The sequence below is a fragment of the Epargyreus clarus genome, unplaced genomic scaffold, assembly GCF_041222505.1.
Source record: "Epargyreus clarus isolate Ecla_fem2 unplaced genomic scaffold, WU_Ecla_fem_2.2 ptg000034l, whole genome shotgun sequence".
In the NCBI taxonomy this organism is placed as follows: Eukaryota; Metazoa; Arthropoda; class Insecta; order Lepidoptera; family Hesperiidae; genus Epargyreus; species Epargyreus clarus.
Window position 1 is genome coordinate 13,351,298 of NW_027332239.1, and position 243,444 is coordinate 13,594,741.

The window sequence follows — 243,444 nt, forward strand, 5'->3', positions numbered from 1 at the left end:
GTAGGAATCTAATGTTACCTGGGGTTGATTGCAGATGTCCATGTGGGCAGTAACTTACCAGCAGATGGACTGCTTGCTCGTCTGCTACTCTCATAAAAATGAGCCTTCTTTATTATTAGATTTCACAATGGAGGATACCTTGGTGGGGTGGTTTTTCATATGTAAGTTTCTTTATTGTTAATTAGCTCTGAAGGTGGTAGAACCCTTTGTGGTTCGACTCCGGCGGCACCACCGCCACACCTATTTCTACCTAATAACTGCAGTGTTAGGTGCTGCTGTGTTCCGGTTTGAAGGGTGTGGTAAGGGAGAAAGACTTTTCCGAGGCGTTCCAGCTTAGTCCTCAGGGGTAGCGGCGCATCTGTGGCCGACCTCAGGTAGGAATATCTAATCCTATCTGGGGTTTATTACAGATGTCCATGGGCGGCAGTAGCCACTTACCATCAGGTGGACTGCATGCTCGTCTGCTACTCTTATATTATAAAAAAAAAATGTGTGAAGATTACTTTATCTTGTACATTATTGTTAACCTATTTGATTGAACCCAGAGGACCAAATGCTAACAGCAGGATATAATGTTAATGATTGTTTTCAGATTTTAACATTCCCCGGAAATTTAAAAGGGGCTGAACATTTTCGTCTCGAACAAAACTTTTTCAATCAAGGTTTTTAAAAGTTGTGATAGGTACGAGTAATATTATCGTTGGGAATGTTTACTTTCCAATCATCCAGTTTTTCCAGACCTTAGGCAGGTGTGGAGGTGTCCCTGTAGTTCCGGGATCAGAATAGGGCTACGGTATCCTCTGCCTGTCGTAAGAGGCGACTAAAAGGGGGCTTTCGGGGTTGCGGATGGCAAGAGTGGGAGCTCTAACCGCCTGGCTAGCGACCCCGGGAAGAACGATGGTATGTGTGACCTCATACCGTCGTACGCTCCACACGGAGTGGCGAGCTTCATAAGCATCTGGACGGAGCTAGACGGGGCCACGCGCCAAGAGGACTCCGGTTGCGTTCCTGTGGAGATCCCGGAGTCCTCTACGCAGCGCTGAGGATGGTCACCGGGGGGGTTTTAGTGCGGTAAAAGTCCCACATAACCCGTCGTTGCTCCCACGGCGTCGGGTACCTTTAGAAGGTTTCCCCCTCTACACACAAAAATAAAAGGTGTGGAACATACTTCCCCACGTTGTTGCGATGTGTAGTGCTAAAATATTTGGGCAAGTGCTAATCGAACTCGCATACGGAGGGTTCCGTACTACTAAATTTTCATTTGATTTTTATTTTCAGTATTTCTTATCATAGTAGCCATTGAAATAAATACATGCGAGAATTCGAACTGTCTATCTATTACAAATCAATAGATATAGACCCCCAATTACTTGTAACTTTTTTAATTTTCAGTATTTGTTGTTATAGCGGCCTCTGTTATGTGTACTCTGTAAAAATATAAAAGAGCACAAGTTAGAAACCGTCAGATTTCTTTGAAATCACTTAAAATCTGTGAACGAGTGATTAATGTACTTCTTGGAGCACAGAATAATCATTCTCATCCATCCATCATGATAGTCCATCTAACTCCCGACCGCACCTTACGTTCCTTAACTTGGTAGACTCTTTGATGGCTAATTATCGATTAAAATTATATCTTTATATAAACTTTTAGATTTTGCTTTATAACACTGTTACTACGAAGTATCCCAGCGTTTATTAAGAAAAGCTAATGAAAAAACAAAAATATTTGGAGCGGTATCATAAAATTGGCTTCAAGGAAAACTTACTTTGGAGTTTGAAAGGAGGTTTCGAATTACATTAGACCCCAGTTTATACAGACCCCTAACTTAACGGTTAAAGAGAGAGAAACATACTTTTTTGTTGCTAAAAAAAGAGACAGTGATAGTTAGAAGAGGTCAAGTTAGAATGGTTATCGCAGACAATTCTGAAGGTGGGACAAAAGATGTAAATTCCTTAAGCTCGGAGATTTAGCGAATTCGTGGAAGATTAAGGTTAACACTAATTGCGGCTAATTGTTTCAGCTATAGAAATCTAATTACAATAAATAAATAATTACAAATAAAATTTCTGTATGTTTTTTATATTGAAGTAGAAACGTTTGCTTGGTCGTTACGTATACTGTCATCCTGAAACTGATTACAGTAATATAAGATTCATATAATATAATTAATTGCTCAAAACAAGACTAAGAGTGTCGTTTCAGATCTCAATTTACAAGATATTTACAGCCCCGTACAAAATAACCTCCACCCTTAATCTGATTGCTCGCAACACCTGCTTCGCGTTTGGAGGTACTCCTGTTAATGATTGATGATTCGATCTTGTTTATTTGTGATAGATAGTGAAGCATTTTAGACTGTGACTATTTTTAGACAAACTTTATGTTGTTTTATGAAATTGTAGGTATGATTGTATTCTTATATATAGGCGCATGGAAGTAAGTTCACCAAACTCCTTCTACCCGACCGCGGAGTGTAAAGTTTTTAGAGCGATTGCATGTATGTATCTATGTTTGTATGTATTCTCATTCTTTGGCACGTCCTAAAATCCAAACGGGTTTTCGGATTTTAATATATGAGTTGTCACTGGATTCCTTAAAAGACACACTTCAGCTTGTTGCATTGTGTCATGTCGCGACTCCATTCCAACCGGAACACTACAGTATCCTTACCATGAGTTTTTACGTTTTGACAAGTTTGACTGTTTTGGTATTTGTTTACGCATTGGCCCATACTATTTCCAAGTTCTGACACAATCCGCTAGGGGCGCTGATTGGAAATTATATACATTTGGGGTACAGCGCTTCCTGTTCTAGTACAGAAATAGATTCTAGTTTTAAGGTTCCGCATCAACAGTTGAGGTTCGAAGTCCGGACCTTCATAATGAATGTGGTTAATAATTTAAGTCATCCTGTGAATATCGTAATTTCAAGACTCAACTCAGAATATATTTAACACCAATAATAAGATCCAAGAAGAATATGTTCACGATTACGTGTTCAGTGTCATATACAATAACCTTATACAGAGTAAACACAATTTTCTGTTCACAAGGCACTGATGCAGATAAGCAGCTTGTTACGTGCGGAGATATTGCGCGGTGTTGTGTACCGTAATGAGGCGTTTATCGAAAATTATTTGACACTTTATATAATATTGAGGTAGCGAACGTGTAACCAGCTTACAGTAAGCTACTGTCAACCCTAGGTAGCAGTGATAGCCTAGTGGTTAATAAACTCGGCCTCTCGATCGAGAGGTCCGAGGTTCAAATCCCAGGCACGCACCTCTAATTTTTCAAAGTTATGTGCGTATTAGAAATTAATTATCACTTGCTAAACGGTGAAGGAAAACATCGTGAGGAAACCTGCATACTTGAGAGATGCATAAAAAAACTCAAATATATGTGAAGTCTACCAATACGCATTTGGCCAGCGCGGTAGACTATAGCCTAATCCTTCTCATTATGAGAGGAGACCCGTGCTCAGCAGTGGGACAGTAATGGGTTGATGATGAACCCGAGATAAGAGGTAGCTACATACTATCTGAGTTTGGCCATAGATGCGTTGCTTCCCCTAAGAACTGAGCTGGAACGCCTCGGAAAAGTATGTCTTCCTTATTGCTCCTTCAAAGCGGAACACAGCAGCGTTTTACACAGCTGTTATTTAGCAGAATCGGGTGTGGAGGTGGTGCCTGCCAGTTCTTTGATATAAGAAGCAGGTTATAGAGACTCTTCTTTCTGTATTTTGGACTGAAACACTTGATCAGCCACTTAAAGTCATTCAAACATTGTAGCAACAACCTTTAAGTGATTTTTTATACGATTTCCACATACAATAATTCGCCGATCCTCTGTCTTTTTTTTATAATATAGGAGTAGGTGTGGCGGTGGTGCCGCCGGGGTCGAACCACAAAGGGTTCTACCATCTTCAAAACATTTATAATAATAGCAACGATTTAAATATTTATTTGATTTATTTATTTGATTGATTTTTATCCGGTTTCCACATATAATAAGTCGCCGATCTTGGGTCTAAACTTACGTAGTACCTTGTAAGACGTTCTTTGCATTTGCGCGGTCGATTACCGAAGGTTACAATTTGCATTCAATACTAAAAGGGACGACGTGATCGGAATACGGGATAGATATCGAATCTAATGGGAATTCTCTAAGTCATCGATTGACAGAATTACTTTTGTGGAATTAGAATGGTGATGTTCAACTGCGTTTGACGTATCAGAGAAAATTAATTGAACTAGAAAGGGAATCATTCCTTTTAATAATAATAATAAATAAGAACATAATTTAAGGGATATTCCCTATTTTTCATAAATTAAGAGGGAAAGTTTTGAAATGCAACTGAAATATGCTTTTACCCGACTGCAGAGAGATTGTCCTGAGAGATTTATAAAAAAAATCTCAAAGGTATGTGAAGTCTACCAATACGCACTTGACCAGCGCGGTGGACTATGGCCTAATCCTTCTCATTCTGAGAGGAGACCCGTGCCCAGCAGTGGGACAGTAATGGGTTGCTGATGATGATGAGAGGGATTGTTTTCGAGTGCATGTATGTATGTTTGTCTGGTTCTTTGAGCTGCAGCTCAAACGGCTTAATAGATTTTAAAATATAAGGTGTTGTTGATTAGTCTAAATTTTAGGAATGTCATAGGAAATATTTAAGAACATTATGCTAATGTAATATCGTATTTGTTGTCTTCACGGACAGTATAAGAGCTTTTTCCATCATCCAGGCGTGCGCCCGCGTGCGTGTTACTCATATCACATTGTTTCATAGATGCTTTTCCTATCTTGATATATCAATCGTAAGCGGGAGACTATAGCAATCTCATGCACGCGTGCGGGTCAAACACGCACGGGGACATAAATGCATGTGACAGAAAAATACCCTAATTCTCATTTTCCATAGCCGTTTACTTTAGTGTAGTTACAAATAAAATTGAAGTAGTATAATATTATTATGCCAAACATTAGCAGTTGAGGCACAGATTAAAAAATAGTTACTACGTAAGTCGAGGCATTTGATACTCCTTTTAATCTAATGTCGACACGCGTATATACACAATGTCACAAATTAGAATGGGGCAGAAAAGTGTAAAATAAGTAACAACATACTGTAATCAAATTTTATTGTCAATCGGTTTATTTACAATAAACATTAACTACACAGTTATAATAATATTATAATATAGTGATAATATTCATCGCTGTGGTTAAATAATAGTAGATAGTAATAACTATATTGTTATAGATCATATTATAAAAATTAACATTGGTTCTGTGCGTAAAAGTATAAACAATAAATAATGAGTGAAATTGAGAAGTATTAGAATTCCTCATAGTTCGACTGTAGAAGCATCACCATAGGTACATATTATTATGATAGGACTAATAAGTGCTGCTGTATTCTGTACCCTTACCATGAGTTTTTCGTTTTGACAAATATGATTGTTTTGGTATTTGTTTACGTATTTGCCCATACAACTTCCAATCAGCGTCCTTAGCGGATTGTATCATAACTTGGGAATTGTATGGACCAATACGTAAACAAATACCAAAACAGTTATATTTGTCAAAATGTAAAACTCATGGTAAGGGTACTGGTTAGAAAGGTATGGTAAAGTAAGATAGATTTAGGTATACGAGGTGGTCCGACTTATCCTCCAGAGATCCGTCAAACCATGAAGTACTTTGAGAATTTTATCAAAGTTATTACCCTTTTGTTTAATAAAAATTCCACTAGCATTTTAGTGACGCTTACCTTTGTTCTTCAGAGGAACATGTGCTCGGAGCAATAAAAAACACATAAACTTTGAAATGCATTCAGAAGTGGTCTCAAAAATAAAAATTTGGTAAGTTCTATTTTTATTATAGGTATTTTATATATATTCCGAAGTAGCAAACTGGAATAAGATGCACGTGATGTGATTATGTACGAGTAGGTATATAAACGGTACATATCATCTATGTTCCAAACATTAAGTTTTGCATTAAACCATATAATAGTTTTTTGTGAGTACACACGGTACACATTTATAGCGGACTCACAAAAGTTGCACTAAAATTGATATTAATAGTTTGATACTGACGGATTAGAGATTTTTATAATAATAGTGAGCTATATTCATTTAGGTGAGCTACATTCATACTTGGTTCATTAAACCTTCTTAACAGTTGAACCTATAACCTTTTTCTTATTTTTTTGCTGATGAGGGGGAACCTTCAAAAGGTACCCGACGCCATGGGAGTGACGCCGGGTTATGTGGGATTTTTGCCGCACTAAAACCCCCCCGGTGGCCGTCCTCAGCGTTTGGTGGAGAACTCCGGGGTCTCCAACGGAACACAACCGAAGTCCTCCTAACGCGATGCCCTTCTATCGAGCTCTGCCCTGGGGGGAGCAATTTACGCTCCTCTCACATCCCCTGGTGATTACAGCGATATGCGGCCACACAAACCGCTGTCCTTCCCGGTTGAACCTATTACCGTAGTAACAGGTGAACAGTAGGTCACCTATTACCGTTGCTGACAATACTTATAAGATTTTTGTAATAATTGAAGAATGAAATAGCGCAACGTTGCTGTTATAAAGTAAAAATAAGTGTGGTTGTGATGCCGCTCCAGTTTACCCACGAAGCTTGTTGAATCTTAAAAATTCTGTTCAGGATTTATGTTTTGATGCAATTTTTTGGTGTTATTTAATTTACTGTTACTACTATCACTTATCCACAGCGTTCCACAGATAATATATTAAACTCTAGATCATATATTTGCAAATGCAATATTAATTTACACATTAACATACTGATATAGTATTCCTTATCTACGAAATAAACCGCTTATAATATATGTGATTAATACAAAAACTAATAAATTTATTAAATGTTATACAAAATTCTGATATCAGTTACAATATAATTATTCTGTGATAACAACAAAGATATTATATATGTAGATTCCTTGGAATTTAATAAATACACAAAACATTTATATAAATTGAAAAGAACACGACTTACTTATGAAGGTGAAATCAATAAGTCCTAATAGGATGAGAATATCTTTTTAGTTCAGGCGATATTTCAGCCAGCACCTATTTTCATCATCAGAATAGTTCAATGGTATCATATTACTATATAGTCGTCGAAGTTACTTTAGTGTTCCTTTCAGCTTGATGGGCTAAGAAGTAGTTAAAAATATAAGCTTTTAAAATGTACTAGCAATTTGACCCAACAACCCAAGTTAATAAAAATTAAAAAAAAAATAAAACCGACTTCTATGTCACTACAAAGTAAAAAATATTTCAAATAAATGTTGGTTTAGTACATAGTTCTGAAGTCGGCGCTCAATACATTTCGTTTGATGACGGCGTGAACAGCGTGTCCAATAGATAACCTCTCTTCCTTTTGGAAGTCGGTTAAAAAGGCTTGTAAAACAGCGCAATTTACAGGCGACGTGTCCATTCGTATGTACAAATAATATGTGTATTAAGTTGCTGTGTACGTGAGCGTTTTATGGAACAGATAAAACAAATGGCGGGAAAAGCAATTCAGCCCTGTAGCGCCTTTTTATCCCGTTCTCAAGAGGCGCGATACCTTCCATATACAATATCTTTGAGGAAAAACAATTATGTATGTAGCTTCATAAATTTGTTATTATTTACCAGCCAAAATAGTATAATAATGTAGACAAATTTAATAAAACAATAATTTATCAAGAAATTGTAAAAATAATCAACATTTACCAATATTAATTTAATTTTAACATTATTTCGAATATTTCTCGTGTTTACCGATATGACTTCGAACATCTCTATATTTTTGATAAATATTCAAATAACATGCTGAAAATCTTCAACGAATACAAAATTACACTTAATTATTTACAATATTGTAAACTAACGAATAATATAAAAATACATTACAGGGCACCCAAATTACAGATCACTAATTAATAATAACGATATAATTTCGTAATTCGGGTTGCTTACAAAACGATTTGCACACATCGACACAACGATATGGTTTCAAAAATTTTCTTTATAGAAAGAAAGTCACATTTCTAATAATAAATAAGATCCATACATAATGTTACTAAAAATTCCAATAATAGAAAAGAATGAATATAGTGAGCTCATTCACTCACCGCACAACTTTTACTGACACAACTTTTTTGTGTCAAAACACCATTATACAGTGGGAGCTCAGCTCATAGTCATAGAAGAGCTTAATCGTATCTGTATTCTTTATAGAGACTCTTTAATCCCGAGAAGACAAATTAAGTGTTCAGGGTATAAAAGACGGATTTAAGGCTGTTTTGAGTTGAGTCGTGATTAGTTTAGTTTTCAATTGAGTTGTAGCTCAACTAAACCGGCTCATGTAGTCATTTTATAAGTAACTAATGTACTCTATGTAAAGTATTTAGTTTTATTCAATGCTGATCGAGTTTACGATGTGCATGTGTACAAATTATCTTGTAAGTTTAACTTACATTTTACATATAATTTAATTAAATTATAATAAAATTAGTGACGAATCTATTAAAATTAAATTATTAACTAACAAGTAATACACGTTATTAGGGGATGAAATTTACAGCAATACTGAGAAGTAGCATATTGTGCCAAAAGTTTAGAGTTCAATACAAGTAAACCTTTAAGTGCGCTGTTTATGGTAAAGGTTTTTGTTTATGGTAACTTTGTTTTAACTCTTATATTGGTAAAATTCTTCATACTGATTTAAATTGTAGTATTCCAATTTATTGTGAAGGAGAACAACTGTATATTCCAAATTTGATATTATTATGCCGGTCGAATAGTATCGATTAATCAACCATCCATTCAGTTATTATTCGGTATTCGGTTCGGTTATTCGGTAGTTTTCTCTTACTAATTTCTAACTACTATAACAGTATTTCCCTTAAATTCAACCCCAATAAAATACAAACAACATTAAGTATACTAAAGTAGATTTTAAAATATTAACTACACTCTGCTCAATAAATTAATTATTTCATTTGACAGTTCACTTACGCGCCAAAATATTGTTAGAGTTTTGGTATCTGTAAATAAAACGTATCGAATATTCACATTTATTGTGATGGAGACGAATTGTATATTCGATATTATTACGCCTGTCGAATAATATCGATTAATCGACCATTGATTCTGTCATAAGTATTGTTCGATAAGGACATCTTTAAAGCAATCTGTCAAACAAAATGTTAATATATTGGACAAAGTATAAAATATACTACGAATAATATCTAAAACAATTAATTCAAACACATATAAATAGGTATATAATATACTTTAATAATAAAAAGGCACTGCTTTGAGTCGCTACACACAGAAAAAATGAATACTGATTATTAAACCAGAAATATTATACATAAGATAATTATGAGAGATGCAGTCGGTAAAGAGCATAGACAATTGTTGCCGATATAGACGAAATAATCGAATACTCTCAGGGCTGTCCCTACTTAGCGTACCACTACTATCGAATCTGCTCATAGATAGTTTTCCTATCATGCATGATACACGGACTCAAGTCGTAAACAGACTTTAGCTTGCGGGCATAGATTAGTAAAGATACTTCGCCGCCTTGAAATTGAATGAAGCCACAAACGGCTTATTTTAGTAAGTTCTGTTTTTGAATTATTGACAAATAAAAACATTTTTAGAGAAAATTTACGAATAAATAACTAATACTGCGTAACTTACATAATAAATAAGTAATTATTTCTATTATTTTAGGGGCATTTTAGCACGGAGACGTGGCAAAACTTTTTTACGCAACTATTTCAATTCTCAAAACTGGGTACATTTTCTTGTTAGGAGTGAGTAATCTGTACTAATCTATGCTTGCGGGTGAGACATGCATGCGGGCGTTTATACCGTGTGACAGGATGCAAACCAAAGGACCTGCGTGATAAATTAGTTACCTGCGTTATCGGTAACGTACTTAACCCATAGTGTAATGAGTTCCATGTGACAAAAATGGGCTTACATTTTAGTTTTGGTTAACCGGGTTATCTGTGTATTAACCGACTGCATTTTCCCAAAACGCACAAGATCTAACTAAGTACATAATATCACTTAACTATACCCAGTATTAACAATATGTTTACATAATTACAACGTCAAATCCCTCTGTGCACGCGCAAATACATGTATGTACATTCCTTATTATATACGAAACACATAATAACAAGTAGAAGAAAATGACAAAGACAATATTATTATTATTAAATGAAATGTTATTTTGTGCCTTTATTTTTCGGATTTAGAAATTAAATATAAAGAAGTTAATAGGAAGAATATCAAGCTAAAATTTTCGTTTAGTATGCAATAGGTACTGCGTGCGTTGTCGGTATTTGGTACCGCACTCCTTGCTTCTTAATTATGTTGTTTGCCAAATTTTTAATCCTTTCATTATCTGTTTTATTTAATTTTTGGTTAAATAATATTAACAACGCCATCTGTTATCATTTTAACGTATTAAAACGAATAAAAATCTACAGAATATAGATGAACAAATCTGAGATTATGCCAGGCTGTTATCTCTGTCATATTATATAGAAACCGGCAAATTAGGCTCGGCCGTAAAAGCTTTTAAAGTAACTTTTGAATTACCAAAGAGGGTCCTTTAATATCATTAATCCATCTTCATCCCGCTTCTACTTGCTAAGTATGTGTTTGCTCTTACAGTCCGACAAGATTTTCGATGAACCTAATTATGTTACTGAAAAATGATGATATATTTTTGATTGTTTTTTTTTCTCCAAAATAATGTTATATTAATTGTTGATATCAATCTGAATATAATTATTTGATACAGTAATAATGAATCAAACTATAAAAATATATAATATCATTCTTAGTAACAATAAGATATATTATCTGTCAACGGAGTCCTTACCAAATGTCATTATGACACTCCTTCATCAAGATCCTTGTCGCACCACACTAATCTAATCTTACATTGTTTTCACTACAGATTATATAAAAACCTGAACATCACTATTTTAATACAGAGAGTAGATTAGAAGTAAGATAATGCAGTTATATTCGATTATATTGGCAATATTATTATGATTATTTTAGTAAACTTTATAACATTTTCAAAATTTCCATATGTGAAAGAAAGGACACGTTATAATGTTTTTCGTCGTGGATGGAAGGATTTATGTGGACCCTGGGTTAATATGTGAAAGAAATGGGTAAAATCAAAATTTTAAATACAAATAAATCAAAATATATTATGATGACATATTAAAATACATTATGAATATGTTTATGTTCTTATTTTTTCAAAAAAAGTTTTAATGGTAGGTAATGTAGAACACGATGCGTAGTATGTAACTGCTTTAACGTTTTAATTATGAGTTTATGTAATTACGCTAAGAACAATTTAAATTTATACATGAAATGGTCCAGTAACATTGTAGAATATTATGTTATACATGATATAATAATACATTTAATTTCAAATATTATACAATACATCTACCACGATAAATTGTATCACTTAATACATATTGCTGATACGTCGCCTTAACACCAAATTTACGATTATATAAATGGGGGAAAATACTGTAATCTCACTTAAATTAAGCTTAATTAATACGTATTTTAAATTCTCTCAAAAATTGGCACATACCTATACATTAATACATACCCACACTGATAAATCTTTGGCATTACAAAATACAAATCGTTTGCCATTACATCTCATTTGACAAGCGAATGTTCCCGCGCGATGTCAATGACATTGACATGTCTTTAAAATGCGCATTCGGAACATTGGTTTCGGAGTTTAGGAAAACATGTTTTCAATCCAAGTTTGAATTAAAATTGTTTTATAAATACCAGTTACTTGAATACCGATAATACCTACTTAAGTAAGAGTTCTAACTGAAAGTTTGTGACTCAGTTGAGACGATTAATATGATGGCAGTCGCAAGAAAACCGAATTTAAGTTATTGTAAGTGACGCCTTATAGAATTTTAATATCTCAATAATTTAAAGAACTCCAAAAAAATTAATGTTATACTAATTAATATTAATTAGTATTTGTTGCAACAACAATCGATCTACTGTAACTTTTCTTGTTATCAATTCAGTACGTTATAGTAATACAAGGTACTCGATAACATATATTTTGCATTACTAAATAAAAGTTTCTATTCCGCCACTTACAGAATATTGCTCGTATGTCTACGCCCCTGAAAACTTCTATTACCCTTTGTCTGAACCTTTATTATCTGTTACGACATCGCGTCAAACCCTCAAACACCGAATACGTTATCTATAACCAATAACGCTTGTCACATCCACGAAGTACCAGTAAAATAAAAAAAAAACCACAGATAATCCAGAACCACGTACAAGACATCCGCTCCAACACGCCACCAAACTATAACTTAGTGAAACTAAGGAACCCCGTCGTCGACTGTCTATACAAACACGGGGCCATCGCTTTCCACTCACAGGACGTTTAGATTCTCACAGTTTTTGAATTTGGAGTCTTCCTTGCCGAAGATCCAGGTGAGCATCTGCCTGGCCTTCATGCTCGCTCGGACCACGCCCCGGGACTTGTACCAGTGGGCTGGCGAGGACTCCCTGCCCCCCTCCGCGGAGTACTGCTGCTTCTTCAGCCGGATCTGGTTCAGGATGCCCACAAGCAGCTCGTCCACGTTGTGGTTGATGCCCACTGACACTTCTATGAACTTCGATTTGTAGGTGCATGCTAGGCATTTGCCGTCTGTGGAAGAAAATGGATATTAGCTACTTACTTAAATTTATATGCTATATCATGATAAAAGTATACAGGGTTCTATTACCACGCGAAAAAGTAATGCATTTGCCTGAAGTAGAATCCTTCTTAGTTTGATTTCGACTGCCATTTCTTTTATTATATTATACAGAAGCGTAATGCTGTACTTTTGTTCGAAGGATGTGGTCCTTGCCTTTAAACGGTAGAACTAAACACTGTTGTAAAAAATCATAGTGTAACGGCTCTACCATCTCAACCCACGAAGGGTTTTACCGACTTTCATATCTGCTTTGCATTTAGATGAAAACACAGAGAAATGTAACTTTTGTAAGATATATATGACTCAAGCGCTACCATACTGCTACGAGTATCATCTTCAATTGTATTACGCATACATTTTTGCGTCTTCTCAGTGTATTGAGTAAATAGCGTTGCCATCGGTGTCACGAGAAGACTTAGTAAGCCACATCATTAATCACATCGGGGAGTTTTCCATCAAGATAAACATTACCAGACAATTACGGCCAAATTGGATACGATACCGATATAAATAATTCACATTAAGCCAAAAGACAATGTTTGCATCGAGATACAATATTCTTACTTGTGTAGGTATATAATGTTAAAATATTAACAGTTTACTGGTTTGAAATTTGGTCTCTCAATCTGACGGTTTGAGGTTCGAGAATTTTCGAATTTTAATATTGCTTACTATACGAGTGAACGAATTTTGCCGATCTTTAATAACCTACTTATGAATAAAGCGGCAATAGCTAATGAAATAGATAGACGTTGCAATTAGCGTTGCAAAAATGATTAAAAAAAAGGAAATAAGCCCGTCTCAATCTGAATGGAGTCCTTAAGAAAAATATGAGTAAGTATTATAATCAAAATGAGGGCCACGGCTCGCCTGGGAAATCAATTTGCCTCCATAATAACGGATAATGAAGGCGGCGAATTCCCGCTACAAAACGTTGGTCCGCCATATTTTTTCTTCCGTTTCGAGTGTCGCTCGTGGAAACTGTAATTAGGCTGTCAATTACAGGGTTTTAAGCCGCTATAGACGTCAATGGCGGTGGAAAAACGTTGCCATTTTTCACTATAAAAAGCTTGTGATAAAAATATTTTTGTATTTATATTTTTTACATTGTTGTAAATTAGGTAGATTGGAGCCTTTTAAAAGGACGCCCATTATTCATGACGTGAAACAGCAATTCATGAAGTATGAAGAAGCATTATACAAAGTGCCAGTCATACAAAGGACTACAAAGGTATCACTTATTTGTACTTAAAGTTTCTGAAATAAATATTCTATCTCTCCAAGTAAATTAAATGTTGAGTTATTCTGAACACCTTGGCTTGTCTATTTATAGGTTGGCTTAACTTAGAAATATCGGTATAACAATATTATTGACCACTATTCGTTAACGTTTAACATTTTACATGATAATAACAAATGTCAAACTAATGCATATTTCAAATGCCTATAAAAAGAACATCTATTTTTGTCATAAAATCTTATTGTACTTTAAGAAGCACAAGATACATTGTGTGCTATTGAATACGAAAATAAAATGAGAAATTTACCTTGCGTAGAAACAGCACGACTTCTCGCTAAATCGATTTTGTTGGCGACTAACAAAGCAGGTCTTGACCGCAGCATATCGCAGTCTAGGAGCCTGGCTAGTTCCTGCTCGGCCTTCTGGAAGGACGCTTTGTCGACCACTGAGTATATAACCACAAATGCGTCCGGCGGTTCGGAGCGGTCGATTTCCTCCTGTGAACGTTTAAAGGGTTAATATGGGTTCTTATATGGAAGGGTAACGGCGGATAGTATTGAAATATATAAGGTGACAAGGTTGCGTTTTTGTTTGATATATTGTTTTTTTATTAGCGTAAAAAAACAATATTACTTTTAAACAATATTTAAAAAAGAAAAAAATATCTAGAAACGAAATTAACTCTAATAACAATAACTGTACAATATAAACGCCATGGATTAAAAAAAAATACTAATGTAAAAAATACTCGTAACATTTCAAACAACAGACTAAGGACGTAGACATATAATAGAAGGACCACGTAGGTACACTCCATATGGCTAAGTTGGAACGCCTCATGTAATTGTGCTAAACCTGCCATGGAGACGGTCCTTTGTCTAAAATTTACGAGCTACAAAATAAATTGATAACCTTCTAGCTACATTTAGTGACTTCTTAAACAATATCTAATGAAGTCATGATTATTTATCAAAAATAGCGTAATATTCTTATTCTTCTATTATTCATTCCACGAATCCGTAACATAAGTCAGTACTCGTTTGCCGACGTTTATTTCTATTGAAATACGATAAAACGGTACAATTGGAGGATTGGTTGTTTATTCAATGTCTCCAATCAAAATGAGCTTTAGGTCTTCAAATACAACGTGAATATCAAAGAGAATCTATATTTTATACGAGATGGATTTGATTCTACTAATCTTGGGAACAAATGATTTCGACGGGATTTTCCGACAAAAATAAGTCTCGAGGTACAGATAAAGACAAAGGTTTGTATGAATTTTATTTCAGGAATTTAATAAACAGATTTTAAAGGCACATACAGAGTTGCGAAGTGAAACTTCTTTAAAATAAATATGTTGCTCTTAACATATTATGTCATGTTACGTCAAAAAATGAAGCTACTCATAAAACTAGAATGTCTATTAGGTTGCCTGTGTGTTATCATATCACGGATTGTTTGAATTTAATATAATTCATATATATACGTATAAATTAAAGTTAATATTATGCCTTTATCGCCATTTTAAAGAGTTCCTCAAAATGTTCAAGTTTACTAAGTCCCATACTTGGTCAGTTTGGTTGAATATGACCTTAACCCTTCTCACTCATTATATGGGTCTGATTTCAAAGGAACGCGGACCGTGGCGAAACTAACCAAGTAACTTTCTTAACTAACTTTGTTACACAACTTTAGAGCTCGAAGACATCCTTGTCGTATTAAATGTAAATTGAATCGGTTAGTTTTCTTTGTTATCATTGAGAGTTGCATCGAGCTTTTTATATATAAAGTTATTTTATGTTTAAATGTTTACAGGTGGTACAGGTGGTACGGTGGTTGTAGTTTTTTTACTTATTTTATTGCTAGAGAAGTTATACTTTGTTTCCAAATAAAATATATTAAAGACTATAAGCATCGAGTTAATAACAAGGCTACCATAATTTAAACTCGTAATAAAAAATAAACACAGATTCTCTATTTAACTATTATTCATTTCATTGTAACGATGCATGAAATTTCACTTTGATATCTATATATATAAAAATCAAGTGCTGTTCGTTAGTCTCGCTAAAACTCGAGAACGGCTGGACTGATTTGGCTTATTTTAGTTTAGAATAATTTGTGGAAGTCCAGAGAAGGTTTAAAAGGTGAGTAAATGTAAATATGATGTAATATATTTCATAATCAGACCCTGAGGTGGTACAAAGTTTGCCCGTCAGCTAGTTAAATATATAAACAATGAAGTTCAACTTCTATAATACAAAATGCTCACCTTCGTGCTCGTACAGTTGACAAAATATAATTCCGATTCCTCTCCGTTTAGCATAATCGACACCTTCTGTTCCGAGCTGTCTATATCTGAAAATAAATATGTATAGTAAAATATTTGATAGTGGTTAGAACCCTTCGTGGTCTGGAGTCGCAAGCGGCACCAACGCCACATCTATTTCTACCTCATAACAGCAGCGTTAAGCGCCTCTGTGTTCTGGTTTGAGAGGTGCGGTAAGGGAGACAAACTTTTCCGAGGCGTTTCAGCATAGTCCTCAGGAGTAGCGGCGCATCTGGCCAACCTCAGGTAGGAATATCTAATCTTATCTGGGGTTGATTACAGGTGTCCATGGGCGGCAGTAGCCACTTACCATTAGGTGGACTGCATGCTCATCTGATAATCCTATATTATAAAAAAATATAATAAGCCGAGAGAAATCTTCGTCATAAATCCGATATTTAATGTAACCGAAAAGCGATGTGCCCGTTATTCGTTCAACAGCTGACGGATTTACCACGCCTGGAAACCCATTACTGTTTACATGAATAATTTTAGCGTTTGCAATGAATTTGAAATTTTAAAACGGCTGGCACTCTTCTCATGTGTAAAGTAGGTTATTCCCGCGGGTCTACTTGTAAGGAAATTTATTTTTCATTGATTGTAAATTAGGTAAACCTATAGCCCTTTTATGTTACAAAATAGATTTGATAAATACAATAAATCTTTTTTCGTAAAAGCCGAATAGTGTGCTAAAAGTTAAAATTAGCTTCAACCACATAATTATTATACATATTGTTTTAATATATTAATAATAAATAAAGTTAGGTTTAATAATTAATTTACACATATGTTTACAACTTTCGCTAAAAAGTTAGTTGAAAACAAAAGTCCGACATACGAATTATACCCTAGTTTTCAAAACGGCAATTTACAGTACATCATAATAGAGTTAAATTAGTCAATACACAGTCATACACAACTTACTCGCTAACATGTATATTCATTAAACCATATTCATCCAGAAAATTAAATAAACCGAGCCGAAATTCATATATTCAAATCTCAGGGCGGGCGGCATCCTGGGCGGACGGGATGGGTACATTTTGAATAGTTATTCCGCCTCGTTTGTTCTCGCCTTCACTCATTTGTGCTTATAAGCTTGGGTAATGTGTTGAAAAGTGTCATAAGTAGAAGTAGCATTGGACCCACTGTCCGCTTGGTGTAAAGTATTTTTGGTTGGATATTTACATAATCATACGCAATGCTGCAGTTCGGGTAATAATGCATTCGGGTAACTGCAGTAATCCTACGCGTAAGGCTGCAAACGCAATTTTTATCTGCAACTGTTATAATTTATTTGAATAGGGTCATTAAATGATATTGACATTACTAAAGTTGTAAACTGCAATAAAACCATGTAAGACTTCAGGCGGGTAAGACTGCAGTCATACTAATTCTAACACTGCAGCTTTTATTTTTATCTGCAGTAGTACTTAGTACTTCAATATTTATTATGCATGTTTATTGAACCCCATTCAGTTTGTTATTTAAATAAAACGGATTCACAAATTCAAATTTGGAGCGGGCGGTATCCTGACCGGATGTAATATAGTCTGTTGCCTCTCTTTACTAATTTGGGCTTAAGGGATTCGGATCATGTAGATTTATTTATTACAATGTTCGTTATATTAGTATAAGGGTTAGTATGAGTTTTTACCTTTTTACAAAAATGAATGTTTATGCATTTGTTTATGTATTTGCCTATACATTTCCAATCAGCGCCCCCAGCGGACTGTATCAGAACTGAAAATGATCATAATCATTTTCAAAAATGTAATTGCTTTTAATGTTAGTAGCCAGCTCCAGAAAGTTTCAACTTATAAAAACAATAATTTTCTACGTCCCATTTTGCGTCATTCGACCTAAATTACGTTCTACGATATAGGCATAGGCAACATGATTGCCTATTAGCGAACATGATAAGCCAACCTATTGCTCGGGGCTTAACTGGTTGTCAATCAGCCATAGACAAGGCGGGGCGTAGATAGAAGCCTAGAATCAGCTGTCTAGTTCTAATGAAACGTCTGGCGCAGTGGGGTGCATTGGAAATTATATATTGGCGCCATCGTTGACTCTATCAATAAAGTACCCTGGCACAGCAGGGGATGTTTTTTACACATTTTAGTAGCAAAGGAACACGCAAACCATTTGATGGTAGGTGGCAATTTTCGCGCACAAACATCTATAATTCTACCGGAGGTCGACCATATATATGTTGCTATCTTTGGGAACTAAGATGGAACGCTTCAAATGAGTTTATCTCCCTTGTTGTTATTGTATACGATCCAATTGATGGAAGATATAATTGCTGCTCATTGCCTTCGATATAAACTATTGGAGTCTTCCGCGAGGAGGGATTTACAGGGAGCGAAATCCTAATAGATTGATATTGATGCTAATATACTGGTATGATATTATCTCAAAGATTTGTGTTTATAAACAAAAATTACAAGTACCGTATGCAAAAGTTAGTGCTGCAAAAATAAGTGGAAGTTCGTTATGACCTAATCTAATAAAAGCAGTTTTTTTTCTACACTCCCAGTCCCACACTAGGATTCCCTATCGTGGGCGCTATGGACACACACAGAGACAAATACACAAACACCCACACCCAGAAACAGAAATCTAAATTCATCATTTAGAAATATGTCTGGCCGGGGATCGAACCCGGGAGCCTATGCGCGTCAGACCGGCATGGTGACCGCTCCGCCACGTGGGTCGTCTAAATAAAATGCTGCCCTTTGTATAACAATACGTGGGAAGATAAGAATGTCGACTGCTAACCTTTTAATAGCCAAAGGTTGCATGCCGATATTAATTTAACCCTAAATTGTACTTTTGAAATTTCTACGTTATCATTTTTACGCAAAATTACATTTTAGAACGATGAAGTTAAAAGTATCTTTTTGTCGTAAAAATTACTTAAAATAACATTTTAGCATGATAAAGTTAAAATTATCTATTTTTTAGGATTGTCTAACTCTAAATGTCACTTTTCTTCTGCTTTGGGCATCACCGTCACGTTATTATCCGAGCCGTTCCAATTTAGTCTTCGGAAACACACCTATGACAGATCTCAGTACCCTTACCATGAGTTTTTACGTTTTGACAAATATGACTGTTTTGGTATTTGTTTACGTATTTGCCCATACAAATTCCAATCAGCGCCCCTAGTGGATTGTATCAGAACTATAGCGTCAGTAACGTAAAATTAAATGTCTAAATTGACAAAATGGCGCGTTATGTTTTATCTCTCTTTTTTGCGAACATGTGAGGCAGACAAAAAGACTTGAGCACTTACTTATTGTTACGTTTACTCAGTCTACTGAAGCACACGGAACAGAATAATGGATTGAGTAAACGTACCGTAAAATTTTGGGATGTTTTGAAAACTCATGGTAAGGGTACAGGTAGGACTTTAATCTTGACTTGAGTTATTAGGCTGAAATAGGTGTAGGTGTGGTGCTTCCGTAATTTAATTGAGGAGGTTGCTTTCGCTTTATTGGTTTATAAACTTTTTCTTATGTAAAATTAAATTGGAAAATACCCCTTCTGCGAGTGGTCCATATAAGTAAAATTAAAACTCAATTAATGTTGATAAGTTATATACGAATACGATACTTAACACACTTTGTTAAAGTCAATATAACTTTGATACAAACAAAATTATTTAGCAATGTTACCAAGTTACTTAAATTAAGTTTTATTATCGCGTCACTCAAAGGTCTTTATATAGTTTTATATTTCAAAGAGCAGACATGTTAAGGTTTGTTTATACCCCAGGCGGTTCGATACTGGAGGTACCACTATCACATTTATTCCAGTGTTAAGTGCATCTGTGTTCCAGGTTGAAGTGTGGCAAGGGCGGGATCCGGGCCGTTTTAACTTAGTCCCTAGGAGTAGCAATGCACCTGTGGCCGATTTAAGATAGAACTCTCGTTTCTTCTTGGTGTATATAATAGAAAAATATTATGAGAAATGTATAAAGCGTATATTATAGAAAAAAATCGGTTGTCTGACGATAGTTGAACGTGACAACGTCTTAAGAAAATACTGATGGAATCGTTGCATTTTTTAAAAGAAATTTTTAATTTTATTTGTTTGATAGATATTTTGTATGCGGAGGCCTCTTTGTCGCTCGTTCCGCGCTCTCGCTTGCACTTCAAGCCTTAAATGGAACGCTTCAGAGCGAGGTAACGCCGCATGAGTCATGTTTTTTGGTGCGTGTAGCCGGCTCCATCGAATTTTAAGACGTTGTCACGTCAAAAGATATCAGAATAATGTTACTCATAGTTACATTAAAGCCAGTCGGCGAAAACTAAATGTGTACCTACTATTTATTTCCTAAAGTACTTATTTATTTGTAATGTTTTTGTAAGAAATACCATTTCCACCAAAAAGTGGCAGCTCTACCGACGCGAGTAGCAGCACGAGGAGCAGTGCGAGGAGCAAGGTGTGGACGCACCATAATATAATATTTAGTAGTGCACGTGATAGGAGTTAATTAATAATTCAGTGAGGTGCTAGTTGTACCTCAAACAATGCAGGTAATTTCACGTCAGACTCAGGCAGAAGTGCAAATTACATGTCATAATGGCTGACACCCATGATAAAAGGTCGATTAACTATTCTTGGACGTAAAATGAAAGCTACCGGGATATTTATTTATAGGTAAGAACATTTCATGAAGACCTTAGAAATACATGTCTGTGTTTAGAAAACTTTTGATGCGATTTTTGTGCAAGTAACTCTTATTGAGAATGTTTTAGGCGATCAAAATTAGTATTTTCGTGGCATTTAGACATAAAAGTGGAAGATCTATAGAGAGTAAGTATCGTTGCAGAAAGAAGACAGTCTCGTTGTCTTGTCACTTAGGGCTGATTCGTATGGCACTCTTTTTTACGCGCGTTTAGTCGCGGTATCGAAAACGCGCATTTTACATGCATCACAATCTTGCGAATGTGTTCGATAGAACGTAATAACGTGCGGAGAAGCGATAGTCGATTGCCACCGCGTTTGGCGTTTTATCTGACGTGTGGACTCTTGCTTTCGAAAAGCAGCTAATTCGATGGATGCGGTGGCTAAAATTAGTCGCTAGTGTGCGAGGGCTAAAAAATATATTTTATGAAAGCTTTATGAGCTTATATTTTTAAACGTTAATAATCTACCACCTCTTCGGAATATGTTTCACTAAGGAGAAGAAGCGACAAGAGAAACTCCATTACACGCATCTATTTATAAAAGCATCTAAAAGTCGTACACGCGTCACCCGCGCGTATCACACGCCTCGTATGTAAACAGCCTTATATAAGCGTCAAAGTTTCGGAGATTAATTGTGTATAGTTACCGCGTGTCACAAGACAACGTTTTCTCGTAAACTTTATAAAAAGGAAACTTTAACCTATAATACGGCATCTGCTTCGTCCATATTTCACTCACATTCAAAATTCTCAGGACAAGCCATGAAAGGCCAATTTCGAGACAAACTTCGTAACAACATTTCTCAAGTTCACCGCGTTATGGAAATAATAAACTGGATTATATAAAACTTGGGGCTCAAGGGGTTTAGCGGGGTAATCCTTAACTTCTGATATTTGACGACAGCTAACCTAGCACTATACATACGAGATTTTCATAACCAAACAAGAGGTTTTCTTGGAAACCGCTATTTTGCAGCCTTTTCACTTTTTCTGTTGAACACAGTCCAAATTTTCACAATGTATACTTTTATGGTTATGATGTCAAAAATTAAGGATCGAAGATAAATTTAAATTTGGTGGCACGGAACCCTCGATGCGAGTTCGACTCGCACTTGGCCAATTATCTTAAGCGTATTATGGTCGCTCTATCTGACAATATTTTCTCAGGTTAAGAGATTTTTTCTTTTTTTTTTTTTTGAAATAATAATAATAATAATATTTATTGCCATAACTGTTACAATTATAATACAATGGTGACATTTGTGATACATAGCGACATAACAGTTTACCCATATCGGGCATTGCAATTTTTTAAAGTAAATTTTGAAACAGGAAATATTAATGAGATCATATATTATATAGGCAGATAGCTTAATATTTCTTAGCCTCAGTATTATGTTTAAAATATTCGTTTAAATTATAAAAAACATTTTCAAGAAGCCAAACTTTTAATCTTGATTTGAAATTACGGACATCCAGTGACTTAATTTCAAATGGTAAATGGTTAAACACTTTTATGCCTGTATTAAAAGCACTCTTTTTGCAAATATTATTTTTGGCTCTTTCCACACATAGGTTATATCTATATTGTTCTCTTAAGTTATCACGAGAGTCTGATTTATTTTTAAAGTAAATCACATTATGTTTTACAAATGTACATAGTTCAAGAATATAGATATTTGTTAGAGTTAGATATTTTTGCTCTTTAAATACATTTCTTAAGGATTCTTCCAGGTGCATCTTATGAATTATGCGAATACATTTTTTTTGGAGAATAAACGTAGATTTGGCAGTACATGAGTTTCCCCAGAAAATAACTCCGTATGTAAGAAGTGGATATACATGACCAAAATAAGCAGTTCGAGCTGTATTAGCAGATATATTCTCAACTATAATTGATAACGCGTAACACCAACTTGAAATTTTTGCATTTATTTTGCTGGTGTGTGATTTCCAATTCATTTTGGCATCTATAGAAACACCAAGAAAGTTTATTTCATTAACTTGTTCTATGGTAGTATTAGAATCGCCAATATTTAGCGCAAGAGGCTTAGTTTTATAATTTAGGAATTGAATTAATTTCGTTTTTGACAAATTAACTTTAAGATTTATTGTTTCCAGCCATTCTTTTATTATCTTTAACGTGTTATTAATGTCATTTTTTGAGTGATCCGAAATAAAAACAGTTGCATCATCTGCGAACATAACACACAGGTGATCTATTATGTTGGGTAACTCATTTATATATACCAAGAAAAGAAGTGGCCCCAGGATGCTACCTTGGGGCACACCTAGCATAATTTTTTCAGTTTTTGATTGCACTTCTTCAATTGTTTTGCTATCCTTGTTATACATATCAATAACAGTAAATTGTACTCGATTTTCTAAATACGATTTGATAAGGTCTAGAGCTATGCCACGAATACCTAACTTATTTAGCTGCTTTTCCAGAATTTCGTGAATAACGCAGTCAAAAGCCTTTGACATGTCCAAAAATAGACCCACACATGGACTCCTGTCATTAACAGCATCCCACACTGACTTGAGAAATTTAAAGATTGCCATAGTGGTAGACTTGTTTTTTTGGAAGCCAAATTGATGTACATTTATAAGATTATTACTTTTGAAGAAATTAAGAAGCCTATTGTATATAATTTTTTCAAAAATCTTTGAAAAGTTTGGCAGAAGAGCTATTGGCCTATAATTATTGATATCACTTTTACACCCTTTTTTGAACAGCGGTTTTATTTTAGCTAATTTTAAATCATCTGGGAAAGTTCCTGTCTCTAACATTAGATTTAAAATATAAAGAAGTGGCTCACTTATAAATTTTAAGGAATTTTTAATTATTTGCATCGGTATATTATCATATCCACAGCTCTTTTTATTTTTTAGATTTGCAACTATTTTGTGTAATTCTTTAGCGTCAACTGGTGCAAGGAAAATGCTTTTACATGTACCCATGGAATTTGTACTATGATATGTGTTGGAGCTCGTTTGTTGGATATTCATAGTTACAAAATGCTTATTAAACATTTGAGCGATAGTACTTGCATCATCAATATATGTGTCATCTACAATAATATTGTTTACAGTTGATTTAAGTGTATTCATCGAAGTAGTCTGTTTCTTAATAAGGTCCCAAGTACCTTTTTGATTATTGACACTATTTTTAATTAATCTTGTATTAAATTTTTGTTTAGCTATACGTGTTACAATCTTTAAAATCTTACAATATTTTTTGTAGTAAGGTAATAGGTGAGTATGTTTTTTCATAACTATGCTTTGATGAATTTTTCTTTTAATATTGCTTGCGCGGTAAATACCTTTTGTTTGCCAGTTTGATTTCCTATTACACGTTATTTTAATACGTTTTAATGGGACACATAGATCAAATATCATTTTAAATGTAGTAATAAAGGCACTATACGCTAAGTTAATGTCAGTATGAAGATATACCTCGGAAAAATTTATCTGAGAAATGTAATTTAAAAATATTTCCATGTGATCTTCGATACTGTATTTGTAAATATACCAGTATTTCTCTGCAAAACCTTTACAACAAGGTATTTCAATTAATTGTGCGGAATGATCGGAAAGACCCAAATGTCCGACTTTAGCAGTGAAGGATTTTAAATTAGTTATTATATTATCTATACATGTCTGTGACTTCAATGTGATTCTAGTCGGTTCATATATAGTCAACTTAACATTATATTTACGTAAAGTGTTTTGAAATGTTTCAGTCTTTTGGTTATTTTCCAGGATATTTATATTAAAATCACCTAATATTATTATTCTTTTTTTGGCAAAACGTGATCTAAGGGTAACTTTAAATAACAACAACTCTAGTGTTTTAATGAATATTTCAAAATTAGAAGCTGGTGTTCTGTAAATACACAAGACTAGATAATTCAGTTCAGGTAATACAATGCCACAACATTCGAAATTTAAATCCATGGATAACGAACTCACAAAATCAAGTTTTTTATGGTTGATCCCGTTTTTTGTGTATATACACACACCTCCTCTTGATTTACTACGACAAAACGAGTCTGCCAGCTTGTATCCATCTAATTGCAGAGTATTAATATTTGAAACCTTCAGAAAAGTTTCAGTAAAACACAAAATATCAATTTTATGCGTATTGACCAGAATTTCTACATCATTTAGTTTTGACGTGAGACCCTGTATGTTCTGATGTAAAATATTTAAACAATTTTTGTATTTACCCAAGAAAAAATTTGCTATTATTATCGATCTTCGTTTTGTCATTTGTTATTGTGTTCTTGTTTGTACGAAAATAATACGGTATAGTTCCTTTTTTTGGAGAGAATGGTGTCGGATTTGGTTTTTTAGGAATGTTATTAGTTGAGGGAAATGTTTTATATTCAATTTTATTCATTTTATTGAAGTAGTATGGAATGGTTCCCGGTTTTAAGACGCTGGTGTTCGCTGCGTCATGATTTTTACGTCTTATATGACAATAGTAAGCGCTGTAGTCTTTTTTATCAATAGTAAAATTAATTTGAGGAGTGATTTCGCCACACACCGAACCGCTTATTTTACTTATATTTACAGTAACATGTATGTAAGTGCAATTCTTAAAACAATATATCAGTGTTTTTAATTGTGAGTTTAATTTACTTATGTTTAAATACGGATTATATATTACACTGGTAACAATGATTTTAGGTTTTGTAACATATTTTAACATTGCAGAAATTTCAGCAAACAATACAGTAGGGTTATGATCGTTAGAACCTATACATAATATGACCCAATCGTCTTCATCAAGATCCATTTTAGTCAAGTTTGACTTGTCTAGGATATAGCTAGTAGGAGCCTCCGAATAAATCAATCCACATACTTCATAGTTGTTAGGGTTTTTGTATCCGGATCTCAATGAAATAAGAGTTGATGCGACTCCTGTTGCTTGTTGATCACCAATTATGATTATTTTGTTTCTTTTTTTCGTACATACCTTCTTTGCATTTTTATTAAGAATTGTTTTATTGGTATTTTTATCAATATGTTCCTCCGCGCGTGATTGTAAATTTTGTGTTTGTTTTCTTCTATTTTCTTGTTCTGTGAAATGGTTGGTAGTGTTTACTTGTGGAATTGTGGGATCCAGGTTTAAATCTCTCGATGAAGACTGATTAGACTCTTTAGAGTCTGCGTTGTTTCCACTTGTTGTCGGTATATCTTCAAATTCTTGTTGAGAATGTATAGATTTACGTTTGTTGTCGGCTTGGTTCGGAGTTGAGATTTTATCGTTGTCCAAATTATCTAAGGGACTTTGCTGAAAATTATCTGTAAGTCTACGCCTCGCCTTTTTTTTACGACTTTCTAAATTTTTCTTTTTCTTCGATGTTATAGGGCTTGTACATACATTTTTTAAAAACAATACTTCGTTATTTAAATGTGTTATGTGTTTCTTTAATTCAACGTTTTCTAAAATCATCGCGTCTAGTTCATCTTGGGTACTTTGGAGAGCGGTCTTAAGTTTGTCGATTTCACTCTTTAACTCATCCTGTATACGAGAAGGAATGTGTGAAGATAAGTCAATGCTACGAGTTAGGTACTCATCCGAGTGCGTGGTATTTAGTGTGTCATTCATTCCATCCAGTGATTCTAGAGATTTATGTTTTGTCATCTTTTTTGGCTTCCGAACAGTTATATTAGTCCTATCCATAGCAGCGAATTTGTGTCAACAATTTGTTTAAATTTTAAGAAAAAATATTTAGCACTAAAATTTCTTGGTGATACGGGGGTTTGAACTCCCGACCGCACGATTGGCGTTTGGGCTTGCTGACCACTGGACTGAGACGACTGTTATGCACGTTGGTGAATTTATGTATTAGTAGTTATCGTTGCTGTCCCTTATGCTGTGTTAGTGATGACTCATGACGCGAAAGCGATTTTTGTGACCATATAAGGTAATTTCTCACGATGGGCGTGTCTTGTCATTAATCACCGCACTCGAGCACTTATAGTTAACAAGATTTGTAAACTGTTTTGATTAGTTTAACACTTTAAAGTACGCATTTATTGAAAACTATTTTATGCACTGGATTCACTGTTTTAAGAGCTTTACGCTAGTATAAGTTTCTAACACTAATGTTCACAATATTCAACTAAAAAAAATTTTTAAACAGAGAGCTACACGTCTTGCGTCTACTCGCTTTGGCGTCGCTGCGCGCTCCTACCTACCGAAAAACGCGAAAGATTCTACCTTCATACTTGATAATCCACTAGTAACCAATAAACCACATTCTTCGACGCTTCAGAAAAAGTATGTCTTCCCACACCACACTTCTGTATATCTACAACAGCTACAAAAATTGCTCCGAGCAATATTTGACAAACGCGTTCATTAATACGATCCGCATTAAATAAAACTAGCAGACGGAGTAGCAGACGGAGTAGCAGACAAGCATGCAGTCCACCTGATGGTAAGTGGCTACTGCCGCTCATGGACATCTGTAATCAACCACAGATAGGATTACATATCCTACCTGAGGTCGGCCACAGATGCGCCGCTACCCCTGAGGACTAAGATGGAACGCCTCGGAAAAGTATGTCGCCATTACCAACCCCTTCAAATCAGAATACAGTGCTTAACACGCGTTCATTAATACTGCCCGCATTAAATAAAACTAAATAAGTCAATTATGGCTATTGAAGTATGGAAACATGACCCAGCTCGCAACAGACACGTAGTTTGTTGAGGCAAGTCTCATCGCTAATTGAATTCCCAGTCACCAACGGATCCCCTAGGGTGCAGTAAGTCAATTGGTAGTAAATGAGATCGTGGCCTGACTTACACTGGACTTACAAGGACACGGCTAGATATTAGGTTCTGTCAAGGACAGCGTTGTTGGTATATGAACTAGAGTTACAATTTAGGGTGATTTTAGAAACGGGTAAAAATTTATTTTTAGAATGTATGGTACTGTTAATGTGACTGTAGGAGACTTGTAAATCTGTAATAGAGGTGCGCATTATATACCACTGAAGTGAAAAGAGAGATATATATCTTTTCAACTCAGTGATATATATCACTCTTTTAGCTCAGTAACTCACTTTAGCTCAGTAGCTCTGTAAAGATATAAGCGACATTTTATATCAGTATATCAGAGAATCAGATCAAAATGTTTTGACAACATTTTTGATTCCTATAATTAATACAAAACTGGCAAGAAATTATATATAAATTTCACAGCCAACACTATTTGTATATCCCTATTTTCATATTCTTAGCAAAGAAAAAAGATTTTAATAAGTGTTTAAGACGTAATGCATTTGACTCGAATCAGACTCTCTCAGTCAGTCGCTCATTTGACTCATAACTCACTCGCGAGCGAGTATAAAACTGTTGAGTTGAAGAAGATCTTATATCCGGAATCGTATGGACCTATGAACTCGACCATGTGACGCGGATATAAAGATATAATTCAAATTCGTCGGAGTTGATGAGTGATTAGCTCTTTGGTGAAGATATATATCTTTTATATCACTCACTCGCGAGCTACTCAAGTCTAATCTGTAAACAAGAGTGAAAGTAGGTAACTTATAACACTTTAATTAATTTAGGATTCGTCTCTTAAAACACACAACAACTAATTTATTGTTTGTGGTTGACTGGTAGATAAAGATAAATCTAGTTCGTCTTTTACTAATATTTGGTAAGTATGTAGGTATAGTACGCGCCATACGGCTAGTCCGCTCTGAAGTTGTTGCGAGCAGGTGTAGTCATACAATTAGCTAAGGTGACGCGATTCATTTCTATATTCAAAGCGGACTAGTAGTTTTACGCGGAGTATACATAACATTATTTCTATATAAATAGACCATAAAGTAAATTAATTATTAAAAGTTCTTCTCTGAACTTATAAACCATAATTTGACCTAATTGGCTGATAAACTTTGAACTTAATGGAACGTTTTAAGCTTATTAATATATTCGCCAAAATTCTTCCCTTTAAAGATACAACGAATCATTTGAAATTAATATTTTATGAAGAGAAAAAGGTTTGCTGAAGGCCGGAGTAGCGGCGCGAAATGTCCTAAGTCTGTGGCTTATGTAACCCAAATATAACTGAAATATGTTCATAAAGTCTTTTGTTTTCTCTTTTATAATACTGAAGTAGCAAATGGCAATGCATTAGTATCACTAGAGGGTCAGTGACAGGTCTGCTCTCAGAGAAAAAGGAGTTACGCCATAGTCCACTGCGCTAGCCAAGTTCGAATTAGTCAACTCCATACACTTTAGAGAACTTCTTTTCAGAACTCTTAGACGTCTAGGTTTTTTACCATGTTTTCGATTCCATTTTTTTATTCGTATAGCAAATGACTAATTTCAACTACTTTTTTTTTTTATAATATAAGAATAGCAGACGAGCATGCAGTCCACCTGATGTGGCTACTGCCGCCCATGGACATCTGTAATCAACCCCAGATAGGATTAGATATTCCTACCTGAGGTCGGCCACAGATGCGCCGCTACCCCTGAGGACTAAGCTGGAACGCCTCGGAAAAGTCTGTCTCCCTTACCACACCCTTCAAACCGGAACACAGCAGCGCCTAACACTGCTGTTATTAGGTAGAAATAGGTGTGGCGGTGGTGCCGCCGGAGTCTAACCACAAAGGGTTCTACCACCTTTGACCACCTACTTACATAACTTTGAAAAATCACAGGTGTATCACTGAAATACCGAGTTTTGACAATTCAGTTATAATTGCTATGGTCACTACCTTAGGTTTCCAGTAATCATCTCCGAATAGAATTGGAGTCCTACCTGAGATAGGCTACGTAAATGTATTGCTACCCTTGAGAACTAATTTACAGTTATGATCTGAATAAGCATCTCTGATACATCCTTCAAATCAGAACATATATAGCAGTTCACACTGTTACGAGGCAAGAATAGGCAACGAGGCCTCTACAACCGAACTACAAAGAGACCTGTTTATTAAACTTTGTTATTACACTCGTGAAATTATTATTATATTCATGTAATGAAACAAGATAAATAATTTATTATAACATTGCAACAGATAGGCCTTCAGGCTGTAAAAATAGTACGTAATTTTATAACAACAAAAACCTTTTGATTGCTTGGGCTAATGGAAAATGTAATTTTTGCGATAAAATTGTTTTGGAGACTGTGTAGATAGTCTTTTATTTATTTATTTATTTATTTTAAGGACTACCAACAGAACTATATGTTATACATGACTGACAATGTTATTTTCTTAAGTAATATAGCTTAGTACACATAATTCCATTTACAGGTAGTCACAACATGCAAAATAGTAAGTGCTTATACAATAGATAGCTAGTACAGTTGCTTCTAAATTAGCGTTTAATTATATTTTTTACAAAAATAAATAAATATTTTCATTGTTATTGTTAATACTTTTAACTATATTTTTTGAGTTAATGTGTTTTTTTTTAATAAAGGTTTTTTTTTTTTAATATTAGAGTAGTGGACGAGCATGCAGTTCAACTGATGGTAAGTGGCGACTGCCGATTAAGGCTCGGAAAAGATTTTTATTTTATATAATATAGGAGTAGCAAACGAGCATGCAGTCCGTCTGACGGTAAGTGGCTACTGCCGCCCATGTACATCTGTAATCAATCCCAGATAGGATTAGATATTCCTACCTGAGGTCGGCCACAGATGAGCCGTTACCCCTGAGGACTAAGCTGGAACGCCTCGGAAAAGTCTGTCTCCCTTATCACCCCCTTCAAACCGGAACACAGCAGCGCCTAACACTGATGTTATTAGGTACGAATAGGTGTGGCGGTGGTGCCGCCGGAGTCGAACCACAAAAGGTTCTACCACCTTCAAAATCACCTTCCTGAGGATGGCCACAGATGCGTCGCTACCCCTGAAGACTAGTTGGAACGCCTGGAATAGGTATTTCTCCCTTCAACGCGGTACACAGCGGCGCTTAGACTATCATTATTAGGCTGAAATAGGTGGCGGTGGAGTCACCTAAACTTTACTTATAGTAGCGCATCATATAGGGTTTTATTTTCAAAATTTTGAACTTCGTACATCTTGATCCATTTTTCTACACGCGCCAACAGAAGTGAAACTTCAAAAATCTAGTTATCAGCTTGAAATTACATTCGCTCAAACTGCACAGTAACTCCTAATTTAAACAAATTAATCATTATAATCCGCACCTAGCGAAGTAATTAAATCAACCCGTACATTAAATGTAGGCACGACGCCAGAACTATATATTAAAGGAAAACCACGCATTAAATGAAATTTATGATACTGCGAATATGCAAAACTAGGTAATGCCTGCGGCTTCGCTCGCGATCAGAGGTCGATGACAATAGTTTTTTATCTATCCCTCGGGAACAGTGTTTTTTTCTGGATAAGTGATACTCTATGTTCTTTTTTAATCTCTGACAACATGTGTAAAAAAATGTGATAATCCGTTAATTGTAGTTAGAAGCAGTGATATCCTAGTGGTTAAGAAACGCGGCCTCTCGATCGAGAGGTCCGAGGTTCAAATCTCAGGCACCTCTGATTTTTCGAAATTATGTGCGTATTAGAAATTAATTGTCACTTGCTAAAACGGTGAAGGAAAACATCGTGAGGAAACTTGCATATCTGAGAGATTTATAAAAAAAAAGAAACTCAAAGGTATGTGAAGTCTACCAATACGCACTTGGCCAGCGCGGTGGACTATGACCTAATCCTTCTCATTCTGAGAGGAGACCCGTGCCCATCAGTGAGACAATAATGGGTTGATGATGATGATGATGAATCCGTTAATTTGATAGTCAAGCCGTGACAGAATAAAAAACAAAAAACTCACTTGCATTTAATATATAAATCTAATATTATAGATAGGATGAACTTCAGTTACATTTTGGGCACTGCTCTAAGTCTTAGTTGTTTGTTAGTTGGTTAGGAGTTTAGTATCAGAATTTGTGTTGCAAACTGCATTACAACTTCTGATTCGCATCAGAACTCGATGGTGGGGTCCTTTGTGGTTCGACTCCGGGAGCACCACCGCTATACCTATTCCTACCTAACAATAACAGAGTTAAGCGCTGTTTAATTATACGGGTATATTCCGCGGAAAACTGCTAGTCCGCTCTGCATATAGAAATGAATCGCGTCGCCATAGCAAATTGTATGACTACACCTGCTCGCAACAATTTCACAGCGGACTACCGGTTTGGCGCGGTCTATAATAGTGGGCACTTAAAAAACTGTTGTGTTCGGTTTGAAGGGTCAACTAAACTAAACTAAATTAACAACAAAGTAACCTTTTTATACGTCTGAACGGTCCTCAAATGTCGTAGCGAATATATTATGATCGTTCTTTGGTAGGAATCTTTATCTATAAGAATTGGTTATAAATTACCATAGAAAATGGTGTTATCCAAAAACGCGGTCTTAAAACGAGAGATATAGTTATATATATACTTCTTCTTCTTCATGACGAAACACCTTGTGAAGTGGTGGTTGAGTTGTATTGACATTCAAAAAGTGCTCTGTAAAGAACCTATTTTGAATTAAAAAAAAATGATTTGATTTGATTTTGATTTGATAATCAGGACTTACTTTACTGATTAATCGAAAAACATAAATGCTCTATAAGGATGAAAAAACCGAATTTCTAAAGTGTGCTGTCGGCACTTATACTAAAATCTAATTGACCAACCGTTAAATAAAATTACGGTTACCACAGCTAACCGTTTCCTTCGCAATATTGAATCTTTTAGGCCTTGAGATAGCGTCATAAATTACTGTTTTACGGAAAATACATTTTAGTATCATGAACAACGGAACGGGGAAATGTAGTGAAAACAGTATCATTACGGGGAATCTTTCAGCTTTTTTCGTTGTTTTCCTGCCGCTTGATATGCCTTATCTTGTTAATTTATTTGCTTGGGAAAGGACTGTGTACATAAAACGAGGGAGGTGTAGTGTACTGGGATGACGATAACTTGTGGCTACAATTTTTTGTGCCTTTAGTGGCGAGCTTCTAATTCTACTTGCCTTCTGGGTTCTGGGAAGAGCCTAAGAGGTACCACGCAGGAGAAGCATCGATTCGTCCTGTTAAAGATTCCAGGGATTCTCTATACGCAATATGATGACCGAGGGGGTTGTAGTAAGTGAGAATCTCACCTAACTCTTCTTTTCCAATAAAAAGTATTTTTTTAAGTTTTCCCCCGAAACAAACAAGGTAGGTTACGTATATACCTACGAATATACGTAGGTCCGAATAAAAATAAATTTATTTTGTTGACTTACGCTTTGAAGATAGAAATATCTGTGACTACTGAACTTTCACTTGATGTACAGTCTGACATAAAAAACTGTATAGGTGATGGTCCTATTAGCTTAGTGTTGCTAGTTTATCAAAGCAATATAAGAAAAGGGAAATTTTGAATGAAATTTGTCATAAAATTTTCGCTCAATCGATTGGGGCTGATTAGGTTCAAATATAGCTGCAAAAATATACCTCATGATTCAGCTAGTGTGTTCACTCCTTAAGAAATATACACCATGCCATAAACGCCGCGCTTCGCTTGCATATAATATGTAGTAAACATTCTATTTCGGTATAACCTTATTTTATTAAATATACTCTTTGCTTTTTCCGGCTACTACGCTTGCTTTTCTATATTTTGAGATGAGGTTAAAGAAAGAAAGAAAGTAATGGCATTACAAAAACAAAACTAAGTGTTCAGTATCAGACAAGCATGCAGTCCAAACCCACCATAAACTATGGTAAGTTTGGAGTAGTTTGGACAATGTCGCCAATGGGTATTTCCAATTGTGGGTGCTTCACAGTACACATTTATTATAATATTTATTTTAAAATATTTTATGTATGTTATTTTAGCCTATGTATGTTAATTGTAGCCTATAATTCTACACGACCCCACAACTATAACAATTATTTTCAAATTGGATTCAAGTTATATCTATCTGAAGGAGGCAATCGGTTGCTACCCTGTATAAATAAGTTAGATCTCCTAGTGATTTACAACTACGACACCGTTTGAACCAGAACACATCAGCGCTTAACTCTGTTAATACGAGTATGTCTAGAAATATGCAGAAATAGGCGTGGCGTTGGCCTTGGTACCTGCGAAATCGAATCACAAGAGCTCTACCACCTTCAATAGCATTAGTCAAACTTAGTCAATGTATATTACTTTATTAACCAATATTCGGTGAATTTGTAAAGCGTACACTACTTATTTTTCATGCTGTAATTAATTTACGATTTATCATTTCTTTCAGACAATAATTCAAACACAAAAGAAAATAAATTATCATTGAAAGCACCTATTCCTGTATTTGTGTTATCATCATTTATCAAAGTACTGAAGTCGAAGGCGCTAAGCATTTCTGGGATCCGTACCCAAAGTCTTAAACCCTTGAACCGTAATAGAAGTATAGGTACTTAAAATGGTTACATTTTTTACTATAGTCGCTATAACGAAAATAAAATTTGAAATAAGATTGTACTGTTATTTTTACTGTTTGTTTTAAATGTACTCTGTATAAAACTTATTAATTAAAAATTTAGAAATACTAAAAAAAGTTAATAAAGTGGGCTGATAATCCATACGAGAAATTGGTATTTTCGGCGTTTTTCGGCTTATTTATTGAACTGTAATTGGTACACGATTTATTTTTTTACAATTCAGATACTTCTGTAGCTGCCATGATAAACAATACTCAAAATAAAAACTTGGTACGGAACCCGCCGTGTGCGAGATCCGCCCGCACTTAGCTAAGTTTACGTTTCGATATTCAAAGCGACTTTGATCTACAGTCACGCGATTTTCCATTTCAGATTTATCAGAAACTAAATTTATTATTCAAGCCCTGATATAAATCCAGATAAGTAATAAAAATCCTTATTTAACGATATAACGACGTAATTACTTTTTGTTTACATCATCAGATAGAGTAGCGGAGTAGAAGTAGTAGTACAGTAGAATAAGTACATTACTACGTGTAACAGAATTGTACAAATGTTTGCTTAAACATTTGTACAATTCTGTTACAAATGTTTGCTTAAAATATTGGATATTTCGTATGAATAAATTAAGTTTTATAAGCCAGGATGTATAACAAATATAATGCTTAGACTAAATTATGTTGTTGGTTACTTACTCAAAGCGTTAAAACGGGAGACTAAGCGTCCGCTGTTTGTACGTCGGTCTGTCTGTCTTTCGGTCTGTCTGTCCGTCTGTTACGGGGCTCTACCTTTTGTATCGTAAAAAGATACTCCAAAATATATATAGAACTATTAATAGTCACTATAATTGCAAGTGCAAAAAAAATAGAATTTATAAAGAAGGAATACAAGAAATCGATATTTTTCGGCAATTTATGTATTGAATTATAATCGGTAGATACTTCAAATTTTCACAATGCATGTATTCTATGTTATTGGGTAAATAATTAATTAAAAACAGCCAAATGAAACATTGATAATAAGAACACTCCGTTTGAGAGTTGGGATCGCACTTCGTAATTTTTTCTTTTATATTTTATCACATTCTTTGTTTAGTTATCGCATTAAAGTTTAGCTACGAAAAATCAAATTTTTCCGTTATTTTTTTCATTCATAATACTGTAAAAAGGTGACCTCTGTCACATCTGTGCTTCTATCTCTTTCGGTAATTTATGTTCCCCAATTTTTCAGTGACGTATACCGCAATTAGGCTGTATAAAACATATCTACAACATACCCGGTTACTCCATTAAAAAAACGCTTTCAAAGTCAAAGAAAAACCGATAAAGTAACGAGCTTAATATGTAGCGGTCCACTGCACCATAGACCATAAATCGGATAGAGTTCCCAAAATGTTTATTTTGGAAATTGGTTTGACATTAATGTTAAAATCTTGCTTAATATTGAAATTTTGAATAATACAAGTTAATTGAAGGAGAACGTCATTCCTTTAATTTCTTTCCTTGCGTTTGTTTTTTTTTTCAATCTTTGTAATAATAAAATTAAATTGTATATTTCATTGCAGCAGCAAACAAAAAACTAATTTTACTTATCCGTCACTTAAAAGTAATTATTATAAAAACTAAAAAACCTGATTGCTTAAAAATAATAAAAATGGAGAATGATGGAAATATTTAAGAATTCAGCCGAACAAAAATACACACATATGTTTTTAAATGTGATTGTAGCGAAAGAATGAAGAAGTTCGAAAAATAACCTGTTTTTCATCTCCGCAGTTGGGTAAAAGTGTACTTTTGTTTTCATTACAGCAATTATCATTAATAACGATTTCCCAATTAAAATGCCGTTTCTAACTGTCATTGTCTCTACACAGCGGACACTACCGTGCCCATTTATTTCCTTTCGAGCGGCTTCGTAGTCCGACTGTGCTTTTTGCGCATTTCCCTCCTTTTACCTTGTTTTGTTTTGAGCAGGAAATATTTCCACGTGAAAAACTGCTCGAGTGACTTTATCGTGCGATTCAAGCGACTAATGAAAGGAGATTGCATATTGCTATAATTTATGGATTAATTTCGATATTAACTTCTTAATTGGTATTTTATCGATAAAACATTCTTTAACATAACTATAGTTAACTTTCCTACAATAAGTATTAACTTTAGATTATGTGTTTTCGTTACGCTAAAGAAGTATAATTTCTAATTCTACACAGTAAACAAGGCAAATTTGAATTCGATGGAAGTAACTACATGTGCACGTGATGATGTGTGTGTGTGAGTGTGCATATGTATTTACGTGTGAGCTACTTTGCGTGTCTTAATAATGCGTTTTTACGTGTGTGTTTGCATGTGTGTTTGTGTGTGCTTTTATATGAGTGCATGTGTGTTTGCGTGTGTGTTTTTAAGTGTCTTGACACATACATGCGTAAATGCTTGCATATGCAATATGCATGCGTTTGTGTACAATTTATATAAGTTTCACATTGCTCTCGCGCGCATATATAATAAAGTCGTTCACGAAAAATACTTATCTTCAGAAAATAACGCTAAATCAGCATATTCTCTACTTTTACGTGCTGACATCGGTTGCACTTCCAAGTTGAAAGCATTGTCGCAGGTAATTGGATGTTTTCCGAACCGCAGACACAGAAATATAGTTATGTATGGAACGAGCGAAGTTTTAGAAGTTGCAGTACAACTTTGTTTAAAGTTATCTATACATTACCTTGGATATACAAAGTTATGTATTAATAACTTTAAAGTTGTGTTTAGTATCAAAATGTTAAGGTGCAGTGGTGAGTTAGTTGTATGGACTTTGTTCTCGCAAGATATCTATTTTTTGGAGTTTACTCCTTAAGAAACGATTTGAGTTATAAGGCCCGGTACGGAAATTTTATGAGGAGTAAAATCAAGTGTAACACGAAAAGTTGAGGCGTAACGTAGAAAGAGACAAACATATATATCTGTAGGATTGAACGTGTAAAATAATGAGATAGACATTACACAGCGTATCTCATTCTCGGGGTCTCCTCTTTGCGCGATACTTCGTAGTCTCACTGTATAGTTCGCTACCTCCAGTCTGAGAGTTGAATGTGTGCGTATGTTTGTACGTGTGTGTTGCGCGCCTGCGTATTATTTTCTATTTGATATATATCATAATTATCGTTCGTAAGGAGTAAACTCCAATCGTGCGTCGTAGCTGACACACACACACTTTTTTTTTTTATAAGATAGAAGCGAAGAAGTAATACCATCTGTTGGTAAGCGATGTCTGCTGACCTTTGTTAGGAAGAAATAAGTGTAGCCACCTTCAAAAGTTAGAATTCAAGTAAGATACGACTAGGAAACTTATTGTTTGGTTATGAGTATAGATAATTAGACTTATAAAGATTTCTGACACCGAAAATTAATGATAAATATAATTATGTAATATATAGACGCTACCCTGTCTTTCGTCTAACTTTGTGAACTCATTACAAGCCCTGTCTCTTCGTTTGTCTTTAATTAGCCGTTCCTTCTGCACTTCACAACACTGTGTTCTAGAGCCTTTGTGATGAGACTCATTAATGCAATTATGTAGAGAACTGAGAAAATGAGTTGATTTCAAATATTAGTAAGTTAACCAAATTTCTTGTTGTTTTGTTATATTATGAGAAACTAGAACCTAGGAATAAATAAGCCTAATTAAGAAGTCGGGTAAAAAGAAACACAGCTAGTTTATAACATTCTAATTAATAAGAAGAAGCAGTTTGGTATATATACTTTTTTATAATATAGGAGTAGCAGACGAGCATGCAGTCCACCTGATGGTAAGTGGCTGCTGCCGCCCATGGCCATCTGCAATCAATCCTAGATAGGATTAGAAATAGGTGTGGCGGTGGTGCCGCCGGAGTCGAACCACAAAGTACTACTAATTAATAATTTTGAAAAGTAACTTATAATAGAATGGTTGTATTGATGTTTACATTTTTTTTTACTATATAGTATATACTAATCCCAAATCCCTAGAGTGAGCTTTCAATATTTTCAATTCACCAGGCTACACTGTATACAATTGCACATTTTTTACACGCTTTTATTATAAAGCACTTTGGCTCTGATCCAATGAGGCACTCGACACGGCAGCAGACGGACTGCAAACAAACAAGCACTACCGAATGCCTAGCGTGCTGAATATGAAACTTTGGAACGAGATAATTAACTTACGCGAACCAAGTGTTTGATTCTAAGGAGAATTTGTTAGACATTGTATGTGTGGGTTGAGTTTGTATACGTAGTTATAGTTTTGTGCGTGTGCGCGCGCGTGTGTGTGTGTGTGTGTGTGTGTGCGTGTGTGTGTGCGCATGCGCATGTGTTAGTCAATAATGAGGTAGACTGTAAAATTATCACAGTGCATTTACTTAAATAGATCGCACGATAGCAAATACTAAAAATAAAATAAATTAAAATTTGGGTGGTATGGAATCTTTCGTTAGCACGTATTTTACTCTACTTCATATGGTTAAAAACGTTTATTTTCTTCATCAATCATCATCATCATCAACAACTCATTATTGTCCCACTGCTGGGCACGGGTCTCCTCTCATAATGAGAAGGATTAGGCCATAGTCCACCGCGCTGGCCAAGTGCGTATTGGTGGACTTCACTTACCTTTGAGATTTTTTTTTATAAATTTCTCAGGTATGCAAAGTTTCCTCGCGATGTTTTCCTTGACCGTTTAGCAAGTGATAATTAATTTCTAATACGCACATAACTTTGAAAATTCAGAGGTGTGCCTGGGATTTGAACCTCGGACCCCACGATCGAGAGGCCGAGTGTTTTAACCACTAGGCTACACTATTTATTTTCTTAATTTAACAAAAAAGGGTAACATATAGGGTCTAAGTTAAAAAGTGAGTACTTTATTCGACGTGTAAAGTAATTTCGGGATTGCAGCTGTGAACGAGGACCCCGTAGTTACAAGACAAAACTTATATCCTCGCGAAGTTTCTTCGTTAAATAGCATTCGAGCACTCTTTTCCTTGTTGAAGTACAATGAAATCCAATTTACTTTATACGGAAAGGCTGGAGCTGTAGACTGGCCCTAGAACTAAATTTATAACTAGTTCTATGTTCGTAACTTGTAAATGTAATTTAATTTAAATGGACTGAATGATGGATGGAAGGTGGTAGAACCCTTTGTGGTCAAATCCGGCGGCACCACTGCCACACCTATTTCTACCTTTTTTTTTTTTTTGACGAGGGGGAAACCTTCAAAAGGTACCCGGTGCCGTGGGAGCGGCACAGGGTTATGTGGGATTCTTACCGCACTAAAACCCCCCCGGTGGCCGTCCTCAGCGTTACAAAGAGGACTCCGGGATCTCCTACGGAACGCAACCGGAGTCCTCTGAACGCATTGCCCCTTCGGGCTCCGCCCGGATGAGCTTCAGAGCTCGCCACACCGTCTGGTGTTTACGACGCTATGCGACCACACATACCGCCGTCCTTCCAGGGGTCGCTTGCTAGACGGTTCGATCTCCCACTCTCGCCGCCCGCAACCCCGGAGCCCCCAATTAGTCGCCTCTTACGACAGGCAGGGGATACCGTAGCCCTATTCTGGTCCCGGAGCTACAGGGACAACACCTATTTCTACCTAATAATTGCAGGTAGCATCAGGTAGCTGCGCACGGCAGTGTGGCCAACCTCAGGTGGGAATCTAATCCGGAAATTATCTGGGGTTGATTACGGATGTCCATGGGCGGCAATAGCCACTTACCATCAGGTGGACTGCAAGCTCGTCTCTTACCTATATTATATCTTATATATAAAATTCTCGTGTCGCAATGTTAGTTACCTTACTCCTCCGAAACGGCTTTACCGATTTTCACAAAATTTTATATGCATATTCAATAAGTCTGAGAATCGGCTACTATCTATTTTTCACACCCCTAAGTGATAAGGGTTGTTCACCCTTAACATTTTTTATTTATATGGCAATACAACGTTTGCCGGGTCAGCTAGTAATATATAATATGTTTTAATGGTAAACCTACCTCTCTGCCTATCATACGCATATTCAGTAGGTCTGAGAATCGGCTACTATCTATTTTTCACGCCCCTAAGTGATAAGGGTTGTTCACCCTTAACATTTTTTATTTATATGGCAATACAACGTTTGCCGGGTCAGCTAGTATTATATAAAAATATAGTATGTTTTAATGGTAAACATACCTCTCTGTCTATCATACGCATTGATACATTCGCTGGTTTGGAACTGGCTGATGAGGGCGGTCTTGCCGACCCCAGGGGCGCCGACCATCGCCACCCTGTGGAGGGCTACGGGCCGGCGCTCCTGTGGCTCTGGGGCTGATTGGGCTGGAGACGACGGGGCCAGGCTCCCGGACCGGGACCGGCGGCGTCTGAAGGAGTCCCCGCGGTTGACGATTCCTGTGGAAGAAAGGACAGTAAATATTTTGGAGGTGGTAGAATTATATGGTGTCAATATTAATAAAATAAAACTATTAATAAATACAATTTACAACTTTTATTCTTCCGACGCAAAATACGAGTACAACTTTAATGTCAAGAGCGTTCTTTTTCTTTTTTATGTTAACTCATACAATCGTGTAACCCATACAGCCAGTGACTATATAAATGGGCACATATTATAATAAAAATAACACATCATGGAATTAACACAAAATAATTAATGAAAATAATACTATCATTAAATAATTTGAATATTTCTAACAATATGGCATAACCAATGCATAATCTTTCGTGTTGTATGTAATTGAAGTTGACAGAAATAGCATTTTGTTAAAGTTATGTTGAGTTTTAAACGTGGTTCAATTCCTGCGGCATCAGAAATGAACCTGTCTTTTTTGAAGTTGAACCTTTTTTAAATTATCAACGTTGTTTTTAAGACTGATGATGTAGAAAAGGCATAGATTCTGGCATGGTAAGTGATTTCTGCCGCCAACGAATTTGTAATAAACCCAAGATATGATTTTCTATGTCCACACACAGGTATTGTTACCCCTTGTCCCTGTAGTTCCATCCCTGCCTGCCTGTCCCTGTGCCTGTCGTAAGAGGCGACTACTAAAAAAGAGCTTCCGGAGTTGCGGGCGGCAAGAGTGTGAGCTCGAACCGTCCAGTAAGCAACCCTAGGAAGGACGACGGAATGTGTGGTCGCATACCGCCGTGAACACCAGACGGTGTGGAAAGTGTGAAAACTGCTCCCCAGGGCACAGCCCGATTGGGGCATCGCGCTTGGAGGACTCCGATTGTCTTCCGTTGGAGATCCTGGAGTTCTCTAAGCGTTGAGGACGGCTACCGGGGGAGTTTTAGTGCGGTAAAAATCCACATACCCGGGTCGCTCCCACGTACCCTGAGTACCAAGAATGCCCAATGTAATTATATCTCCTTTAGTCTCCTTCAAACCAGAACATCAGCGACACTGCTGTCATAACGCACAAATAATTAACTAAAACCAATGCGAATTAGACCAAAACCGAAATCTAGGCGAACATAAATAGCAGCTGAGACTGATTTCGCTACCGTTTCGGCAACTGACACATCGTTCAGATTTATTGTGTTCTGACGTCAATACGTACCGGTGCAATGGCGCCGTCTACGTAAACCGACCACAGACTTGCCCACTCTCGTATTTATATCTTTACTGATTCGTTAGCTCGTTTTGAAGGTGGTAGAACCCTTTGTGGTTCGACTCCGGCGGTACCACTGCCACACCTATTTCTACCTTATAACAGCAGTGTTAGGCGCTGCTGTGGTCCGGTTTGAAGAAACAGAAACAGAAATCTAAATTCATCATTTAGATATCTGTTTGGCCGGGGATCGAATCCGGGACCCTTTGCGCGTCAGACCGGTATGGTGGCCGCTCCGCTACGCGGGTCGTCAATATCCTACCTTCAGGTAGACTGCATGCTCGACTGCTACTCCTATATTACAAAAAGTTATTGCTAAGCCTCTGCTGCCTGTCCGTCTGTCACAGGATCTTATCCGATCCGTAATATACACTTAGTTTTTTACAGAGCCTGTATTACTGTTGCCGCTGCAATGACAAATACTAAAAAAAAGTTAAAAATAAAAGGGGTCGGTATTGAACCGTAATAGGAGACATTTTTAATTTTCACAATGCATTTACTACTTGTTTTCTAAATAAACAAATATTGAAACACTTTTTTAAATATTATTTTATTACACATTTTTGATGGATTTTCTTTTTTTGACGCAGAGAAATCCTCATGGATCCCCTTCTGCCCTTGGGGGGCAAAAGGAGTATATCGGACTCTTACCGACTAAAACTCCGCGGCGTTCCTCTGAACGTTCGGTGCCGGGTTGCTAGGAGCGTGACCATTACATTCGCGGCCCGGCAACGTAAGCTGGCGCTTGTGTTAACGCCAGCCACGTCTCGAGAGGGAGGGGCCCCTCTCATTGGTGTCTCTCATGAGTTGAGCGTTCATAACGCACACACGACATCTCGAGCCCTTGACTTGAGTTGGATTACATTTTTGATGGCTTCGCAAACTGCGTTGAATAATACGTTGAACTTAAAAACGGAACCCTAAAAAGTGTAAAGTAAACAATGCATATTTACTTTGCATACAATGTTATTTCCAAAATGATAAACAAATGTAATTCGTACTTGTAGTATAACATCAAGGGACTTAATCAGTCGTCAGCTTCCATTGTACGGCGTGACGTCAGTACAATCAGAAACAGTTTGTCAGCGGCAGCGGCGCACACCCATTCGCCTTTCATCGCCTTGTCTTTGTTTGGTTATGTTTAATACTTTGTTTTAATATACCAAGTAATATAGTAATATATTTTTTTAAAATACGCTCTGTGTGTGATGAATAACGAAAATCAGATCCAGAACAGACTAAATGCATCAATTAGGTATCTATCTGGCCGGGGATTCAACCCGGATCCCTCTGCGCGTGGGATCGTTATGGTAACTGTTACGACACGGGATAACTGTTATTTTATTCTTTAGTACACAATGCTTACAGTGTAGTTACTTCCGAAATGGTATAGTTTGCGCCTTACTGCTAGTCCGCTCTGAAGTTGTTGCGAGCAGGTGTAGTCATACAATTTACTATGGCGATGCGATTCATTTCTATATTCAGAGCAGACTAGCAGTTTTACGCGAACTATAAACAAACGTAAACCTATACTAGTAGTCAAACCACATAATCAGTCGTCAGCTTCCATTGTACGGCGTGACGTCTTTACAATCAGAAACAGTTTGTCAGCGGCAGCGGCGCACACCCATTCGCCTTTCATTGCCTTGTCTTTGTTCTACGAATGCCAAGGGTGTGGTTCCTTACAATATTTGTACTTGTGACGTGGTTTCGTTGTATTTAACTTTGTGTTAATATATTAAGTACTTCCCTACTTTAAATTTAGGACAAAATACACTTTCTACACTCATTTTCTTCGTCAAGGGTGGATTTCCTTCATCAAGGGTGCCATGGACACAAATATCGAGAACAGAATAGAAATCTAAATCCATCATTTAGTCTGGCCGGGGATCGAATCCGGGATCTAGTTCGTGTACGACCGATATGATTGCTCCGAATATAATTGCAAGATATTTTTTTAACAAAATATTTTTTGTTTCTACTTAATAATAACAGTGTTAAGCACTACTGTCCTGGTTTGAAGGGTGTGGTACGCGAAAATATCAGTGGCCAATCTCAGGTAGGATTTAAATCTTATCTAGGATTGCTTATAAATATCAGTGACAGTGGCCATACCTTCAGATGACCTACACGCCAGTACTTAGTAACTATTTATCTGTTATACTCTGCGCCTAACTGCTAGTTCGCTCTGAAGTTTTTACGAGCGGGTGTAGTCATACAATTTGTTGCGATTCATTTCTGTATTTAGAGCGGACTAACAGTTTTACGCGGACTATACCCCTCTCTATTTCCGTTTACCTACTTTACTTAAGAGCATAAAACAGACATTATTGTCAACTCCTTGAAAGCGACCAGAACTTCCCGTGACGTAATGAATGCGGAGGTAGCGCCACCTGGCGGAAACTTGCAAACAATCGTAGTTACCATCGCATCGTATCTAACGGTATTGTCCTTCTAGAGCTCTTTAGTAAAGTGGTTTAGCTGTTTTTATGTTTCCCCCTTTTCTTTAGAGATAAAATTTCAAGTGTCTTTTTATGAGGTAGAAGACCAGTATGCAGTCCACTTGATGGTAAGGTATAGCTGCCCATTGACATAAGATTGAGTGACTAACTTCATAAATTCATAAAGAATAGATTTTAGATTGAAGCCGATCATAGTTTTTTTTTTTATAACATAGGAGTATCAGACGAGCATGCAGTCCAAAATGCATGCGAGCATGCAGGGCAAAAAAACTCAGAATCAAAACAAACAGAATCAGTTGTTTTCATATTGCAAGTGAGGGCGCGGCGCTGCAACAAACAGAGCTATACTCGTCCGTAAACACTGCACTTGACGTCACTGCGCAAGTGTGTCTGAATCATGGATTATGTTTTTATTTTATAATATAGGAGTAGCAGACGAGCAAAGTTAGAAGTTAGAGTTAAGTGTAGATATGTATATTTTTACAAAATTTTAGTTAACTTGTTGCTTAGCATGGGCGGGTCAAATCTTGCAACTGAATTTGAATCCATTTAAATCCAATGATGATGACTTTACACTATACGTTCTTGATAAACGATCGATAAACTTAATATACCTATGTCCGGTTGATAACGTTTTTTTAGCAGCTTCTATTTATTTGATCCCAAATCGATCGATTGGGGGTGTAGAAAAATAATCGAATCAAAAGAATCGTACAACGCCATCTATCAAACTCACGGACCAAACCGGTAAACTGAAATTCTTTTACACCACACGTCATGTTAGGATTTTTTTTTTATTTTAAATTGTACCTAATAAATTTGAATGTAAACACTCTTATTAAGCCTAGACATATACTATGATTAGGTTTTAAAATATTATTTTTTGTTTTATATGATTTTAAACATACAGACAAAAAACAGATAAAATTTCTAAAATGCTATAAATTGCTGTCAATACTTATTCTCAGTTCTCTTATTCTTTGTAAATATTTTCAATGAACAGACACAGAAAGCTTATTCATATTATATGTAAAGATTAGAGTAGGTAACCACGAAGCTTGTGACGTCAAACAGGACGGCGTTTCAAGTTTGTTTCATGAAATTACAAGCAAGAGATATTGTTTGTTCCTGTGGGATTATGTTTTGGTTAGTGTTTCCCTTTTCTACACGTGTTTAAACATGGACATGGCAACTAAATAGACTGCTAAAGCTTAAGTTGGACATTTTTACTGTGAATTTTTTTTGAAATAAATATTAAATGAAGCTACAAGTAAATTACTATAATCATTGATGCTTAATGTATGGTACCCAGTAATTTTTTAATTATACAGATATTTTTTAAATTAGTGAAAGTTACTTTACAAAAATCCGTCCATCGACAACGTATGTGTGTTAGAATTATATTCAAATTATTTATAGTGTTTTTTAATTAATTATGTGTTATTTTCATGGTATGGTATTTTTATTATAACAAGTTCCTATTTATATTGTCACTGTCTGACGATTGTATGAGTTAGAATAAAAAAGAAATATAACGCTTGACGCTTGAGTTGTATTTTGCGCGGGAACAATAAAAGTTGTAAATTGGTTCAAGCATAGATTAGTAAAGATACTTCGCCGCCTTGAAATTGAATGAAGCCACAAAACGCGCTTATTAGTAAGTTATTTTTTTAAATTCTTGACAAATAAAAACATTTTTAGAGACATTTTACGGATAAATAACTAATACTGCGTAATTTACATAAAAAATAAATAATTATTTCAAATATTTTAGGGACATTTTAGCACAGAGACGTGGCAAAACTTTTTTACGCAACTATTTTAATTCTCAAAACTGGGTACATTTTCTTGTTAGAAGTAATCTCTACTTATCTATGGGTTCAAGAAATAGTTATATATTCTTTCATGTGTCATGCATATTATAGCACCTAAACATAAAGGTGGAACTAAATCGTGTAAAAATAGATGTGGCCGTGTATATACAAATTGTAAGCTATGTAAACAAAATGTGGATTGGACGTGTGACACGCCTATCTGACTCTTACGGATTAGGTTATCAATCTAAATTTATTTTCCGGTCATACGGTGGAATTAGCTTTACTGCAAGCGAGGATAGCATATGAAAATACACAATTTTGGAAAAGTGAAGCGCAAAAAAATATTTTGGTCTATAAAAGAATCATATTTAAAGGTATGCATATACTGCATATATATACTGCATTTTTTGCATAATAACATAGATAAGTAAAGATTACTCACTCCTAACAAGAAAATTTACCCAGTTTTGAGAATTGAAATAGTTGCGTAAAAAAGTTTTGCCACGTCTTCGTGCTAAAATGTCCCTAAAATATTTGAAACAATTATTTATTTATTATGTAAATTACGCAGTATTAGTTATTTATTCGTAAATTTTCTCTAAAAATGTTTTTATTTGTCAAGAATTCAAAAAAAGAACTTACTAATAAGCCGTTTGTTGACTTCATTCAATTTCAAGGCGGCGAAGTATCTTTACTAATCTATGCATTATTATGCATTGCTGTTATTACAGCAATGTTCAGTGCTACTATGTATGTATAATATGATTCTTAATTCATGAATCCTTAAAATTCGTTTAAAAAACGAATTCTAAAATTGAACTTAGAATTTGAATTTGTAAATTAGAAATCCTGAACTTAGAATTCAAAATTGACAAGAGAACTTTGGTTGTGGAATTCATGAATACTAGAGTACGAGGTCCGACTGCGTGATTGCTTCAAGCATCTGTTCTTTAATCCCAAAAATATGCATTATAAATGGAATACAGCTATTAACATTTTCCACAAAAATATGAACAGAATAGTGATATAAATATATTGTTTTGTTAATTCTATTTTGTATTCAAAGCGTATGAAAAGTAATTATTATCTTCACAACACAGAATATTGAAATGTGATTTGTAAATAAGTAACGTATGTAAGTAACGAATCATATATATATTTTTTAAGAATTATTATTATTAAACGCTATTAAACGCTTTCTACACTCACAGCCCCACACTAGGATTCCCTGTATCGTAGGTGCCATGGACACACACAGAGACAAATACACAAACACCCAGATCCGCAAACAGAAATCTAAATTCATCATTTAAATTTCTGTCTGGCCGGGGATCGAACCTGGGAACCTCTGCGCGTCAGACCGGTATGGTGACCGCTCCACCACGCGGGTCGTCATTGTGTGTAATCAAAGATAAATCTGTATTTTACTTAGTCTACTACTTAGATTTTCAATCAATGCTTCGGCCATATTTTCATAATAAACGTGGTAAAGCCGTTTTTCTCATTTTTTTATCCATAAAATATATTAGAAAACCGACACAAGTAGTACTTTTGCAGTCGGATCCTAGTCTATAACCACTTTCCACTTAAACCAAGAATGTACAACTCCTTAAGCTCTTCAGCTTGTTAGCTTGAACTTTGCGTAAGATTAAGTGTCGAATCTAAAGTAGGTTAGTTCCGGCAGATGTATTATGGAACATGTTTAATTTACTTCAAAAACTCTGTCCGTGTACTTAGGAAATTATTTCTCAAGTTACTTTATGCGTATACTACTACTATACTTCAACGTGTCGATATATTTCGACGTATCGTGTATACTATAAATAATTGGATGAGTTTTTTTCATAATATTTAAGTAGCGGGAGATTTTTTGTAATAAGTATGCATCATATTCATATTCATTCATAAAATAATTGCTAACTTCGCACATACACTTGTAGTGTGACTTATCGCAGTTTACAATGCATAGTTAAGTCTGTTTGAACGTGTGAATGACATAATCTTCAAAAGGGCCCGGCTGAAGTGTTTTAGGGTTAACCCTATGGTTAACCCTCGTCCTACTGCCTCGGCTTAGAGTGCTCATTATACTAATGTACGGGCTTTGTCTAAAAATATCCATACAAATAAATAATTGTAGTGTTAAAGTGTTTGTTTGTTATTTCAAAATTATATGTTTTTACTAATTGGATATGAAAGTATAAACAGTACTTATTAGAACATAAAACCGGACAAGTGCGAGTCGAACTCGTATATGGGTTTCGTACATCTAAATTGTCATTTATTTTTAACACGCTTTTATTAACTTGGGTTGTATGTATGTATGTATGTACGTAACAGAGTAACGGAATCTGTGAACCCGATTTTTATCCACTTTGAACGTTCAGTTTAATTCAAAATTTTGAAGAATTATCAAAAACCGATGACAATACACGATTTTAATAATTTTTACCATTGTCCTTATCAACATCCTCAGGATTAACGAATTTCTAGGCCAGATTGACTTGGAGAAAGTTCATCGCAAGTTACTACATGCAGTGATAGCCTAGTGGTTAAGAAAACGCGGCCTCTCGATCGAGGGGTCCGAGGTTCAAATCCCAGGCACGCACCTCTGATTTTCAAATTTATGTGCGTATTAGAAATTAATTATCACTTGCTTAAACGGTGAAGGAAAACATCGTGAGGAAACCTGCATACCTGAAAGATTTATAAAAAATCTTAAAGGTATGTGAAGTCTACCAATACGCACTTGGCCAGCGCGGTGGACTATGGTCTAATCCTTCCTTCTCATTCTGAGAGGAGACCCGTGCCCAGCAGTGGGACAGTAATGGGTTAATGATGAAGTTACTACATTGCAAATATTTATTGCTTTTTATTCGTTTCAGTAACTGTTATAGCGTGATTTTTTACTTTTAGTATTTGTTGTCATAACAGCCAGAGCAGTAAATGTATTGAGAAAAAATAGAATTGTCTACATTTTTGGTTCAAGAGCCCTGTAACAGACGGACAGACAAAGGAGGTCGGTGAGTACGGGTCGCTAAAAAGACAATTATTTTATTTTTGTCTGTCTGTCTGTTTGTTTCAGCTTATCTGCGGAACAGCAAGACCGACTTTGACTTTACAGGCAAATAGCTGATGACTACTATATAAAGAGTAATTTAGGCTATTTTACCACGCTATTGAATTAGGATGCAAACAAACTAAAAAAAACATTAAAATATTACTTTTAAATGCAGGTGAAACCGCGGAACACGCGTACGGAAGTATGAATCACAAACGACTTCTGAGATTTACCGAGCGCAATATCGGATACGGTTTTCCGGTTTGTGTGTGTGTGTATTGTCTATGTGTATGTGTGTGTATGCTTAACACAAGCCATTTTTTAAAGCGCATGTCCTCTAAGGTGTCTTAGGTCATACTTGATATGCCTTTGAGAATTTATATTCTGAATGAAATACGTTTTCCTTGTTAAAGGATGTTAGATCTAGACTAAATCTTATATGTTTGAGATACAAATATCTTTTGGGTTTCATTAATATAGCTCTTATTGAGATCCATTTTTATGACAAGAAAATCTTTACTCAAGCCCTCTAGCAGCATATCCAAACAAGCAGTATAATACGTATTAAATATTATTCATAAATAATTTTAAATTATAATATGAAGCTATTGTTTTAACACGGTTAAACAACAAAGCATTATGCCCACACGGTATCAACAGACAGTGCGGCGCTGCGGCCGGTACCGTAGCACTACCATGAGTTGGCATAGAAACGCCACTATAGAAATTGTAAATAAAAAACTATTGTCATTTCCTAGTGAATAACATAACTACTATCGTTACGGTATTTCTTGACAACGTCTGTCAAATTAATCACTCATGGGACCGAATTTGTATGGCAATAGATCATAATGACATTAGCTGGCGATTTGATTTCGATAGGTTTTTTACGTATCGAGTTACGCCACTACGGATTTTAGTTCTACGAGTAACCACCAGAGGCGCTGTACAATTTTTCATACATTTATTTTACGCAGTCGCTAGTGAGTAATACTTTTGTAAACTCATGGTAGTGCTACTGTACAAAGCTGTCAGCCATTGATCCGTGCTGATAGCGCTGACACCGCCGGCTCTCTCGCTTCATTAGACATATTGTACGCTTGTTCTAGTTTATTATGTACTGTTACCTAATAGTACTCATGTTTAAAAAAACAATGTTTAACATTTTAAATAAAAATAAGATAGATGTTTGCTTTCCAACGGTAAAATAACATGACTATAAATATTACTGTCTATTACTCACGTGTGACAGTGTTTATATACGCTAAGCTCCGAAACAGCGAGAACGATTGTAATAAAATTTTCTGATTTTGTACGGTTGGTTTCTACTTGAAAGATAGGATATTTCTGGACTCCATTTGTGGAGCTCTCGTCGAGATCCATTTTTGGGACTAGAAAACGTCTATCCTTCTACTAGCATTGCCAAGCAAGCAGAATGATAAGTATTTAATATTCATAAGCATAAGCATAAATCATTTTAAAATATAATATGTATGTATACGTTTCTATGCGACTAAACAACAAAGCATTATGCCCATACGGTATCAACAGACAGTGCGGCGCTGCGGCCGGTGCTGTACAAAGCAGTCAGCCATTGATCCGTGCTGATAGCGCTGACACCGCCGGCTCTCTCGCTTCATTAGACAGGTTGTACGCTCACTGTTCTAGTTTATGATGTACATTGTATTGATACTTCTATTTAAAACTCTTTAGATGTGAAACATCTATAGCCGCACGTAAAACCGATTTCTGGCGTGGCGACGCATGCCGTGCGCAAAAATCGTAATATTTTATTTTATCATTATGACATATTTAGTTCCTATCACAATATGTTCTTTTCTGCATATTACTTTTACAAAATAATGTCGATGTTTCACATCTGCCAGGCGTCCCGTGACGGCTCACATGTTTTTTAGATTTACGTATCAATAAATATACGTTTGTCAGATAAAATAATTGGGTGTAGGGTTATAGAACCGTAGCATTGTGACACAAAATAAGGATTCTAAAATTAATTATTTTACCAAATTTCGTACAAAATTCGAGTTATAAGTCATGGTATATGAATATACGATTTTTAATAAGAAATCCAATAATTAAAAATTAATGATTGTACCATATAACTGATATCATTGTTATATGTTGTGTTATATGTTTGCAATTAAACTTCTACGTACATAGATATCTAAGCATTGTTGAATACTTTGTATCGTAAGTCTACAATAGTAATTTCCATTACATGAACAACAGAAATTTCAAATTATTTCTGTAATGAGTCACGCCTAAAATGCTTGAAAATTCCAAAACGTAATGATTTGATAAATAACGTGTTCGCGTGTGTCCGTGTCGTGACTGTGTGAGGCGTTTTCTGTTCCTGTACACATTTTCCTGGAATAGGGGGGTTTTCCTGAAAAGTTAATGAGAAATCGATTTTCACTCGACCAAATCACTTGTTTGACACATGTCGCTTGTTCCTTCAGGATGTATGATTGGTAAGAGTACCATCTATCTACGGGTTATTACAATATAGAGATAAAAGGCTGGATTTAAGATAGAAGACTGGATTTTAAACTTAGCTATGACGTTTTTAATTCAGGATCTGCAAAAAAGTGGCTACTACCGCTAATTAACATCTGTAATCAACCTTAGATAGAATTAAATTCCTACGTAAGATTGGCCACAGACACAGCGTCTCTTCTGGCTTATATGGAATACCCCGGAGATTACCCCACAGTTTAACGTTACGTTTACTCAATCCATTATTCTGTTCTGTTTGCTTCAATAGACTGAGTAAACGTAACAATAAGAAAGTGCTTAAGTCTTTTTGTCTGCCTTACATGTTCGCAAAAGAGAGACAAAACATAAAGCGCTAATTCAAACATTTAATGTTACGTTACTGACACTATAGTTCTGATACTGATACAATCCGCTAGGGCGCTGATTGGAATTTGTATGGGCAAATACGTAAACAAATACCAAAACAGTCATATTTGTCAAAACGTAAAAACTCATGGTAAGGGTACAGGACGATAAATCGATTCTCGTTACACGGCAATTTATATTGTTTGCAATCGTATTGTTAGTTTACAGGCTTTGTTCATACCAACCCTTGGAAGTTTAATGAGTTGCTGGAAATTTTAAGGGGTTATGTTGTCAAATGGGATACAGCTTAGTGGTATTGTTGGCTTGTCATATCGGATGTCCCAGGTTCAATTTTACATAAATTGTTGTTAAAATATGTTCATAGAGCTTTTCGTATTGATGTCAAAGTAGGATATAAATATTGTTTGTTCAAAATGATATGCTTTTACATCTACTGCTTTTAATTTTAAGTTTATATTTCAAGGTTTTTATTTCTTGTTCATTTTTTAAGGTTTACAATACCTGTAATCGTATTTTGACAATGACATTCCTTTGTTTACATTTTGGACACCTAATTATGAATCAGACTATAGTGGGGTATGACTGGTTTGACAACGAAACCGTACAAAATAATGTCTAGAGTTCTACATACATCAGACTATGTAATTTCGGAAACGTAAACACTTGCGATTCTGTACAAAATTTGTTTGGTTTGGATTGCGTCCAGGGCCATAAATTCGAACCTAAGCCCGATATCAATAATATTAGCAATAAAACGTCAACAAAAATAACCACCGCATAGGACATGTACAAATTACGCATCGATTCACACTTTAAATAGTTTTATGACGTCACAAATGCAAGGTTTTGTGAATATAGTGTTTTTATACGGTACTTTTCTATCCAACTCAAGTTATACGCTTTGTACATTAACAGCCCCACATTACAATTTGAATCGTGGGTGCTATGGACACACACACAGACAAATACAAAAACACCCAGATTTAGAAATAACCCAAATTCATCATTTGGATATCTGTTTGGCCGGGGATCGAACCCGGGACACTGGGTCATAACGTTACTTAACCTTAGCACGATGTATAAGTGTGAAAAGTTAAGTAACGTTGGGCATGATCGGGTTCGGAGGGGTGACCAATAGTAGTAATTTAGTTAATCTATCCCGGTTTTTATTATAGGTCAGCAGTCTAAGAACTAAGTTGGAATGCTCCCCGTAAATGTTTCTTTACAATAATATACTCCTACACACACACACACACACATTTCAACTACAAAATAACAATTACAAGCTTGAATGGTAATTAAGTTGTAATAACAAGTTAAGTTATAATAATAAAGTTAAATAAATTAATATTAATAAATTATTGAATTGCAAAAAATGTAAATGAGCATTTTTTATAATATAAGCACACGGACACAGCAAACAACTTAACATCAAGTGAGAAAACCTTTTACCACATGAAATATCAGCACACACGAGTGCCTTTAAATCATTGGACGTACATTTCAAATGGTATTTCTCATTTTTAAACTGAATTTCGCATAAATATCAAACGCAAACGAATCGGAAATCTCGATCATTCCGTTACCTAGTTCCGTAACTACAGAGTGAGACGCCGTGAATAGACAAGCTTGCTTCCGTTAACGTCTAGCGTCCCCTTGACTGGAAACTTCAAGGGAATTTATAATATTCAAATGCTATTTTTATATAAATATATGGTCGATCTATTACATTTAAAAAAGTCCAAAGAAAACTTGCGTCAAAAATAAGATGTTTATTTTACTTAACGATACATTTTCAGTAAAGCGACCTTCTTAAGAAGTTATTGTTAACCTGTTGTTGTGTTGTGTTGTATTGTTGTTGTTGTTGTTGTTGTTGTTGTGTTGTTTGTTTGTTGTTGTGAAGTTGTTGTTAAGGATTGTTCCTTAAATACCATTACCTTTAATAAGTTAACAGTCGTAACTACAAAGTGAGACACGCCGTGAATAGGCAATGTTGCTTCCGGTTGCGTCTAGCGTCCCCTGTATCGCCAACTTCAGGGAAAAGGATATTATTAAAGACCTATTTTAGTACATTAACAAATGGTAGAAATTTAATTTCACAAAATGTCAAAAGAAACTTGTGTCAAAATATGAGGTCGTTTTACTCGTACTTAACAATAAATTTAAAGAAAAGCGACCTTCTAAAGAATTTAACGGTCCAGACTGCCTTTAAATAACTGGAAATACATTTAAAATACATTTCTCGACTCTAAACGGAATTTGATATAAATATCAAACGCAAGCGAATCGGAAATCTCGATCATTCCGTTACCTAGTTCCGTAACTACCAAGTGAGACGTCGTGAATAGTGGAGCTTGCTTCCGGAAGTGTCTGGCATCCCCTTTATTGCAAACTTAAAGGGAATTTATAATATTAAATAACTGATTCTATATATTTACAAACGGACATTGAGTCTACGCCACAGACGTCCGAGCTAAAACAACCACAAAATGCATAAATGCTACAATGCCGCAACAAAAATCTGGAAAAGTCTCGCAAATACTCGTAATTGCAATTATACAAACTTAGTGTGTATAAAAAGCTTAAAATGTAGATTAATTTTGTTCCTCATGATTAAGTTTAGGTTAGAATGATATCATGAAAGAAAAGCTTAGGCAGACCTGCTGTTGCTTCTTATTATTTGAACTACTGCTTGATTTAAATGTTGGATAAGACAGAAGCGTAGATATTCAACCGTTGGTAGATTTTTTGGACAAAAGAAACATTAATTGCTTGTTAGTAGTTCAAACAACAAATTTGACTGCTTAGAACGTTCAGTAGCTCAACTGACAAGATGGTAGCCTACGCAACTATAGCTCACGCCATAACCAATGAGCGTTCAACCCTAAAATTCGATGTCTATGTGTTAGTAACTCAGTGGTTTATGATATACGAGTACGTATAAAATTAATAAAAAGAAAATTGACTACGAACACAAAAGGAAAAGATGGAGAATTCAGTATATTTTCAAATTAAAATAAATGAGAATAATAGAAGATGTTCTTAATCAAAATTCCGAGGCTCTGTCGTTATTCCGCTGATATCCGCCCCAAGTACCGTTGGCTTATTAAAATATGCTAATGTTATAAAATGCTTAAGTATATTTAAATATACTAGTAGTCACCAAGTGGTATATTTGCATGATTTGAAAATAATATTGAGGAAGGAGGGTGGCAAAAAAGCAGCGATATCTTAGTAGTTACAAAGTGGACCTCTTATTTAGCATTTGGCAAAATCACACACTGATTTTTAGGGTTTCGTAACCAAAGGGTAAAAACGGAACCCTATTACTAAGACTTCGCTGTCTGTCCGTCCGTCTGTCACAGGGCTCTATCTCTGGAACCGTAATAGGTAGACACTTGAAATTTTTACAGAGGATACATAATGGTGGCCGCTATAACAACAAATACTAAAAATAAAAAAGTTAAAAATAAATGGAGGTCGCCATACAAGAAACCGCTATTTCTCGACGTTTTTAGCTTTATCTATTGAACCGTAATAGGTAGACAGTTCAAATTTTCATAATGTATTTACTTCAGTGGCTGCTATAATAACAAATAATAAAAATAAATTTTGGTTTTACGGAACCCTCCATGTTCGAATTAGAGTCATACTTGGCCAATTATTTAAAATAACAAAATAAAGAAAAACGTCATAAGGCTCATTACAGCTCACTAGCGCACAGGTTACACTGGTGAGTTCTAATAAAAAGTTATCAAAGATGTCTACTACTGAAGTCTACTAATCCGCACTTGACTGCGCATTGGACTGTGGACTAAATCCCTTTCACTCTGAGATCAGACCCGTGTTTAGTAGTGGGTCGCAGTCGCTTAGCTACCACGTAGAACCCTTTATGGTTCGACTCCTGCGGCACCACCGCCACACCTATTTCTACCTAATAATAGCAGTGTTAGGCGCTGCTGTGTGCCGGTTTGAAGGGTGTGGTAAGGGAGACAGACTTTTCCGAGGCTTTCCAGCTTAGTCCTCAGGGGTAGCGGCGCATCTGTGGCCGACCTCAGGTAGGAATATCTAATCCTATCTGGGATTGATTACAGATATCCATGGGCGGCAGTAGCCACTTAACATTTGGTGGACTGCATGCTCATCTGCTACTCCTATATTATAAAAAAAAACCTAAATCTCTGGTGGAAATGCACCATAATGTACATCAAACAAAAAAAAAAGAAAACAAGATACTGAATTTGTTTTGTATTTTCAATGTTTATACAGACTGTATATTAGTGGAGATTCAAATCCAAAGCTTAAGCAAAGCCCAAATTTTTAAATTCGGAACATGATATTTTTCGCTTGCACGTAATCCTAGCATGAAAGGTAGAATCCCTCGTGGGTTTAAAAATTACGACACTTCGTGGTATGAATACAGAAGAACCAAGCCACATCTATTTCTGGCTCCTTATATCCAGATATTAAGTGCTTATATTATGTTCTGGTTTCAAGCTAAAGGGAGGTAAGTGAACGTTTGAGGTAGAGGCGTTCCAAGTTAATCGTCAGGTTATAACATATGTTGTCAACCTTAGGTTGGACTCGAATCGTATTTGAGTTGACTACATGTGTCCGTAGGCACGTAGTTTTTTTTTGTTCACGAGGGGGAAACCTTCAAAAGGTACACGATGCCGTGGGAGCGACACAGGATTATGTGGGACTCTTACCGCACTCACTTACTCACTTACAAACCCCCCCGGTAGCCGTCCTCAGCGCTGCGTAGAGGACTCCGTGATCTCCAAAGGAACGCAACCGGAGTCCTCTTAGCGCATTGCCCCGTCGGGCTCCGTCTGGTGTGTGCGACGGTATGGTCGACACATACCGCCGTCCTTCCCGGGGCCGTTGGCCGGGCGGTTCGAACTCCCTCTCTTGCCACCCACGACCCCAGAAGCCCCCTTTTAGTCGCCTCTTACGACAGGCAGGGGATACCGTAGCACTACTACTTATTCGTAGTATCAGGTGCTTGTTTGCTACTTTGAATAAACACAACACAAAATAAACACATATAGGTTTTTAAATTAATAAGCAATTGCATTAACAATAAAGAAAAATATTGCGCGGAAGCCTACACGCCTAATAAAAGATATTATCGAAGTGTGTGAAGTCTACCAATGCGCATGTTTCATAGTGGGTAGCGTATCACTGCTATCGTAGTGGGTAATGACCTACAGCTCTTCTCATTCTGAGAGGAGACCAGTACCCTTACCATGAGTTTTTATGTTTTGACAAGTATGACTGTTTTGGTATTTGTTTACGTATTAGCCCATTCTATTTTCAAGTTGTGACAGAATCCGCTAGGGGCGCTGATTGGAAATTATATGGACAAATACGTAAACAAATACTAAAACAGTTATATTTGTCAAAACGTAAAAACTCATGGTAGGGGTACAGTGCCCAGCAGTGGGACTGTAATGAGTTGAAGATTTACTACCGCTGGGTGCTGCCTAACATTAATAATATAATTTTTTAGATGTTTTAAATAGTAATATAAGTTAACCTTTTTTTCGACTATTTATACAAAATAGTACATTTTCTTTAAAGTACATTTGCCTTCATTTTCGTTTTCCCACATTCAACAGTATATAAACTGTCACGAGAAGACTGCAATTTATTTTCTGCTAGAATTTGCATAATAAACATAAACGGGACATTATTTGTTTATTTATTCTATGGAAATGGGGCGTCGTGCGCAGGCTTGCGAGTTATTGCAGTAAAATTTTTATGGTTCCGTATCCAAGGGTAAAAACGGAATTACGGAACCCTATTACTAAGTCTCCAGTGTCTGTCCGTCTCTCACGGAGTTTTTTAATGATGGCCGCTATAACAACAAAAACTAAAAATAAAAAAAATCTTAAAAATAAAAAGGGCTCGTCATACAAGAAACCGCCATTTTTCGGTCTTTTCAGTTATATCTTTTGAACCATGTCACCATGATAATGATAACAGATACTAAAAATAAAAAACAAATGAAAATTCGTTGGTACGGAACCCTTTGGGTGCGAATTCGACACGTACTTGGCCAATTATTATAACGTATGCTGTGTTTTTGTTTAATCTCAGATGGGGCTATGATACCGTTTACAAATATTTTGTATATTGGTCTCAATTTCGATCATCGTTCACCTATTACTGTCCCGCTGTTGGGCACGGGTCTCCTCTCAAAAAAATATACGCATCGAATAGGTCGTAGGTTCTTTGGAAAGTTGTTTAAAAATTACGAGGTGTTTTTTTATATGATAATATTTCCTATTTCTAACATATTATTACGTATTTTGTAAAATAATAATACAACAATCCTTACTAATATTATAAATCCGAAAGTAACTCTGTCTGTTTGTCTGTCTGGTTGTCTTTTCTTCACATCTAAACCACTGAACCGATTTTAATATACAACAAAGATACCGAACAAAGATAGTCTGAGACCCGAGAAAGGACATAGGATAGTTTTTATCCCGAAAAACCCTCGGGAAGTAGGGATCACGATCTAAGATCGATTATTTTAATCGATATTAGTAAGGATTGAATCGTAAACTTTGCATTTGATCAAGTGATGATCTTTAGCATAGTTGTTGTCCATGAGCCCACGAAGGTTTCAGAGTTGGTACGACCAATTTTCGCCAGATGGCGCCACTGGTATTCCAATGAAGGTACGAATTTTCAGTTTTATGTATGTTAGTATGTCATATTATTTTGTTTTAAACGCGGGCGAAGCCGCGGGCAAAAACTAGTAAGTAATAAGACAAATAACATAAGGTTTGGTTTTAGTCTAAGACCATAATCTGACTAAATTAGCGTAAAAACTAAAACTTTATATTTTGATCAATTAAAAAATCGTTTATGAAGCTGATACGCAAATAATTATTACAAGTAAAGTTATATACAAGTGAACTAAACTATAATGATTACAAGTGGATGCATCTAAAATAGTACTTTAGAATACTTTAGATATTGCATTGCCAGTACATAAAATACGTTTAATAATGTAAATTGTTCCAGTGGTATCCTAGCTATTATTCTTTCGGCAGTAATAAATGTGGCGGTGGAACTTCCGCGTTATTTATTGCAAGAGTTTGCAAAAGAGATACAAGAACTTATTAGGATGACTTACCTGACTTGTAACTTTTTTCATAAGATTGAAGCCAACAGTACACCTGATGGTGAGTCACTGCCGCCTATAACCATTTGTAACTTCACATTGAACAGGGATTCTACCTGTAGCTGATTATAGATCCTGTGGTATAGAAGGACACATACACACACACACACACACACACACACACACACACACACACACACACACACACACACACACACACAAATACACGCTTGGATTTTAAAACCCAGGAGATGCCCCACGGCTGACTATCTTCTTATCCCACCTAACACCACAGGGATTATAGGAGCGGCTGAAAAACAGCGCTACTCGAATCCCTGATTCTGAGACAGCAATGCTGAGCCGAATTCCTTTTGTAATATTATCATATTAATATTACTGTAAAACTGTACATTTATTTTTTGTTTAAACTGTGTTATTATGGCAATAAACGTTTATTATTATTATTATTAGAAGGTCCCCTTATATCAAAGTCAACTGACATCTACACCATTGCACTGATACGTATGAACTGCATACTTCCGTGAAGTATGCAGTTATGATACCTGTAGCACTACCATGAGTTGGCATAGAAACGCCACTATAGAAATTGTAAATAGAAAACTATTGTCATTATGCTAGTGAATAACATAACTACTATCGTTACGGTATTTCTTGACAACGTCTGTCAAGTTAATGACTCATGGGACCGAATTTGTATGGCAATAGATCATAATGACATTCGCTAGCGATTTGATTTCGATAGGTTTTTTACGTTACGAGTGGCACACACTACGGAATTTAGTTCTACGAGTAACCACCAGAGGCGCTGTACAATTTTTCATACATTTATTTTACGCAGTCGCTAGCGAGTAATACTTTTGTGAACTCATGGTAGTGCTACTGTATGATACAAGTGCAGTTTTGATACCTGGGAGCTACCACCCACAAATACATAAATGATCTACTACTATTAAAGGAAACTTTTCGTAGGTAGTGTGTTTCTGAAGTTTTCCTTTTGATCGATGCAAGGAAGTAACAAATATTACATTACATATGTAATTTCGAACATGGAACATGAAAGTTCTCACCACTAGACGACTATTTCTCTGAGAATATATTTCCAATACTGTATTTAGAATAAAACACGTTATACCATATGGAGCTATTGAGCAATTTGTTCCCATTTACATAATAGCGAGAGACGGGATGTGTTGGGATCTTATGAGGTTTCGGCCAATTCCAGCCAGATGAGCTGCCACTGATAGGCTTCAGAACCTTCAGATTGAATATGAAGACAGTTTTTTGACAGGAATATGTAGGTTTGGGGCACAGTACATTGAATACAGTATTTAGTGCACATAGTGTTCTTCATAATTAAAATTCGTTAATATTGAGTCTGTAAGAAAAAATCACAACTATCAAAACAAAAGAAATGCGAGATCATTTAAGAACCTGCAAGAAATGCTTAAACACTTGTTGTTCAATTAATAAACGCATTAAATTTACGCAAGATTATTCAAATTACTTTGGAATCTACAAGAAAGATATCTGCAAGAAAGATACAAAGTTTCATCAGTAAAATATAGTAATAACAAAAGATACATAAAGCACTTTGTGACGTAAGCACAACGATTGAGCAATTCGTTCTAATTTACATAATAACGACAGGGGTCGGTTAGGGTGTGATGAGGTTTAGGGGTGGATTTGAGACGGATGTGCCTTGAATGCTTACATGAGGGCAAATAGATGGCCTTTAGACGTAAACGCGGTGATTTTATTGGGGTATATAGGTGACTTAATACAAAATGAGATTAGGAGTCTCATCTTAATGTCTTAACAAAAACATAAAACCGACTTCTATGTCACTACAAAGAAAAAATAATTCTGGCGAAAAATGGCGAAATTTTTTAAATTTCCATGAACTAGCTGAAACTTTTCTGTGAAACTAGCTGCACACAATGGTGTTTGAAACATGTCGATCGGTCGTGGCACCGCGAAAAAGTAGCTGAACAAATATTAAAATATATATATATATATATATATATATATATATATATATTTTAATAATATTTTAATAATATTTTTTTAAAATATATATATATATATATATATATATATATATATATATATTTTAATACATATATTATATATATATATGTATTAAAATATTAATATATATATATTTTTTAATTCACGTATATATATATATATATATATATATATGTGACGAATAGATGACCTTTCTTCCTTTGGAAAGTCGATTAAAAAGAAAGAAAAAGTAAAGAAGAGTAAAGATAAGGCAGGGGAAAGGGGCAACCTAAGACGAAAGAAAAAGATAGAAAAGTAAAAAAAAGGAGAGCAGAGACTTAGATAGCTAGGTAAGTAGGTAGAGGCAACCTAGGTAGCTAGTATTACGCTTCGTGTATTCGATATCATCGATAGAAGAGCTGAAATCCAACGGATGCCAAGTGGCATAGCAGTTGTCTGAATTGTAGCTGTAAGAATAGACATTTATAAATTAAACAATGATATTCTTTGATATAGGATCCTGACGTATGTCAAGAGTTAATTAAAAGCTATAAGAGCCGACAAAAACCAGAAATCAAAAATAAAACTATGATATAACTATGTGTATGTATGAGTTATTATCTTCGCATAAATTAAGTGTTTGAGATTTTTTTCTATTGTTTGTATAAGACGGGAAGAGCACGCATACATACATAAAACATTAACCGCAGTCACAGCCGAAAAAAATTAAACAAGATAGAAAAAAGAACGCTTTCTACACTCACAGCCCAACACTAAGATTCCCTGTGTCGTGGGTGCCATGGACACACACATAGACAAATTCACAAACAGACCCAGAAACAGAAAACTAAATTCATCATTTACATATCTGATTGGGCGGCCATCGAACTCAGGACCGTCAATAGAAATGTCTAAGAATCTCGCACAAGTCTGCAAGATGAACAAAACATATTATGGTGCAGAAATTGCGCAATTTGCACCAATTTACATAATAATGGCAGTCGACCCGGTTTGGTTTTGACGATGTCTACGGGCGGAGCTGTGACGGATGTACCAGAGAATTGGCAAATATTTGAAACATTACAGGTGTCACATATTGTAATGATGATTTTCAGAAATATAAAGATTTTTATTGTCTACAGCAGTCGTATTAGTCAGCTGTAATCTACACTATTATACTTATTCAAGGTATTCGCAAACTAGAAATAGGTGTGGAAGTGGCATACGAAAGTTTTGCACTGCTCGGGCAAAATTTCAATTTGTGCCTAAATTTTGCCGCCCCTAAACCTGCTGGAAACGCCAATTGAGTTTCAAAGCTCTTCCTATACAAAATACACATTTAATACAAAAATTGGTGATTTATTATCAGAAGCGTTGGCTACTTCAGTTATTACCACTTCAATGTGCACATTTTCTAAAAAATCATCATCTGAAACACTCCAACTTGCTGGCTTACATATGAGGTAATGATGTTACTCGCTTCGGTTAAGATGACTATCTTGCTTGAAGAGTTGGTCACAGATGTCCATGAGTGGCAGTGACCAGTTACCATCAGACGGACTGCAAATTTGTTTGCTACACCAATCTTATTAAAAAAATCTTCGGGTTCCACTCCGGGAGTGCCAGCAGAAGTGAACACTTTGGAAACCTGACCTGAATAATAAAATATCTATACTAATATTATAAAGAGGAAAACTTTGTTTGTTTGATTGTAATGAATAGGCTCAAAAACTACTGGACCGATTTTAAAAATTCTTTCACCATTCGAAAGCTACATTATCCACGAGGCTATATTTTATATGAAATATATTTGATAAATAGATTTTGAGGCGGTACAAAGTTTGCCGGGTCAAAAAAATGAAACTGACACCAATTGACATATTTTTTATATGCTGATGCTGATGACGTGTTGACTTTTGCAGTTTGCTTTGCCGTCTTACGAATTTTTGATTAGGCAACGTGTGCTGATGCGGCTTTACCATTTTTTACCCATCACAAAAAGTGCACAACGCCGTTGAAGAAGTTTACTTCAAAAAACTCTAACCAGAACACATCTGTAGTGGTCTACGTATCCACTAGTAAGTAATTGAAACACATAATCGGATAACACAAATAGCTTGAGGGATCATTCGTAAATAATCCACTTAAAGTAAAAGCCGGCAGTATAAATTAGTTTCGTACGAACAGCACTTCTGCTGCAAACCACGATGTTTCTCCTGTAATCGGTGACGTCACTAAGCCAATTTAGGGTTGTAACACCAAAATAAAAAAAAATGGTTTATTTTAGTAAATATATTTTGAATGTTTTTTGAAATTTTAGGCGCGTTGGGAATGTTGATAAGAGTGTATTTTTAGTAACGGAAGTGATGCGCACCGGTTACAGAAATTTCATACTGGATCAATAATGTTATTATATAGAGAAAAATCTCACGCATACATGCACATTTTAAAATATTTATAAACGAAAATTCTACTGCTATAGGTTTAAAGATTCCCAGGGCGCTTTTCCTGTAAGCTTGTAAGGGCTGCGCGTTCTATCAAAAATAACCTAAGTCCCAGTAAAGCCTGAATGAACTTTTGTTAAGTCGCGGCAAAGTCGATTCAATTTCAAAATTAATTGCCACTATCAGAGTTTTAAATGAATTTTAAGACTATTTCAAGTTTGGGTTACAGGCAAATAAGCATATTATTATTATTATACATTTAGATAATAGCATTTTTAAAACGCTTTAAAGAACTTTTATAGATCTATCTCTTCTATTTATTACCGGACTTCCCAGAGAAGAGATATTATCTATACGTTGCGTATTTATATTTTTCTTTCAGATTACATGGCCCTAGAACTTCGTGTACGATATCTATTTAGTTAAAGAGCTTATGAAAACCAACACGCACTGGAGGTGGCCTTGTCAAAAATAGGAGCTTTTGACCACCTCGGACGTATGGTGTTGTTTACTTTCAGAGTCTGAAGGTTATATCGAACATAAATATTTGTGTTTGATTTATCAAATACATAATTATATACATTTTTTGAAGCTAGCTCGTTCGGCTGTCATTTCCAACATGCAAGTAAATCTATGAGAATAAGTTTCAGGATTGAATATATCAAATGACTATGTCGTCCACCTGATGCCAATGATAATAAGATAAGATTAGATATTATGTTACTACTTGAGGGCCGCAGAGCAGTTCCTACCCCTAGGTGAAAAAAGGACTAGATGAAAAAAGTTTTTTTTTTTTTTATAATATAAGGGTATCAGACGAGCATGCAGTCCACCTGATGGCAAGTGGCTACTGCCGCCCATGGACATCTGTAATGAACCCCAGATAGGATTAGATATTCCTACCTGAGGTTGGCCACAGATGCGCCGCTACCCCTGAGGACTAAGCTGGAATGCCTCGGAAAAGTCTGTCTCACTTACCACACCCTTCAAACCGAAACACAGCAGCGCCTAACACTGCTGTTATTAGGTAGAAATAGGTGTGGCGGTGGTGCCGCCGGAGTCGAATCACAAAGGGTTCTACCACCTTCAAACTTTATAAAATAAAAATAATTAAAATTAATAAGATAAAATTTATTTCCTGTCATATCCCCCAATCAGAACTCAGTAGCGTTGAACAGTGAAATGGTAGAATCCTACCACCTTCAGAACTTGGTAGAAGTGTCCACTGTCGCCAAAGGACATCTGTAACTAACCCGATGAAGATACCGAATTTGAGATAGACATATGCGCGTTCCTAATGTATAAAGGATATACCCTGACCACACCTTTCAAACTAATACACAACAACGCTTAACACTCTTATTGAAGGAAGAAGCGGAGCGCATACTGGGTGAATAGTTGAACAAATATGTCTTAATAATTATTACGTGGAAAATAAAAAAAACTTGAAATATTTTAAAAGAGATAGCCCTATGCCGATTCGATCAATTTAGTTTAAGAGCTTATAAAAATCATACACAAGAAGTGGCCTTGTCAAAATTCGAATCATTTGGCATCGAGACTATCCCATGGCAATTAAGAGATAAGACTACCGCGGAATTAGTTCCGTTACAACATAAATTCCCGTTTAATCTCCGTATGACTCAAAATTGAACGCTTAAATTAAGTACTTACAGATAATAATCTAATTTATTACTATTAGCTGTCTTCCACTCACTTCCGTCAGTGTTTTGAATAAAAATCGTATCAAAATTAAATGCAAAAGATAAATAGGTATGGTAGTGGTGCCTTCGCAAAATGTCCATTACATTGATTTTGCAAGTTCCTTTTGGAAGACCTACCTTAAACCTTTAAGTGTATCTTGCGTCTGGAAGTATAACACAGTAGAAAGCTTGGCTCCATCCATCATCAACCCATGTCCCACTGTTGGGTATGGGCTTCCTCTAAAATAAGAAGTTTCATTCTGGCTAAGAGTTAATAGACCTTTAAGAATTTTCTTTTACATAGACCATTCATAAAGATCCTCACAATGTTTTCCTTCGTAAGTAACATCAATTTTGCCGACCCTCGAAATTATGCCGCCCCTGAGGGCCCTAAAGTGAACACTAAACAGCTATTGATAACGGCAGTGTTGATAAACACCAGACCGCACGATGACAGGAAGAAATTCTTAAAAATATTTCATCCGTGGCAATTTTTCTTGTTAACAGAAAGATCATTAATAACACAATCGCCCACGCTTGTGTATTGTTCCGCGGTACACGTGTCTGAAATATAAATAAAGACCGGAATAGATTTTTGTTATAGCAAATTACTAGAGTCGGTTGCGAGCTCATTACACGGAATTCTGTTTAAGATTGGTATCAAAGAAAAGTCAATTGTGATGATGATAACAATTTTCAGTCAGTTATATTCGTGGTATATCTGGATGTAAACAGCAAAAATGCAGCCAACATAGTATTAAATATTCTTTGGCTTGTGGATCTGTGATTCGTCATGACGGCTCGCATGACAGAACGGTTACCATACCGGTTTGTAGAGGGACATGTAGAGGGTTCTGAGTTAAATTCCCGACCAGCCAGAAATCAAAATGATTTATTTCGATATCTGGGTCTAAGGCTGTGTATTCGTTTTTGTGTCTATAATGTAAATATATAGAGTACCTACGAACACAGGAAAAATTAGTGTAGGGCTATGAGGGCTGAATTTTTTTATTTTTTGATGGATTTACGCAAAGTAAAAAACATAATAAAAGAAATAATCCAGGAAAGTTTGGTATAATAATAAGTGGAGATACAGCTATGAAATAGAAAGAACGATGAAATTTACGAGATTATTGACGTCATTTGCGAAAAATTCGTCCAACAGCATCGAAAGCAACAAACAAACTCTCTCCGCTCCGGCGCCTGTTTTCAATTAAAACGAAATTGATATTCTGCAAACAGTTACGACAATCAGTTCGCGCTAAATTGATGTGAACTCGATATTACGGATACTATGAAAGGAAGTTAGTATTATTATATAACTTTTTATAATATAGAAGTAGTAGCACCACCTGATGTTAGCGAGGCACACATGGACATCTGTAATCACTAGATAAGATTAGATTCCTTGTCTCTGTATTACCGGGACCAGAATAGGGCTACGGTATCCCCTGCCTGTCGTAAGAGGCGACTAAAAGGAGCTTCCGGGGTTGCGGGCGGCAAGAGTGGGAGCTCGAACCGTCCAGCAAGCGACCTTGGGAAGGTCAGCGGTTTGTGTGGTCGCATATCGCTGAAATCACCAGGGGATGTGAGAGGAGCATAAATTGCTCCCCCCAGGGCAGATCCCGATAGAAGGGCATCGCGTTAGGAGTACTCCGGTTGTGTTTCGTTGGAGATCCCGGAGTTCTCCACCAAACGCCCAGGACGGCCACCGGGGGGGTTTTATTGCGATAAAAGCCCCACATAACCCGGCGTCACTCCCATGGCGTTCCTTTTAAGGTTTCCCCCTCGTCAATAAAAAAAAAGGTAAGATTAGATTCCTACCTGACGTTGCCCACAAATGCGCCGCTACCTGTGAGGACTAAGCTGGAAAGCCTTGGGTAAGTATATCCTTTACTATATCTTTCAAAGCAGAACACAGCAGCGCTTAACATTGCTGTTATTAGGCACTGGGGATTTTAAATAATTAACCTATGTAATGGTAATCCATCTAGTGGTAAGCCAGTGAGCATAGTGGTTGAAACTCGGCTTCCCGATCGAGGGTCTGAGGTTCAAATCCCAGACACTTACTTCTGAGTTTTTCGAAATTATGAGCATGTTACAAATGAATGATCACTTGTTTTAACGGTAAAGAAAAACATCGCGAAGAAACCTGCGTACCTAAGAGATGTTAAATAAATCTCAAATGTATGTTAAGTCTACCAATACGCGCTTAGCCAGCGCGGTGGGCTATGGCCTAATCCTCATCATTCTAAGAGGAGACCCGTGCCCAGCAATGGGACAGGAATGGGTTGACGACGCATCTATTTAATGTTTTACTTAGAAAACATCGAAGTTGACCTTATCTTATGTTTTACCTTGGGATCATCGAAGTTTGTCAACTTCAGCCAGCTAGAGATGGTATTTATGTATATTGATATGATGGTTCATAACAATAGATTCTTGATGATGAATGATGATATATTTGCATTGTAGAATAAGCATAAACATTGAAATCCATCGAACATTCATCGAAATCAAATTAATATCTTAACGAATAGCTTTAACAATTCAGAACTAATTAAGCAGCCGACAATTTCTGACTAGATGGAGTTAGATGTTTGGCTATTAAGACGTCTCCCGCAGTCGTCGTTCTAAGCGAAACTATTTATTTATTAAACTGTGTTAGTATTTCAATTTGTAGACTATACGAGGCGTGTATATTACAGGTGTTTAACAGCTGTTAAAGGTCTGTGAGATTCATTGTAACATTTGTTATGGGTTGGCTTTCAAACTTCTTTCAAACATCGTCTTTTTTAAACCATATTCGTTTAAATATTATCGCGTTTCGATGGAAGAGATGGCAACGTCCGTGATCGGATCGAATCCTTATTCTATACAAATTTTTGACCTCGGCTTCGCCCGCGTTGAAAAGAAAATTATATGACATACTAACATACATAAAACTGAAAATTCGTACCTGCATTGGAATGACAGTGGCGCCATCTGGCGAAAATTGTTCGTACCAACTCTGAAACTTTCGTGGGCTTATGGACAACAACTTTCCTAAAGATCATCACTTGATCAAATGCATAGTTTACGATTCAATCCTTACTAATATCGATTAAAATAATCGATTTTTTGGTCCAAAAGATCGATTCTCCGATTAATCGATCTTAGATCGCCATCCCTAGATCCCGTGGGATTTTCGGGATAAAAACTATTCCATGTCTTTCCTCGGGTCTCAGACTATCTTTGTACAAAATTTCATTAAAATCGGTTCAGTGGTTTAGGCGTGAAGAAGAGACAAATAATATTAGTAAGGAAGTAAGGATAGAGAACAGAACTCAACACAGTATTTCTTTCTGTCACAACACAGAAAGAAAAACATGGTTAAGTGCGAATCGAACTTGTACACGTAGGGTTCCTTACAATCCATTTGTATGTATTTATTTCATTTTAGTATTTTTATATCTTTTGATCGCCTTGATTTACATGTTTGATCTTCCACAGCTGAAAGAGACTGTGCAGACGAGTTTATATCAAATTATAAATTCACCATGATATCTCTACATGTTCCTGAAAAAAAAAAAAAGATATTGGTAGACAGAGAGACAAACAAAATTATAAACTAAAATAAAACTGGGGGCACGGCAGTGGCTCCGCCAAGTCGAGAAAAGAAAAGAAGCGGCACGGTTATAGATTTTTATACATGGATAAACAAAATATAAATAAATAAATTATAGATTTTTATAGATAGATTTTTCATAGGGGTTTCCTTTTTTGAGGTAAGGATTCCTAAAATATCAACGGTAAGTGTAGTCATTGTATCAAGACAAGTCAGATTGTCAACATAGGTACACGTTCAAGTGGAAGTCGGTCAGCAGGACGCCGTTTTCAAATTGGATGTCTTTTGTTGTCCGAATGAAAAATGATTACGCGAAAGACGTGGAAATATGTTGAATAGGAGTTTTGTCCTATTTTCTGAAAATTATAGTTTTACACTATCGGATATTATTACTAAATATTATTATTATGAGTATGAAATGGTTATTATAATTTAAAGGAGTTATAAGAACTTTTGTAATTTTTAATATTTTATGGTAATGACGGTCCGGTTCAATGTCGTTCATAATAATATTCTTGATATATCATAGTATAGAATTTTATTGCATCTTTGAATTATTCATAGAAAAAACACATGTAAACTTTGTCTTCAATACCTATAAGGGGTACACATCTTACAAAAACAAAAAAAAATAAATGATATCTGGCTCGAAGGACCAAGTTTGAAATTTTATTAAAATAAATAAGATTTATTGGTAGACTTCACACACTTGAGAAGGTTTTTTAATGAACTCTCAGGCTTGTCTTTCCTCACGATGTTTCCTTCACCGTTTTCCTTGTTAAGTAATTGACAACAAATACAAGACTCAACATTTAAGTTAAGAAGTGAGAGAAATGACAATCATTAATGCAAAGCAGGTAGGGCGCGTAATTTAATATTCGTTTCGCAGCGTCCCTACCCTTTACGCAACTCAGCAAATCATTTATCAAAGAACTTGGCGTAATCTTTATGAATTTCTGTAATATTTTATGAAGGGTCTTCATGTTCTGTTATTAAGTCAGCAAAATGCAACCCTTGCATATAAGTACAGAGTGATTTTCTTCGAATTTAAGCCGGTTCGATTCCCCGGTATGGGATGCATATTTAAAAAAATGTATACATTTCTGTTTGTTTAAAAAAATAAATGAATATTTCCCATCAAAGAACAAAATTAAAACTCTTGTATGAAGTAATTATGAAATGGCGATCTTTGGTACGCAAAGCATTGGATAGTTTGAATATGAATAACGGATGATAATAACTTAAAACAACGTCTTGTATGAAGTAATTTTCAAACGTCGATCTTTGGTTAACAAAACATTGGATAGATCAATTATTAACAACGACATTAATAACAACATTAATTACACTTACGTAAAAAATCGCCAGTATTAGTCAGTTCTTTTATTAATGTCACCATTTTATTGTCATTTGACACGATTCCCGTAGATTGGAAACTGTCACGCGAACCGGCGAAATGAATGAATGTCAATCACGGTAATTCCCGTTCCGTACTGTAAATTGACGAATTTGACAGGAATTTAACGTGTTTAAATTCCCTTCTTTTGACAAGACAAAAGATGGTAATTTTCTGAATGGATTAATTTAAAATATCAATAATGAGAAAGGTACAACTTGGTGAGCCGGCACCAGATTTGAAGGGTGCGGTAACTTTCCCGAAGCATTCCAGCTTAGTCAGGTAGCAGCGCATCTGTGACCCATCTCAGATAGGAATCTAATGAGCAGGGGTTGATTACAGATGTCCATGGGCGGTAGCCACTAATCAGATTGATTGCATGCTAGTCTACCACTTCTATATTATAAAAAAAAATTGTGAGCCGTCACGGGACGCCTGGCAGATGTGAAACATCGACATTATTTTGTAAAAGTAATATGCAGAAAAGAACATATTGTGATAGGAACTAAATATGTCAATATGATAAAATAAAATATTACGATTTTTTTCCAGATAACGATGACTATTTATTGAATAAACATTTATTTTCATTAAATACAAAAAATTACGAATTTATTTCAAATCGTGACTACTTAATTCGTTTAATCAGTGACGCATGCGTCGCCACGCCAGAAATCGGTTTTACGTGCGGCTATAAATGTTTCACATCAAAAAATAAATTGGCTCCAATATATTAGTAAACTCAAGAATCTTAGCTAGTTATTTCAATATATTACTAAAATCGTAAATTATAAGTATCAATAATGAATGTTTCACAATAAATGCCACTATGATTAGAAAAATTAATTAATTTTTTAATGTTCATATTTATAACAAATAAGAAAAAACTTTCGTGCGCTGCACGCCATCAGCTGATTTTGAAATACAATTCTGTCAGTCTTAATAAATTTATTCTCTGAGAAGAATGACATTAAAATTAATTAATAATTTAAAAACATTGTATGCAATGATTTTTATGTGAATTTTAATCTACCAAGATAGTAGATTTTACATTTGCTGGCGCTCAAAACACACCAAATATACGCGTGCTTAATGCACAGATAAATGCATACTTTAATTATAAAAAAATAATTAACTTACTGATGACTTGATGGTGTGTCATAGTGTGATTTTGCTTTCTTTGCAGAAGGCTGATCACTTTCACTCTTTAAATTATCACGGTCAGACATTTTATTATCAGAAAAATAAGCGGGCAATACTTAAAACATACAAAATACGTCAAGTGGTGTAAAACGAGTTAAAACGACTCCAGTCGCTCTCGCGCGGCGTAGTAATACACACGAATGTCACTGAACACGTTAAACGTCATTATTTTGAATTTTAAGCCTCAAAATGCCTTCTTGTGCAATGCATAAATGCAAAAATTATGCTCGAAAAAGAAACAAGATTCATGGAATCACCTATCACACGTAAATGAAGAGAAATTATTAAATTTTGTTTATTTTTCGTGTTCGATCCGCCATGATTACATGAGTAACCAGAAAGAGACAAAGTATGTTTTTGTCAATGAAAGTGATAAAGACGCAAAATGCATGACCATGCATTTTGCGTCTTTATCACTTTCATTGACAAAAACTTTCATTGATTGAATTGAACTGTCATAGATCAATGAAAAAATTTTCATTGATCTATGACCATAGATCAACAGAACAGAAGTGACATTTTATTGAAGCTCACGATGTTCATACGTGAATTTGTGTAGTTTAAGATCCCACTGCTTAATTTTTATATTAGTGTGTTTTAGTCAAAATATAACTTTTTATAGTTTATTTTAATAAAATAAAATCGATATATGGGAAATTCTGTATCCTAATCTCTAAATTTTCTTCGATATCTGTGGTAAATAATAAAAAATATTACCATAAAATTTATATAGGATAGTATACGGTATTTTAAAATTTCTTTAATTGAATAAATTAACCTAAACATAATTTAATAAACAATCTTTGTATAGCCAGAAATTAATCCTCAAAAAGACCACGGTAAGATTATATAAAATTCGCATGTCACGATGTTAGTTACTGTACTCCTGCGAAACGCTCTTACTGATTTTCATCAAAATTTATATGCATATTCAGTAAGTCTGAGAATTGGCTACTATCTATCTATTTTTCATATCTCTTAAGTGATAAGGGTTGTTCACCCTTAACATTTTTTTTATTTATATGGCAACACAATGTTTGCTGGGTCAGCTAGTACATTTATAAAATGTACACAACTTTGCAATTAATGGTCGTGTGTAAAATAAAACTGAAAATAATAAACATAAATTAGTAAAGATACTTCGCCGCCTTGAAATTGAATGAAGCCACAAACGGCTTATTAGTAAGTTTTTTTTGAATTCTTGACAAATAAAAACATTTTTAGAGAAAATTTACAAATAAATAACTAATACTGCGTAATTTACATAATAGATAAATAATTATTTCAAATATTTTAGGGACATTTTAGCACGGAGACGTGGCAAAACTTTTTTACGCAACTATTTCAATTCTCAAAACTGGGTACATTTTCTTGTTAGGACTGAGTAATCTTTACTAATATACGATAATAAATATAAACAATTTTTAAATCGTATATTTTAAACCAGTCGATACATCTGTATAGATACATTCTTTCATCAAATTATATATTTATATAATAATAATTTATTTAGTTAAACTGTACTATAACATTTCTACGTAAACGATGTACTAAAACTATTATCGACAGTTCTGGACATTTTTTACCTTCTGTTCCATTATTTCATTGTCTTTGACAAGCATGAGTATCAATGAGAAATATACGTCCATACGTCTCGTTTTTAACGGGACAGTCCCTTTTTTCGATGCTTCGTGCCGTTGTCTCCGAAATGAACCGTTGCCATTGTCAATTAAGTAACAGTAAATATTATAATTGTGAAAAAAACATGGGGTGCTCCATTTATCAGTTTTCATAAAGCGCCCCACATTTTTTGCACAATTATACTATTTACTTTTCCTTAAATGATTCCTAGATTGAAAATTATTTTCTACTTTTTAGTTAATTTTATCATAAAAGCGTGTTTTTTATTATTTCTAACTATATTTTTTCAAGTAAAAAGTATTTGACATAAAAAATCGATGTCCCGTTTTGACTGAAGTAATCATTGGTCACTATATTCCATGGTCAATATTTACGTTTGCGTACACTTGAAACGTAAGGTCAAACACTAGTTGTCTTTTTTTATCACATTGTTCTAATAGCTCTGTCCCTTATAGAACATTTGTCTATGTAGTTAAAGGTAATCGTCGCCACGCCAGAAATCTTTTTTACGTGCGGCTATAGATGTTTCACATCAAAAATGTGAAAATTCCTAATGTAATAAAATGTAAAAGACTTCAACTGTGAAAATATGAAGGGTGGTGCGTAAAATATTACGCTACTCACACGCACACACATTCCATTAGCATTCACATCACAGGGTAATCACAGCCGAATTAATTCATAATTGAAGGTGGCCTTACCTCCTTGGACTAAATGTAATATTTCCGGGCATGATGTGGCATTTGTAGCCACAGGATACTTTGTTTGAGAGGTGCTAAATTATGAATGACTGTTTTATGCCTGAGTAAGACTCTTTGGGTGGGTGTATACAGGTTGTTTTATTATTAAGTGTGAATTGTGAAATCCGGAAGTATACGGAGTAACGAAAAATGTTGTAAGGCGGCTGTAATGTAACAAAAACTGTATACATTAAAAATTACAAATACAAATATATTTATGTAGCCGGGAATCAAACGAGTTAATTTTGAAAAGAAGACATTGGTATTATTGCATGTTTCATGGTGAAATAATGAGAGATTACAATTTAAATAAATTAAGTGATTAATGAGTTAAATGCGTTGATACGTATTTCTTACAAAATAGATTTTATAATCTAATGCTACACTTTTAGTTTTTAATAAATATATTCCGCAACTCCTTGCCTTTTTTGTTATTCCCTTTACTTTCAAATTTCACTTTCAGCAAAAAAATCACCCTGTATACATATGTGAGTACAAATTATTCCATTTACACACCAACGCTATCACAGTGGAAATAATTAATAATACGACGCGTTCTCGCAGAATTTAGGCAAATGGAATCGTAATTCGAGTTTCTCATTTCAGTACGCACTGTGTGGCAAAGTAACTGCGAAAATATGATTTTTAATGGCTGACTTATGAAAACTGTTTTAGGGTTCTGTACCCAAAGGGTAAAAACGGAACCCTATTACTAATTTATATTGGTAAATTGACATTTTAAAGAAATTTAGTATATCGTGTTGTTTGTGATAATTATTATTTTATTTAAAAATAGATTATAGTGTACATAATCGAGTCTCTGTCTAGAGCGTGCAGGTTCCCAATGAACTCGCTAAAAATCTTGATATAGATTTATTTAATACCACAAGCGGTCAACTTAAGCGACTAATGGCCGCACAGTTCTTCGGAACTGACGAGTCCGAGTAACTGTAATTCATAGCATGTTTTTGTTTATTTTTTTATTTTGTTGCTGTATATGCCTTCTTTCTCTATAATAGGTTATTCTCTATAATACCTTATTGTACACTTATCCCTACAGTTTCACTTACATGTTTATTACCAATATAACATATACACCTATATTTCTGATATTTATTGTACTAGCGTCTATTACTACGTTTTTTTCTCTGTGCACGTGTCCATTTACGTCTTGTTTCTTTTTGTGTTAATATTTTGTATAATATCAGTGGAAACTTGTTATTGGCCTTTATGTTCCTATTCTTCCCTTTTAATCTATGTATAATTGTATTTAGCTGTAAGTTTACCAAAAGTTGTAAAATAAAATAAAATAAAATACCTATTTAGACATAGCTGAGTAAAAATTTGCATGCTGACGAGGCAGGATAAGAGAACTGTATAATTTTAAGAACATTTGTTAACCTTATTCTAGCAAATAAAGATATATGAATATGAATATGCCTCAGAGGTAAAGATTCAGCTAAAATTTAATCATAGTTTCAATTATGTCAACTTTGAAGGGGTGCAAATTAAATTTGTCCTTACTCGTGAGTCTTGTTACAAAGTCATACTTGTTTAGTGTACCATGTACAGTTAGCTCCATAAGTAGAACGTATTAAGGTTTCGAAAATACCTATGTTCATAAGTAACTGAACACAACTAGCACTATAATTAGATGAACGTTGTGAAGTTGCAAAAGTAAATTAACACTACACTGTCAAAGTAGCTGAACAGTGACATATTATATTAGTTGAATACAGATGTCCATGAGCGGCAGTAGCCACTTACCATCAGGTGGACTGCATGCTCGTCTGCTACTCCTATATTATAAAAAAAGCTATTTTTGCACATATCGGCGTTCAGCTACTTTTGACGCGTTACGTTGTTCATCTGATAATACTATAATGTCTACCTGTGTGAATTGAGCTAGCAGTGATAGCCTAGTGGTTAAGAAACTCGAGCTCTCGATCGAGGGGTCCGAGGTTCAAATCCCAGGCACGCACTAATACTCTAAATTTTCAAAGTTATGTGCGTATTAGAAATAAATTATCACTTGCTTAACGGTGAAGGAAAACATCGTGAGGAAACCTGCATAGCAGGTAACGATATATAAAAAAAATCTCAAAGGTATGTGAAGTCTACCAATGCGCACTTGGCCAGCGCGGTGTACTATGGCCTAATCCTTCTCATTCTGAGAGGAGACCCGTGCCCAGCAGTGGGACGATAATGGGTTGTTGATGATGATGATGATGATGGTGACGATGTGTGAATTGATGATATCCTAAATTAATTTGATGTCAATCTCTGTTCTCATAGAAGTCACGTATTAGTCTTATTTGAGAATAAATTCTTTAAACCTATCTAATTATGGCTAGGGATGTTTTTTAATCTTAGTCTGCTTATCTACTTCTAGAGCTGACTGGACATGAGCGATAGTGCTATCGTTCTACACACCTATATTTTTACATCTTCTGTTGAAAAATTACAACAAGTAATTTGGTGCGTAATAAGTGAGATTGCAAAAAATATTTTTCTAAGTGGATTTTTACTCTTCTGTATGTTAAAGTGGATGTACTTTGTATCATAACATGTTAACATAATTTTCAGGTCTTCATAATTCCATTTTTAATAGAGTGTGATTAAAAATAGAGTAAGCAAAAGTAGCTACATATAGCCTCGCCACAAAAGTATTATTTTTCAGCAAAGTATATTGAATCAGTGTCTGCTTTCAGGATTGTATTCTTAAATTCGTTACTTTGCTCTGAACTCTACTATACATTTCTTTACATTTTACAACTCTACTATAGAATCCTTTGCTTTGCTTTGAACTCTTTTCTATGTTTATTTACTTTGGCCTGAACCCTACTCTATAATACTTTGAACTCCATTCAACAATCCTTTCTTTCGCTTTGTTCTCTATTGTAAAATCCCTTGCTTCGCCCTTGATTCTATTAAAAGTCGATTCAAAATTATGATGTCGCTTTAAAATATTATCATAAAGGTCTATGTTATATTACACTCAACTATCAATCGAGACATGAAATATCTTAATATGGTAGTCCAAAAAGCCGTGATAGCCCAGTGGTTAAGAAACTCGGCCTCTCGATTGAGGGGTCCGAGGTTCAAATCCCAGGCACGCACCTCTGATTTTTCAATTTCAAATGTGCTTATTAGAAATAAATTATCACATGCTAAACGGTGAAGGAAAACATCGTGAGGAAACCTGCATACCTGAGATTTATAAAAAAAATCTCAAAGGTGTGTGAAGTTTACCATGTGAAGGCTCACAGATGCGCCGCTACCTCTGAGGACTGAGCTGGGACGCCTCGGAAATGTAAGAATCTATAATCAGTACCAGATAAGATTAGACTCCTATCAGAGTTCGGCCATAGATAGCTGCCCGAGAGGACTAAGTTGAAACGCCTCGGCTATTATGTACAATGCAATATAACTGCTTACATCACCATATTTCCCGTAAAATAAACATAAAAATAAAAAAAAACAAACATACAGTTTCCCAAAAAAAGGTGAACTCATTTGACGCCTTTGAAATGTAAATCAAAATAACAAACCATCGCGTGCCTCCAAAATGGCGAATTATGATTCCATTTTGCCTAAATTACACGAACCAACGATGTTATGTATTAATTTAGCTGTGATAACGTTTGAAAGAACAAATACATATGTATTTTTTTTATAATATAGGAGTAGCAGACGAGCATGCAGTCCACCTGATGGTAAGTGGCTACTGCCGCCCGTGGACATCTGTAATCAACCCCAGATAGGATTAGATATTCCTACCTGAGGTCGGTCACAGATGCGCCGCTACCCCTGAGGACTAAGCTGGAACGCCTCGGAAAAGTATGTCTTCCTTACCACACCATTCAAAACGGAACAAAGCAGCGCCTAACACTGCTGTTAATAGGTTCTACCACCACCGCAAAGGGTTCTACCACCGTCATGTAAGTACATATTATTTTTAATACCTGAAAGTAAATTTGGTCTTGTGTGAAGTAGCTAATATTTTTCTCGAGTGGCTATGTCTAAGTATCGAAGGGGGTAAAACTATTAGTGGTTCGACTCCGGTACCACTGCCACACCTATTTCTGCCTAGTTACAGCAGTGGTAAGCGCTGCTGTTTTGAGTTTTGAAGGAAATGGTAAGAGAGACTTTACCGAAGCGCATCTGTGGTCGATCTCCAGTAGGAATACCTAATCCTATCTGAGGTTAATAATTATTAGTAATACCAACATCACGTACCTATAGCTAAATTACAGCTAGTTTAAAACTCAATACAACCGTTTATTTGAAAAACTAATGTTGAAAATAAACAAGTCGTTATTTCTATTAAGATTTATTAGCGGCAAACACAAATAGGGTAATAACAATCAATTCGCATAAACAGTTGTAAATAACCGTGATTTATTTATTTAAGGTTTCTTTGGTGTACGGTCGAAATAATCGCGACCTTGGGTACTTATATTGGTATTCTGTACGGTTTCTTATATGGGGACTAAAATGAAATTTTAAATATCTATTACGTTTCAAGAGATAGAGCTCTGTGACAGATGGACAGACGGCGGGAGCTTCTTAAAATCTCTTAAATGGATGGGTAATTGGGTACCCTCAATATATTCCTTAAGGCTGGATCTATTGGCTTTAATTTTGTGCATTTTCCATCTAGTACGAGTAGGTATTCATTATTATTTTAGCATTAGAAGTACATTTTTGGCTGTGGTATTTTATATACACTGTTAAGCACGAGTATCTTCCCATAAATAGAAGATACCAAGACCTTTATCCAAAATTCAGTTACAAGATTAGAAATGCACACATATGAACTAAATAATCCAGTTAAATAAGCTTGTTGTAATTAACGAATATGATTGGAGAATCCTTACGATGTTTACGTGTGTGGTACTCACGTTCTATGTATAGATGTGAAGAAATTTCTGAAATAGGGTCAAGAATTACGTCGGTAGCGCGGGCGCGCGTGTCCGATATTTTCGGATACGTTCGGGTTGCGTCGGCTATTTTCGGATCGGCTGTTCGTTTTAAATTTGGAAAACGGTTAAGATAAGTGCATACTACGGCTATGGATATTTTTCGTAATTTATATTATTATATTAATGCATATTTTAAATTTACTGTTACTATGCTTGATTACAAAACAATGTTTTTGAAACAAAGGCTCTTTTTATAAAAAATACTATAATAGATATTTATATTATATGCATAATTTGACAAATGATTTGAGAATTTATAAATGAAACGTAATAAATTGTATAGAAATTGGCTACCATTACCAGTATAATTTAATCGAGTGAACGATCAAATTATTATGTTTTGATGACAGTTAAGCTTTAGGGATGTCACAAATACAGATTAAAATTGGTTGTCGTTGCTTTCCCGCCATTTAGCACCGGCACACGCCTGTCACGAGTATGTCAATTGTAAATCATGACATTTTTTGCGCGTCATTTATTTCGCCACATGGATTTTGTATTTCAACCAAACTCAATGTTCTAAATGATATCAATGCAACATTAACCAAAGTTTTTGATTTTTTTTCGTGCAAATTGAAGGGTACGTCTTATTCGTGTTATGCTTATTCGTGTTATGTTATGCTTCTGTTTAATTATGCTAAGTATACGTAACGCTGTCATGTTAAAACATAGATAAGTATAGATATCTCACCGCCTTGCAATTGAAGGAAGCCATTAAATGACTTAAACGGCTGACGATTCTGTCAGCCATTTAATAACTGTCACGGTGTAATTTACGCGGAACAATGCCGACATGTGCAGTTTAGTGGTGCAAAAACAAGACGAAATCGAAGAAAAAGTGCGGAGAAATGTCGTCTCATTCGTAAATGCTCTAAAAACCATGTGTTTTTAATATTTTTCAAATTTTGAAACACGAAAATAGATGACAGTGACAATTTCAATTGTCATAACTGGTTACATTTTCTTGTTAGGAGTGAGTAATCTTTACTTATCTATGATTCGAGCTATAAGTAGTACATATTTGTGCCTTTTTTCTAGTATATATAATATTAATATTCTTTACTCACTGAAAAACCAGCGCCGTGGTGCAACACACCATGGCATTAATGCTGAGTGAGTACCTTTTCCGTATGCAATGTATACATACAAGCATAGGGATATACTGTAACGTTTTTATTTAACTATTATATGTATATTTTGGTTTTATTCGTTTGTGTTGCCATTTTATGTATCTTAAGTTTTCTATTTACCTATATCCCACTATTTTGTAAATAATTAACATAATTTGTCGTTGTTATGTGTGTGTACAATGCATTACGTAATAAAGTTATTTCTTTCTTTTCTTTCTTTCTTAATAATTTTGCATTATTTACAGTCTTAAGATGAAGTGTACAATAACCTTAACTCGCCTTTGATGTGGAACAACTGGTGCGCGCGTCACCGCAATTGCAACGTTTGTGTACTCGTATGCTCAACACACATGATGTTTGATACCGGCTTAATTAAATGCACTGTTTGGACTCTGGTTAATTGATCGGCTATCTAATATTGAATCTGTTACTGTTTATTATAATGCTATATGTTACGTAGTTATTAGGTTTGGTTAATGAAGCCCAACGGTTTGTTGTGTGTATTAATTGATACTAATAGTGTGTAGGCAGAAGGTTATTTATTTTATTTCGGTTATTTTTTTAAGAGTGTGGTAAGGGAGACATACTTTTCCAAGGCGTTCCAGCTTAGTCCTCAGGAGTAGCGGCGCATCTGTGGCCAACCGTAGGAATATTTAATCCTATCTGGGGTTGATTACAGATGTCAATGGGCAGTAGCCACTTACCATCAGGTGGTCTGCATGCTCGTCTGCTACTCCTGTATTATAAAAAATGTACATGCAGTTTATGGTAACGACGAAAGGAAGCCCTCAGTGTTGCCACTTTAAATACATTATTGTTGCGATTCGCACTTGACTAATTTTTAGTTCAAGACACGGATGTTCTTACAAACGACCTTTTTAATTTGTTATTTATTACTGAGTCTCAGAATTAAATACTTATTAGCGGCCCTGTCTGAAGGTGAAATGATACAGATTGATATTTTTTTTATAATTATCTCGATTGACTCCTGGTTTAGGATATATTCATTAAAAATCTAATGATGCAGTTTAAATATTCATTAAAATCGGTCTCACGTGTGCTTTTAGTATTTTTTACTAATCTTTATAGTTTGGATTTCGCCATACACGCACACTTGAAAAGTTCATCCTACATACTCGTACACGACATATAATACGAATAAATAAAGTTTCTTAAGAAAACTCCATCAAACTTTTCCGAAATTCTAATGGGAAACTCCATGAAGGTAAGGGTAACACATATTTTTACCTTATTTAACCGGATAACACCGTTGAGTCTTACCTGAAAAATAAAATAATATATTAGACTTCTGCAAAAAATACAACACTGAAGAAAAAGTTTCAATTCTTAAAAGGTGTACATTTTTGAAAATATCGTATGTATTTGATTCCTCAAAAAGTCACTAAAATAGTTTTGTTCGTACTTTACTGTTTATCATTATAGATCAAGATTTTTCACCCTTTCGTATTTTCTGAACGAGCTCGATTTATGTCTAAAAATATTGGGACATAGATGAATCCATCGACAACTCATAACATTACGTTGATATCTGTTAAGCCGTTTGGAACAAGATCAATTCTCAAATATTTTACATCTAAAAAAAAAGTGGGAGCGACATAGACGAATTCAAGGACACCTCAAAATTGTTAATCCGTTTGGGCTGCAGTAGGCTGTGCTAAATCTTTATATATATATATATATATATATATATATATGCGTGTGTAAGTCACTGAACTCCTCCTAAACGACTGGACTGATTTTGATGAAATTTGTTGTATGTGTTCAAGGGGACTTGACATGGAAATTGAAATGGTTTAGATTCACAATTTAGTCCGTGGGAAAAGGGAAAAGGTTTAATTAATTTTTAATTCGTAAGTAGTTGTTGATTTTGGAATGTTTCACATTGGATTCGACAGACTTCGCTACCATCGCAGTTTCAAATATTCTATCTATTTTTCAAACCCCTAAGTGATAAGGGTTGTTCACCCTTAACATTTTTTTTATTTATATGGCAACACAACGTTTGCCAGGTCAGCTAGTAATACAATATATAGCATAAGCTCGAAAAACGTACTTATGAGTTTTTCTACTTATTCTATTTGTCTGTAAGAGTATGTCCTTTATAGAATCGTAAACTATGCATTTGATCATATGATGATCATTAGTAAAGTGTTTGTACATGAGCCCAGGAAGGTTTCTGAGTTGGTACAACCAATTTTAGACAGATGGCGCCACTGACATTTCAATCGAGGTACAAATTTCCAGTTATGTATGTCATGTTATTTTTTTTAAACGCGGGTGACGATGCGTGCACTACTAGTACTGAATAAAATATAAATAATTATAGTTTAAAAACTAAAAACCACGCTAAAATCGCACAAGGAAAATCGTTCATCCTGATTCGTGACGATCCTGATGAGGAGAATGGGATAAAATTATTAAAATCGTGTATTGTCATAAATTTTTAATGATTGTTCATAATTTTAAATTAATCGGACGGTTCAAAGTGGGTAAAAAGAAAGTTCAAAGATTCCGTTACATACATACATACGACCCAAGCTAATAAAAGCGTGGAAAAAATACGCGCGTATTTATACCATTTAACACTAAGAACTATAGGTACGTAAAACTACAAGTGTTACTCAAGGAGCATTTTACGTCTTCCCAAATAAACCATTATTTTAAACCGCTTCAAAACCTGGAGAATCGGCCGTGCCGTGCAAATCGTGCAATTTTGTTCACAAATTGCAATTTGGCAACGTTTCGCGGCCAAGTAAACTGCCAAACGAGAATTTGGCTCATTCTATTATTTGTATTTGGGGTGAAATATACCATATGATGCAATAAAACATAAATATAGTAACACTTAAACGGTAGTATTATTTTGGACGTCAATAAGTTGTAAAAGCTTCTTAGTGTTTTGTTTTGAGAAGCGGCGTAAGGAACGTCAGGCGTGGTCTCCGTTACTTTTTAATAACTTTTCAGTACTGTTTTTGTATTTGTTTACGTATTTCCCATACATTTTCAATCAGTTCTGATACAGTCCTCTAGGACACTGATTGGAAATCTATAGACATCGTACGTGTCAAATTCTGTCGTGGCAATGCAATAACATTTTATGGAACGTGAACAAACAGGAGATATACCTTCGTAACACGACCGCGTAAGCCCGAACCGTGTCTGTCAAAATATTGCATATGAGAATATTATTTTATTTGACACAATACATTCGATGTCTGTTGCAAAAGAAACGTTTAAACGTGTAATAATAATATATATGTTTTGATGTAATGAAATTAAATGAAGTCAAAATAATTCTTTATTAAAGAACTAATATTTTTGGAGCAGTTATAATAAATATCCGTAAATGGCAGAGAAACTCGGGCAAACTAAATAACGGATCGCAAATTATATACACGAAGATACAGACCTCGTCCGCGCCTGACGTGTCTTCCGTGTGGTGCGCCGCTATATACGTCTCTTGTATGCCTCTTGTATGTTGTGTAAATTATTTTTAAAAACTCAGTTTTAAATACTAAGTAATATATTTTATTTATAATACCTATTCAAATATTTGAAACGACATTTAAAGTTAACAACGTTAAAACACTTAAGCAAAATTAACCAACTCTAAGCTGTATGAAAGAAAACTTAAATTTTTAACTTCCCTCAACTTATATAAATAGAGTCAGCTCTTTCAGAAACATAAACAAAATATATTTTAATTAGCCTATTTATTTTCTATACAATTTATGGTACTTTAAAAAACTTTTATATTTTTTTGATACTTTTAACCTAGAAACGTAAAGATCACGCCTTTTGACTATTACTACACATTCATACTCTACCTGTATACAAAGATAGAGTACATTCATGTAAGGTAGATTTCTGAAATGTGAAATTATTTCTGGCTTATTATTAGAGCGTTTAGGTATTCAGTACCCTTACCAGGAGTTTTTACTTTTCGACAATATGACTGTTTTGGTATTTGTTTACGTATTGGCCCATACGATTTCCTAGTTCTGACATAACTCGCTAGGGGCGCTGATTGGAATTTGTATGGGCAAATACGTAAACAAATACCAAAACAGTCATATTTGTCGAAACTTAAAAACTCTTGGTAAGGGTACTGGTTTGAACGTAGAACTCTACCTAATCTTGTTAGGTTTGATTACAATCTCTATGGGCGGCAGTGTTTACTTGCCATCATGATTGTAAGCTCGTGTGCTTCATGAATATGAGTAGTCTGTAGAGAGATTGGTTGTGTCTGTGTAGAGTCTAAAGTCTGGTGGTGTATTGGTAGAGTCTTGATGTATAATTACTGTATTTTGGTTTTAAAAGTATAGTAAAACACTGGTAATATAAGATGATGCTAATTTCAAAACTCGATAAGAGATGGCGTTAAACAGTCCTGAATCACGCTATCGAAGTTTTTTAAACATCTTTCATATATAAGCTTCGAACTAAGAATAACAGAGCACGTTTACACTGAGCACAATTACCTAACTTTGTTGGTCATTTCCTTATTAAATGAGGCATTCCAACTTAGTTCTCTAGACCGACATACCAAACGACCTAAGGTAAAATGTTTTATTATTTAGGTCCAGTTTCGGTGTAGAATCTAGAAATATCTACGCTACGCTCGTGTGGACTTTAAACGCAAATTGCGGTTTGCAGAAATCTCTAATATCTGTTTCGCAATATCCGGACAACATTTATAATATTCCATCAAAACTGGATCTAGATTTCTAGAATAGGAAAATATTCTTCAGTGCAAACGTATTTGGATCCTTTTGTTTGTGGACTTTGTCGTTAACCCATTGCTATGCCATGACTGGGCACGGGTCTTCTCTCAAAGCAAAAGGGATTCAGACCATAGTCCACCACTATGGCCTAGTGCAAATTGTGAGAGTGGTGAGTGGCTACTGCCACCCATGGACATTTTTTTTATAATATAGGAGTAGCAGACGAGCATACAGTCCACCTCATGGTAAGTGGCTACTGCCGCCCATGGACGTCTGTAATCAACCCCAGATAGGATTAGATATTCTTACCTGAGGTCAGCTACAGATGCGCCGCCACCCCTGAGGACTAAGCTGGAACGCCTGGGAAAAGTCTGTCTCCCTTACCACACCCTTCAAACCGGAACACAGCAGTGCCTAAAACTGCTGTTATTCGGTAGACATAGGTGTGGCGATGGTGCCGCCGGAGCCGAACCACAAAGGGTTCTACCACCTTCAAAGTAAAGTAAGTAGTGATTACTTTCTAATACGATTATAACTTCGGTAAAACCAGGATGCGCATTCGAACTTAGGACTTAAGACTAAGACTAATTTTCAAACCACTAAGCTAACACAACTTTGACGTAGATATTTTTTATAATGCTAAAGTAGCAGACGAGCTTCAGGTTATACGTTTTTTATTGCGTTTATTTTTTTACGTTTTTTATTGTTCCGAGTTTCGATCTAAAGGTAAAAGCGAGTGAATGAGTGGGAACCCAGAACATTTTCTCCCGCATAACACCATAGGGAGAAGGGGGTGACTGAAAATCAGCGCTGCACAGGATAACAATCTCTGTCAGTAACAACTGTGGCACTTCCTTTTGTCCAGTATTAATTTTAAGTTATCTTGTAATGTGTATATTTTTATTGTAATGGCAATAAATGTTTATATTATTCTTATTAGGTGGACTGCATGGTTGCATTGCAAGTGGCTACTGCCACCAAGACCAGATTCCTGACGTCGACCACTTGTAGCGCTACCCTGAGGACGAAGCTGGTCGCCTACAAATGCCTGGAATGCCAAGCTTTGATGTCATGCTGGAATGCCTGGAAAAAGTATATCTTCCTTACCACACCCTTCAAACGACTTCTTCTTATTAGGCAGGAATAGGTGTGGCGGTGGTGCCACCGGAGTTGGACTACAGTGGGTTCTACCACCTTTGATATAATTGGGTACCAGGCGTGAATATATTGATATGACCCACTTATACAAATATGTATATATACACATTTTTATATTTTTAAACCATAATAAACATTAAGATTGTTTGAATTACCTATATGGTAAGTAAATAGGTAAGTTAACGGGTATTTTTACCATACACATGCCACTTGTAAACATTTAAATAATTCTCACCAAATATTGCACATAGATGCAATAAAATTTTGCATTTTCCACTTGTCAACTTATTCACGCCTGGTACGGAATTAAACCAGTAACAGGACATACTCACAAAACAAAATCAGAGTAAACGACATAATGTTAAAACATGAACTTCCCTAACCCAAACTTACTTAACCTATTGAAGAACAACTAAACAATAGATTGTTCGTGTATTAAATTTGCTTTTCAATATTCAATTAGAGATATTCAGTCCAACAGTTACGTGCCTGGGTTACGAAGTCTTGTCTCCAGAATACCTCAGATTCAATTCGGTTTCAATTCGGATGTAAATTATTTAATTGTTTCTGTAATTCTGTATAGAAGATAGAACTATTTGTGGGTAGACTGTGATAGCTTTATACCTTAGTTATGCCATACATATTATTTTAGGGAAAACAGATCACTGTTTTCCCACACAACGCACATAATATTTTATATTAGTGGCCTGAGATTCGAACCTTGGATCTCCCGATTGAGAGGTCGAGTTTCTTAACCACTAGGCTATCAAGCCTAGTGGTTAAAAAACCACTAGGCTATCAAGCCTATCAGGGCTATCAGGGCTGGGCACCGGTCTTCTCTCAAAGCAAAAGGGGTTCAGACCATAGTCCACCACTATGGCCTAGTGCAAATCTAGTGCTATCAAGCCTAGTGGTTAAGAAACCACTAAGCTATCAAGCCTAGTGGTTAAGAAACTCGACCTCTCAATCGGGAGATCCAAGGTTCGAATCTCAGGCCACTAATATAAAATATTATGTGCGTTAGAAAGGTGAGAATAGTCACATCTGTGAATTCTCGGATAAAAATTAAATTCTCGAGTGTGTTTGAAGCCCTTCAACTTACAATCGCTTATCGCGACGAACTATGACCTAGAACTTTTAATTCTAAGAGGAAAACGTGTCTAGCAGTGGGGCAGTAATGGGTTAACCACGAAACCTGAAATTAAGTGTATTTATTTAATGACATAGATAGCCGCTAAGAAAAGCTTTTTGATATTCCCTAAATTGATAAAAAGGTGTAAAAGTGTTTGTACGAAAAATCTTATTCACGTATACAGAATTGTTGCGAGACAGAATATAGTCCACAAACCAATAAATCCCCAGGATTGAACCCAATTACGGTGCTGGCGTTGTCAATGTGGTAGACGAAGCTCCGTTCCACCCATTTCAACGTGTTTCTTCAAAGTATCGAACTGTGAAGTATTTTTTATAAATAGATAATACTGTTTATGATTTACGTGGAGAGTGGTCATTGGTCATGATCATATCATCCAGTCACATTGGCTTTTATTTATTTATTATTAGTTATTTATTCGTTATTGCTTACTTACGTGATAAAGTAAATAAGTATTATAATGTGTCTGTCTGTAATATCAACAGCTATTCATTCATTTTCAAAATTATTTTCTTTGTCTGTTTGTTCAGGTTACACTCCGAAACGTTTGGACAAATTCTGGCGGGATTTTGGCTAATAGTTAGCAGATAGAGCAACATAGAGCTACTCATATTTTCGAAGAATTCTTAGAATTACACATAAAAAACTGAAAGCCATGAAATATCCATAGTATTTACAATTTCAAAACGTGGGTAAAACCAGATGCACAGCTTGTTTAATAATACGATGGCGAAAGATATTGGGAACCCTTCAACATGTACGCGCGATGGGAAATAAATTAATTCCGGGCGACCCACGTGGTCAGTGCGGTTTCCCGATCCAAATTCCCAAATGCCCGGCTGGAGTATTGAGCTACTATAGTTATGTGTATTAGGATAGATAAGTTATATGGGAAGTTTCTATTATATAACATGACACGTAGATAGGTGAAGGTGGTAGAATCCTTTGTGGTTCGACTCCGGCACCACCACCACCACACCTATTTCTGCCTCATAACAGCAGTGTTAAACGCTGCTGTGTTCTGGTTTGAAGGGTGTAGTAAGGGAGACATACTTATCCGAGGCATTCCAGCTTATTTCTTAGGAGTAGCGGCGCCACTGTAGCCGACCTCAGGTAAGAATGTCTAATCCTATCTTGGGGTACGGATGTCCATGGGCGGCAGTAGCCCTTACCATCAGGTGGACTGTATACAACTAAGTGGACTAAGGGAGGATTACGAAATTCATCCCCTGAGGGCTTAAATAGGGCTTGTAAATGAAATCCTTAAACAAACTCCGTAATTTACTAAAACAGTTTAACGCTATACATGAAAAACGACCTGCCATAAAAAAGAAAATGAAAAACTGTAGCGATGTAAACCGACTCTTATTGTAACGGAACAAGGTATGTTTTATTGTGTCTCGTAAACGTAATAAACACTTAAGTTCTAAATAAGGCGGGCCTATAATTGTTTGGTCACGACATAAAAAGCAAATGTGTCTTATTAGGTGTATCCATCCAGAATAGGGCTACGGTATCCCCTGCCTGTCGTAAGAGGCGACTAAAAGGGGCTTCCGGGGTTGCGGGCGGCAAGAGTGGGAGCTCAAACCGTCAGCAAGCGATCCCGGGAAGGACAGCGGTTTGTGTGGTCGCATATCGCTGTAATCACCAGGGGATGTGGGCAGACCCGGATAAAAGGGCATCGCGTTAGGAGGACTCCGATTGTGTTTGGGGATCCCGGAGTTCTCCACCAAACGCTGAGGACGACCACCCGGGGGGGTTTTAGTGCGGTAAAAATCCCACATAACCCGGCGTCACTCCCATGGCGTCGGGTACATTTTAAAGGAAGAGGGATGAGGGGGAATTCCCCCTCATCAACAAAAAAAAAATATATGTATCCATCCATCAGCCTTTCATAGTCCACTGCTGGACATAAGCTTTTCCTAATCTGCGCCACTCCGACCGATTTGAGCAGTCTGGATTCAGCGGTGACCCGCCGTCCGCTTCAGGTCATCAGTCCACCTGGTCGGGGGGCGTCCTGTACTCCTTTTGCCGAGACGTGGTCTCCATTCGAGGACCTTCCTACCCCATCGGTTATCTGTCCTACGAACTATGTTGCCAGCCCATTGCTACTTCAGCTTGCTTATTTTGAGAGCTATGTCGGTAACTTTCGTCCTCCTATATATACATATATAGTGTTACCATATTAATGTGAACCATATTAATGTGACAGCACCTTAAGTCCGAAGTATGCCACAAGCGTTAAACATAGAAGTTTAACTTCTTACCTCAATGTGTCAGCACCCTCAAGTAGGTACACAAACCCAAATTGTTTAGCTCTGTAGCCTTATAACTTCTCTCGCTGTCGGGTAAAAATATTACTTCTAAACCATATTAATGTGCCAGTACCTTAAGCCCTAAGGATGCCACAAGCGTTGAACATAGAGGAATAACTTCTTACCTCATTGTGTCAGCACCCTAACTCAAGTAGGTACACAAACCAAATTGTTAAGCTCTGTAGCCTTATAACTTCCTTGGCAGTCGGGTAAAAATATTACTTTTAAATTCCACCACTCCTAACATCAGAATTACCTTACATTAATATAGTAATTTAATTATTTAATTAGTATAACATTGTTTTAAGCCAAGCACCTCTGTTACTTAGATACTCTGTTTATTGCATGCAGTGTTTACCTATAAGTGATTGTGCATTTAGCTATATTATAGGTTATGTTGTAAGAAGTTATTGTAAGAATGTAACAATTGTTGGTAAACCAAATAAATAAATAAACCATATTAATGTGCCAGCATCTTAAACCCTAAGTATGCCACAAGCGTTGAACATAGAAGTATAACTTCTTACCTCACTGTGTCAGCACCCTCAAGTAGGTATATAAACCCAAATTGTTCAGCTCTGTAGCCATATAACCCTTCCTTGGCAGTCGGGTAGAAATATTACTTCTAAACCATATCAATGTGACAGTACCTTAAGTCCAAGTATGCCACAAGCGTTAAACATAGAAGTTTAACTTCTTACCATAATGTGTCAGCACCCTCAAGTAGGTACACAAACCCAAATTGTTTAGCTCTGTAGCCTTACAACCCTTCTTTAGCAGTCGGGTAAAAATATTACTTTTAAATTCCACCACTACTAACATCAGAATTACCCTACATTAATATAGTAATTTAATTATTTAATTAGTATAACATTGTTTTAAGTGAAGCACCTCTGTTACTTATATACTATGTTCATTGCATGCAGTGTTTGCCTATAAGTGATTGTGCATTTAGCTATATTATAGGTTATGTTGTAAGAAGTTATTGTAAGAATGTAACAATTGTTGGTAAACCAAATAAATAAATAAACCATATGAATGTGACAACCTTAAACCCTAACGATGCCACAAGCGTTAAACATAGAATTATAACTTCTTACCTCATTGTGTCAGCACCCTAACTCAAGTAGGTACAAACCCAAATTGTTTAGCTGTGTAGCCATAAACCCGTGACTGTTTGTCTTCGATCGAGTTCGCAAACACTGTTACGGTCTAGTCGAGAGGTTTATACGGTCCAGGGTTCAATTCCGACGGTAATGTTGATTGGACAAATATGTTTTATAGTTATGTGTTGCTATAAACTGTAGTATACGCTTTTGTCTGTATTGTGTTAGATTGGTTGATAAATAATCTTGGGATTTCAGCATGAGGACTGTAGGCGACGCACTATATATTTGAATAACTGATTTATGTATTTTATTCATAAAGTGATAAAATATCTATATATTGGCTTATGTTAGTTAACACGGCAAGTAAGGGTGTATTATGTATAGGCATCTCTCTAAGCTCTAATGATGATTAATGTTTCGGATGTTTTTAAAACCACTATTTAAGCCGCCAGATTAATCTTGAATCTCATCAACCAATTTTAGCTAGATTCAACATAAGGACTTACCCACGACCGGAAAAGATTTTTCTATCCTAGAATATCCAGAACACATACAGAAAGTTTAAAACTGTGCACAGGTGCACCAATCCAAACTAAAGCACCCAATTAATTACCCAAAAGTTTCAGTCCGAACTGAAATAACTCATTGAAAATCGTTAAATTCTACCAAACTTTAAAGCTCTCATTATGAATTGATTGAATAACGCCTGAAAGCTCTTGACCGGTCGAGTTTCGAACTTTTATTTATCAGGAAAGTCGAACAGAAAGTTCTACAACTTTGAACTTAGAAAGTGCCTTCATGCGAAATCCTTTTGTCAAAGTTCAAGACAGTAAAAGTTTAAATTGTAATAGAAAATGATGATCTAACTTTATTACTAATTAAAAATATAGGTGCTTTATATAGATTGTAATATATAATTATTTTTGAAGCAATATTGAAAGTAGACGTGAAAACTAAGTATCTTTTGGTAAATTATAAGCTAAGGAAAGCTAATCTTGCCTTAGCGGGGTCTATTAATATGGAACTTACCAATATTATATTATACCTAATTATATTATCATAATGTTAGTGTGAGCTAAAGGAGTTTCGTTGTTACTTCTGATGATTAATGTGTAACGCCTTACCATAACTAACCAAAACACGGCAGCAATACTGTTGGAAAACAAGGCAATACGGCCTGTTGCGTCCCAGAAGGGTCCTTGTTGTTAAGACCTTACCATTGCTGATAACCGATCTCTTATCAGAGCGAGATGTTTTGGCCATAGTTTTTTTTTTACTTCTGATATCTTTAATTTTTACAGTGGAATATTTTTTATTTTTTGCTACAATCGCAATCCTTTGATTTGCATTCTTTTATTTATGCATAAGAACACATACGTTGTTTTTAAATAATGCTAAGTTTGTTTTGTACCTTTTGTTTTCTAGTCAATATCTCGGCCTAGTTACATAAATTGTAGTCGTGGCTAAAGTTCAGTGATGGGGGAATCTGTCAAACGGTAGTGCTGATAAGATAAGACCATTTTATCTCCCCTACATCAATATGATTTTTCTATTTTAATATAAAACGGCCTATTGCATTCAACTGGCCTATGTACTACTTCATCATCAACCCATTACTGTCCCACTGCTGGGCACGGGTCTCCTCTCAGAATGAGAAGGATTAGTCCACCGAGCTGGCCAAGTGCGTATTGTGGACTTCACATACCTTTGAGTTTTTTTTTAATAAATCTCTTAGGTATGCAGGTTACCCCACGATGTTTTCAATTGACAAAACGATGAGAAAACATTGTATTTTTGTTTTATTATTACAACACCGAGCAAAGCTCTGTTATCCAGGTACTTATTTATTAAACCAACAGAAAACCAACCAAAATTTCCCAATAAACGTCAAAATATTTTTCCAAGTGTCGTTATAAATCAACTTGAGACATGAAAGCAACAAATCAACAGGTTAGCCACATATTCGATGTTAAGCGGAACGATCCAAACCCACATTCGATCCGACGTTGACAAACCTCACCTTATTACAGTCATGGTTCAGTGAACTGTGAATGCCTTGTTAAGGCGAATGAGGCTTTCGATCAAACAAAATTTGGCCTAATATCCTCGATCCGCCATTTTTTCTTAGAAGCTATAGAAAAATATGGATTGTAATAATTTAAGTGCCTATTTATTACGGCTCTATAAATTGACTGAAAAGAATCCCCTTCTTAGTTTTAATTAAAACTTTTTTATTATTGGGAGTTATAGCGGACATAAATATACTCTTTGAAAAAATTCCCAGTATCTATCTATAACTTATCAAGATATAGAGGCCTGTGACAGACAGATGCAGGCTACACAGACAGACAGTCATTTCTAAATACTTATTCTGTTTTTATATTTTTTGGATATTCAGTTTTGCTCAACTCAATATGAAAACTCATCTGATTTTTTTTTTGCAATTTCTTTTGTGATAAATTCGAGTCGATAAAGTGTCAGTAATAAATGTTCATAACAATAGGAGAATATATTGAATTTTTGGTATTCCTTCCTAGCATTTTACCACTAATTTAAAATATACTACAAATCGCTCCATTTCTTATCTTGATCCACCCCAAAAGGTCACGCTTGGAAGCACTAAAATCCACTAAATATGTCGTCCACCCCAGTCAATGGCAAAGTAGACAGGTGCCAGTTCTCGATCTCGACTAAGCCCGGTAATTACCAGAATAACGGTAATATCCGGGAATTGTTCTTCGATAAAAATGTAAATGGATACGCTGCTAATATTTGTCTTTCTTTTTTATATTAGTGCATATTTATGTTAATCTAAGTAAGCTGTACTTCCAAATAAATAAATAAGAACATACAGTATTAAAGCACGGAGTGCGTTACTAAATTCGTTATTCGTTTCTGAATTAAATCAGATAAATAAATAAAATATTAAAACGTGCATTTACGATTATTAAATTATATTATTTAATAGAAGTACCGATAATGCAGTTCTGATGTTAATTGTTTTTTGTTGCGTGTGGCCATCAACTTCTTGTAGAACAGTGGCTCTTCCTAAAGCGTTTCAGAGATGCATTGCCACTCCTAAAGTAGCTTGAAGGTGGTAGAACCCTTTGTGGTTCGACTCCGGCGGTACCACCGCCACACCTATTTCTACCTAATAACAGCAGTGTTAAGCGCTGCTGTGTTCCGGTTTGAAGGGTGTAGTAAGGGAGACAGACTATTCCGAGGCGTTCCAGCTTAGTCCTCAGGGGTAGCGGCGCATCTGTGGCCAACCTTAGGTAGGAATATCTAATCTTATCTGGGGTTGATTACAGATGTCCATGGGCGGCAGTAGCCACTTACCATCAGGTGGACTGTATGCTCGTCTGCTACTCCTATATTATAAAAAAAAAGCTTGTCCACCGCATGTCCGTCTCCCGAGCACCGTCATCCCAGCCGCCGATATTCCGAGTAGTCTCTGGTGACGGACGTGCGGTGGACAAGCTGCTATAGTAAATGTATGTACGCTACTTCGGCGCCGTCTTTAATTATCGGTATCGGCTCGGTATCGGTGTTCGGTGGACAAACAGCTTAAGGACTAAAATGGTGGAAATAGGTGTTATTTTCGACGACGAATCATATTGGTTCTACCAACATTCATAAATTACAACATAGATATCAATGCTCATAATAATGGGACAAACTCATTAAAGAGTGTAATTAATGAGCTCCGGAACTTGCTACAGCACAAAAATTGTCAGACGCGAGATATAATTAATAAAAAAAATATTATTTTGCTTCAAATGAATACTTTTCGTCCTTCTCACAACGGAACTTGCAATCTATTTATATGGCTTCTACAGCTGTCTTTTGAATTGTAGAATAAGCAATATAGGAGGAATGAGAGTCGTAAGGTTCTCCACATCCGTGAATAATGGAGAAGATTGTACGGGTATAACTGAATAATATATAATTTTATTGCATTTCTGAATGACTTGGCTGATGGATCTAAGCCGTAAAAGTAGTTCAAATTTTCATAATATATTTACTTCTGTAGGTACTTTGATAACTGTCCCTGTAGTTCCGGGACCAGAATAGGGCTACGGTATCCCCTGCCTGTCGTAAGAGGCGACTAAAAGGGGCTTCCGGGGTTGCGGGCGGCAAGAGTGGGAGCTCGAACCGCCCGGCTAGTGACCCCGGGAAGGACGGCGGTATGTGTGGTCGCATACCGTCGTGCCCACCAGACGGTGTGGCGAGCATCAAGCTCACCTGGGCAGAGCCCGATGGGGCAACGCGCTAAGAGGACTCCGGTTGCGTTCCTTTGGAGATCCCGGAGTCCTCTACGCAGCGCCGAGGACGGCCACCGGGGGGGTTTTAGTGCGGTAAGAATCCCACATAACTCCGTGCCGCTCCCACGGCATAGGGTACCTTTTGAAGGTTTCCCCCTCGTAAACAAAAAAAAAAAAAAGGTACTTTGATAACAAATAGGTACAAAAAATAAAAAAAAAATCAACGGGTTGCACTCCGGGAGTGCTGGTAGATGTGAAAACTGTCGAAAACCAACCTGAATAATAAAATATAATAAATAAAAAATGAAACTGACACCTATTAACATATTTTTTCTATGCTGACACCGGATGAAATCATGAATTTTGCAGTTTTCTTTGCCGTCTTACGAATTTTCGATCAGGCCCCGTACCCTGACGCGAGTTTAACATTTTTTACCCATCACTAAAAGTGCACACATTAAAGAAGTTCTTACTTCAAAAATAAATGAATATCTATACATATGTATGTATGAATATGTATATGTGTACATGTATGTATGTATGAATAATGACAATTGAGTGGTACGCAAACCTCCACTTGCAAGTTTAATTTTCACTTGACCAATTATTTGTAGCAGAATAATTCGCCAAGTACGATTCGAACTCGCACATGGAGGCTTCCGTACCACCAAATGTTCATTACTTTTTACTTATTTTAAATCATTTTATTATTTTCAACAATATTTAATTATATCAGACAACAATAGATGGCGTGGGGTGATGATCAATGATACGAAAATTTATTTATATTTTGTATTTGTTGTCATAGCGGCCACCGTTGCGTATCCTCTGTAAAAAATTTCTCCCTGTGACAGACGGACAGACGGATAGACAGCGAAGTTAGGGTTCCGTGTTTACCCTTTGGGTACGGAACCCTAAAAATGTCTACCAGACCTACTATCTAGTCGATCCATATTTATCGATATTTAAAGCCCGTCCCTTTAAGAGCGGAAAGTTGTTCCCCACAATCGCTCAAACTCATTATGCTGTATAATTACCGCACACCGGAATAGTGCCAGAGGAGGAAATTGTTAGGTGCGGGATGAAAATTGAAACGGACTCGGGAAAAGGTTTTTTAATTTAATGAGGCATTTTGAGTGTTTCGAATACCCACTTGAATAATATTTACAACGTTTCCATTTTTGTATTTGGAAATTCGCTGGTTATTGTTGAGATCGAAATAAAGTAAAGTATGTAATGTGTATTAAATTGTTACCTATATAAATGTGTTGGAAGGTGGTAGAACCCTTTGTGGTTCGACTCCGGCGGCACCACCGCGAAAACTATTTCTACCTCATAACAGCAGTTTTAAGCGCTACTGTGGTCTGGTTTGAAGGGTGTGGTAAGGGAGACATACTAAGAGGGTAGCGGCGCATCTGTGACGTACTTCATGTATGAATATCTAATCCTATCTGGGGTTGATTACAGAAGTCCATGGGCGGCAGTAGCCAATTACCATCTGGTGGACTGCAAGCCCGACTGTTCCTATATTATAGAAAGATATTAAGGTTATATACTAGTAATTTAATGTAACATAGTAACATAGAAAATCTTATAGGCACATACAAGATGCTTAGCACGTCTAAGGCCCACGTTGGGCGCCAATTATTTCTAACTTCGCCGAATAATTCTGAAAGCAATTCAGGTTTTGCTATACGTGTTCTTTTACTAACTTTTCTTATGTAATAGAAATGTATTTTAAAGGTAGAATGACTTTTGTTTCGATTGTAGCGATTTAGCTTTGCGGCTTAATGATACAGTGTCGTGTTGTGGCACGTTGCGACATCGTGTCATGTTGCGATGACGTGTCGTGGAAATCTATGACATTCATTGTGAATATTAGAAAGTAGTGAAAATTGTTTAACTAATCCTGTCCATTTTTTCGTCGACTGCCGAGAGTAATGTTTTTCGAGCGTATGCCTCATCTTTTGGCATGCCTGACAGCTTAAGCGGTTTGATGGATTTGTAACATATGATGTGAGGATTCGTTGAAATTGTGAGAGTGTTGTAGGCATTTAAGCAGTAGGTATTTTTAACAGACTTCCCAAAGGAAAGAGGTTGTCATAATCATTGCTAGACTCTAAAGGTGAATAATGGAAAGAAATGGATGGAGTCAGTGTTAACACGACACGATATCGCAACATCACACGACATGATAACGTGTCACGATACGATGCCGTGTCGTGTGTATGTTTTAACCGTAACTTGGAACGAGCGTAATTGAAAATACAGATGCGGATGAATAATTAATTTATTTGTCATCAACCATTAGCGTGTGCCTTCTGGGAACGAATTTCCGCTCAGAATGAGAAAGGTTTGGGTCATAGTTTCTCAAACTGATCAAGTAGTTGTTCTAATATTCCAAAATTAATAGTTATATAGATATTTTTTACAGTTTAAGGTAATAATAATTAATTTATAGTACGTCAATAGCAACGTCGATCGAGAATTTAATGGGTGGCCACTTATATTCTTGTGTTACTTTCATTCTTTGGAGAGCACATTAAGGCCCGTTACTAAATGGGCGACTAAATATGATATGTATTGATCTAATTTTGCTGGGTAACTTAACCTAACCTACACTATACCTTTCTGCACCAGAATGCATTATAATAATTGAAGTGTACTCCGACGATGCAATACTTTTCATGTCCCACTGCTGTGTGACGTATCGCAGTCAAATGCATAGTTTACGACTCTGTAAAGGACATACAAACTAACATTCATTTTTATATATAGATTTGAAAGTGTGTTTATTCTAGACCTTAAGTCGGAAGCCTTGATAATAAATAGAATAAACTTTAACGTGTGCTTAGTGACATTATCTACGTTGAAGGCTGTAGCACGTGACGTAGCGCTACGTCGTAGGCGGCTACGTCATTATACACGTGAGAAGCGAACATGGTCAGTAGATAGGAAATTATCAATGACGTTATTTCAATGTGGAATAAAATGCTTTTCCATCACAATATTTTTACTCTAGGTATATTTATATAATATATACTAGCTGACCCGGCAAACGTTGTGTTGCCTTAAATAAAAAAATATTAAGGGTGAACAATCCTTATCACTTAGGGCTATGAAAAATAGATAGTCGATTCTCAGGCCTACTACTAATGCATATAAAATTTGGTGAGAATTGGTAAAGCCGTTTCGGAGGAGTACGGTTACTAACATTGTGACACGAGAATTTTATATATAAGATATTCAACGTTTGAGGAAATAGGCTATATATTTATATAAGTAAATTTTGATATAATTGTAGAGAACAATCCTAATAGTAACACATTAATATGAATGTCATAATTACTAATTAAAAAGGTGGTAGTCCCCTTCGTAGTGTAACTGCAGTAAATCCATTCGAATTTCAAATTCGTGTCAGTTCGACTACATAATGAACTGACGCTAAGTAGTCTAACAAACGAACTGTTTAAGTACTTGTACGGCAAATAATGTACCAGATTATTGCACTAGTGTTGTACCATTTGTACTTTAGACAGTGTAATTGTCCCGACAAACAATAATAATAATAATAATAATATCTTTATTTGTGAATATAGGTATACAGGTTTTTTAAAGTATTACAAAAAGGTGCTCTACATTCAACCCTTATGGGCATACAAATATTCGTCATAACCTAAGATTAAATGCTACATAATTATTCATTTATTTAAGTCTAATAACAAAATAATAATAATAACAATAATATTCTCCAATGCAAGACCGAATTAAATATTTATGTCACGGTGAGTGAACACGGTGAGCTTTTATAGTTTGAGGCTTAGACCAAATAGTAAGACACCGCCTCGTACATTAATACACAATTTTATAATTGTGAGAGTCTGCGCGTGAGGTAATTTTCGTAAATTTTGTGAATGTGATTTTAAATCTGTTGTGATATTTGTTTATTTAAAGATACATTAGAGACGGTACGGCATTCTTTTTAAGTATGTTAAGTAGTACAAATAATAACAAATTACGCGAAAATAATTATCATTTGCTAATGGCTAAGAAACATCCTGAGCAAACCTCAAGAATGTGAAAAGTCTACTAACTCCCACTTTTCGTTCTTAGTAGACTTGTGCAGCAGAGGGACAGTGATGGGTTGATGGCCATCTGCATGATTTGTGTAATTCATGTTTCCTAATAAACAGGCATCATTTAGTATACTTTCAAAATCTGCTGTACAGGCGAAGTCTATCTTTTTCCGTCTGAGCTCAGAGTATTATTTCGGATGCAAACTTCAATGTAATAGAGTTAGTAACACCTGCGCCCTCTGCATTTCATTATCGGAATGAAATTGGACGGGAAAGTTTGTTTCCGACTTGTAGGAGATAACATCTCTAAATAAAATATGGTTGGTAATATTTTCTGTTATTTTAAGAGTTTCTTTTGAAGTTTTTTATTGATTTTTACGAAAATTTGAATGATGGAAAGACTTTCTTATTGAATTTTTATGAGAAGTTTAATCTTGAAAAGTTTAAAATTCTTACAGGAAGTCACGGAAATTGATTGCACTCCCAATTTACAATTATAATCAAACTTACAGAAAATTAAAAGAAATAAATTAAACTATAAATATAAAACAACTTATTTACAAAATTTAAAATGATGCTATTAATTTGAAATTAATAAAATAGGCAACCGAATACAAAATAACTGGTATTTTTTATCTACTTCAAAAAAGGAGGTTTTGTATTGGATTGCTATGTATGTATCTTAGTTTTCATGTTCGCGATTTTCTCAAAAACACTGATGTCATTTAGATGGAATTTTGTCTATTTTACATATTTTACCAGACAGGTTTTAGTATATAAGGAATTCTTTAACAGGTTTTGTAAAAAGTGCGAAAAATACAATTTCATATAATGACGATTAAGTCGAATCTTTGAAGACTAATTTCAACTTTCTTACTTATTAATCTCAAATTATTTATAAGTATGTATAGATTATGTTGGTAAATACTATTTTTTATAAATTAAAGTAGGAAAGTGCTCTTATCTTAATCTTACACTTCTTTTACCCTGAACAAACCAGTGGGGCAAAAAGGATGCAATTCATTTATCGTTCCTACATACATTTATTAAACTATAAAAGTTAATAAAGGTCTGCACTGTACTGTACGCTCAGATTTATTTCCATTACATCAATTTGAATACGCAAATAATTTACTTAAGCACTTGTTGATTCGTGGTTCGGCCATTGTTTTAAGTGCACTTCAGCAACGAGGTAACGTGTATTATTTTAAAATAGCGAATATTTTGTAATCACGGTAATATTTTTGTATAACAGAAAATATGGGCAGGTCACGCTACATAACATGCGAGTATGGAATGTTGCATGGAAGAAAAATTGTTTCTTTTTTTATAGTTTAACCTAACGATTAGGCAGACGTGCTACCTGATGGAAAGTAGTAAACGTCGCCTATGGACATTTGCAACACCAGAGGAGTCGCCAATGCATTTCCGGCTTTGTATGAAAGCTCTTTTTGCGCGTTTTTTGAAGAACCCCATGTTTTGTTACTACGCGGAAGATTTCGCGGTTCCACTAAATAGTAAAAGTAATAAACTTTAGTAGCGATGGACATCTATATAATCTATCCCAGATCAGATTACATACCTTTTTATTTTTCGAGGGGGAAACCTTCAAAAGGTACCCGACGACGTGGGAGCGACGCCGGGTTATGTGGGATTTTTACCGCACTAAAACCCCCACCGTGGCCGTCCTCAGCGCTTGGTGGAGAACTCCGGGATCTCCGATGGAACACAACCGGAGTCCTCCGAGCGCGACGCCCCGGTCGGGCTCTGCCCTGGGGGGAGCACTTTATGCTCCTCCCGCACACCTGGTGTTTACGACGGCATGCAACCACTCATGCCGCCGTCCTTCCCGGGGTTGCTCTCCGGACAGTTCGAGCTCCCACTCTTGCCGCCGGCAACCCCGGAAGCCCCCTTTTAATCGTCTCTTACGGCAGGCATGGGATACCTTAGCCCTTATGATACGGGCCATATCAAAATTTGAGCTATTTAAAACCCAAGTGCAAGATTTTTTAATTAACAAGTGTTATTACTCAATTAAAGAATTTCTGGACGATGAGGTCTGATTGCAGTGCCCCACTGAGATTGGTCTGGTTTATTTTGACACTTATTGACTTGTTTTGTAATTTATTATGTCTTTATTAATTCTGTATAATTTTAATTAGCCTGTCTTTTAAATCTATTCTCTTCTTCATATATTAATTTTAGAATAAGACAAATTATATTGTACGCCGTATGGCAGGACATAGCGAATAAAGTAACATTTTGTCACCTGTATATTACGTGTCCACAATAAATATGCTTTGACTTTTGACTTTTTGACCTATTCTAGTCCCGGAACTACAGGGACACAGATTAGATACCTACTTGAGATCGACCACAGATGCCTTTCTACCTCAGAGGACTATTGGAATGCCTCGGGGCCCTTACCACACTCTTCAAAACAGAACACAGCAGCGCTCCACACTGCTGTAAGCAGAAATCGGTGTGGCGGTGGTGCCGCCGGAGTCGAACCACAAAGGATTCTTTCACATTCTGAGGGGAGACCCGAGCCCAGAAGTAGAGGACTCCGTGATCTCCAAAGGAACCCAACCGGAGTCCTCTCAGCGCACTGCCCCGTTGGGCTCCGCCCAGGTGAGATTGAATCACGCCAACGTCCGATTTACACGACGGTATGCGACCACACATACCGCCATCCTTCCTGGGGTCGTTGGCCGGGCGGTTCGAGCTCCCACTCTTACCACCCGCAACCCCGAAAGGCCCTTTTAGTCGCCTCTTACGACAAGCAGGAGATACTGTAGCCCTATGGTCCCGGAACTACAGGGACGGATATCATCATACTACATATTTGGTAACTATTCATGTCTCTTTATTCAGTAGATGCAGTAAGTTAACATTAACCAAGAAGTTAAGTCCATTGTTAATGATATACCAAGTTAGCTCAAGTTAGCTTCTCAAAGTGAAACTTAAGTAAACTTTGAGTTAAGCTGGAAAATTGGGGCATTCTGGTAATTTGCCTCTGTAATAGCTTACTGATGTTAAACTAGTAGTGCTGGTGGATTTAAATATGTTATTTCCTTAATATGTTTTAATTTAATTTTGATCTAATATGAATATTAACCTAATGTAAATTTATGCTGCTACCTCTAGTATTTTGCGACGCCCTCTCAGAGTATCACATATTGCTTATATTTTGTTGTAAGTTGTGTGTGTATTTTGCAATAAATAAATATATTGTACGGTAAAAAAAGTTTGTGTAAACACTTATTATTTTCTTTCCAATTAATTATAAGACGGAAGTAATAAGTGAACATTCTGTCCTGTTGATCGTAAATGGTTACTGCCATCGATGTATAGTCCGCGCCAAGCTTCTAGTCCGCTCTAAAGTTGTTGTGTGCAGGTGTAGTCATACAAAGAGCGGACTAGCAGTTTTACGCGGACTATGCCTGGTTGTCATGGATCCACATAGAGATGAATAAAATGTATGTAAATGTAATGAAAATGTATTAGCATAAAAATAACAGTGATTAAACCACAACTATGCAGGAATTAGTCAAGGAATGCCATTAGTAATAATAATAAGAATTCCGTGACAATACTTGGCAATGAACATAACAGTTCATAAGAGGAAGGAAGCGGTATGATGCCAGTATAGACTATATATAGTATGTAGATGCTAATTTAGAAATGTCATTATCGTTTCGGGAATCTCCACAAACATCTTACTACGAGATCTGGTTGCATTATTTCTTCACTTGTCTGTTTTTGATCTAAATTGTATTTTTACTCGACTAACCCAAAAAGGTAATATTTTTCTAAAATAATGTTAATCGAGTTTAGGTATTTATTTATATATTATCTTTTATTTTTAGAACCATTAATGTGGTTCACTTATAACTATGGAGACGCCACCATCACATTTATTTTTGCCGTACAACAAAAATGTGTATCACTGTTATTTATTTTTGAAAGGTGTAGTAAAATACGAATATTCCTAACTCCAACTTAGTCTTCAGAAATGGTAATCTGATAAGTGGGTCATACTTATCCTTATCACACCCAGAACACAGCAGTGTTTAACACTTTTTTTAATAGGCATAATTTTGAAGGTGGTAGAATCCTTTGTGGTTCGACTCCGGCGGCACCACCGCCACACCGATTTCTACCTAATAACAGCAGTGTTAGGCGCTGCTGTGTTCCGGTTTGAAGGATGTGGTAAGGGAGACAGACTTTTCCGAGGCGTTCCAGCTTAGTCCTCAGGGGTAGCAGCGCATCTGTGACTGACCTCAGGTAGGAATATCTAATCCTATCTGGGGTTGATACAGATGTCCATGGACGGCAGTAGCCACCTACCATCAGGTGGACTGCAGGCTCGTCTGCTACTCCTATAATATAAAAAAAGGCAGAATTAGGTGTGCCTATTAGTGGTTATACAAAGGGTTTTAACGCCATCGTGTTCATAGAAAGATGTCCATAGGACGCAGGAGCCACTTACCATCAGGTGGACTACATACTCGCACTTTTATATTCTAAACAAAATAATTAATGGATCAACAACTGTTGGCGATGTGACAAGTACCTAAGCTATCTGTCGCGTGCTCGAAGATTTATGCAAATGCTATTCCATTCCGGTTGGTGACTTCACGCAATCTAGGGTTGTTTTTGTCAATTACATATTCATCAGTAACCCTTTACTATCTGTGGTAGTGTCAAGTATTCTGTCAGCATTAAAAGGGTTGAGGCTATAGTCCAGAGGTCGGCAACGTTTATGGCTTCACGGCTCACATTCTAGCTACATAAGGTAATGGTAAATTCTGAAGTCTCTGAAACTCTTAAAGAGGAAAGACGTAAAAAATTAGGGAGTAAGACAAATAGTCTGAAAAATTTGACAATGATAAAAAGCAGACGAGAATTATTTTCTAGGAAGAACTGCGAGCCACAACGAGATGCTTAATTAAGATCCGCGGGCCACAAGCAATGTGTTACGGGCTATACGTGGTCCGCGGGCCGTTGGTTGCTCACCGCTGGATAAGACGCCATAGTGTAATATGGTGGCGAATGCAAGTAAATGGACTTAATGCATCTTTCAGTATATTTTGGATTATTTTTGTTTTTTTTGCTTAGTGCTTTGCGACCGGTTACTTCCTTTATGCCAGGGAGTAACATAAGAGGCGCCAAAGGGCAAATTCAATGTAACGTTATGGTATGGTTTATACAAACTTATCTATTGTTACGTTACGTTTGTCAATACGCAAAGCTAGACGTGACTATAGCATTGTCGCGACTGACACGACGTGTTTGTCACGCACTTCAGCGTCGTCGAAGTCACATGCATTACATTATATATGCATTATTTTCTAAGGAAGAGATCAAATACGGGGTTGTAAAGTGGAAGTTGGCAAGATTTTTATACAAAGTCTTTCATCCACAACATACTAAAAACTCAATTTGATTGACAGTTGACATTTTCACATTAACTTACTGCCAATTGGTAATAACTCGACACTTTTCCCAGCACTATAGTGGAATGCCTTTGTTTTCAAGTATAGATTTTCTCATAATATGATTTATTACGCAAGTGATAATGAGCGGCTAATTGCTTGGTAGTTCAGGTATGTCAACGCTAATAATAATTCATTAGAACTGAAGTGTCGTTGCCAATTTCTTTCAAAAGTCTAGTCATCGAAATCTTTTGTGATCATTCATAGTTTGACTAATATTGTAAGAATTCTGTTTCGCAATATTGTGAAATATGAAAAAAAGTTTAAAATGACCAAAGACATAGAATATACTAGCCATAGTTGAGGGAGAAATGTCGGTCACGACCAATTACATTTTTATTACCAATTGTTAGAAAATCAAAATAGAATATATGTGAAGGCACAATCAATTAGAAAAGTCGACGTGAACGTGGATGAAAGATTTTTTAAAAATATCTAGATAATATCCACTGTATAGCTGTATATTTAATCTCTTTGGAATGGAGACTTTTGTCCTTACAATACTGCAATATTCAATAGTCTTAAGAGTTTTAATAATATAAAAACAAAATATATTTCTGCACATCACAATATAGTTATGTTTGAAACTTTATGCGACTCCGGAAGCACCTATAACAACAGTGTTAAGTAATACTGTGCTCTGGTTTTAAGGGTGTATAGTCCGCGCCAAACTGCTAGTCCACTTTGAAGTTGTAGTGAGCAGATGTAGTCATACAATTTGCTATGGCAACGCGATTTATTACTATATTCAGAGCGGACTAGCAGTTTTACGCGGACTATACGAAGAGAGACATGTTTATTCGAGGCAGATTCCTTAATTTGTCTCCTTCAACATTTTATTTTGTGTTCCAATTTATTCTTCAAGGGTGGCAACACATGTGCCTTCAGATAGAACTCCAATCTTATCTGAGGTTGATTACAGATGTCAATGACCACTTGCCAATTAGCATCAGGTAGATGCTTCTTTACTACTTAGATATTATAAAAAAAATTGTATCAAAAAGACAAACTGATATTCTGCTCATATATAAGATGTAAATAGAAAACAAACATGTAGTCCACTTGATATTAACCGCTCTCCAGAGCCTGTGGGATAACAGAACTGTTTATCCCGAGGGAGATCACTAAGCCACGTCCCCTAAGCCGTAATCAACCCAAATAAGTCAATATCTACCTGAGCTTGTATACGTTCACGTAAATTACTAAGTTTATGTCAACAACAGTAAATAAATAATGAATTCGCGATACAATTGTTGTCGATAGATATTATTTCGTAGTTAGCTTCGCGATTTTGTGTTGAACTTATTGTTTTAATGTCTACATATTAAAATTTTATTATTTTATCTTTTACCCATTACTGTTTTACATATTAAAATTTTATCTTATCTTTTACCCTACTCATTAAAATCTTATATATAAAATCGTGTCACAATGTTAGTTACCGTACTCCTCCGAAACGGCTTTACCGATTTTCACCAAATTTTATGTGCATATTCAGTAGGTCTGAGAATCGGCTACTATCTATTATTCATACCCCTAAGTGATAATGGTTGTTTACCCTTAATATTTTTTTATTTATATGGTAACACAACGTTTGCCGGGTCAGCTAGTAAGTATGTAATGTTCTATCAAATCAAATTTTGAAGGTGGTAGAATCCTTTGTGGTTCGACTCCGGCGGCACCACCGCCACACCTATTTCTACCTAATAACAGCAGTGTTAAGCGCTGTTGTGTTCCGTTTTGAAGGGTGTGGTAAGGGAGATATACTTTTCCGAGGCGTTCAAGCTTAGTCCTCAGGGGTAGCGCCGCATCTGTGGCCGACCTCGGGCAGGAATATCTAATCTCATCTGGGGTTTATTACAGATGTCCATGGGCGGCAGTAGCCACTTACCATCAGGTGGACTGCATGCTCGTCTGCTACTCCTATATTATAAAAAAAAATACCAAATTTCGACAATTTTTGCCCATTAGAAAGCCGCTGGTAAAGCAGAACATTCGAGAAATGATATAACCAGTATAGTTTGACGGGGGACTTACCACCGCTAGCGTGGAGCAATTCTTTCGTTTTGGTGGAAGGGATGGATGGAGGCTGATATAATATAAGGGAACTACCTTAGAAGTGGCAACGCGTCTGTGATGTACATCAGATAAAACCTGCTTTTTTATGGAGTTGGTCAAATATATCCAGGGATGATGGCGACCACTTACCATCACGTGGACTGCACTCATTTGCTGGATCAAATATTATTCAATTCCAAAAAAATATATATTACCTAAGTAATTACGTACAGCCACCTTAATAACGAGGTACTAAACACGTAAAGTTCGTCGAAAACGCCTGAAATTCCTTTCATTCCTACGCGTTACATAACGTGTCACTCGGCACGCAACCCCGACACTGAGGTTAACGTACTCGTCGGTCACGTGACACGGCACGTGGATTGGACGGGACAACGACGACACGCATTCAATTATATCTTGTGTACATAAATATCTGGTTTTCTTCAGAATTTATTGAAATTGTACAACTTGAAGCAGTTTTTAAAGGTGGTAGAACCCTTTGTGGTTCGATTCCGGCGGCACCACCGCCACACCTATTTCTACCTAATAACAGCAGTATTAGGCGCTGCTGTTTGTTGTTCCGGTTTGAAGGGTGTGGTAAGGGAGACAGACATTTCCGAGGCGTTCCAGCTTAGTCCTCAGGGGTAGCGGCGCATCTGTGGCCGACCTCGGGTAGGAATATTTAATCCTATCTAGGGTTGATTACATATGTCCATGGGAGGCAGTAGCCACTTACCATCAGGTGGACTGCATGCTCGTCTGCTACTCCTATATTATAAACAACAAAAAAAAGTTAGTGTAGCTACACTAACTAGTAATTATTATTGAAACAATATACCTACGCGATTGCCTAAAATAATTAACTAACCAGGAAAGTCTACAGCCTACGCCACTCAAATTTAGACTAATTCAACGACACCTCATATGTTACCTATGATATCATTTGGGCTCTGTGGTGTGACAAAGAATGAGACATACATATGACATACACTCTAAATAATTATAGTTTAAAACATAGATTAGTATAGATACTTCGCCGCCTTGAAATTGAATGAAGCCGCAAATGGCTTATTATAGTAAATTTACGAATAAATAACTAATACTGGGTAATTTTCATGATAATTAAATAATTTATAATAATAATTTAAAATATTTTAGGGACATTTTAGCACGGAGACGTGGCAAAAATTTTTTACGCAACTGTTTCAATTCTCAAAACTTGGTACATTTTCTTGTTAGGAGTGAGTAATCTTTACTAATCTATGGTTTAAAAACATATAAACCACGCTAACATTGCACAAGGAATATCGCTAATCCTGATTCCTGATGAGGAGAATAGGATAAAATTATTAAAATCGTGTATTGTCATCGGTTCTTGATAAGTGTTCAAAATTTTAAATTAATCGGACCGTTCAAAGTCGGTAAAAATCGAGTTGAAAGATTCCCGTACATACATACATACATACAAACAACCCAAGCGAATAAAAGCGTGGTAAAAAAATGCACTCCGTAGTCGGGTAAAAATCTAAAATTATTTAAAAAAAATACACAGAATTAAAACGAATGTTTTAAATTAACAGAAATAAGACTTTTCAGCGCCACAGCAACCGAAAATACCACACATTTTGATAAGTAAAGATACTTCGCCTTGAAATAGAATGAAGGCACAAAAAGGCTGATTGGTCAGTTATTTTTTAAATTCTTCACAAATAAAAAACATTTTAGAGAAAATTTACGAATAACTAACTATTACTGCGTAATTTACGTGACAAATAAATAAGTATTTCAAATATTTTACGGACATTTTAGCACGGAGACGCGGCAAAACTTTTTTACGCAACTATTTCAATTCTATAAATTGCTTACATTTCCTTTACACTACTCAGTTCCGTCCAAAACAAAATTCCTTTAATTTTCCCTATAACATACTGCCTTACATAACATTTCATTTACCACGCAACCCCTGGACGGCTATTGTTAGTGTAGTGTATTGTTATATTGTCATTGTGTTTGTGTAGTTGTGACATGTCACGTGACATGTCACGTGAGGTGACAACAGCTTTGAATTGTCTTATCTTATCTTTAGGTAATGGAAGTAGCCTCTTCTCCATAACGAAACACCTTGTGAAGTGGTGGTAGTTGTATTGATATTCAAAAAGTGCTCTGTTAAGAACCTATTTTGAATAAAAAAAAATGATTTGATTTAGAATACTAATAGGTTACTTGGCAGCTTCAAACTTATAAGAAATTAAGAATTCGATGGACGATGAAATACGGCCGGAGAGGTACTGCCGTCACACCTATTTCTTGCGTGAAGTTAACACTTTTTTGTGGGTGGGTGCGGATTCCGGTTGATTTATGACACGTCGCCATAAGTGACAATGGATCTGTAATAAAACTGCTGTTTATAGAATTGGTTACAGATGTCCATAGGTGACAGTGATAACTAACCATCAGGTGCATATTGTACGCAGCTACACATTCCGTAGTCCTTCCCGGAGTTGGCGGTTCGAGCTCCCACTCTTGCCGCCTGCAACCCTGAAAGCCTAATCGAAAGGTAACGGTGCGTATGTGGCCAATGTCAGGTAGGAACCTAATCTTATCTGGGGTTGATTACAGATGTCCATGGGCGGCAGTAGCCACCGACATCGGGTGGATTGCTTGCTCGTCCGCTACTTCTATATTGCATTAATTAAACATAGTTGAAAAACTAAAAACCACGCTAAAATCGCACGAGGAAAAACGTTAATCCTCATTCCTGACGATCCTGATGAGTTCAGTTCTTGATAATTGTTTAAAAATTTAAATTAATCGGACCGTTCAAAGTGGGTAAAAATCGAGTTCAAAGATTCCGTTACATACAACCAAAGCTAATAAAAGCGTGGTAAAAAGATAAAACAATAAAAATAAAATACAAATACAAACGAATAGAGGACACACGTGGAACACATCAAATATTTACGTAAACTATTACTATAACAACCATAAGTCTTCACATATCCACACTACGTTAGACATATCCTCACTGTAATGTTACGTACATTATAGGGACCGGAAGCTATTACCTACTTACTTCCAGCACTTCCACCGTTATGTCAGTCAATCGGAGGTCCATTAACGTTAGTTCTACTGCGAATGAGAAACTGTAGGCAATAAGGATAAAAGATAGAATCTCTATTGTTTAAAGATTTAAGATTTTATATCTTATATAGATTTTATAAGATCCTTTATTTTGTATGAGGGTCAAATCTTGCAACTGAATTTAAAAATAGTTAACCCCAAACGAATGAGCTGATATTGTATATATGTTTGGTTAAAAGACGTTATTCTAAATCCAACTAAGTTGATAGAACCCTTTGGGGTTCGACTCCGGCGGCACCACCGCCACAACTATTTCTGCCTCATAACAGCAGTGTTAAGCGCTGCTGTCTTCTGGTTTGGGTGTGGTAAGGGAGACATTCTTTTCCGAGGCGTTCCAGCTGAGCACTCAGGGGAGCGGCACATCTGTGACCGTCCTCAGATATGAATATTTAATCCTATCTGGGATTGATTACAGATGTCCATGGGCTGTAGCCACTTATAATGGACTACTCGTCTGCTACTTCTGTATTATAAAAATATATACACGCGAATGTATCAGTTACTTATAACAAATTATAATGTTTACGCTCTTCAAGCTTCAAATATCGATGTTCTATTTATGTTTCGAGCAAAGTAATAAAATAACAGAATAATATACTCGAATGTTGTGAGCATTCGATCTTTCTACTCCAGTGCACGTGACTTGTCGTGTCCACAAATAAAGTGTATTTTCGTTAACCTCTATACCCACTGGACATTGTTGAAAGAGAGAATATTTAGCTGGTTGATTTAGGGAAGGTTTGTGTGTAAGCTTAATGGATTTATTTGTTGTTGGTGTAACTATTATATCAAAGAGATCGTGAGGAAACCTGAATACCTGAGAGATTAAAAAGAAAATTAAACCCCAGGGGGAAATCAAACAATTCCCATTTAGCTAGCGCGGTGGACACTGGCCTTATCCTTCTCATTCTGAGAAGAGACCTGGGGACCTACCACCATCTTTTAAAAACCATCATAGTTCAGGAAAGTTTTATTTCCTCCTTAAAACAGTAAAATATTCCGTCATACACAGTTGAACAAACTTAAACGCTTATTAATTTTTCGCTTATCCATTGTATAAAACCAACTGAAATTGTCATATTTTGCTTAACAAGTTAAATTTTCTGCAAAAAAAGTAAAAGTATGATTAAAATAATATTGTTTTAAGAAATGGTAGTAACCCCTCTGTGCCCAGCAGTAGAATTATAATGGGTTAACGATGAACTGAAATTGTGTATAGATTTCTAATACATATGTAATTTTACCTAGGATTCGAACATGGGGCATTTGTGACGCGAAAATTCAGACACACTACGCACTTCACCAGCGCTTCACTTAAACTAAATCAACTAACTTAAACTAATTTAACCATATGTTAAAATAATTTAACCACTAGTCAAACTAATTTAACCTAATTTAAGCATTAGTTAAACTAATTTAACCTAATTTAACCATTAGTTAAATATGTTTATTTCTTCATGTCGTACTCGTACACAGAAGTAGATACGTGGTTCAATAATAATTTTATCAAGTGGGCGTGGTCGCTATTATTAGGTCCGGAGTACGTACGCTTGGTAGAAGTCCAAATTGCTTCGAATGCGTCAGGTCAGCGCCACATACGAAGATGACTGGGCTATACTCCACGAAGCGGCGTGACCCATCTACAGAATATCTTACACAAATTGATAAACTGATGTTAGTTATTTCAAAATAAATGTATATAAAAATACCGGTTTGCTGTATGGAGACCCCCTTTAATATTCAACTTTATTTTATTTTTATGCATTCTGTGTAAAATTTTCAAGTGTCTATCTATTACAGTTTCGGAAATAGACGGACTGTGACAGACGGACAGACGGACAGACAGCGAAGTCTTAGTAATAGGGTTTCGCTTTTATCCTTTGGGAAAGGATCTAGGAAATTAGGTACCCCTGCTGTCCAACACATATCATAAGGTGGCAATCAAGAGTCATCCCAACACTTACACCTTTTTTTTTTTTTTTTTGTTTACGAGGGGGAAACCTTCAAAAGGTACCCGGTGTCGTGGGAGCGACGTAGGGTTATGTGGGATTCTTACCGCACTAAAACCCCCCCGGTGGCCGTCCTCGGCGCTGCGTAGAGGGCTCCGGGATCTCCAAAGGAACGCAACCGGAGCCCTCTTAGCGCGTTGCCCCGTCGGGCTCCGCCCAGGTGAGCTTGGCGCTCGCCACACCGTCTGGTGCGTACGACGGTATGCGACCACACATACCGCCGTCCTTCACGGGGCCGCTGGCTGGGCGGTTCGAGCTCCCACTCTTGCCACCCGCAACCCCGGAAGCCCCCTTTTAGTCGCCTCTTACGAAACACTTACACCCTGGGATTGCTCCTGCAGCAGGAGTGTGAACCCACTTAAATTGTTTCTATAACGATGAATCGCAAAGTGACGCTTTCATCCTAATGCAAGTATATATCTGGAGACATGTAGTGCCTACGCAAGTCGGACCAAAAAAGAATAATATATATATATATATATATATATATATATATATAAAAAAAAGCGGCACGGCCGTACCACTCTTTTCTCGAAGCAATTCAGATAATGCTATCCAATCCTCCCTCTTACAACTCGATTTGAAATGTTAACAAACGACACTTATAATTAACTATCACTAAATAATAATTAAAAATAATAACGCTTTTGTTTAGCATCTCAGTATCTTCTAGTTCACAAACTTTATTTAGGTCGTTCGGTTTGAAAGTTAGTGAGCCACAGGTGCACGGAGAACCCTAAAATTTCCCTTGGGAAAGTGTGTGGCTTAAAGTTCGTAATAATTTAAATTTATATCAATCTACTCTTAACTATACTGGCTTATGCTTGCGGCTTCGTCTGCGTAATGGCTATATTTTCATTTGTATAATAGGAATAGATCGATTTTTGCTGCGAAATAAATTGTAAATAATAAAAAAATAGTAAATCGTCCCTTCTCAGTATTGTATTCTATTTATTGTAAACAAATATATTGAACTATGCAACAATAGATCGGACATGGGGAGGTAATGCCTTTCACGAGTTGTTACCAAATAGCAATAATCAGAATCAGGAAGTAGTGGATAGTGGCCATTGCATACTTTATTTCTTCCCCAACTATATTTTGAAGATGATTTTTTTAAGGTGGTAGAACCCTTTGTGGTTCGACTCCGGCGGCACCATCGCCACACCTATTTCAACCTAATAACAGCAGTGTTAAGCGCTGCTGTGTTCCGGTTTGAAGGGTGTGGTAAGGGAGACAGACTTTTCCGAGGCGTTCCAGCTTAGTCGTCAGGGGTAGCGGCGCATCTGTGGCCGACCTCAGGTAGGAATATCTAATCCTATCTGGGGTTGATTACAGATGTCCATGGGCGGCAGGTTACCATCAGGTGGACTGCATGCTCGTCTGCTACTCTTATATTAAAAAAAAAAAACTATAACTTATTATTATAATGTATTTTGACGTCTTTTATAAAGTCTGTTTTTTGACTTAATTTTTAAATTTTATTTATCGCGCAATTCGTTTTTCAACTATAATTTATTATCTCGTCTTCAAACTAGTAAAGCGAGGTAGAGCTGAACGTAATGTGTGAATCTCATAAACGTTGATAAATAGCGAATGAAACGCCATACATAATATATTTGGTATTGTACAGTACCCTTAAGACTGAAGCAGCCACGTTCAGATTAGGGTTGCTATCTATTTTCTTTCACAAAAAATATATTTTATTAAAATCAAAACTTTAAGAATATTATGAAATAAAAAAAAATATATTAGTTCTTCTTTCATTTAGGTACTTTATTAATCTTTGCTTTTGGGCATCACTGACTTAATTTAAATCAATTTTGATTTTGAGTTATTTATATTATTTATTTCCTCAGAAAACTCTTTCATTTAATAAGCACTAAATATGGGGAGGTGTATAAAAATAATTGGTTCACCATCTTGCGGCGTCCGCCATATTGGAATTGGTATGATGATAGTAATTAAGCTAATTTATGCATTATCCAAATCAAACAATCGGTCGGTTATAGTAAATTGGTTTCAAATTTGACACACGAAGTAATAAGGCAAGTTGAAAAAATATTGTAATGAGAGTGTTAAAAGGAGTGATAGCCTAGTGGTTAAGAAACGCGGCCTCTCGATCGAGGGGTCCGACGTTCAAATCCCAGGGCACGCACCTCTGATTTTCAAATTTAAGTGCGTATTAGAAATTAATTATCACTTGCTTAAACGGAGACGGAAAACGTCGTGAGGAAACCCGCATACCTGAGAGATTAATAAAAAAACAACTTAAAGGTGTGTGAAGTCTACCAATCCGCCTTTGGCCAGCGCGGTAGACTAATCCTTCTCAGTCTGAGAGGAGACCCGTGCCCAGCAGTGGGACAGTAATGGGTTTATGATGATGATGAACAGTGACAGTTGACAAAATTTTATTGACAATTCACTTAATTTATATGATAATACGATACGATAATATAGTATGAGTGGAAACCCTAACCCAGATTCACTGTATATTAACTAATATTGCGAATACGTGCACTATGCGCAAACTTACCTAGATTTATCCTCAAATTGTTTCTACAAGCACGTTGAAAACTCCGTAAGCTCCTCAAGTTAGAGCTTACACTAAACTCAATCGTAAAATTAATCCTTAATTATAATTTACAGTTTGTTAGTTACAGTGATAAACGTCTAATACGAATTACAGACGTATGTACAGGAAATTAGCATAAAGTCTACCTGATAGTAAGCGGTCACTCCCGCCCATGGACAACTGTAATCAACCCCAAGGTGGAATTATATTGCTAACTGTACCCTTTTTTTTTGTTTACGAGGGGGAAACCTTACCTCTTTCTTTTTGCGAACATGTGAGGCAGACAAAAAGACTTGAGCACTTACTTATTCTTACGTTTACTCAGTCTACTGAAGCACACGGAACAGAATAATGGATTGAGTAAACGTAACATAAAATTGTAGAATGTTTTGAAAACTCATGGTAAAGGTACTGAGGTCGGCCACAGATGCGCCGCTACCTGAGGACTGAGCAGATCCGCCTCAGAAAAGTATATTTCCCTTACCACACCCTTCAAACCAGAACACAGTGGTGCTAAACACTTGTTTTTAGGTAGAAATAGATGTGGTGGTGGTGCTACCGGTGTCGAACCATAAAGGGTTCTACTACCTTCAATTGTCTCTGCCCAAACTGTGACGCTATCATGTTACTAATTGACGAAGAACATGTTTCTTCACTCTACATATAATTACTTTATGCTGTAACTTTTTTTAAGCTTGAAGTGGCAAATGATCATCCATCTGACAGTAAATGGCGACTGCTGCTTATGGAGTTCTCTAACCAATTCCATATAGTTTCTACCTGATGTCGGTCACACATAGCACTCCTGACTAAAGTGGTATTATTGTTTACAGAATATAAACAAAACAAATCAACAGTAGGTAGCCACCGACGCCCGCAAAACCTACAATTACTACAAATTAGGTATTTCCAGGTCATAATTAACACGTCGCTGCCCTTAGGGACTAAGTTGGAATGCCTGAAATTTTGACACGAATACCTTGTTATGCGATAAAAACATACTTCCTACTTTTTAGACTAATGTAGTAATATTTTAAAACAAATTCCTTGTTTTAAAGTTGCGTGTTGAAAATACACTTTAAAATTAAGTTAAGATTACGCATATTATTATCTGGTATTCAGTAAAGGTAAGTAACGAAATAAGATTAATAAATCTTAACACATAAGTAGATTTTGATGTTTTCGAAACGCGATGTAAGAAATACAATTTTTATTAACTTAGTAAGAAGGTCAACAAAAAATGTGAAACATTATATTTGGTTCTTTAAAAGTTTAGTTTTGCAATTAATAGTTTACGCATTACATTACATTACGTTAACGCACTATTGTAATGTAATGCTTATCATTACGCACTATTGTAATGACGTTATTATGAGGTAAGTGCTGAGGGGTGCTCCGTTTATCAGTTTTCGAAAAGAACCCCACACTTTTTCCACAATTATACTATTTACTGTTCCTTAATTGATTCCTAGATTGAAAATTATTTTCTACTTTTTAGTTGATTTTATCATAAAAGCGTGTTTTTTAATTTTTTTAACTATATTTATTGAATCGATATTCCAACATAATTTATAATCGCCGAACAACCAGATGACTCCCGTACTTCTATTTAAAATTGTAATATTACACGAGTGTAAATTTGCCACATGATGTAATGTTTCAACATATTTATGTGATGTTTTATTCAAGCTATTACATAATTACTTGTAATATTAACATAATATAATCCTAGTACATTATCAGAAAAACAAATTAGGCGAATAACCTTAAAAAGCTAGGCACGACAACGTAATTAGTTAGCCTCGAAGCTTTCCACTTATATTAATCTAATTAGTGGTCCTTTGACGTCCATTTTAATTTATTTAGGTTATCATAGAGTGCTTTTTATAATATAGTAGTAGCAGACGAGCATGCAGTCCACCTGAGGTCGGCTTACCACTTAATACTTCTCTTATTAGGCAGAAATAAGTGTGGTGGTGGTACCGCTCGAGTTCCAGTTAAGTCCTGCTGTGTTCTGGTTTAAAGTAAGGGAGATATACTTTTCCGAGGCATTCTAGCTTAGTCCTCAATAGTAGCGGTGCATATATGGCCGACTTCAGGTAGGAATCTAATCTAATCTAGAGTTGATTATAGATGTCCACTGGCGGCAGTAGCCACTTACAATCAGGTAAACTGCATGCACGTCTGCTACTCCTATATTATAAAAAAACACAAACTTCCACACGAACGAATTAAAATGAAGTTTATTGTAAAAACAAAATTGTTTCAGAAAAAACAAATTACCCGTCGTCGAAAAAACAGTCATGACAAGTCGATTAGTTCGCCACAAGACTTCGCGCTTCGTTCATTAAAATTCAATTACGTAACATAATTGCCTTTCCAATTACCAATCTAAGCAGGGCCGGATTTGGGGGAGGGCTAGCGGTGCTACTGTTCTGCCTCCACAAGAGAGCCTCACAATGGAGAAAAAACATTTTTTCGACCGGGCTACTGTTCTGGGGTCTCCACAAGACAGGGGCCCCTACAATACAGAAACAAATTCGACGGGTCATGTCATAAGTGTGTTTTATTTCTATCTTTATTAAGCGGGCTACTGTCCTGGGGCCTCCAAAAAAAGGACTCCCACAGTAGAGAAAAACTTCGACGGGTCAGCTTGCAGGTAATTTATAAAAGTTTTTTTTTTCAAAAATATTAAGTGCGTATTTCAAATAGTGTTGATCTAATTTTATTTCTTGATCGTATATTTTGAAAGACTTAAAGGAAAAAATCGAAATATAATAAGGGGCCTCCACTCCTTCGCTGCCCCAGGGCACACGCTTAATCCAGCCCTGAATCTAAGGTAGCCTTATCATGCAGTAAAAACGAAATTAAGTTTACCAAACAATTAAGCTCCAAGTGGTACTTGTTACTTGACGAGCTTTCGCCCCTAAATACGAATGTATTGTAGAGGCTTTTGTTTACCGAAAACTATAAACGCTTTGTGTTAAGCTCTTTATTACTTCCGATAGAGTTTAGGAGTGTTTAACGAGATTAAAGGGTCGTTGACACTTCTGAGAAAGTACCGGGTTTTTATTATAGAAACTAAAGAGCAAGCAGTCCATCTGATGGTAAGTGGTAACTGCCTATGGACATCTGTAATCAACCCCAGATAGGATTAGATATTCCTACCTGAGGTCGGTCACAGATGCGCCGCTAATAATGAGGACTAAGCTGGAACGGCTCGGAAAAGTATGTTCCCCTTACCGCACCCTTCAAACTAGAATACAACAGCGCTTAATTGCTATTATTAGGCAGAAATACGTGTGACAGTGGTGCCGCCGGAGTTGAAGGACAAAGGTTTCTACCACCATTTATTATGCAGATCAGTAAGTGTATTTTCCCATACAGTACAACACATAAACGCAACCACACAATGACATATACGAGTATATGTTAATGAAATGTGGAAATTGTGAAGATTTTATATTCGAAAATGCACGTAGGTCATAGGTATTTTAACTACAAATTAAATGCTGAATAAATTTCGGGTTCGTTAAAAATTTTTCGGTTTAAATTGTGGAAACGTAGAATTTTTGCGAATCGTTAAAATATTTCGATGTCATTCCAATTTTTCTGTAATAGTAATTTTATCGAGGAGTAATTTTAGTAATTATATCAAGAACAAATCTTATCCGAGGCATTCTAGCTTAGTCTTCAAGGGTAGCCTCTGTGGCCAACCTAAGGTAGGAATCTAATCCTATCTGGGGTTCATTACAGATATCCATGGGCGGCAGTAGCCACTTATCATCAGGTCGTCTGCTACTTCTATATTATATAAAAAAAACATTAAAAATTAGTATTATCTTTCCATACCTTCAACTAATTAAGTTTTTAACAACCTTTGTAAATACCTGTAAAATATAACAGTCGTAAAATATAGCCTCAGGAGTACATAAACTTTTGTCCCAGAGTCGTAAAAAGCCTGAAATATGTTTTTTGTAATCTGAAAGTTCGTAAAACATCAAGATTTCTTTTTAGATCTAGTCACGTTTGTTCAAGGACTCATAAAACATGTGTTGACAATAACACGACCATTTTTATTTTTTAAAGAGATGTAGATGTATTTCACAAAATAAAATCTCAACCTATCTAAATAAAATTAAAGAATTCGTCTCTTTCATGTGTTACTTGTCTACGCTCACATAATTTATTTGTAAAATACTAAAACGTAAGAACCATTTCTTTAATTATTAGGCTAACAACGGAATCGATTTTTATCGATATCGATTTGTTCAGGATGTAAAACTTTGTTTTTGTAACCCTAAAAGATAAACCATGCCAAAAACCCATATTGTCATAAGCATCAATACATCAATCAATTCATGGATTTAAAACGAAAAAATGCAGATGCTTTTTTGTGATATCATCTTTATTTTTCTTCGCAGAACGCCCTTTCATTTGATACCTTTATAATAGGGGATGGGGTGCAAAAAAAATCATTCACCATCTTGAGGCGTCTGCCATATTAAATCTAGCATAATGTCATAATAACACATGCATTGTCATCTAAACCCACCGCATGTGCCAAATTTCAGATCAATCAGTTGTTATTTGAAATTCAGTTGCAAGATTAAACCCTCAAATACATACGAACTATAGTCGTCACAATTTAATAGGCCCATTTTGACACATGCCATCGCTAGGCTTTAAGCATGTGACATACAAATCGATAACCAAAGAAACCAATTTTTACGACAAATCGATTAAAACCACACATCGTATTCTATAAATTACTTAATATTTTGTAAACAGAATATTTATTCTATATTTTTCTAAATCATCTAAATATTCAATAAAAAGGAGAAAAGAAAATAAATTCTAGTGTAATTTTAAAATTTAATCCTTTTTAGAAGATTAAATAAAGCATCGGTCGTAAACTTTTTTTTTCGTTTTATCATTCACTAAGCAACAAAGTTTTGATTATTTTATTGTTATTATAATGAAAAAGTGATAAATAATTAGTTATTGCTAATTCTAAGTTTCGATTATTTGAAAATTAATCGATTATGGTTTCTTCTGAATGCTTTGAAGCTGCAAGCTCTAGCCGTCACGTGGTCGTAATTTCCCTACTAAAAAGTTAGTTTAAGACATTAATGACATTGGGATGGCATGTGTCAAAATGGGCCTATTAAATTGTGACGACTATAACCAAGCAAGTTAAATAACAGCTTGAACATATTTTGTCAAAAAAACGACACGATATATTCGTGAGACAAATTAAGATACTGCAGAAATTAAACCACAACTCCTATTTGCTAAATTAGGCTGAGATAATAACCTCGAAGGTAATAAAGGGACACGTGTCGCCTTCTTAGTCCAATTTCGATAAATTCCTCTCCGGAATGTTTCACTGGCTTTTGTTCTTCATTGTTCACAAGTTTTTTTTATAATATAGGAGTAGTAGACGAGCATGCAGTCTACCTGATGGTAAGTGGCCGCTGCTGCCCATGAACATCTGTATGAACCCCAGATAGGAATAGATATTCCTGAGGTCGGCTAAAGATGCGCCACTACCCCCGAGGACTAAGCTGGAACGACTCGGAAAAGTATGTCTTCCTTACCACAGTCTTCAAACCAGAACAAAGCTGCGCTTACCGCTGTCATTATTAGGCGGAAATAGGTTTGGCGGTGGTGCCGCCGGAGTCGAACCACAAAGGTTGCCACCTTTAAGTCGATAGAGAAAGAAATATCAGAATGTTTCTTTTACTCTTGTATGTCTCGTGGTAGGCAAGATCACCAATGAAATTACACAGACTTATTAGGAAGATATTAATTACAGTAACCATATCCATTCCCGTTACTACGATGCACATATCAACTCCAAATTTATTAAAAACATAATGTTAAAAAAATCGCCAAATTGTGGTGATAAACTACTTTTGTAGAGGGCTTAATATACATTCAATTTATTATCCAAGTAACGTTTGTTGGCAACCTTATTTATATTCAATTTTTATCGCAGTAATTTTTCACTCAAGTTTATTGTTAACTCAATTTAAATATAAATTGGTGAAATTTCAATACGGAAGTTATTAAATCAATTTTCCAGCATTAATTTCCCGACCAAAAGAAGGAAAATATTTACATTTTTTTGCATAATTATGCCATTTTTAAAAAATACACGGGATCTGGATCAGAAAGAAGTCTATAGGAACTTTAGTACTATTATAATAATATTATATTAAACCATCCGTCTACTTTTCATGTCTTTAAGATTTTCTATGTATCTATCAATTTTACGCAGACAGCAAGTTACCAATTAAAAGTTTAAATAAAAAAATGTGAGCCGTCACGGGACGCCTGGCAGATGTGTATTTTGTAAAAGTAATATGCAGACAAGAACATATTGTGATAGGAACTAAATATGTCATAATGATAAAATAAAATGTTACGACTTTTCCAGATAACGATGACTATTTATTGAATAAACATTTATTTTCATTAAATACAAAAAATTACGAATTTATTTCAAATCGTGACTGCTTAATTCGTTTAATGAATCGCACAGTCGATTGCGCATGGCAACGCGTCGCCACACCATACACACTACTGCATATAGACTGTATATATATACCATCGTATAGCGTGGCGTCGCCACGCCAGAAATCGGTTTTACGTGCGGCTATAGATGTTTCACATCAAAACTATGTTAATTCCAATTGTAATTTAAATCTCCCAAACAAAATAAATTTATTAAAAACTAGTAGGCCCCGTGGCCTCGCCCACGTTAAAAAATATAAACATGACATACATATAACTGAAAATTTGTACTTTCATTGGAATAACAATTTTGAAGGTGGTAAAACCCTTTGTGGTTCGACTTCGGAGGCACCACCGCCACACCTATTTCTACCTAATAACAGCAGTGTTAGGCGCTGCTTTATTCCGTTTTGAAGGATGTGGTAAAGGAGACATACTTTTCCGAGGCGTTCCAGCTTAGTCCTCAGTGGTAGCGGCGCATCTGTTGCCGACCTCAGGTAGGATATCTGATCCTAGCTGGGGTTGATTACAGATGTCCATGGGCGGCAGTAGCCACTTACCATCGGATGGACTGTATGCTAGTCTGCTACTTCTATATTATAAATAATAATAATAATGATTCAAATAATAATTAAACTACTGACAAAAACGTGTAGTGTAGGAACTTGGTTAGTGCACTATATTACGCTTCAATGCATACCTTTTGAAGGCAAATGTAAAAAGATTTCTGTCTAATAACAGCAGTGTTAAGCGCTGCTGTATTCTTGTTTGAAGAGTGAGGTAAGAGAGCCATAATTATCCGAAGCTTTCCAACTTAGTCTTCAGGGATAACAACGCATCTGTACCCTTACCATGTAGTGTAGTATAGTGTCAGTATCGTTTGCGAACATGTGAGGCAGACAAAAAGACCTGTAGCACTACCATGAGTTTACAAAAGTATTACTCGCTAGCGACTGCGTAAAATAAATGTATGAAAAATTGTACAGCGCCTCTGGTGGTTACTCGTAGAACTAAATTCCGTAGTGACGTAACTCGATACGTAAAAAACCTATCGAAATCAAATCGCTAGCGAATGTCATTATGATCTATTGCCATACAAATTCGGTCCCATGAGTCATTAATTTGACAGACGTTGTCAAGAAATACCGTAACGATAGTAGTTATGTTATTCACTAGCAAAATGACAATAGTTTTCTATTTACAATTTCTATAGTGGCGTTTCTATGCCAACTCATGGTAGTGCTACTACTCGTAGCACTTACTTATTGTTACGTTTACTCAGTCTACTGAACCAAACGGAACAGAATAATGAAATAAGTAAACGTATCATAAAATTGTGGGATGTTTTGAAAACTCATGGTAAGGGTACTGTTGCAGACTTCAGGGAAGAATCCAATCAATAAAACATATCCAAATTATCAGGGGTTGGTTATAGATTTCCATGGGCGGCGGTAGCCACTCAACATTAGGTGGATTGCATGCTCGTTTGTTATTTAATGTATTGCAAAAAACAGATTTCTGTCAGACATCTTTAATCTTATGAGACTTATAGTCGATTAACCGAGTTTATTCGAGTATTCCTTTGAAAAAGCTTCTACGAATCTACTTATTTACCGTTAGTATCTAGGTCGGTTTAAAACACAAGTCGGGTTTGTAAGAGTTAAAAGAATCGTCCTTGATTACGAAACTCATTAATTCCGAGTCTTTGTGATACTATAATTAGGTAACGATATAATAATTCAGATGCGTTAACTGATTTTACTTGAACTAAGATTTAGTGTAAAAAAATCTGAAAGTTTTTTATATCACGGCGTGCGTAAATGGACGTTTTACGCACGCTTCGCGTGCGCAAAACCCCCATTTCCGACCCCGTAATATAAAATTTTATACAACACGCGGACGAAAAATGTTTTTCTGACTCGTGTGATTGCAGTCCTCGCCTGCGGCTCGGCCTGCAAACTCACACTTGTCAGAAAAAAATTTTTCGTCCTCGTATTGTAATGTACTATTCTATGACGACCCGCGTGGTGCAGCCACCATACCGGTCTGACGCGCAAAGGGTCCCGGATTCGATCCCCGGCTAAACAGATATCTGAGTGATGTATTTAAGAATCTGTTCTGGGTCTGGTTGTTTGTGTATTTGTCTTTGTGTGTGTCCATAGCACCTACGATACACGGAATCCTAGTATGGAGCTGTGAGTGTAGAAAGCGTTTTTATGGTGATTTGCATAATATAAATCTGATCTTATCTGGGCTTTATTACATCAGCAAGGGCAGCAGCAGCCATTTAGCCACTGATGAGTACTCATCTAATATTCCTATATTATAAAAAAAACCTCTGTTCTCTAAAAAAATCTTACAAATGTCAAAGGATGGTAATGACCACTTATCCTCAAGTAGTCTACATTCTCATTATAGTCCGCGTCAAACTGCTAGTCCAATCGGAAGTTGTTGCGAGCAGGTGTTATCATACAATTTGTTATGGCGACGCGATTCATTTCTATATTCAGAGCGGACTAGCAGTTTTACGCTAATCCGCTATTAAACTATTATTTATTTACTTGAATACATTTATTCGTAATTGGTGACAAAAGCACCCTAACAGGTTCCCATCATCTTACGGGATAATTCTCTCAGAAATAATGGGTGGTCCCTTCCGCATTTTGCACATGGATTCACTGACCTGAACATAACCTGCACAGCCATCGCATTTTGAAGGGAAACGAAGGGATGAAATGTGACCGACATGTTCTATATGAAAATGACCAATTCTGCAATCACTAAATGTAGACAATTGGTTTGACTCCCTTCAAAAGGTATTTTAAATGACATTTATATGAACAAATTTTTTATAAGTGCAAAATTTTTAGAAAAGAAACGTATATCTAATTTTTTAAAGTTATGTGCGTAAACCTATTATCACTTGTGAAAATTAATAATGATTTTCTTATTTCTAATCATAAATAAGTAAAGATTACTCACTCCTAACAAGAAAATGTACCCAGTTTTGAGAATTGAAATAGTTGCGTAAAAAAGTTTTGCCACGTCTCCGTGCTAAAACGTCCCTAAAATATTTGAAATAATTATTTATTTATTATGTAAATTGTACATTGTACTTGTAAATTACGCAGTATTAGTTATTGGTTCGTAAATTTTCTCTAAAAATGTTTTTATTTTTCAAGAATTCAAAAAAAGAACTTACTATTATAAGCCGTTTGTGGCTTCATTCAATTTCAAGGCGGCGAAGTATCTTTACTAATCTATGTTTCTAATACACAAGGAAAGAAAATATAAGAAACCTGTACGCTTTCGATTTCATTAAAATTGTTTTATCCGACTGCTTAAATTGAGTGAAATCTACCAATTCGCACTTGGCCAGCGCGGTTGACTTTGACCTAAGCCTCTGAGACCTATTCTGAGACTCTGAGACACTGTCACCACTGTGAGAGGAGACCTACCCCAGCAGTGGGGCAGTAATGGGTTAATCTATTACCTGACTTCTAGTAATTTACCCAATATGATAAATTCGAACTCCAATCTTATCTGGGGTCGATAACAGATGTCCATGGGCGTCCTCGTTTCCTACTTCTATATTATAAAAAATCTTTTAGAACCTTAACATCTTTGTTATTTCCTTTGTAATTCGTATTTCGATCAATAAAGAACATTTCGTTTGTAGGCTGTACCTGTTTGATTTTGTTCAACTTCCTTATTTGGGATCAAAGGATGGTCGAGATCGGAGCCCTATGGAGGTGTACAGTCCCATCTTTATGTGTATACACATACAAGCAATATTCAAGTGTGCTCGTATGGAATAAATAAATTCTAAACATATTTTAACCTCATGCTTTTTTTTAATTAACTTTATTTTAATTATTGATTTGTGAATTTAAAACATGTATTTGTAACTTTAAAATAGTCCAGAAAAAAACTAAGTCTGTGTTCTAAAATAATAGGTTATCGAAGATTATTAATAATATACATTTAAATTTAAAGCCGTTTTCTTGTCGGGCCAGACCAGGGGGGTTATTATCATCTCTTAAAACAATATTATTTTAATCATACTTTTATTTTTTTGCAGGAAATTTAACTTTTAAAGCAAAATATGACAATTTCAGTTGGTTTTATATAACGGATAAGCGAAAAATTAATATTTATTTATTACTTATGCACACACAATACAGATACAAGAAGAAAGTAAATACATATAAAGAAATAGTATGTACAAAGGCACTAAGTATGCATGTAATAAGTGTTTAAGTTTGTTCAAGTCTATGACGGAATATTTTACTGTTTTAAGGAGGAAATAAAACTTTCCTGAACTATTATGATTTTTAAAAGATGGTGGTACGACCCCAGTGTGTAAAGACAGACGATATTAAATGAGGTAGAGGCTTAGACTACTTTTCTCTTTAAAATATTTAGGGTAGCAGTAATAGAGTAAATTCCAGTGTACTAAGGGCTCATTTAGAGTACCTGGCACAATATTTTCGAGTACCTTAGGATCAATTGGAAACCTTGCACAGGAAAAGTCGCGGGTACAATCGCGTATAGGCACTCGAACTCCTGACGTGCAAACCGCAAAAGGGTTTTTTGGGCACAAACTTTATTAAGGACTTTATTACTCTTTATTTTCCCTCAAAGATGTTAGGGTTGAGTACTTAATGCTTATCTTTTATATGTAATCATTTTCTTATTATCACGCTTTTATTAGCTCGATCTGTATGTACTCGTATGTAACTGAATCTTTGAACTATATTTTTACACACTTTGAACGGTCCATTTATTTTTTATCAATTATCAAAAACCGATGACAATACACAATTTTAATAATTTTATCCCATTCACCTTTTCAGGATCGTCAGGAATCAGGATTAACGATTTTCCTTGATCGATTTTAGCGGGGTCATTAGTTTTTAAACTATAATTATTATTTCAATTTTATTTGATGTAGAAAATACTATCCCTATATTAACATACACTCCCTTTTCTGTTAAGGTATCATTTTTTTTATTATATTGAAGTAACCAATGCGAAATGAGCATGCTGATGGTAAGTGGCTACTTCCGCCCATGGACATCTTAAATCACCATAACCGTATTGTTTCTACCACCTATCTTATGTTAGGTTGGGTTAGTTAGGTCAATTGCTCTTAATAAGTGAGCTCACAATGATTTTAAGAAGCAGACATACATACATACACACATACACATACACATACACATACACATACACATACACATACACATGCGACAGAAGTCCTCAAGGAATTACGTGTCCAAGAAAGAGAAAGAGCTCGAATGACTGGTAACCAAGCAATAGATGGAAACAGCGTGTAAACAGCTAAGACCTTCCCCCGTGAAGAAATATTTAACGGTGATCCCACGGGGAACAACGAAGGCAGACGAGAGAGGCGGTTTTTTAGTCGGTACAGGTCGCTACCAGGCCAAGTCCGACGTACGGGTTCCAAAACATCTAGACCCTATGATACGTAATAGTATTTTTCCCCCTCAGAAAAAAAACATACATACATACATACCTACAGAGTATTGATCTAAGCCAATAGCCTTTTCGCTAATATAAGTCGAATTACCTATAAGTCGTCTTAACCCGTACAACATAAGAAAAATAAGAGAAGAAACAGCTTTTCTCACAACCAAATCCGTGCCTTAACTTATAAGATTCCCGACTTTGTGATGCAAAGCGACCAATATTCAGATGTTCCGTAACCAGACTCAAACCTCGGAAACTTTATCAGCAAGTTGAATTGGTGTCATTTGACTCCAGTTTATGCAAATAATTGAATCTCGAGAATTTTGTATGTATAAGATACTATTGTGTAAGATTTTTTTATATCTAGTAGACGAGCATGCAATCCACCTGAAAAGTGGCTACTGCTGCCCATGGACATCTGTAATCAACCCCAGATAGGATTAGATTCCTACCTGAGGTCGGCCACATATGCGTCGCTCCCTGAAGACTAAGCTGGAACTGTTGCAGCCTGTTACACACTTCAAACCAGAACACAGCAGCGCTTAACACTGCTGTTAATAGGCAGAAATAGGTGTGGCGGTGGTGGTGCCAGAATCTAATCGCAAAGGGTTCTATCACCTTTTAAACTTCCACCAAAACGCAAAAGCTGCTACACGCTAGAAATAGGTGTGACCTCCCCGTTAAAAGTTTAATGGTTTACACATAGATTAGTAAAGATTACTCACTCCTAACAAGAAAATGTACCCAGTTTTGAGAATTGAAATAGTTGCGTAAAAAAGTTTTGCTACGTCTTCGTGCTAAAACGTCCCTAAATTATTTGAAATAATTATTTATTTATTACGTAAATTACGCAGTATTAGTTATTTATTAGTAAACTTTCTCTAAAAATGTTTTTATTTGTCAAGAATTCAATAAAAGAACTTACTAAAATAAGCCTTTTGTGGCTTCATTCAATTTCAAGGCGGCAAGGTAACTTTACTAATCTATGGGTTTACATGGTTAACTCCAACTTATAAATTGAAATAAAATGTATTTTATATGCTGTGGGAGTATGACACTTACAAATTGTCAATTACGGAGCACTTGACAATGACGGACGAACAGACAAACAGACACACGCGTGATCTTAAGTCGAGTGCGTCTTTGTTTGATTTACGGAACCCTAATAATAAATAAGACAGTTAAATAGCTAATTAAACAATGCTAAAATATTAAAAGTTCGCAATTCCCTTTGTTTCATAACTGAGTTTGCAAGTTATAATAAAACAGTTGAGATAATTCTTACAAGTTTTAGCTTTAAATTTTTACGTCTCCAATTTAAAACTAAATCTGCACTGGAATTATTCACGAGGATCTGCTAGTGAAGTGGAGAAGTTTTAAAGAATTATATTCATAAAGAAAGACGAAGGATTGTATGAAAAAGAGGATTTTTCATTGTTTTTATCTGTGAATGTCCCTATAGAATCATTATGTTAATGAGTCTGTGAATATTTTACTAGTATTGTTTCCCTAACTAGGCATATAACTACGTATATGTTATAAAGTGGGTAATATGTATTGAAGATGTTAGATCTCTTTTGTGGTTCAACTCTGGAGGCACTACTGCCATCGCTACACTTTTCCCTGCTCAATAACAGAAGTGTTTAGCGCTTCTGTGTTCTAGTTTGGGTGTGGCAAAGGAGACATCATTTTTCGCGACGTCCCAGCCAGTAGTAGTCTTCAGGGGTAGCGGCCCATCTGTGGCCGACCACTGGCAGAAATATCTAAGCCTATCTCCGGTTGATTACAGACGTTAATGGGCGGCAGTAACCACTTATTATGAGGTGGACTGCATGTTCATCTGCTATCCTTACTATTATATGAAAAAGCAACGTATCTGTTTTCCTCCTCAGGTAAAACTTTTGTCATCTAGGGTTGATGACAGATGTCAATGGACAGTATTAGTCACTTACCATCAAGTACACGCTCTTTTTCTACTTCAATTTCAAAAAACGCATAGTTGAATCAACACCATACACTTTCACAACGTAATTGCATTTCCACTAGCTCGGGGGAATTGATAACTGTTATTATTTCAGAACGCTCTCGTATTGTTGTTCACGAACAGAACTGCAGGTGGAGAATTGAAATGAAAAATAACACCTGGAAAATTTTATGTTCACAAAAAAATAAAATAACAGTGTCTGTTTGTAATTTTGAAATAAATGCGTTTTACTAAATGCAAATGAAAGTATATACACTACCTATAACTAAAAATGTTAGAAATATTTTTTAACTGTCTGTTGGTTTTGGCTAATCTCCGAAATAGCTGGACCAATTTTATGAAGACCTTCATTAACACTTAGCCGTAGTTATACGGAGTAACATTTAAATGCGGGTGAAACCGCGGGGCACAGCTTGCAAGAGAGACTCGTTTTAACTCGATTTCACCTTTGAACTTTGAATTTGTAAAGCATTTATATTAACTGCCGTATAAATATATGAAAAATCAACATTCCTATTTTATATAAAACTTTTTGAAATAACAATATCATATTTATAATTATTTTAAAAGACGCTTTCTACACTCACAGACCCACTCTAGGACAATCACACGAACACCCAGACCCAGAACAGATCGTTTGACCGGGCCTCGAACTTCGAACCCTTTGCGCGTCAGTCGTGGTCACCAATTTCTAAATAGAGTAGCCTACACAGTCTATGATTCTAAGAACAAATTATTTATTCCATATCGTTACCTGCTACGTTGTAATGTTTGTGATCTAAAACAATAGAGCGAGCTTTGAAATTTTATTTCAAAAGTTCAATTGGACTACAACGAGTTTTGATTGTTGTTTTTGCAATCTTCAAACGTTTGCGGCCATTCGGGCGTGAAAATGGAGCTTTTGTTGAAAGATGCGTACATCAATGGAGATTTGCAAATGTGTTTTTATTTCAAGCACCAATGGATATAAAAGGCGTAGATAATTTTCAGATGGAACCTTGGTGGCATCATCAGCACCGTATAATAGCAGTGGCAAGCGCTGCTGGTTTCTTACTCAACCACTCGGTTACAAATTTATAGTTTTAGACAAGTAACTTTATTAATAATCGGTTTTGCCAAATATCGAAATTTGACAATTTCTGCACACTAAAATTTGTGAATTTTCGATCTTTAGTGGAATAATTTTGGATACTCGTAAAATAAAAACAAAAAGTTGCGAAAAGAGTTAGAAATTGATGAAATTATTTTATTCAGAAACATTTAAGATTTTTTAATTAATCAATAAACATTTTTTATTACTTTTGGGTATTCATAGTATTTATAATGAAATAAAGTAAGCATACTTTCTTCTCATGCCTTGTGCTAACAATGTTTTAAACTGTCGTTTTTGTGTATAATAATTCCATTAATATTAACGATATTGATGATCTTCAACTCTCATTCTTTCCAACACAGCCGCAAGCCATAGCTTATAATAACTACACACTACCTAATAATGTCAAACTACGTCGAACAGGGTTAATATGGAATTGAATAACTTATAATTAAACTGCCCGATTCCCGTCGCGTCGAGCGACAAGTTCCTAATTGCCTGACCGTAGTTCCTGATTATTTCATTATACTTACTTAATCATATTGTAGCAAAAGTCCTTTAGCTTGTGCCTTAATTTTGTAGATCTTAAGATTGTTAACCGATCTGCAAAGTGAAGCAATGTGGAGCGCTATCGGGAGTTAAACGATTGACTACTGAGGCTATCATGCGCGCTTCTGTGCATCGGAAAGAACGCCATAGGTACTGGGTAATGGGTAACTGGAGTAGTCGTTATGTCCTAGTAAAGGTCTTGCAAATGATATGAAAACAAGTTTTACCCGAAAACTGATCACCCTCTACCAATCATCTTTAAAGTATAATTAGCCCTTTAGCCACTAAAGTAGTTCTATATAATTTATTTATTTATTTTATAGCTTTAAAAACATTTTCAGGTAAATTATTCTTCCTGCCCATAAACTTGATCTTTTTCTACTAACATGCTTCAATAAATAAGTATATAAAACTTTTTAGAACTTCCACGGTTTAAATTTTCCACAACCTATATTAAGAAGTAAGTGGGTCAAATTGTACTTCCCTGAGGCACCCCATACTTTACGTGTTCAGTGAAGTGAATATGAACGCAATTCAATACTATATGAACGCGTTGGTGGAATAACTGAAATGAACACGGCACGGCACGTAGGATACGCCTACGCTAGAATCGTACTAATGTTGTTGCACTTCACTATGAAGTAGTGTAACCGAAAGCTATCGATAGTTCTGTGATTTGTGATAAAGATGATAAAGTTACGCGCTTTTTGAATGAGTTTATTTAGCCGTTATTGCAGTGCATGTGTGTTTGCTTTACCCCTTTCTTATTAAACTACCTCATTGCTGAGCAGTGGTCTCTTATCCTCTGAAAATGTTTTTTTTTTTCAAACCATAATAACGCTGGTTGAATTCAGGTTGATAAAGTTTACGCATTTCTAAAACTATTTTGTGTACTTTTAGATGTATAATTTCATAGTAATATTTTTCTTTAAAGTTAATGCAATTAATCATTAATTTTTAATACGTAAGTTAGATCTTACCAAGGCTTATCACTGCTACATTATTCTAATACATATTGTTCGCTTTTGAAATCTTTTTCAGTGGCAACATAAAATCTATAACCGAACTTTAGCCAGTCGAAAGTTTTACAAACAGTGAAGTTGAGCGGAGAAATCCTACAATCGCTGAGTGCCTTGCTATTGCTAAATGTAGCGGAAATCTACATTTAGAAATTTACGACAGAAATACGAGTAGTTGATAAATATGATCTTATTACTATTTTTTTTTTTTACAATATAGGAGTAGAAGACGAGCATGCAGTCCACCTGATGGTAAGTGGCTCCTGCCGCCCATGGACATCTGTAATCAACCTCAGATAGGATTAGATATTCCTACCTGAGGTCGGCCACAGATGCGCCGCTACCCCTGAGGACTAAGCTGGAACGCCTCGGAAAAGTCTGTCTCCCTTACTACACCCTTCAAACCGGAACACAGCAGCGCCTAACACTGCTGTTATTAGGTAGAAATAGATGTGGCGGTGGTGCCGCCGGAGTCGAACCACAAAGGGTTCTACCACCTTCGAAACTTACTAACATGGAAAACAATTGGTCAACAAATGAAATAAAAGTTATTTATTTCCAGAATGTAATTACTATAAATGGTGACAAGTATTTTATATATTCTTACATTCTACTATCACAACAGTATGCAATAGATATGGAATGGAAGTCAATGAAAATCTATTAATTAAACTACTTTATTAAAGACTACCTTTGAAAAATGAATGATACCTGATAATGGTTCATTTAAAAGAATGTGGATAAAAATGTAAATGTAATTGATAATATGAAATTGCTAGGACATTCATATTAATTTAAGATGATTGCAAGCTCATGTTCATACAGTTTCTTCATTCTTTAGAAAATTGAGTAGATTATCTTAAGCAAAAGCTAAAAGATAATTATAAGTAACTTAGAAACTTAAAAGCAAGATAATTTTATCTCCTTATTACTTAGCTATATTAAAAAGGTGCAGAAAATTCAGATAGAATAAATCGCGTACACAGATAGTAACTGAAAAGAAAATCTTGGCAACATTCTCTAAGATAATTTACTTTAAGTACATCGGCATTTTCAGATAATAGGCGTTAATCCCAAAGGGACAGGTTCCAGTAAACATAAAACCGAAAAACGATCTTTCTGGGACTGAGGCCATTAAAGTTTTCTTTGTCGAAAAGAGCTTTAGGTTTCATGTTTTCAAAAAAATTCGAACTCATAACAGGGGTCTACTTGTTCAGCTTCTGACCTTTCGGACCCAAACTTTTGAGGTGTTTGTTTGGTTCTTTTCTTATATTTTTTGTTATAAACTTGTTGAAGCGTAAATTATTCTCTAACCTTCTATTATTATATTCATGGGGATTATTGCCACGAAAACTACAGCCTTTGTGTTAAGAGTAAACACTATATTTTCTTTGTTATCTAAAACCACTCTATTTTTTGATGTTATAACCCTTCTTGGAAATAGTAAAAGTGAAATAATATCCTTTATATCACGGCGTGCGTAAATGGACGTTTTACGCACGCTTCGCGTGCGCAAAACCCCCATTTCCGACCCCGTAATATAAAATTTTATACAACACGCGGACGAAAAATGTTTTTCTGACTCGTGTGATTGCAGTCCTCGCCTGCGGCTCGGCCTGCAAACTCACACTTGTCAGAAAAAAATTTTTCGTCCTCGTATTGTAATGTACTATTTTTCACTGTGAATAAAAGTTTAACTATAATCAAGAAGCACGGAGTACGTTGCCAAATTTCGGGAACTCGCGCAGTATCAATGATCTCATATATAATAACAATAAAATTCTAACTAATGCGTAAGTCTTGTATTAAGTTTAATAAACCTTTGTTTTCCTTATACTCTCATCAATCATCATCATCTAAGGTAAATTAAATCATTCCATTAGGTATTCATACTTCCCTTGTGAATCAAAGTTACATAATTGATTAATAAATAAAATAAATTAACTAGAAAAAACATAATATAATACATCGAATACTTCCATGAGTTATTTGAAAACATCAAACAACACAGTAAATAATGTTTAAGACAGTAAAGTTCCGTTGAATTTCTGTTACGGCACACAAAAAACCAATAAACCAAATGAGATAAAACAAAGAAATGAGAAATCAATCCGAGTTTATGTGAACGACAGACAATTTGCTTCTGTTCGAGGAAATGACATGTCTTTTTTCGATATGTCGGCGTTGCTATGGTGACATCTTAAATTAGAGAATCATGGAAAATCGACATTTGTGTACGAGGATTTGTTTTCTACTTCAGAACCTTCAACAATTAGGCATCGTTTAATAAACTATCATAAGTACTAAGAAATTAAATAGCCTGATGGTTGCAACTCGGCCTCTCGATCGAGGGGTCCGAGGTTCGAATACCAGTTCAAACCTCTGATTTTTTAAGGTAATGTGGGTATTAGAAAATAGTTATCACTTGGTTTAACGGTGAAAGAAAACATCGAGAGGAAACATTTATGCCCATTGCCATAAATTCAAACGATTCTTTGTTGTTAGCCAATCTGCCATTATCTTTCCTTTTGTCTTTATCTTTTTGATCCTAAACTGTTTGCGGAAATAAAGAACTGTTTAATAAAATGCCACCATTGTTTTGTCTACGCCACAGTTTTGATCTCTTGTTAGCATTTGTACATTGTTACGTAAGCGAATCGTATTTTTGAAAAGCTTTCTAAATGAAATCTTGTCAAGGACGGCCCCGAAGTTACTTTTTATAATATAGGATTAGGAGACGAGCATGCAGTCCACCTGATGTTAAGTGGCTCCTGCCGCCCATGGACATCTGTAATCAAGGCACGATAAGATTAGATTCCTACCTACAGATGTGCCGCTACCCCTGAGGATTAAGCTGGAACGCCTCAAAAAAGCATTCACTGTCTAACATTATGGATGTAACATAAGAAAAAAGAAAAGAATGAATAGAAATTGTTTGTTCTGATTTCTGTCCGAGTCAGTAAGTTGATGATGTACTGGACACAAGTGCAGTTCCACCCACGGCTACAATATACACGGAACAACGGAAACATTCTAGATCTCGACAGTGATCCGGCGGTGAGGAAAAGCTTAAACGAATGAAAATATCCGTCCAAATTCTATCTGAGACTTACGAGTAGGTTCTTCTCCCACGAGGCTATGTGCTAGCGACTCGAGTTTTATGTGCATATTTTAATATTTTCTCGTAAGTTTCAAATGTAGTAGAATTCTGTGATTCCGCCCACGGCTACAATATCGGAACAACGGAAACATTCTAGATCTCGACAGTGATCCGAGGGTGAGGAAAAGCTTAAACGAATGAAAATATCTGTTGAAGTTCTATCTGAGACTTAGGTTCTTCTCCCACGAGGCTATGTGCTAGCGACTCGAGTTTTATATGCATATTTTAATATTTTCGCGTTAGTTTCAAATGTAGTAGAATTCTGTGATTTGACTCCAGCGGCACCACCGCCACAATATTTTCTGCCTAATAACAGCAGTGTTAGGTGCTGTTGTGTTCCGCTTTGAAGGGTGTGGTAAGAGACATACTAAACATACTATTCGAGGCGTTCCGATTCAATCCCCAGGTATAATATCAATATATCTGTGCCCCATCTCAGGTAGAAGTCTAATCTGATCTTGGGTTGATTACAGATGTCCTCGGGCGGTAGCCACTTACTCCACTGCATGCTCGTTTGCTACTTAATATTACGAAAAATACGCTCAAAAAATGTAACTGCGCAAAGTATTACCCGATATTAAAAAAAAATAACTTTTCAAGATTTTTAAAGCGCCGATAGTCCATAACTTTGCTATAAAAAACTATAACGTTCGATATTCAAAAATCAAAAAGCAATGGAAAATCGAGCATAGATAATCGCACAAGTCCACACGACGGACAAAGCAACCCTTTCAGCTCAAACAACTTAAGTATTCAGTATCTGTGGACGACAGGGGGTGCTTCTGACCCTTTATAAGACCCTCTGCTAATATTGACCCTTCCTGTCTCTTCACTGGATTACGTATCGTATTATAATGTTACTAATAATTTTTAGGTATATTTCTATAACATTGGAGCAAATCAACTTGTCGCATGATTATAATATAGTAGTAGCAGACGAGCAAACAGTCCACCTGATGGAAAGTGTTGTAATCAATCCCAGAAAAGATTAGAATCCTACCTGTGGTCGGCCAGAGATGTCACTACCCCTGATACATCTTTGGCCGACAGGTACGAACCTAGTCTTATATGGGGTTGATTACTAATGTCTATGGGCGGCAAACCTACCATCAGGTAGACTGCATGCTCGTCTGATACTCCTATATTATAAAAAAATGAATAAAAAGTGCTCTTACGACTTTCACCATCATCATCATCAAACCGTTACTGTCCCACTGCTGGGCCTCTCATAATGAGCAGGATTATGCCATAGTCCACCGCGCTGGCCAAGTGCGTATTGGTAGACTTCACATACCATTGAGATTTTTTTTTATAATTCTCTCAGGTATGCAGGTTTCCTCACGATGTTTTCCTTCACCGTTTAGCAAGTGATAATTAATTTGTAATACACACATATCTTTGAAACATCAGAGGTGCGTGCCTGGGATTTGAACCTCGGACCCCTCGATCGAGACGCCGAGTATACTTAACCACTGGGCCATCACTGCTTACGACTTTATTTTAAAATAATCCTCTCATTTACTTAAGAAGGACTTTTTATATTACTTTTATCTTTTATTCATACAAAATGTAATACATAAGTCGGTATGAACGGTGTTGAATAATTTATTAAATGCGATTCGAGTTCAAATACCTGTTATAAAGGCATTGCCTTCCAATACCCAAAATAGTGGATCGTGATATACTTTCTTCGTGATCCGTTTTATTTGCAGATTTACAAAAATATCGAAGAGACAAGAAATACAATGTTGGGTATTTTTATCGGGTGAATGTTTCAAAAATTTTGTGTTTTAACTTTAGATTTTAGTTTATTCAGTAGGGCCTAAAAAGAACTGTTTTACAAAAGTTCTAGTAAAAGTTTGAAATATGTCGTTTAAGTTTGGACTTGAAGAAACTAAGTTTATGGCTTTGAGGAGTGTCCGCTCATCCTCCATCTTGGATGTCCGAAATTGCCAGTTTAAATATTTCTTTATAACTGCCGGGCAAGTAAATCCTCCGTTCTATATTCGGCTATATGCATTTGTGGTGATAAGTGGCCACTGATGCCCATGTACATCCATAATCGACCCAGATAATATAGATAGAGATCTAACCTGGAACGCCTCAGAAAAATATTTTCCCTTACCGCTCCCTTCAAACCAGAACACATCAGCGCTTAACACTGCTGTTATTAGGAAGAAATAGGTGTGCCGGTGGTGCCGCTAGAGTCGAACCACAAAGGGTTCTACCTTTAGTTTGTTATTAATAGAATATTTTTCTGTGCCATATTTTTTCTTGAATTAAGCAATTTACTTGTGTTATCGTTACTTAACATTAAGAAAAAACCCACGCCCAATAGTGGGATAGTAACACTTACCCTCAAACATTTGTGACACATAACCGCATCCCTATCGAGGGCGAGTACCCGCATAATAAGCGCTTCAGTAGCACTACCATGAGTTTACGAAAGTATTACTCGCTAGCGACTGCGTAAAATAAATGTATGAAAAATTGTACAGCGCCTCTGGTGGTTACTCGTAGAACTAAAATCCGTAGTGACGTAACTCGATACGTAAAAAACCTATCGAAATCAAATCGCTAGCGAATGTCATTATGATCTATTGCCATACAAATTCGGTCCCATGAGTCATTAATTTGACAGACGTTGTCAAGAAATACGCTGATTTCTGTTTCAGCGTTTCGTAATAGTTCACTGACCCTTGACTGAACTCAGATAATCTGGAGGTAGTGACTGCTTAATGATTTTAGCTCGGGTTTCAAGTAAGCATTACATTACAGTTGCAGTGTAACCCGGTATTGCAAAGGTAAACATGACACATTTACGTGTGCTAATTCATTTCTAATATGAGTGCCGGTATAATTTTAAATCACTAGATTTGTTTTAATTATTTATGATATAAAAGCAGTGATAGTGGTTAAGAAACGCGGCCTCTCGATCGAGGGGTCCGAGGTTCAAATCCCAGGCACGCACCTCTGATTTTCAAATTTATGTGCGTATTAGAAATTAATTATCACTTGCTTAAACGGTGAAGGAAAACATCGTGAGGAAACCTGCATACCTAAGAGATTTATATAAAAATAAGCTTAAAGGTATGTGAAGTCTACCAACACGCACTTGGCCAGCACGGTGGACTGTGGCTTAAACCTTCTCATTCTGAGAGGAGACCCGTGCCCAGCAGTGGGACAGTAAGGGGTGATGATGATTTATGATTGTATTTTTTATAATATACGAGTAGCAGACGGTAATGCAGCCTAACTGATAGTGGCTAGTGTCTCCCATGGTCATCTCAACTCCTGACAAGATTAGATTCCTAAGGTCGCCCACAAATGCGCCGCTAAGCCTGAGAACTAAGCTGGAATGTCTCGGAAAAGTATGTCTCCCACCACACCCTTTAAACCCGAACATAGCAGCGTTTAACTCTGCTGTTATTAGGCAGAAATAGGTCTGTCGGTGGTACCGCTGGAAGTCTACCACCTTTAACTATGTGCAAATTAATTTGTATTTTGCGTACCTGTGTAATTTGAAATTTAGATTTCCTTAACTTCATTTATAATTGTATTATCTTTTACACATTCGAAATGAAACAAGTCACAAAGAACCTGTTGATAAAAGATCCAATCTCAGTCACGTCGTCAAAGTATATTGCGTCAAACGTGGATATAAATATCTGATGCACGTTTCACATTTATATGACTACGATTCAATTTGATGGCACACAGGACACAAAGTCGGTCCCGGGTTTGATCCCCGGTTAGATACCTAAAGGATAAATTAAGATGTTTTGTTTGAGTCTGGATTAGATTCGTCTTTTTGTGTGTCCGTAACCATTATAACATAGGAAAATCCTAGATTGCGGTTTGAGTGTAGAAATATGTTCAGTGATCTAGTAGAATAATTTGATTCGAATAGTCATGGAAGTCGATGGAAATGCACATACACTGAGGAAATTAATAACAAATAAAAATAAGAAAGCTATAAAACATTAAGTAAGTATTGAAGTTGGTAGAACCCTTTGTGGATCGACTCCGGCGGCACCACCGCCACACCTATTTCTACCAAATAACAGTAGTGTTAGGCGCTGCTGTGTTCCGCTTTGGAGGGTGTAAGGGAGACAGACTTTTCCGAGGCGTTCCAGCTTAGTCCTCAAGGGTAGCGGCGCATGTGTGGCCGACCTCAGGTAGGAATATCTAATCTTATCTGGGATTGATTACAGATGTCCATGGGCGGAAGTAACTACTTACCATCAGGTGGACTGCATGATCGTCTGCTACTTCTATATTATAAAAAAAATCCGCGTGTGGCTTTACATTTTGGTAAGGTTCATAAAGAATAAATAAAATAAAATGAACGACGCCATATATTTATGGAGATAATTATGAAGATTAATCTCAAAATCGGCAACAGAACGTTTTTGTAATGTAGGTCTTTGTAGTCAGATCCCTTCAATTACTTCAAACCCACTCCACGCGTGATTATAAAATTTAACTAGATTGGATACACAAGATGTGTTTGTCAAGGTTTTATACGTTGTTAAAGGTTTAAAATACATACATTTTCTTTATTAATTAATTCACATTCATGTACTTACTCTAATTTCAATTATTTTTTAGTAAGAAGATGATTTTATCGGGTTCAATTTCATTTATAAGACAGACAGACCGACAGACCGACAGACAGACCGACAGACAGACAAAAATTTTAGTGATTGCATTTTTGGCATCAGTATCGATCCCTAAACACGCCCTGATAGTTATTTTGGAAATATATTTCATATACAGAATTGACCTCTCTACAGATTTATTATACGAGTAAGTATAGATTACTAATAATATATGACTGAGAAACATCGTTCGTAGTATTTTTAAAAGGCGTGACGTCAGCACCGCTGGAATCACAATTATTGTTATGTTGCTGATGACTCATGTTCAAACCTTCGAAAGAAAACTACACGACAATTTTTGACCTTCGTATATTCTTCGGGCAGCGTAACGACGGCCTAAGGCGGTCTGCACTCTGCACTGTGCCACGGCTCTAGTAGTAATGCCTCGATGTTGCCAGTGCGGCCGTTTTTATAGGGACCGGCGCACGTGCACTTGTTTTCATATTTTAAGATGCAGGTGTTTTGCATAATTTTAACATGAATACGAAACAAACACAAAATAATTAACGATTAATGAATTAGTTGTAGAATAATTAAATAGTAATTTCATTTTATAATAGGGGAACTGCCGTATTTGCTCCAACATATACATTATCTTCATACCTTATAGTTTTTATAGTTTAGGGTAGGAAGTGATCCCATCCGTGTAAATCGTTTAATAGCCGAATTAGACCCGACCTCCCTTTACGTTTAATGGACCCATTACACATATAATTTTAGTTATTGGGAGAGGCTTTTCAATTTTTACACACGAATGGGTTTTGTATGTTTTTACTTTTTTGAGAGTCCCAAAAGTTCAAAACGGGATGTTATTATTAAGCCTCCACGGTCTGTCTGTCCGTCTATCACAGAGCTCTATTACTTGAGTCGTAATAAGTTGTCTCTTTTTTACAATGATTATTACTATAGCTGCTAAAACAACAAGTTGTAAAAGTAAAAATATTCGAAAAAAATAAAAGTAAAAATATGCAAATTTTATAAATTCACTGTGTTCCCTTAATAGGTTGCTAACCGGCTAACAATGTGCAATCCAGACATACATCCACAAAGCTTATGAAGAGCAAGTGCGAATTGATGGACTTCAAATACCTTTAATTAATTAAGTAATTATTTAAGGATTCTCAGTGTAGGTATCCTGACGATGTTTTCTTTTAACGTTACAATAAAATAAAATTCTAATACTTCATAACTTTGAAAAATTAAAGTTGCATGTCTGGGATTCAAACCTCCCACGTCTGACTTCAACTACTAATCTATCACTTTCCACTATGAATAGATTATCCGTGTCCAATCAATAGATTTGTTAGAATGGATAGGCAACTTTTTATTACACGGTAACGGCAGTTGGAAACATTCCCTTCCAATCAGATAAACGGTGTTAATGTTGGAGGCACTGATGCCCAAACTTTTGCTTTTAAAACTTCCCCCGTTTATATATGAATAGGTAATAAATTGAACTCAACTTTTGTTTTAAGCTGTTATTGGATTACATAAGTGTTTTTTGAAAAGGTACCTATATTTCAAGGAGGTACTTACAATATGAGGCAATTTTCTTAGTTTGGGCGATTGGCTACGCAGTAGGTTTTAGGGTTCTGGGGGGTTACTACCATCTCTTAACACAATATTATTTTAACGTTACTTTTACTTTTTTTGCAGGAAATTTAACTTTTTAAGCAAAATATGACGAATTCGGTTGGTTTTATACAATGGATAAGCGAAAAATTAATAAGGATTTAAGTTTGTTCAACTGTGTATGACGGAATATTTTACTGTTTTAAGGAGGAAATAAAACTTTCCTGAACTATGATGGTTTTTAAAAGATGGTGGTAGACCCCCTGTACCTACAGGGTAAGTTCGAGCACCTAAAGCATAAAGGAACTATTATTAAAACTCCGCTGTCTGTAAATTTATCCGTATGTCACAGGACTCTATCTGAGACTTACGAGTAGGTTCTTCTCCCACGAGGCTATGTGCTAGCGACTCGAGTTTTATGTGCATATTTTAATATTTTCTCGTAAGTTTCAAATGTAGTAGAATTCTGTGATTCCGCCCACGGCTACAATATCGGAACAACGGAAACATTCTAGATCTCGACAGTGATCCGAGGGTGAGGAAAAGCTTAAACGAATGAAAATATCTGTTGAAGTTCTATCTGAGACTTAGGTTCTTCTCCCACGAGGCTATGTGCTAGCGACTCGAGTTTTATATGCATATTTTAATATTTTCGCGTTAGTTTCAAATGTAGTAGAATTCTGTGATTTGACTCCAGCGGCACCACCGCCACAATATTTTCTGCCTAATAACAGCAGTGTTAGGTGCTGTTGTGTTCCGCTTTGAAGGGTGTGGTAAGAGACATACTAAACATACTATTCGAGGCGTTCCGATTCAATCCCCAGGTATAATATCAATATATCTGTGCCCCATCTCAGGTAGAAGTCTAATCTGATCTTGGGTTGATTACAGATGTCCTCGGGCGGTAGCCACTTACTCCACTGCATGCTCGTTTGCTACTTAATATTACGAAAAATACGCTCAAAAAATGTAACTGCGCAAAGTATTACCCGATATTAAAAAAAAATAACTTTTCAAGATTTTTAAAGCGCCGATAGTCCATAACTTTGCTATAAAAAACTATAACGTTCGATATTCAAAAATCAAAAAGCAATGGAAAATCGAGCATAGATAATCGCACAAGTCCACACGACGGACAAAGCAACCCTTTCAGCTCAAACAACTTAAGTATTCAGTATCTGTGGACGACAGGGGGTGCTTCTGACCCTTTATAAGACCCTCTGCTAATATTGACCCTTCCTGTCTCTTCACTGGATTACGTATCGTATTATAATGTTACTAATAATTTTTAGGTATATTTCTATAACATTGGAGCAAATCAACTTGTCGCATGATTATAATATAGTAGTAGCAGACGAGCAAACAGTCCACCTGATGGAAAGTGTTGTAATCAATCCCAGAAAAGATTAGAATCCTACCTGTGGTCGGCCAGAGATGTCACTACCCCTGATACATCTTTGGCCGACAGGTACGAACCTAGTCTTATATGGGGTTGATTACTAATGTCTATGGGCGGCAAACCTACCATCAGGTAGACTGCATGCTCGTCTGATACTCCTATATTATAAAAAAATGAATAAAAAGTGCTCTTACGACTTTCACCATCATCATCATCAAACCGTTACTGTCCCACTGCTGGGCCTCTCATAATGAGCAGGATTATGCCATAGTCCACCGCGCTGGCCAAGTGCGTATTGGTAGACTTCACATACCATTGAGATTTTTTTTTATAATTCTCTCAGGTATGCAGGTTTCCTCACGATGTTTTCCTTCACCGTTTAGCAAGTGATAATTAATTTGTAATACACACATATCTTTGAAACATCAGAGGTGCGTGCCTGGGATTTGAACCTCGGACCCCTCGATCGAGACGCCGAGTATACTTAACCACTGGGCCATCACTGCTTACGACTTTATTTTAAAATAATCCTCTCATTTACTTAAGAAGGACTTTTTATATTACTTTTATCTTTTATTCATACAAAATGTAATACATAAGTCGGTATGAACGGTGTTGAATAATTTATTAAATGCGATTCGAGTTCAAATACCTGTTATAAAGGCATTGCCTTCCAATACCCAAAATAGTGGATCGTGATATACTTTCTTCGTGATCCGTTTTATTTGCAGATTTACAAAAATATCGAAGAGACAAGAAATACAATGTTGGGTATTTTTATCGGGTGAATGTTTCAAAAATTTTGTGTTTTAACTTTAGATTTTAGTTTATTCAGTAGGGCCTAAAAAGAACTGTTTTACAAAAGTTCTAGTAAAAGTTTGAAATATGTCGTTTAAGTTTGGACTTGAAGAAACTAAGTTTATGGCTTTGAGGAGTGTCCGCTCATCCTCCATCTTGGATGTCCGAAATTGCCAGTTTAAATATTTCTTTATAACTGCCGGGCAAGTAAATCCTCCGTTCTATATTCGGCTATATGCATTTGTGGTGATAAGTGGCCACTGATGCCCATGTACATCCATAATCGACCCAGATAATATAGATAGAGATCTAACCTGGAACGCCTCAGAAAAATATTTTCCCTTACCGCTCCCTTCAAACCAGAACACATCAGCGCTTAACACTGCTGTTATTAGGAAGAAATAGGTGTGCCGGTGGTGCCGCTAGAGTCGAACCACAAAGGGTTCTACCTTTAGTTTGTTATTAATAGAATATTTTTCTGTGCCATATTTTTTCTTGAATTAAGCAATTTACTTGTGTTATCGTTACTTAACATTAAGAAAAAACCCACGCCCAATAGTGGGATAGTAACACTTACCCTCAAACATTTGTGACACATAACCGCATCCCTATCGAGGGCGAGTACCCGCATAATAAGCGCTTCAGTAGCACTACCATGAGTTTACGAAAGTATTACTCGCTAGCGACTGCGTAAAATAAATGTATGAAAAATTGTACAGCGCCTCTGGTGGTTACTCGTAGAACTAAAATCCGTAGTGACGTAACTCGATACGTAAAAAACCTATCGAAATCAAATCGCTAGCGAATGTCATTATGATCTATTGCCATACAAATTCGGTCCCATGAGTCATTAATTTGACAGACGTTGTCAAGAAATACGCTGATTTCTGTTTCAGCGTTTCGTAATAGTTCACTGACCCTTGACTGAACTCAGATAATCTGGAGGTAGTGACTGCTTAATGATTTTAGCTCGGGTTTCAAGTAAGCATTACATTACAGTTGCAGTGTAACCCGGTATTGCAAAGGTAAACATGACACATTTACGTGTGCTAATTCATTTCTAATATGAGTGCCGGTATAATTTTAAATCACTAGATTTGTTTTAATTATTTATGATATAAAAGCAGTGATAGTGGTTAAGAAACGCGGCCTCTCGATCGAGGGGTCCGAGGTTCAAATCCCAGGCACGCACCTCTGATTTTCAAATTTATGTGCGTATTAGAAATTAATTATCACTTGCTTAAACGGTGAAGGAAAACATCGTGAGGAAACCTGCATACCTAAGAGATTTATATAAAAATAAGCTTAAAGGTATGTGAAGTCTACCAACACGCACTTGGCCAGCACGGTGGACTGTGGCTTAAACCTTCTCATTCTGAGAGGAGACCCGTGCCCAGCAGTGGGACAGTAAGGGGTGATGATGATTTATGATTGTATTTTTTATAATATACGAGTAGCAGACGGTAATGCAGCCTAACTGATAGTGGCTAGTGTCTCCCATGGTCATCTCAACTCCTGACAAGATTAGATTCCTAAGGTCGCCCACAAATGCGCCGCTAAGCCTGAGAACTAAGCTGGAATGTCTCGGAAAAGTATGTCTCCCACCACACCCTTTAAACCCGAACATAGCAGCGTTTAACTCTGCTGTTATTAGGCAGAAATAGGTCTGTCGGTGGTACCGCTGGAAGTCTACCACCTTTAACTATGTGCAAATTAATTTGTATTTTGCGTACCTGTGTAATTTGAAATTTAGATTTCCTTAACTTCATTTATAATTGTATTATCTTTTACACATTCGAAATGAAACAAGTCACAAAGAACCTGTTGATAAAAGATCCAATCTCAGTCACGTCGTCAAAGTATATTGCGTCAAACGTGGATATAAATATCTGATGCACGTTTCACATTTATATGACTACGATTCAATTTGATGGCACACAGGACACAAAGTCGGTCCCGGGTTTGATCCCCGGTTAGATACCTAAAGGATAAATTAAGATGTTTTGTTTGAGTCTGGATTAGATTCGTCTTTTTGTGTGTCCGTAACCATTATAACATAGGAAAATCCTAGATTGCGGTTTGAGTGTAGAAATATGTTCAGTGATCTAGTAGAATAATTTGATTCGAATAGTCATGGAAGTCGATGGAAATGCACATACACTGAGGAAATTAATAACAAATAAAAATAAGAAAGCTATAAAACATTAAGTAAGTATTGAAGTTGGTAGAACCCTTTGTGGATCGACTCCGGCGGCACCACCGCCACACCTATTTCTACCAAATAACAGTAGTGTTAGGCGCTGCTGTGTTCCGCTTTGGAGGGTGTAAGGGAGACAGACTTTTCCGAGGCGTTCCAGCTTAGTCCTCAAGGGTAGCGGCGCATGTGTGGCCGACCTCAGGTAGGAATATCTAATCTTATCTGGGATTGATTACAGATGTCCATGGGCGGAAGTAACTACTTACCATCAGGTGGACTGCATGATCGTCTGCTACTTCTATATTATAAAAAAAATCCGCGTGTGGCTTTACATTTTGGTAAGGTTCATAAAGAATAAATAAAATAAAATGAACGACGCCATATATTTATGGAGATAATTATGAAGATTAATCTCAAAATCGGCAACAGAACGTTTTTGTAATGTAGGTCTTTGTAGTCAGATCCCTTCAATTACTTCAAACCCACTCCACGCGTGATTATAAAATTTAACTAGATTGGATACACAAGATGTGTTTGTCAAGGTTTTATACGTTGTTAAAGGTTTAAAATACATACATTTTCTTTATTAATTAATTCACATTCATGTACTTACTCTAATTTCAATTATTTTTTAGTAAGAAGATGATTTTATCGGGTTCAATTTCATTTATAAGACAGACAGACCGACAGACCGACAGACAGACCGACAGACAGACAAAAATTTTAGTGATTGCATTTTTGGCATCAGTATCGATCCCTAAACACGCCCTGATAGTTATTTTGGAAATATATTTCATATACAGAATTGACCTCTCTACAGATTTATTATACGAGTAAGTATAGATTACTAATAATATATGACTGAGAAACATCGTTCGTAGTATTTTTAAAAGGCGTGACGTCAGCACCGCTGGAATCACAATTATTGTTATGTTGCTGATGACTCATGTTCAAACCTTCGAAAGAAAACTACACGACAATTTTTGACCTTCGTATATTCTTCGGGCAGCGTAACGACGGCCTAAGGCGGTCTGCACTCTGCACTGTGCCACGGCTCTAGTAGTAATGCCTCGATGTTGCCAGTGCGGCCGTTTTTATAGGGACCGGCGCACGTGCACTTGTTTTCATATTTTAAGATGCAGGTGTTTTGCATAATTTTAACATGAATACGAAACAAACACAAAATAATTAACGATTAATGAATTAGTTGTAGAATAATTAAATAGTAATTTCATTTTATAATAGGGGAACTGCCGTATTTGCTCCAACATATACATTATCTTCATACCTTATAGTTTTTATAGTTTAGGGTAGGAAGTGATCCCATCCGTGTAAATCGTTTAATAGCCGAATTAGACCCGACCTCCCTTTACGTTTAATGGACCCATTACACATATAATTTTAGTTATTGGGAGAGGCTTTTCAATTTTTACACACGAATGGGTTTTGTATGTTTTTACTTTTTTGAGAGTCCCAAAAGTTCAAAACGGGATGTTATTATTAAGCCTCCACGGTCTGTCTGTCCGTCTATCACAGAGCTCTATTACTTGAGTCGTAATAAGTTGTCTCTTTTTTACAATGATTATTACTATAGCTGCTAAAACAACAAGTTGTAAAAGTAAAAATATTCGAAAAAAATAAAAGTAAAAATATGCAAATTTTATAAATTCACTGTGTTCCCTTAATAGGTTGCTAACCGGCTAACAATGTGCAATCCAGACATACATCCACAAAGCTTATGAAGAGCAAGTGCGAATTGATGGACTTCAAATACCTTTAATTAATTAAGTAATTATTTAAGGATTCTCAGTGTAGGTATCCTGACGATGTTTTCTTTTAACGTTACAATAAAATAAAATTCTAATACTTCATAACTTTGAAAAATTAAAGTTGCATGTCTGGGATTCAAACCTCCCACGTCTGACTTCAACTACTAATCTATCACTTTCCACTATGAATAGATTATCCGTGTCCAATCAATAGATTTGTTAGAATGGATAGGCAACTTTTTATTACACGGTAACGGCAGTTGGAAACATTCCCTTCCAATCAGATAAACGGTGTTAATGTTGGAGGCACTGATGCCCAAACTTTTGCTTTTAAAACTTCCCCCGTTTATATATGAATAGGTAATAAATTGAACTCAACTTTTGTTTTAAGCTGTTATTGGATTACATAAGTGTTTTTTGAAAAGGTACCTATATTTCAAGGAGGTACTTACAATATGAGGCAATTTTCTTAGTTTGGGCGATTGGCTACGCAGTAGGTTTTAGGGTTCTGGGGGGTTACTACCATCTCTTAACACAATATTATTTTAACGTTACTTTTACTTTTTTTGCAGGAAATTTAACTTTTTAAGCAAAATATGACGAATTCGGTTGGTTTTATACAATGGATAAGCGAAAAATTAATAAGGATTTAAGTTTGTTCAACTGTGTATGACGGAATATTTTACTGTTTTAAGGAGGAAATAAAACTTTCCTGAACTATGATGGTTTTTAAAAGATGGTGGTAGACCCCCTGTACCTACAGGGTAAGTTCGAGCACCTAAAGCATAAAGGAACTATTATTAAAACTCCGCTGTCTGTAAATTTATCCGTATGTCACAGGACTCTATCTCTGGAACCGTAATAGAACACGTGATTTTTTACATATGTGTAATGATGGCCGTTAACACAACAAACACTAATGATATATTTTTAATTTGCATGCTACCTTATTGTTAGCGGAATAAGAGCACCTAAATTTTGTAACACTGTATGTACCTATTCTATGAAAATATATTATTCTATTCTATTCTATTCTATTCTTATAAAAACTTATAAACTTTCTAGCATATTATAAAAGTTAATAACATACTTAAAGTTATTGGCGCTCTAAAATCTTTTTATAGTAAGTCGGAAATTTCTAGTCTGTAAACTACCCTTCAGGGCTCGTAAGAGAAGAAAAAGTTGCCTCATTTTGCAATAGCTCGTAGTGGACTAACATTAGAAAGAACACCGGAAGAACTAAGGAAGTAAAAACCAGTGATAGCCTAGTGGTTAAGAAACTCGGCCTCTTGATCAAGGGGTCTGAGGTTCAAATCGACGCAGGAAATAATTTAAGTGTTAGTTCTATTTAAGTGGGGCGCAACCATAGATGTATTATACTTCAGTAGGATAATATATCTATGGGCGCAACAAACGTTCGTTGAAAATCGTGTCAAAACATTCGTGACAAGAATAAAAAAACGATTTTATTTTTTTAATAGAAACCCGTATAAAAAATAACAGTCAGTTGATTCCAATTACGTTTATTAATTGCAAGTGTATTGAATATGAATGAATGCATGAATTTTCTTTTCATGCATAAACATAGCGCTAACAATCGTACAGGAATGAACAATTGGGATGAATGAATGAAAAATGAACGAATGTTTGCATATTTAATGTTATTGAAACGAATTGATGTTAGGTGGCTCTTACCGCATATATTTTTATAGCATGGAAGCATTCAGTCCACCTAAGAGTAAATAACCAACCCCAGATAAGATTAACATCCTACCCTGAGTTTAAATTCCTCGAATAAGTACGTCTTCCTTACCCATACCTCCACATCCACACCCTTCAAAGCTGAACGTAGCAACACTGATGTTATAGGCAGAAATATTTGTGGCGGTGGTGTTTCCGGTTTCGAACCATAAAGGTTTCTACCGCTTTCAACCCTAGGTAGGATTAGATTACTACGCGAAGTCTACCACAGATACTATCTCTGAGAACTCTGAGATCTGCTATCACTGAGAATAAAATTGGAGCGTCTTTTGAAGTTTCTTTTCCATAGTAATATAATTTAAACAGAAAACAGGATAAAATATTGCTGTGTAATATACACAGCAATATTTTAGCGGTTCTGTTTGTGTGACAGTGGTGCCTTCAAGATCGAATAACTAAATAATCATACCAACTAAATAAATCATTACTTATTTCTTATTATTATGGTATATTTAGTTGCTACTCCAACCTCATAAAAAATAAAAACAAACCATAGAGAATAATATTGAGATGCGTCACAATGACGTCAGTACACGTCATTCAATAAAATATCTTCCGTTATCATGGAATTTTACATTGCCGCAAAAAGGTTTTCGCCACGATTCGCACTTTGAAAAAAATGGCTGCCATTAAATCAATTCCAGTTGACGCAAACAGGGCCGGATTTGGAGATGTGGAGGACCTGGGACATAAAAGAAGCGTTGGCCCCAAATTATTTTTCAAATAAGCGGGTTTTTATCGTCAAGTGTTTCAAAAATTTTGTGCCCACAAATAAAATTATTTTGCCAAATAGCGTAGTAGTTACTGTAGTGCAAGTGAAAATGTAATACGATACTATTTGGCTATAGAAAAGAACAAGTGTTTTCTGTCAAGTGTTTCAAGAATTTATTGCCAAAAACAAACACAGAATGTAGTAAAGTGGAAGGAAAAATGCGAAAAAATACTGTTTGGATATAAAAGTCCTAAAAGTTGTTAACATTCGAAGATATTTAGATTTTCTATTGCGGGGGTCCTCTTTTGTGGAGGCCCTAGGGCAATTGGAGCACCCTGCCTCCCCTAAATCCGGCCCTGGATTTGACAACCCCTCGTATCACCGTTTGACATATGAACATTAATTAAATTAGAGTTTTTCAGTTTGGAAACTCTGTTACTTTCGGGTTCTAATGACATGTTTCAATTTACTTTTTAATCTGTAATAGTACTTTTCCTTAATTATTTTGGATGTCAGCGAGTTAGACTCAGTGGATTATACCCTTTAGGGTTCGAACCACAGGCTTCTGACTTTTCGAAGTCATGTGCGTATTCAAAATTAATTATTTCTTGTTTTTGAAGGAAAACATTGCGAGAAATCCTATGTTTAAATGTTCTCAATTTTGCAAAGATTGTCTACCAATGTGAATTTAGTACGCTAAGTGAGGTAGGTGGACTGGGGCTAAATTATTATCCTGAAGAGAATTTTGAAAGTCGTAGAGCCCTTTTTGATTTGACTACAGTTATACCTCTTTCTACCTTATAACAGCAATGTTAAGTGTTGCTGTGTTCGTGTTTCAAGAGAGTGGTAAGGTAAATACTTTTCCGAGGCGTTACAACTTAGTCATAAGAGGTAGCAACGCATTTGTGACCGACCGCCGTTAAGACTCTAGTGTTATCTAGGGTTTATTACAATTAGCCATAGATATATGGCGCGACATCATTCATGGGAAAATTACTCCATCACTGGGGGATCACGACTCTCAGTAATGAGGAAAACGACGCAAGGAGGAGTGACAGCTTACCATAATGTAGACAAAATTATCGTTTAAGGTTTTTATTTCATAATAAAAATACTATTTCACGAATCTATTCACAATGTTCTAACAATCTCTGGCAGTGGGTGATTAAAAGAAAAGCCCCAAAATCAATTGACGTGATTCGATTCAATTCGGGACCATTCGGGAACATCAATCAAACGAAGTCCCGTGTATCCCGACGAATCCTGTCATTTATTCCCTATATCCCGTTTGACGTTGGTTCGTATGGATTTGATGACCAAGTCCAAAAATGGCTTTGTTTGTAAATTTAGCCAATGTATCATGTTGGCTACATACTTGTACCTAATACAGGTCTGTGTAGCCAACCCACAACGACAATGATGTATGAGGGACAATATTAAATGTTTTAAAAATAATTATGGCAATACGTGATTAAAGAAAGAGGAAGTAAGGGTCGAATGAACTATAAAATAAGTGTATAATAAAATAGTTTTTAAAACCAGGCTGTATAGTAAACGTATTTTTTTTGGATTCTTCTCAAAAAATCTTTTTATTTGATACCTATATCATGATATCCCCAAAAAACATCTTCAGACGTTCGCCATATTGGATCCAGTATAACGTCCCTTAAGTAATCACTAATCATGCAGTATCATCCAAATCAAATGTGCCAATCAGTTGGGGTCACCTGGTTTAAAATTCAGTTGTAAATAAACCTTGTTGTAATAATAAAATCGACACACATTGTACTTTAAATATTTTAAAGTAGATTATGTCACGTGTTGAACTCAAGAATGTGTTTAATGGCTCCCCGGTGAGATCGATAAAGTTAATTCCACGTTGACCTTACGCCTTCAGAATTATATTATAAATAGCAAGGTCAAGTGATTCAAGACTTGAGATTAAATAATAATAAAAATACTCCATCATCATCAACCCATTACTGTTCCATTGCCAGGCACGGGTGTCCTCTCATAAAGAGAAGGTTTAGGCCATTGTCCACCGCGCTGGCCAAGTGCGAATTGATAGACTTCACACACCCTCCACTTTGATTTTTTTAGGATTTCTCAGGCACGATGTTTTCCTTCACCGCTTAAGAATAATTTCCAATACGCACATATCTTTAAAAAATTAGAGGTGCGTGCCTGGGATTTGAACCTCGGACCCCTCGATCAAGAGGCCGAGTTTCTTAACCACTTGGCTATTACTGCTCTAAAATACTTATTATAATAGCTATTAATATAAAAAATATGTTACTGTCTGCTCTTGTCCAAGAAGGCATAGTTTTGTTTCCAATATACGAATGTTTTAATTTTGTGATTTGTGCTATGAATATTTTAACATGCTCTACGATGAACGTCTGACCGTATCTTCGTAAGATGTCGTCAGTAATGATTCACTTGCTTACCTGAAACAAAGATAGATAGAAATTAATAAATTAAAAGGTGGTAGGATTCGCTGTGGTTCGACTGCGGCTGCACCGCCAATACAGCTATTTCAACTGAATGACAACAGTGTTAAGTGCTGCTGTGTTCTGGTTGAAGGAATAAAGTAGACATACTTATCCGAGATATTCTAAGTTCGTTCTAAACGCATCTGTGGCCGACCTCACGTAGGAATCCAATCTTAACTAGGGTTGTTTTTAAGCGTCCATGGGCGGCAGTAGCCACTTACCATCAGTACCCATACCATGAGTTTTTACGTTTTGACAAATATGACTGTTTTGGTATTTGTTTACGTATTTACATACGATTTCCTAGTTCTAACAAAATCCGTGGGGGCGCTGATTGGAAATTGTATGGGCAAATACGTAAACAAATACCAAAACAGTCATATTTGTCAAAACGTAAAAACTCATGGTAAGGGTACAGATGGACTGCCTGCCCATTTGCTTTGTCAATTTCATAAAAAAAAACAAACATATTACAACGTATAAACATAGAATACTTAATCAATATTTTCGTTACATCCTAAACATGAAAGCAGCTGAATAGAGGTAGGTTGCCCTCACCCCACTGTCCCCTGATATTATCCATTTATATGGAGCGTAATTTGGCCAATTTTTCCATGGTTACGCCGTATCGCACACAAATTGAATGTATCCCGACCTTGTACGTACTCTTGGATACTATCTAAATTAATAATAATACTGAATACAACGTAAGAGATTTTTTTTATAATATAGGTGTAGCAGACGAGCATGCAGTCCACCATGGTAAGTGGCTACTGCCGCCCATGAACACTTGAAAACAATCCCAGTTAAGATTAGATTCCTACCTAAGGTCAGTCACTGATGCGCTGTTACCCAGATAGGATTAGATATTCCCACCTGACGTCGGCCTCATATGCGCCGCTACCCCTGAGGACTAAGCTGGAACGCCTCGGAAAAGTATGTCTCCCTTATCACACCCTTCAAACCAGAGCACCGCAGTGCTTAACGCTGCTGTTATGAGGCAAACATAGGTGTGGCGGTGGTGCCGCCGGAGTCGAACCATACCTTTGTGGTGGTAGAACTCTTGTTAGTTATCAGTAATAGATTACCTTGTGGTTGAAACTCCGCAACTCAAACGGGAAGTCTGAGGTTCGAATCCCGTGCGTTCCTGCACTCCTGATTTTTAGGCGCTATGTGCGTATTATAAATAAGTTAAATTACCACATATAAACCTTCACACCTAAAAGTTCTATGTGAAGTCTACCAATTCGCACTTGGCCAACGAAGTTGACCATGGTCTGTGGCCCTTCTCACTTTAAAAGTGACTCCTTAGGAATTTATCGATTGGTTTCGAACCTCGCTCCCCCTGATTAAAAGGCCAAATTTCAATCCACTAGGCTATCTGCTTCACTGGGAATACGCTCCGTTTAATAGAGATACGACTACAGCTCATGCCTACAACATTTTAGGACTCAAAAAAGTTCTTTAGATCACAACGTTGATGCCAGTTCTGGCTTAAAGCTGGGGTTGAGCCAATAACCCCTTATAACTCCGGCCTAAGCGACTTAACGATGTACTTTTGTGTATTCAGCGATTATCGAGCAGATTTACTACGCGTAACGTGTAATTTTAAAGATGAATCATTTTAAAGATAATCAAACGAAGAAACAAATTATCGCTCATAAATGTTATATTTAATTAAAGATGGCAGGACTTTCAGTGGTTTGACTTCGGCAGTATCACCGCTACACCTATTTCTGCTTAATAACAGCAATGTTCACAACGCTGTGAACGTTGTGTGTTGTGGTTTGAAGGGCGTGGTAAGGGAGACATAATTTTCCGTGGCGTTCTAGCTTAGTCCTTAGGAGTAGCGGCGCGTCTGTAGCTGACCTCAAGTAGGAATATCTAATCCTATCTGGTGTTGATTACAGATGTCCATTGGCGGCGGTAGCTACTTCATATTATATACAAAATATTCGTATATCATTTCGATTTAATAAGCAAAAGTTTCAAAAAGCCGCACAAACGAAATTTGGATGATACTTTGATCCGACTGCAGTTCGTTAGGCTGGATTACCGAGACAGAACCCAGTAGATCTATAGAAAGGGTCGAATCACACTGGACTGTTTACTGCTCGACTGGTTTTCTCCTTAGTTCTTTACATTATAGGTAAGGAAGAAAGTAGTTTCGCCCAGTTTTTAATTGACTTCCTAAATGGAAGAGGTCGTCTACAAGTCGTCTATATTTTTAAGCAATGATATGTTGTGTAATGGCTCTACCTAAAAAATACATTTCTGAATGTAGCGAATTAATTGTAAATGTACTTCTCTTGTGTCCGAAAGTGGGCGTAAATAGCTGCAACACAGTTTTATAACTATAGCATCTGTTTACGATATGAAGTTTGCTTCAGGTAGGAATCTAATCTAGCAGTGTATGTGGTCGCCAGCACGGCACAATTTCATGCAAATTTCGGAAGAAGGGGCATCTTAAAAAGATGTGTCCAAATCTTATGAATAATATTTATGGTCAAATGTTCACTAACGAAATTTACGACAATGTTTCCACCTCAAAGAGTGAGGTGGATTATTATGAGGTTGATTTTAATACTTTTAACGTTCATAATATTAATTTTTACAAACTATTTATATTGACCATTAATGTTGACAATAAAATGTTAGATATGAAAGTAGGTACAGGTAGCGCCATATCTTGTATTAGTTATAAATTATATAAAGAAATGTATTAATTTACCAATTAAGTTTGCTTGTATGTATATAGATATATGATGAAAAATTAATAAAATCTTTGAACATACACTTATTTGATTAAATAATGTTAGAGAATAAAGAATTCCGTTAATCGTATGCTGGTATATACTATTGAAACAGAACACAGTACATGATGGGTGTAGACGCATTTAATTTTGCGCCAAATATACCACAAATGATTATAAATAAAGATTTTTCGAAAACAAATTCCATGCTATCCTAACAGAGCCTATATGCAGAGAGCCTTATAGCAAAGAAAATCTCGATTAGTATTTTTTATTTTAGAAAAATATAAAGCAGATGCAGCATTACTCAAATGTTATCATCCATGGTAAATAATATTTGAACGAGCACTGGTAACGCTAGTGTGGATTGGCCTTAACTAGTCTCGACCACTGGCTTAACAATGTCTACACATCTACGAAAAGGATTTGAATAATACCGAAATAGAAAAGCAGATATTTTCATTGCTTTGAATTGAAATTATTTTGTTTAAGAGTTCCCGTACAAATTTTAGACAAAATATAAAACACAAACTTAAATAGAAATTTCGTGAAAAAGTATATTAGAAAATAATTGTTACTTGCTCAACGATGATTTCGAAGATAGTAGAACCCTTTGTGGTTGGACTCCGGCGGCTCCAGAGGATCGCAACCGGAGTCCTCTTAGCGCGTTGCTCCGTCGGGCTCCGCCCAGGTGAGCATGCCGCCCGCCACACCGTCTGTTGTACACGACAGTATGCGACCACACATACCGCCGTCCTTCCCGGGATCGCTGGCCGGGGCGGTTTGAGCTCCCACTCTTGCCGCCCGCAACCTCGGAAGCCCCTTTTAGTAGCCTCTTACGACAGGCAGAGGATAACGTAGTCCTATTCTGGTCCCGGAACTACAGGGGAAATCTGATCTTATGAAATGGCGGAATTAGATTTTTTGCATAAAGCTCATATTTTTATGTATAAGCCTAATCCAAAAGATTCATATAAGCAGCGTAAGCCGATTGAAAGCCCCTACGTGTGTAATTAAAAAAGAGCTGAGCTGAACCCTCGGATTAGGATGATTTGATCCAAATTTTACCAAATATATCAATGGAATTTTGATTACGTATCTTTTTTATGAATTTTGAACAAAATGTATCACGTAACGTGACTTAACATATTTTTTTTGATCCTAATGGACAGAAGCCAACAATCAAGTGGAATATTCTTCATCCTAGGTTCGCTACCCACAAGGACTAAGCTAGAACGCCTCGGAATAGTCTCCCTTGAATGGCGTGGCCTTCAAACCATAACATAGCAGCGGTTAACACTGCTGTAATTAGACAGAAATAGGTGTGGCGGTAGTGACATTGATTAAATAACTTGTGTGTCACACAATACACAACACACACACACACACACACACACACACACACTTTAATTAGAACGCGGATGAATGATGCGGGGGTAAAAAAATCCCAGAAAAATAATTGCACCACAATGGCGGCGCGTACGCTCCGACTGGCCGCTGGCGTTCCCCCGCCCCGCATACTCATACCCCGCATACCCCGCTACTCATTGATGCGCCGCCGATGTAGGCATAAACGTTTTATGGGCTTTTGAAACGATAATTAGTTTAACTTTTAAGTACCTATTTTTTTACAAATTTGATCACAAAATCTAGCACCTAAAGTCCCCCACATTGGTGCCCGATTCATTCATTATGTACAGTATTTTACTAATCACCCTATATAGTTCAATATCTTCAGTCAGATTGCTATTCCTAAGGACTAATGGGTGTAATGTATTAGTAAATACGCTCATAATTAGACACTAAACATAGATACGAATACTGGTGTAGCGTGCGGTAGTGGTGCGCATCTGGCGACATCGAGTTAGCTGTCAGTTGATCTGGTACGTCACTCTTAGTGTGGACGCCGTGCGGGTAGGACGGTTGTGGAACGATTTGCATTATATTTGTACTAGCCGAACCAGTACAATGGCGTCTTAAAGTTAGCTATGAGTATTGCTGCGCTGTGTACGTGCGACTACAACGTCCTTCAAGAGCCGTAAATATAGTCTCCGAATAAGAAACACTGCTTTTGGCTAAAGCACGAACGCAGCGGCTAATTTGAAGATGTTTTAAACTGCAGAAGTCGCTTTATACTGTAGAAACAGCTCTGGTAGTAATGCGTCCGGCGTCAAATCACGATTTCTGAACGGGTGGCAACTTTTGAAAACTTATCAAGATAGCAATTCAACATCACATCTTGCACCACAACAAGCAAGAAGCTCCGAACTAAGAATGTCAGAGCACGTCCGTTCCCCAAACATTATGACCTAGCTCGGCAGAGATCTCCCTTTACCAAAACATTTCGTTAGCCCCGCGTTTCCCAACCTGTGGTCCGCGGACCCCTCTATAATAGACCCTGGGGGACCGCGAGTATATGTCCGCGGTGTCATCTCTGGACCATACATAAATCGCTCATTTAATGCAAAATACTTCTGTATTTGTTTCTTTTTTGTATCTATAATAACTCAAATAAATACCTAATCCGTTTTTTTTTACTTTTTATTTTATTAAACTGTGCTTGATTTCCTAAGGGTCCGTGGACTGAAAAAGGCTGGGAAACGCTGCGTTAGTCTATACAAAACCGACGTCAAAAACCTTTGTGAATATAGCCTAACTTTAAATTTGTCCAAATGCAAGTCGAACTCGCACACGGAGGATTCCGTACCACCGTATTTGTTGTTGTAGCAGCCATTGAATTAAATACGTTGTGAAAATTTGAACTATCTACCTATTACAGGTAAATAGACAAAACGAAAAACGTCGGAAAATAATAGTTTATTGTATGGCGATCCCCATTTATTTTAGTATTTGTTGTTATAGCGGACATCCTTATACATACTCTGTAAACATTCAAGTGTCTATCTATTACGGTTCAGGAGATAGAGCCCTGTGACAGACGGACAGACAGTGGAGTCTTATTAATAGGGTTCCGTTTTTACCCTTTGGGCACGGAGCCCTAAAAAACGGTAAATCGATTCCACCGCACTTCACCTCACAATTCACTTGAACAAGGTACGCTCTACGTTGATTAAAAAACTTTGTAAACCGTTCGTTAGTTCGATATGAAGTAAAACACTTTGTTATATTCAATCCACTTCGCTATATTATTCTCTGTTTAACTGACACACCAATTACGGAATCAATTTATTCAGTTATCATGACCTGAATAGTTACAATTTACAATCGATTAATTTTGTTACTTCTGCCAGGATTACATATTTTCAAACTATTCATATGACTAAGCGGTCACATATACCCCCGTCCCCACCAGAGTTGCTCGCGAAGCGCACAGCCTCGGAAACCTTTTTAGTCGCTTCTTACGATAAGTTATAAAACCATAAGCTTTTTTTACGTGGTGAAACCCATCATGGGGTCCACTCAGGCACGGGGATAGCGGAGAGGATATACCGGCTACCGGATAAATACCCACTGAGTTCTTCTGAACGCCTTTCATCGCAACACAGGTACGCTAATAGCACTCTTCCGCTCTTCCGATCGCTTTTGCCCGCGTCCGGGCCCATCTCGATTCAGCATGTAGCTGGAGCTACTTCATGTCGTCATTTGAAGTGAGGATGTCCAACATCGACCACAAAGCTTGTCGAAGGAAACCGTAGTCTAACCTAACCTAACCTAGCCAAAATTGGCACGGCAATCAGATCAAAGATCAGGAAACGACCATTCAATTCCATATACATAAATAAATATTAGCAAGCAATCCATTAATAAACAATTCATTATTAACAGGCAATTACCCAACCTCGTTGAAAACCCAATTGTCTTCACATCGATACATCCACAAGATTGAAGGGTAAATCAATTACTCTTGACGAAAGGGAAGATTACTTTTATGAGCTTGTTTCGTGCACACAACCATTCACTCTGTATATATATGAAAGTAAATTGTACGTGGTGTTCATCTGGATAACATCATATATGAAACGTGTTAGAGTTAGAGTTAGACCACCGCCACACCTATTTCTAGCGTGAATCAATTCTTACGTTTACGTTTTGAAGATGGTAGAACCCTTTGTGGTTCGACTCCGGCGGCACCACCGCCACACTTATTTCTACCTAATAACAGCAGTGTTAGACGCTGCTGTGTTCCGGTTTGAAGGGTGTGGTAAGGGAGACAGACTTTTCCGAGGCTTTCCAGCTTAGTCCTCAGGAGTAGCGGCGCATCTGTGGCCGACCTCAGGTAGGTATATCTAATCCTATCTGGGGTTGATTACAGATGTCCATGGGCGGCAGGAGCCACTTACCATCAGCTCGTCCGCTACTCTTATATTATAAAAATAATGTTTATTTTATGCCGCGGCCGCAAGCTTAGCGTTTGCCGCAAACTTCACACCCCTAAAAACTTTGGTTTGGTAAAAAGCTTCCAAACCTACACAAACCAAGTCAAACATTCTATCTACACCTTTGAATTTATGGTTTGGCAAGCGTGCTGACGGCAATACGTTACGGAAAATTATTATAAAAACGAAAATTCGACTTCTTAAAAATATGCCCCATAATATGAGTTTTCGACGATTCTAACGACACCTCATGTGGTAAAATTTTGGGTTCTAAGGAAATTTAAATAATGAGAAACACATCTACCCACGGCTGACAAAAGCGTCAGATATTTAATGGCTGTCATGGTGTAAACTACGCGGAACAATGCCGACATATGCAGTAAAGTGGTGCAAAAACACGAAATCGAAGAAAAAGGGCGGAGATCGGCGAATCGTTTCATTCGTAAATGATCCAAAAACATTACATTTTTTAAATATTTTTTTTAAAATGGATGACAGTGACAATTTCAATTTTCAAAACTGGTTACATTTTCTTGTTAAGAGTGAGTAATCTTTACTAATCTATGGCAGTCAAAAGCAAAAAACGGAACGTAAGATTATGCTGGCATTTTCAGCATTTGGGCGGATCACGAAAGATTGAGGCACCAACAGAGTCCTTATCACCCGATTAAATCCTCTAAGCTCTGTATAGTTCTCTTAATCGCTCCCGATCGAATCGGGTGATTGCCGGTTACGACTTATCCGGGATTGGGAATTTGTGTGCGATTACAAAAAGCCTTAATTTAACTGTGGATTAATGCCTGTTCGCTTTCGGCAACGTATAGTCTGATTCATATTTGAAGAAAGAAAGAAAGAAAGAAAACATTTATTCCGGTAAACATCCTATTACATTAAGGGTACATAGTACTTAATACATAAAACAAACAGACAAATATAACATGACAAATATAAGAGTGTAGGTGTCCAAAATGACAAATATAATAATTAGGTGTGCAAAATGTAAACAAAGAAATGTGACTGACAAAATACGATATTCGAGTTCGACCAACGATCGCGAAAATTAAAAACATCAGCTAAGAAACTTAAAAATGGCGGCACAAAAATGTTTTGGATCCCAATTGTGTTACCATTATCACATTTTAATTTTCTACCATAAATCTTTTTTTTATTATTATTACTGTATGGAATGAATTTGAGGTAATATAAAAATTGGAAAATGTAAATTGATCTAAATTTATTTAGATTATTATTTTATTATCGTTGTATTACTTTATTATCGTCAAAAGTAAGAAACTACCATTTGAAACGTATATACTCGATAGGTCAACACCTTTGTTCACATATTGGACACCTAATTCTGAATCGGACTATAGATGTCTGAATTACATATCACTTTATGCCTATTGATCCTATGGTATTGTGTGTATCTGTGGCATTAAACATGAATTGAAAAAGATTCTATATTTGGATCACAAGTTCTATAACCATAAATTAATGTAATGAAGAACGGAGTTTCTGAACGTTTTATGCACAGACCTGTATTTATTTTGTACCCAATGTGCGATTTATAGGTAGTAGAGTTCTAAATTCAAAATTTTCTATTTTCGTTCAATGAACAAAATAACCATAGACATTTCCACTTTTTTTAAGCAACAATAAAGCGTTTATAGAGCCAGCAAAGTGAAATTAGATTTTTAATACACCAAAATATTTATGTTGATTTTAAACGTGTGGATTTTTCTAGAACGGTTTATTTTCCGATGCGTTATTCCAAACACTTAGCGCTCACTTGTCTAATCTATCAGTTATCAAACACATTTATTTTTATTTGTGTAAAGTGCTTTCGTTTCGGATATTACAAATCCACTTAAATATTAAAGGAAATGTTTATGTAATATCTTAAAGAGTTACAGGTTTATGACATTTAGGTTTTTTCCACTCCTGGTTGATGAAAAATGAAGTGGCGTTGCGAGGCAAGCTCACATTTTGGCATTTTGCCGGATTGCGGAGGGTAATGCTTTTCGAGCAAATTTATCTTTTTTTTATATTATAGGAGTAGCAGACGAGCATGCAGTCCACCTGATGGTAAGTGACTACTGCCGCCCATGGACATCTGTAATCAACCTCAGATAGGATTAGATATTCCTACCTGAGGTCGACCACAGATGCGCCGCTACCCCTGAGGACTAAGCTGGAACGCCTCGGAAAAGTCTGTCTCCCTTACCACACCCTTCAAACCGGAATACAGCAGCGCCTAACACTGCTGTTATAAGGTAGAAATAGGTATGGCGGTGGTGCCGCCGGAGTCGAACCACAAAGGGTTCTACCACCTTATCTATATGTATGTATATATTATATTTATGCATGTCTCATTTTTCGGCACACTTCAGTATCTCTAGAGAGAAACAGTGATAACTTACATACAAGGCGACATCTGAGTCCATTGAAGTGGCAATGCATCTGTGATCAACTTTAGATAGAACTTGTTCTGTTTGGAATTGGTCACAGATGTTTGTTATAATATCAAACATAGAAGTTATTGCATTATGAAAATCTGAACTGTCTACCCATTACAGTTTAATATCATCGACAACCCATTACTGTCCCACTGCTGAGCACGGTCTCCTCTCATAATGAGAAGGATTAGGCCATAGTCCACCGCGCTGGCCAAGTGCGTATTGATAGCCTTCACATACCTTTGAGACTTTTTTAAGCTATTGCATAGCTTTTATCGCGGGCTTTGAGCGCGGCGACCGAATCGAGAAATTCCGTAACGAAAATAAGTAACACCTTTCAACAACTCGGTTGCCTGGAGACTTGATATCCAACTATCAAGTCTCCAGGCAACCGAGTTGTTGACTGTCAATAGAAAAATATGGATATAATTGAATAAAGTATTATTTTACATTCCTTATTATTTTATTTGATATTGGCGACGAGATGTCGAATGAACTAAAAAACAAAAAGGAAATACGAGCCACATTACGTGGGTTAATGAAACGAACCGAAAATTACATTTCGGGAATAGAAAAAATTGACATTGAAGAAATAAATATACGACTGAATTCTTTACAAGAAAATTTGAACAAATTCTACGCGATTCAAGAAAAAATTGAATGGCTTACAGAAGAAGAAAATTTAGAAGAGGAAATAAAATACAGGTACGAATTTGAAGAAATATATACAAAGCTAAAATTTAAATTTTTGAATGTACAAAAAGAAAATAATCGGCTAATACCTGAATGTTCTTTTATATCAGCAAGAGCGGAAGTTTATTTGATAAACTGTTAACTGTCAAGGCACGCTTGAGACGTACACCTAATACAAAAGAGTTATCACCTTATCAGTTAATGTTCGGCAGAGAGGTAAGAACCTATATGCATGCCTTATTTAAGAAATCCGCCCCACTATCCAGATTACATTACAATGCACCGCCAACGAAGGAGTTCGGACAAGGTGATAAGGTACAAGCCCGCAGTTACACCAACCCACGAGTTAAATGGGAGTTCGGAGTCGTCATCCGAAGATTAGGTAGACTCCATTATGAAGTCAGAACTGAAAATGGCATACTGGTGCGCCGTCACCTTGACCAAATGCTGCCGGCGCCCCTGGTGGTGTAAGTGAAAATAGCGGTGGAGGACTGTTGGATATCAAGTCTCCAGGCAACCGAGTTGTTGACTGTCAATAGAAAAATATGGATATAATTGAATAAAGTATTATTTTAAATTCCTTATTATTTTATTTGATAACCTTAATTCGTCAACTTGAACACAGATGGCAGTAATACACATTTTTTTATAATCCGTGCAGAAATCTTAAAATTGCGTGAAGTATATTTTATATTCCCATTATAAAATTCAAAATTATATTACCATATTATCCAAATAATATGTTTTATAAACATAAGCTATGTTGAATTCTGGATTGATAAAATAACGTAAAAGAGTGTTTGTTATTTTTAAACGTACAATTACAACTGACAGACTTGACAGCACAAAATCAAAACGCCATTATGATTTATGGTACAAATAATTTGTGTACAAAGTGTTTTAAATATGAATAAACAAAGTGCATTTATTAATGAAAAATGCGATGTACCTGTAACATTCGGCCAAATGTCACAGGCACATCGCATTGATCCATTTATATTGCTGGTTGTTAATACTTTATGTCACTTATTAAATACTTTTCTATTTTATATTTTAGAATGTTCAGTCTTGCTTGGAGTTATGAAATGTCAGCTGATATTTGCAATGTCTTATATAATGGAGATATGATAAAATTGTGGATAAAGATGTATTAATGTAAATGTTGATGATTATGGAAGAATATATTGTATTTCTGGAATTCCTTCTGAGTGTTTTCATAGCATAAAAATGCTATGCAATAGCTTTACCGCGGCAGTCTCCGAGTGCCACACGTATTTTTTTTTTAATCTCTCAGGTGTGCAGGTTTCCTCACGATGTTTTCCTTCACCGTTTAGCAAGTGATTATTAATTTCTAATACGCACATAACTTTGAAAAATCAGAGGTGCGTGCCTGGGATTTGAACCTCGGACCCCTTGATCGAGACGCCGAGTTTCTTAACCACTACGCTATCACTGCATTTTATATATAAAGTTTCACAGTGTAATATATAAAGCGAAAAACGTCGAAAAGTAGTAGTTTGTTGTATTGCGAACTCCTATTATTTCTAAGTTATTTTATTTAAAAAGAAATCAAGTGTCTATCTATTACGCTTCAAGAGATAGAGCCCTGTGACAGACGGACAGACAGCGAAGGCTTTGAAAGAGGGTTCCGTTACCCTTTGGGCACGGACCCCTAAAAACTGAAACAGCGCTTACGAATCAACTTTGACAAATATTCCAATTCTACGTCCCTTGATAAATACTATGGATCAGATTCGAAAGACATCTTTAGTTCAAAATTAGTCTCATCGAAGATCAGAGATCAAAGCACTGAAAGGAAAGTTTCTTCAATCAACATTTCGTTCGGTCAGTTCGAAATTCAAATTAGCATTCCGAATGAATTAACAGCCAGAACGATTGAAGGAATTGAACGAGTTAAAGATAGCAATTTCATTCATTCTTTGTTGACTTTTTCATTTAAAGATTCTATATTCTACTAGTGGTGCCCGCGGCTTCGCCCGCATTTTAAAGAAATAATATGACATACATAAAACGGAAAATTTGTACCTGCATTGGAATGACAGTGGTGCCATCTGTCGAAAATTGGTCTTACCAACTCCCAAACCTTCGTGGGCTCTTGGACAACAACTTTGCTAAAGATCATCACTTGATCAAATGCATAGCTTCCGATTCTATAACTACTTTACGTTTACGTCTACGTTTACCGAATTAAAAATTAATTAAAAAAAAAATTCCCACTGACTAAATTGTGAATCTAAACCATTCTCAAGTCCCCTTGAACACACACAACAAATTTCATCAAAATCAGTCTAGTCGTTTAGGAGGAGTTCAGTGACATACACACGCACATAAGAAATATATATATAAACATTGTTTATTTAAGGGCTATTAGTAATGTTGTCTATTATAACTCTAAAGCTCATTATTATGCTTGTTTGCTTATAAATGAGATAATAAGTATGGTTTCAAATTCGCCCTCAAAATTGTGTCGGCGGCAAATCAATGTGTCCATAGTTCGAATCATAGGCATGCAACCCAAATTTATGTGCGCAAGTATAACTTATTACTTGCGGCGAACGGCGAAAGAAAACATCAAAAGACAAGTAGTACTTAGTATGTTTCTCGCCTAAAGAGGAGAACAGAGGAGACCTGTGCCCAGCAGTGGGACTATAATGGAATGACTACAACATAAACAAAGCTACAGAAATAAAGAAACAATCAAATAAAAGTAATGCCTTTGGTAATATGATAATTTGTAGTTTGAAGGTGGTAGAACTCTTTGTGGTTCGACTCCGGCGGCACCACCGCCACGCCTATTTTTACCTAATAACAGCAGTGTTAAGCGCTGCTGTGTTCCGTTTTGAAGGATGTGGTAAGGGAGACATACTTTTCCGAGGCGTTCCAGCTTAGTCCTCAGGGGTAGCGGCGCATCTGTTGTCGACCTCAGGTAGGAATTTCTGGTCCTATCTGGGGTTGATTACAGATGTCCATGGGCGGCAGTAGCCACTTACCATCAGGTGGACTGCATGCTCGTCTGCTACTCCTATATTATAAAAAAAAGAGGAATACCTTATCCTATCTGGGGTTGATTACAAATGTCCATGGGCGGCAGTAGCCACTTACCATCAGGTGGACTGCATGCTCGTCTGCTACTCCTATATTATAAAAAAAAGAGGAATATCTTATCCTATCTGGGGTTGATTACAAATGTCCATGGGCGGCAGTAGCCACTTACCATCAGGTGGACTGCAAGCTCGTCTGCTACTTCGATATTATATAAAAAAATATGTAATTATTATTCGTTAAAATTATATTTCAAAAGTTCAGATTTTTATAAATGTTGGATATTCAGATTTTTTTATCAATTGAAAAGTTATAATTCTAGGTATAGGTTTTATCTTTCCTTTTAGTTCTGAGGTACTTGTACAAATGGATCTTGCAAGAATAAAAGAAAGGATACATCAGCATATGATTATAGGGAACGCGCCCTTACCGCTGTAGAGGCAATTTCCTCCAGACAGCCGAAGGGTTGAAAGGGTAGTAATCAATGTCGACAGTTTATACGTGAAAATCTTGGGCCCTTTAGTTTCTATAATATATGTGTGTTATGACGTCATGGGGTTTTCTGCTTTTATTTAGCAAATTCTTAAATGGGGGAAATGTGGAAATATTAAGGAAAGCGCTTTTCTTTGTAGTAAATCATAATAAAAGAAGTTGCGTTCTGGGGGGTTACTACCATCTCTTAAAACAATATTATTTTAATCATACTTTTACTTTTTTTGCAGGGAATTTAACTTTTTAAGCAAAATATGACCATTTCAGTGCATGGATAAGCGAAAAACTTAGTTTTAGTTTTAAGGAGGAAATAAAACTTTCCTGAACTATGATGGTTTTTAAAAGATGGTGGTCCTACCACCCTGGCCCCTTGGTATTAAGGGTACTGCGAAGCGTAAGGACACTTATACGAAGCCTTCCAACTTAGTCTTCAGAGGTAGCATGCATCTGTCGCCGTATTCCGTTAAGAGTCTAATCCTATCGGGAGTTGATTATAGACGCTAGGCAATGAAATCAAATGAAACAAAAAATGAAATGAAATATATTTTATTTTTGTATAGGCCAACGGCGGCACTTACAAGTTGTCAGTTAGAATATTTTTATGAACCTACTACCGGATCGGAACGCGGCACGTTCTATTTTAGCGTGGAATAGTGGTCGTTGATAGCCATTTTCAGTCTAGACACTGTAATGTTATCATTTAAACTTTAAGTTTTCGATTGTCACGAATTGTCGGGTACATGGAACCCTCGGGAACGGAACCCTGCTTGTGTGAATCCGACTTGCATTGAAATGGAACTGTCCTCTATGAACATGTGTAAGTCCTGACTGAGGTAGGCGGCGGTTCTCTGCTACCTAGGAATACGATGGTGAAAAGACTAATACAATAATTAATTCGTGGAAACTTTATTAGGCCTGGAAATCATACTATTTAACCACGTTCGTTTGAGGAAGACTTGAGTCAGCCACAAACCAGCAAAAAGGTCAGTATATTTCTAAATAGAATTAAGGGTACTGAGGTGGAGGCTTAGGTACTCCTATTTTCGTTTCTTAAAAGGTCTCAGTTCTACTTTTACATCTTTTAAATTTTAAAGTAGGGGCTTTGGTCCTCCCATTCGTAACATTTTGCCACTAACTAAACGGTGACGAATGGTTTTAAATTTACATCAATCGTTTTAAATTTTAGGGCCCTACTGGAGTCCGTTCGCCATCCAAAGACACATCTGTAACTATTTATAACAACAGTGTTAAGCGCTGCTGAGATCTGGTTTGAAGGGCGTGGTAAGGGGGACATACTTTTCCGAGGCGTTCCAGCTTAGTCCTTACAAATTAGGTACAAAGGTTACAAAAAGGTAGGAATATCTAATCCTATCTGGGGTTGATTACAGATGTCCATAGGCGACAGAAGGCACTTACCATCAGGTGGATACTCGTCTGCTACTACTATATTATAAAAAAATATCCAAAAACACATTTGTAACTGTTTTTTCGCTCATAAAAAATATACATCCATTCTTTCCAAAATATATTAAACATTCAACGAGTTTGTCTTTTGGATTGGCTCTCAAACTGTTTGTCCCGAACGTTGGATGAGTTTGGGAACCACTTTACATTCGCTAATTGTTTTGTGGTGTACGCCCGTTGTATACAAACGAATGTTCATGAATATTGCATATACACATAGGTATGTGTATGGAAAACACGTTCGGTTTTACTTGTTTTTAGTTTTCAGGCGGTGGAACTCTGTTTCCCCCAAAAAGAGGGGTGTTGTAAGTTTGTTGTATACCTATTCGTATGTTTGTGGTGTCGTAGCTTTGAAACCCAAGATAAAGTTATTGAAGGTCAGCTATTTTTTTATTTTTGTCGATTTTTTTCAATTCTCATCTGTTTTATTGTATATAAGTTATGTTAAAGCAGGTTGAAGGGAGTAAAAAACAGAGATAATTTTAAACTTACTCAAATATTTTCATTTGGTTTTAAGGTCAGTTTACATCAATTAGACAGTCCCTATTTCATATTTTTTTATGAAATAGAAGGAATCAGTAGACTCCATCCACCTGATGGTAATTGACCACGTATGGATGTAATATATTTCAAACAAAACTGCAATTCTACTTACAGTTGACCACAGATAAGATACTGTTCTTAAAAACTAAGTGTACCATGATTAAACGGAGTTAAACCACAAAAGGCTCTACCCTTAGATCAATGCATGGCTATCTGTCTCTTCAATTTGAAAAATACTGTATAATGTACACTACTATTTGCACCAAAAAATAATTAGACCAAACGGGTCTCCTTGCATAAAATTTAAAAATCATATCGCATAACACGCAGCCCAATAATGATTAAAAATTTAATTTGCACTGCACGAAGCATCTTTTTAAAACCATTTGAAGAACGTTATTCGAGGGTTAATGCGCGAGAATATTCATGAAATGGACATGCAGACTGCAATTTAGCGGCCATTTTGAAAAACCTTGCTCTCGTCCCGTATGTAACGTGCGTTAGTAATATCTGCAGCGTAAATTAGATTCGTAAAGCAATTTTGAAGTAGTTTTAACGTGCTTAAAACACGTTTACTAAACTTTTCCGAGGCGTTCCAATTTAGATAATATATATAGAAGTTGCAAACGAGTATACAGTTCACCTGATGGTAAGTGGCTACTGCTGCATGGACATGTGTAATCAACACCGGATCAGATTAGTCCTACCTGAGGTCGGCCACATGTGACGCTACTCCTGAGGACGAAATTGGAATACCTCGGAAAAGTATATCTGCCTTACCAAGCCCTTCAAACCAGAACACAGCAGCGCTTAACACTGCTGTTGTAACATAAATAGGTGTGGCGGTTGTGCTGCTGGACTCGTGTTCTACCACCTATGATATTTTTATGCTACGACGTTTTCAAATTAATTCTCATTCGATATTTACAAATTAGTTAATTAATCCACTAGCTGTAAGACAATTAGCACCTAACGTTCTTCGACGGTATTGTCAGAGGATTAATTGGTTTAGGAGAATTAATTAGTTTTTGTGCAGAAATTACTCTAGTACCTGTATTAAAATTTCATTATGATTTTCAGCTCATAAATTTTGTAACGCAATTTATAACATTTAGGTTTGTCTGTGGAGTCAAAGAGACGGAAATTAGTATTTAGATTATCTACGAATAAGTAATAATATATTTGAAATTATAGAAGAAGGTGGTAGAACCCTTTGTGGTTCGACTCCGGCGGCACCACCGCCACACCTATTTCTACCTAATAACAGCAGCGCCTAGCTGCTGTGTTCAGATTTGAAGGGTGTGGTAAGGGAGACAGACTTTTCCGAGGCGTTCCAGCTTAGTCCTCAGGGGTAGCGGCGCATCTGTGGCCGTTCTCAGGTAGGAATATCTTATCTTATCTGGGGTTGATTACAGATGTCCATGGGCGGCAGTAGCCACTTACCATCAGGTGGACTACATGCTCGTCTGCTACCCTTACATTATAAAAAAAAGTAGAAAAAGATCATGCATGCAGTCCACTTGAGACTAAATGGCTACTGTCACCCATGGACACTTGTAATGCACCAAAGCGGCAGAAAAATTGTAACTGAGGTCGGCCACAGCACGTTCCAACCCGTGAGTTATATTTAATCCCATCTTTTTCAATTCCATTTTCTCATTCCATTCCATACCGTATCGTCTCATTTCGTCCCGCCCCGTTCCGTAACAATACATTACGTTACGTTTCGTCGCGTCTCATCACATAATCATTATTCCAATTCCATCTCTTCGCTTCAACCCCGAACCCTTCGTAGTGAAATGAAGCGCAAACATCATAATAAAGAATATTCATAAAGATGACACAAAAACAACAATAGATGAGCTGAAAGCCCGTTTTCTATTCCAGGTTTCAAAAAGAACAACACTCACAATGAAGCAATTATTTTGAAAAACAGACTGAGATAATGTATACGGAGTCTATTGTAGACGCTTAATTAGATTTTGTTGAGCGTTCCACTTAACATTCGTGACGACCGTGCTGATACGTACAACATTTTAATACAGTAGTTAAATCTGGCAAATTTAGTTTTACCAGTACAGTTCTCTACTAAATTTTGACTATGCACTAAGATTTGTAAATATAACTATTATTGAAATGTAAAACCGAGAATTTTTAGTGAATCATTTATTATTATGCAAACTTTTATTAGGCACTGTATTGAAGGTGGTAGAACCCTTTGTGGTTCAATTACAGTGATGACACCGCCACACCTATTTCTGCCTAACAACAGCAGTGTTCTGATTTTATGGGTGTGGTAAGGGAGACATACTTTTCCGAGGCGTTCCTGCTTAGTCCTCAGGAATAGCGGCGCATGTGTAGCCAACCTCAGGTAGGAAAAGATTATTTATAAAGATTTTAATAGAGTGAATACGTACTGAAAATAAAGCGGAAAAGTTCCGTTTATTTTAATATAGTTACCTAAAGAAAAGTATGCCGAATTATGATGCCAATTTTTTAAGTTTCTACGTCGCATACTTTCCAACTGGCTATGACAGACAGTTGGATAGACACAAGGTTTGTATACAAATAAATAAAAATTAAATCTGTGTTTGTTATGTGAACATAATAGCTTTTTAGTAAATAAAAATTAAAGTTTATATGGTACTTAAAAATATATTAAAATTTTTGTCTGTCCGTCTGTTTGTTCTGGCTATCTCTTTCTCTTTCTTTAATGTTGCGGTTTTAAGGCATTTTAATGCGAGTTTGGTAATGTTATAAGGAGTTAAACTCCTTCACTTTAAAATATTAGGGATCGGAACAAAAAAACACAAAATCACCGGATTACATTTTTAAACGCGGGTGTAACCGCGGACATAGCTCGGTTAATATAAAAGTTTGAACAAGTGGAACCTGACAAATGAAAGAGCACAGCGCTCGTCGCTGCCGTCAAGTGGAACGTTGCATAGTGGATTACTGAACGCAGACTCCATCGCATTAAAATTTCAGTGAAGTACCTATTATGTGTGCGGAAATGTCGCAATAAATATAAAAAATGCACCGTTAGTTAAGTCTTTTAACGTTTTAATAAGTATTTAAGGTCATTTATTCATCGTGATCCTCCTTACAGTTCCACTGCTGCAAAGTCTTCTTTAAAATAAAAAGGGTTTAAGTAGTAGAAATAATTTTACCCTGGCCAGTGACTGAACCTGGTACCTTTTGTTGGTTCATCATGGTTGTTTGAATAAAAAAAATGATGTGATTTTGATTTGAATAACGGGCCGTACTATCAAAATTTTGCCTACGAAAAATCTAAATTTGGCAATGTTTAGTAAGAAAAATCACAAATTTTGGGTCATTAATAAGCAAAACCTAGATAGATTGAATATTAATAACGTTTAATCCCACCAGTTGCTCAACAGTAGCAAATGAGCAGTCAGCCTAACGCCAAGAAATGCTCATTAGTAAACTAAATGCAAGATTACGCCCCATTCAAAAAAATGTTGGCACCAGTTCATGTATTGTTTGGTTGAAAATGAAAAAGATTATGCCTTCATCTTTGTATGATGAAAGACGGTTAATGATGTCGGGTACTATTTGGAGTCTAACGAAACTAGAGATATCTATCTTTTATCTGAGTTTTAGTCTGTAGATTCCAAAGTATTGACTCTTTTAAACGCAGGTAAAATCCCGGAGCACAGCGTTATACAGGGTAAATTTTTCAAATTTTTATTCATTATAGAACACAAGAACAATGTGTCTACTCCTTTATGTGATAAGACAAAGAAGTGCAGTGTCAGAGGACGCCGCCTTCATTATATGATTATTTAGCAGTTTAAGTTAGCGTAAAATTACTCATTAGTCTTATAGTAGGCTACATTGTAATAAATATAAAGTACCTTATTATTCATTCCGTACTTTATACAAGGAAAAAAAAAACTTCCCAGAATTTGATCCTTATAAGCTACACTATCAGATAGTGGAATAATACAGATTTTTTTTATCAAAATGAACTCGTTCGATTCCTGGCTAGGACAGTAATTTTTTTTAAAATCGAATGACGTAATTTCGGTTTTCATCAAAATCGACCTCGCAACACCTTTCAGAATTTTTCGCTAATCCTTATAGTGTCTGATTTGGCCCTGAAGGTCCATTTAAAAAAAATCCACCTGTATAACGCTGTATCCCGGGTACCTGCGTTTAAAAGTGTCAATACTTTCGAAATTACAGGCAAGAACTTTCAGGTATGGTAATTCCTGTTAGAAATAATTCATTCCCAGGCAGGTCCAAATAAATCATTTGTAACCAATAAAAAAATAATATTCATGGGTTTCTCATGACTTTCATGGGATAAACCTAGATTTTAAAATGTAGCAAATTCTATACCACAGTAACGTTCCTTGGGACACAAACATAACCCAAGACCACTAAAACGAGAAAACTGAACCAAAAAGAAAACAAAGTAGAAATAATCCAGCTTACATACCTTACAGCACAGCTATTAATTTCATGTGGAACTTTCCAAAGCCTTCTATCTCCGGTCTGCAGCTTTTTATATTCTGTGGTTATGTTCAAGGGGATGAGATAAAATAACGTTTAGATGCTTTAGCTAGAGCTTTACCTATTTAGGTTAGCAGGTGTTTAAAACTAAAAGGGCTTGCGTTAAAAGGTACATAACTTAAGCCCTTTTAAAACACTATTTTTATTATATTAGTATGGTTTAACACAAAATAAAATTTGAGTTATTAAAATATTAATTCAATTTAGAGTAAAAAGCGTGGGTTGGTTGATATTTTAAATGTTCATTCATTCTATTGGCAATTATCTAGAGAGAGAAAAGTTATGAACCGCAGTAAAATGCACCCCACGCTTTTTACTCTAAATTGAAATATTATTTTAAAAACTTAAATTTAATATAATCTATTTTCAGGCGATTAATTATGATTAATTGATTTATTTTCTAGTTTATAGTTCGATTAGCAATGAAAGCGTGTTTTTTTAAACCAATATTTATTTTTCATTTTGTAGTCTGTGACGAACTCATAAATTGTGGAATTAATTCATCTAATAAAGATAATGGAGAAGCTATTATCAAATTATTGCATTATCATCGGTCGTTGGCACGTGTGCAAAGTTTCAAAGATTATCAATCTTCTAGAAACGGGTAAAAATTGAGCTCAAAGATTCCGTTGCATACATACATACATAAATACAACCCAAGCTAATAAAAGCGTGTTAAAAACATGTTAATTTGAATGATTTATACTGAACTAAAAGAATTTGATTAATTTTGAAAATGTTTAATCTACACTATATCCACATTTATACTTTACCATATTTCAGCTATTAATAGACCAGCAAAAAATAACTGAAGTAACATTTCTTCTTTTGTTTTGTTTACAATTGAAGAAGTGTGACTTCTTACACAAGGACGCACAATTTTAATATGTTTTGTAAATCATAAAATATCTAATCACGCCAATAATTTAATACTTTCCCGTTAAAGTATTAAAAATGAATATAGAAAGATTATATTATGTTCTAATACTTTTGAAAATATACTTCCTGAAGTCATAATAAAACGTGTGGGAAGTTACTTCCTTGTATAAATATGGAATGAGGAGGTATTTTGCCAACGCAATACGATAAGGAAAACCGGTAAATGTACATACTTAATGGGGAAATAGGAAAAATCTCACGAAATTCCACATATCCTTTGAATATAACATATTCATTGAAGATGTATGTCTCTATCTCTCTATAACATGTTGTTGGGTTCTAAAATAAAACTTGGCCGTAAAACTAACAAGTTTATTTTAATATAGGAATAGCAGACGAGCGTGCAGTCCACCTGATGGTAAGTGGCTACTGCCCATGGACATCTGTAATCAACCCTAGATAGGATTAGATATTCCTACCTGAGGTCGGCCACAGATGCCGCTACCCCTGAGGACGGAGCTGGCACCCCTCGAAAAAGTATGTATCCTTTACCACACTCTTCAAACCACAACACAGCAAACCACAACTCTGCTGTTATGAGGCAGAAATATATGTTTATTATAAAAAACGACTTTTTTAAATTATAGCCTATATTACGTCCACAATTTAGACGAATGCAACGACACCTCATATATAAAAATCTGTAAAGCCGGTTGGAAGGGAATGACAAACAAACAAAGAAACATATACTTGAAAAACATTACTATCCGCAGTCGAGTAGAAAGAGGTAAATTAAAAATATATTAAGTATGAGTATACGATTCTAAAAAAGCAAATATTATTCTGAATTTGAAATTCAAAGATGTTTCGACATCATACCGTAAGTTTAAAACATTATTAAGAAATACAAATATTCCATTTGAGGAAAACTAGAAGTTCCACTTCTCTAACTTTAAAATGTTTCTACAAAGGCTTCATGGACGATTGCGTCGCGTTTCTGAAAATTGTACTCTTTGAAAAGCAAAATCATTGATATTTTACTCAACATTATTTGCAACAAAACATTTAGAAAATGCAAATCTATATTTCAATAAAACACTATTAGTTGATGCTCAATGGAACGGTCATAACTAGACAAAAGGTATGGAGAAATTTTCAAAAAAAATATAATTGGCATAAAAAGAAAGAACCCTTCTGTCTAAAAAATAATAAAAGGAAGTAATGTAGAATATGTCACTTATAACATTTTATTGTATACTAGCTGACCCGGCAAACGTTGTGTTGCCATATAAATAAAAAAAATGTTAAGGCTGAACAACCACTTAGGGCTTTAGGTGCTTTTCGAACCTGATAAATGGAGCACCCCACACTTTTTCCACAATTATACTATTTACTGTTCCTTAATTGATCCTTAGATTGAAAATTATTTTCTACTTTTTAGTTGATTTTATCATAAAAGCGTGTTTTTTAGTTTTTTGAACTATAATTATTTATTAATTTTTAGTATTTCTCGTTATAGCGACCACCATTATTCATCGTTTGTAAAAAAATCAAGTGTCTATCTATTACGATTTAAGAGATAAAGCCCAACAACAGACGAACAGACCGCAGAGGGTTTCGTTTTAACCTTTGAGTACGGAATCCTAAAAATCATTCTACAAGAGCGCATTATAGATATGTTTCAGAACATTTGAGTTATAGGGAAATAACATTATTATTTTCTAAACTAAAAATCACGATATAAAAGTTACGCCTATTGAAACTAAATAGCAATAATTATTTGCAATCTAAAGTTGCGATGAACTTTGCTGAAGGTGTTTGAAAAATCTCGCCTCGAAAATCGTTAATCCAGAGGATGTTGATAAGGACAATGGTACAAAACTTTAATAGTTTACAATATTGAATTGTCATCGGTCCTTAATAAGTATGCCAAATTTCGAGTTAATCCGACGTTTTGAAGGGGGTTAAAATCATGTTCAAAGATTCCGTTACATACTAACATACTAACATACCAACATACCAACATACATACGTCTGAAGCTAATAAAAGCGTGTTAAAATTGGTGAAAATCTGTAAAGCCGTTTCGGAGGAGTACGGTAACTAACGTTGTGACACGAGAATTTTATATATAAGATAATAACTCTCAAAATCTAAAAGATCATACACATCATTCATATAACATTTTGTTGCTTATCAGGCTATTTTCTTCGGGAATCTAACGAAATGATATCATCGGTATCACACGGTAACTATAAAACTGAAAGCTAATTTAGAAGCAGCTAATTAAGCAGAAACAGCTAAATTTTCCCATCTATAAAACTGTTAAACATACAATCCTTTGATCGTTTCAAATTTTCACACATTTAACATAACATGACGTAGCAACTATTAATAAAACTAAACGTTTCTGTGAGTTTCGGAAAAACCCAACGTTACGGCTTTAACGTGTGCTCATATATTTTGTAAAGACATTGATGAGTTCAATCAAGATGTCTTCTACACTGGTTTCATTAAAAACAAGTTAACCATAACTCATTATTTACGTCTTATAAAGCAACGAATGTTAAAAGTTTTAAAACTTCGCAGGCGAGTGAGATTTTACTTCTGTACCCTTACCATGAGTTTTTACGTTTTGACAAATATGACTGTTTTGGTATTTGTTTACGTATTGGCCCATACGATTTCCTAGTTCTGACACAATCCGCTAAGGGCACTGATTGGAATTTGGTAGCGGTAGAAAGGGGTACCAAATTTAAATGTGTTTTACACTTAATTATGATAAGGGAAAACGTTACGAAACATTTCGTAGTCGATGTGAAAGTTGTAGAACCCTCTGTGGTTCGATTCGGCGGCACCACCGTCACATCTATTCTGCCTAATAACAGCAGTATTAAGCGCTGTTGTCTTCTGGTATGCAGGGTGTGGTAAGAGAGACATAATTTTCCGAGGCGTTCCATCTTAGTCCTCAGGGGTGGCGACGCATCTGTGGCCGACCTCCGATAGAATTCCTATCTTACCTGGGGTTGATTGTAGATGTCTATGGAGGACAGTAGCCACTTATCATGAGGTGAACTGCATACTCGTCTTACTGCTACTCTTATATTATAAAAAAAAAACAACCACATTTTAATCAGTTAACTTTAAAATTCACTTGGTACCTTTGACCCTAACATACACACGAATAAGTTAAATAAAAGCTTGTAAAAGGGTGACGGAAGTGCTTGCAGACCTCATTTATATTTTACGCTTCATCATCATTAATCTATTACTGACGGACTGCTCTGGCAGGTCACCTCGCGTAATTAAAAGGGTAAGGGTTCAGTGGCTTGGTATTAGATTGGCGGACTGAAAGACTTTATATCATTTTAAAAAGTTTAGTTTACTTATACCTGGATACTATTATGAACTTATAACAATGCCAGCCTAGTGGTTGAAACTCCGCGATCGAGGCGTCCAAGACTCAAATTTCACACCTATATTTTCAAAGATAACCTATCTTTTCCTTCACCGTTTAAGCAAGTGCTTCAAGGAAAACATCCTGAGGAAACCTGCGTACTTCAGAGATCTTTTAAAAAATATATCAAGTTTGCCAATACGCACTTGGTCCGATGAACTGTAACCTAATCCTTTTCATACTGAGAGGAAATCCGTGCCCAGCAGAGGGACAAAAAGTCACATTGTAATGTGACGAGCTTTCTTAGGGCCCCGTAAAATAAATATGCCAAGGGTCTCATACGGTATAGTTACACCACTGGGTGGCACAGTAAAGGGTGAAGATGATTATTCCTACAATTTTAATAAACAGCATAGGAGAGTAATATTACACAAAATTAAACAAATTGCTGTAGAAAAGAGCAAGATCATATACGAATTCCGATCTGGGAAATTCACGACATATTCTTGTAACAAATATCTATGCAAAATTAAATTTGTTTGTAGAATTCCTTCTCCAGAAAAGAAAGGAATGGTCATATTCGTTTGAAAGGTTCCTTTTTATTGACTTGTCCTATCGCAGGCGAAAAGCTAAGAACGATTTAATAATTTATAAGTAAATTATATCTCCAAGGAGATTTTTCTATTTTTAAAATTACTTAAAGTAATTTGTTCGAAAATATATCAGTATATTGTGATCCACAAGGTGAATCTTTCAAATGGGCCTTCAGGGCCAAATCGGAAACTAAACGGAATGGTAAAAATGCTGAAAAGAGTTACGAGGCTAATTTTGATAAAAACTACATCATTCGATTTTTTTAATCTATTTCCCGAGCCGGGAACCGAACAAGTTCCTTCACCAGAGAAAATCCTTGAGTGGTAATTCACGCATTGCTAATTTTTCCTTGTAATAACCGCATTAATTCCATTACATAAATGGACACTTCATTTAACTATCGTAACTTCCAGCGTTTTTTTTTAAGGAATATTTTTAGCTTATCGTTACTCGCTAGCGATGAAGCACTTGGAAGCACGGAAGCTCTGTGGCATGTCGGGCGGCTTAACGTGTAGAGCCTCGTCTACAATGTGCGACATTTTCAAAATTCACCTCAGGTAGACAGGCATTTTTGAATTGGCACATGAAATACGCTTCAAGACCTCGAGCTTTCAAATGAAATTTTTTCAGATGTCACTTTGAAAATTTTCTGTGCAAATCAATTTAATAAAATGGAAATAAAAAAGACAAATAAAATTATTTGGTTAACTTGATAAATAATGTGTAAAATTATAATTCCGTAACACTAACAAAAACTGGGCCAAAAAAATATAAGCGTCAGTGAGGTGGTGTGAGTGTGGTGGCGACCGTCGCGAAGAGTCGCTAGTGTTCACTGGCGACGGACGGCGACAGTCGGCGACGATGTCAGCTACGATTCTGTATACCAATATTACTTTTCATACCATTACACGTATTGCCCGTGCGCACGCTTGTCAAACCGTCACAAATGCGAACGTGTGGAGAGAGTATTTGTCTTGGTTTGTGTAGATTAGCAGGCGGCTCTAGCAAACTTTAGATTAAGCCAAACGTTTGTAGTTGAAAGTTTCCGGCAAACGCCAAATGATTCCTAGATTGAAAAATATTTTCTACTTTTAGTTGATTTTATCATAAAAGCGTGTTTTTTAGTTTTTTGAACTATATTTATTTATATTTTTATAATATAGGAGTAGCAGACGAGCATGCAATCCACCTGATGGCTAAGTAAGTGGCTACTTCTGCCCATCGACATCTGTAATCAACCCCAGATAGGCTTAGATATTCCTACCTGAGGTTGGCCACAGATGCGCCGCTACCCCTGAGGACTAAGCTGGAACGCCTCGAAAAAGTCTGTCTCCCTTACCACACCCTTCAAAACGGAACACAGCAGCACTTAACACTGCTGTTATTAGGTAGAAATAGGTGTGTCGGTGGTGCCGCCGGAATCGATCCACAAAGGGTTCTATCTTCAAAATGGTCGTGTTCTTTTGTTACATGTACATACTGATATAATTGACCTAAATAAATTCATCTCGTTACACTTTTTATTTTCCTCCCCATTTCGATCATACTCGTACCAACCCTTTCAGGGTGTAAAATGTTTAGTGACACAATAAATGTAAAATCGATTTGACCCTTCAATGGACTGTACTTCTATAGGATGTAAACTTAAAATAAGTATCACATACCTATTGATTTGAAGTTAGGACCCTTATGCTTTTGATTTTTCAAAACTCCTGAATATGGTGTTAAATTTATTTTTAAATAGATAATAATACTAACTATCATAACTAACCTAATACTAACTATCATAGTGCTTGTTGCAAAATTGTTAGATTTTCAAACTGACCTAGGATTGAACACAACTGAGGCCTGAGCTCGAACGCCTCGGAAAAGTATGTTTCCCTTACCACAACCTTCAAACCAGAACACAGCAGCCCTATTGATCTAATAGCAAACGATAATAAACATAACAAAATCTAATTATCACCACGAATATGTCGTATAGCATTCGGATCTGCAACACATAGGGTATAGCTTTCGATTAACAGCCACTACTGAGCTACAAGCGAAAATTGTATGTTATTTATAAGTGAAAATTAGTCGTAAAATAGAAGACGAAGCAATAATTCATTCCTTTTCTTTAAAACAGCTGTGGCATAGTAATGAACGACATTTCTTAGAACTTGACAAATATTCTGAGAAAACTCGTAAGGGTTAGCGCATAATGAAATATTAATGCACAGACACAATATGATTGAGTTAACAGTGTGTGTTCTAATTCTTAATACGCATTCCTTCATGATGGAACTTACAATTGAAAGAAATGTAAAATATATAATATACTTAATTAAAAGAAAATGTGTTTGTTTAATCGCTTTGTTGAACCATATTTTTAACAGCCTTATTAGATGCTATTATTATTTTTTTTAAAAGTAACGGAAAACATCATAGGAAATTGACATGCCTAAAAAAAAGTTTCAAAAGGTGTGTGAAATTTACATCGATAAATTAGTCGACTATGGTCTAAACTCTTTATATTTTGGGAGGAGATATGAGCCCAGAAGTGGAGAAGTACCTAGGTTAATAATGACAATCTAGTTACTATTCAAAAATACTAAAGTTTGAATTATTTAGAAGAAGAAATCTTGAGCACAAACCAAACATAATAAAAGTAAAGAGAACATTAGATACGAACAATAATATTGAGCTTTATGTATGTCATGTATCTACAAATTAAATATAGATTTTGTAATAATTATTTCATGACCAAATATTTTGAAAATGATAGATAGCTTATTAACGTGAGGAAAGAGACATGGACTAAAATTGACAAAAGTTTTATTCATAAAACGTAGTTTCGTTCAAAATCAAAGTCCGTTTAAAAGAATCTCGTTTCAAATACAAACGTTATCTATTCGTACGCGTGTATGTATTGTATGTGTATGTATGCATTTAAATTGGTCGGTTGCCTCTCACAGATGTTTCGTGGACTAAAATATGAGTCATTAACACTTAACTTTGGCTAACGTCAGTACGAAACCTTTGCGTTCTCCAGATTTATTTTTACCTCAAAAGTAAACGGACGCTCGTGTATCTTGATTTATAAGCATCGTAAACGGCCGCATGATTCACGATCGCTGGTGTTTAAAGACCATTTTTAATGGCGTTAGGAAAGCAGACGCCGGCGACGTTGCCCTTCCGCAAAACTGAAGCACTTAGCATCATTTCGGGGCCGATGCCAAGTTTTCGATTCGAATTAAAAAATACGAGTAACTTTCACGTTTAAATTTAGCTGGGTTGAACGAACGTAGCACTGACCTCCTTTCTGCGTGATGTTGAAGGTGCGCAGTCTGTAGGAGTCCTCGTCCGGTTCCTCCTCGGGCTGATGGGTGGTCTTGGGCACGTCGAGGAAGGCGTTGGAGCGGCGCGGCTGGCTGTGCTGACCGGCGGGCGGGCGACGGCGAGCGGAGGCCTGTCTCCTCACTTGAGGAGGTGTCTCCGCCTCAGCCAGCCTCGGCTCCGAGCTGTACCTGGCGCGGGTCTCCCGGTCCAGCTGCTGCTGCTGCTGCTGGCGGCGGTGGCGGACCGAGCGGCCGCCTGTGATCCTGGCGGACTGGGACCTCGCGGCCGGCCGGCGCCGCGGGGCAGGAGTGGTCTCCATTGGAGCGGCGAGCGCCTCCATACTCGCGGAGGCGGGCGCGCATATCGATTGGGAACGCTTCGTACGTCCGTCCGTGGCCATGGTCGCGGCGATACTGCCGGCCGCCCGCCCCCCACAGGGCGGGCGGACTTGTTGCATCGGGATTATAAGATTAGAGCACTTTTAAATGTCACTAATTCATTGTTCGCCCGACGTTTTGTTATTGTTCCGTTGTACTAACAGACCTACAGCGTTATTAAATTAAAAAGTGATGTTTTTAAAGATGTTTGACTGAATTTTTTGGTACTTTGGTCATTTATTTACGCAAATTAGTACAACTGAAGTGTCTGTCTGTGATTTTAATATGACTGATGTTATGTTTTCTCAACTATTATGATTATTGAATTGATACATAATATTAAATTGCTTTTTTTGTCTGTACCTACAGGGCAATATTATAAATCGCTGAAATTGTATTTAACTTTTTCTAAAACACTTAATTACTTTTAAAATCTGGCTTTAAGGTAATACCTATTTCTCCCTTATACCACGGTTAGTATAGGCAAAACCTCCTTAGTTTAGTACCACTTTTACAGTAATTACAACACACTTTTTATTTTTACAGTAAAATATAAAATATGAAGGAAACATACTAAATAAATTATAGCTTATATCCGGTGGAATAGTAATTTAACGTGAAATCACTGAATCTGAACTAATTCAGAGGCTTACACAGTTGAACGACCCTGTATGTGGACCGCAAAGACGAAGAACAAAACAGACTGCTAACCCAAAACATTCTTGTGAGTATGATAGTAAAATAGTTATAATTAATCGTAATTTTTATAAGCGTAAAATCCTTTTAAAAACAATTGAATGGTAGAAAAATTCATCTCTGAAATATAGATCAAGATTTTTTTAATCAGACTTATATTACCTTTTAATGTTAATTGCTAATTAGAAAGAATTTTACTTATTTTCCTTTAAGAGTGGACATAATTATCGATTAGACACGAGGACTTACATGTTTAAATCCTAAAATTAAAAAATAAAAAAAATATTAAAACGTTTTTGTAATGTTTAAATGCTTGCACTGTTAGTGATATTTTCGAAATGTTTCTCATTAAATACTGTACTATCAAAAATACTTGCTAGGAGTCTATCGTGTTCTTCGTTTACGGCTTACCGCAATAAATGGGTAACCCATTTTATAATACTAAACAACTAATCTGTCATGGAGCAGCGTGGTGAAGTATACTCCAGGCTTGTTCAATTGTGGAGCAGTCCCGTAGTCCTTAGTCCCTTAGTCACTTATGTCCAGCAGTAGGTCAAAAAATACTCCACACAAAGAATAAAAATGTATATACTCATTAGAGGGAGGCAACATCCAAAGTAACTCCACATATGATTATTTCAATAAATAAATTTTGAAGATGGTAGAACCCTTTGTGGTCCGATTCCGACGGCACCACCATCACACTTATTTCTGCCTCTTAGCAGCAGTGTTAAACGCTGCTGTGTTCTGATTTGAAGGGTGTGGTAAGGGAGGATACTTTTCAGAGGCGTTCCAGTTTAGACCTCAAGGATAACGGCGCACCTGTTGCCAACCTGAGGTAGGACTATCTAATCCTATCTAGCGTTGACTACAAATATCTATGGGCGGTAATAACCACTTACCATCAGGTGGACTGCATGCTCGTCTGCTAGTCCTATATAATAAAAAAAAATAAACAAACGCTTTCAACACTCACAGACACACTATAGGATTTCCTATGCCGTGGATACCATGAACACACACAAAGATGAATACACAAACACCCAGACCCAGAACAGATATTCATCATTAAGATATCTGGCCGGGGATCAAACCCGGAACCTTTTGCGAGTCAGACCGGTATGGTGACCACTTTACCACATAGGTCGTGGATTACTTAAATACTTACCTGAAGACGGCTACACGTAATTTTTTTTACCCCTCAGTAATGTAACGCCTAGCATCGGTGGCTTTATCAGAGGTTGTTTACAGATGTCCGTGGGCGGCAAAAACGTATTATCATCACCAAAACCGCATCTTACTCACCTATTTTAACAGGTAATGGTTACAAGGGCCCCATATTTTCTTCGGCATCGCGCTAGCTTTATTGCACACTGTCAACAATTCAAGGGCCTCCTACATTTGCCGCGGGCACCTCTCTAGCTTTATTCGGTACTGTGGGGCACCCATCACTGTTATCATACAATCAACACTATAATCACAGATTAGTAATGATACTTCGCCGCCTTGAAATTGAATGAAGCCACAAACGGCTTATTAGTAAGTTCTTTTTTTGAATTCTTGACAAATAAAACATTTTTAGAGAAAATTTACAAATAAATAACTAATACTGCGTAATTTACATAATTTATAAATAATTATTTCAAATATTTTAGGGACATTTTAGGACACGGAGACGTGGCAAAACTTTTTTACGCAACTATTTCAATTCTCAAAACTGGGTACATTTTCTTGTTAGGAGTGACTAATCTTTACTAATCTATGACTATAATATAAGGATTTAGGTTAAGATATTCTTAACTTGTAATTTTTAAAATAGGTCGTTATAATTTATTATTATAACTGTTTTAAGCGGAACCTGGGATTATTAATGGCATCGCCATTAATATGAACGTCATATTCCAATGTTTTTAAGAAAAATATCTATGTGTTAGAGATATTATATACTAGAATAATAACTCTTTCATTAGAAAAGTAAGATGTACAGATTTTTGAACAGGAACACTAAATTCTTGATGTGAAAAGTAGGCTGTGACATTGAAGTATTAATTTTGTATTTTACAGGACTCTGTAAACTGTACAGTGTACATAAAGAAAATAAAAAAATAAAACGCTTTATACTCATAGCCCCTGTATCGTGAGTGCTATGGGTATACACAGACAAATACACAAACACCCAGACCCAGAAACAGAAACCTAAGTCATCATTTAAACATCATTCAAAAAAAGAATCTTAGAATTGCTCATGTCTCATCATCATAAATAAATAAATAAATCATGATATCATCTACACCTTTCCACACCCTCCAGAAAAGCGGATACTGCTACCCTTAGTGCTCCTGTAACTGAAACAAAAAAATCAAGGGTTGCACTCCGGGAGTGCCGACAGAAGTGAAAACTTTCGAAACCTAACCTGAATAATAAAATATAATAAATATTTTATATATAATAAATATTTTATTATAATAAATATTTTATTATATATAAAATATAATAAATAAAAATGAAACTGACACCCATTGGCATATTTTTTTATGTTGACTTTTGCAGTTTGCCATCTTACGAAATTTCGATCCACGGCCCTAAATTTAAAATTTCGGCCACGTGTCCTAACGAGAGTATAACATTTTTTAACCATCACAAAACACAACGCCGCTAAAAAAGTTTTCAATTCAAAAATCTCTTTGACAAGTGTTTGGTTAAACTTACTTTAAAATCTTTAAAGCTTAAACTACTGTTACATGTATTGCTCATAAAATTATTCAGGCACTTGTAGATTCAACATTTTGTTGGTTTGCGGAAGTATTACCGCCACACCTATATCTGAACCATAATTTTTTATTATTGTAAAATTTTATAAACATTCAGAATATTTTTTGTTGTCTAACCTTCTACATAATTATTCTTATGATAATTTGGTCGAAAATATAAAAATGTTTCTGTCTCCACCCATCCATGTAGGTATGAGGGAGCTCGAACCGCCCGGTCAGCGACTCCGGGAAGAACGAGGGTACGAGTGGTCGCATGCCGTCGTACGCACCAGACGGTGTGGTGAGCACCAAACTCACCTGGGCGGAGCCCAACACACGCTAAGAGGACCCGGTTGCGTTCCTTTGGAGATCCCGGAGCCCGCTACGCAATGCTGAGGAGAGCCACGGGGGGGTTTTACTGTGGTAAGAATCTCACATGACCCTGCGTCGCTCCCACTGCACCAGGTAACTTTTGAAGGTTCCCTTCGTAAAAAAACAAGCTGAAGTTTACGTTTCTAACCTATCTGGGATTGATTACATATGTCCATTAGCGGCAAAAGCCACTTATCATCAGGTGGACTGCATGCCCATCTACTTCTCCTAGATTTAAAAAAAAACTTGGCCAATTATTCTGAAATACCTTCGCCAATCGAAAGCTAAGCTCTAATAAGCTTTATCAGCAGCCCCACGTAGACAGGTTATCTGTAACACTATGTGGGTTATCAGTACAGATAGTTATAAGGTTATTGGTCTTTCTGCTTATAAGTATTATTTATGAGGCTTAACTAATAGCGGATATATTAACATTTTGGCTAGGGTTGAGTCTTCCAATGCGGAAATCGAATATTTCTTGGATATGTACAAAATACAGTTGTGTGTATCTGTGATTGCAAATTGTACATTACTGAATACCCAAGCACCATTTTTTTTTTATTGTTGGTACAACATGTCTAATTTATTTAATACAGGATTAGGACGAGCATGAAGTGCACTTGATCTGTAATCAACAGCAGATAAAATTAGATTTCTACCTGAGGTCGGCCACACAAGCGCTGCTACACTTGAGGACTAAGCTGGAACGCCTCGGAAATGTTTGTCTCCCTTACCCTACTCTTCAAACACAGCAGGGTTTAACACCGCTGTTATTAATTAGCCAGAAATAGGTTTGGTGCCACCGGAGTCGAACCACAGAGGGTTCTACCACCCCTAAAAACCCTTTCTCGATCCTCGCTTTGGTAACCCTTATGATTCTAATCCAAGGGCTTAAAAATTTGCGACATCGTCTGACACGTACAAGTCATCTCACCGACGATTACCTGACTTTATATGTCAAGTCATAACGTGACTTTATTACAGGCTGACGCGTGACCCGCGATATCCTGCGTCAAGGTTCATTAAATTATTTGAAATAGGGGTGCCACGAAACATTTTTATTGTTATTTTTGTATATTAAGTCCTTATTAATGTTTTTGTTGCCATTGAGATTTCTACTTTTTTAATTAGTAAAGGAAAACGTTTTAATTAGTAAAGGATCACGTTCTGAAATGTACCATTAAGAGGAGGTACATACTAGTGGTTGAAACTTGACTCAACCAAAGGGAACCGAGGTTCAAATCCCAGAGACTCACTCCGCTAAGAACATAGCTATCACTTACTAAAACGCCAAAGAACAATATCTTTAGGAAATCTGTACACCTAACATTTGAAAAATATCTTAGAAATACCTGAATGAATGAAGTCTACCAATCCGCACTTGATCAGCGCATTCCTAAATCCTTCTCACTCTGAAAGAAGGCAGTGGAATAGTAAAGGGGTAGGGACAACCCTAATAGAAACTCTTTCGAATCGCTCGGATGCGTAATCAACAAAGTTTGGAGTTTTCGGCCGCATTCCTCCTTTATTGAGCGTAATTGCTTATCTGATCCGCACGTGTCAGTCTCTAGACTTTTTATTCCACCGTTGGGCATATTTCAAAGGAAATACACGTCTAAATGTAATTAAAAAACCAGTTCTCGACGGTGTGTGAACTCTACCTATTCGAACTTGACTCCCCTCTCACTCTGAGCCAAGCAATGGAACATTAATAGGTTGACTTGGGTAGCATGGACACACATAAAGAAACACCCAGACCCGGAGAGGTACCTACATTCATGATTTATATCAGTTCAATGTCATGCAGATCGATACAGTGACTGCTCTGCTACATGAGTCGTAATTTTAATCTTTTATTTATTTACTTGCTGACCCGGCAAACATTGTGTTGCCATATAGATAAAAAAATGTTAAGGGTGAACAACCCTTATCACTTACGGGTTTGAAAAATAAATAGAGTATTTGAAACTGCGATGGTAGCGAAGTCTGTCGAATCCAATGTGAAACATTCCAAAATCAACAACTACTTACGAATTAAAAATTAATTAAAAAACCTTTTCCCACGGACTAAATTGTGAATCTAAACCATTCTCAAGTCCCCTTGAACGCACACAACAAATTTCATCAAAATCAGTCCAGTCGTTTAGGAGGAGTTCAGTGACATACACACGCACATAAGAAATATATATATAATGATGATTGCATCACATCGTTCTACCTTGTTTGATTCCCAGCTAGAGAAAATTATTTTTCAAAAAACTAATGATGCAGTATTAGTTCTTATCAAAATCGGGGCCCTGTAACTCCTTTCAGGATTTATCGCTAATCCTTATAGATTCGGATTTGGCCTTAAAGACCCATTTGAAAAATTTACCCTGTATATTTCAACATGATAGAATTCCTACGTCTATTTACTTCGGCACTTGATATCGGGGTGTCAATAACAGTTACAGGGGTGACAACCCGCCAAAGCAAATTGTCCGCTCTGAAGTTGTTGCGAGCAGGTGTTGAGTACACTAGCTTTTTGGCGCGGACTATAAATGATATAATTCGCCAAGTGCGAGTTGAAAGCACGTGGAGGGTTCCGTGCTGCCAATATTTTATTATTATTTTTATTTTTAGTATTTTTATTATAGTAGCCATTGAAAGATACGCATTGAATTTGAAAATTCATTGTGAAAATTTGAACTGTCTACCTATTACGGTTCAATGCAAAAAGCGAAAAACGTGAAAAAAATAGCGATTACTTGTATGACGACCCCCTTTTATTTTTAGCTTCTTTTAGACAGTGTAGTTGTTGCAGGATTTATATAACATTATTTTTGCAAAACCTATTAACATTATATTTCAACATGATAGAATTCCTACGTCTATTTACTTCGACACTTGATATCGGGGTGTCAATAACAGTTACAGGGGTGACACCCGGTGTTGACTGGGCTGTATGGGAACAAGTTAAGTATTGTTAGGAACTTTGCTTTGTTAGTCTCCTCTCGGTTATGTAAGTTATAAACTGTACATAACTATCATAAATATCATAAATATCATAATGAGCTTTTCTAAAGTTAAAGTTTAATTAATAGAACTAAAAATTAAAAGTTATCGCTGGGGCTAGGAGCATCAAATTTTGATCAAAAGTAAACAAAAACGCAGGTAGAGCCTAGTGTTAAGAAATTTGGCTACTTGGGTGCTAATTGGGGATTCCGAGGTTCAATTCCCAGACCTCTTATGCACTTGTGATTTTTCAGATTATTTGCATATTAAAACTTAGTTATCAGTTGCTTAAACGGTAAAGGAAACAAGCGAGAAAGCCTACACGCCTGAGGGTTCTCAAAATCAATTTTTCAATATCGTGGGGAAACTTACTCGTACATGCCAGAAACTTAAAAAAAATGTATGTACGGAACCCTAAAAATGAATCTCCCTTACCAAATCCTTCTGACCTAGACATACCGACACTACATTGTTACTACAAAGAAAAATAGGTGTGACGTTAGACCCACCACAAAAGAACTTCAAGAATATGACACCTTTATTAGTATGACTGAAAAATCTAAAGAAATACGCACCGTAAACAAAGTATTCCTCAGAAAATGGTGTTAAGGAAAATATTAAGGTTTTCCTGTATAACGCACAGGGCAACGACACTAGTTTTTTCTGTTTCGTACATTGACGTAATAGTACTAGAAAATAAATTAATCTACGACTTGTTTATTAAATTTCCAACTTTTTTCCCACTGTTGGCTTTGGATTTTTAATTTAGGTCTAGCCCGAAATCTGCACTACTTTAATTAATAGTAAAAGAGAGCACACGAAGATGGACGTTTGATAAAGGCATAGATATATTATACTAGTCAGTAGGATAATATATCTATGGGTAAAGGAGACATACTCGAGAGATGTGATCTCTGATCTTATAAGTATCTAGGTTTGATTACAGATGTCCATGGGCGGCAGTGGTCACTTAACATCAGTTAGACTGCTCGTTTTACTACATCTATATTACATACTAGCTGACCCGGCAAACTTTGTACCGCCTCAAAATCTATTTATCAAATATATTTCATATAAAATATAGCCCATGTTACTCGTGGATAATGTAGCTTTCGAATGGTGAAAGAATGTTTAAAATGGGTCCAGTAGTTTTTGAGCCTATTCATTACAACCAAACAAACAATCAAAGTTTTCTTCTTTATAATATTAGTGTAGAAAAGAATATTAGTGACCCATGCGACTCCTGACCACGCCTTCCTCGTTAACCTACTGTCCACTGCTGGGCCTGGGTCTCGGTTCAGAGTAAACGGTTTCAGATTTTAGTCCACCGCGCTGACCAAGTGCTGATTGTTAGATAGAAAACCACGCCTTCTACACTCACTGCCCCACACTAGGATTCTCTGTGGGTGCCATGAACACACGTAGACTAATACACAATCTCACAGACCTTGAATAAAAATCTAAATTCATCATTTAGATATCTGTCTGGCCGGGGATCGAACCCGGAAATCTCTGCGCGTCAGACCGGCATTGTGACAGCTCCGCCACACGGGTCGTCATCCATCCTTGAGTTAAATAAAACTCTGACATGTTTAAGTTTCCTCGCGATGTTTTCCTTAACTAATTGACTAACTTACTGTTTAAGCGAGTCTTCATAACATTAAAAATCGGCGGTTCGTGTCTGGGATTCAAATCTGACACCCTGATTCACCGGGGGTTAGAAACCTCTATAAAATGGTGGTAGCTTTTTATGGTTACGTACCGAAGGGGTAAAACCGGAACTCCATTAGTAAGACTCCGCTGTCAGTCCGTCTGTCACAGGGCTCTATCTCCTGAACCATAATAGATAGACACTTGAAATTTTATAGGGTATGTATAATGGCCGCTATAGTAACAAATACTGAAAATTTTGAAAAAAAATTGGTGGTACGGAATCCTCCGCGTGCGAGTTCTACTTGCACTTGGCCAATTATTTAAGTTACATAACTTTTTAACTCAATAATAACCTAGGTAAAAAAATCGTCCCATACGTTATGTGTTACGTAACACATAATACGGCGAACGTAAAACCCAAACGATATAAATCCAAAGGTTCATCTCGCAATCTTGGGAATTCCACTACGATATCGTTTTATAAAATATCTTTTAGCATTACATAACTCTGTTATTATGATAGCATTGCAATGGATACGCGTAAACATTATCTGTTTTAAATATTTAGGGTTCCGTACAAAAAAAATATAATACAGGAATAGCAGACGAGCATGCAGTCCACCAGATGGTAAGTGGCTACTGCCGCCCATGGACTGAAGTCAACACCAGATAGGATTAGATTTTCCTACCTGAGGTCAGCCACAGATGCGACGCTATCCTTGAGCGCTATGCTGGAATGCCTCGGAAAAGTATGTCACCTTTACCACACCCTTCAAACCAAAACACAGCAACGTTAAACACTGCCGTTACGAGGCAGAAATAGTTGTGGCGGTGGTGGTGCCGAAGTCGAACCACAAAGGGTTCTACCACCTTTAAGTCTATTACTACACCGCCTTACCTTCAAAGGGATCTTTTAAAACGTAAAACCATGAGCGTAATAGCAATGTATAACTGACATTATATTATGAATCCACACGAACAACGTCGCAGGCACATCTTGTAAAGCTAAAGATTTTATCCTATTTGCAAAGTCATTCTAAGTTTGTTATTACGCAAACAATTGTATGGTGTTTTGCATATTTTAATTAGGTCATGCATTAGTAAGCAAATGCATCAATAATAAACAATTAACAACACAATAACAAGTCCTAAGCTTAAGGTAATTGAATTGCAGGAATACTATCTTTCTGGCACAAGTCGTGGCTTCGTGGTGTAAACATTGACCGCTCAATCCAGGGGCCCTTGGTTCGAATTCCAGATGCGACATTTTTTGAAGTATATGCAGATTAGAATCGACAATACAGCTTTTAAGAACATTTTTTTTTTATAATATAGGAGTAGCAGACGAGCTTACAGTTCACCTGATGCTAAGTGGCTCCTGCCGCCCATGGACATCTGTAATCAACCCCAGATAGGATTAGATATTCCTACCTGAGGTCGGCCACAGATGCGCCGCTACCCTTGAAGACAAAGGTGGAACGCCTCGGAAAAGTCTGTCTCCCTTACCACACCCTTCAAACCGGAACACAGCTGCGCCTAACACTGCTGTTATTAGGCAGAAATAGGTGTGGCGGTGGTACCGCCGGAGTCGAACCACAAATGGTTCTACCACCTTCAAAAAACATATTTTGGAATTGCTTAATTTGTTTCAAATATGACAGATCTATTTGCGCTTCAATACTACATGTAATCAGACCCAGATAAGGTTACAGTCGTACCTGAGGTCGGTCATAGATGCAATGCTTTCCCTGAGAACTAAGTTGGAACACCTCGGGTAAATGGCATCGGGCATCGGGTAAGCAATGAACACGCTCAGGGGGTCGTGTTCCGACAATACCGGAGCTTCTGTGTGAAAAAAAGGTTGAGAAAATATCGATAGCGTGATTTAGGAACGTAAAGCGCCATCTATTGATGAGTTATGGTAAGTCTCCATAAAAATATTTGGATCGGATTGATTGGATCACAGCAGCTAAAGGTGGTAGAATCCTCTTTGGTTCTACTCCGGCGACACCACCGCCACACCTCTTTCTGCTTAATAACAGCAATCTTAAACGCTGCTATATTCTGGTTTCAAGGCTTTCGTAAGGGAGACATACTTACCGAGGCATACCAGCTTAGTCCTAAGGCGTAGCGGTGCATCTGTGGCCGAACTCAGGAGGGTATCTAATTATATCTGAAGTAGATCACAGATGTGCATGGGCGGCAATAGCCACTTACCATCAGTTGGACTGCATGCTCGTCTACTCTCGCTACTCCTGTATTATAAAAAAAAAATCTTCACACTGCCGCAATAGAGTTATTGCCAAAAGCACGTGTGACGGTAGTGCCTCCGGGTAAAATCGGGTTCAACCACGGATATTTCGCAACGGGCGGCCCCAAACAGGTAGAAATAAACTCCTTTGAACTTTTATTCGCAAGAAGATTAAATTATTCGCGAATCGAGATAACACGTAAAAATGTGAACCGGTATTAAACCGGCAGTCATTTTCGACGATCTGTAGTAGGTATAGTAATCTATCAGAGTTGTCGCCATTGATAGCGATTTCATGAAAACATTGGATGGATTGATAGATAAATAATAACGGGCTTTATTAATTATTAACCCTATGTTTTGTCTACCAAAGATGACGACGTACCCCATACCGGTGAAATGCGCAAAGGGTCCCGGGTTCGATACCCAGCCAGATATTTGTATGATGAATTTAGATATCTGTTCTGGGTCTGTATTCGTATATGTGGTTATCCCTGTCGCCCAAGATACAGAAAATCCTGGTGTAAGGCTGTGAGTGTAGAAACCCTTTATTATTATTTATTAATAAAGTTCGACTTTTGACTATTTCTACATACTAGAACATTGTCATTTTCAAGCTTTGGTACGCAGATGGATAGATCAATTATTACAACGAACGTTAATAAAATAAAATATGGCTTAATAACATTCATTTAACTCACTAAAGCAAATGATAGGTAGTGAACGCCTAGTGGTTGAAAGTAGGCCTCTCAACCGCACTATCCAAGGTTCGAGTCCCAGGCACACACTTCTGACATTTGAAAGATAATGAAAATTATTTATCGCTTTATAGGGAAAGTAAAACTTTAAGTGAAATCCCACATATTTGAAATTCCAAAAAAATTTTGTTCTCAAAAGTCAAAAAGTATGAAATTTACCAATTCTCACTCTACCAGGGCGATGAACTGTGGCAAAGTTATATAAATTTTCAAAATCTTTGATAGGCTAAATTTGGATAGATTGAGTATTAATAACGAGCAAATTTCTATCTTTGGTAGACAAAAAAGGATAGATTACAGTGTACTTATTTATTAATAACAGACATTGCTCATACGCTTACAGACAACATAATAATATGCGCACATATTACGCATGCTATTATTTTATTAATTAACTCTCGCTATACATAATACATACAATACCTAATTTTCCAGACAAACAATACTCTAAAAAAACATTACAATATTAAACAATAAGGGGAAAAGGAATCACCGTCACCTCTATCCAGTGTTGGTCATTATTTACTTGATGCGCGTGCAGTGATCGCGACAGTCCGCGCCGGCGGTGACAGCGAGCGGTCGTCATGGCGCGCAAGACCTTGGGATTCCTGGCCCTGGCCTTCCTCCACCAAACCCTGGCTCAGTACATCGTACCACCTGCGAAGCTAGAAGCCATCTACCCCAAAGGCCTCCGTGTCTCCGTTCCAGGTAATAATTGATTTAATTAACATTCACAAAAGTATAATTAACTTGTATACATACTTGTCACATTATCGAATATTTGGCAGTATTTCTGTTTTCACCGACTTCGAAAGAGGTGCTTTAGGCTTTTGTATGGTTTCTTTCAACATTTTTTGCAACTTATAATTAGTTTACGATCCAATTATGTATAGATCCTATTTTTAGAAGCACAAAAAAACAAACTTGCACGTTATTTTATTATCAAACGACTACATATGAGGTTTTAGACAAATACGTGTTTGATTATCGTAAAGATTCGTTTGATTACGAGTTTTTAAAACAAAACAATTTTCCTGTCGTGGGTTTTTACCGAGTAGTACCAGTCTTCAACTTTTATTATTAGCGTATTTCTGTCCTTACTTAATACTATGTAAGTCCTTTCTTCAATAACCTATCTTTGTTATGTGGACGAAATACCGAGATTTGCCGACCTTGGTCAACGACTTAGTGTGCAGTTAATTAAGTATATCAGTATTGTTGAATGTGTGTATTTAGTACGAGTAAGGAAAATAACATAAACAAAGGTTTTTATGAATAATTTATATTGCTAAGTGGTGTGTTAGTATGCAATAGAATGTCTTCTGTTTTCCATAAGGCTTAGCATCAAGCTTACCTATTTGTTTCATGTAGAGTATGGCATATTTATCGATAATATAATTGTATAATTAAATCTGTATTTCAACACTACTTAAAGATATAAAAACCGTAATATAACGATATAAAGAATGCCTTCAGGCCTATAATATTTATATGAATTTATCATTTTCTTAATTCTTCACTGCCTTCTAGAGGGCATATTGAATTGTGACGTCATCTAACTTATAACCAACGGAGTGAAGACGGTTAAAATTATAGATCCTACGTCATAATTATGATCAGCAATTTAGATGTTATGTCTGAATACGTATTGGTCAAAATCCTAACCTTCGTTTTTGCTTCGTTGTAATAATTAAGAGTTCCTGTTCCTAATTTAAACAAAATCTCAGTCTCTAAGTTTCGTCAAAACATTATACCGTTGAGCTCAATTAACATCAATAAAGATTTGCAAATGTATCTTTTATTTTATCTTTTTTCTCGCAGTGATACGTGACACCAATCAAAACCAGTTTTATTGTAGCCTGTCCCTCGTGCATCACCGTTATTTTGTAATTTTTGCACTGAGTTAAATATTTTTGAAGTAAAAATTGTATTTTTAACACGCTTTTATTTGTAATATATAAGTAGCGAAAGAGCATACAGGCTCCTGATGGTAATTGGTCACATGACAATGCATCTGTAATCAACCCCAGATAAGATTGGATCTCTACCTAATGTCGGTTATAGATACATTCCTCTTCCTACCAAAGACTAAATTCGAGTCCAATCAGAGGTCAGCTACTCTGCTTACAGCTGCGTTCCTACCGAGGTCTAAGTTAAAATGCCTCGTAAAAGTGTTAGTCCCTCACCACACTCTAGAACACAGTAGCGTTCAACACTGCTATTATATAACAGAGGTGGTTGTGGTGCCGGTGGCGTCTCCGGAATCAAACCAAAAAAGGTTCTTGCACCTTCGAATTAAATTAGATTTATAATAAAAATCACTGATTTAAGTTTATACCTGATAAGAAAACGAAGCAGACCCTTAGGACACTAAATCCCGATTAATGAACTAGTTAGTATTTCTTTATTACTAAGATTGAAACTTTTAACGATGAAAGTTTAAAAGCTGTTTTCATAAACAGACCCTATTTTTTCTAAAAGAAACATAATAAATTCCTTTGAAGCTAAAGCTTGTCTTGTAAATAAGTCTTTAAGATCTTAATTGACAAAGTTTTTACAACGATTATGTTGAAAGTAATAGTAGTGAAAGGAGATTGAAGGTGGTAGAACCCTTTGTGGTTCGAATCCGGCGGCACCATAGCCACACCTATTTCTGCCTAATAACAGCAGTGTTAAGCGCTGCTGTGTTCTGGTTTGAAGGGGTAGGGTACATACTTTTCCGAGGAATTACAGCCTGGTCCTCAGAGGCAGCGGCGCATGTGTGGCTGACCTCAGGTAGTAATGTAATCCTATCTGGGGTTAATTACAGATGTCCTTGGGCTGCAGTACCCACTTATCATTATCTGCTAACACTATATTATATTAAAAAATTTTAGATCAAATTATTTTTATAGACCTATGTCCATCCACAAGGCCTTTAAGGAATGAACCAATTACGTAACGCTAAAAAACGTGTTTAGATTAAATTATCCGGCCTCCCTTCAAAGTAGCGTAGTCAATTAAAAAGTATTTTTAGATATAAAAAGACACGCGTTGCGAATTCAAAAACATTTTAATAATCTCTCGGAATTTATATTAATAACTAGAAGCATACGTCGATCTGTTATTTTAGGGTCCCAACGCAAAAATCTAAAAGCTATTTCTACCTAATAACAGCAGTGTTAGGCGCGGCTGGGTTCCGTTTTGAAGGGTGTGGTAAGGTAAGGGGGAGACAGACTTAGCAGTTTAGTAGTGCATTGTAAAAGTAAGGATGCTGCCTGACTTACAAATGAGGCAACCATCTTAAGAAGTTTTACTTCTAAGTTTCCATTCACACGAGCGGCTCGGAGAGCATCGGCTCGCATTTTTCTTTTCACACAGACCGAATGGTATACGATTGGGATTGACCGGAGCGGAGCCGCCAACTATTTCACATAGACCGGCTGGTAAAGATCTGAAAGCGGATGCGCTCGCAATCGGAGCCGATCGGCTGCGCGAGGGTGAATGAGCACGCAGTCAGAACCGGACGGTTCCTCTTATTATTTCACACGAAGCGCGTTCAAGCATTCTTAGTGATAAAAGAAGTGCACATGCAAATATTCCAATGTAATAAAAACTGCTCTTCTCTCCGAGCCGGTATTTGTGAACGGATCCTAAAACGACTAAGGTTTACGGGCCCAGACCTCAAGAACGGATTCGAGGATTCTAGACCCGCGGTGCGCGATACTCACAGGTTACCGACCGCTATTATTCTGAAAGTAAACAAATTTGATTTTGTTAAGAGCGGCGCCACGTGCAAAAGCTTGCCACACTGTACCAAGCATAATATGAAGCATAGATCAAAAACAGCGAAGATACAATTCTATAATTCATATTCGGACCCTACGCTGACCCTTGTCACCTTTTGTCGGGTGATCCCTCAAAGTGTTTACGAAAATCCAGAAATAAACGACAAATACGATAAATAGTAAGAAAGAACGAAACAAAATATCTTACATCTCACAAAGGAGACAATTGGTTACATTAATCTTGGAAATAGCCGTTTCTTTAAATGGCGTGGGAAAAGTAACAATAAACATAAAGAAGTAAATAATGATAATAACTATTGAAAAATGTTTATAAATATTTATATTATTTTTATTATATTAATGTAGCAGACGAGCATACAGTCCATCTGATGGGAAGCTACTGCCGCCTTTATCTGTAATCACTCCAGATAAGATTAGATTCCTATCTGAGGTTGACCGCAGATACTTTGCTATCCCTAAGGCCTAAATTGGAACGCCTAGGATAAGTATGTCAATGTCCCTGTACTTCCCGGACCAGAATAGGGCTACGGTATCCCCTGCCTGTCGTAAGAGGCAACTAAAAGGGGTTTCCGGGGTTGCGGGCGGCAAGAGTGGGAGCTCGAACCGTCCAGTCCGGAGAACCCGGAGTTCTCCAACAAGCGGCCACCGGGGGGGTTTTAGTGCGGTAAAAATCCCACATAACTCAGCGTCGCTCCCACGTCGTCGGGTACCTATTATGTCAAAGCGGAAAACAGCAGCGCTTAACGCTGTTGTTATTAGATAGAAATAGGTGTGGCCGTGGTGTCTTCAAAGTTGAACCACAAAGGATTTTATCACCTTCAAAACAAATAAGCAAAACTCCATACATTTTGCTCAACCAATATTTTTTGTTGCATCGTTTATATTATGAAAATAATGGAATATTTATGATAATGGCATTTCCACCATTAACAACGAATACTAATCTTGCTTAAGTATCTAAATTGGAATGACTAAAATTATTTTGATACTTTGTGCGGTATTTTCCCTGCGGACTAAGTTTGGTAATGACGTCTCGACAAATAAAATGTTCTGAGAAGTATCAAAAGCAATATAAATCATATAAATTGATGTCATCCAATTAACGTCGGCACATCAAATATACGATTACTATAATTTTCCTGTTAATGGTTTCTTAAATTGACGGTTCAAAACTCAGACGATAAAAAATAGATAGAGCCGCCCGCATTTCTAAAGCGGACCAAATTCTGCATGTTTGCACCATACATTAGTAAAGATTACTCGCTCCTAACAAGAAAATGTAACCTTTTGAAAATAGTCACTGTTAATTATTTTCGTGTTTGAAAAATAATTTTAAGAAAATGTAGTTTTTAGATCATTTACGAATGAAACGATATTTCTTCGCACTTTTTCTTCGATTTCGTGTCTTAACTGCGCACGTCAGCATTATTCCGCGTAAATTACACCATGACAGCCATTAAGCCACTGACAGAATTGGCTTCCTTCAATTACAAGGCGGTGAGATATCTATAGTCTATACTTATCTATGGTTTGCACAGTATTTCACCAATTACGCACACTAATATTTCAAATCACGCTAATTGATCTTTGTATAAAGTTATATTTGCGATGAATTGCTTAAAAATGGAGTCAAGTTATTAAGTAGGGAGAATATAATTCTACAGAACATAAAAAAGTTCAGTGTCACAACATGCACGTCTGCCGTTAAAATTCACCAGTTGTTCGATGTTGTTTCGATGTTCCGCGAGGCTTTATCTTTTTTATCTGAGGCATATACTTATACATATATTTTTACATTGACACATGCTAAATCCGAACACCTTCATTTTGTGGAATTCCTTTAATTTTCACGCCAAATTAATGATAAAAAAAATAATTTAAAAAATTTAAATTATTTATACTGCGGCCCATGGACATGCTGTTTTGGCTCCAAATAACATAAAAGTCCTACCTGAGATCCCCTTGTTGCCCCTACATCAGATTACAAACTCATTGATTTGTAAAATTCCACCAAATTTTAAATAGTCGACATTTTCTAAACAACATCTATTGACAATTCCAACGCCACTTTCAAAGTTTTCCGGACAAATTACAAAAACCACAAACAAATATTATAAAACATCTATAAGATCATGGTCGTTATAGTAGTTAAGTGGAACGTCTTTAACCTAATCAAGTGACATTTAACCTCTAATATGATAGGCATTATTAATTATATAAAATCTTATATTAAATAAGATTTTATACGATAAACTTATCCTACTCGTAACATACAGAAATATAACTGTTTTCCTCAAGCCTACCTTTTCGCACTCATATTGATCAACTATATTTCAAATGTTACTTCTAAGTTAACATATTATACACGTTTTAAAGCTACAAGGAAGATATTTTAATATCCTTAAACATATACGATGTTGTATTTAAAGATATTAAAAAACGCTAACGTCGCAAAATAATTTGCATAACTTTGATTTTTCGCAAAAAGATTTGATAATGACGGGTATAGACTCGTTCCATTCACAAATGCGATAGAATGAACGCACTATTAAAGAGATATAATGCCCCCGTTGGTCGTAATTTGACCACAAAACGAAACGAACAAAAAAATAAAAAAAAGCTTCTAGAATCGAAATAATATAGACGTATGCACACAATATTTGCATATGCAAATTTAAAATTGCAAATTTTAATTTCATTGAATGGATTGCAGTGTGTTTACTTCAAAGAGTTAGGCTTTAGGTAGAGACCCGTGTCTAGCAGGAATTGTCAGTGTCAAAAAAACTAGTTTTGAAGATGGCGGTTACACGAACTCTCAGAAGATGCTTAGTTCCGAGCACGAACTAGAAAAATACGAAACCTCTCATAGATTAGTAAAGATACTTCGCCGCCTTGTAATTGAATGAAGCCGCAAATGGCTTATTATAGTAAGTTCTTTTTTTGAATTCTTGACAAATAAAAACATTTTTAGAGAAAATTTAAGAATAAATAACTAATACTGCGTAATATACATAATAAATAAATATTTTTTATTTATTTATTTAATTATTTCAAACATTTTAGGGATATTTTAGCACGGAGACGTGGCAAAACTTTTTTACGCAACTATTTCAATTCTCAAAATTGGGTACATTTTCTTGTTAGGAGTGAGTAATCTTTACTAATCTATGAAACCTGTACATAGATTTAGGCAGACAGACTTGCGTGCGTGTGGTAATAGGCCAGTGTTGTCAGGTTGCCAAAACCACCTAAGAAATACAAAATTTTAACGACTATATTTATCAATATTTAATGTACTGTTACGAATATATAATAATAATGCCAAAATTATTAATTTTATTGACAAATAACATAAATTCTAATGGTTAAGATCGTAATTTTATTTAAATAATGTAAAAAAAATATTTAACCTGGGGAAATTGAAAAGTCATTCATGAAGCTAACAACTGACTGAAATGACTGTTTTCGAAAACCGCCACACGCACTTAAAAGGTTGTCGGACTATAGTCTGATTCATAATTAGGTGTCCAAAATGTAAACAAAGGTGTTGACCTATCAAGAAAATACGTTTCAAATGGTAGTTTCTTACTTTTTGACAACATTAAATTAATACAACAATAATAAAATAATAATCTAAATTAAGATCAATTCACATTTTCTAATATTTATATTACCTCAATTTCGTTCCATATAGTATAATAATAAAAAACAAGGTTTATGGTAGAAAATTAAAATGTGATAATGGTAACACAATCGGAACCCAAAACATTTCTTGTGCCGTCATTTTTAAGTTTCGTAGCTGATATTATTCATTTTCGTGATTGTAATCGAACTCAAATGAATTATTGTTATCATAGCCCGTTTGTTAAATTGTGAATAATTGTAAAGTTTTCGTATTTTGTTGAGTTTGTTAAAGTTTTTGTTTCTTGTTAATTTTGACAGTGACATTTGTTTGTTTACTTTTTGGACACCTAATTATGAATCAGACTATAGAAGTGCGTAAAATTATCAAATACCAATTATTTTCCTATTTTATCATGTTTGTTTATATTGTCTGAAATATATTATTAAATAAATAAATAAATTTATCTCAACCGTTATTATTTATTATTGTTTCATAAGAACATAACAACCATAATACAGATAATTAAAAGCGGTCAATGGTCTTAAGGATGCAAATAACAATGTACGTCATTGTATATTATTGCATACAAGAATATGTTGCAGAAAATTTTAGGGATATTTTAGCACGGAGACGTGGCAAAACTTTTTTAGCCAACTATTTCAATTCTCAAAACTGGGTACATTTTCTTGTTAGGAGTGAGTAATCTTTACTCCTTACCTTCTTAATCTATGCTCCTTACCTTCTTTTTATGATTTCATAGCATTTAAAAAACATGTGGGACTCACTGGCACAGTATACACAGTCGTGAGTCGTGACCCATAACATAAATAAAAAAAAAAATCTTAATATGACAATTAAAGAGTTACGTTCATAGACGTTGAAATTTTCCTCAAGGATTTTCCTATTGCGCCTACGTATGATTTATAGCCACAAATTGGCCACATAGCAATTATTTTAGCGAACGATTTATCCTATGAGGTAATGTTTAGAAAAATATACTCTTATTATTTTTATAAGGATGTAAAATTGCGTTTAGTTTTTATATAACATAATTATATTTTTACATGAGCTTCTTTCACAGTTATCACAGGGCTAAATCTAGTCTAGTGCTCGTTTTTGGGTTAAAGTATTCTTGGTTACCCCTGCTAAAGCAAAATTAGGACTTAGATGTAAATGCGCGGAATAGTTAAGCGGTGAGCTCAAAGTTAAGCTACGAAGCTAAGTCATCTAGCTATGAAAATGTTATTGCTACTCCACTCGCATCCGTAGCTCCAATCCTTAGCTCGCATATCTACGTGTACGTCTAAAAAATAGCGTAGCTCTCAGAGCTAAGCTAAGCAATTAAAATCAAGGAATCTTATTGGTGGATAGGATACACATACATCACTTAACTACCTCGCACATATTTCGTAATAAGGCTCCCTAGATAAGTGGGACTTTTTTTTATAATATAAGAGTAGCAGACGAGCTAGTAAGTGGCTACTGCCGCCCACAGATAGGATTAGATATTTCTAACTGAGGTCGGGCACAGATGCGTCGCTACCCCTGAGGACTAAGCTGGAACGCCTCGGAAAAGTCTGTCTCCCTTACCACCCCCTTCAAAACGGAACACAGCAGCGCCTAACACTGCTGTTATTCGATAGATATAGGCGTGGCGGTGGTGCCGCCGGAGTCGAACCACAAAGCGTTCTACCACCTTCAAAACTACTACTAACTACTAACTGTCCTACTTAGGGTCGATTACTGACGTCCATTGCCAGCTTCCATCACCATCCATTTAGTAGACGGCATACCAGTTCCTTAAAATTCTTCAAAATTATATATTTTCGTAAGATCTAAGATTTCACGGTACATTCATACATCAATTTCATACACGGCTTATTAAATCAACTATTGCGATCAATAACAACTCGTTTCCAACGAAACATAATTATAAACCAGAAACAATAAATCAAATTTTATTTTAACCAAACGTCAAACGATTAGGCACAAATAAAAATTAAATATGTTCTCGATTCGAAAACAAAAACTCGTTTCTGCTAAAGCTCCAGTCACATGATAGTATGAAATAATATGTAAATTTTATTTACCAATCGTTATACAAAGTAAAAAAATTTGATGAAGATGCAGTTAACTTGTGAATAAAGTGATAAAATCGAATAAAACACGTTTTTATAATTTTACGGCTTGAACCTATTAACCACCTCAAAGTCCGTCGTTTCTTGCCCTGTCATTATTTCTGTGCATTGGCATTCTTGGCTGCAAGTGGAACGTACTTAAAATGGCTGCGTTTCCCGCGAAATGAAGTAGCCTAATGTTCCATATTTAAATATTTACATCGTAAATTTAGTACTGCTAGGTTAGCCCTCCTCACCTTTGAGAGGACTTCCTTTCCCAGCAGTGGGATAATAATGTGTCGATATTGCAATAGTGTGTTAGAGTCCTAATGAAAGATACAAATTAATTAATGCCCCACGTCCTGCAAAATATTTAACCAAGATAGTTGAGCATCCATTAATCATCCAAAGAATTTTGATTTCACAAAAAATAAACGATTGTAAGCCGAAGTCATTGACTTACTCGAGCACGGAGTCAGTTATATTACTTTTATTTTTTTAACTCATCGAAACGCAAGGTTCAATATCCCATATTGAAGGATCCAGGTTCAAACTCAGCTTTTAACCCAGGTGGAAACTTAGACAACTAAATAATATATTAAAATTCCTGGTCTGAGTCTGTGTATCTATCTGTCTATATGTCTTTCTATCTATCTTATGTCTATCTATCTATTTGTCTTTCTGGATACACAATCATCCATGACACCAACGAAACATGGCGCCTCAAAATATAGCATCTTTAAATTATGGTTATGACTATGATATTATGATATATTATGATTTAAATAGCAAACATGCATGCTGTTTACTTTCTGTTAGTGATTACTGCTGCCCATGGCTCATGTAACCAACCCTAGAAAAGAGGTTCCACGTAAAGGCAATCAAAGATTCGTTGCCACTCCTGAGAACTAAGATGGTCATGTCTTCCACACGTCATCAACTCATTATAGTCCCACTGTTGGGCACGGGGCTCCTCTCAGAATGAGAAGGATTAGGTAATAGTCCACCGCGCTGGCCAAGTGCGTTTTGGTAGACTTTGAGATTTTTTTATATAAATTTCTCAGGTATGCGGGTTTCCTCACGATGTTTTCCTTCACCATTTTAAGCAAGTGATAATTGATTTATAATACGCACATAACTTTGAAAAATTAGAGGTGGGTGCCTAGGATTTGAACCATGGACATCTCGTTCGAGAGGATGAGTTTCTAAACCATTAGGCTATCATTGCTTTTTTGCAAGATCACCTCATCCACAACTTCCAACCAACTAGCATACACAACCTTCTACCGCAACACCTATACCTACTGCTTCACGCTAGAAAAATGTGTAGCAATAGTATTGCCCCTAGTCAAATCATTCTAATTCTACTTTTAAGACCATTGTAAATATTATGGACTTTTACGAGTTCCAACGTAAATATAAAGGTGATTTAAGTGTTTCAATAACACTACAGGTAAGATGTCGACATACTTGGCAAATACTCGATCCTTTGTAAGCAAGCCTCGTATATATTTAAGACACATGTTGACTATAAAGTGTATGATTACAAGACGCACTATAGGTACTTAAACTAACAACTTTTGGTAGCATTAAGCACATACAAAACTTTGACATAGTACTGTGCACATAGATTAGTAAAGATTACTCACTTCTAACAAGAAAGTGTACCCAGTTTTAAGAATTGAAATAGTTGCCTAAAAAAGTTTTGCCACGTCTCCGTGCTAAAATGTTCCTAAAATGTCTGAAATAATTATTTATTTATTATGTAAATTACGCAGTATTAGTTATTTATTCGTAAATTTTCTCTAAAAATTTAAAGATTTTATTTGTCAAGAATTCAAAAAAAAGAACTTACTAATAAGCCGTTTGTGGCTTCATCCAATTTCAAGGCGGCGAAGTACCTTTACTAATCTATGACTGTACAGTATAAAATACTGTGCAGGAAAACACGAAGGTAAATTTGCATGCACTCCTAAATTAAAAACTACAAGGTTTCAATTTTAACCACTCACGCTTGGAGTCCAGGCAAATCTTAAACAAAAACATTTTTTTTCGATGTTAAGTGCATATTAGAAATTAATTATCACTCACTTTACGGCCCAAAGCAAACATTGTAAGAAAAAATATGATAATACAAAAGACGAAAAGGTATTAAAAAATATGCCAATCCAACTACCAATCCGAACTTTACCAAGATGGTAGCAATGACCTAAACATTTCTCAGTATGGGTTGATGATATTTTTTAAACCCAACTCAAAAAGACTACTACTAATACCGGTATAGTCCGCGTAAAACCGCTAGTCCGCTCTGAATATCTTCGATCAATAATACTATGTTGATCGAAGCTGAATATAGAAATAAATCGCGGCGCCATAGGAAATTGTATGACTAAAACACCTGCTCAGACACCTGACTCAGACACCTGCTCGCAACAACTTCAAAGCGGACTAGCAGTTTGGCGCGGACTATTAAATTAATTATTAAACTATTAATAGACTATTAATAGTGTTCCGGACTATTAATAGTGTTCCTATTACTACTACTACTAGTATAATACTACTACGTTACGCTAAGTTAACATTAGTATTGACTTACCGGAAAGACGCTTCGTCACTTAGCTCAAAATATTATATACTAGTGTTGTGACCTTTAGTGGACAAATAATATTTTTTGCTTTTTTTAATGATTCCTTATGAGACTTTTTTTTAAATTAATCTAATCTTTATTTTATTTTAATTTAGTTTTATCATAAACACAAAGTAATATAAATAATTCTCATTTCCAGATGAGGGTTTCTCTCTTTTCGCTTTCCATGGCAAACTCAACGAGGAGATGGATGGTCTGGAAGGTGGCCACTGGTCAAGAGACATCACCAAGGTCAGGGATGGAAGGTGGACGTTCAGGGACAGGAACGCCCAGCTGAAAATCGGAGACAAGATCTACTTCTGGACTTACGTAATCAAGGATGGTCTAGGATACAGACAGGATAACGGGGAATGGACAGTTACAGGTGAGATGTCATTACTGCTATTACAAGAATCCTTTAAAATGTTGAATTCTTTCAAACTCTCTGAATAATTATAATATTATCATGAAAATTTTTTATGTACATAAATAATCGTAGAAACTCACAATGAATTGATAAATGCATAAATAATGTTATTGCATGGAAATTCATATGTGATGGATAAATATCCAAAATAGATTACTAATATAAAACGATCTATATCCAAAAGTCTCGTGAATAATATAAATTATTCAATGTGTATTCATTAGAATATAATGGTCATATTTTCTAATCTTACACTGGTTGTTCGTCTAGGGAATATAAAACTTACAATTTCATCGCATTGTTCAGATATTCTCAATTTAATTACCAAAGATATTTCCGTTTCCAGAATTCGTTGACGATTTGGGCAACATAGTGAACATTAACAAGGAGCCGAAACCTTCAGGGTCAGGGGGACAGGGTTCGACCCCGAGACCAGTAATTTGCGACATCTCCCAAACCCAGGTCCAAGACCTGTCCAGCGTCTGCAAAGGCGCTCTGATCTTCGATGAAGAGTTCGATGAACGCAGTATTAATGACCTTAGTTTCTGGGAGAAGGAATTTAAGTTCCCCGCGGAACCGGTTAGTTTAGTTTTTTCGTTATATGCAAAAAGTGAACATTAATTTCACCTGATCTGATTGCTGTTCAAAAGATGTGTGACCAATCATGAATAGGTGGGTTCTGTCTGAAATCAGTGACAATTATAATGCGTTGCTATTCCTACTTCCGGTATATTATTCCAAAGTTGCGCTTTCTATTACGATGAAACTACAAGGCAAGAAAGTAGCATAAAAATTGTTACCATAAGAGTTAATTGGGGTCATTACAATGCAAGCAATCAAGTTCTACCATTTTCAAATTTGAGTTGATATAATACTCAATATTTTTTGATTATATTGTTTTCTCATTATTTTAATTATTCCCTCACAATATGTGTTTGGTTTTATCACTAACATACATAATATACGCCACACCAGTAAGACGCTCCATAAATAAGCGTTTTTGGAACAGAAAATAGTGATTTCAAAATTTACCTACACATTACCACAGCTCCACGAGTTTCATTTTTCCAAAGTAAGTAACAAACCATTATTTTTGTACATCAAGGCTTTACCAAAATTGAAATAACCCATTAACTACAGGCTTCCTAACCATCTAAATAGAAAAATTACCTAAATTAATAGCATAATTCGTCAAGTTTGGCAAATCATCAAATAATTGGCTCAAAATTTTTATAGTCGTGGAGTTTGCTATAAAATTACTAATATTTTAGTTCTTGATTTGGGAACAAATTTGCTCTGTATAAATATATCACAAAGTCAATTGTCTTCAGGAGAGATGCCGATTTTGCTGCACACAGAAGAAGAACCACAGTTATTTTGGTTCAAGACAAAGAAATAATTCACAACAAAGAAGTCGACGAAAAAATTTTAGAAAAACAAATACTGACTCGAACTCAGAAGTAGATGAACTTACTTCAGGAGTACACTTACTAATGCAGGAAATAACTATGCTCAAAGAAAAATTGGAAGAAACGACAAGATCGTTAAATAAATGCCATGAAGATTTGGAAGAATTTATAAATTTCGTGAAATCCACCAATGCTCGACTGAAAAACTTAGAGGATAATCAGTACTAAACAACATGAAATACAGTAAAATTGATATGTTTGAATAAAGCTTTATTAAGGAATTTAAGGAAGATGAAGACTAAGAAGAAATTGCAACTATTATGAATATTATTCTAGTAATACTATTGTTATTGATAACTATTAAAGAACGCATGAGAAAAGATTGTGGTGATCGTATAAAACTACTCGTAATGAAACAATCATTAATAACGAATGATATTTTTAAGTATGCCAAAAATCCATGAAGACCTGACATGGATGTACTTTGTTTCATCTTTAATATGATTTCGAAAAGAATGTTTATCATTAAAAATGCTATTAGCATATTACTTTTTTGTTTTATTTTACTGTAGACAAGATAAATTAAATAACTTAAAGGTATTTAATAGATGTCTGCTATACATACAATCTATATATAAACGTGCCAATGATATCATTGTGAAACCAGTTTTGATGAGATTATCATAATGATTTAATCGATTTTTTTTCGTTTAGTATTTTTAATTAACGTTGTCTATGATACTTTTCAGCGTCGAACAATCATATTTCTACTTCTGGCTAATAAAAAGATCTTGCTTAAAATACTAGTCTTAAGTTGCTCACGTTTTGGCAGTATCTGTTGCAATGTAATTAACCCACATGCTTTTCTATAGTTAAAGTTAGCGTTGTCTATTGTGACAGCCTCCCTGATCAGGGATAAGTTTTGTTAAAAGTAGTCACCGTCGCTTATGAATATTTGCAATAACAGAAGTGTCGTTAGTGCATCGCCGCTTTTAAAGAAGAGCTCTTTTAAACATTTTAAGGGCTCCATATGATAGCGCACTGAGAATATGCTAGAGAGGTTCTTTCTACATCTTGCACAAGCAAAAACAATAGTACATGTCAAACCATGGAGGACCATCACAATATCAGACTAGGATAAATCAGTCAGCACCATGATAAATCAATACAATTGTTCCAGGACTACCCATTCAACATTTACATCCCGGATAAGACCTTGAAACTGGAGGGTGGCTCTCTAGTAATTACACCTCTGATAACTGAACAAGTATACCGGGAAGGATTTACCAACGAAGCTTTGGATTTAACTGACAGGTTATTTTCTAACTTTTTATTTCATTCTGTCACATCACAAAAGAAAGTAACATATAGATAATGATCTAACCAGAAAGAAAACATCCGCTGAAATTAGGACACATACCCTCGGCCCTATAGGAATTATATTGATATAAAGAGATTTATATATTGCTTATTTATAATTCATAATTATAAATCAAAACAACATTGATAGTGCTACCATTTTGAAAGCTTATAGAACCCTTAGTGCTTCCACCCCGGTCGCACCACCTAGAGCCAAATAACCGCAGTGTTAGGGTGTGGTAAAGGAGATATACTTTTCTGAGTAATTCCAGCTTAATCCTCAGGGGTAGAGAAGCCGCAGCTATGACCGACCTCAGATGGGTATCTAATCTTATCTGAGAGTAAAAACATAATTCAATTTTCGGCCATGAGGCGCTTCAATCTTTACAGATAAATTGTAATTGCCTTTTTGTGATTATAATAGTTGAAATTTGCCGTAACTTTTAAAGGTAGTCTGACCCCTTAGGAGATTTACTAATCGTTTGAGCCATCGATTTCACAAGAAGTAATTCAACTAATGCAATAAATTAAAATTACAGGTGCACTGGACAAGTTGGAACAAGGGAATGCAGTCGCGTGGCTTCAGGAGCCGACATCATCCCACCGGTGATCACTGGAAAGATTAACACGAGAAAGAACTTCAACTTCAAATTCGGAAGAATTGAAATCAGGGCCAAATTGCCCTCAGGAAGCTGGCTTTTACCTGGTAAATATGAAGTTTTATATTTCAAGAAAATTAATGAAACCTTAGAATTTCACATATTTTACGAGATGTACATCACAAATCAGAGGGTAAAAATAGAGATATTTGAGGAATGTAGGCTGCATGCAAATTAATGTAGTAGATACATGATACTTAGTATAAATTGAAATTATAGTTCTCCAAACAACATTTGGACCAACATAAACATAAATAGTCCTAAATAATTAAGTGATAAGATTTGACGTGTGTTACGTAATTTAAAAATATTAGGAATCTTCGCCTCCTCAATCCGGATTTTTTTCGGGTAAGCACAATTGTGCTTGTTTTCGGGTAATTACCCGAAAATTTTCGCTTGCATATATTTTGAAAATTACCCTCCAACAACATCCTTTCTTTGTTTTTAACAAAATATCTATAAAATCCTGACGCTATGCATATTTTAATACATACAATGCACATAGAATAATAAGATTTAATTGTCTTTCAGAATTAAACCTGGAGCCTAGGGACAATTCATACGGCGCTCAACGCTACGAATCTGGTATTATCAGGGTGGCTTTTGCTAAAGGCAACACCATTTATGCCAAGAAACTGTACGGTGGTCCAGTTCTTTCTGACGCGGACCCATACAGGACTCTCTTGCTGAAGGAGAAGATTGGAATTGACAACTGGAACAAAGACTTCCACAACTACACCATGATTTGGAAACCAGGTATGAAAAAGTAGTAAATTAAGTATGTACGGATATAATAAGTTAGGATAGGATAGGTTAGGTTAGGAATAAAGTATGTATGGAAATAATAATTTGGCTTTAATTTCTAGGGAAGCAATTCTAAGCCTATTTAAGGCTTTTAGGCTTTTTGGGTAGTAGTAAATACTAAATATACATAAAAACTGCTGACTATAGCAATTCCTATGTTGCAGATGTTATTTTATTCATAAACATTAAGATTTCTTAGCAATATAAAAATTATGGGTTCTATCGACACATGGCTTTTGGTTTTTACCCCAGCAATTGTTGTAAAGTATTAATTAAGTCTCCTTGCCTTTTGCACATATAGAAATTCTACACATGCAAATACGTTATACATGTATTTTGATCAAGAATAATCTAAATAGAGATTTGGTAATAGATTCTCCTGCACTCTCTTCTACGCCTGCTTCTTTTTTGCCATATTTTCTATGCGAATTTTGCCCTACGAACACAGAGTGAACCAGATATCATAAGAAGTTTATGATTTAGTATTTTCATAAGAAGATTAAGAAGTTTGACTGCATTTTCAGACGGTATCGATCTATTCGTCGATGGCGAAAAGTACGGAACCGTGGACCCTGGTGAGGGCTTCGCTGCGAGTGGAAGGCAACACCTCGTCCCTCACGCGGCTTTGTGGAGCAGGGGAACCCTGATGGCGCCTCTGGATGAAATGGTAATTTAGTAATACGCATTGATACATGATATGACCATAATAGCACAAAATCGTAGACAATAATAAATGTAAGAGTAGCAGACGAGTATGGAGTTTGCACGTTTTCTGCTTAGCCTAAAGGTAGACTGGCAGAGAATGCTTCTAGCATTAAGTCCGCCTTTTATACCAGTGTTAGTTAAGGTATAATAAAGTAAATAAATAAATAAATAAATGGAGTCCACCTGATGGTATGGGGCTACTGCCGCCCATGGACATCTGTAACCAACCCCAGATAAGATTAGATTCCTGTCTAAGGTCGCACACAAATGCGCCGCTACCCCTGAGGACTAAGAATGCCTCGGATAAGTATGTCTCCCTTACCACACCAAAGTTAAAAAAGTTGAAGATATGTATTTGAGTAAGTTATAATTTTGAATGGTCCAATAAATTTTAGACAGCATTATTGTTGGGAACCGAAATGCAGAGTAGTAGGCAAAATAGTAAAAATATTTAATGATTTCCCCAATTAAATGATTTAAAGCATAACCCTAATTACCAGATAATGATCATTTAATGGGTATAAAATTAGTAAATCGTTTAAGTTTCACTATTAAACTACTTACTATCAAATATGTTTGAATTTATTACGTAATTAATTAACGATTTTAGTATTATTTTTGTTATTAACTTCAATGTTATAATCTACGAACCATTTATTGTGTGTCATTTTTATAAGGTAGAGATAGCAAAGAAGCAAATGATAGCCTTGTTGGTAACTGGTCACTATCGTCGTCGTCGTCATCCTATTATTGTCCCACTGCTGGGCACGGGGCTCCTTTCAGAATGAGAAGGATTAGACCATAGTCCAACGCGCTGGCCAATTGGTAGACTTCGTATGCGCACTCATGTTTACTCACGATATTTTCCTTCGCCGTTAAAGCAAGTGATAACTAATTTCAAAAACGCACATAAGTTCGAAAAATCAAAAGTAATAATTTTGCCTGACATTCGAACCTCGGATACCTCCAACTTGAGGCAGAGTACCAACCACGATGATATCACTGTCTTTACCGCCCTTTGATATTTATAAACCTCATATAATATAAATGCTCGTTCGCTACTTGTATATTATAAAACAATCTTCTTCTTCTTCTTCTTCAACCATTATTCACCGAATGCTGGGTATAGGTCTTCTCATGGTGCTTCCATGTGGCTCGATCGCCTGCCATTCTTATCCAATGGCGGCCTGCTATTTTGACCAGGTCGTGCCGGTTGCCTCCCAACGACTCTTTTGCCTCGTATTGATCTCCACTCGAGGACTTTTCAGGTCCATCTGCCATCATTTCTCCGGCAGACATGCCACGCCTATTGCCATTTGCGGTGCGCTATGGTTAAGTCAGCCACTCCTGTAAAAACAAAACAATTCTGCAAAACATAATTCATTTCAATAATAAATAATGTGTTCTAGTTCTACGTGTCCATCGGCCTTCGAGTTGGTGGAGTCCACGACTTCCCTGACGGCCCAGAGAAACCCTGGAAGAACAAGAGCCGGAAGGGCATGGTGTCCTTCTGGTACCACATGGAGGACTGGATCTCCTCCTGGTACACCCCAGAGATGAAGGTCGACTACGTACGGGTCTATGCGCTCTAAAAGTTGTGATACTCATAATAAAATTTTATACTAATTTTTAATTTGGTTTTGGATTTACCTTGAACCTTGGCACTTTATGAAAAATAAGCCTTGAACTACTTACATAGAATTTTAATTAAAAATTAAAAAATCTATCAACTTTTTTAGGTGAATTTGAGAAAAAAACCTTTTCTTTTTATTTCCGTATGTAAGGAGGTTCTGTGTTAGGCTATTATGGCTTTATAATTAGCAATTATTTAGTGGTTAACGCGACTATCAAAATTTGCTTACGAACTATTAGCTATTAGATTATGCATAAAAATACAAAGACGTACTGTCTTTGTATTTTTATGCAAATATTTTAGGGACATTTTAGCACGGAGACGTGGCAAAACTTTTTTACGCAACTATTTCAATTCTCAAAACTGGGAACATATTCTTATTAAGAGTGAGTAATATTTACTAATCTATGGCCCTAGACAGAAAAGTCTAATACTGACATCCTAGGTATTAAAAACTCCCAACATAATGAATACCGGCGGGAATGCCGTATATTAATAATATCTATCGTGAGCCTTACCGATTGTGGAATTGATGAAATCATTACCTTTTGTAACAGGAAAATAGTAAGCCAATACATACCTTCTTAGATTTGTAATTGGCAATGTAAGAAACTCGATGTACGTAAAGTGCTTTCATAAAGCTGTCAGATTGAAAACGTTGTCATTCACTGACTTACTATTGTAATATTTCACAGAAAAAAAAATGCTTAAACCCCGACAAAACTGCTTAATATTAAGTATAATAAGACCTTCATACATCATCTTCTCCATAGGCTATTCGCGCCATAATTCTTGTTTTTTTTTTAATCACGTTTACGCCAATTAAATATAGTTACGACCTGTGCTTACGGCCAGTATTTTTCGCGTGACAGTTTTATACCTTTGTTAAATTATTTATTTGAATAAATATAATATATGTGACCCTGCTTAAATAAATATTAAACATAATACATATTCTAAATAAAAAGTAATAGAAAAAAATGTTGTCAGAAAGCAAAGTTTTATTACCTAGCCTTTATTCACATAGAATTATTATTATTGGTAAAAATATCGTAAGCAAAACAATTTATTTTATAAATATATTACCGACATGTATAAATGTCTCTAGTAAGTTAATGAGACAAAGCATCATAATTAAATTATCTTTACCACAATGCTAAAGTAAACAAAAAATTAAGTTTTGGCGGGAAAGAATCTACCGCTTCAATCAAGAATATCAAACCGCAAGCGCGTCGCCCACAGCTGTCATGATATTTTTTTCCAAAATACTTATATGTGACAATTACTATTTTAAATACTTAAATAAAAAATACATTGATAATAATTAACGAAATATTTATGAAAATGAAAATGAGGGGATTCATTTAAAATAAATGTAATTTTTTTTTTACAGGCTGGCTGTATAATTAAATGTACCTACCTATATCGGTTGCGTAATTGATTTAAAAATATGTATTCAGTTGGCGGGAAGATAAAAGTTTTATTACTGTTGCAATTTCAAACAAATATCATCAATCAACAATAGAATTATTTGTTTCTTACAAAAGGCAAACAGGAAGTCCCGTATCAATTAGCACACTTTAGTGACATAATGCGAAAGGTATTTTTGTTATGCAATAAATACAGATTTTTTTACAAGGTTCAAGCCATAGATTAGTAAAGATACTTCGCCGCCTTGAAATTGAATAAAGCCACAAACGACTTATTAGTAAGTAATTTTTTTTTAAATTCTTGACAAATAAAAACATTTTTAGAGAAAATTTACGAATAAATAACTAATACTGCGTAATTTACATAATAAGTAAATAATTATTTCAAATATTTTAGGGACATTTTAGCACGGAGACATGGCAAAACTTTTTTACGCAACTATTTCAATTCTCAAAACTGAGTATATTTTCTTGTTAGGAGTGAGTAATCTTTACTAATTTTCAAGCATTGAGATTCAAGTAGCAAGTGGGAATTCATTCTGACCGATTGCAAGTTGTCACTGCCGCTCATGGACATTTGTAAAACCTCCATATATGTATAGCAGAGTTCTTCCTGCAGTTCCTCCTGCGGACTAAGATGATCACTTCATATGTCAGTAGGGTTGCCACCCGTTATCCCTGTAGTTCCGGGACAAGAATAGGGCTACGGTATCCCCTGCCTGTCGTAAGAGGCGACTAAAAGGGGGCTTCTGGGGTCGTGGGTGGCAAGAGTGGGAGCTCGAACCGCCCAGCCAACGGCCCCGGGAAGAACGGCGGTATGTGTGGTCGCATACCGTCGTACGCACCAGACGGTGTGGTGAGCGATAAGCTCACCTGGGCGGAGCCCGACGGGGCAATGCGCTAAGAGGACTCCGGTTGCGTTCCTTTGGAGATCCCGGAGTCCTCTACGCTACGCTGAGGACGGCCACCGGGGGGGTTTTAGTGCGGTAAGAGTCCCACATAACCCTGTGTCGCTCCCAAGGCATCGGGTACCTTTTGAAGGTTCCCCCTCGTCAATAAAAAAAAAAAGAAAAAAAAAAGGTTGCCACCCGTACTTTATAATAAAGTATTGTACGTAATTTCAGGTAATTGTACTGTATACTTTATGAGAACAATAAAGTACACGAAAATACTTTATGTCGCATGATTTGATTTAAAAGTTTAGTCGTAAGTATTTTTTCTTTCAACGAAAATATCGATTGGTGCTGAGTCGATGTCGTCCAGCGCGACATCCCTTAACTTAAATATATTAATAGAGAAAAATAAAGTGTACTTTATTTTGATACTATGTACTTTTTTTTCTTACCTATAATAATCAATATACTTTATCTGTAGAAATAAAACGTGGCAACCCTATATGTCAGTCAGCTGGCATCCATACTCTTCCACCGAAACGCAAGATCTGCTTTACGCTAGAAACACAGTGATATTCTCCGCGTAAAACTGCTAGTCCGCTCTGAATATAAAAATGAATCGTTTCGCCATAGCAAATTGTATGACTGCACCTGCTTGCAACAACTTCAGAGCGGACTAGCAGTTTGGCGCGGGCTATACCCGGTTGAACTATACTGGTTTCACCGCCTTTTTACTATACCTGACTGCGGAAGAAATAATTATGTACGTCTCTGTTCTAGGATGGTTCTAGGCAAGCCCTGCAACCCAAACAGTTTAACGGATTTCAAAACATGAGGTGACGTTGGATTCGTCTTAAATGGAAATGATACAGACCATAGAATTAATAGACAGTGTAATATTTAAGAAATGGGGTATCTTTTGAAGCAGTCGGGTTTTTTGTTCTTGTAATGATTTGTCTAGTAACATAATTATTTGCAGATCAATGAATTCGAAGAAACTAGTGGTGATTTCATAAGTAATTCCCAAGATGACTTCTAATTTATTCGAACGATAAGTCTACAGAAAATAAAATAAACACTACATATAGATAAGTTATGTTTCTAAGCAAAGATAATTGACTTGGTATGTACTATTAACTTATTGGGAAAAACCAGTTCTTTTTTCCTGAAACATTAATTTTCGTAGTAAATTGACGTCGAGTTTATTTTAGGAATTTCACCCTCTGCTCTGGAAGTGGACGGTTCGAATTCAAGACACGATTGTCTAATTTTTCAAAGTATAGTCCCCGCCAAACTGCTAGTCCGCTCTGAAGTTGCGAGCAGGTGTAGTCGTACAATTTACTATGGCGCCGCGATTCATTTCTACCTATATTCAGAGCGGACTAGCAGTTTTACGCGGACTATACCTATGTGATAGCCTAGTGGTTAAGAAACGCGGCCTCTCGATCGAGGGGTCCGAGGTTCAAATCCCAGGCACGCAACTCTGATTTTCAAATTTATGTGCGTATTAGAAATTAATTATCACTTGCTTAAACGGTGAAGGAAAACATCGTGAGGAAACTTGCATACCTGAGAGATTTATAAAAAATCTTAAAGGTATGTGAAGTCTACCAATACGCACTTGGCCAGCGCGGTGGACTATGGCCTAATCCTTCTCATTCTGAGAGGAGACCCGTGCCCAGCAGTGGGACAGTAATGGGTTGATGATGATACCTATGTATTAGAATTTAATTATCACATGCTTTATTGCCGAAGGAAGATATCATAAGGAAACATATATGACTCGGAGTACTTTTAAAAGACTTCTTAAAGGTATGCGAAATGCATAGAGTAGGTATGTATTTTTATTTATATGTATGATATATGTATATAAGCACATAATATGTTCACACTCACACACACATACGCATTCACGTATCACTCGCGCGCACACAGTGTTTTACAGGTTCCACAGAATACCAGCGTTTTAGGTGACTAAGCTTAACTGGAACATTATAGCTGAGTGGACACCTTTTCGGTCAGAAAAAATGTATAATATTTTTTGTATGCAATTGTCTATTTATGTTTATTGTATAATGTTCGCCGAATAAATTATTTTCTTTCTCTCTTTCTTTCCTCTATTTTTGTATGCCAGTTGCTTTGTCCCTGATTGTAGCATTTTTTCTTTTTTGGTCCGAAGTCAATTAGTTGATAGGTCAATGGTTAAATTAGATACGAAATTTCAATTTATCTTATTATCTTAGTAAAACTAACTTTTATTTCAATAGATTTTTTATAACAATACGGAAACTTGTGGTTGTGAGATCATCTAATTACAACTTCAAAGGTAATTGTAAATTGACTAGACAAAACGAATTGTAAAATATTGCAACTTTAAAGGTAGAAGAACCTTGTGTCGTTCGACAGGTAGAGGTCTAATCTTTGCTGGCTTCCTCGTCCTTAGTATTATACGGCGGCCTTCAGGATCTTCGACGAAACGCAACTGGAATCCTCCAAGCGCGGTATCCATATCGGGCTCTGCCCTGGGGGGAGAAATTTACGTTCCTCTCACATCCCCTGTTGATTACAGCGATATGCGACCACACAAAACCGCTGTCCTTCCCGGGGTCGCTTGCTGGACGGTTTGAGCTCCCACTCTTGCCGCCCGCAACCCCGGAAGCCCCTTTTAGTCACCTCTTACGACAGGCAGGGGATACCGTAGCTCTATTCTGGTCCCGGTACTACAGGGACAATGTCTAAGCTACCTAGCAACGTATTTTTGCTTAAACAATATCCGTATTTGCTTTAACTATATTTGTTTAGTTAACGATTCCGAGAACATAGTTCGAGTGTTCAAAAGGTCAATATTTTTATCACTATATTTTACGGTCTCGTTAACGTTCTTAAATTTAATTATCTGTGTTTTTTATATATGTACAAAAAAATAATTAAATATTGTATTCACATACATATATTTTGACTATGTTTTTTGTCATATTTTATCATTTATACATCTAAACCTACATATATTTTTTATATTAAAGAAGTAGATAATGAATATGGAATCATCCTGATAATAAATGGTCACTGCCGCCCATGGACATCAGTAACAACCCCACGTAGAACGGGGGTTCTACATAGATATTATATAATATGTATATATGTACGTAAATCTCATGTTTTGGCTTCCTCTTCAGCCCAAACGGCTTGATGCAAGTATTTTAGCATATGAGGTGTCGTTGGACTCGTCTAAATTGTTAGAATGACATTGGCTATATTTTTAAGTACTTAGTCAAGTCTTTTTATGATTTAAACAAATTATGTGATATTACGGAACATATCGCGCGAATCCGAGCCGCACATTGTTAGTGGATTACTCATTATCTAATCAGACTAAGTTTGGAAAAATAAAAATACCCAATCCCATCGAACCCAAATCAGCCTTCATATTAGGCAACTACACTATCGACAGTTGTCGTTGAGACCGTCCCTAATTGTCGTCGGAGACCGTCGCCGACAATCACCTTGTATCGTCAGCGACCGTGAGTGTTCGTCGCTGTCTGTCGATGCCTTACGTTAACGACCATCAGGGTATATCATCGACTGTCTGCGACTGTCCTTGGTTACCCTTAACAACCGTCGGCGACTGTTCGCGCCTAGCAATCGTCGCCAATAGTCGTCGAATGACGCCGTCCTTTATATGCGACCGACAGGGCACGTCGCCGACTGCCGTCAGCGACCGTCTTTGCATGCCGTCAGCGACCGTCAACGACTGTCTCTGTTTGTCGTTAGGGACAGCCGCCTATAGACGTCGACTGACGCCGACTTTTTTATTCGACCTATAGGGAACATCGCCGACTCTCAACAGCAACCATAATCGATTGTTAACGACCGGTAACACAGTCTCATGTGTAACCTCCCAAACCTCTATATTTTAGTTCCGGCGCCACTAACTCGTGTAAAAACATTGAACGTGAGATGATAAATATCAAGCCAATGTAATTACAAATAGATTGTTGAGCATATCAGTAGATGACCGCATCTGGCGGAGGTCGGTCGATACGTCGAATAGACGTAAACTTTTAGACGTAATTATAGATAACTGACGTAAAGATGTATCTAGTAAGACTGTGTGTTGCTGTGCTATGTGTGAATTTAGTTCGGTGCTATGAAGTGCCTACAGCCAAGTTAGAAGCCATCTATCCCCGTGGTCTCCGTGTGTCCATACCTGGTAATTTTTGATTTTACATTAAAATTATCGCGGTATTGCTAAATTTTAATAAGTAAAGGTTACTTACGATATCGGCAATAAAGAATTAAAACCGCGTTTCCTTGTAATTTTCGTTTATTACATTTGTGTTAACCTAGGCGGATAGCTAAGTGGTTTGAAATCCGACCTCTTATAGCCGGGGACCGGGGTTATAATCTTAGAGATGCGCCTGTATTGTTTAGGATTCCGTAACCAAAGGGTAAAACAAGAACCCTATTGTTAGCCTGTCTGTCATAGGGCTCTATATCTTGAACCGTAATAAATAGATACTTGATTTTTTATGGAGTATGTACGATACAAGTACGTGTACCATAAAGGTGATCGCTACAACAACGAATACCAAAAATAAAAATAGCTTGAAATTAAATTGGGAATCGCAATACAAGAAATCTCTGTTTTCCGGCGTTTTCTATTAAGCCATATTAGGTAGACAGTTCAAATTTTCACAATGCATTTAAAAATTAAAAGTAAATAAAAATTTGGTGGCATGAAACCCTTCGCATGCCAATTCGACTAGCACTTGATCAATTATATCTCTATTACTTACGGCTTGTTTTTATCATCAAAAACCGCAGACTAGTCTCTAATGACTATTATCATTAGAACCAATAAGTACAACTGACATTAAACGATTTATATATTATGACGTATTCATAATGTAGAATATTTCAAATATTTAATTTAGCATTCTCGTCGAAGAAAAAAATGTTAACGGATTTACCTCTATTTACTCGCACACACACGATACATAAATACGTTTGTTTTTTAATAATATATTGAAGTACCAAATAGGCATGCAGTTCGCCTGAAGGTAAGGGGATTCCTGGAGACATCCGTAAGCAACCCCAGATAATATAACAACGCATTTGTGGCCGGCCTTAAGTAGGATACCTCTACAAACAATCTTGATCAAAAGCTATGCTACAAGCTCTTGCTAACCTTTTAAATGAATTCACACTCGAATTTGTGACGGTTTCAATAGTAGATAAATTAAGAGGGAAAATGTAGGTAAGTATTTTATTGTAAAAAAAACGCTTTCTACACTCAGCCCCACACTAGGATTCCCTGTATCGTGGTTGCTATGGACACACACAGAGACAAATTCACAAACACCCTGAAACAGAAACCTCATTTATCATTTAGAAATCTTGGTTATTGATACTTTTGTCTGGCCGTTGATCGAACTCGGGACCCTGTGCGCGTCAGACCGATATGGTGACCGCTCCACGCGGGTCGTCTAATGATCCGATATTAAGAGTTCCCTTATTAAATTCAAAAAAACCACAACTGCACATGTGTTGTAAAATACATCCTAAATACTGTTTTCAGATGATGGATTCTCCATCTTCGCGTTCCACGGGAAGCTCAACGAGGAGATGGAGGGCTTGGAAGCTGGCCGCTGGTCCGCTGACATCACGAAGGCGAAGAATGGAAGGTGGACCTTCAGAGATCGGAACGCATCGCTCAAGATTGGAGATAAGATCTATTTCTGGACTTACGTCATCAAGGACAGTCTTGGGTATCGTCAGGATAACGGGGAATGGACTGTGACAGGTTTTTATACATTTTTTTATTTATATTATAGAAGTAATAATTGGCTCAATTAGTGTTTCGAGATGGCAAAATAAATATTTTGGTTCAATTACTTTTTCGAGTTGAGTATATTGAAAATTTTATTAAAAATTGAATTATTAAAAATGGCGGAAACATAGTTGCCAGCTTACTAGTAATTTAGTATAGCTCGTTATACATTTGAACCAAACCCAAAGAACGCTTAACTCATCACTGATTACGATAATTAATTAACATCAGTATCCCCGAAGCCAATTTAAAGTTATCGACCAAACTTCCTCTTTCAAAAGTTCTGACAATTTAAATAACTACCTAAGACTACAAAATATAATAGAATCCGCATTAAAAAGTACTGCTATTACATTAACATCTCATAATATTCATTATCCTGAAACGATGATCAACGTTAGGTATATGCAAATTTACCCCCAAAATTTTCTAAAGATTTCGAAATGAAACTATCAGGATGCCGATTCGGCTTCCTTTTAACATTAAGATCATCGCCGTATCATGATATTTATGATGATGATGATAATAACGTATAAGAAATAACAAAAAATACAACCGACTTCTAAGTCACAAAGTAAGAAATAATTTCAATAAATGTTTGTTCTATAGGTACATGGTTCTGAAGTAGGCGTTCAATATATATTTCGTTGGATTACGACGTAAGCAGCGAGTCCAATATAGAAGCCGACTTCAGAATTAGAAAGCGTTCTGAAATTGTTTAATATTCCAAAATGAATACCTATCACTTAACTGAGATACTTCAGTTAAAAAATACAGCGGTGATAGCCTAGTGGTTAAGAAACGCGGCCTCTCGATCGAGGGGTCCGAGGTTCAAATCCCAGGCACGCACCTCTGATTTTCAAATTTATGTGCGTATTAGAAATTAATTATCACTTGCTTAAACGGTGAAGGAAAACATCGTGAGGAAACCTGCATGCTTGAGAGATTTATAAAAAATCTTAAAGGTATGTGAAGTCTACCAATACGCACTTGGCCAGCGCGGTGGACTATGGCCTAATCCTTCTCATTCTGAGAGGAGACCCGTGCCCAGCAGTGGGACAGTAATGGGTTGATGATGATGATGATGATGATGGAAAACTCGTAAATTCCCTTTGACTCAAAAGTTTGACTTAAACAAATTTTCCAATTTAATTACATACAGAAATTCCTTTTACACGGCCTTACCAAATTTTAGAGCACTTAAGAGAGCATACAAATTAAAATATATTTCTAGATTATGTAAATAAAATTATAATGTTGTTATGCCTTTGAAATAAATACTTTATACTTTAAATATTTAAAATATATAAAAGTATATGTGTAGCAAATTACGCGGGATTTACTTTATTACACGCTTTTTATTAGCTTCACCTGTATGTTTGTATGTTTGTTTGTATGTTTGTAACCGACTTCTTTGGGCGCGATTTTGACCCACTTTAAACGGCCAGATTTCGTTCAAACTTTGTAGATTTATTTCACAATTATACTATTTACTGTTCCTTAATTGATTCCTAGATTCATTTAGATTTTCTACTTTTTAGTTAATTTTATCATAAAAGCGTGTTTTTTAGTTTTTTGAACTATATTTATTTTTCTTTCATAACGAATAACATGAAAGTATTGAAGTAAATAAATTGCCCTATCAACCAACAACGCCATCTAGTGGCAACATTCGAAAATTTAGAAATGTTCAAGATGCATTTTATTCCGTGATTTTATTACTTGTCCCGTTACAGACATTAGTAACATAATTATGTTTTCTATAACATTGGAGTTGCAAACGAACTTGTAGTCCACCTGATGGCAAGTTTTCACTGTTGCCCATGGTCATCCATGACCAGCTCCAAATAGAACTGATTTTACCAAAAGCAGATCAAAGATTGCCACTCCTAAGGAATAAAATGGAAGCCCTGGATCTAAGTAAGCATCCACAAATTTCCATCAAAACGCAGAACTGCTTCACGCTAAAGTGGGAGTGACGGTACTACCGTCGGTACTTCCCAGTAAAACCATAATGTCGCTACATTTCAAAATCACTTTATTGTGTATAATCTCCATCCCAGGATATGTTGATGAAGACGGTAGCCCAGTACACTTCGATGCAGCTGGGAACCCTGTAAGCATCCCCGGGGTGACTGACGCACCTGGGTTGGGCCAGGAGAACGTGACCTTCCCTTGCCAGATATCAGAGACTGTGGCTTCCATGCCTGGCTTCATCTGCAAGGGCCAGCTGCTGTTCGAAGACAACTTCAGCTCCAACATCGAGCAGGGGAAGATCTGGACACCGGAGATCAAGATTCCTGGAGAGCCGGTGAGTTTTAATTAGATTTATACTGAAAAGGATTTTTTTCTCACGTATCAAGATAAATCCGACAAGCCTAATCACGACACCTTTCTCTAACCAGCATTCCGATCCATCCATAAGATCTGATCACAACAAGTACCACTTGAAGGTGGTAGAACCCTTTGTGGTTCGACTCCGGCGGCACCACCGCCACACCTATTTCTACCTAATAACTGCAGTGTTATGCGCTACTGTGTTCCGGTTTGAAGGGTGTGGTAAGGGAGAAAGACTTTTCCGAGGCATTCCAGCTTAGTCCTCAGGGGTAGCGGCGCATCTGTGGCCGACCTCAGGTAGGAATATCTAATCCTATCTGGGGTTTATTACAGATGTCCATGGGCGGCAGTAGCCACTTACCATCAGGTGGACTGCATGCTCGTCTGCTACTCTTATATTATAAAAAAAAAAGTTATATCTTGATCTTGATCACAATAATGTATTACATATTTCAACTCAGTCACTCAATTTTATTTATTACGAAGTCTTTATCGATAATAAAAAAAAAATATTTCAAAATCAAGCTTTTTCGTATTCTCAACAAACCCGTTCATTTGATACTAAACCTGCACACCTAAGAAAATTTTTAAAAAGTTTTCAAAGGTGTGCGACGTCTACCAATTCACACTTGGCCAGCGCGGTGGATTATGGCCTAATTCTTCTCATTCTGAGAGGAGAATCGTGTCTAGCGTCTCTGCTTTCTCTCATGCTCTCTCTCTCTCGACAGTAATGTGGATTAATGATGATGATGTATCCTCTCTACTATATAATACAATACAAACTCTTTGTTGTACACCAAATTAAAAAATACAAAATTCTAAAAATAATATAAGGCACAATTACTATTTAGTTCAAGATACGGTAAGTGAACAAGAATGCCCATTCCAGGACTACCCATTTAACGTGTACCTAAACGGAGAACACATCCGTGTGGACGGCGGCTCGCTGTCGATAAAGCCGGTCACACTCGACTCTATTTACGGAGAGGACTCTATTATGAAGCAACTGGATCTCACTGAAAAGTAAGTAACTTATTACTCATTTTATTGCATTTCTTCTTAAATTTCCTTTAAGAGTTTACCTTATATTCTACATTTGACACAACATTCCAGGTTTTTCTCAGACTATTTTTTTAAATATCGAAGTCATACATAAGCATACAGTCTACACAAGGTCATGTACATATAAAAGCTTAGAAATAAATGAATACGGCCATTCCCCGGGCATGAACCTGTCCCGAAGAGAATCCATTTATATTATAGATATCTTCTGGGTCTGGGTGTTCGTCTATGCGTATTTGTGCGTGTCCCACGATGCCCACGCCATAGGGAATCCTGTGCAGAAAGTGTTTTTTTCTGAAGTATATAAACTTACTCTCCTAGATGCACTGGCATGCCCGGAACAAACGAATGCTTCCGGGAAGCATCAGGCCCCCAGATCCTGCCACCGTTCGTCACCGGCAAGATCACCACGAAGAAAACCTTCAACTTCAAGTATGGACGAATCGAGGTGAACGCTAAGTTGCCGCAGGGCAACTGGATTGTACCCGGTAAGTTTTGGTGTAAAAAGCGTTTTTATTGCGTTATGTATATTTTTACTAAGTATGTACTTAATTAGCATTTTATTAATTGAGTTCCTGTATGGGCTCCTTTTCTACAAAATACTAATTTGACGTTACACACGCACACATACACAAATACGCACGCACAGACGCACACACGCACACGCGTACACATAAGCGCAAATACACATACTCGTATGAACTTCGCAAGCTTACACGTTAGCGCAAATAAATGCACACGCATGTACACAATTACACCCAGACGCACACATTAGCACAAAATCAATATTTCCTGGCGACTATACAAGCTTCGAACTGCAACTGTTCAAACACGGCCTCACTCCGAACATCCACCAAGCCCTGCAGAAGATCTTCCTTTGCTTTACCCTCAAAAACACCTTCTATCTTAAGAACTCACCTACTCTTCTAGCATCTTCTTGTATCTTGAAGAGCTTAATCTAAAACACTATCAACAGAGATCCAGTTGGAGCCACGTGACCACACATACGGCACCAACAACTACGCGTCAGGTATCCTTCGGATCGCTTGCGTTAAGGGCAACCTGGAGTACTCCAAGAAGTTATACGGCGGGCCCATGCTCAGTGGCAATGGACCTTTAAGGTGCGGTCCATCTTTGATCCCTTTTTTCTCCCAGTTTTTACGTTTTTCCAAAAAAAATAACAAAAAATCCAACCGACTTCTATGTCACTACAAAGTAAAAAATAATTGAAATAAATGTTGGTTTATTACATAGTTCCGATCTCGGAAAATCATCAAAAGCGGTTAATAAACGACGAAGTCATCCCAGAACAAACAAAAAAAACATATATAGGGTCGAATTGAGAAACCTCCTCCTTTTTTGGAGTAGGTTAAAAATGACTGTTTTTGTATTTGTCTATACATTTCCAATCAGCGCCCTCAGCGGACTGTATCAGAACTGATTGGAAATATATGGGAATTACGTAAACAAATACAAAAACAGTATTTTTTGTAAATACATAAAAACTCATACTCATACTGTATGTATGTACGGAAACTTTGAACTCGATTTTTACCCACTTCGATCGGTCAGTTTATTTCAAAATTTTGAACAATTATCGAGTATCGATGACAATCCACGATTTAAATAATTTTATCCCATTGTCTTTAGTATCATCATAGGAAATAATAACATAAAATCATAAAAAATATTTTATTATTGGCTTCATCAACAATTTGCAGTAATGTTCTAAGAAGTGTAACTTCGCATTTTTTGTATTAAGTATATTAAATGCAAAAAATTGCTTAGTATATATTTTTTTCTTTGTCAATATTAATTAACGACATTGAAATATTTTAAAGTAAAACTTATGATTTTAAAAATAAATTATTCTTGCAGAACTGCTTATTTGAAAGAGACCACGGGGAACACTAGGTGGAGTCGAGATTATCACACTTATGCACTGGAGTGGAGACCAGGTAAACTTATCATTATTTTATTACTATGTACTTACATTTTAACATTTTTCCTATATTTTAACGCCTCTATCTACCGATCTTAAATTATTCATTTAATATCGTAATATCATCAACAACCCATTACTTTCCCACTGCTGGGCACGGGTCTCCTCTCATAATGAGAAGGATTGCTGGCCAAGTACGTATTGCTGGACTTCACATACCTTTGGGTTTTTTTTTTATAAATCTCAGGTATGCAGGTTTCCTCAAGATATTTTCCTTCGCCGTCTAGCAAGTGATAATTAATTTCTAATACGCACATAACTTTGAAAAATCAGAATATCGTAATATTTTAAAATTATTATCCGAGATTTGGAATAATATGCGAAATATTGATAAATGTGTTTGTCAGTTACGAACCTGCCACGCATTGAAAAAATATAGATCTCGTTACACTTGTTTTTAAGATCTATGTGGTAAGTGAGACATACTTTTCCGAGGCTCCAGCTTAGTCCTCAGGAGTAGCGGCGCATCTGTGGCCGACCTCAGGTAGGAACCTAATCCTATCTGGGTTTGTTTACAGATGTTGATAGGCGGCAGTAGCCACTTACCATCAGGTGGACTGCATCGCGTCTGCTACTAATATTTTATTAATAATTATATTTATATATTTTTTTTATAATATGGGAGTAGCAGACGATCATACAGTTCTACCACCTATTTTTTTTTTTTTTGTTTACGAGGGGGAAACCTTCAAAAGGTACCCGGTGTCGTGGGAGCGACGTAGGGTTATGTGGGATTCTTACTGCACTAAAACCCCCCCGGTGGCCGTCCTCGGCGCTGCGTAGATATCCAAAGGAACACAACCGGAGCCCTCTTAGCGCGTTGCCCCGTCGGGCTCCGCCCAGGTGAGCTTGGCGCTCGCCACACCGTCTGGTGCGTACGACGGTATGCGACCACACATACCGCCGTCCTTCCCGGGGCCGCTGGCGGGGCGGTTCGAGCTCCCACTCCTGCCACACGCAACCCCGGAAGCCCCCTTTTAGTCACAGTTCTACCACCTTCAAACATTTCCCAGATTCAATAAAGTTGTTCGTGGACGGCGTGCAGTACGGGGAGGTGTCTCCGAGCAGCTTCGCGGAGGCGGCGGCCGGCGCCCCCGCCGCCGCGCTCTGGATGAAGGGCTCCTCCCTTGCACCCTTTGACGAGATGGTAATGACACGACTTAGAGAAGTTAAACTTCTAATAGGGTTGCCTGACACACACTAATATAATGATCTAAAGATGTTTACGTTCTAGTAGGTTTGTCACACACAACGATCTAAAGAAGTTTACCTTCTAGTAGGGTTGTCATACACACAATGATCTAAAGAAGTTTACCTTCTACTAGGGTTGTCACAACACAAATGACCTAAATAAATTCAACTTCTACTAGGTTTGCCACAACATATAATGACCTAAAGAAGTTTCACTTCTAAAAGAGTTGCCACACACACACACAACATAAAGAAGTTAAAGTTATTTAATGTTTAGTAGTTGCTTTCAGAATGTAGTTTACACCTGTAATTGAGGTGACACTTAGATTTAAGTTCTATGTGATATGTCTAGACTATGTATATATAAACTACTTTGTTGGTGTACCCAATGAGAAATAAATAAAAATAAATAAATAAATATGATAGTTAATTGTATCAGGCGTTACTTTGCGGAAATCCATGCTATTAAGTTAAGATTAAAACTACTTCGCAACAATCCGCTACAAATATGTATGATGGTATATATTTTAAACCATGCAGTATGTACCACCCTCCCTCCCTCAAAGGATGCGTGCAGATGCAAAAATTAAAAATATACACCACCATACATACCACCACCAACACGTGTTTCACTCCAAAACGGGGAATCATCAGGGTAAGTTGACTCTACGACGGTTAATCGCTAAGTAAATTTAGCGATTTGTAGCGAATTGTTGCGAAGTAGTTTTAATCTTAACTTAAATAAATATGAATTGAATTCAATCATTTACCACAGTTCTACATCTCACTGGGGCTCACCATCGGTGGTGTCACCGAGTTCTCCGACGAGGACCCGAAGCCCTGGGCCAACAGCGCCACGAAGGCCGCCCTCAACTTCTGGGAGTCGCGGCAGCAGTGGTACTCCTCGTGGCTCGACGACACCGCGCTCCGCGTCGACTATGTCAGGGTCTACGCGTTATAGTGAGTATAACACACTGTCCATCCATCCATCCATCCATCCATCTTCCTTCATCAGCGTTTAATAGTCCACTGCTGGACATAGGCCTCCCCTCATCTGCGCCACTCCGACCGGTCTTGAGCAGTCTGTATCCAGCGGTGACCAGGTCCACTTCAGGTCATCAGTCCACCTGGTCGGGGGGCGTCCTTTTTTTTATAATATAGGAGTAGCAGACGAGCATGCAGTCCACCTGATGGTAAGTGGCTACTGCCGCCCATGGACATCTGTCATCAACAACGGATAGGATTAGACATTCTACTGATTCTACCTGAGGGCAGCCACAGATGCGCCGCTATTCCTGAGAACTAAGCTGGAACACCTCGGAAAAGTATTTTTTCCCTACCACACCCTTCAAACCAGTTATATTTCCTTATGCCTAAAATACTTTTATTTCATTTCAGATCACTTTGCGCGCCATTTGGTGGAAATTACTTCAATTACATTACATAATAAAATATTGTTTTACCTAATTTGTTTTTATTTTTACCACGCTTTTATTAGCTTGACCTGTATGTATGTATGTAACGGAATCTTTGAACTCGATTTTTACCTACTTTGAACGACCGGATTAATTTAAAATTTTGAACAATTATCATGAACCGATGACAATACACGATTTAAATAATTTTATCCCATTCACCTCATCAGGATCGTCAGGAATCTGGATTAACGTTTTTCCTTGTGCGATTTTAGCGTGTTTTTTTAGTTTTTAAACTATAATTATTCTATTCATTTGTGGTTTTAATTCATAAATATGTTTTAATTAGAAATTTTTAAACTAGGTGGGTCGTCATTGTAGAGAAAATTCTGGACTAAGATGTAGGACATGAAACTGACATGTTTATGTACCATTCAACCAGCCCGTTGTAGTCCCACTATTGGGCACAGGTTGGTATTATACAGAATTAAACCCATATTGTGCAAACGCAAATTGACAGAAATAACACCATTGGAAATACAGCCAAAATCTTTTAAGAATTAAAAATATAATCAAATTATTTCACTATATTATTATTTTAATTAATTATTTTTATGATGTGTTATGTTTATAATAATAAGTTCCCATTTATGTAGTCACTGGCTGGTACGATTGTATGAGTTAGCATAAAAAATAAAAATAACGCTCTTGACGTTTGACTTGTATTTTGCGCGGGAATAATAATATTTGTACATAGATTCAAGAAATAGTTTTATTGTTTCACAAGCTTGTAGGTTTTTTTTTTCATTTTTCTCAACTGTGGAGGGTAATTTTTAAGGGTAAGTTTTTCGAGCAAATGTAGGTATTTATATAAGTATGCATGACTTATTCTTTGACACATCCTACGGCATAAACGGCTTAGTCATTAGAGGTGCGCATTATATATCACTGAAGTGAAAAGAGAGATATATATCTTTTCAACTCAGTGATATATATCACTCTTTTAGCTCAGTAACTCACTTTAGCTCAGTAGCTCTGTAAAGATATAAGCGACATTTTATATCAGTATATCAGAGAATCAGATCAAAATGTTTTGACAACATTTTTGATTCCTATAATTAATACAAAACTGGCAAGAAATTATATATAAATTTCACAGCCAACACTATTTGTATATCCCTATTTTCATATTCTTAGCAAAGAAAAAAGATTTTAATTAGTGTTTAAGACGTAATGCATTTGACTCGAATCAGACTCTCTCAGTCAGTCGCTCATTTGACTCATAACTCACTCGCGAGCGAGTATAAAACTGTTGAGTTGAAGAAGATCTTATATCCGGAATCGTATGGACCTATGAACTCAACCATGTGACGCGGATATAAAGATATAATTCAAATTCGTCAGAGTTGATGAGTGATTAGCTCTTTGGTGAAGATATATATCTTTTATATCACTCACTCGCGAGCTACTCAAGTCTATTAGTCATACTAATGTATAGTCCGCGCCAAACTGCTAGTCCGCTCTGGGGAGTTACTACCATCTCTTAAAACAATATTATTTTATATATACTTTTACTTTTTTTGCAGGAAATTTAACTTTTTAAACAAAATATGACAATGGACAAGCGAAAAATTAATAAGAGCTTAAGTTTGTTCAACTGTATATGACGGAATATTTTACTGTTTTAAGGAGGAAATAATACTTTCCTGAACTATGATGGTTTTTAAAAGATGGTGGTAGGCCCCCTGAAGTTGTTGCGAGCATATTGTGTAGTCACACAATTTGCCATGGCGACGCGTTTCATTTCTATATATAGAGCGGACTATAGTCTTATTCATAATTAGATGTCCAAAATGTTAACAAAGAAATGTCACTTTCAAAATTAACAAGAAACAAAAAAATTAACAAACTCAACAAAAAACGAAAACTTTACAATTAAGTATTCACAATTTAACAAACGCGCTATGAAAACGATAATACATTCGAGTTTGATTACAATCACGAAAATGAATAACATCGGCTACGAAACTTAAAAATGACGGCACAAGTAATGTTATGGGTTCCGATTGTGTTACCATTATCACATTGTAATTTTCTACCATAAACCTTGTTTTTTATTATTATTACTGTATGGAACGTAATTGAGGAATATAAAAATTAGAAAATGTGAATTGATCTTAATTTATTTAGATTACTATTTTATTATTGTTGTATTAATTTAATATTGTCAAAAATAAGAAACTATAGTCTGATTCATAATTAGGTGTCCAAAATGTAAACAAACAAATGTCACTGTCAAAAATTAACAAGAAACAAAAACTTTAACAAACTCAACAAAAAACTAAAACTTTACAATTATTCACAATTTAACAAACGCGCTATGAAAACGATAATACATTCGAGTTTGATTACAATCACGAAAATGAATAACATCAGCTACGAAACTTAAAAATGACTGCACAAGAAATGTCTTAGGTTCCGATTGTGTTACCATTATCACATTTTAATTTTCTACCATAAACCTTGTTTTTTATTATTATTACTGTATGGAACGAAATTGAGGTAATATAAATATTAGAAAATTTGAATTGATCTTAATTTATTTAGATTATTATTTTATTATTGTTGTATTAATTTAATATTGTCAAAAATAAGAAACTACCATTTGAAACATATTTTCTTGATAGGACAACACCTTTGTTTACATTTTAGACACCTAATTATGAATCAGACTATACCATTTGAAACGTATTTTCTTGATAGGTCAACACCTTTGTTTACATTTTGGACACCTAATTATGAATCAGACTGTAGCTGTTTTACGCGGACTATAACTGTTAATAAAATAAATATTCTAGCTAATAATATTTCTATTATCCATTTGCTAATAACGCCAGCGTCAACACAGAAACATATTAAACTCCTATTAGATAATAAATAAAGGTTATCAAAGTTAAGAAACACGATTAAAATTGAATATGTATACCGATAACCTTTTACTCGTATATCACTTACAAATAAAATAAATATACTATGATATTCCTATAAATAACATCTTGACAGGAATTAAGGTTGATTATTCTTTGTTAATATAGCACATGGATATAACGCTATAGTTCTCTATTACAACAAAAGGAACATAGAAAAATACTTTATAATGTTAAACAACTAATTATTAATTATATTACTTATATCTCGAAGCAATGATGGTGACTCCGCCAAATATCTAACTCCACTCAAGCACGTCGTCACCGCACCTTACACTACTGCTCATAGATTAGTAAAGATTACTCACTCCTAACAAAATGTACCTAGTTTTGAGTTTTTAGTTGCGTAAAAAAGTTTTGCCACGTCTCCGTGCTAAAATGTCCCTAAAATATTTGGAATAATTATTTATTTATTATGTAAATTACGCAGTATTAGTTATTTTTTCGTAAATTTTCTCTAAAAATGTTTTTATTTGTCAAGAATTAAAAAAAAGAACTTACTAATAAGCCATTTGTGACTTCATTCACTTTGAAGGCGGCGAAGTATCTTTACTAATCTATGCCACTGCTATGCGTATTTTTTCCTGCAGTCCACTTGATGGTATGTGACTATTGACACAATCCACACCACAAATCGGTAAAATGGATAGTAATATTTTAATTAATTATTTTGTGTTATTTTAATGGTGTGTTATTTTTATAATAATAAGTTCCCATTTATATTGCCACTGGCAGGTACGATTATATGAGTTAGCGTAAAAAAGAAAAATAACACTATTGACGTTTAAGTTGCATTTCGCGCGGAAATAAAAAAAGTTGTAAATTGGTTCAAGGAATGGTTTTATTCTTTCAATAACAATGAACAATTAGGTATTTATTATGGCACGGATATTATAGGGCTCGGACCCTGACGTAGTCCACAAGCAAGGCCGGCTGGCTCCAGGTGGCGAACCAGGATTCCTGGTCACTGATGAATTTGGCCCTAGCTTTGTTGGAAGTGTTCACCCAAGGTTTCGGGACGGAGTTTTGCGAAGTAACCTGGTCTGGGAACTCACTGATGCCGCCCGCTGACACGCCCAGTGCAATTCGGAACTGGAAAAAGGTATACAAAAACCTTTATCTTTGTGTCACGGAAAAGTATATGAGTGCTAAATTTCAAATAGTTTATTACAGCAGTTTCGGAGCCAATTGGCAGTGACAGACGGTAGGACAGACGCACGAGTGTTCTAAAAGGATTCCGATTTTTGCTTTTTTCCTTCGGAATAAATGTTCCTAAAAAGTTTGAAAAACAGGATTTTTGTAACTTAATTTTTTGCGCATTCTTCACAGAAACCACTTTCATTTGATACCCATTATCATAATTGGAGGTGCATTCACGCATCCTCGATAAGCTAATCTCCAGGGTTTTCTCACGATGTTTTCCTTCGCGGTTTATGCAACTGATAATAATTAATTATCCACTAATAGACACGCAACTGATAAATTACAGATACGTGCCCGGGATTCGTGTCTCGGACCTCCGATTGAGAGGACGAATTTCTAACTCCAAGGCTACCACCCATAAGGCTATAAGGCTAAAAAAATACACCCATAGCAAAACATAAAGCTTAAAATACTTACGAATACGTCAAACGGTGCCATAGGATTAGTGAGTAGCATACGAGGCGGGTCACACGTGTCCCTCGGCAGCAAGCCCTGCAGGCCGCTAGCTGGCGGCTCCGTCCTCCCCCACTCCTCTCCGTCCACCGATAGAGTTATCCTATCTAGAAAGAGAAGTTTACTTAAAAAAATCCTTTGCGATTTAAAACATTTTTATCCCCAATTTAAATTCAATTTTCGTAATACTAATTCATATGCGTATTACAAAACGTTTGAACTATGCAATATACCTACGCTACCCGTGAGGACTAAGCTGGAGCACCTCGTTTAAGAATGACTCCCTTACCACACGCTTCAAACTAGAACATAGCAACGCATAACACAATAAGACAAAAATAGGTAGATAGGTGTTTTTGCCAAACAATAGCTGTTGAGGCAACTAACTTTGTCCTCTGAAATAGCAACACATCTTAAACAGAGCTCCAATTCGACTTAGAATTGATTTACAGATGTCTCTGTAGTGTGACTCCGGCGGCACCGCCGCCACGTCTATTTTTGCCTAATAACAGCAGTACTAAGCGTTGCTGTGTTCTGGTGTGGTAAGCGAGATATACTTTTCCGAGACATTCCGGCTTAGTCCTCAGGTAAAGCGGCGCATTTTTGTCCGACCTCAGGTTGGGATCTAATCTTATCTGTAGTAATTACACTATTCTAGTATTCTATTTATCTATGAGAGACAGTACCATCAGCTGGACTGCATGCTTGTCTACTACCCCTACAGTATAAACCAAATTAATGAGACATCTGTCTCCAATCAGTACAGTTAACTTACCTGGCGCCCATCTTAAAGCATACACGTGGAAGTCATCCCCCCATGCTGCGGTTGACACTTTCTTAGCTAAGAGATTTGTACGACACTTGAAATTCATTACTGGCCCTCCGTACAGAACCTAAAACAAAATGAATTGATTAGACATATTATAAGTTTAAAAGACAGCAGCGCCTAACACCGCTATTATTAGGCAGAAATACGTGTCGCGGTGGTGCCGCCGGAGTCGAACCACAAAGGGTTCTACCACCTTCAGGGTTCAGTGTAACTGTTTCTTGTGTGGCGATTCTCATTTATTTCCAATCTTTCTTTATTTTTGGAAATGATGTTAAAGCGGTCGATATTATACATTCTGTGTGAAACATTCAATTGTCTATCTAGTTCGGTTCAAGATATAGAGCCCTGTAACAGATGGATAGACGGGCAAGCAGTGGAGGATTAGTAATAGGATTCCGTTCTGACCCTTTGGGGACGGATACTAAAAAAGAACTGGTAACTGGTATCATCAGGTTTCCTCACCTTATTGCTATAATTTTCCGTTCCTTTCCGCAACTCGGAATTTCCAAGTGCACCAGCTACCCTCAAAATACCGGATGCATATTTTTCTATGCCATATTGTGGTACTAATGATTCTAGAAGAATATCTGTAAATAATAAATTGGCGATTAGCTTTATAACATTTTCTATTTATGTTTTAATGAAGTGATTCTAAACTGCATCTAGGTCTACAGACATGTAGCGGGTCAGGCACAAGCCGTGGCAGACAAAATAATAACATACTACACAAAGTGTTTAAACGAATTTATATCTTCCGTAACACGACCGTGCAGACACGTGCTATACCGGTCAAATTAAAAAATATGATTCTTATAGAACTGTTCAGCGAAACGGTGACAGTAGTTAAATTTGTGCTATAAATGTCCGTAAAAGTAAAAATCACTCAGAACCGAATCTGAATGTAGTAACTCTTCGTGCGTCCGCTGCCAAAGTATGGAGTTTTGTTTAAGATGATGCTAAAGGTAGAATCCACTGTGGTTCGAATCCGGCGGCACCACCGCCACACCTGATGTAACTGATAACAGCAGTTAGAGCTGCTGTGTTTTGCTTTAAGGATTTGGTAAGGGAATCATGCTTTTCTGGCCCTCAGGGGTAGCGGCGTGGGCGGCAATAGCCACTTTTGATCAGCGGAACTGCATGCTCGGCCCAGGGTCGTCAAGTGAACTCCCATGTTATAAAAAAATCTATGGTTATTTTACCTACATTTTGAACCTTACCTGGATACAACCAGTCGCCCTGCGGTAGCTTCGCTCTAATTTCAACAATGCCGTATTTAAACGCAAACATGTTACTAGTGACGCGACCGCTGGCTATCGGCGGCATTACTTGATTCCCCTGATTGACATGCTCGCAAGAGGTAGTTCGAGTGCAGCTAAAAAAAATAATATAAAAAATTGAGGGCAGTCGTGAGGATTGTCGACAGAGGTAAAGACTTATTATTTTATTTTGAACATTCAAACGGATTGTAATAACATAAATGAATTATTAAAATTTATCTGATTTTTACTACGCTTTTATTAATTTGATTGTTTGCAAAATATATCTAATGGAATCTTAAATTTTTAGCTGTTTAAAAACTGTTTAAAATCGAGTTACTGCTTAAAAATTGAATTGCAAAATTTAATAAATAAACGCGCACTATCAAAGCAAGTTAAAAAAAAAAACAAAAAAAAATGAAAGTTTGTTATAACAATAATTACCCTGAAGTGAGGTCCAATTTATTGCCGTCCATAACAATAGCTTCGTTATCAAACCCTGGCAACTGTTCCTGGAGTTTCGGCTCGATGCGAAGGAAGCCGTTCTCCACGGAGACCATTGGCCCATTTTTGGGTCGTTGATAAGAGACAAATGGAAAATCCTGAAAAATTATTGACATTTAAATACTCTGGAGATTTTGTAATTTTTAAATATTTTAAGCGGAACCCTAATTTATAATTCTCTAATTTAAAAAAACCCTAAATCTAAAAAAGCATACAAATTACTACTTAATATCTGCTAACTGCTTGTGAAATTCCTGTTAAAATAGCTCCAAACGTTTCGGAAATTTACCGGAACAAACAGATAGACAGACAATAAATTTAAATAAATATCTAAATTGTATAAAATTATAAATATCTAAATTTAAATAAATGTAGTACTTACTGGTCCTAACGGGAGATACTGCTCAATATTCCAAAGATCTTCTCTCAGAGTATCGAAGTTATCTTCGAAGATGACCTGACCAGAGCAAACATTGCGATCTTTCACCTCAGTAGCAGTTGGTCTGCAGTTTCCTGTAGGTGGCGCGCTTGTCGCTACAGTAGCGGGTTGTGACGTAGTTACAGGAGCTGGACTTGGCTGACTTGGCTGAGAAGCTCCTCCATCAGGGTCAACCAGTTCTGAAAGATGGGAACATAATTTGAAATTTGAAGTTATGCGCGTCGGCGCGTTTGGGAAAGAAGAGTGTTTTTTTCTTGTTAATCGTTAATTGTTATTCATTTAATTTAGTGAAGAAGTTATGAGAGTAACATGACTGACTGAGCATTTTAATATTGATACTGGCAATATGATGGCGTTGCTACTAGCAATTATTTATTTGATTTTATCGTTTTCTTACTAACTGTGCAAAACTATTCCGAAAACATCATCATCATCTACAACCCATTACTGTCCCACTACTGGGCACGGGTCTCCTCCCCTATTCCGAAATAAGGGGGCGTTCAAGTATTACGTAACGCAATTTGGGGGGGAGGGGGGGTCTTGTAAAACGTTACGATGCGTTACAGGGGCGGGAGGGGATCTTTCTTAATACACGTTACGTAACATTTTTTAATAAAAAAAATAGAGAATTAAAACTCCTAAATTGGCAACCCTTTTCATTTACGTTTTACGGGGAATCCCTTGAATGAGTGGGTTCAGCCGAACTAAGTCCTGAGTATTCTGAGTTAGACTAAGTATAGTACAGTATAGCAGTATATATGCTTTGACTATACTTAAACTAACTTAGAATACACAGGACACCTAGTTCGGCTGAACACGCCCAAGGATAAAAACTATAACATAATTTTTTAGCGAGTTTAGGGTAAAAATTGACACTTGAGTGTTACGTAACGTTTAGAGAGGGGGAGGGGAGGTATAGAAAAACGTTACGGTGCGTTACAAGGGGGGGAGGGGGGGGTCAAAAATTGCGTTACGTAATACTTGAACGGCCCCTAATGTATATAACATGAAATATTTCTGCCCTTAAAATGACTGACCTGTTATAGTATACTTGAGGTTGTTTCTTTGGTAGCCTTTCCTATTTCTGGACACGTGAACGTTGTAATTGATGACGTCACCAACTTTGAGCGCCACGCTGTCATCTTGATACGTCCAGAAACCATTCGTAGGAGATTCTACCTCAGCCGATATGGTTCCAACATCATTCCAATCAATTTCCCTATTTACATGTCCTTGGAATACAAACAAGGTCATACGGGGATTATCTGAAAAATAATATATTTGTATTAACTTAAAAGATCAATGCTCATTCGAAAATAAATTTAATCTCAGTCAATGATATGGGTATTAAATGAAAACCATTTCATTAATAACCATTTCATTTAATAACCATATCATTGGCGGCCATTAATAAGTTAACTTTTGTATTTCTTGTAAATTTTGATGTTTGATGAAGTTTATGAAATAAATTTACCAGCATTGGATTTACCTAAATATAGTTCTTGCATTTTTTTTCGAACATTCACAATAAAGTTAATACACCAGATATGATCCATATATCCCTCTTATTTCACCTAACTTTCTTCAAAACTAAACTGCATCTAGGTCAAAACTAGTTAAACGATTTAAGCCAAGTACGAGTCGAACTCGCACATGGAGGCTTCCTTACCACCAAATTATGGTTATTATTTTTATTCTTAATTGTATTATTTCCAACAGTACTTAGTTATATGAAACAACAATAGATGGCGTTGGGGTGATTATAAATGATACGTAAACAACGTATAATAAAATTAAAATAACTGTATTAAAATATGTTTTGTGGTTCTTATTTGTTACTTTCTTATTTATTATAATACCAGTTATAGTAGTAAACGGATTGTAAAAAATTCAACCGTTTTCCTGGTACGGTTTAACAGTTAGATCGAAAAATGCCGAAAAATACCGGTTTGTTGTATGGAAACTTCCTTTAATATTCAACTTTATATTATTTTTAGTTATAGCGGCCATCGTTATGCATCCTCTGTAGAAATTTCATGTGTTTATCTATTACGGATCCAGAGATATAGCCCTGTGAAAGATGGAGAGACGGATAGACGGACAGATAGCGAACTTACTTACTCTTACTAATAGGGTTCCGTTTTTACCCTTTGGGTACGGAACCCTAAAAACGCTGAAACGTTTCGTGTAATGTACACATTGCGTGCGTTTCTTAGAATTTGGTGGACGCACCGCCGTGCGTCTAGGAAACGCATCTTTAGCTTAGCCCCGCGGCGAATGTTAACCCATAGGTATACAATGTTATGTCCCTGTAGTTCCGGGACTAGAATAGGGCTACGGTATCCCCTGCCTGTCGTAAGAGGCGACTAAAAGGGGGCTTCCGGAGTTGCCGGCGGCAAGAGTGGGAGCTCGAACCGTCCGGAGAGTAACCCCGGGAAGAACGTGTGCGGGAGGAGCGTAAAGTGCTCCCCCCAGGGCAGAGCCCGACCGGGGCATCGCGCTCGGAGGACTCCGGTTGTGTTCCATCGGAGATCCCGGAGTTCTCCACCAAGCGCTGAGGACGGCCACCGGGGGGGTTTTAGTGCGGTAAAAATCCCACATAACCCGGCGTCGCTCCCACTTCGTCGGGTACCTTTTGAAGGTTTCCCCCTCGAAAACAAAAAAAAAGAAAGGTATACAATGTTAAGGACAGGTGCACAATATCCGGATGAATGACCGCTGGACGTTGTTTCACGCGCACGTCAATACTTGGAATTTTTCGGCCTCATTTATCGCGTTGCACCTAATAACGATGTTTGAAAAATACCAATAATTAAAAATACCAATTAAATGCAATATAATAATTAAGATAACTAATCAAAAGATGAGCACATCTCCATAAAACTTGATGCTATAATATAATAATAACGTTTAAGCATTTTATGCATAAAAGCGTAATAAATTAATCATCTTTGAAATCACTAGCAATACTGGAATAACAAGTTTACGTGTTGTATGGGATTAGAATGAATATAATAGTATAATACATTTTAATATATAATTTTTTCCTTAAAATACACCAATGTAATAAAGTAGACACAACTGATTGTAATTGTACAAAAATTGATAAAGTTGCATATACAAAATATCTAGGAATAATTTTAGATCAGCGGTTATCTTGGCATCAGCATATAACATATGTTAACGAAAGAATTAGAAAATTAATGTGGATATTTAGAATACTAAGAGACGTGACTTCCAAAAAACTACTCAACCAAATATATATGGCCTTAGCGCAATCAGTAATAAGCTATTGTATAACTGTATGGGGCGGAGCTACTAAAACCAAATTTTTAGAAGTAGAACGTGGACAGCGCTGTTTACTTAAAGTAATGTACTCCAAACCCTACAGATATTCCACGGAGGATCTTTACAAAGAATCTAATTTGCTATCCATCCGAAAATTATATGTACTAGCTACAATTTTACGTAAACATAAAACTGCAGGGTTTGACCAAAATACAGATAAAAATAGGAGGAGGAAAAACAAAGTCTTTACTGTACCTCGCACAAAAACCATATTTGCTGAAAGACAATATTTGGTGCAATCTGCATATTTATACAATCAACTAAGTAACAACCTGGGCATCTACAACATGAATTCATATGAAATTAAAAAAACGGTTACACATTGGCTTCAATCTATAAGTTTCATTACTACAGAAAATCTATTAAAACACACCAACATATCAACGCTCACATGAATTACTCAGACACACACACGCACACACACACACACACACACACACACACACACACACACACACACACACACACACACACACACACACACATGCACGCACGCACGCACGCACACACTCACGACAAGACACTAAATAATTTGGTACTGTTATAAATATTAAATTTAATTTGATCATTGTTATCAAGTTTATAATATTGTATTATCAATCAATTTAGATCTCTCAGTCTATTGTTTATTATAATAATGTATGTGTAATGGAAGAGTGGGGCTACTTGACACAAGTATAAATTTATTTATGCTTACAAAGCAGCTTCTACGAATATGTAAAACGAATGTTATAATTAATAAATAAACATTTCATTTCATTTCATTTCATTTCAATACACGCATACAACTAGAGATTTTTTTATAAAAACGAAAAGCCAACTTAAAAATATATCCTTTTTTACTCATGTGACTGTACCGGCACCCCTATGTTAAAAAACGCCTAGCCCTTTGGGCTGCGAGGTGAGCCGCAAAACGAACGAAGTCCCAGGCACAGATTGTATGTTGGTAAGTTCATGTTCATATTCAAAACTAGTTTCATCTCGCTACGTCGCTCACACGGTGTTTAAAAATAGTAACAACTGTTTCCCTATAGCATCTTTATTCATTTTGGGGCTAAAATCTTATATTCATCACATAATTTACATTAATGACTTTTGTTTCAATTTAAGCCGCTTAAACATTTCAAACATAATAAATAAATATTCGACCGCAATCATAAATGAATTCGAGGAAAACATTAATTTAAACGTTTCGATTTATTATTGATAACGCTTAAGCTTATAAAAACAAAAAACAAAAGAGAAGAAGGCACTGAACTGTTTTATCTGTAGCTATTTGTGTAGATAAAATAAGATAAGTAGCTCACCTGGAATAGAAATCCGAATGCCTCGCGGTTTCAACGCCTGTATCGTGACATCTGGAACCTGGTAATCCTGAGTCAATAACACCGGAAGAGAACAGAGGAGCGCGAAGGCCGTACGTCGTACGTCGAAGGCAGTCATCGTGCAACTGATGACAATTATGAAATAAAACAAGCAAACGTCAATACTAACGTGACTGTACATCCCGTTTTGAACGAGACTGTCCTGTTTTCAGATACTCTGTCCCCAAGGTGTGGTAAGGGAAACATACTTTTCCGACGCGTTCCAGCTTAGTCCTCAGGGTTAGCGGCGCATCTGTGGCCGGCTTGAGGTAGGAATATGTAAACCTATCTGGCTTGATTACAAACGACCACTTACATCTGGTGGACTGCTTGCTCGTCTGTTATTTCTGTATTATAAAAAAAAACATTACAGGAAGGATTCCAATAAAAGGAGTGCAAGGGAGACATACTTATCTAAAGCGTTCCAACTTAATACGGTAGCAACACGCCTATGGCTGACTTCAGAGAGGACTCCAATAAAAAAAATCGGAGGACATGAAAATTACTTGTTAGAAAAAATTGGATATTTGTGACAATGACAGAAAAATATAAAATCCTCCTATTTAAAAGTTTTCTGCATTTTCACGTCGACAAATTGCAGAGATACATTTCAAAAACTGTAGTTTAGCTATTTTTCCATCAACTAATTCTATAAAGGGGGCATAAACTACTTCAGACTGCTGAAATAAATTGCTTCACATATTTTTTAATATTTACCCAAATTTCCTACATATCAAAAGTGTCCCGTTTTAGAATAAATAAATAATGGTCAGTTTAGTCGACACCCGCTTAACCGGTATCTGAATATTTGGCTTTTTGTTATTTTTCTCATCGATACGTATAAGCCATGTTTAATAAAGACTGGAGGTGATGAACTCTTTATGGCTCGACTGCGGGAGCCACACCTATTCCTAACTTAAAATAACAACGTAAAGCTGTGTTCTACTTTTAATGGTGGTGAAGCCTCTGCTTTACATGTATACCGATAAACTTTCTACACTCACAGGCCCAAACTAGGATTCATCGTGTCGTAAAAGCCATGAACACACACAAAGACGAATACACAAACACCCAGACCCAGAACAGATATCTTAATTTATTATTCAGATATATTTTGGCCGGGCACCGAACCTAGAACCCGGAACCTCGGAATAATAAGTCAGTAATAGCATAGTGGTTAGTAAATTGGCCTCATAATCGAGCAGTCCGTGATTCGGTTCCCGGCGTGGCTGGTACCTATATTTTTGCAATCTTATGAAAATGTTTGTTATAAGTACTTGCTACATATATAATATATGGGTATACTTCACACTTGTACAGTCCGACTCATAAGCGAGGTTAGTCCCCCAGTGACGTCACACACCTGCGGACAATTCTAATCATTACTTAAGTACTTCCTTAAATCTGTTATTTTGTACAAATAAACAAAATTAGCGTGAGTGCTACCAAAATAAAATAAAATCACTTTGTATACTGAACGGCAATTTACGTAAAGTTCTAATATTTTTAGAAATAAAAATTGGAATACCAATGTTTCACACCAAATTTTATAAATTTTAGTAAAAAGATTACGAAGATATGGTAGGAGTAAAAATACGCTGAAACGTTTCGTGTAATAATATACACTGCGTGTATTTGGCTAAAATTTGGCAAATGCATTTTAGTGCTCGTGCTCGTGCTTCGTGCGTGATACTCGTAGATTATAGTTGGGGAGGGGATAAGTAGGGAGGGGATTCGGAATTATCTCGAGCGCGTCAAACTAAGATATGGGAGATACCTTACACCCTGTAGAGTATTATAGAGTCGGGGAGTTTGCAAAGTCAAAAAACTCTATCACTGGACATGCTCGAGCGCGGTCAATTTTCTTTTTAATATAAAGGAAATAATGCTAGAAACATCATAATCTGCCGATTACCACACATCGAAGTAGTGAAAAAAATAGTTGTTTTGAAAAAACAACATTATTATGCTATCTGATAGTGTCACTTATTAGCATGAATGGGAAATAATGATGTATCACGAAGTAAAGGAAAATACATTATTCTTCATACATTCTCATACTATTTTTTTTTCAAATCGCCAGAATAAGAAAACTCCCCGCTAAATCGAAAAATATCATATAACCTTTTCTTCATTTTAACGTCTAATCTACACAATCGTATAGGTCCCAATGTCGCTCGAGTTACTACACATTTAGCATCTTGGGCTCCCCTACTATTACGCAGAAAGAAAGTTTCGTTACGTTCTCGTTTTCATAGGAACTCCGAGATTAAAGAGTAAATAATTATAGTTTAATAACTAAAAACCTTAAATAAAAAAACTAAAATCGTACAAGGAAAATCGTTAATCCTGACGATCCTGATAAGACAAAATTATTCAAATCATGTATCATATGTCATCGGTTCGAGATAAACATTCAATTTTTTTAATTAATCAGACGATTCAAATTGCGTAAAATCGAGTTCAAAGATTCCATTACATACAGGTCAAGCTAATAAAAGCGTGATAATAAGAACAGTCGTTTAAAGAAATCAACTTTGAATGCAACTTTGTCTAATAGTCCAAGAGCTAGCGAACCCTCCTACTAACGGTCCTGTAAGGCTAGAAATTTGTACAGTGATGAGTCATAGCACGCCACGGCCAACACCCATGACCTGACAGGCATCTGCCCTGCACGTCATCAACCCTTTTATTTTTAAAAATGTCAAATTAATAAAAAAAATAACTTTCTCCTGTAAGTTTCAAAATTTAATATCATTTAGTTTATTTCTTGATAATTTTGGAAAAAAATTGACAGAGTAACATTGACATTAGAGTCAGCAAAAGTACCTACCAGGTGAATCGAAAGGTGCACAGTTTAGGAGGTAAAATAAACTTTCTTCTGTAAAGTTGAAATTGAAGTATGTGTTTGAGTAAGTCATTTAAAATAAATGTGTACAAGTATAGTGTATAAATGACAGGCGGTTCTGAACAGCATAAGACCTTGACAGGCGAGGGGAAAGATGCTATCTATCTATAAATAAGGAAAATATATTTTGTTAATGTAAGCACGTAATACCTATAAATAAACATATATTATGTATTCATTTATAAATACTAAACCACGATAAACGAAACTACTGGAAGGTTATCAAAAGTTATTTAATCAGTGAACAGTGAAGTTATACTCAGTAAAATCCAGCCGATTGGCTTAAAATAAAATTTCATTGTTTTTTTATATTTGTATATAATATGTACACGCTTTATGACGTGTCGTAAATGCAACTTGATGTGAAATTTCAAGTACCTATCTAATCCAAAAAATGTCACAAAATCTCTTGAACAAAAATTGTTATAAGTAACTATTATTTTTATGAATTTTCGAATAATAATTAATATTATACACAGTGGCGGACTCAAGTCGTAGGCCCGGGGCGGAAATGTTAAATGAGGCCCCTGGTTTAAAACTTGGATTGAGTTTGATTTTACAATATTCCTTTCCATCAGTTTCCGTGTTTCCGTCAGTCCAGCGTTAGCAACTGTCGCTGGGGGCCCCCATAACCGGGGGCCCTGGGCGGGCCGCCCCTTTCGCCCCCTCCCCCCTTAGTCCGATAAAGATATTATACAACTAAAAGTAAAATTATT

The 243,444-nt window shown here is 36.2% G+C and overlaps 4 protein-coding genes across 4 annotated transcripts; 2 read left to right on the forward strand and 2 right to left on the reverse strand.

Annotated features, from left to right (window-relative positions):
• Positions 1–12,068: 12,068 nt before the first annotated feature.
• Positions 12,069–180,680, reverse strand: LOC140756203 (GTP-binding protein REM 1). The gene is made up of 5 exons (XM_073091655.1): positions 180,251–180,680; positions 40,792–41,007; positions 16,347–16,432; positions 14,379–14,568; positions 12,069–12,779 (listed from the first exon to the last, which is right to left on the reverse strand). Exons 1-5 carry the CDS (start codon positions 180,672–180,674, stop codon positions 12,502–12,504), a joined length of 1,194 nt encoding a protein of 397 aa, XP_072947756.1. The 5' UTR covers positions 180,675–180,680; the 3' UTR covers positions 12,069–12,501.
• Positions 180,681–192,657: 11,977 nt separating this feature from the next.
• Positions 192,658–211,277, forward strand: LOC140756252 (beta-1,3-glucan-binding protein-like). The gene is made up of 8 exons (XM_073091723.1): positions 192,658–192,833; positions 204,442–204,666; positions 205,055–205,287; positions 207,298–207,431; positions 208,016–208,182; positions 208,667–208,891; positions 209,464–209,606; positions 211,054–211,277. Exons 1-8 carry the CDS (start codon positions 192,710–192,712, stop codon positions 211,234–211,236), a joined length of 1,434 nt encoding a protein of 477 aa, XP_072947824.1. The 5' UTR covers positions 192,658–192,709; the 3' UTR covers positions 211,237–211,277.
• A 6,307-nt stretch (positions 211,278–217,584) lies between these two features.
• LOC140756251 (beta-1,3-glucan-binding protein-like) lies at positions 217,585–227,489 on the forward strand. Its single transcript, XM_073091721.1, has 10 exons — positions 217,585–217,810; positions 219,179–219,403; positions 221,494–221,741; positions 222,657–222,790; positions 223,151–223,317; positions 223,806–223,950; positions 224,708–224,787; positions 225,845–225,978; positions 226,798–226,982; positions 227,421–227,489. Coding segments are annotated over exons 1-10 (1,437 nt in total). The 5' UTR covers positions 217,585–217,692; the 3' UTR covers positions 227,422–227,489.
• A 3,758-nt stretch (positions 227,490–231,247) lies between these two features.
• On the reverse strand, positions 231,248–239,924 carry BGRP2 (beta-1,3-glucan recognition protein 2). The gene is made up of 9 exons (XM_073091026.1): positions 239,764–239,924; positions 236,146–236,373; positions 235,052–235,287; positions 234,610–234,767; positions 234,127–234,281; positions 233,372–233,496; positions 232,856–232,973; positions 232,045–232,187; positions 231,248–231,516 (listed from the first exon to the last, which is right to left on the reverse strand). Exons 1-9 carry the CDS (start codon positions 239,897–239,899, stop codon positions 231,316–231,318), a joined length of 1,500 nt encoding a protein of 499 aa, XP_072947127.1. The 5' UTR covers positions 239,900–239,924; the 3' UTR covers positions 231,248–231,315.
• Positions 239,925–243,444: the final 3,520 nt, after the last annotated feature.

Bases quoted from the DNA above. Each gene is read 5' to 3' on its own strand.
- LOC140756203 (XM_073091655.1), bottom strand. From the start codon at position 180,674: ATGGCCACGGACGGACGTACGAAGCGTTCCCAATCGATATGCGCGCCC. The intron at 41,008-180,250 runs GTCAGTGCTACG...TTTCTTCCACAG, and splicing joins CAACATCACGCAGAAAGGAG to GAATCGTCAACCGCGGGGAC. The intron at 12,780-14,378 runs GTAAATTTCTCA...TTTCTTCCACAG, and splicing joins TCGTGCTGTTTCTACGCAAG to ACGGCAAATGCCTAGCATGC.
- LOC140756252 (XM_073091723.1), top strand. From the start codon at position 192,710: ATGGCGCGCAAGACCTTGGGATTCCTGGCCCTGGCCTTCCTCCACCAA. The intron at 205,288-207,297 runs GTTAGTTTAGTT...CAATTGTTCCAG, and splicing joins TTAAGTTCCCCGCGGAACCG to GACTACCCATTCAACATTTA. The intron at 207,432-208,015 runs GTTATTTTCTAA...TTAAAATTACAG, and splicing joins GCTTTGGATTTAACTGACAG to GTGCACTGGACAAGTTGGAA.
- LOC140756251 (XM_073091721.1), top strand. From the start codon at position 217,693: ATGTATCTAGTAAGACTGTGTGTTGCTGTGCTATGTGTGAATTTAGTT. The intron at 217,811-219,178 runs GTAATTTTTGAT...TACTGTTTTCAG, and splicing joins TCTCCGTGTGTCCATACCTG to ATGATGGATTCTCCATCTTC. The intron at 224,788-225,844 runs GTAAACTTATCA...AACATTTCCCAG, and splicing joins TGCACTGGAGTGGAGACCAG to ATTCAATAAAGTTGTTCGTG.
- BGRP2 (XM_073091026.1), bottom strand. From the start codon at position 239,899: ATGACTGCCTTCGACGTACGACGTACGGCCTTCGCGCTCCTCTGTTCT. The intron at 234,768-235,051 runs GTAAGTACTACA...ATAATTTTTCAG, and splicing joins AGTATCTCCCGTTAGGACCA to GATTTTCCATTTGTCTCTTA. The intron at 231,517-232,044 runs GTAAGTATTTTA...ACCTTTTTCCAG, and splicing joins TGGCACCGTTTGACGTATTC to TTCCGAATTGCACTGGGCGT.